Source organism: Ceratocystis lukuohia (assembly GCF_044167205.1).
Source record: "Ceratocystis lukuohia strain C4212 chromosome Unknown Supercontig8_pilon, whole genome shotgun sequence".
Taxonomy (NCBI): Eukaryota; Fungi; Ascomycota; class Sordariomycetes; order Microascales; family Ceratocystidaceae; genus Ceratocystis; species Ceratocystis lukuohia.
Window position 1 is genome coordinate 605,603 of NW_027263527.1, and position 246,575 is coordinate 852,177.

The 246,575-nt window shown below is 46.3% G+C and overlaps 61 protein-coding genes across 61 annotated transcripts; 40 read left to right on the forward strand and 21 right to left on the reverse strand.

Moving 5' to 3' along the window:
* Positions 1-376: 376 nt before the first annotated feature.
* Positions 377-1,516, reverse strand: HOO65_080149 (1-phosphatidylinositol phosphodiesterase; the record flags this gene model as incomplete). The annotated part of the gene is made up of 1 exon (XM_071001475.1): positions 377-1,516. The coding sequence occupies one exon, from the start codon at positions 1,514-1,516 to the stop codon at positions 377-379; it is 1,140 nt and encodes a 379-aa protein (XP_070856379.1).
* A 4,611-nt stretch (positions 1,517-6,127) lies between these two features.
* On the reverse strand, positions 6,128-7,294 carry HOO65_080150 (1-phosphatidylinositol phosphodiesterase; the record flags this gene model as incomplete). Its single annotated transcript, XM_071001476.1, has 1 exon — positions 6,128-7,294. One exon carries the CDS (start codon positions 7,292-7,294, stop codon positions 6,128-6,130), a length of 1,167 nt encoding a protein of 388 aa, XP_070856380.1.
* A 4,183-nt stretch (positions 7,295-11,477) lies between these two features.
* On the forward strand, positions 11,478-12,590 carry HOO65_080151 (1-phosphatidylinositol phosphodiesterase; the record flags this gene model as incomplete). Its single annotated transcript, XM_071001477.1, has 1 exon — positions 11,478-12,590. The coding sequence occupies one exon, from the start codon at positions 11,478-11,480 to the stop codon at positions 12,588-12,590; it is 1,113 nt and encodes a 370-aa protein (XP_070856381.1).
* A 1,308-nt stretch (positions 12,591-13,898) lies between these two features.
* HOO65_080152 (1-phosphatidylinositol phosphodiesterase) lies at positions 13,899-14,589 on the reverse strand (the record flags this gene model as incomplete). The annotated part of the gene is made up of 2 exons (XM_071004385.1): positions 13,899-14,324; positions 14,392-14,589. 2 exons carry the CDS (start codon positions 14,587-14,589, stop codon positions 13,899-13,901), a joined length of 624 nt encoding a protein of 207 aa, XP_070856382.1.
* Positions 14,590-17,606: 3,017 nt separating this feature from the next.
* On the forward strand, positions 17,607-18,623 carry HOO65_080153 (1-phosphatidylinositol phosphodiesterase; the record flags this gene model as incomplete). The annotated part of the gene is made up of 1 exon (XM_071001478.1): positions 17,607-18,623. One exon carries the CDS (start codon positions 17,607-17,609, stop codon positions 18,621-18,623), a length of 1,017 nt encoding a protein of 338 aa, XP_070856383.1.
* Positions 18,624-20,381: 1,758 nt separating this feature from the next.
* On the reverse strand, positions 20,382-21,031 carry HOO65_080154 (uncharacterized protein; the record flags this gene model as incomplete). Its single annotated transcript, XM_071004389.1, has 2 exons — positions 20,382-20,551; positions 20,953-21,031. The coding sequence occupies 2 exons, from the start codon at positions 21,029-21,031 to the stop codon at positions 20,382-20,384; spliced, it is 249 nt and encodes an 82-aa protein (XP_070856384.1).
* A 5,149-nt stretch (positions 21,032-26,180) lies between these two features.
* On the forward strand, positions 26,181-28,367 carry HOO65_080155 (uncharacterized protein; the record flags this gene model as incomplete). The annotated part of the gene is made up of 1 exon (XM_071001479.1): positions 26,181-28,367. The coding sequence occupies one exon, from the start codon at positions 26,181-26,183 to the stop codon at positions 28,365-28,367; it is 2,187 nt and encodes a 728-aa protein (XP_070856385.1).
* Positions 28,368-30,145: 1,778 nt separating this feature from the next.
* HOO65_080156 (uncharacterized protein) lies at positions 30,146-31,949 on the reverse strand (the record flags this gene model as incomplete). Its single annotated transcript, XM_071004228.1, has 4 exons — positions 30,146-30,463; positions 30,568-31,259; positions 31,460-31,601; positions 31,686-31,949. The coding sequence occupies 4 exons, from the start codon at positions 31,947-31,949 to the stop codon at positions 30,146-30,148; spliced, it is 1,416 nt and encodes a 471-aa protein (XP_070856386.1).
* A 4,259-nt stretch (positions 31,950-36,208) lies between these two features.
* HOO65_080157 (uncharacterized protein) lies at positions 36,209-36,595 on the reverse strand (the record flags this gene model as incomplete). Its single annotated transcript, XM_071001480.1, has 1 exon — positions 36,209-36,595. One exon carries the CDS (start codon positions 36,593-36,595, stop codon positions 36,209-36,211), a length of 387 nt encoding a protein of 128 aa, XP_070856387.1.
* Positions 36,596-37,300: 705 nt separating this feature from the next.
* On the reverse strand, positions 37,301-39,871 carry HOO65_080158 (uncharacterized protein; the record flags this gene model as incomplete). Its single annotated transcript, XM_071001481.1, has 1 exon — positions 37,301-39,871. One exon carries the CDS (start codon positions 39,869-39,871, stop codon positions 37,301-37,303), a length of 2,571 nt encoding a protein of 856 aa, XP_070856388.1.
* Positions 39,872-42,521: 2,650 nt separating this feature from the next.
* Positions 42,522-44,354, forward strand: HOO65_080159 (phosphotransferase-like protein; the record flags this gene model as incomplete). The annotated part of the gene is made up of 1 exon (XM_071001482.1): positions 42,522-44,354. One exon carries the CDS (start codon positions 42,522-42,524, stop codon positions 44,352-44,354), a length of 1,833 nt encoding a protein of 610 aa, XP_070856389.1.
* A 2,771-nt stretch (positions 44,355-47,125) lies between these two features.
* HOO65_080160 (Di-copper centre-containing) lies at positions 47,126-47,502 on the forward strand (the record flags this gene model as incomplete). The annotated part of the gene is made up of 2 exons (XM_071004404.1): positions 47,126-47,374; positions 47,431-47,502. The coding sequence occupies 2 exons, from the start codon at positions 47,126-47,128 to the stop codon at positions 47,500-47,502; spliced, it is 321 nt and encodes a 106-aa protein (XP_070856390.1).
* Positions 47,503-52,651: 5,149 nt separating this feature from the next.
* On the reverse strand, positions 52,652-53,470 carry HOO65_080161 (uncharacterized protein; the record flags this gene model as incomplete). The annotated part of the gene is made up of 1 exon (XM_071001483.1): positions 52,652-53,470. The coding sequence occupies one exon, from the start codon at positions 53,468-53,470 to the stop codon at positions 52,652-52,654; it is 819 nt and encodes a 272-aa protein (XP_070856391.1).
* A 4,246-nt stretch (positions 53,471-57,716) lies between these two features.
* Positions 57,717-58,166, forward strand: HOO65_080162 (uncharacterized protein; the record flags this gene model as incomplete). Its single annotated transcript, XM_071001484.1, has 1 exon — positions 57,717-58,166. The coding sequence occupies one exon, from the start codon at positions 57,717-57,719 to the stop codon at positions 58,164-58,166; it is 450 nt and encodes a 149-aa protein (XP_070856392.1).
* A 1,785-nt stretch (positions 58,167-59,951) lies between these two features.
* On the forward strand, positions 59,952-62,180 carry HOO65_080163 (uncharacterized protein; the record flags this gene model as incomplete). Its single annotated transcript, XM_071001485.1, has 1 exon — positions 59,952-62,180. One exon carries the CDS (start codon positions 59,952-59,954, stop codon positions 62,178-62,180), a length of 2,229 nt encoding a protein of 742 aa, XP_070856393.1.
* Positions 62,181-67,899: 5,719 nt separating this feature from the next.
* On the forward strand, positions 67,900-68,928 carry HOO65_080164 (1-phosphatidylinositol phosphodiesterase; the record flags this gene model as incomplete). Its single annotated transcript, XM_071001486.1, has 1 exon — positions 67,900-68,928. The coding sequence occupies one exon, from the start codon at positions 67,900-67,902 to the stop codon at positions 68,926-68,928; it is 1,029 nt and encodes a 342-aa protein (XP_070856394.1).
* Positions 68,929-71,604: 2,676 nt separating this feature from the next.
* On the forward strand, positions 71,605-72,624 carry HOO65_080165 (1-phosphatidylinositol phosphodiesterase; the record flags this gene model as incomplete). Its single annotated transcript, XM_071001487.1, has 1 exon — positions 71,605-72,624. One exon carries the CDS (start codon positions 71,605-71,607, stop codon positions 72,622-72,624), a length of 1,020 nt encoding a protein of 339 aa, XP_070856395.1.
* Positions 72,625-75,417: 2,793 nt separating this feature from the next.
* HOO65_080166 (1-phosphatidylinositol phosphodiesterase) lies at positions 75,418-76,428 on the forward strand (the record flags this gene model as incomplete). The annotated part of the gene is made up of 2 exons (XM_071004348.1): positions 75,418-75,992; positions 76,071-76,428. The coding sequence occupies 2 exons, from the start codon at positions 75,418-75,420 to the stop codon at positions 76,426-76,428; spliced, it is 933 nt and encodes a 310-aa protein (XP_070856396.1).
* A 2,771-nt stretch (positions 76,429-79,199) lies between these two features.
* Positions 79,200-80,213, forward strand: HOO65_080167 (1-phosphatidylinositol phosphodiesterase; the record flags this gene model as incomplete). The annotated part of the gene is made up of 1 exon (XM_071001488.1): positions 79,200-80,213. The coding sequence occupies one exon, from the start codon at positions 79,200-79,202 to the stop codon at positions 80,211-80,213; it is 1,014 nt and encodes a 337-aa protein (XP_070856397.1).
* A 4,516-nt stretch (positions 80,214-84,729) lies between these two features.
* Positions 84,730-85,752, forward strand: HOO65_080168 (1-phosphatidylinositol phosphodiesterase; the record flags this gene model as incomplete). Its single annotated transcript, XM_071001489.1, has 1 exon — positions 84,730-85,752. The coding sequence occupies one exon, from the start codon at positions 84,730-84,732 to the stop codon at positions 85,750-85,752; it is 1,023 nt and encodes a 340-aa protein (XP_070856398.1).
* Positions 85,753-89,230: 3,478 nt separating this feature from the next.
* HOO65_080169 (1-phosphatidylinositol phosphodiesterase) lies at positions 89,231-90,247 on the forward strand (the record flags this gene model as incomplete). The annotated part of the gene is made up of 1 exon (XM_071001490.1): positions 89,231-90,247. One exon carries the CDS (start codon positions 89,231-89,233, stop codon positions 90,245-90,247), a length of 1,017 nt encoding a protein of 338 aa, XP_070856399.1.
* A 1,172-nt stretch (positions 90,248-91,419) lies between these two features.
* HOO65_080170 (1-phosphatidylinositol phosphodiesterase) lies at positions 91,420-92,439 on the forward strand (the record flags this gene model as incomplete). Its single annotated transcript, XM_071001491.1, has 1 exon — positions 91,420-92,439. The coding sequence occupies one exon, from the start codon at positions 91,420-91,422 to the stop codon at positions 92,437-92,439; it is 1,020 nt and encodes a 339-aa protein (XP_070856400.1).
* A 6,172-nt stretch (positions 92,440-98,611) lies between these two features.
* HOO65_080171 (1-phosphatidylinositol phosphodiesterase) lies at positions 98,612-99,556 on the forward strand (the record flags this gene model as incomplete). Its single annotated transcript, XM_071001492.1, has 1 exon — positions 98,612-99,556. One exon carries the CDS (start codon positions 98,612-98,614, stop codon positions 99,554-99,556), a length of 945 nt encoding a protein of 314 aa, XP_070856401.1.
* Positions 99,557-99,947: 391 nt separating this feature from the next.
* Positions 99,948-102,155, forward strand: HOO65_080172 (uncharacterized protein; the record flags this gene model as incomplete). The annotated part of the gene is made up of 2 exons (XM_071004188.1): positions 99,948-101,351; positions 102,024-102,155. The coding sequence occupies 2 exons, from the start codon at positions 99,948-99,950 to the stop codon at positions 102,153-102,155; spliced, it is 1,536 nt and encodes a 511-aa protein (XP_070856402.1).
* A 1,430-nt stretch (positions 102,156-103,585) lies between these two features.
* On the forward strand, positions 103,586-109,963 carry HOO65_080173 (uncharacterized protein; the record flags this gene model as incomplete). Its single annotated transcript, XM_071004111.1, has 2 exons — positions 103,586-106,172; positions 106,284-109,963. The coding sequence occupies 2 exons, from the start codon at positions 103,586-103,588 to the stop codon at positions 109,961-109,963; spliced, it is 6,267 nt and encodes a 2,088-aa protein (XP_070856403.1).
* A 3,703-nt stretch (positions 109,964-113,666) lies between these two features.
* Positions 113,667-114,671, forward strand: HOO65_080174 (1-phosphatidylinositol phosphodiesterase; the record flags this gene model as incomplete). Its single annotated transcript, XM_071001493.1, has 1 exon — positions 113,667-114,671. One exon carries the CDS (start codon positions 113,667-113,669, stop codon positions 114,669-114,671), a length of 1,005 nt encoding a protein of 334 aa, XP_070856404.1.
* A 2,027-nt stretch (positions 114,672-116,698) lies between these two features.
* Positions 116,699-117,718, forward strand: HOO65_080175 (1-phosphatidylinositol phosphodiesterase; the record flags this gene model as incomplete). Its single annotated transcript, XM_071001494.1, has 1 exon — positions 116,699-117,718. One exon carries the CDS (start codon positions 116,699-116,701, stop codon positions 117,716-117,718), a length of 1,020 nt encoding a protein of 339 aa, XP_070856405.1.
* A 1,866-nt stretch (positions 117,719-119,584) lies between these two features.
* On the forward strand, positions 119,585-120,613 carry HOO65_080176 (1-phosphatidylinositol phosphodiesterase; the record flags this gene model as incomplete). Its single annotated transcript, XM_071001495.1, has 1 exon — positions 119,585-120,613. One exon carries the CDS (start codon positions 119,585-119,587, stop codon positions 120,611-120,613), a length of 1,029 nt encoding a protein of 342 aa, XP_070856406.1.
* A 2,146-nt stretch (positions 120,614-122,759) lies between these two features.
* On the forward strand, positions 122,760-123,779 carry HOO65_080177 (1-phosphatidylinositol phosphodiesterase; the record flags this gene model as incomplete). The annotated part of the gene is made up of 1 exon (XM_071001496.1): positions 122,760-123,779. One exon carries the CDS (start codon positions 122,760-122,762, stop codon positions 123,777-123,779), a length of 1,020 nt encoding a protein of 339 aa, XP_070856407.1.
* Positions 123,780-125,583: 1,804 nt separating this feature from the next.
* On the forward strand, positions 125,584-126,609 carry HOO65_080178 (1-phosphatidylinositol phosphodiesterase; the record flags this gene model as incomplete). Its single annotated transcript, XM_071001497.1, has 1 exon — positions 125,584-126,609. The coding sequence occupies one exon, from the start codon at positions 125,584-125,586 to the stop codon at positions 126,607-126,609; it is 1,026 nt and encodes a 341-aa protein (XP_070856408.1).
* A 5,034-nt stretch (positions 126,610-131,643) lies between these two features.
* Positions 131,644-132,609, forward strand: HOO65_080179 (1-phosphatidylinositol phosphodiesterase; the record flags this gene model as incomplete). Its single annotated transcript, XM_071001498.1, has 1 exon — positions 131,644-132,609. The coding sequence occupies one exon, from the start codon at positions 131,644-131,646 to the stop codon at positions 132,607-132,609; it is 966 nt and encodes a 321-aa protein (XP_070856409.1).
* A 4,207-nt stretch (positions 132,610-136,816) lies between these two features.
* Positions 136,817-137,833, forward strand: HOO65_080180 (1-phosphatidylinositol phosphodiesterase; the record flags this gene model as incomplete). Its single annotated transcript, XM_071004344.1, has 2 exons — positions 136,817-137,161; positions 137,282-137,833. The coding sequence occupies 2 exons, from the start codon at positions 136,817-136,819 to the stop codon at positions 137,831-137,833; spliced, it is 897 nt and encodes a 298-aa protein (XP_070856410.1).
* Positions 137,834-140,615: 2,782 nt separating this feature from the next.
* Positions 140,616-141,617, forward strand: HOO65_080181 (1-phosphatidylinositol phosphodiesterase; the record flags this gene model as incomplete). Its single annotated transcript, XM_071001499.1, has 1 exon — positions 140,616-141,617. One exon carries the CDS (start codon positions 140,616-140,618, stop codon positions 141,615-141,617), a length of 1,002 nt encoding a protein of 333 aa, XP_070856411.1.
* Positions 141,618-145,203: 3,586 nt separating this feature from the next.
* On the forward strand, positions 145,204-147,365 carry HOO65_080182 (Retrovirus-related Pol polyprotein from transposon TNT 1-94; the record flags this gene model as incomplete). Its single annotated transcript, XM_071004194.1, has 4 exons — positions 145,204-145,608; positions 145,689-146,890; positions 146,944-146,986; positions 147,045-147,365. The coding sequence occupies 4 exons, from the start codon at positions 145,204-145,206 to the stop codon at positions 147,363-147,365; spliced, it is 1,971 nt and encodes a 656-aa protein (XP_070856412.1).
* Positions 147,366-149,102: 1,737 nt separating this feature from the next.
* On the forward strand, positions 149,103-150,083 carry HOO65_080183 (1-phosphatidylinositol phosphodiesterase; the record flags this gene model as incomplete). Its single annotated transcript, XM_071001500.1, has 1 exon — positions 149,103-150,083. The coding sequence occupies one exon, from the start codon at positions 149,103-149,105 to the stop codon at positions 150,081-150,083; it is 981 nt and encodes a 326-aa protein (XP_070856413.1).
* A 5,585-nt stretch (positions 150,084-155,668) lies between these two features.
* HOO65_080184 (1-phosphatidylinositol phosphodiesterase) lies at positions 155,669-156,682 on the forward strand (the record flags this gene model as incomplete). Its single annotated transcript, XM_071001501.1, has 1 exon — positions 155,669-156,682. One exon carries the CDS (start codon positions 155,669-155,671, stop codon positions 156,680-156,682), a length of 1,014 nt encoding a protein of 337 aa, XP_070856414.1.
* Positions 156,683-158,056: 1,374 nt separating this feature from the next.
* HOO65_080185 (1-phosphatidylinositol phosphodiesterase) lies at positions 158,057-159,058 on the reverse strand (the record flags this gene model as incomplete). Its single annotated transcript, XM_071001502.1, has 1 exon — positions 158,057-159,058. One exon carries the CDS (start codon positions 159,056-159,058, stop codon positions 158,057-158,059), a length of 1,002 nt encoding a protein of 333 aa, XP_070856415.1.
* Positions 159,059-163,688: 4,630 nt separating this feature from the next.
* HOO65_080186 (1-phosphatidylinositol phosphodiesterase) lies at positions 163,689-164,711 on the forward strand (the record flags this gene model as incomplete). Its single annotated transcript, XM_071001503.1, has 1 exon — positions 163,689-164,711. One exon carries the CDS (start codon positions 163,689-163,691, stop codon positions 164,709-164,711), a length of 1,023 nt encoding a protein of 340 aa, XP_070856416.1.
* Positions 164,712-169,356: 4,645 nt separating this feature from the next.
* Positions 169,357-170,376, forward strand: HOO65_080187 (1-phosphatidylinositol phosphodiesterase; the record flags this gene model as incomplete). The annotated part of the gene is made up of 1 exon (XM_071001504.1): positions 169,357-170,376. The coding sequence occupies one exon, from the start codon at positions 169,357-169,359 to the stop codon at positions 170,374-170,376; it is 1,020 nt and encodes a 339-aa protein (XP_070856417.1).
* A 1,260-nt stretch (positions 170,377-171,636) lies between these two features.
* On the reverse strand, positions 171,637-172,526 carry HOO65_080188 (gtp-binding protein ypt2; the record flags this gene model as incomplete). Its single annotated transcript, XM_071004367.1, has 3 exons — positions 171,637-171,947; positions 172,019-172,286; positions 172,497-172,526. The coding sequence occupies 3 exons, from the start codon at positions 172,524-172,526 to the stop codon at positions 171,637-171,639; spliced, it is 609 nt and encodes a 202-aa protein (XP_070856418.1).
* A 1,099-nt stretch (positions 172,527-173,625) lies between these two features.
* HOO65_080189 (ATP synthase regulation protein nca2) lies at positions 173,626-175,908 on the forward strand (the record flags this gene model as incomplete). The annotated part of the gene is made up of 2 exons (XM_071004182.1): positions 173,626-173,642; positions 173,745-175,908. The coding sequence occupies 2 exons, from the start codon at positions 173,626-173,628 to the stop codon at positions 175,906-175,908; spliced, it is 2,181 nt and encodes a 726-aa protein (XP_070856419.1).
* Positions 175,909-177,309: 1,401 nt separating this feature from the next.
* On the forward strand, positions 177,310-178,685 carry HOO65_080190 (Fatty acid hydroxylase; the record flags this gene model as incomplete). The annotated part of the gene is made up of 4 exons (XM_071004287.1): positions 177,310-177,323; positions 177,563-177,668; positions 177,748-177,891; positions 178,038-178,685. 4 exons carry the CDS (start codon positions 177,310-177,312, stop codon positions 178,683-178,685), a joined length of 912 nt encoding a protein of 303 aa, XP_070856420.1.
* A 1,629-nt stretch (positions 178,686-180,314) lies between these two features.
* On the reverse strand, positions 180,315-182,528 carry HOO65_080191 (Pterin-4-alpha-carbinolamine dehydratase; the record flags this gene model as incomplete). The annotated part of the gene is made up of 1 exon (XM_071001505.1): positions 180,315-182,528. The coding sequence occupies one exon, from the start codon at positions 182,526-182,528 to the stop codon at positions 180,315-180,317; it is 2,214 nt and encodes a 737-aa protein (XP_070856421.1).
* Positions 182,529-184,362: 1,834 nt separating this feature from the next.
* On the reverse strand, positions 184,363-187,840 carry HOO65_080192 (SNF2 family domain-containing protein; the record flags this gene model as incomplete). The annotated part of the gene is made up of 6 exons (XM_071004129.1): positions 184,363-184,589; positions 184,713-185,383; positions 185,474-185,569; positions 185,645-185,786; positions 186,056-186,416; positions 186,623-187,840. 6 exons carry the CDS (start codon positions 187,838-187,840, stop codon positions 184,363-184,365), a joined length of 2,715 nt encoding a protein of 904 aa, XP_070856422.1.
* A 3,305-nt stretch (positions 187,841-191,145) lies between these two features.
* On the reverse strand, positions 191,146-192,196 carry HOO65_080193 (Cysteine dioxygenase; the record flags this gene model as incomplete). Its single annotated transcript, XM_071004341.1, has 3 exons — positions 191,146-191,246; positions 191,374-191,623; positions 191,918-192,196. 3 exons carry the CDS (start codon positions 192,194-192,196, stop codon positions 191,146-191,148), a joined length of 630 nt encoding a protein of 209 aa, XP_070856423.1.
* A 3,031-nt stretch (positions 192,197-195,227) lies between these two features.
* Positions 195,228-196,085, forward strand: HOO65_080194 (Sulfite efflux pump SSU1; the record flags this gene model as incomplete). The annotated part of the gene is made up of 1 exon (XM_071001506.1): positions 195,228-196,085. One exon carries the CDS (start codon positions 195,228-195,230, stop codon positions 196,083-196,085), a length of 858 nt encoding a protein of 285 aa, XP_070856424.1.
* Positions 196,086-196,489: 404 nt separating this feature from the next.
* Positions 196,490-199,122, reverse strand: HOO65_080195 (Altered inheritance of mitochondria protein 41 mitochondrial; the record flags this gene model as incomplete). Its single annotated transcript, XM_071004158.1, has 11 exons — positions 196,490-197,113; positions 197,502-197,511; positions 197,567-197,580; positions 197,659-197,728; positions 197,791-197,884; positions 197,948-198,127; positions 198,185-198,366; positions 198,417-198,502; positions 198,621-198,710; positions 198,868-199,048; positions 199,103-199,122. The coding sequence occupies 11 exons, from the start codon at positions 199,120-199,122 to the stop codon at positions 196,490-196,492; spliced, it is 1,551 nt and encodes a 516-aa protein (XP_070856425.1).
* A 1,688-nt stretch (positions 199,123-200,810) lies between these two features.
* HOO65_080196 (uncharacterized protein) lies at positions 200,811-201,393 on the forward strand (the record flags this gene model as incomplete). Its single annotated transcript, XM_071004395.1, has 3 exons — positions 200,811-200,815; positions 200,902-201,196; positions 201,313-201,393. 3 exons carry the CDS (start codon positions 200,811-200,813, stop codon positions 201,391-201,393), a joined length of 381 nt encoding a protein of 126 aa, XP_070856426.1.
* Positions 201,394-202,500: 1,107 nt separating this feature from the next.
* On the reverse strand, positions 202,501-203,493 carry HOO65_080197 (uncharacterized protein; the record flags this gene model as incomplete). The annotated part of the gene is made up of 1 exon (XM_071001507.1): positions 202,501-203,493. The coding sequence occupies one exon, from the start codon at positions 203,491-203,493 to the stop codon at positions 202,501-202,503; it is 993 nt and encodes a 330-aa protein (XP_070856427.1).
* Positions 203,494-207,625: 4,132 nt separating this feature from the next.
* On the forward strand, positions 207,626-209,074 carry HOO65_080198 (serine protein kinase; the record flags this gene model as incomplete). The annotated part of the gene is made up of 3 exons (XM_071004268.1): positions 207,626-207,852; positions 207,915-208,492; positions 208,572-209,074. The coding sequence occupies 3 exons, from the start codon at positions 207,626-207,628 to the stop codon at positions 209,072-209,074; spliced, it is 1,308 nt and encodes a 435-aa protein (XP_070856428.1).
* Positions 209,075-211,379: 2,305 nt separating this feature from the next.
* On the forward strand, positions 211,380-212,828 carry HOO65_080199 (serine protein kinase; the record flags this gene model as incomplete). The annotated part of the gene is made up of 4 exons (XM_071004269.1): positions 211,380-211,606; positions 211,669-211,924; positions 212,024-212,246; positions 212,326-212,828. The coding sequence occupies 4 exons, from the start codon at positions 211,380-211,382 to the stop codon at positions 212,826-212,828; spliced, it is 1,209 nt and encodes a 402-aa protein (XP_070856429.1).
* A 2,437-nt stretch (positions 212,829-215,265) lies between these two features.
* Positions 215,266-219,057, reverse strand: HOO65_080200 (Vegetative incompatibility protein HET-E-1; the record flags this gene model as incomplete). The annotated part of the gene is made up of 4 exons (XM_071004123.1): positions 215,266-215,337; positions 215,427-216,437; positions 216,501-218,447; positions 218,515-219,057. The coding sequence occupies 4 exons, from the start codon at positions 219,055-219,057 to the stop codon at positions 215,266-215,268; spliced, it is 3,573 nt and encodes a 1,190-aa protein (XP_070856430.1).
* Positions 219,058-220,654: 1,597 nt separating this feature from the next.
* HOO65_080201 (ring-like domain-containing protein) lies at positions 220,655-222,113 on the reverse strand (the record flags this gene model as incomplete). The annotated part of the gene is made up of 2 exons (XM_071004266.1): positions 220,655-220,710; positions 220,910-222,113. The coding sequence occupies 2 exons, from the start codon at positions 222,111-222,113 to the stop codon at positions 220,655-220,657; spliced, it is 1,260 nt and encodes a 419-aa protein (XP_070856431.1).
* A 441-nt stretch (positions 222,114-222,554) lies between these two features.
* HOO65_080202 (uncharacterized protein) lies at positions 222,555-223,511 on the reverse strand (the record flags this gene model as incomplete). The annotated part of the gene is made up of 1 exon (XM_071001508.1): positions 222,555-223,511. One exon carries the CDS (start codon positions 223,509-223,511, stop codon positions 222,555-222,557), a length of 957 nt encoding a protein of 318 aa, XP_070856432.1.
* Positions 223,512-224,034: 523 nt separating this feature from the next.
* On the forward strand, positions 224,035-226,783 carry HOO65_080203 (uncharacterized protein; the record flags this gene model as incomplete). The annotated part of the gene is made up of 3 exons (XM_071004152.1): positions 224,035-224,532; positions 224,633-226,034; positions 226,194-226,783. The coding sequence occupies 3 exons, from the start codon at positions 224,035-224,037 to the stop codon at positions 226,781-226,783; spliced, it is 2,490 nt and encodes an 829-aa protein (XP_070856433.1).
* A 311-nt stretch (positions 226,784-227,094) lies between these two features.
* On the reverse strand, positions 227,095-228,122 carry HOO65_080204 (mitochondrial 37S ribosomal protein bS21m; the record flags this gene model as incomplete). The annotated part of the gene is made up of 2 exons (XM_071004343.1): positions 227,095-227,731; positions 228,097-228,122. 2 exons carry the CDS (start codon positions 228,120-228,122, stop codon positions 227,095-227,097), a joined length of 663 nt encoding a protein of 220 aa, XP_070856434.1.
* Positions 228,123-228,277: 155 nt separating this feature from the next.
* On the forward strand, positions 228,278-230,740 carry HOO65_080205 (U1 snRNP-associated protein usp107; the record flags this gene model as incomplete). The annotated part of the gene is made up of 4 exons (XM_071004165.1): positions 228,278-228,299; positions 228,350-228,442; positions 228,524-230,574; positions 230,648-230,740. The coding sequence occupies 4 exons, from the start codon at positions 228,278-228,280 to the stop codon at positions 230,738-230,740; spliced, it is 2,259 nt and encodes a 752-aa protein (XP_070856435.1).
* A 433-nt stretch (positions 230,741-231,173) lies between these two features.
* HOO65_080206 (Mitochondrial carrier protein) lies at positions 231,174-232,766 on the forward strand (the record flags this gene model as incomplete). Its single annotated transcript, XM_071001509.1, has 1 exon — positions 231,174-232,766. The coding sequence occupies one exon, from the start codon at positions 231,174-231,176 to the stop codon at positions 232,764-232,766; it is 1,593 nt and encodes a 530-aa protein (XP_070856436.1).
* Positions 232,767-233,225: 459 nt separating this feature from the next.
* On the reverse strand, positions 233,226-233,932 carry HOO65_080207 (CVNH domain protein; the record flags this gene model as incomplete). The annotated part of the gene is made up of 3 exons (XM_071004383.1): positions 233,226-233,281; positions 233,372-233,514; positions 233,592-233,932. 3 exons carry the CDS (start codon positions 233,930-233,932, stop codon positions 233,226-233,228), a joined length of 540 nt encoding a protein of 179 aa, XP_070856437.1.
* A 1,831-nt stretch (positions 233,933-235,763) lies between these two features.
* HOO65_080208 (CFEM domain-containing protein) lies at positions 235,764-237,125 on the reverse strand (the record flags this gene model as incomplete). Its single annotated transcript, XM_071004293.1, has 2 exons — positions 235,764-236,355; positions 236,455-237,125. The coding sequence occupies 2 exons, from the start codon at positions 237,123-237,125 to the stop codon at positions 235,764-235,766; spliced, it is 1,263 nt and encodes a 420-aa protein (XP_070856438.1).
* Positions 237,126-241,943: 4,818 nt separating this feature from the next.
* On the forward strand, positions 241,944-243,456 carry HOO65_080209 (fad binding domain-containing protein; the record flags this gene model as incomplete). The annotated part of the gene is made up of 2 exons (XM_071004261.1): positions 241,944-242,122; positions 242,199-243,456. The coding sequence occupies 2 exons, from the start codon at positions 241,944-241,946 to the stop codon at positions 243,454-243,456; spliced, it is 1,437 nt and encodes a 478-aa protein (XP_070856439.1).
* Between the last annotated feature and the right edge of the window lie 3,119 nt (positions 243,457-246,575).

Here is a 246,575-nt window from a genome sequence, read left to right on the forward strand (position 1 = left end):
TTCATTCGACACAGCAGCAGTCTTTTGTTCCTAAGTCATGAACTCTAGGTTGCCTTGGACTTGATCGTAACTCCATACTTGTAAATCTATTCGCAGAGGATGTAAAGACATGGATGGTCTGTTATATTCTGTGGTGGTAGATTTCTGCGTCCTTTTCCTCATAGTTCATCGCCCCGCCTCCTGTTCTACATTTTTAACCTTTTTTAACAGAGTACAAGGTAAAGCATTGTTGGCTTTCACTCTATCTCGCAGCTCAGCACCGCCATCACTTGGGGCCTAGTTATCCCTTCTTCGTATGTTTCCTTGCTACTGTAGCCATTCAAAGCTATGTGAGATAATGCGTACGTTGAGGTTTGATCACAAGGGTAACATCTTGTTATATAACTAGGGTAGGGCTAAGCTTATTATCACTAGTCTCATCGTCACTAGCCTCATCGCCACTAAATTCAAAAGGAGGTGCCTCATCGTCACTAGCCTCATCGTCACTAAATTCAACAGGAGGTGCCTCATCAACACTAACTGTGTCAAAATCAAGCTCATCAGCCACGACAGGAGCAGGTTCAGAAGTCTGATGCTTATTGTTGCGCCGCAAGAGCTCTTCAATAAGGATATTGCCAGGGAAGTCCATTACAACAACACCATAGCAGTCCTGTTCGCCATACAGAAGATATCGACCTAGAAACTTGTTCATTCCATATTTATAGCCTTTTTTAGCAGCAATTTTGATAGGCCTGACACCAAAACCAGCAGTAGTATGCGTAATACGCAGCATGTTAGAGTATCGCGAGGGAATGTAGCGAAGATTGTCTTTGATTCCGGCCCATTTCAAGCCCAGGAAAAGGCGCCCAGAAGCAAGAGCAAGCCTGTGGCTATAACTAGAGACAGAATGTGAGTTCCAAGGGATGCCATAGCGCCCAGGCGGACTGGTCTCAAAGTCCTGCAGAATTAGAATCTTCCCGCGAAGCTCACCAAGAGTGGGGATGGTAAAGTCATTGGCATTCCTGGAGTAGATGTGCTGGGTAGCTTGATTGTCTGATTCGATACCAGGCACAAAGTATCTCTCAATGAAGCTTAGGAAGGCTTCTGAATCACCAAGAGCAGACTTCTGGATACGTAGAATGATAGTTTCGCTGGGGTGGTTGTTGAGGAAGTCATACATGGTGGTTAAAACATCCCCAAGACTGTAACCAGTGTTGACAAGCCCATTGTACACCATCATATTATAGTCGATATACCGGCAGCTAACGTCGATGTATCTGATACCGCCTTCAAGTTGCCTGGCAAGAGGCACGTTTTGACTCTGAAACAGATCATTTGTGATGCGGTCAGTCATAGAATTGTGAGTTCCAGGAATGACTAGTTGCGACAGCAGCACATCATCCTTCATGTTGCCCATCCAATCGGGGTATTGGCCGTAGCTGCCGAGATCAAAGGACCATGTGTCATAAATACCCTTGAATTGGCCGGCATGACTAAAGGCCAAACAGGCCAGTGTCGTGAGGAGAGATAAGCGCATATCAGCAACGAGCCTAAGCAAAATTCGGGTCCTAGAAAGACAAAAGGGCGATAAAGAGATGGAGGTGATCCAAGGCTGTTAATTCGTGGGGCATGAAAACATGCAGGAGCCTGGGACGGCGCATACTATTCTACATATCGTTGGACTGCAGCCAGACTTTAATACTCGTTTCTACCCTATTAAAATCTGACGTTCGGCGTTAACTATGATAGTAGCCAGGCGAAAATTTCCAAAATCCATCATCAGCTAAGGCTGCAATCAGCGCATAAAAGCTGCCGAGTGCTAATTCGTTTGTTGAGAGCGGAATTAGAGAAACAGACAAGAGCCTAAGATAGCTAGATGGGAGTAGATCGAATACGGATATATCAATTTTATGTTGCCTATCTGCGATGGGTCTTCTCATTGCAGGGAATTTGTGTGCCGCTTATCGGGTAGAAAGTGATGGATAGCTGCAGTTAAGCCACGTTAAATCCAGTAAGGAATGAGCAGCAAGAGTAAGAAGTATTAAAAACCGTGTAGGTGTCGCTTATTGCACAAAGCATATGGCCACTTGCCAAAGGCTGATGTTAGTGAAGGAAACCCTGGCCCCAGTCTCCACGTTATGAAGCGTTCAAGGTTATCCCGAATCTGATTGCTTACATACGTTATTATGCCGAGCTTTGAAGCATTAACCCTTATGTGTGTTCTTTTCTATCAAATAGTAACAGTCTTTCTTAGGGTTACTAGCGCTCAACGACATTTTGGTGTAAGAGCCGATTGTTGGCATTGTAAGACAATGCATGTGCCTTTTAGATATTCTTTCAAGAAATTATGTACCAGTAGCTCTGCCAGAAAACCCCAGCTCGAGCTAAGATTATGACCCAGGCCTCTAGGATGGTAAGATCTTCATGAGCTTGTACACTTGAGAAAAAAGGCATGGAAAGCTTTGAATTCACTGCTAAAAAGAATCTACCCACAGTCTGGTCAAAGCATGAACACGGACCAGGAGAGTATGATTCATAGATGCTATGAAAGCATCCGTAAATAGGAATGTAGGGCATCGTTTTTACAGTTCTTCTTCTCTAGATTACTGTCTCGTACATATAGAAACTAACGTCTTGACTGCGTTCTCCGGGCTCAGAAGCTTTTATTGGACTAAGCCTAACGCGAGTCCCGGTGTGACTGAAGAAGATTGCCTATAGCTTTCTTCGGTCTGTTGAATCATGAGAAAACCACCGCCCTCTGTCTTTCCAAGAAGCGCTTGATTCCATATTCCTGCGTTATTCTCTGGTCGCGCGTATGCTACGCTGTTTTTTTCTTAGTGGCTTTCAGCCGCTCTTACTGTATGCTCTAGAAAATGGTACGATGGTTTATTAGACTGGCTATAAGTGGAACATAACAACGTTATCGCTGTGTCTCGGCGATTCTACACGGGAATCCGGTTTTCAAAGTCTTGGAGTGGTGATCATAGGCTGCTGTGGACATGTGCTAGAGGTCACCACGAAAACAGTGAAAGGCTTACCAGGCCACACGAACGGGTATTCAAGATACAAAAATCTGGGAAGTCATGTGATCGGGATCTGGTAGTGTTGGCTTACATGTCAGCATTGGGCCCTTATGAGGTCTGTCTCTCGTGAGCCCTCCATGGAGATAACCCTCGGGACGGAGGCAGGTGCAAGCTTCCGCTGTGGGCTTGGAACAAACGACGTAGTTCTTCACGAGGGTTCGCTTCTCGTTGTGGATCTAATCACGGGATGCGTCAGAAGGAATTCCAGAGGGAAAGAGTTTATCTAGGTGAAAACCGGCTGAATACTGCGAAATGCGTACTAGTCACTTAAAGGAGCTGACTACGCTTTGTTATTTTCCTCAAACTATCAGCATATGGCTTTCTTCACGGACTACTTGTTTTCTGTGATAATAAATGTTATACCAAAATCAACGAAAGCGATGTTGGGTCGGTCTATGCGACAGTCTCCCTCTTTGATGTTACAATCATATGTATATATGCTCATCATAGATCATGCTTACGGTCGAGAAACAAAGCATTTAATTAGATGCTCTGTAACACACACTTCTAAGACGAAGTTCTTCCCAGCGTTCTACGCTGCATTTCGGGCTACTATGACAACAAAGAACATCAAGTCATCCATCAGGGGGGCTGGGCTCGTTTCTTTTAACCAAGAAAGAGTGGTTTCGAAGCTTAATGTGCAGCTACAGACTCCAACGCCGCCCGAGGAGAAGGCTGAACCCTTGACCCCTTGGGTTTCAGGGACCCCAAATACTGTGCTTGAGGCCCAATCTCAGTCAAGTTACCTCGAGAGACGAGGTGCAAGACATAAAAGTAGCTCTCGAGAGCCAATTCTAGAAGCCACAAGGTCTTCTTCTAAGGGAACAAAGATAGTTATGCATAGGGTTACCTTACCAGAGGCCAGGGTCGAGGACCTTGAACAAGCGAATGAGATCCTTAGTCTGCGCCGGAGGGCAAAAAGAACCCGACTCCCGAAAAAAGGGGAAATGACAGTAGAGGCAGGAAGGCTAGCAATTGATCAAATGGACGTGGATGCAGGTAGTGGCTGAATCGTCGAGAAGTGGTGGTTGGGGAGGGTTCAGCATTGTGGTGTCTGCGGCAAACCTGGTCATAACGCAAGAACATGTCAAGTAATAATTAAGACACCTGGGGAAGAGTATGGTGAATAATTTGGATTGATTAAAAGGGTTCTTATTGCGATTTTTAGGAAGAAGGTTAAGACTTTTGTTTCACTCGCTATGCATGTACATTAAATCAGATTTCCTTCATGAGTTTGTAGACAGTGGAAAAAACGCATTTAAAATAGAGTATTCCTATTCGCACCGCGACGATTTCCTACTCGCACCTTAAAATTTAATGCCCCACATAGAGCGGGGGCTTTGGTCTAGAATCGGCTGTATAACGGGGGATGGTGATGGGATGAATGTTTGACTTTCGTAGACAGACTGAGATAATGGAAAGACACTTGATTCGTCTTCACTGAAGGTTGCAGAGTCAAGTTTAGTTCCACTTCAAGAGATAAATGACTATTTTATTAGCTAGATTATTGTTGATTTAGGCATGTCATTAGTTCAATTACTTCGTGGGGCATTTAACTTTCAGGTGCGAGTAGGAAATGGTCATGGTGCGAATAGGAACACGCTTAAAATATTTGATCAATTACTGCGTAGTATGTGTCCACAGACCAGCTAAACATGAGATGTTGCGTGGCGCGGTATATATGTTAAGTGGCGTCCCATACGTGCCCCACTTATCCAAACCTATTGTGGCTGATCACGTGACATGATTGACACCACAATACAAAAGGAATAGTTCCAGGACGTAGCATAGACTTGAACCCTTTAATAAACCAACTGATTCAACATTTAAGATCTATTCCACATGAGAATACCACAGGCGGGTGGGATACACGCTTTCACAGAGAAATTTGTTGATATTGCATTTGCAGTTTTCAGATTACTAACTCTACCATCCATGCCAACTAATATCTCGCTTGTTTTCTTCCGTTTCGGATGCTTTCTATCTTGCGGAATTGTTACACTCGGGCTGGTAGTCTTGCCGCAGACGTAGGTGTAGTTTGAGGTTGGTCATGTGCCGCTACCCTCAGTCTAGTGAGTTACGGCAACACTAAACTGTCCGTCTTACCATGTGGCGCTTAACTCTAAATTTCCACATCCTTCTATACCCATGTGTATGCCATGCATTTGTTTTTCCTGTTTGCTTTTAGGCGCCCTTAGCGCATGTGCTAGAAAATGGCATGATGATTTATCAGACTGTCAATGGGCGGGGAATTACAAAGTTTTGGCCGCGGTCTGTAGAATAGATATTAATGTTTGAACCAGTTGATTTATTAAAGGTATTACTTCTACACTACGTCCTTGGACTTAATTCCCTTGATATGCATGGGTCTTCAGCCACAAGAGGCATGAAAAAATGGGGCATGTATGGGACGGGACGCCACTTAACATGTATAGTGCGCCACGCAACACGGCCCAACTATTCTACACAGGGATACTAACAGCAGATGTAAGGAGGACGTACTGATTGTCCTAGAAGGAGGAAAATAAGTCATTATTGGAGTTGTTCTATGTCTATCTATTTCTTGCCTGAAGAGTGGATCTCAGCGAATTTACATATCCATAACTATCATGTCTAGATCAAGCACATACGCCTTAGAAGAAGACCCTTTAGGTCTGATAGTTATAGGGGCTAATTATAAACTTAACAGCCTTATATTTTAACCCCCCTGTTCAACCTACAAGTGATGCACTCATCACTCCGTGCTTTGTAATTAAGCTGAATAGGATGATAGAGATAGATATATGCACAGACGGGATCTCCGGACGTGCAGTCTACCATCAGTCGCAAATATTCGCCGCCTGCTAGCTTATCGGTTAATTCACGAGGAGAAAAAAGGTTGGATCTATGAAATAGATTCGACTTGAGCAATGTATTCGATGGCAATGTATTCGATGGCAATGTATTCGATATAGTAGTCCTCTGCTATCAAATAATGAACTGTATGGGCTTCTGTCCCTGGCAACCTTTCGATTAAATGTCGCATGATCTGCATTTCCAGGATTGATGATGGAAACACCATTTTGCTATCTAAACATGGCAGGAGCACGCTTATCCTCACGAGCCTCGTTGTCACCGGCTTCGTCATCACTAGCTTCATCGTCACTAGATTCATCAGGGGGAGCCTCGCCATCATCATCAACTTCGTCATGATCCAGCTCATCGGGTGTAGCCGGACCGAACTGGCGAGGGTAATCATCATCAGGTGTAGCCGGACCGAACTGGCGAGGGTAACCATCATCAGGTGTAGAAACCCGATACCTGGCATTCCACCGCATGAAGTAATAAATAAGATGGTTGCCGGGAAAGTCCATCACAACAACACCCTGACAATTGCCCTCTTCAGTCATGATATATCGACCCAAACGCCTGTTCATCCCAAAATCGTCTCCTTCCTTAGCAGCAATAATAATAGGGCTTACGCCAGCACTAGCCGTAGTGTGAGTAATACGGAGTTTGTTGTGATATTGTGAGGGAGCCCGGTTGAGATTGGCTTTGACGCCGGCCCATTTCAAGCCCAGCCAGAGGACCCCAGAAGGAAACCAGCGGTTATAGCTAGAGACAGAACGTGAGCCCCATGGTATTCCATAACGGCCAGGGGGACTGCTCTTAAAATCCTGGAGTATGAGAACCTTGCCGCGAACATGGCCAAGGATAGGGATGCTATTATCAGCGTTTCTGGAGTAAATGTACTGGTCTGCTCGATCGCCCAACTTGGTGCCAGGAACAAAGTATCTTTCAATGCAGCCGAGGAAAGATTTGGAATCATCACTTATGCCACCATTCTGAATACGCAGAATAATGGTTTCGCGAGAGTGTTCGTCTAGAAAGTTATAAATAGTGGTCAAGACATCGTCGAGACTGTAGCCAGTATCAACAGCTTCATTGTAGACCATAATATGATTGTCGATACACCGGCAGCTAATATCGATGTATCTAATGCCACCACGAAGCTGTTCGAATAGAGGCACGTTTTGGGTCTGCAACCGGCTATCTTCGATCCTATCCGTCATGGAATTATGAGTACCAGGAATAGCCAGCTGCGACAGAAACACAGTATCCTCCATGGTGCTCATCCAGTCGGTAAATGTGTCCTGGCCAAGATCAAATGACCATATGTCATAGATATCTTTGTAGTGACCAGCGTGACTGAAGGCCAGACAAAACAGCGTCGTAAAGAGAGACAAGCGCATAGCGGCAACAAAACAATGGAAAAGCCGGGTATCAAACAGGGCCGAGGACCGGCAGATAGAGAAGAGGTGCAGGATGAAAAATATGTAACTGTCCAAGACGACAAACATAGCGATCTTCTAAAACTTGGGCCATGAGTAGACTAAATACCCCTCCCTACCATGCCAAGATCCCAAACTCGGCGTTGGCGCTGATAATACCCCGATAGAGTGTTCAAGAAGCCTTCATTAGTCAGACTACAATCAGGACGCATAAGCTTTTGAGTGCTAGTGCTTCTCTTGGGGCTCGCATCAGAGCTTGAGATTTATATATGGCCCTATAGCTAGCTAGGGTGTATATCTGTTTATTGCATTATCTGTCTTATGGCGTTTACTCATGCAGCCCATTTCTACGGCGCTTGTCAAGATGAAAGCGTTGGCTAGCCGCAGCCGTGGCAATGGCCAAGTCAAATTCACAGCGCAAGAACAGAGTGTAAGTGGTTGTAGGCTCTGCTTAATTGTTGGATATCACATAAACCCAATAGCTAGCCAAGCACTGGCTTTCGCAATTAAAAACACTAGCCTTGGCATGGAATGTTCGACAACGCTTTCTGTATAAACTGCTGCCCGATGCTACAAAAGAATTGTCGGCGTTGCCTCTAGTAGCTACATCATCTTAATCATATATTCTTTGAAAAGCAATAAACTTGTAACTCTGTCAACTGACCTGTAGTCTAGCCAGGACCAGGCCTACGACCCGCAACTTCGGGCAAACAAGATTTCCTTCATGAGTTTGTAGACATGACAAAAACGCATTCAAAATACTTGATCCTTTGCTGCACGGCTCGTCTTCACAGTCCACCTAGGCATGAACAACAAGCAGGAGGTTGCGATATACGACGATACAACAAAAGGATTTGTTGATATTTTATGTGCTTTTTTTTCAGATTACTAACTATGGCTAACTATCATCATGCACTAATATCTCGTTTGTTTTCTCCTATTTCGGATGCTTTTTATCTCTCGAAATTATTACACCTGGTCTAGTGAATTGCGGCAACACTAAAACCCTCCGTCTTGCCATGTGGCGCTTAATTCTCAATTTCTCCCTTCTTCTCTACCCATGCAGTATCTGGCATGATCTTTATGCTACCTGATGGACCGATACAATGGAAGTTGCAGAAGCAAAGTGGTGTAGCCATATCAACTACGCAACCAGAATAGGTTGTTTTCGCCACTTGCGCAAAAGAGAGCATCTAGATACGCAGACTGGTAAAATGGTAAAGTCGAACGAAACCATTTAATTGAGAGATAACATTGATATATAGTGACAGCCGAGAGTGAAAAATCTGGCTGCGAGTACCAAAACCAAACACATCAGCTTGCAGTTTACAAAGATTAGGTACGTGAAGGAAAAACAGCTTCCGATCATCAATAAACTTCCGTTCTACATCCGACACTACGTGCAATCGGACATCCCATTGGCGCCAAATCCTTGTGAATTGTTATAGAAAATCCAGCACCACGCCGCGGAATAACATCGGGTAGATATGTGATGCGCATTTACAACTTAGCCTTGAACTTAGTTTCAACAATACATTTTGGATGTCACAACAGACAGTAATACATTCATCACATAGGCCAGGGTGGTGACGTTGGAATTTACAAAGTGCACAAATTATCCCTTAATATTATTTGGTATTCCTTTCTTTCTTAATTCTGATGATTTTTCCCTTGTTTTTTTTCTAACAGAATTCTGTGTAAGGATTTTGTGTATTACTAGCGTCACATTATATCGGGTTAGTACACGGATTGTTAGTCCCACAACACTTCATTCTTAGCTATTCCAAGTGCTAGATTTCAGCTAGCCCTTACTCCCCACCCTTGTATCAACACCCTAATTCATCTGACCAGCTGGGCTCTCAACAATTTATGTCATAGGCTAGATATAGCTAAGTCGTACAAGGAAACTCAGAAATGTTCTACGATCCTACATTGAGGAGGAAAGGAAGAAACCATCTGAGTTACCCAAATGAGCAAGAGTGTTCAACATTGCATGGTGGTGGGGCTGTCTTATAAGCATGTTTTGTGGGGGTTATGTAGGCTCAGCCCTATCCGTAACAACCGTGGAAGTTCTCTCAACACAAATAATAATGCCGCCTTAAGAGAAATCTGCGTTTGCGAATTTCCGTGTGACTTCGTCGAATGCACTCCTTTTGTAGACTTTAGAAGGTAGGGTCTAGATTTCTTCATTGCGATGATGATTTTTAGCTACTTGGTTCCTCTTTAAAAAGATATATGACTATTTGATTGGCTAGATTATTGTCAAAGTGGTTATGTGATTGGTTCAATTATTTAGTGTGTGGGGCATTAATTTTTCAGGTGCAAGTAAGAAATCGTCGTGATGCGAATAGGAATTCTCAAGAAGAATAAATGGCATGCTAGCACACAAGGCTCACCAATTTACAGCCTTTTGCAAGCAAGTAGCATTAAGATCTAGAAAAATTATAAATGCTATTTACGCTGGCGATCTTTTATTCGAGACTTGCAATTAGTCCGTTAGTCTTTTATGTTGCTTCCGAGTCAATCACGATCAAAACATGATTGAGCAGACGTGCCAACAGTAACACGTGACTGTAAACCCTAGTAAAAGTCTCATAGTCGAAGTACTCAAGTACTCGGGGGCCAACGGAGAAACGGGATCAATACAAAGAACTGCAAAACCTAACTATCGATCCCCCTCGACTTTGAGGGGAGGGACAATGCATCATGTTACACTCAAACATTCTAGTCGGTTTTCTCTAGCTCATCTTTGTTTACCTCTTCCCTTATTATCCCTTTGCTTTCCGTTTCTCGTTTCTGAGTGGCAGCATTGTATGCTAGAACGCGATAAACAAAAAACGAATGCTTTACTGGGCCCTGGCACAGACAGACCAAAATTAGAATAATTCCAGGTGAGAATACCTCTGCTACCTAAACCTAGGACGTATTTTTCTGCCAAAAATAATGGCTTCTCTTACAAATCAGGGGTGGATTTTTCACATTATCAATATGATTAGAGCCCCCCACCACCCGAGATTAAGTGTTTGGATATGTCACAAGGCTAGCCAGAACCCGAAAATATGTTTAGACACCGAGGAAATAAAACAACCTAAAATACTTCGAAGCTTGTATGGACTTTAGATGCTTTGGCAAGCACTTGGCAGCTGAAATATTCAAAGTAGCAAGGGTCAAAAAAGTGTTCAATGAGCGAGCTTTGTGCCTGTCAGCCTAACAACTGAAGTGTCATAATTTAGCAGAAATTACATAAAAAAAGACACAAAAGGCGCAAGCCAAGGGATGGGCAAGCGAAGCTACTAGACAGCAATCTGAGCCGGAAAAAAAAAATTTTTAAAAAAAAAAGGAAAAAAGAAAGAAGAAAAAAAAGCCACATGAACTTCGCCCTAAGCTATGGCCAGGACGGAGTTCTATACTATGTATGAATAGGTAGAAGACCTTTACCAAGTCTCCATACATATGAGGGTGATCTGACTAACATGGTGTTTTTGTGGGAGGTCCTAGCTTGGGCGTAGCTACGAAGGATGGAAGTATAAATAAACAGCCTGGGGGGTCAGGTAGCTGGGTTCCTAGTAGATATGTTTTCACTCTAGGATATGCATGTGCCGCAGCATGAAAAAAGACTCGAAAGAACATGCACTAATGACAGCTACACCGGGTTTTCGAGATATTCCAAGGATTCATGCCAGCTAATCATAGGCCCTTTGTTCATTCTCGGTTGGGAATAGCAAGAGAGGATCAGGAGCGACAACAGCATCATCGTTCCGGTTCTAGCCCACCAAACGAATGCTACTCGGGTGTATCGCTAGGCTATCATGATGGCTTTCACTAGGTTTTAGACTTCAGCGAGGTGAGGTTGCCAAAGCCGGGCCAGATCCCGACTATTAATATGATGGCATGCCCGCTGTCTAACGCAGTACATCTCCTTTTCTCACTCATCAGCACATCTTCATCAGTCCTCTTCTTTCTTCTTGTCTTCTTTATTATCTTCTTTTTTGTTTTCTTTCTTGTCTTCTTTCTTGTCTTCTCTTCTTTCTACTCTTCTTTCTTGTCTTCTCTTCTTGTCTTCTCGTCTTTCTTCCCTTCTTTCGTCTGCTACCCATCTTTGAGCTTCTGTACTACTAGCACTTGCTTTGACCCTGTTATCAATATGCGCTTTTCTCTCTTAGCAACCCTGGCTTCTCTAGCCTTCACCTACGCCAAGAGCTCTGAAGAGACCATTAATGACCCTTGGTCGTTTAATGTTGGTTCTGGCCAGTACGCTGACTGGATGCAGCGCATCAAGGACAACACGCCTCTGTCAAGTCTGTCTATCCCTGGCACCCATAATTCCATGACGGACAAACTAGATAACGGCCTTCTACGAGGCCAGGACACGCCTTTGGCCCAGCAGCTTACTGGTGGTATCAGATACATCGACATCACCCTACAGAACACCGATAATAATCTGTTGGTATACCACGGAACCAGCAAGACTGGCTACAATTTCGAGGAGGTCTTGACCACCATTTATAACTTCCTCGATGACCACTGTCGTGAAGCTGTCATCATACGCATCCAGAAGAGTACTCTGCTTAACGGGTCCCAGGCCTTCACGGACTTGCTTCGTGGATACTTAAACCCTGGAACTCCTATTGGCAATCGTGCTGCCCAGTATGTCTACAATAGAGGTACCCCTGCAAGCACTACTCTCCCGACTCTTGGCGATCTCCGCGGCAAGCTGTTTATCTTGCAGGACTTTGACACTAAACCCAGCGGCGTTTTTGGCTTCCCCTGGAGCTCTCCTCTTATCTCTAACCACCACTTCAAGTTTGGAGTTGGCAAGCTGTTGGTGGGAGCTAAATGGCACACCGTCAGGAAGCATATTGAAGGTCTTTCTAGAAAGAGCGCTGAGACGCTGTACATCACTGACATGACAGTTAGTGTTGGCTCTAAGCCCATTAGCATTGCCACTGGCGATGAGAAAAATCCTGGCATGAATGGCCGTCTTGGCATCTTCCTGAAGGACACCAAGGGGGGCGATTCGAATGAATTCCTCTTCGGATTCAGGAGAGCTCGTCTTGGAGTTATTTCCATGGACTTCCCTGGCAAGAATCTTGTTGAGCAGATCCTGAAGTTTAACAAGTTTTACGAAGAGATTTCCACTGCCGAGGGTTACAGTCAGCAACCCCCTCCATCCCCCGGCTACTCTGATTCCAACGCTAGCCCTAACACCAACTCTTACCCTAACCCTACCACTGCCCCTGCCCCTACCCAGTATTAGAAAGTTATGTTATGAATCTGGGTTTTTGATACATAGAGAAATAATGAGGTTAATGTTAAAAAGGTGGCGAAGGTTGCAGTACAAATAAATAAAATTATGTCACTACGAAAAGAATCACAGTTAGTCCTGTTTTCTTTGCAAAGGAGCGCCGTTCTCACATGGCGTTGTCGTTATTTCAGCTATGTGCATTGGCCTTTTGTCGACTAGCCTTTGGTGTATAAATGTATAGGATCAGTTACCGACTAGGGCATGGAATAGACATCAATACCTCTACAACTCTAATGGTATTAAAGTGTAGACCCCTGGTAGTGCCCGACTACAGCACTAGTTCTGTCACTGGCTATGTGGATGGTAAATGAGTATCCTAGTGCAAGCGGCAAGCTAAGTTGCCCAGCATGCCAGCTGCAATTGAAACCATATTCGTGTATTATGATCTCTACAAATCCTGTAAGAGTTGAATACGCTCATGCTTAAAAACACCAGTGAGCCTACTAATTCAACCCTTGACATACGCGGTCGTAGATCAAGGCATGAATTGACAGGGACTAGAATCTCCTATGAATGCCCCTCACCGCCACCACGACAGGTTTGTTGAAGGCGATGAGGCCTTGTCCTCTACCGGGCGATACTTGGTCTTGTTTCCAAAGCAGTTCTGGCACTTTGTTGCATGCGATCTGGCCAATTACTGGTCAACTACCTTTTTGTAACAACGAAAGCAAGATCTCGAGCCCATTGGTCTTCAATGGTTAGTCCTAGCGATTTCTTAACGCTGTCATGGCTCAAACACGTCTGCTGGGATGCCCCTTTTAAACTCTTGCCACGAAACGCCTTGGTATGATAGATTAGACGATGGTGTTTGCTACTTGTGTTTGAACTTTCAGATCTCAAGGGCGAGCATGAATTTCCTATTCCGGTCACATAATTAAACGTAATACTTTTTTCTTTGAATCATATAGCAGTCCTACTACGACCTAGCAACTACGATCTAGTTCATCTATTCGGAGAAATCTGGCGGTGCTTCTTATCCTCGTCTATGGGTAAAGATACATGAGAGGCAGCTAGTCAACCCGGACAAAAGGCGAGGACTCTTTATTTATTAGAGACGGTACTGAGTCCCTCGCCTGTTATCTGCATTATTTGGTACGTAATCCTCTTGAACCGGCCAAAATAATAATAGGCTAGAACTCAAAATGCGGAGTCAGGGTTATACTTATAAGAGTTTGGGTCTTGCAATTTGTGATGGTCAGTGACTTTGAGCTTATTCATCTTGTCGTGAAGGCTTTCCCTCGTTACAGTATCATTTGAATACTATGTCTGATAACCTGTCCTTTTAGGATCGGCCTGACTGACAAGATATGACCTTGGTAGGGTAGGGAAAATTTCATTGTCGCTGGACTCGTCGTTAGTATCTTCGAGAGGCGGAGGCTCAAAGTCACTAATCGAGTTGAAATTGACCTCTTCAGCTGTGTCTCTAGCATTTCGATCAGGGAAATAGGTGGTGAGCTCAGGAAGGAGATAGTGGTTGTTACGCATCAGGATCTTTTCATCAAGACAGTCACCGGGAAAGTCCATGACGGCAACACCGGGATAGTTGCCCTCACCTCGTCGCAGACATTGATCAAGAAGTACGTTCATCCCAGGATGAATGCTATCCTTAGCGGCAATGCGAATTGGCTCGATGCTAGCATTTGCGGTAGTGTAGGTGATGTGGAGCTTGCCGGGGTTTTGGAGCGACTAAGATTGATATGGTATCTAACGGCAGCTCATTTGAAGCGCAAAAAAAGGCCTGTAGGAGCAAGACCGCTACTATGAATAGAGAGAGTGCGCGAATCCGAAGGGATGCCATAGCAGCCAGGCTGCTCTTGAAGTCTTGCAGGATTACAATCTTGCCACGAGCCTCGCAAAGAGTGGGGAGAACAGTGTCATAAGAATTCCTAGCGTAGATATACCGAACAGCACGATCACCCAACTCAGATTCAGAGACGAAATACCCTTCCATGGAGTTGAGTGTTACGGGACTTTTAGGCAATACATAGTTTGCAGACTAACAAGAATTTATCGTCAGATGAGGGGGAAGAGAAGAACACATCTAAATTGCCGGCCGGTAGTGTTCATTCTTTCTGAAGAGTTTTCTGACGTTGTGATGAGTATATCCCCACTACATGTAGTATAAATTAGAAGTGCTGCACAACACAGTTCAATGTCTGGTCTCAATGCATCGTTTTTTGGATTCAGTGGTAGACATCTTGCTTGTCTTTTATTTTGTATAAGTCAAGACACTATAAACACTAACACAGCACAGCACATTGATTGAGATAGCCCTACTCAGAAATATATGTGATTCAGCTCATGAGGTATGTTAGAGATGAATAGAATGTTACGTCGGAGGATAATGATGCGTGTGATGAAATAGTTTGTGGTGAGGTGTTTCTGATGTGTCCGTACGGATTGGACAAGTGCTTCTGCTGGCTATGACTGGAATATCAGATCACGGGTGGGAGGCATATCTTTTTTCACTTCAGATTGAAGTTGTGTGCTATTCTTACAACAATATAGCTACCCAACCGAGGGTTGTGTAGACCGGTATAAGGGCTGACCTTACCACAACTAGCCCATACCTTTTGTCGTTATTGGTGGGTAGCATTACTTGGCCACCGTTTGGACAAAAGAACCAATGGAGGCTTCTGGTGCACTATGGACACTAGACAAAGGTGCTTCACTTTGAATAGCAGATTAAGGCGTTGTTATGCGTTCACTTGTCCTACAAGCTCGAAAGCAGGACCAAGAACTATAGAACTGGCTCTGGAACCACTTGGCGGTATGGTAAAGGGAAGGGCTGATCTACATGGGTAAAGTTGATATGGACTTTCTAGAGTTGAATAGAAGTAAAGGTAGTAGAGGAGAGCCGAGGTAAGCTTATGGCCGATTAGACGCTCAGTTACCCATTTGCGAGACTGAGACGCTACTACAACCAGCTACATTGTATATGATGTGTCTTCTTAGCTCACGTAGGCCAGAAAGTACTGGGCTATCAGGCGTCAAGCCTTCCTAGAAACCTGGTACAACACCATTAGCGTCGACCGTCCAGGAAATAGGACGGCAGGGTTGATTGTCAGTTCTCAAGAGTGGTGTTGTGGCTGAACATCCTTTCCATGCATTTCCTTTTGGTAGACCTATTGCTTGTAGCTACATCCATGGGTAAGCTATTGCGAAGAAACACGGGGTTTCCACAGGGATCTCGGAAGAACGTGCTTCGCTGATTGTTGAGTGCTCTCCGCCCCATGTTCCATCGGGTTACCCGAAAAATAACTTGTGATAGATTGGCCTTCTGTACATAAGAACAGACATAATTTGTCTTGATTCGCCAAGGTGCGTGATGTGTGGAGTAAGATTAAGGTCTGGTGGCTAAATGAAGATATATGACAGCAGCAGGAGGATGGTACCCAAGCAGCAGGCATCACGGTAGCCAGATATGTAACATTCAACTATGAGTAGTGAGATTTATGGGATATTAAAGAATACAATGTCGTGGGGGCCTATCAGATACGCTTCGCAGACATAATGTTTTGCATTCTATTTGTGTGTGAGTAGGCCTCTCAGTGATGGGCAATTATGGCGGGCAAATGAATGCTATGACTAATGACTTTGCATTCAATGCCCTGATAGCTAGGAGCTTGCTGAGAAATGCCGAGAATTAACGAAGGAGTGATTACTTCTCAAATGTCTGAAGACTAAAAAGAGGAGTAGCACAATAGACGCTAGGATAAAGCGCTGCTAGACCAAGCACAGCATTGTAGTGGCGCCTATTATCTCTGAGGTAGGAGACATGGGGCTTCTTGTTGTGTGGCGCACTATACATGTTGAGGCGCATCCACTCCACTTCTTCAAAACCAAGACCCACACACTTTGTGGCTGAACGCCCATGAAAGGGTTGACGCCACACCACGAATCCTCATGAGTACAATGTAAAAGGAATGAAATCCTGGGGCGTAGTGTAGAATGAACACATCAATAACTTAACTGATTTAAACCAATGAGATCTATTCTACACTTCTTCGGTAACACCTAGACAGGCCTTAAGTCGGAGAAGTTAAGACTGTTTAGGTTAGGCTAGCATGACATAGAACGACAGGGAAAATCCGAGTTATAGGGAAAACAGGGGAAAGGTTACTAATTTGTAATCTAGTCTATAAATAGCTAGATGAAGATCACTTGGGTGTGCAATGCAGTTTAACTTCTCGTGCTTACCTGGCCTGTGTTTCCGCTACAGCCAAAGCGCAAAGTTGTACTGGGTATTGATAAATCGTGATATCTCACCGCTTCTCTTTCCAGTCCACTCAGAGCCGCATGGTGGGCTATATCAACCCAACCTGAGAGCGGATACAAGCAGAAAGTTGAGTGGAAAGGCTTCTAGTCTACATGGCCTCTAGAGAAAATGTTTCCCGAACTCTAGACCACAAAATGCAGTGCCAAGACATCGGCTTAAGTAGACGCAAAAAAAGGGGTTGGCGATAGCGCCAGAATCGGGGCTTTCCAACGTGAAAGCACAGGGTTCAAAGGTGATCCTAGATTCTATGCAATAGCCAACATGTGTCCTTGGATGACTACAGCTTAAGGCCTCGGAATGCCCTCCGGCTTGCGCTTTGATAATATTACGACTATCGCTAGACGAACTTTTGGATTGACAGAAGGCTTAATTAAACATGCCGAGAGCAAAGTTGTTAAATCGCAGCCTGTATAATTTGTATCCCTAGTAGAAGAAGACTCTTGCTGACCCTATAGACTGGCTGTTATTGTGGCCAGCACTAAAATTCGAATCTCATCGAGTGAAGTCTACTAAAAGGCCAGTCATTATCCAACTATTAATACAGCATATTGTCCACTCTCCAAGACTGAATATAACTTTTCTTCTCCATCAGTCCACTGTCATTCATACTCCCTCCTAATCTGCCCTTGTCGATTCTGTTGATCTATACGGCAACTTGATATAAGTTCTTGGTTATTTCCATTATCGAGATGCGCTTCTCCTTCTTTGCAACACTGACTTGTCTGGCCGTTGGCCAAGCTGCTACATTCAACAAAATCAATGATGATTGGTCTTTTGATGTCAATGAGGGCAATAATGCTTATTGGATGAGCATTATCGACGATTCAAGGTCTCTGTCGAGTCTGGCCATTCCAGGCACCCATAATTCCGTTACGGACAGTCTTACAAGCAAACTGATGCAGACCCAAAACGTGCCTCTGGAGCAACAACTTTATGGTGGCATCAGATACATTGACATTACTTGCAAGGTTACCAAAAAAGGTTTAATGGTCTACCATGGACTTTCTGAAACTGCATCTAGTTTTGGGAATGTCCTTACGACGATATTTGACTTTTTGGACCTTCACCAGACTGAAACCGTCATTCTACGCATCCAGATGGGTGGAGTGCACAAAAGCTCTAAATCATTCATCGATTCCCTTGAACATTACTTGGCCCCTGGCTCTGAACTTGGCAATCGCGCTGTCAACCGTATCTACTCCAAGGGCGACGAGCCCATTACTAAGATACCCACTCTAGGTGATCTTCGTGGCAAGGTTTTCATCCTGGAGAACTTCGAGACCACTTCTCCCGGCCGTTATGGTCTTCCCTGGAACGCAGATACCGTGTCTAGCTATAGTCGTAAATTTTCTGCTGGTACCCTTTTTATGGACTCGAAATGGGATGATATCAAATCCCATCTTCGCGAAGCTCCCTCGGACTCCTCCACCAAGCTGCACATCACGCACACTACAGCTAGTTATGGTGTGAGCCCCATTAACTTTGCTGCTCGAAATGCTCCTAAAGTTGGAATGAACAAACATCTGGGTGACTATCTGTCGGATGAACGGGGCACGTGTTTCGGTATTGTTGTCATGGACTTCCCTGGCCAGAAACTTGTTAAGCAGATCCTGCTACTTAACGAAGACTTTCGGTCTGCTGAATCTCTTGATGTTATGGACCAGAGTGAGGTCTTCACTAGTGCTAATTTCATCACCAGCTCTTAAATACCACGGTAAGTGGAAAGCAGAATACGAGAGGATATATGCCTCCAACGTCTACAGAACTGCATTATATGGCAACGTGGCGATACCGAGGCACAATGTTGCCCTCAGGAAGGCAGGGCTGAGTCGTGATGTGAAAGCAGCATAGAGTCATAGATACTGGGCAAAATGTATAATATAGCAATTTTCAAGCTTACCATGCACCACCAAAACTTGGATATTTCACTTGTACACAATTCGGCGGAAATAGAAGCTATTTGCAAGATTTTACCCCACATAGTTAAGTTTTTCATTGATTTGTCTATTGAATTTCAGCTCTTTTGGCTAGTCCCCTAGACTTGGTGGCTCGCTTGCTGAGGTGGTATGCTTTCAGTAATGGAAGCAGACACTAATTCTGACCGCAAATCCTCCGAAGAGCTTCTATTGATTTTCTTTTTCGAAAGATCTTCTCCAAGCACTAGAGCTTCGCTTGAGGTAACAAAGCGGTTATTGGGATTAGGTAACGCCTTCCTCTTCTTCCCTCTTTTCAGACGAGTTAGTTCCTCCTCCAGGCTAGCGATCCACGTGGCATACGCTGTCAACGTCTGCTGCTGCACCTCAAACTTCTTAGCTACCACCTTATACCGTCTCCGCATCTTTAGTGTTCTATTGAGCCCAAGATCACGAATGTGGGGGCTAAACTTTGGGGTATTATCCGACCTGAAACATGGCGTCCGCTCTAGAGTTCTCTTCAGTCTGACATTCAGCCTGTCCCCTTGAATTTCTGGATGCCGTAAAGCTTTGGCTCTAGAAATTGGCCAATTACTAGTAACTCTCGAGCTAAAGAGTATAATCTTGTTAGTCATTCCCACTTCACGGGCCTTGGCATTGGGTCTAATGAAACTCACCCTAACGTGATTCATAAGCGAGTGGACCAATTCCACCACACTTGCAACCAGAAAGACTATCTTACACCACCACAACGAAAAGCATAAACTTAAACTTTTCAGAGCAACCCTGCCACTATTATTGAATCATCCCCACACGTCCATGCATTGTGTCCGGTCTCGCCACAGAGACTGCAGTGCCGAACAGCCACCGCAGTCCTGTGCTCGTGGCTGCTATTCTCGTGCCTCTCTTGCCCTAGCTGCCCATCCACATCCTTTTGGTCTAGAAAATCATGTCCATCCTTCATGTTAAGGTTTTTTTCTTTCTGGAGAAATTCTTTTTAGCCCTTCATTGTTTGCTTAAAGCATGATTAGCCTCCCGAAGCATCTTGTTTCCAGACCTGAGAAGGGTTATCTGGCGCATTATTGGCTTTGCCCCTTTGGTAATTTGGTCGGTCCATAGCGCTGTAAATGAGTGTTGGAGAGCTGCTATAATGACAGGCGATCCGACTTTGGATAGAAATAGACTGTGAGCCGGTTTCTGCTGGGTTGTGCGGTGTTTGGGAGACCTAAGGGTCGTCGCTGTGTTGAGGAGGGCTGGCTGGTGATAGAGCCTGCAGCTTCATGCTCTGGACAAGTGCGAACCACACATTTATTCGCCAACCTACTAGTTACTTGTATGTCAATCTTCCTTTTGATCAACATGACACACAAGGTGCGAACAAGGGTTCTTGCATAAATCAATGCATATGGATATCTATCAGAACAATCTACTGAATTCAGTTAAATCACTTTTGAAGTCACTCGTGATCCTGTACAACCACACGTGGATCCGTGCTGGTATACAGATTGATCGAATTGGTGAAGCTTTTTCCTCTATTCTTTCTCTCAAGTGTTAAGTTCTTCCATCATGCACAGTTAAGCTGGAGTCTTCAGGCTCGAGTTTACCCAGTGACGCGTCGCGGTCGGCGAGCAGTCGGTTGGCCATTTCTTCCACGCCACGAAGCCGAGGGGGAAATCCTCGAGACCCTAGGTTGATAATGTATTCAACAATAACCTGTGCCTCTAGATCAGATAGTTTGCACGATTTAGGGACAATATCGCTCCAAGAAGGCTTGCTGTGATATCGATCATAGAGGGTACTAGACGGGACTTTGTATATCCTTGCAGAGCGATAAATGCGTAATTTTGGGTCATTTCGAAGGGCCTGAAGGGCGAGAATTATATTTCTTTCTTTATGCAACTGTGGCATACTTGGTGGTTGAGAAATAGTTGAAAAAGGGAAAGTAAAGGGAGTTGCGGGATTCTTTTCCGATTTCCCATGTTTCACGACTTCCTATGCACTTACGTTACCCCTCATGATACTTTAGATTAGTTTCCTTTCATTTCCCCTCCAATGTGTAATATCTGATTATCTCCGGACCTGGTCATATGAAACTATCTGTGAACTAACCCGTGACACTTACTGGCCCCAACGTTTGCTGCCACCACGAGAAGGTCCTTCTTGAAGTTTTTGAAGGTTGCGTAGTTTTTGGCTGAGATCATTTTATCTGACATCTCCGCAGAAAGGCCATTCCGGAGGAACGAAATTTTGATTGACTCGGGCCATTCTTCTCCGTTGGCTTCGAGAAAGGTTTGCTACGCTTCCGAGATGTAGTCGGCCATTGAGCGACGCCCCATCTTCATTGACGATGCTCTATCGAAAGCCAGTTGTTGAGCACTTGGATCCGAGAAAGTGTAGAAGGCGTTCAGGGCCTTCTTTCCATCCTTCATGGAGTAATAAGTCTCCATGTGTGGGACAACCTTCGCCCGCGCCTTCCCAGTCAGCCGACTGTAAGTGTAATTCATGAAGCCCCTTTCTCCGCCGTGGGCTTCACAATCGTGCAGTTGTTTTTCCTTGATGTCAGTCAAGAAAATTTTGAACTGGAAAGAGCTCTTTCCATCGTATTTCTCAATATCTGCAATGATCGGTCAGATTTGGCGCTTGTTTTCGATCGAAAGGGCCTCGATCTTGGCCAGGAGTCGGGCCGCGTTGTCATCTTGTGTCAGGGGTTTGGGCTTTACAGAGGCACCACTGGTAACCTCAGGCATTTTATCAGAATGGGTGAAAAGAGGAAAAAAAAATAGAAATTTCAGAAGTTAGGTTTTTAAAGAATGTGTAATAATGTCGCGGGTTAGTTCACAGATAGTTTCATATGACCAGGTCTGGAGATAATCAGATATTACACATTGGAGGGGAAAGGAAAGGAAACTAATCTAAAGTACCATGAGGGGTTAAAGCGTCCTTATAACGGCAGGACTTGTGGGTCTGCTGAAGGGGGGTGCTCCACAATCACCAAAGGCTGACCAATGGGCGCAGCCCTTACAAACGCTAAATACCCAGTCGTGCTGACCTCCTTTGACCACTACTCCGCGATGATTCGGCCACTACCTGCGCATCAATATCCATCTGATCAATTTCTTCCCTTCCTTCTTGTACTGTCCAAACCCTCTATTCTGTAGCCTAGCTCTTTTTGCCCAGTGATGCCGGCCAAGCATCTGATTTGTCTCCCGAAGGTCTTTGTTCTCAGCAGCTAATAGGGCAACCCGATGCATAACTGCCTTTGTGCCCTTCCCAAGAGACTTCAGGGCTTCAAGGATTCACTTTGGAGCTTTGAACACCTTTCTGAGCCCATGACGACTATTCCGTTTGCAATCATGCCCATAAGGAAACCAGTCTCATCAAAGTTATAGTTATCATCTGATTGGATGCCATACTTTGCGATCGTGTTCACCACAAGCTGAAACCAATTGCAGATGATGGTTGGATCTTCACACTTAGCTCTCTTATAGTTGTGTTTCTGAAAAAAAAACACGTCTTGAGGTCTAGGTGTCACTTGATGAACTTTGAAGCTGTTACAGGACTAGTAATTGCTACTGAGTTTGCCAATCTGAAGACTTTATTGTCAGATGAGGAGGAGAGGAAGAAACTATCTAAAATGCTTGCCAGTCATGTGTCCTTTTCTTTCACTCACTCCCCTGTATTTCCACCCATCTTCACTGCCTTCCATGTTCAGTACTAAACTGCAATAATAAGTACCTATCTAGCACAGCTGAAATCAACTGTTAGTCTAGTTTACTCTTCAATGTGAATTATTCATTCCTTAGTCCTAAGTGCTGCGAAGATCCAGCCTCTGAATCACGACCTTAACATCAGGGTCTTCTGACTCCACAGTCAAGATCTAGGATGCGACTTTTGGTGCGTGTCTGCAGACTCTTGAGGGCCATACTCATGCTATTCTTTTAGTGGTCTTCTCAAATGATGGACAGTGACTGGCATCAGGATCTTATGACTCCACAGCCAAGATCTAGGATGTGACTTCTGGTGTGTGCCTGCAGACTCTTGAGGGCTATCTTGGGATAGTGGACCAAGCAGTGTTTTTGAACACTGAACAATCATCTCCACCACCATTTGTCAACAAGGCATCCTCATTTCCCTCTCGATCTCACAGCTATAGTATTAGCAGGGGCTGGGTTATGCAAAATCAGCTAAGGGTGCTTTGGCTGCCACCATCATATCATCCTAAGACATCAGCATTCTCATCTAACACTATTGTGCTAGTCTCTGCCTCTTATCACATCATAGTTATAGGATTCAAACCCATCTCTCATCATTAGAATTTTAGCATCAGAGCGACCCGCTTAGGGATTCTTTATAGGTAAACTCTGTGTGGTGGGGTCTCGCACAGACCAATGGGCATCGCCCTTACACATACAGGCGCAGCCCTAACAAATGAGTGGGAGGACAGCCTTCTAGTCTAGCTCTAGAACAGTTGGCTGCACTACCTTTTTCAAAAAGACCCCATGGAAGATGTGGAAAGAACCGATGCCCATCGCGCAAGCCAGAAACAAAACTACACCAAAGATCAAGAAGCAGTGAAGAGTCTGCTCAACATGAATTCGGGTAGATACCACCAGGCCCTAGTTAGGGATGATGATGCCTTGTATGGATCATATGAGACCCAAGAAATTTGCGCCCTGGACCCGTTGGACGAGTGTTACGAGGAGTACAAGAGGCTGCTGGAAGCGCCTTTGTCAAAAGGGAAGAACATGAAAAGCAATTGGGCTTACTTCAAAGCGATCCACAATCGCAACTTCGATCATGATGCCAAGAAAGAGGACAGAATGAAAGAAAATGATGTTTTTAGGTTGTTTACATGGCACCTCCCGAAAGCGTATAAACAGGCTATTCTCGAAAGCAGGCGCGAGAAATACACCAATGCGAAGACGCTAGAACTATTAGAAAAAGTTCGAATTAGTGTCGACAGCGAAGAAGAAGACAAGAAGGTGAAGGGACACAGACCAAGGGTCAAATGTTCCAACTGCAATAGAAAGAGACATGAGGCATCAGACTGTTGGTCTAAAAAGAGGACCAATCCGAATCAGAAGGCACAAATGGCCACCCAAGACGCTCAACAAAGTAAGTGCCCTGAATGCTACAACTGGGTGATCGATTCCAGATGCTCATGTCATATGACGAAAGAGCTAACAGTGTTGAACAACGCACAGGAAACCAAAGAGACAGTTAAAGTGGTGGGTGGGAGAAACATTGAGGCGTCGAAAGTTGGGTCAGTAGTCATAGAAGCTGGAAATAAAAGTCTTACTTTGTTGAAAGTGTTATACATGCCAGGCTTGACTGAAAACTTGATTTCAGTGATGGCTCTAATGAAGGACGGCAAATCCGTCTTATTTGAAAACATGACAAGACCAGATATAGCATTTGCTGTGTCAAGTCTGCAATACCAACACCAAAACACATGGAATGGCTCAAGAGAGTGCTGTGCTACTTGCGTGATACATCCAACTTTTCCATATGCTACGAAGCGTGTCAAGGGGGGGATGGATATTGTTGGATACAGTGACGCAGATTACACAAATGCAAAAGACCACAGGTCAGTCAGCAGGATAGTGTTCATTGGACTTGGAGGGGGCTATAAGCTGGAGCTCCAAGAAACAAGCAACTGTGGCAACATCAACAATAGAAGCTGAGTACCATGTGTGAAAGAGGGTATACACTTATGATGTATACTAAACAAAATCATTGGGATCTTTGAGACCAACATGAAAGAATGCCAAAGTTTATACTTGAAAAACGAAACCTTGGTTTTCAGAGACAATCAAGCAGCCATTAAGATAGCTAAATCATTAGGAGTTAAGAAGGGTACCAAACACATTGACACACAGTACCATGCTGTCAAACAGTGGGTGAAAAAAGGTTTAGTAAAAATCGGATTTGTCCCAGTAGCATGGCAGCGGATGGCTTAACAAAACCACTGGGTCCACAAAAGATGCCTGAATTTAGGGCAATGGCCGCAGAAACCCACTTATCCAGAACTCCAGGAGAGTGGGGGGGATGTTAAAAAGCAGACTTCCAAACGAGCTCCATATGAAGTTTAGGTAAACCAATGACACTACGTGCTTATCTAAATAAGGGGTAGTATGTATGAAAAGAGGAGTAGCCAAGTTTGAGCTTGAACTTGAATATATTTAACGTCTATGGGAATCACAGAGATCCAATGATGCCGGACTGGTTACTGGACAGAAATTAACCCTCTGCAAGGTTCACTATAGAGTTTTGATGAGCGAAGCGCAATTGCTCCCAAGTTGCCTTGTTGCTCGTTTCCACTCTAACTGTGGTTAAAGTACAATAGGTGTCAGAACAATCTACTGAATTCAGATATTATCACTTTAGAAGTCACCCGTGATCCTGTACAACCGCACATGGAACTGTGCTAGTATACAGATTGATCATTATGGTGAAGCTTGCTTTCTATTTATTCTCTAAGGTGTTAAGTTCTTCCGTTATAGACAACTAAGCTGAAGTATTCGGGCTCGGGTTTACCTAGGGTTAACCCGACCGAAGGCAAATTCCCCACAATACCCATCCTCCATGTAGTTTATCCAACATTTATCCAACAATAGGCAAAAAAAAAAAAAAGAAAAAGAAAACAAAGAAAGGAAGGAAAGAATGAAAACAAACCAAACACCAATCATCCAATAAAGAAACAAAGGAGTAGCCAAGCTTTTCATGAACTTTACATAAAAAAAATAAGGACCAATTTCTACTGTTGGGAAAACATCCATGAGTGCCCTGGAGAAGGTTCAGGAAAAATAGATAAGACAAGGTTCTTATCTGTGGAAAGGAGACAAGTGTTGTGGATATTCCGCCACTATCCGGGTCAACATCGGGTAAATACACTACGTAGATATGTATAGCACGATGTGGCTCGTGAGAGAAAACTCTTCCCTTAATACAATGAAGTTTAACAAAAGACAATCCATAACAACAAGGATCAATAGAGAGCGGGGTAAACTAGCTTTTTACGTAAGTATGTCACGTGAAATGGATTTATGACATGGATTCTTGTTGTGGAGATTCCAGCTCCACTCGGAATAACGTCGGGTAAACATGTTATGTAGATACGTGGCGCACGATGTTGTGAAGAGATTTAGAACTTAGTCCTCAATCAATTGGAATGAAATAGACATATGTCACAACAATTCTCATCACCTAGGTGTCAAATGTCAACAGTAACCTCTTTGCTACTTATGTCTATTGCTAACACTATGCAACATTAATGCTCTTCTTCAACAGTTAAATATTGTTCTTTCAGCACGACCTTTGCTTTAAAAACGAAATAATCGGCCCTACAAAATGGAAAATTTAGATTTGACGAATATAGAAGCATTGAAGGCTGCACTTGTGGAAGCAAAGGCTCTTATCGATGAAAAAGACTCAAAGCTTGTGGAAGCAAAGGCTCTTATCGATGAAAAAGACTCAAAGCTTGTGGAAGCAAAGGCTCTTATCGATGAAAAAGACTCAAAGCTTGTGGCGGCAAACGCTCGTGCCGATGCTGAAACGACGCGTGCCGATGCCGAAAAGAAGCGTGCCGATGCCGCCACAGCTAAGCAGTCCCTCCACGCACACATTTACCACCTCTACGCGCACTGCTTTCAAACTCTCAGAGTACGCCAAAAAGGCCCGGAAACCACTGCCGCAAGCTCAACATCTGTTCTTGGTCGCACCTGTCCTAGGAAGCTGCTGCCATGGAACGAGTTTCCAGAGCTTCACCAGCAAAAGTTCACTGATCTTTCTAATGCCTTTGGTGATAAGCTATTGCTTCCGCCACTTTCACATGCCTCTGCGGTGCAAGGGATGGCTCAAGAAGTGTCACATGCCAGTGAAATTGAATCTTCACTGTTCTGTTCCTTGGTTATTGAATTTCCCGTCGCCAAAATCGCTAGTACCTGGCGTCAGATCGTTTCCGAAGAAGTGGAGAAAGTTGAATTCCACCCAAACACAGCATATATCAAGAAGATTTGCGAACAGGTCCATGAGTACAACATGCAGGGCTCAGATGATGAGAACTCAGCAGACGAATTTTCGGATCTTTCCAGTATTAGAGCTGATATTCCAGAGCCAGTGACTGTTGTATCAAAAGTGAATAAATCCCTAAATGTGAAAAACCTTCTAGTTATCAAACACAAGCCTGCACATGTATTCACCCCAGATTTACTCTGTTCTGTGTTGAAGGATATTGTTGATTCAGGGAGCAGAATATTTACTGAATCAATAGATCCTGGAGCAAGCTCACCAGCGTCTGGCAAGATTGAGAACCTGAAAAACCAAGAGCACCCGCCTAGATCCCAACTGGTGACAAATGCTTTAGTACAGACGTACCATTATATGGTTACTCTCGGCCTTTCGTACGGCTATCTCTCAACTGGTCAAGCTACCATTTTGCTTCACATCAACTACAAAGAGCCATCAGAGCTTTATTTTCATCTGTGTGTTCATCAAAAAGATGTCAGTGATATCCCATGTCATGGCCTAGACGATTCACCAGCTCAGGACAGTGAGATATCTTCAGCACTAGAGAATGGTATCAAAAACACCCCATACGCTATGGTTATGACAATGATTCAGCTGGCTTTTAATTCTACAAATCTTTCAGTACAACAAATTGCAAGTATACAGAATAGACTTCCTCGATTCCATGGGTCTAAAAAGCCACCATCTGATCCATCGTCTGGTTCTGGCAAAGGGAATGAAAGTGGAAATACTGGTTCGTCTTCACTACGAAACCCATATCCACAATTCCCACCACCCGATGGCAGGTCATCAAGCCAACATGAGCACGACCCTTCCAAGAAGAAGCAGGCAGTACATGTCGACTCATATACCAATTCCAGCACATGTCGACTTCCTCGACCTGAGTACTGCTCACAGCAATGTCTCTTAGGTCTGGCCAATGGAGGTTATCTTGACCAATCATGTCCAAATGTCAATCTTCACTGCAAGGAGCCTAGTTTTGAGTCCTCTTCTGCCTCTGTCCATAAGAAGCACCAAATTTCACTGTCCCAGCTTGTTGATATTGTCAAGGCCCAGCTCGACACCAACCTGGACTCTGATTGTGAAGTACAACCCAATAAGTCTGGTCTACTTGGGATTCTTGTGAAGCTCACAGCTCATCCATATGGCTACACGTTTGTTGGCAAAGGCATGTTGAACCTTGCCTTACCATTCATCCGGCATGAATTGAAGGTGTATGATCAACTAAGACCTGTACAAGGTGAAGTTGTTCCAGTCTGTCTTGGCCATGTGTCAATGCAACAGACACTCAATTATGGGTTCCAGCCTATTAGGCAAATGCTCTTGCTATCATATGCAGGTGAACCAGTCATGGAAATGGACTATGGTGTTGTTAACAATCTCGAATCCAGGCTTCTGGCGCTTGGAGTTGTTCACGGCGATGTGCGTGAGGCGAATGTGACGCATGATGCTCAGTCTGGGCGCACTATGTTGATTGATTTTCATCGATCCCAGATTATCAAATATTAATGCAGTTGTCACATTCATGTTATTGATCAGGGTGCAATTCTTTTACTCACTCCACTGTGTTTCCACCTGGCTTCACTGTATGGCCTGTATGTCAGCATCATTAGTCTATGAACACATTTACTCCTTAATGAAGAAATAAGTCACTCTCATCTGCGTTTTTGGCATCTTCTCTCTTGCTTTTCTCTTGCTTTTCTTACAACAACTTTGAATGACAACCTACCAGCACTCTTCCATATCTCCACATCTCGAGGAGATCGAAACTGCCATCAAGCTTGCCTCCTAACTCTTCACATTGAACTTGTCGTATAAGCTTCATTGTCTCGCCTATGTCAACCCCATATTGATCAGTTACTGTTGCGTGGCACACTGTACATAACTACAGCCTCTGTGTAATGGCCACTAAAGCTGCAAGCATTCACAAGTCACAGGTCCCCATCCCATGGCTCCATGTTGTGGTGATTTGTTGTGGTGATTTTGCATAGAGAATATATTCATTTTAATCTATCTACAGAGAATTCTAGGACTAGGTATAAATATGTGATGTGGGTCGGTCACGTGGCTGTGCCACAGTGTGGCTGAAACTATGCATCACTACACTCCACCTACGACTTACACTTCACTCCAGCCATCCCACAACTGCATGCATCCAGTGCTTTTAGGTTCGGCCCGTCTATGCCATCACGAACCTGCCAGCTATTACATTTATTGCCTGTTGCGGTAAGTATGGGTATTTTAGGGCTGTGCACCATTGAGAAGGATGAACATGGCCAAGTTATCCCTGCAATACTTCCCTTATTAGACACATTCTCTCCCCCTCCCCTGTTTACCCTTGAATGTGAATTCTTTGACCATCTCTGAGCATAATTGTATGACATATCTACAACCAAACTGTGCTGGTATTAAACCCCAATCCAGTCAATAGAGAGATGTGCCCATTCCATGTCTTTGACAGCCATATCTGCAATCACTCATGTAGTAGTCCATCCCTGTGCATCTCTACATGACAGCTGTTGCCGGTGCTAGCTATTGATGTCTCAAGAAGTATACCTTAAAGCGTTTTATTGTTAAATAAACTAACGAGAAAAAGAGAAAGAAGAGAAAGAAGTAAAAACTAGAGTGTTCCCCCTCTTTAAGTATTGCGAGGATTTGCCAAGGACACGTCTCCCCTTCACGTGATCCTTTCCTGTACCCTTGCTCAACCTTCTCATAGGCGCCCAGCCTATAACAACAGCTACTGCCATCACCAAACAGCCTACTCCCTGCACGGACCTGTTAGGCCCGAGGCTGTAGTGGAGGCAAGACAAGCCCCACATAATTCCCTCACAAGACAATCCCATTAACAGTCTTACTCATTTGAGCAGCCCAGTTTCTTCCTTTTCCTGATCAATAGAGGATATTTGATGATATCCAAATGGACTCAACAATACCTTGTATGACTGGATGATTACAATGCCAACATGCTAAACCTTGTCAGACCTGATTGAGTTCTTTGAACCTGGATTTCTCAATGAATTGGGGAAGTAGAGAGACACAAGTTGTGAAAGAACAACCCTGCACTCCTTGGTAAGCCAGGGGAAGCCTGCCATCCGCCCATCTTGACAATTGGAATCACTTTCGAGATTATTTAACAGGGCACTAACAGGCTTGCCAAAGGTATCGATGAAATTTGTTCCAGCAGCAGTAATAGGGCAGAGCACGATAGCCATATAGGTGGTGCCTGGCAAGGCAATGGGGAATTTGACTGTTGGTGTCCAACTGACAGCCATCCCAGGTCGAATTCATTGTTTGAATGGGATAGAGGCTGCACCATGGTCAAGACTCAGGCTAGACAGTTGCACAGGGGCCTTTCTTATTGCACCAGAATCGCCATTAGTCCTTGATATGGATGTGGCAGCTGGGTTTGGCAACTGTCGCTGGGTTCTCTGTGAGTCAATGTGCATCTGCCAAATCTTCAAGTAGAACTCCATAGCTTTCTCAATGCTCACACCCCGAGTTTTTACACAGCGAGACTGGAACTCATCTGGGGTGAGTCGAAGTAACTGGATCCCTGTTTCAAAGGGGGCAAGGAGTGAGGCATCAACAGGAGGTGAGCCAGACTACACGACAGGAGTCACAGAAATCATCAGCCTCCCTTCAAGACCAGATTAAATAAAGACATATTGTAGATCAAAGAGTTCAAGGGGGGCGGGGATTCACATACATTATCCTGTATCCATTCTTTCAACTGCTCGTTATTCCATGTTCTCGGTATCTTTGCATTGTACTTTGTCTCTCCAACCTTGGGCAAAATCACCCTTAGGGCCTCAGCATAACGCAAAGTATTCTTACTCGCTGATGTATCCAGAAAACATGGATTCACACATGCTATAACAACTGTCTTGCAGTGCCGGAGTGCCGCTGGATCAAAGACATGCTTGAGAATTTTGGTCAGGAAAGTTTGGCGAAAGGGAACGTGAGGCTTGCGTTTAGACTTTGATGTCTCTCCTAACCGCGAATTAGTATCAACGGTGTCAGCCTCGCCCTTGATTCGGATGCAATCCTTTAGCACTGAGAGACTAGCATTGATATCCCGAGTCTCGCTCATGCGCTGTCGGTTGTGGTTGACAGTATCACGACCAGCTTCTGAGCCAGCGAGGTCGATAAGATAAAGCATCCCATCTTCGTCATAATTGATAGCGCTGTGTTTTTGGATACGAATTCTGCAAATGGCATGCGATCGTGATGAGGCTTCATTCATATCAGTCGCTTCTGTTCGCCGGAGTGCTGTGGCTCTTTCGATGAGATTGAGCATACCCTCTGCAGTTGAAACTCGATTCTCAAGGGCGCCAGTGAGTTGGATGACACCAAAGGCATCTTCGAGAATGGATATAGGACGGCGGTCGTTGAGTAGGTCTAGTCAAAACATATTAATATCTCTCAAGACCAACAATGCCCCTTATAATATAGGGGGCCTTCGCAGAAAAGCTCACCATATGCGTTTTTACCCACTAGCTCAATGATGGTCACATTCACTACTCGGTCACCTTCAAGCCTGCCACTCATCAATTCATTTGCTACAAGCTGTTCCAGTCGGCTTATTGTGTAGGTTTTACCTGAGCCGGTCTGGCCATAAGCAAACAGTGTGCCAATACCGCCATTCCATGCCCACGGTAATAGCGACTGCACAACTTCATTGTATATTCGATCAGTGGAAGCATCAGGGCCAAATGTGTGGTCGACACGAAAATCACTAGACTGTTAACTCTCACATGGGTAAAACATTAGCAAATAAGCTGGGCGTGGTGGAGAAGAAGAGACTGGAGGTAGGTATGGTTGTACCTGGAGCTGTGCCAATCCCTTAACTGGTCTTCGAAGCTCATGGACATCAAGCACGCCAGGCATTCCAGGCCTTGGAAAGACACCTTGAGGGAGACAAGAGGCTAGTTCTGCTGGCAGTAATGGTCGAAGCCGTGCCGCCACTATCATATCTGGGTTTAGGCCTGTAAGCTCTGAAAGGGAAGTGGTCCTAGATAGTGCAGGAGGTTTGAATCTCTGAACTAGTGTAAGAAAGCGCTCGATATTACTGAGCAAATATTGGTCCATTGCAGCAGGCACCTGGTATGGGTTGAAGGAAAAGGGCGAATCGGGTTTGTAAAAGTCATATAAGTTATCTATGTTTTGCTTATTAGAATAGCAAGGGAGGAGCTATTATATCTTGGCGGGTCTTCAATGTCTCTCTGACAACTTCGATCTGTTGAGTAAAAAGAAAAATGCTAAAGTTTATCCATCATTGTTTTCAGATTCTATCTCCTCTTTCTTACTCTGGCCTTGCCATAGCCCCCTTGTCTATCTGATACAAGTTTACCTGAGACTTATCTAAGCCACCTTAATAATGCCTACTTAGTGTAACATAAATGCAAAGTGAGTCGAAGAAAAGCCCCCCCAGTCTCCTTAAGGTGCATGATAAGCATACGTCGCATTTCTTTTCTGCCTTCCAGATAGAAATCGCGATAAAACCACAGCGAATTACTCACTATACTCTTCTCCAGATATCTCGATTGCTGCCTAATATATTTTTACATGATGACCTGGCTTGCTGCAGACACTACAATGCTGAACCCCTAGACGCACCAGCCTTCCCCAACCACCACTTTTCGATAATTCGGCCGCAACGTATTCGCCAACATCCACGTGATCAATTTCTCGATTTCCTTTCTCTATTAGCATGGCCCCTTTTTTCAATGGTCGGGTTCATTTATCCCTCTGGCACTGACTTAGCATCTTGTTTTCCTGTTCAAGAGCTATGATCCTAGCCTTCAAAAAGGCAACCTTATGGATAAATACTTTTGTCACAGTACGCTAGTGCCTCCTGCCCTGACTGCTGCTATAGCCTTGTGCTACACTGCTGATGGCCCTGTGTTACTATGTCTACTATTGTGGCCTTGTGTGACCATGCTCACTGCTGTCCTGCTCACCGCTATAGCCTTGCTCACCGCCAGCCTTGCCTGCTAGGTATATCGCTGCAGCCTTGCTCTCCAGGATTATTTCTGTAGCTGCTCACTGCTATCAGCCTCACTCCTCTCTGTAGCTCTTGTTCACTATAACTCTTGTAGATATATAAACTAGCCAGAATCTCTCTCTCTGTTGACTGAACTTTGCTCCCTAAGCAACGTACTCGTCTCGACTCTGAAGAGCTACCTTGGTGCCTTAAATCGTCTCTCGGGATATTCTAACCGAGATTGGGCCTCCTCTTCAGGAGGCGTTGAAGTCCATAGCTATACATCAAGCTAAAAGGTGACACTTTCTAGGTTACAAGGAATAGGCCTAGCCCCTCTGAGGGCGAGCTTGATATTCTTTTCCACCATAGAAGCCTGAAATGCAGTGTGGAAGGCCAGAAAGAACCGTCTTCAGACATAGATTTCAGAGCATCTGATCAGATGTTCTATTTCTGGGCTGTAAGCGTTCTTAAGTGTGCTGAAACACTGAAGCATCCAACATCAATAGGCTGAAGTAGATGAGACGAATGAAGTGACATGGAAAGACAGATGATTTTATTCTCCTCACAATATGTCTTGAATTCAATAGAGTGATGGCTTCCATAGCCATTGAGGATTAAAAGTAGTATCTGTGCACTGATCAAAGCACTTAGGAGGCTGTACTAGCTTTAACTTTCCACACCTATGTAACTATGCCCATGACAATCATCCCATTTTGAATTATGCCCAACATGAAATTAGTCTCATTGTTGGATGAGATGTCGGATGAACTACATGGAGGATGGGTATTGTGGGAAATCTGCCTTCAGTCGGATTAACCCTGGGTAAACCCTAGCCCGGATACTCCAGCTTAGTTAACAGACAACCTTCACCAATTCATCAATTTGTACACCAGCACACTTTCACATGCAGTTATATAGGATCACGAGTGACTTCAAAAGTGATGTAACTGAATTCAGTAGATTGTTCTGACACTAAGCCAAATTTGGCCAGATGGATCTATAGTCACACCTACACATCGGCATAGTCAGATTTTCACAGCTGTTTTAAACACAAAAAAGGGATGCATGAAAGAACTCAATAACTAATCTAAAATCCTTCTTTTAGATTCCATAACACAAGAACAAAGGGAAACAATGCTAAGCACATGCCATTCAAATTCTTTCAGGTAACTATGGCACTCCTCCTGAAGGGGAAAAGTGGAGTGAACTATCATTGTCACTTAGATCTAACTGTCCTTATCTAGTTCTAGTGCTCAAACACTAGGATTGAATGTGAAGGACAATGTCAAGTGCCATCTCTTTATGTGAATGAAAACCAAAGCCATCAAATGGAGACAGAGCTTAATGATCTCCAAATTCAGCTAGAATCATTCAGATATAGGGGAAATGAGCCACAGTGATCGTGGGCCTTCTGATGCACTAGTCTGTAGTCCAAGATAATGAAGCTATAGGGACCCATGATTACAGCACCCAAGGCCAAAGGAACATGCCTGCAAGATAGCGGTCTTGAATGGGACCCAAGATGCAAGTCAGCTGACTTGTGATCTGCTGAGTGGAGTCAGTTAGACAAGTGCTGTCTAGTAGCTCACCTAGACAGAACATCTGAATCAGGAAACAGTCCAAGATTTTCATAGGTTGTATAGTCTAATTAGTGTTGGCTAGGCAGTGACTTTCCTATCAAGCAGGTCAACCAACCCTATATCATGTCTAATGACAACTGTTTAGCATAAATAACATGCCTTCCCTCCTCCATCTTCACTGTTCCCTTTCCTTCACTCATCACCCACTAGTAACCTTCTCTTCTACATCTCCTCTTCCCTTTTTACCAGCTCATTCCTTACTTTCCTCTTTGTCAGAACCCCACCTAATCTTCACAATGGCCACTGTCAAGACCTCCACCACCTCTCCCAAGCCTTCTGAAAAGGTCAACTCTGTCCTAGGCTGCACTGTCATGTAAACAGTACATGCCTAGTGTATGCTTCTTAACACAATCAGTCGTTTTGAGCTCACCTTTCACAGTAAGTAAGTTAATGCTAGTGTTGTCCTGTTTCTTTGCACTATTGCTAACTTCTGTGATTCTACCCTCACTCAACCAGAATCACATGAGGCTTTTGACTTTTGTATTCTCTTCTCATACTGCTTCTCTGCTCACTTTCTATCGTTATCTCTGGCGCTATTTGGCTTCATTGGCTCATGGTCCTCATTATCAAGGATACTTGGTCTTTTCGATCTTGATATTGTTCTCTTCTCTAGCCACATCTATCCCTGAAGCAATTTAGATGTCTTTTTTATCTACTCAAACCTCTACAACTAGGTGCTTAGAGAGGCTTCTGCTATAATAGACAGGCCCTTGGGATCGATGCCCTTCAAGACCTGGCCTGACTTAGAATTAAATAGTGTTTGCAGGCTTCTCTAGGCAGGAGCCCACTGAGTCAATAACCCTTCTATTCACATTAATATAATATCCTACTCATCAAGCTTGTATAATCCATCCTGTAGCCCTGATCGTAGTTCTCTCTAGTTATTTACAGGTCTAAGTAGTGTCTACTAACTAGTCAGGAACAACTTGCAACCCTTTGCCTGTCCCACCTGACCCAATGCTAGCTCAGGGCCTAGCCCCAAATATACTCCTGTCCAGCATTACTGAATATTTATCTCATAAGTGCAATAGGTAACAAGGGTCTTGGCTCAATAGCATTCTGTAGTGGCGTTGCTAACATGATGTGCATATACCAAAAAAGATGGGATCTTTGACACTAGAAAACAACCCCCTAAGTCATTGAGAGAACCCAACAAAGCTATGTTGATAACATCATTGGTCTCAAGTAGCTAGACCATTAGCCAATTTCTGCCCATACAATCAAGTGTTCAGTCACTGTCTTCTCTTGAAGTTTTGCTAGCTGTAAAAGCCATTGTAGTATTGCCTTTGAGAGCTATTGCAAAGAAATCACTATCATCTAGCTCTGTATGCTGCCCTATACACCTCACATTGAAGAACCTCTTTACTTTGGGTGCTCCAGTGTGCTCAAAGACGCTTTGCAGTTGTTAGTGGGTAGACAAGTGTGGGTGTTACGCCTGCGTCTATGATACAACAGTTGTAACCCTGCAGCTATTGACCACAGTAAACAAGCGCCATAATCACTCACGTTGATGCATATAGATACGTGAGTCTCATACGTAACCCTCTTTTTCTCATCTAAGAACATTAAGTACGTCCTCACAATAGAATAGGTACTCTAAGTTTGTGTTAAGTTGAAATGATTCGAATGACAGTGTCTATGAAAACTTTAGAAAATACAGGGAACTGCTCACTCATCTTTTTCACACCATGCAGCCGTATTGCCATTGACCACCAAGTCTTCAGCTAATAGCGAGAAGCAGGAGGTTGGTCATTTTCCATGGTCTCTGAAATCATATCCTCAATTTCAGTAAACAGAGTTTCCAGAGATGCACTTTCCTGCTCCTCTTCCTCAGCGAAAAGATCTCTCATTGCAGCCCCCTCATCTTCCTCATCCTCCCAACTGCCTTCCTCATACTTCTTCAAAGCCTTCTTCAGTTCCTCCACCCAATCTATCGGCTCGTCGTTATGGTCGTCTTCTGGATTCTGGGTTTCCTTTGCTGGAAAATGGAAGTAGAAGGAATTGATGTCGACCATCTCCCCCAACACAGCTTCTTGCTCTGTCCTGATAAGAACTGCTTCGACTGCTTTGTTGTTAACCGCTGCTGCTTCTGTTCTCGAAATGGGTGACATGTGCTGGCCTTTTAACTATTTTGCCAACAGCACCTTATGGTGATATGCCTTTTTTTGTTCATACAGATCAACAAAGGCCATGAGCCACTTGATCGCACCTCTACAAAATGGATAGCCCAGGGTGGTTCACAAGGTGTAGTGGCTTCATGTAGACCCATGCGCCAACAGCCCGATCTTAATGACAACGCTTGAATTGAATCACCAGCAGGCTCACATAATGAACTGTCCTGAATCTAACTTCAATTATCAAATAGTCACACTTGTGGGGTGTAGAGCCAGCTGGTTATCATAGTATAGGCCATGACTTTGATGCAAAAGCCTGGTAACCAATGCACATGGATTATGAATGGTGCAATATGAAGAAGCCATCAAGAAACCTCACGTGGCAGGCCCAGCAGGAGCCAGGAATTTTGTTTATCCCTTGTTTCCAGTGGGTAGGTAGGTAGGCAGGCAGGCACCTTGCAAAAAAGATATTCCACCTCAGATAACTAAATATTGTGAATTGCAATCTTAAACCATAGGAGAGCCGCTGAGCTTGTCTACAGCCCTCTTGATCATCTATAGGCTAGTCAAAGCGATAGATTAGTTAGGAGCCATGTTCAAATTAAATTAGAAACATAAAATAATCTTCAAGCGGCTGGAGTTGAGCTATTGAAAATATCAATGACAGCCACTCTTTACCGCCATGTCCTCTGCCCACTAGAGTCAAGGATAGAATTCAGTTTCGAACTTGACAAGTTCATTACCCTCCATGTCCTCTTCTGGCTCATGGGTATTGACGTCAAATTTAAGTGTGCCCAGCCAACTCAACACGCTCTTCTTTAACTCTTTAAGTGGATCGTCATATGGTCCATCAAACATAGGATGTTCTTTGCGATCTAGGCCAACACACAACATCACCCCGATATTTTTTCTCGAATTCTTTGAGGGCTCCCGAACACCAGTGCTACATACTTGGCCCTGTAGACACATCATCAGACCAATGATAGGAACATCATCATCAAAACCAAGCTTATCAAATGCATCACTAGTATGGCGATAGGCATAGTCCTGCATCATTGGTGTAGCCGAATGGCCTTCCTGATTTCTCATTAGGACAAGAATACAGCCGAAACGGCTTTTTCTCCACCTAGTTTCAGGAACCCAAACTGGGATGAGAATATTCGCCTTTTTAAAGCTGGTAGGAAGGTAACAGGCTGTACAGCTTCTGTACATATTGTAAAGATCGACCATTTTCGGTGTGGTGACTCGGTTCTGAATTCGATTAAAAAATACTTGTCCATTCAAAAGCATATCCCTGAGCTCATGTTGTTCGTATTCAAAAGAGTGAGACAAGAGGTCTAGCACAAGGTGTTTTCTAAACAAACTTGCAAGGAAGTCTTGAAGAGGAATGGGCTTCAAATACCTTCCTTGTGAGGTAGAATCAAATCCAAGAAGAAGGACAATTCCTGCAACGAGCTCACTTGCCTCTCGGACATTGATCCTACCACGAGACAGTTCATTGATGAATACCTGGAGCGTTTGTTCAAAGTATGGCTTCATTGTCACTCCATGCTCCCTTGCTACCAAAGCAAGCATTGGATCAGTCGGTTGCAATACGATGAGGTCCTCTCGGTCTCCTGAAGTGTATGCCAAATTTTGCATCCACCCCGAGACAAACTTTTTCACTAGACAAGGGTCGCAGACGATGAAAGGGATACGGTATGAAAGAAGGGTTAAAAGTGCAACTGTTTGATCATCGGACTGAGGGCCTGTCCTTTCGGGGCCATACTTTTCTTGACTAAGCTGGAATACATTTTTCAGCGTACTACCCTGTTGAAGCAGGGCCCCCCAAATGGGAAGACCAAGAGTGGCGACATCTCTCCAGTGTGTATTTGGCGAAGTGAGCTGAGCTGGAGTTGGTGAGGCAAAGATACCCCTGGTAAATATTTCATAGACAGGCGGGAAAGAGACTGCATTTGGGTGTTCGTTGATAGGGATCTTTTGGCTAGGTTCGTGTGCAACAGCAGTGGAGGTCTTGGATATCACGGGTGCTGTGTTAAGAAACACACCAAAAAATGTATCTTCACCACCCGTAGCACTGCTCCATAACGCCGTTTGGAGAGCGCGAAATAGCGGCTTAGGTTTCTGTGGATCGGTGGCGACAGTCAAAAGATCCCAGGCTTCGTCGATGCAGAGAACAAACTGGAGGGAAGGCATAGAACTATCGGGAGCCGCAGCGTTATTTTCACCATCGTCTTTTGTCTTGTACCCTGCCGAAGTGAAAATACTTTTGCAATAATTATCAAAGGGCACCCAGTTAACCTCCTGATCTGACTTATGAGAGAATGGGGGATTTCGTATGGCGAACTCAAGGCTGTTTTTGATAAGATCCTGCTGTTTTGCATAGTCCTCGCCAGTTTGGTAATCAAAGAATTCTTCAGGGCCAATTCCAAAAGTCCGAGCCAGTCTAGCAAGATGTAGAAGTGCCTCAACTATTAGAGACCATAGCGATTCCATTCCTTCACGCCGTTCCAGAAAGGTTTCTAGATGATTTACAGTGTCAAAGGCACTTAGGATGAGAGAGGCATAAGGCGACCTGCCAGGAAAGCCATTCGACGTCTTCGGAGCAAAGTTCAAGTAAATGACGTATTTGCCATGTTGAACAGCAAGCTGAGAGACAGTATATGTTTTGCCTATGCCTGGGGGTGCAACAATGGATGTGTGAGGCGACAAATATGCATCTTTTTCCAAACTGAACTGGCGGTGGTAGTTCACAAGGGTCTGGCAGAGCTTAGCGCTGCCTAATTGGCGGCCATGATGAGCCCTTTCAGGAGCCTTGAATGCATTTCGTGCTTCTTGGAGAAACTCGGGGATTGAGGAGTGGAAATCTTTCTTGGTGCATTCTTTAGCTTGGTGGATAGTTAGCTTGACCTCTGGAATCAAGATGTTCTCGACAGCATCGGCTGAGAATACTCTGCAGGAAGCCCAGTCCTCGAAGTTGCTCCTCAAGGCAAGATGAATTTTGAAGTTTTTAAGATTGGCACTCCCAATCAGAATTTCAAGTTCTTGGAGTCTCCTCTTGAATTCTGGAAATTGCGCAGCTGTAGATTCGATAATATGCAAACTCATTTGTGAAACATCAACATCCATGTCCAAAGCATTTGGGCTGTATAAGGTGAAGCATGATCGAAATTGGAAATCCTCAGGCCAGTTTGCGTATCGGCAGACCTCTTTGAACGATGCGAAAGTTTGAGTCTTGCTGAAGGGAAGGTCTACGGCTGCCGAAGTAGCCATCTCGAAAGGATCAAACTGCTTCAAGTCAGGTTCTTCTGTAGCAGTGGACACAGTCAGTATAAAACATGCAAAGAATGGTAGTCAAGATTACTTACACGATGAACACTAAAGGCAGGGTGGAGATTGTGTACAGCAATGAAGCGGAAAATTAGATAAAACAAGGTAGAAAGTCAGCAAGGAAGATTGCTAGATCCTAATCTTAGAGATCAGTTGGCTGATGATGAGATAGTGACAGTGCATTGACTTATGGTGTAGGTGACAGGGTTTAGAGAGTAGAAGAATCCATGAATGCGCAACACAGCACAAGGTGTAGTGGGACACATGAAATGTGGGTACTGTAGAAGTTGTGTCTGCTTTCAGTCGCGTTTAAGACTAGACAACACCCAGCTAGCATGAATACTCTGACATAGTGTGACGCGTTCGTAAATCATAGAAAGTGAAAATACTGGCCAACATTAACCCTATGTAGTGGAGATTCCAGCTCCACTCGGAATAATATCGGGTGAATGAATGACGTACATTGTGTGGCACACCATGAGAAGATAGTTAGAACACAGTCCTGTACCAGCTCGAATAATACAATAAATGTCGCAATAAACACTCCCAGTCCAATGCTGTAGGTGTTAATCATCATTCAAGAGCTGATGAGCTGGTCCAAGACAGGAACGTGGACGAGTGGCTGAAAAGCCACAAGAAGGTGGTCCAGTTATACTCGATTGTCAGATGTCAGAACATGACTGAGCCGATGCACAGACCACAACAGACTACTGTAAACCCAAGTATGAGAGGAGAGAAGAAGAAAGGAAATTGAATCAACACAAGCAATTCCACAACATCAGATGACAGGCAACAGGGGAAACTATGTAAGATGCTTGTTCATCTTCAGAAAGTTTTTGCCACTTGCCTCCATTTGTCCTTTTCTTTTTCCAGCCTTGCCCCGCATTTTGCGTATCGCGTAACCCTAGCATGTTTCTCCTCCTTGCCTACAGCACATGCTTGTCATGACTTGAACAGGGAAACTATAGAAAAAAGGCCTCAAGGCTAGGTTGCTTGAGGTCAAGCTAGATCAAGAGGGTTGATCAGGATTTTCGATAAGGCATTCTCTTTCCCCTTCTTCCCATGGTGGTCTTGCGTCACTATTTGTGGCAGGTTCTTCCTAAACCCACAGGCCATGCCACCATGTTTGCTGAGGGCCCTGAGCCATCGTCCACGCCTACTGCCTTTTCCCAGTTTAGACTCAGGGCTTGTCCAGCTCTGCCCAGTGCTTCTTTGCTAGCGTGCTTGGCTCATGCCCAGCTTTGAGTGTCCTTTAGCCATTAGCGTAGAAAGGATCCAATCACCAAGTCTTGTAGCGATATGCTGCTCAACCTACGTTACATCTTTGTTATACAGAAAGTGACTTCAAGTCAGGCACATCTCATCCATAGATAAAGCTCCTGTGCCATCTTTTATACAGAAGCAGTGACTGCCTTTCCAATAATAGTCCTCATCTGTCATAACAAGCTTGGAGCTTGTCTCCGCCCCAATCACAAGATTACCAGTTGCAATGGGAATTGCATTGATGGTGAAGGTAAGAAGACAAACAATAGGCCAGGGTTGCATATTTGCTAAGCACTGTGGGTTAGAAGCCATTGTAGTTATCAACGATAAGAAGTACAAGACTTGCAAAATTATAGGGATGCAATGTTCTTAGGAAATCAATAGAAGAGTTAACGATGAGCTGAGAGTTGAACATAGACTGGAGGTTGAAGTTTCAAGAATACAGAGAGATGCCAGGAAATATATTTCAAGATGCAGTGCTAGCTCATAGTCAACATACAAGAACCTCTTCTTTTGAAAGAACAGCAATAGTCCTTTTATACTTATCCAGGTGCCCTTGTCCCATGCAAAATCACCACACCTTGAAACAACCTACGTGATAAGCATGTGCACTAAACATCACCCAACTTCACTTGCTTCCATTTGACCAATCAATTCTCAACTATTCAGCATGAATCAACCCAGTAAGGAGAGTAAAACACTTGTTGCTCTTCAAGCTCTTCAACATAAGCCAAAAATTGGTCTCAGACTAGTTGCAGGGACATATGAGGTTGACTAATATATATTACATCTCTAGCATAAAAGCATTCAATCCCAACATGACCAGATAACCAAATCATGCAAATTATCTGACCAAGAAGAAAATGTTATCATCTAGTTCATTTTTGATCTGGATTCGTCAGGATTCCCTCCACAACTATGTGGTGTTGAAGAAGTGGCCGATAAGCTGGAATGTAAATGTCCAAGACCAGTTAGGGTTATACACCATTTTCTAGGGCTGAGGGAGGATATCTCTGATGTGAAAGCAATTTGTTTTCAGATGTTGATAATTATTGTTGACTATTATTGTTTATTTGAAATCTAATAATTCCCTTAACACTTCTTTCCACAAACCTGCAGTCACTGTTATCACAGTAGATATAATAGTCTATGTATGTCACGTGACATAGGGTTAGGACATGCATGTGCCAAATGTCAACAATAACCTCTGTGCTACTCTTGTCCTTTGCCAACACTACACAACAATGATGCTTTTCTTCAACAGTTAACTGTCCTTCCTGACGATTTAGTACGACATTTGCTTTAAAGACAAAATAATCAGCTCTACAAAATGGAAGATTCAGATCTCACGAATATAGAAGCAGTGAAGGCTGCACTTGCAGCAGCATACGCTCATCTCGATGCCGTAACGGCTTTTGCTGATGCCAGAAAAGCTCGTACCGATGCCGACAAGACGCATGACGATACCATAAAAGCTCTTGACGATACCGCAAACGCTTATTCCGATGTCACAAAGGCTCTTGCCGATGCCAGAAAAGCTCGTGCCGATGCCGAAAAGACGCGTGCCGATGCTAAAAAGGCTCTTGCCGATGCCGAAAAGACGCGTGCTCATGACCTCAACGCTAGGCAGTCCCTTCACGCACACATTTACCATCTCTACGCGCACTGCTTTCAAACTCTCAGAATACGCCAAAAAGGCCCGGAAACCACTGCCCCAGGCTCAACATCTGTTCTTGGTCGCACCTGTCCTATGAAGCTGCTACCATGGAACGATTTTCCAGAGCTTCACCAGAAAAAGTTCACTGATCTTTCTAATGCCTTTGGTGATGAGCTATTACTTCCGCCACTTTCAGATACCTATGCGCTGCAAAGGACGGCTCAAGAATGGTCACATGACAGTGAAAATGAATCTTCGAGGTTCTGCTCCATGCTTATTGAACTTCATGTCGCCACAATCGCTAGTACCTGGCGTCAGATCGTTTCAGAAGAAGCGGAGGAAGTTGAATTCTGCCCAAACACAGCATATATCAAGGAGTCTTGCGAACAGCTGCAGGAGTACAAGATGAAGGACTCAGATGATGAGAACTCAGGAGTCACATGTTTAGATATTTCGAGCATGAGAGCTGATATTTCAGAGCCGGCGACTGTTGTATCCGCCTTTCCCTCGCGTGGTCGTAGACCCTCCCAAGATATCTCGAACGCGGGACGTAATCTAAAGTGGCCTGCCAACTCACCTCCAGATTCTGACGGAACGCGGCCCATCAAAGCGCAGTCCCCCGAGCGCAGCATCAAACCGGATGGTACATTTGTGAAAATAACGAATAAACCACCAAAGGTGAAAAACCTTCTAGTCATCGAACACAAGCCTGCGAATGTTTTCACCCCAGATTTACTCCGTTCTGCGTTTAGGAATATTGTTGATTCAGGGAGCAGAATATTTACCGAATCAACAGATCCTAGACCAAGCCCATCGGCGTCTGGCAACACTGAGAAGAAAAACCAAAAGCACCCGGCTGGCTCCAAACTGGTTGCAAAGGCTTTAGTGCAGACGTACCATTATATGGTTACTCTCGGGCTTTCGTACGGCTCTATCTCAACTGGTCAAGCCACCATTTTGCTTCACATCAACTACAAAGAGCCATCGGAGCTTTACTTTCGTCTGTGCGTTCATCAAAAAGACGTTGGTGACATTCCATGTCGTGGTTCAGAAGATCCACTAGCTCAGGACAGCCAGATATCTTCAGCACTAGAGAACGGCATCAAAAACACGCCATACGCTATGCTTATGACAATGATTCAGCTGGCTTTTGACCACACAAATCTTTCAGTACAAGAAATCGCAAGTATACAGAATAGACTTCCTCGATTCCATGGGTCTAAAAAGCCACCGTCTGATCCATCTTCTAGTTCCGGTAAAGGGAATGGAAGTGAAGACACTGGTTCGTCATCGCTACGAAACCCATATCCGCAACTTCCACCACCTGATGGAAGGTCATCAAGCCAACGCGAGCAGGACCCTTTCAAGAAGCACACAGCACATATGGAATGTCCTCCTGACTCTTGGCGTATTGGATGTCGTGGACATGCGCCTGTTCCAAAGAACAAAGGAGGAAATTCCCGGGACGATGGTAGATCTACGAAAAGAGTTCGCTCAGAAACTTAGCATCAATGCAATGTAGCATGGTGCCTGCGTAAGGGTCTCTTTCTCAGGGATATGGAGATATTATGAGGATATAAATGGGCCTTATGTCAACTTGACAATGTGAATCTGGTGAGTTGGTAATCAGTCATGTATGCATGCGGCTTTTGTATTGTATTCTTACTGCTTAGAGCAGCAAGATCGATCTTAAAGTGGGATGGTCACAGCGATCAAGAACTCCTCACAATTGGAGATTTTAGTGGATAAAGAAACTATTCATCATGAATGCAATTTGCTACAGCCAAATAGAGGCTAGATTCTTGGCAGCTGTCCTAATATATCTTCCTCACAGCTTGTTTCGTTCCAACACGCCCAATGAGACATTGACCTGTACTGAGGTGTGGCTTCTTTGTGTAACATGCAACCCTCAGTCGACATCCCGCTCAGTATGTTGGCCGTTGCAATCCACATGCTGGCCTTGCCGAGAGGTTTCCTGATATGCACCCTCCGGCCAAGCCCGAAATTCTTATTGAGAAGTGATTCATCAGAGCCACCGTTAGATCGCGGGAGGTACCATTCGGTACTCAATGTTTTTGGGTTGGAGTATACTACTTTGGAGTTGATGATTGGCCAAAATATATCCCCATCTGCCTTTGGGCTAGCCGCATGGTGATGAGTGATAGCTAGCATTCACCACGCACAAAGGCAGCTACTATAGCAAAAGGGCGTCATTTATTTTTTTGATGGCTCAGTCAGTGCCGGTCTTGGGCAAGCCTTAAGCTATGGGTGGCAGGGATTGTAAAAATGGAAACAGAGCACTAGTGTCCTGATGCCCCAGTGCATAGCTAGCATCCTCGGCAATAGTGATCCATTGTAGCGGTGAAGAGAAGTTTCTCATGTAGACGGGCTGATCCTTGCAGGCTATAATACTCTATATGATGAGGACTTTTGAAACGACCTTGGTAGCATTGTGCAAGGTTGCCGAATCTTCAGGCCCTATAGCAGATAGCTTAATATTCTTGCCCAACCCAGTTTGGTGAAAAGAATGAAGCATGGCTGGTCTAAGAAGTTGGCCATGCACTTATCAAGAAGATAAAAAGCAGCAGTCACAAAATTAGGTATGATGATGAATTGACCAAGAATGCAGAAAGATCCCAGTCCCATTATATGTAGGCATTATCCAGGCTATCAGTAGAAATGACCTGAAGATGGCTGATAACAGGCTCTCTAGGGGCAGTAGAAGGTAACATGCTCAGTGACAAGAAAGTAGTGCAAAACAGACATGACAGCAATAGCTACTGTGATGAGTAGTAAGGAAGGGATTTAGAGGGCTGCTGAGGGTAATAAAATAGTGGCACCCATTTCAACGGTCTAGCAGCCATCAGTCAACACTCACAGAACTACCCACGATACTTCATATGCAGACTACTATCACACCTCTGGCATTAACTGCTTCTTGTTATCAGAACCTTAAAACTAATGGAGTAGATGTTGACTATCCTGTAGGTATAACTGAAGAGGCAACATTAACTGAGCCATCCTATCGGATTTAGTAAGCAAACAATGGACATATTACAAAAGGAGTGGCCCTTGAGAGTGTGGAATCAATGGCCACTACAATCTTAACTCTACAAAATGCTGAATCTTTTAGGGCATTGGCTGATGGTATTGTGGATCTGTGAGTGACTGACTGAGTTCTGATGTAGATCTGCAGGTGATGAGCTGACATCCACTGCAGGTATGTCTTAGTGGCTACCCAATGTCTGCTATTGGCAGGCCTATAGGTCATGAGCTGTGTATTCTGAACCACTTGAGGTTTGTAAATCTGCAAGTAGTAAGCTGGTATCTGCGACAGGTAGGTCTCCAGGCAGCTCTTTGAATAACTATTACTCAATCGTTTGGCCATTGCATGGCAACCCCGCCAATCAGACATAGACTGCTTTTTGTTCCAGTTCTGGACCCTGGAAGTTGGATATTGATTGACTCCTGCATGTGCTTGAACCCTATGGATTTGGGGTAAGAAATCACATACCTCGCACCCCCATTAGTTGGATATCTGCAGTAGGGTATCTGGGCGGCTGATTTTCACAGATTTCTTACACAGCACAGAACGGGGGTAGGATTTACATAGCTGCTATACATCCATTGGTTACTAACCTTGGGCTGTTACAAATCTACTAGTTACTGATCTTGCCATGGTTTTATTCTCTGCACGGTTCACACATGATGTATTCTCCCTACTGTACTGGGTAGAGATGACCTGATGGTAACGCGATGATGTAGCTTGACTGTCAGTAACCTAAGTCAGGATTACTAGGATTGCTGACTCTGATCCAGTTCGCCCATCCGTTAGGGCTAGTATCAGACATCAAGGGTTTTCTTCCAAGGCCGGTGTTCCTGATTTAGAACATGGTAGTGATGGCTGAGATCCACTCCTCAGACTAGACTTGGACAGATAGAGAACAACTTCAATATTCACTTATTCCATCTTCCTTTTCTTCACAGGACATGCAGTACGTCCTCCAGATATCTACTGTTATTTACAAACTGGCTTACAAAAAGGATCTACACCTTTCTACCAGACTTTCAATGTGCCTCTGTCTTAACATCTACCAGCAAATTGAACGTATCTTTGCAATTCTCTAAACAATCTCAGCCTTCAAGCAAACATCCGCATTTACTCTACAGATGCGGACCAGTATTTGGTTCAAATCGCCAGTTGGTTTCTTGACCTATTCATTTATTACAGGCATCAATGTGACTAGCTCTCCTTGGTCACCACCCTAACCCTCTACATGATTCGCGTGATTAAACTCTTCACAAAGTCTCATGATCGAAGGTCCATCAATGATTTAAAACAGGGCAACTGGACCTGGGTCGAGCTAGTCATCCTCGACAACAAAGACGCCACGTCTCCTAAGAAGAGCCGCAAAGGCAAGGAGCTTGTCGTCACAAGCCACTCCAACAAAGCCAATTCTAAAAACTACGAGTGGATGCAGGGTGAGGCTATTGACACCCGCTGTAACTTTCCAAAGTCGCTCGAGGTGAGTACAAGTTTTTCCCACGCCCTCCTCAGTCTCTACCTGACATGATCACACAGGATGGAAATGTGATTGCAGTCCGGCATCTCAAAGGTGGCCAAATCGAAGAGACGATTTCAATGGGTGTGTAGTAAAAGGAAAACTAAATCCGTGCCAGTTTGTCACCGATCTCTTCTAGTCCCTGAAAATACACTTGCACGATGATAGTATGCTGATGGTGAATGGCGAACTCCTAGAGCTGCTGCTGCATGTCCATAAATTTGATGCAGCAGGCTTGAAACAGAGACTCTGGCATTGCGAACAGGCGCAAGAGATACGTGAAAAATTAGATGTCATCAATTACAATGTAAAAGCCGTATCCCTTGGTGAGAAGAAAAAAAGAGAAACTTCACGAAACTTCACAAGCCATGTGTTTTTTTGAGTGTGGTGGTATATTTGCATTGATAGAAATATGGAACAGCTTTGAAAGAAGAGAAGTATATGGTGATTTGTGTGGCCTGGGAGCTTTGAAATAGCAGAAGAAGTACATCAGGTGTTTACATGACCTGGTCATCAAGAGGCTCTCAGCTAGAAACTAGATCCTATAGGCCTAGTTAAAAGTGCAGAAGGACATATCGGCACTACGCATCATTCCACTAGGACTATCGCAGATGCAGTCTTCTCGAAAGATGCGGCAGTTCTCAAACTGTCTAGCAGCAAGTTTGCCATTGGTGTTGGCTGTGTCAACAACAGGCAAGGCAATAGCAGTGCCAGCAAGGGCGAGGAGGAAGATAGCAGTCCAGGATTGCATGTTGTTGGTTTGGCAATTGATAGGCAAGATGAGGAAGAGGTATAAAGCAGAAACAAAGTTTCAAAAGACTATAGATAAAGGTAAGATGGTAAAGGTAGAGGACTAGTGTGGAGATGAAGAGTAGCAACAAGACTACCTATGACGGAGGGAGGAGGGGTCTTATATACATGTTTAGGAAGACCCTTGAGCAAAACTTAATCAAGTATCAAAACTCACATCACTACTACTGCAGTATAGGAGGCATAGTAATCAGTCGATTATGTAGTACTAGTTTTACCCTAGGGTCCTGACTACAGCTAGATCACCCACCACTCCGGCAATGATTGATCCAATAATGATGGATAGGAATCGCGAGGTTGGGGATACCAAAGCAAGTCATTTCATCATGTAGGGGGTTGTGTGAACAAAGGGTCCAACTTTGCCTTCTTCCGCCAACTCCACTTGAGTTTCAATTCCACTCTTCGTTTCAACTTCCCCTTTGCCTGTGCCTTGGTTGTTACTTCGCCATACACACAAGGTGGCGTCCGGAGCATCGAAAAAGCATTAGACAGAACGGTGTAGTCAAGGAGAGTGTTCCTGGATTCCGCAGTTTGGTTGCTAGTGATTGCAGTTTTGGTGTTGATAATCTACAGTGCTAGCTAATCAATAGTCTAAAAAGTGAGTCCCGGGCTTGTAGATGATATGTGTTACCACTAGTATCGGTGTGTATAGGTTATTACTAGTCAGGATAATGCGTTATGAGAGTAAGGAGCTCGTAAATTTATGCCAAGATGCTACCCTAGTACAGGATGGTAGTTAGGATGGGCCAGGAATTCTAACTCTGGGCCTAAATGAAAGACATAATTTCAAAACACAAGCACACACATTAGTAACCAATGGTGTATTAGATTCTCCGAGTCGGCAATAAAAAGCACATTCACTAATGTATAGACAGACCCATGCTCAGAATGTTCTGTGCGTTGTCCTACACAAACACGGTGATTATGAGATCTTAAAGCTAACCTACCTCATTCCTTTGAGAGCTTTTGGCATAGGTCAAAATGTAGAGTTTAGAGTTAAATAAGACCAAGTGCTCAAAATACAAGAACTTGTATAATCAAAATACATCACTAGCCCCTCAAGCCACCGTTTCTGCAATCCCGACATCTAGGACTCCCAGCAGGCACATTCTTGATCCTCTATCGCTTTTGTTCCCCTGGCGTAATATCTTGTATACTAACACTGGCGATGTATATGTCATGTTCCCTTTGGGTTGTTGGCTAATTCCTACTGGTTGATGAGGGTCTGTGAAGTCAACTGTGCAATTCCCGTAAAATGAGATGGGCTTTACTAGAATGTTGGTATGATGTTAGCTATACCGTTTAAAATCACAAAAGCATTACACAGTTCGTTCCATGAAACTACAGAGCGGTAGGGAAGACAAACGCTCAAGTTATTAGTACTAAATGATGACGTACTTCTGTTCAAACAGAGCCTGTTTATCCCAAATACAGGTAGCCTGTGTAAGTGAAATTTGGGCAAAGCATAGGGTTCATAGCCATACCATACCAGCAGGTGATCTATTAACTTGATGGGCATTTTGTCTTCACCAAAGTAACTCAGAACAAGTAAACCATGTGAAACCTTTACACAGACCTCCATGTGCTCTGTATTCGACTGATTAGTATTCCCCCTATACTGCAGAAGTAGTTATGTGAGTTTAGATACATGATTTAGTTTTGCTCAAGGGTCTTCCTAAACATGTATATAAGACCCCTCCTCCCTCCGTGATAGGTAGTCTTGTTGCTACTTTTCATCTCTACACCAGTTCTCTACCTTTACCATCTTACCTTTATCTACAGTCTCTTGAAACTTTGTTTCCGCTTTATACCTCTTCCTCATCTTGCCTATCAATCGACAAACCAACAACATGCATGCAATCTTGGACTGCTATCTTCCTCCTCACCCTTGCTGGCACTGCTATTGCTTTGCCTACTGTTGATACAGCCAACACCAATGGCAACCTTGCTGCTAGACAGTTTGAGAACTGCCGCATAACTCGAGAAGAATGCATCTGCCAGACTCCTAGTGGAATGGTGCGTAGTGCAGATATGACCTTCTGCACTTTTAACTAGGCCAATAGGACTTAGTTTCTAGCTGAGACCGTATTGATGACCGGGTCACTTAAATCGCCATATACTTCTCTTATTTCAAAGCTCTTCCACATTTCTTTTAATATAAAGGTATCACTACACTCAAAAACACATATGGCTTGTGAAATTCAGTGAACTTTCTCTTTTGTCCTCTTAAGCTTTAGCTTCAGTTACATAAATCCTAAATTTGAAATCATCTTGAAAAAGGCTCGTCTCTGTCTTTTTCCTAGTCTACTAGCAAGTAATGCTGTTCTAGCATGGCCATCGTTTGTAATGGAAATGTCGAAAAATCAGCATCAAGATCTCTAACACGGAATATGTACGACACAACATTCAAGTCTCCCTTCAGTTTAACCCGTAGAACCTATTCTCAGCTAGGCAACTTGGAAGCTGCTTCACAGATTCTGGTACATGAATGCTCCTGCTGTATATTTTACAATTCCATTGCTTCAGTCGCGCCGAAGTTCCTGGGTCCCTTCAAAATCCAGCCCCTACCTATATACAGAAATCCTTTGAATATATTGTCACCCAACGCGTTAGCTACGGAGATCCTGTTGTATAAGCCCAACTGTTTGTATTCCCCATTTGTGTATATGTCTCTTGAAAACTTATGCTTGGCTTCTACAGATACAGTCTTGCCTGATAAGCACATTTGTAATGAATCTATTCCTCACTATCCCAACAAATACTCGGTGTTTATCGACTCTTGACCTGCAACTACATTTCCGACAAGGAAAATAAGAAACCACCCTGGGTGATCTTTGGCAGTGCCCTGTCTTCTATATTCTGTGACGAGTTTCCTTTTACTTGGCATCGAGACATGACTAAACTGATGTTACAGGCTCACTGTAGATGTGTTGTATCGATGCGTTCTGAGATAATGACAGATGTGATATTGAGGAGGAAAAGGAGAAAAAACGGATAAAGTAACTCGAATAAATGCGAGTATTTGTAAGTTTCGGGAGTTTCTAGAGTTTATTCCAGAATAAGGAGGGAGGGAGAACCCGTCGGCAGTTCTTCAGATACCTTCCCCGGAGGGTTTCCCAGCACTTGTCTCCCCTGTTCATTTTTGGACTGGCTCGTCATCTTTTCGATACTAGTTAACAGCCATGGGTTGATTACCACTAACCACTAACTAGTAGTATAATAGAGTAACGTAAGTTACAAGCCAACCCCCAGTCCAAGCGAGCGCCGCACTTATATTAACTTGCAATAAAAATATTTCTGGGCCGATTTTAGCCCAGATACTGTTCGAATGCTGACAAATCAGTTACCATAATCTTCCGGCCCTCAAGGAGTGTGATCGTCACTCCCTTTGGAGAACCCCACCGCCAGGACTTCGGGTCACCTTTGGCTGATCCATGAGACCCACTTCTCTGACTACATCGTTCACATGCACACAGGTTTTCTGGGTTTCGAAGTCAATCAAACAGGCTCTGCATTATGCTCACCAATGTCTGTTCTCAGGGCAGTGTGGATGATGTGTCAAGGGTGGCCATGATTCAGGAAAACGGTAAATTGGCATTGAAATACATAGAGAAGGATCGCAGTTAGGCTCAGTTGACTGAATGTCTTGTTTGATTCTATATGGAATCCCATCTGGGTGGAGGGGGCGATTTCTTTCTGGCTCAGTTATCAACTATGTTATAGCAAGATGTGATGTGATGAGTATATCAGCTGTATGGGGCCTCATCCCCTGTCCCATCTCACCTCACCGACTTCTGCCCCATGCTTTTTAGCCATGAACTCCAACAGGAATGGCACTAAAAGCAGCCAAGCTTATTTTCACAATGAAAACTTGGTAAATCTCCTGAGTCCATTTAGGCTGTTTTCCACAGACAAGTGAGATTTAGCCCGGAGAGGGTCTTACTATATCAGGGTTTACTATAATGTCAGAACAATCTACTGAATTCAGATTTTATCACTTGGGAAGTCACTCGTGATCCTGTACAACCGCACGTAGAACTGTGCTGGTATACAGATTGATCGTTATGGTGAAGCTTGCTTTCTATTCTTTCTCCAAGGTGTTAAGTTCTTCCATCATGGACAACTAAGCTGAAGTATTCAGGCTCGGGTTTACCCAGGGTTAACCCGACCGAAGGCAAATTCCCCACAATACCCATCCTCCATGTAGTTCATGCAACATTTCGTCCAACATTTCATCCAACAGATATCATAGATCCCTCTTTTTCTCATCCAAAAACATTCAGTAAGTCTGCACAATCGGTACTACAAGCTTGTGTTTCGTTGAAATGATTCAAATGATAGTGTCTATGAAAACTTTAAAAATACAGAGAACCGCCCGCTCATCTTTTTCACACCATGCAGCTGTATTGCCACTGACCACCAAGTCCTCAGCTAATGGCGAGAAGCAGGAGGTTTGTCATTTTCCATGGTCTCTGAAATCATATCCTCAATTTCAATAAACAGAGTTTCCAGAGATGCACTTTGCTGCTCCTCTTCCTCAGCGAAAAGATTCCTCATTGCAGCCCCCTCATCTTCCTCATCCTCCCAACTGCCTTCCTCATCCTTCTTCAATGCCTTCTTCAGTTCCTCCACCCAGTCTATCGGCTTGTCGTCATGGTCGTCTTCTGGATTCTGGGCTTCCTTTGCTGGAAAATGAAAGTAGAAGGAATCGATGTCGACCATCTCCCCCAACACAGCTTCTTGCTCTGTCCTGATAAGAATTGCTTCGACTGCTTTGTTGTTAACCGCTGCTGCATCCTTGTAGTACTTGGTGTCCAAGATTGCCTTCCACTCTTTATCGTCAGCACGGACTGTGATATCTTCTGTGGGGCCAACTTCGCGGTCCTTGCGGATGCCACGAATAAGCACGTCTGTTTCTATATCTCCGTCAACTTTAAAAAGGACCCAATCAATATCTTCAGGGTTGCGACCGCGCTTTTCAGCTAGGGAAGTGTAAATTTGGCCCAGGCTAAGCTTCTTTTCACTTTCAGCCTCCATGTCGTTGTTAGCAATAAAGATGGTGGCCAAATTCATCCGGGGATGGAAACTGATGATATCAATCAACTGGTATTCTCCATCACTATCACGAGAAAGAACGGAATCTACATCCCCAGAGACCCTGACCTCGTAGCCACGGTCCTCAATGATACCAGCTTGGGCAAGGCTAAGAATGGATAGAGCCAAAGGCAAAGAAGCTGAAAAGAATCTCATTGTGGTGATGTTGGGGACAGATATAAAAAGGGATGCAAAAGAGTGCGGGGCTAAAGAGTGCAGGAGCAATTGGATGGTTGGAATGGTAGTGTGAGGATGAGAGATGTGATGCTTCTGTTCTCGAAATGGGTGACATGTGCTGGCCTTTTAACTATTTTGCCAACAGCACCTTATGGATTCTTTACCACTAAGTTGTGATATGCCTTTTTTTTGTTCACACAGATCAACAAAGGCCATGAGCCACTTGATCGCGCTTCCACAAAATGGATAGCCCAGGGTGGTTCACAAGGTGTAGTGGCTTCATGTGGCCCCATGCGCTAACAGCCCGGGCTTGACGACAACTCTTGCATTGAATCACCAGCAGGCTCACATAATAAACTACCCTGAATCTAACTTTAGTTATCAAAGAGTCGTGCTTATGGGGTGCAGAGCCAGCTGATTGTCATAGTACAGGCCATAGCCCTAATGCAAAAGCCTAGTAACCAGTGCACTTGGATTATGAATGATGCAATGTGAAGAAGCTGTCAAGAAACCTCACGTGGCAGGGCCAGTGGGAGCCCAGAATTCCATTTATCCCTTGTCTCCAGTAGGCACCTTGCCAAAAAGATATTCCACCACATGTAACTAGATATTGTGAGTTCCAATGTTCACCAGGTATATCAGAGCATCAAAAGGCCCTGTTTACAGAGAGCAATACTCATATACTGTCTTTATTGATAATCTGATATGATCAAAAGCCATCTATCACTTATGAATGCTTGACAAGGATGGGAGACGATGTTGAGCTAGCTAGTTGTAATGAGTCTACCCCTGATTCTGTAAAACCTAAGCTAGGCCTGCAATGTGTATACTGAATGTGCTGCAATGAGCATAAAAACTTGCAATAGCCATTTGCAATAATAGCTCTCACTTCTCTTCTTCTCATCACACAAAGGCATAATCATTTGTATTGGGAAGAGCTAGGTGAGAGGCCTAGATCAACAGGATACATGTATCCCAGTAAGACACACAAACCACCCACGAGTATGCCCCAAGAGAAAGGGAACGAAGAAGGCTAAATTTAAAGCGACAGTTGTCACTGCGAACACTAGGACCTTTCTTGCATGGGTAGGAGCCTTCTTGACTGCTCTAACCTTCTAGAACCCTAGCACTCGGTCCTTGTGAAAAGCTAGAAACAAGGAGGGCGCACTTATTTTCTAGGCGCTCAAATCATTTCACTAATCCCAGTAAGTGGACCAGCTACTTGGGCTAAGGAGGGGTTGGCTGATTGCCAGGTCTTTGCCTATGTCATGAGCTTCCTGAAGATGTGTCTTGCAAGTGAGGTTTGAGATTTATCTAACGTTATACATGGGAAGTACTGAAACTACCCGCAAAATATGAAGATTCTTCAAATGTACAGCGGCATATAGGTCTATAAAAATAGACCACATCCAGAGCAGCTACGATAATAGGGGGTATGCATGAGGTGGGGGCCGTGGGGGCAGTGGATGATAGGATAGCCCTAAATATAGTAGTGACTGGGATTGCAGACTGGAGGACCATGGCCATGATAATTACCAGATGGCTTCTGCACACAGCTACAATGCAAACAAGTGATGCTGCAGTGCAGGTTTTGCTCAGTACAAGATACATAACCAAGTATTCTGATTGCTATTTATGATGACTGGTGCTTGGCAGTTGTAAGTGTAATTTTGCTCAATCTTTTAAGTTTCATCTGCCAAGCATTGTAGATCTTTGCAGCAAAGGGAATCACTCCTACTTGGATATTTTCTTTTGTTCTAGTACAAAATTCACAGGGTGTTCTTTCTTTATTGTCTAGGAGTGCCCGTTAAAATATAGACTCTGATAACTATTGCTAACAGTAGATATTAGGAGGACGTACTGAAGGTCCTGTGAAGAAGAGAAAGAAGGAGAATGAGTGATTATTGATGTTATGATTTCTGTCCAAGTCTAGTCCGAGGGGTGGATCTCGGCCGGTTTATATATCCATTACTACCATGTTCTGGGTCGAGCGCTTGGGCCTTGGATGAAGACCCTTAATGTCTAATGCTAACCCTAACGAGGACAAACTGGATCAGGGTCAGAAATCTTGGTAATCGTGACTTAGGTTACTGATAATTGCTTTTTCTTAGTGAACACTAACTAACTATCAAGAATTGGACAACTAAACTACACAGATAGACATTTAAGAAGACCTAAGCCTGCCACTGATAGATGCAAGTGATGAGATAACATGCACCAAGTCTGCTAGTATCTATGATAGGGGCTAATGCAATGCACTAGCCATATGGGGTGCAAGGACTGAACTGCCATGTATTTGGGGTACATAACCCCCTGGGAAGCACAGTCCTGGCCTTTCACAACTCCCCTGTTAACTCTTTTCTTCTATCCACTGATAACGCAGAGAACTGCCTCCCCAAGCCGTCCATTCTTTGGAAACTGTAGTTCTATGTTCTTTTATATAGTGTAATAACAGCTATAAGCACTAGTATTTATAAGTCTGATATGATCTAAACATTACTATGTTGTCTGAGTCAGGGTCACTAAGATTGTTGTCCCTGACCAAGTCCAGTTAAACGTGAGGGTTATCATTAGATAAAAGGGGCCTTTTCCAAGGCTGCTTGTTCAGTCAGTCCAGACACTGATGTGAGGAGTGTATGATTGGAATCAGTTGATATCTGCACTTTAACTAAGAATTAGATCAAGTAGCTACAACTAGCAATCACATGTCATTGCTGATGTCTCTCCTAAGCCCTTGCCCAAGGCCCCGCTGGCTGCCACGTCTGGCCCCTAAGAATACTCTGGGTATACAGGAGAACAGGCCGATGGCAAGCGCTGTCTACAGCCACCTACCTCTTGACAACTGGGGTTAGCAGTGATGTCTGTGTGGATCTTTGATTCACACTTGATACCACAGTGCAGCAAGTAAGCCATTTCACAATATTAAACGACACTACAAGCATGGAAAGCACATGTTTAAAATTAGATGGCGTACAGACATGTGCACAAGAGAAGACAAGTACATGCAAATAATAGAGATCATAAAACACACCACATAAACATGAGAATGTTAGGAGTGAAGAATGCAGATAGGACACAATGGGCATACTTGTTTTTGGGTAGAGGAGGCTTTACCTAACATAAGCTCAGCGCACACACAACTTACTGTCTTGTCCTTGACATGGCGTTGTTTGTGGTAACTAATTGAGCAATAGAAGTAGGAAAACCTGAGCCGAAGGTTCCGGTGTTACTAAATTAAGGCTAAATTTGGGTCATAGCCACGAGTCTTAACTCCGGATTACCTTGCTACACCTACCAGGATCTCGATAAGTCCATTTCTTGTTGTGATATTCTTAGGACTTTTTCCGCCCCTAGTGCTAATATAACGATTGCGAGATCATAGGATGGATAACATGTGGAATACTATAGAGTGACTGGAACTGAGCCAGAGGTGGTCTCTATCATGTCATGTTGTAGTGTTAGGACAGTGAGCACTGTTCAGCTGAATGCGTTTCTATGTCTTGTCTTCTTTTACTTTCACTTCACTTTATCTTTCTTTGTTCTTTTCTACCCCTTGATATAGAATGGTTTAATTTGCACTTCTTCATGTGTATCTTGATATCTAATGCATTGCTTTCTTCATCTTGTTATCAGGCAGACATCCCTGCTCTAATAAAGAAGACAACTCCCCAGCTGCAGTTAAACAATTAATAGCATAGATGACATGGTCCTAAATGAGTGGACTACTGGAAAGGCAAGGATAATGAGTAGGTGAAACAGCAAGATCTAGTCGAGGCGGCACATACACTCCGCTTGTAAAGACCTCAAAATATCATCGTTCTCGGTAATCAAGAAATTGCTGTGCTGTGGCGTGTGAGAGGCCCCTTTCCTGGATACTGTAGCCAAGGACTGGCGAGAATGGTTTCTACAAGCCCCATTCTTCATGTATATAATGACTAGATTGTCTCTGTTCAAGTCATCCATCTTATGCTCTTTCTATCATCACTCACTTCTTCATCTTTCCTTTACTGTTCTCTTTCTGCATCCCCATCTTGCATTCTTAATTTCTATCTGTATATTTTCACTTTCATCTTGCATTTACTTTTCTATATATACATTTGCATTCATTCACTTGTTCTATCTATTTTGTCTTCACAGCATCCACACACAACAATTCAAATAATCACGCCCAGGAAAACTTGACAAAACAACACTCACCCACTTTTGCCTCAACAAATACATCACAATGCAGCTTATTCACGCTATCATCGCAGTTGTTGCCGCTTCCGAGGCTGCTACGGCCGCTCCCATGAGTGGGGGTCACCACCTAGCTCCTTCTAGCCTCGCCAAGCCAGCCGGTATGAAGTACGCTCGTACCACTGAGGACTGCAAAGCTGTCTGTAGCAGTGGCGTCGCCGAGGGTGTTGACTGCAGCAAATGTCCTTTCGAGAAGCAGTCTAGACGCCACAAACGGGACCAGAACCAGGTCAAGAGGGCCAAGGAAAACGACAGTGATGATGAGAGTGACGATGACAGCGACAAGGAAGACGGCGGCAAGATCAAGAGGGCCAAGGAAGACGACAGCGACGATGAGAGTGATGATGAGAGCGACAAGGAAGACAGTGGCAAGGTCAAGAGGGCCAAGGAAGACGACAGCGAAGATGAGAGCGGTGACGAGAGTGACGACGAGGACTAGGGTCAGGGCTTTGATAACACAAATGGGATGGTGGTAAAGATGGAAAGGACTAGATCATAGAGTCAACAACTGCTTTGGCATTGATAGCTGTCTACCTATTACTATAACTTGGTCCAGCTCCTCTAAAACCTCCCTTGATATTGCTTTCTGTAATAGCATCTTCGTGCGCGATGTGAAAGGCAGGAAAGAACTCGGTCTTGGAAATGTGCGTTATAGAGCATCTGATCAAATGCTCTATTTGTTGACTGTATGCCCTTTTCAGCGGCCTAGAGCACCCTAAATCAAGAGGCTGAAGTAGATGAGAGGCATGAGCAGGCATACAGAGCGTGATAATCTTGTTCTCCTTGCAATATATCTCGAATTCGACGGAGTGGTGACTTTCTGACCATCAAGGATCAAGAGGCGATAGCGACTGTTCGTTCGCTTAGCTGTGGCCCGATGAAAGTGCTTTAGCCACTCAAGACCCAGCTTGTTATTAGTCCATTCATTTTCGCTCAATGCAATAGCCCAATCGCCGGGGAGGTCGCATTCTTGGTACCAATTGGCAAGGTGATCTTTGCTTGCACTAATGATAAACGGCTGGATCGACTGACCGTCCGCATTGATTCCCTCGATCACAGTAATCCATTCGAGGTTTCCAGGCTGTACTTACTTTGGCTTTTCTCGTCTGTGGGAGCTTGTAATGACTGTTCCAGGCTCAATCAAGCCCATCATAAAGCCAGTCTCATCAAAGTTGTAGACATCAGTGAGGCTGGGTGCGTTCGCATGGTTGGTTCGCTTATCATTGGCGTTAATTATAGCATCTGTGTATCCCCTTCATCCAGCTGATTTCATATGGTCTTGGCCAGTTCAGCGCTCCACTGAGATGCTTGATCTTCAGGCAGTTTTCTTTCATGCAGTTTCACAAGTCTGCTTTGAAGGCTTCGTTCCTCCACCTTCTTGCTGCCGTCAGTGACATTGTCGCCTTTGGGACCAGAAGGTCTTCGCTCTTGCAACCCGCTTTGGCCAGCTGGTCGACTGCTTCATTGCCTGGGACTTCGCAGTGTCCTGGGACCCAGTGCACCTTGCCCACCGGCTTTTCACAATCAATCTGTGTTGAGAAAACTTCCTAACTGGCTGAAGTCTGCTCTTCAGGCAAGAAAAAGACAGACATAGAACAACTTGAATAATCACTTATTCCTTCTCCTGCTCTTTACAAGAAACTCAGTACATCCTCCTAAAATCTACTGTCAAAATCGCCACGAGAACTGTAGAATAGATCTTAAATGTTGAATCAGTTCGTTTATTAAAGGGTTTAAGTCTATGCTATGTCCTGGAACTGTTCCTTTTGTATTGTGATCCTGATAGGGTGTTAATCCTGTCACGTGTTCAGCCACAATAGGTTCGGATAAGTGGGGCACGTATGGGACGCCACTTAACATATATACCGCGCCACGCAAAAAGAACCAAGTCAAACACATCACGTGCAAGGTGTCTACCAAATGTTTTCATGGTTAGGGTTAGAATGTTCACAACAGTAACAATCAATATTCTTTACACTTGAAACATGATCATGACATTAAAAACTGTAATCACTCAACTTCTGAAAGACCAAGCTGCTTTGTTGTTGATTTCCCTTCAATTCTCTATTTATTGATTCTTTCAAGTCAACCCTACCCCATTCACTGCCCTCTCCATTTCATATTATCTGTAAGCAACCTTAAGACTGCTGCTACATCTTACATATTCTATGCTGATGCGATGACTACAATATAGTTGATTACAAAACAGCCCATTGCTTTCAAAATGACGAACCACCCCAGGCTCCACTTCTCATTCAACGAGATTATGAACCTCAGAACATTTGAAGATGTCTGTCAGTACACAAACTGGCCCCAGAACACCATACCACCACAGGCATATTCTAGAAGAGCTCCAGACAATCGTCCACGCTGGATCCAACACTGGTGTGGTACGTTAATTACAACAGAATGCTGGAGTTATCCAAGGCTAGAAGAAGAACTTCGTAAGCTGGAGGAGAAAAAGGAGTACATCGACATCAACAATTTGAAAGTTTACCTCGCATTGAAGGTATCCTGCACTGAGTGGGTTAATGGGTATATCTTTGAGGACACTGTTGGGAACATACTTATCCCCGAGATCCAAAGTGTCTTACACCAAGTCGAAGAATATATCAAGCAACAACCCTCTCCCTATGATGCTGAGCGGACAATTATAGAAAAGGCATTCACCATTGGTGAAAAGGCTCATCCTGACTTTCGCTATGCTAGTGCTGATCTCTGCCAAATACTCGAGCAATATCATCGCCAATTCCTGTCGAAAATGGAACACTACTTGTCACCTTGCATGTCGATCGTTGCACCATCAGGGACAGGAAAGTCATATACTGTTTCTCAGCTCGCTGTTAAACACAACAAGTATGTGATTTACCTGAACTTTGCCCCTAAAAACCATAGAGGCTATCCAGGAAGATCAAGCTACGCCTATCTCATTTTGCAGGCCCTTGACAATGTAAATGAAGGTTTACCCTTTCTTGAAAGACGCCGCAGGATGGAATGGATCTGGAGTATTGTTATTTGGGCGCTTTTGCGACTGGCCAGATCAGCCCGGGCTTCTGGGGTGAGCGCCCATGACTTCTTTCGCTTGCAAATCGGTGGGGGTGACGTTAGAAATCAAGATGTCATCACATCTGCTCTTCAATTCGCTATCAATCAACCCCCATTTCGTTGTCCAACAATCGAAGTTCCTAACCCAACAGCTGACTGGCAAGCTTTCGATGATCACTGCAAAAATGCATTCACTACACCTGGGCCTCAAGAAATGACCAATGATGATGCAAATAGTTCCATACAGCCACGCAACCTCGAGTTCATCATTTGTATCGACGAAGCACGGAATCTTTTTGGAGGACCTCGAGGAGACAGCATGCTATTCCATTCTCTACATCGGGCTCTTTGGTGGGCTGCTAAATGGGGGAATGAAGAATCCTTCTTTAGCGTATTTCTTGATACAACACCCAAAGTATCTAATCCCTCGCCTTCTAAACTATCAGACCCCAGCCAGAAGGTCCGAACTGGGGAACGACCAAGTGCAATTCCATTTCCTCCCTACCACCAGTTTTTCACCAAGAATATCTACGCGCCACCGACCCCAGCTCAGCTCGATACACCAAACGTATCCTGGGATGTATTGTTAAACTTTGGTCGGCCTTTATGGGGAGCACTACTTCAAGCTGGGAGCTCATATGTGGGTGTTGTAGAGCTCTGCAAAGAAAAGTGTCGGCCTAGCCAAGGGCAATATGATGATTTCGATACAAAGACTGGCCTTCTAGCTCTCCTATCATACCGAATCCCATTCACCATCTCCGATTTTGCACTTGCCGAAACCCTTGTCTCCCACTGGATGCACCCATTAATCGATGTTTCAGACAACTGTGAGCAGATCATGGTACTGCAGCCTAATGAGCCCATCTTGGCCCTAGCTGCCTTTCAGCATGGAATGACGATGGCGGACACACTTCTCCAAGCTCTTGACTTACTTGATCATGAAATCCACTGGAACAACATTAGTGTAGGAGACATGGGTGAGTTCGTTGCAGGGCTCATTCTCCTGCTTGCGTTTGATACTGTATCACCATGGCTGCAGTACCCTGAGCCTCTTCCTCTCCAGGGGTTTCTCAAGAACCTACTTGGGCATGCTGTCGTGGAAGATCTCTTGAAAGTCCCGGAAGATTCATTGCAATCAAATTTCGGCCAGATGCTTTCTTCTGGAACGGTGTTCTTCAATCGGCTTCATCGCCGGGCTACTACGCCATCAACAACAGACATCTACAATATGTATAGGACCTGTACAGCTTGTTACCTTCCCCCTGATCTCCATGGGGTTGATATCCTTATTCCAGTTTGGGTTCCTTCAGAACGTGAGAGAGAGGCCCACATTGGCTGTATTCTTGTGCAGGTCAAGAATAAAGCCTACTGTCGGAATAATCTACTGAATTCAGTTATATCACTTTAGAAGTCACTCGTGATCCTGTACAACCGCACGTGGAACCGTGCTGGTATACAGATTGATCGAATTGGTGAAGCTTGTTTTCTATTCATTCTCTAAAGTGTTAAGTTCTTCCGTCATGGACAACTAAGCTGAAGTATTCGGGCTCGGGTTTACCCAGGGTTAACCCGACCGAAGGCAAATTCCCCACAATACCTGTCCTCCATGTAGTTTATCCAATATTTATCCAACACCTACCATGCATTTGCAGACGACGCAAAGACTTCTGCATACATTCACACAAAACGTGGATTCAAGGCACTAGGCTTCAGTGACCAAATGCCTGTCATCGGGTTGATAATGTGTCTGCGGGGTCAAACACATGGCTGCGAAGTTACATCCGACTCTAGGGATGCTAAAAAGAATTTTGGGGTCATCCTGTCAGTTGGGCTAGACGCAGAACAATATCCAATGTTTCAGGGGCCACCAGAAGAGCCCGAAACACTCATCAAGCAGCAACTCTTGCGTCATTTACAGTCAATGGTATCTGCGGTCGATACATATGAGTCTGATAGGGACAAGAATGCCCACAAGCTTCTTCTATTCGAGACAGAGTTTTTGCCCTGATTGCAGCCAGAGAAGGAGGACTGGGGGTTGATTTCAGTTAGTATTATTCAGTTTCACTCAACTCTAGTTTGTATCAACACAGTATAGTCTCAGCATCACCTTCATCAAATGACCATTATTGGTAAATAGCAACAACACCAACAAAAGGTAGAAAATGAAGCAAAGAAAGGAAGAAAGCAAAGCAGAGGAGGCACATGGGGACTGAATAGATGAACACAGGAGGAGATAAATTATGGTAGGGGACACAGAACAACACGAAAGGAGAGATGAAAGGCAGAGGTGTTAAAAAAACAAAAAACAGTCTTTAGCAGACATTTATAGAGCAGCCAGTCCCAGATAAGTCACACGCTATCACACACCACACAATTGCATCCAATTACACACAATCACAGTCAACACCCCGCAATGGCCAGATAGATGCAAGAGACTCCTTGGGTCATGCTGATATTTGGGATACTTTGAGCACAACGTTTGCTGACCGTATGACTGGGCTTTTATCATAGGTTAGGGTTAAGGTAGCATAAAAAGCTAGAAAGAAATCAGTCTTGGAAGCGCAGGTTCTCGAGCACCTAATTAGATGCTCAAGTTCTCGGTCATAGGTCTTCCTGAGTTGTCCAAAGCATCCGACATCAATAGGCCGAGGTAGGTGGCATACACAGCGTGATGATGTTGTTGACTGCACAATATTTCTCAAAACAAACTCCTAGCCTGTGATGACTTTGAAGAATCAATCAAACTCCCGAGGACTCTCACTGTTGGCTCTAAACGGCATGCTGAAGCTGAGTACACAGACAGGATAAGAGAGTTCGACTCTTAACCTGGTGAGCTCTTCTCCCGGATATTGGAAAGATATAGTGATCTCGTAGATGAAGCCATATCCTTGGGGGTAAACCTAGATGAGAAGTCCAAATATCCAACCTGCGTGCAGTCATTGTCCAGAAATATTCTTATCTTCACCTCTATTTCTTCCCACTCACATCACGGAATGGTTTCCTAAAGACTGTTCGCATTGTATCAAGTCTACCCAAATACAAGAAGCCACCTGTCCCACGGAGCAAGGCAAGAATGAACACCCCAATGTCCAAACTTCTGATGACCATGAGGGCATTGGTATGTTGACCACTCTGAAACGATATATCCACTATATTACTGCCGTGTATTTAGCAATTGATGATGCCTGCCCAAATACTAACTCTATTGACAACAGATGCTTGACATGGATCACTGACACTGGGGCAACCACACATGCTATTTGTCAGGAGGAGGACTTTGTTGAGGGTAGTGTAGTCAATTGCAACACCAAAGCAATGACTGGAAATCGTTCAACAGTAGTATACAAGAAAGGCACTGTGGTCAGGCACATGCCTGAGTCTAACTTGAAAGTCACACTGCATGAAGTTCTACTCATACCCAAGTGAAAAACCAATATTTTGTCAATGCAAAGATGGTAAAAAGCAGGAGCAAGCATTGCTGGTAAAAAGAGGATCATAAAACAACGAACTGCAGCTATTTTCAACAATAAATTCACTTTTCAGTCACGCCATGGGGCTTCACCCACACATACAACGGACTGGCTTACAAGAACCATGCACAATAGATGTGGTCACATCAACAATGCATCCCTTGTCAAGACAATAGGAAACACACGAGGGTCCCTAGTAAAAAAGCAAAAATTCTCCAAGTCCTAGGCATGCGATCGTAGATTGTACTCACATAGATGTTGCAAATGTTGGATCAAAGGTGAATAACGATCTGATCTTCTTCAGCTTTAGGCAGCTACTACGTGGGCATCAGGTTTTTTCTACACGGGCATCGGGCTTATGTGGGCATCAGGCTTTATGCACTCTGATTGGCTCTAGCTTACAGGTACAAGCCCCATAAAGTCGGTGAAGCATGTGCACTAACAGTGGGCAACATCTCAAGGATTCTTTACAAGTAGCAACACTAAAGTTGCTGTGAATTTCTTCTTCTGGAAGGGCCATTTCACAACCTTTGTCTCTATACTATTTATTTGAGCTGCCTTTATACTCAAATATAACCACTTGATTCTCATTCTCTAAATACAATGCAATCTCCCTCTCTATCCATTAGATACAAAGCTTGTTATTCTTTAGTATATTGATCTATCCTTCTCTAGATGTCAGCTATACCCCTTCTTCCTATTCTGAGAGGATTATCCCCCAGCTCCCAGGTGACCTCAGCCTCTATACAGCCATTCTCTGCCTTACTCTACTGGCTGTCATGAGGTAGTTTTCCTGAGTAGGTGCAGCTACATCATAGTACTTAAGAGTAATAACATAGGATAAAGAAATCATATATCAGTGAAGTCTTCAACACAAAGAGTATCCTGTCCTTTTTACATTTCTTTGTATAAGTATCAGCCATAGAATTGGCCAGGGGACAGAGGTACATTGGCAGAATTCCAGAGCATAGAATGCACTAACAGACACATTTCTAGCCAATCAGAGTGCGTAAATTGATGCCCACATAAGCCCGATGCCCATGTAGAAAAAACCTGATGCCCACGTAGTAGCTGCCCAGCTTTAACCCTTCTGTGATGACATCTGCCGATTTCCAGGTAAGGTCTGTGGCGGCTCCTCTGGGGATTGCCAAAGCATAATCCAGTAGGATGATGCATAGCTCAAGCCCCTGCGTCGGCAGTCTTCTTGCTACCATCCTCTCGAGGCCTCTCAGTGATGGGAAATTATGGCGGACAAATGACCGCTATGACTAATGACTTTGCATTCAATGCCCTGATAGCTAGGAGCTTGCTTGGAAATGCCGAGAATTAACGAAGGAGTGGTTATTTCTCGAATGTTACAGCTGGAGGACCTATGCTGACACCTGAAAAAGTCTGGGAGCAGGAACAACCTAAGACCATAAGGAGGAGTAGCACACTAGACGCCCGGATAAAGCGCCGCTAGACCAAGCGCAGCAATGTATCGGCGCCCATATCTCTCTGAACTAGTAATAGCCAGACATGGGAGACATGGGGCTTCTTGTAGTGTAGGTAGCGCGCTATACATGTTGAGGGGCATCCCACACATGCTCCACTTCTTCAAAACCAAGACCCACACATTTTGTGGCTGAAGACCCATGAAAGGGTTGACGCCACCAGTACAATATATGTAGAATAGATCTTAAATATGGGACGCCACTTAACATATATACCGCGCCACGCAACAATATACAACGAATGAAGTCTTGGGGCGTAGTGTAGAATGAAAACATCAATAACTTAACTGATTTAAACTAATGAGATCTATACTACTTCTTCGGTAACACCTAGACAGGCCTTGAGTCCGAGAAGTTAGGACTGTTTAGGTTAGGCTAGCATGACATAGAACGACAGGGAAAACCCGAGTTATGGGGAAAACAGGGGAAAGGTTAACGTATATGATAAGCGAGCGCCCAAAACAAGCGAGCACCCAATTTTTTACCACCTGCATTATAGATTCTTTTATAAAAAAGCAATAAAGCATCTTATCGATCAAAACTAATTGCTATTCTCTTCTCTAGATATCTCAGAAGCAATGTGAAATGCTCTTGAGTTAAGACCAGCCTTATCACATATTCCACACTGCCTTTCCCTCGCCATCTCCGACCTCCTCTGACCACCACTTCGCGATAGTTTGGCAATAATCTGCATATTAATGTCTTTCTGATCAGTTTCATTCCTTCCCTCACCCACAGTCACCTTACCTGCATCCTATAGCTAGGTCCTTCTTGCTCTACACCACTTACCAAGAGGCACATTTGTGTGTCAAAGCATCTGGTTCTCAGACTTCAATGGGGCATTCTGATGCATTATTTCCTCTGTTCCCTTTGAAAGTGACTTAAGTGCCTCAAGAATTGATAGGTGAGCTACTCTAATGCTACCTCACTCGTCTTTCTAGGTATTCAGATTATGCAGCTACAGACTCCAGCACCGACTATGGAGGAGGCCGGCCTCCCGGACCCTTGGGTCTCATAGACCACAAATACAGTACTTGAGACCAGCTCACAACCTGAATACCTCGAAGGACAAATAAGACAGCTATGCGGTACATCAAGCGGAATTGTAACTTCTCGTGCTTGCCTGGCCTGTGTTTCCGCTACAGCCAAAGCGCAAAGCTGTACTAGGTATTGATAAATCGTGATATCTCACCGCTTCTCTTTCTAGTCCACTCAGAGCCTCATGGTGGGCTACATCAACCCAACTTGAGAGCAGATACGAGCAGAAAGTTGAGTGGAAAGGTAACAGTAGATATTAGGATACCGTACTGAATGTCCTGTGAAGAAGAGAAAGAAGGAGGATGAGTGATTATTGATGTTATCTATTTCTATCCAAGTCTAGTCCCAGGGACGGATCTCGGCCGGTTTATATATCCATTGCTACCATGTTCTGGGTCGAGCGCTTGGGCCTTGGATGAAGACCCTTGATGTCTTGACGCTAACCCTAACGTAAGGGTGAACTGGATCAGGGTCAACAATCTTGGTAACCGTGACTTAGGTTACTGACAAAAGGCTTCTACTCTACATGGCCTCTAGAGAAAATCTTTCCCGAACTCTAAAACATAAAATGCAGTGCCAAGACCCCGGCTTAAGTAGACGCAAAAGAAAGCACTTGGCGATAGCGTCAGAATCAGGGCTTTCCTACGTGAAAGCATAGGATTTAAAGGTGGTCCTAGATTCTATGCAATAGCCAATATGTGTCCTTGGCTGACTATAGCTTAAGGCCTCGGAATGCCCCCTGGCTTGCGCTTTGTTCATGTTATGACTATCGCTAGACGAACTTTCGGATTGACAAGAGGCTTAAACATGCCATGCCGAGAGCAAAGTTGTCAAATCGCAGCCTGTATAATTTGTATCCCTAGTAGAAGAAGACTCTTGCTGACCCTATGGTCTGGGCTTTTATTATGGCCAGCACTAAAATTCGAATCTCATCGAGGGAAGTCTACAAAAAGACCAGTCACTATCCAACTATTAATACAGCATATTGTCCACTCTCCAAGACTGAATATACCTTTTCTTCTCCATTAGTCTACTGTCATTCATACTCCCTCCTAATCTGCCCTTCTCGATCCTGTTGATCTATACGGCAACTTGATATAAGTTCTTGGTTATTTCCATTATCGAGATGCGCTTCTCCTTCTTTGCAACACTGACTTGTCTGGCCGTTGGCCAAGCTGCTACATTCAACAAAATCAATGATGATTGGTCTTTTGATGTCAATGAGGGCAATAATGCTTATTGGATGAGCAATATCGACGATTCTAAGTCTCTGTCGAGTCTGGCCATTCCGGGCACACATAATTCCGTTACGAACAGTCTTACAGGCAGTCTCACAAGCAAACTGGTGCAGACCCAAAACGTGCCTCTGGAGCAACAACTTATTGGTGGCATCAGATACATTGACATTACTTGCAAGGTTACCAAAAAAGGTTTTATGGTCTACCATGGACTTTCTGAAACTGCATCTAGTTTTGGGAATGTCCTTACGACGATATTTGACTTTTTGGACCTTCACCGGTCTGAAACCGTCATTCTACGCATCCAGATGGGTGGAGTGCACAAAAGCTCTAAATCCTTCATCGATTCCCTTCAATATTACTTGACACCCGGCTCTGAACTTGGCAATCGCGCTGTCAATCGTGTCTACTCCAAGGGCGACGATCACATCACTACGATACCCACTCTAGGCGAGCTTCGTGGCAAGGTTTTCATCCTAGAGGACTTCAAGACCACTTCTCCCGGCCGTTATGGTCTTCCCTGGACCACAGATACCGTGTCTAGCTATAGTCGTAAATTTTCTGCTAGTACCCTTTTTATGGACTCGAAATGGGATGATATCAAATCCCATCTTCGCGAAGCTCCCTCGGACTCCTCCACCAAGCTGCGCATCACGCACACGACAGCTAGTTTTGGTGTGAGCCCTATTAACTTTGCTGCTCGAAATGCTCCTAAAGTTGGAATGAACAAGCATCTGGGTGACTATCTGTCGGATGAACGGGGCGCGTGTTTCGGTATTGTTGTCATAGACTTCCCTGGCCAGAAACTTGTTAAGCAGATCCTGCTACTTAACGAAGACTTTCGGAATGCTGAATCTCCTGATGTTATGGACCAGAGTGAGGTATTCACTGCTGCTAATTTCCTCACCGGCGCTTAAATACCACGGTAAGTGGAAAGCAGCATAGAGTCATAGATACTGTGCGAGACGTATAATATAGCAATTTTCAAGCTTACCATGCACCACCAAAACTTGGATATTTCACTTGTACACAATTCGGCGGAAATAGAAGCTATTTGCAAAATTCTACCCCAGATAGGTTTTCCATTGATTTATCTATTGAATTTCAACTCCTAAGCTTGGTGGCTCGCTCGCTGAGGTGGTATGCTTTCCTTTATAATTTCAGTAATGGAAGCAGACACTAGTTCTGACCGCAACTCCTCCGAAGAGCTGACACTTACCACGTCAAGCTTCTATTGATTTTCTTTTTCGAAAAGTCTTTTCCAAACACTAGAGCTTCGCTTGGGGTCACAAAACGCTTATTGGGATTAGTTAACGCCTTCCTCTTCTTCCCTCTATTCAGACGAGTTAGTTCCTCCTCCAGACTAGCGTTCCACGTGGCATATGCTGTCAACGCCTGCTGCTGCACCTCAAACCCTTTGGCTGCCACCTTATATCGTCTCCGCATCTTCCGTGTTTTATTGAGCCCAAGATTGTGCATGTGGGGGCTAAATTCTGGGGCATTATCCGACCTAAAACATGGCGCCCGCTCTAGAGTTCTCTTCAGTCTGACATTTAGCCTGCCCCCTTGAATTTCTGGATGCCGCAAAGCTTTGGCTCTAGGAATTGGCCAACTACTAGTAACTCTCGAGCTAGGGAGTATTTTCTCGTTAGTCGTCATTCCCTCCCCTCTTCACGAGCCTTAGCATTGGCTCTGATGAAATTAACCTTAAGGTTGCTCATAAGCGAGTGGACCACTTCCACCACACCTGCAACCAGAAAGGCTCTATTACACCACCACAACGAAAGGCATAAACTCAAACTGTTCAGAGCTAAATACTGCCATTATTATTGAATCATCCCCACACGTCCATGCATTGTGTCCGGTCTTGCCACAAAAACTGCAGTGCCGAACAGCCACCGCGGTCCTGTGCTCGTGGCTGCTATTCTCGTGCCTCTCTTACTCTAGCTGCCCATCCACTTCGTTTCGGTCTAGCAAATTGCGCCCATAATTATGTTAAGACCATCTTTTTTCTGGAGAAATGTTTTTTAGCCCTTCATTGTTTGCTTAAAGCATGATTAGCCTCCCGAAGCATCCTGTTCTCAGACCTGAGAAGGGCTACCTGGCGCATTATTGGCTTTACCCCTTTGGTAATTTGGTCCACGGCGCTGTAAATGAGTGTTGGAGAGCTGCTATAATGACAGGCGATCTGACTTTGAAAAGAAATAGACTGTGAGCCGGCTTCTGCTGGGTTGTGTTGTAGAATTGCTTGTGTTCCATCATCTCTCTCCTTCGTCAACCCCTGAGTACTTCGACGGTGAGATATAGATACTTGGGTTTACAGTCGCGTATTCTCTCCTGCATGCCTGCTTGGTCATGTTCTCACGAGGTGCTACTACAATCAGCTCCATCGCATGTGACGTCTAATCTTAGCTCGCCTGAGCCAGGGCGTACCGAGTTATTGGGAGTTAACACTTCCTAGAAACCTGCCGCAACACCGTGAACATTGACTGCCCTAGAAATAGGATGGCAAAATTGATTGCCAGCTCCTTAAGAGTAGTGTTGTGGATGAACTTCCTTTCCGTGTGTTTCCTCTTGGAAGGCTGACTGTTTGTAGCTACGTCCATGCACAAGATTTTTTCGAAGAAACACGGGTTTTCTATCGGGCATGACATCGAACGATAGGATAAATCCGAGCTATGGAGATAGCAGGGGAAAGGTTGCTAGTTTGTATTACAGACTAAAAATAGCTAGATGAACATTGCCATGGCTTGCAGTGCAGTCCCTTAAACGGAATTTCGACTTCCCATGCTTGGCTGGCCTGTGTTTCTACCATCATGTATTGCTAAATCACAATATGTCGCTGCTCCTTTCTCCAGTTCACAGGGACACATGGTGGGCTTTATCAACCCAGCTTCACAGCGAATGTGAGCAGAAAGTTGGCTAGAAAGCCTGCTCGTCTATATGGGCTCTAGAGAAAAGTGTTTCCTGTACCCTAGACCTTGAAATGTAGCGCCAAGACCCCTGCTTATGTAGATACAAAAAGAAGTGCTTACAGCGATAGCATTTAGGGCTTTCCCATATGTAAGCAAAGCACAGGGTTCCAAGGTGGTCATAGATTTTGCGCAAGAGCCAATTCGTGCGCTTGGCGGACTACAGCTTAAGGCCTCGGAATGCCCTTTGACGTAAGCTTTGCCTACATGCTAGACAAGACTTTCGGACTAACAGCCATGCGAGGAGCAGAGCTGATACGTCGAACTCTGTATAATTTGCACCCTTGATTTTTAGGGCCCACTAGCTGTCACAGCGTGTAGCTTTTTTCAATTCTACTCGCGCGAAACTCCCTGACGCTGCTGGTCCTAGCTTAGTAGATGAAGGCTTGCTGACCGTATTACTAGGACTTTACCATGGTCAACCTCGAAACGGGCAGTCTAGCAAAAGGCTAGTCACTATCCAACTATTAATACATCATCTTGTCCACTCTTCAAGATTCAATATAGCTTTTCTTCTCCATCAGCCCACTGCTACTCATACCATCTCCTAATCCGCCCTTTCCGATCCTGTCGATCTGTATGGCAACTTAATACAAGGCCCTGATTAGTTCTATTATCGAGATGCGCTTCTCCTTCTTTGCAACACTGGCTTGTCTGGCCTTTAGTCAAGCTGCCATATTCAACGAAATCGACGATGCTTGGTCCTTTGATGTCAATGAGGGCGAGAACGCGGATTGGATGAGCACTATCGCCGATTCTACACTCCTGTCGAGTCTAGCCATCCCGGGCACCCATAATTCCGCCACGGACAGTCTTAAAAACAAAAAGGTGCAGACACAAAACGTGCCTCTGGAGCAGCAACTTGTTGGTGGCATCAGATACATCGACATTACCTGCAAAGATACCGGAAACATTCTTATGGTCTACAATGGACGTTCTCAAACTGACTCTAGTTTTGGGAATGTCCTTAGGACTATATACAACTTTCTGGACCATCACCAGCGGGAAACCGTCATTCTACGCATTCAAATGAGCGGAGCGTTTAAAACTTCCAAATCCCTTGTCAAATCCTTTGAAAAATACTTTGCCCCTGACACTGTCCTTGGCGATCTCGCCGCCAATCGTGTCTACTCCAAGGGCGACGATCGCATTACTACGGTACCTACTCTAGGCGAGCTTCGCGGCAAGGTTTTCATTCTGGAGGACTTCAAAACTAGTGCTCCCGGCCGTTATGGTCTTCCCTGGAACAAAGATACTGTGTCTAGCTATAGTCGTACATTTTCTGCTAGTACCCGTTCTATGGACTCGAAATGGAATGAGATCAAATCCCATCTTAGCGAAGCTCCCTCGGACTCCTCTACCAAGCTGCGCATCACGCACACTACAGCTAGTTTTGGTGTGAAACCCATTAACTTTGCTGCTAGAAATGCTCCTAATGTTGGCATGAACCAACACCTGGGCCAGTACCTGGCCTATCAGCAGAATAGCTGTTTTGGTATTGTTGTCATGGACTTCCCTGGCCGGTTTAACGTTGAGCAGATCTTGCAGCGTAACAAAAACTATCAGGTTCCTGAACCCTCTACTTATCCTAATGATCATAGTAACATATTCACCCCCGGTGTAGCAGTTGCCGCTGCCTAAATGCCACTGCAACTGGGAGGCAACGCACAAAAGAATATGTACATACAGGACGTTTCTACGGAGTCGCACTATATGGCAAGGTGGTCGTGGCAACGAACATTGTCGTCTCCAGGAAGACACTGCTAGGGAACAAGGTGGAACTAGGAAACAGTTAAAGGTGCTGTACAAGACGAAAGATGTAGCAACTTTCAAGCTTAATACCTGTACCAGTATTCATTTTCTTACAGTAGTATCCAAGAGACAGCTGTGAGTGTGGGAGTGTGATTAACTAGCGGAGTACTCGAAGTACTAGCTGGGTCAGCCATGAATCAATAAGCAAACGCTTTCAAGTATTTGAATGCAATGATCATACATGCTTCATTTGCTAGCACTTTACTTTAGGCAATTTCACGGATTTACCGCTTAGTTCCGTGTGAGTGACAATGCACCATTTACTATTGTCCCCAGGTCTGGGATGCAATGCATATGAGAATATGTGCCTTCGCGATTCGGGTCTAATCTATTCATTTAGCATAGCGCAGCTAACATACCTTCTTTAGTTCACAGGAGTGTTAAGCAGCCAAAGCGTTCCATGTAGAAATTTCCTGGAGCTCATGAAGACTTCTATTTATTGGAGCCCCCAACTGGCATCGATCATCAATTTTGTGAGATCTCTCGTAAATACATTGGGTCTCATCCAACCAGAACTCCGACGGTCCATTAGGCGCCAACTCCTACGTCGTGTATTTGAATCGTAGACAGCTTTTCTAAGTTGATGGATGATAATCCACATACTCCTAGGACTTAATGCATATGAAGGCATTTACGCTGACATATCTTGGCTTATTAAACTTTGCGCTAGCTCCTATTATACGAAGAATCGAGTTTCATGCTCGGGTCTTGGCCTTTGAAATAAAGCTTTTTCAACCCCTTCCTTTGTAACAGTAGATATTAGGAGGACGTACTGAATGTCCTGTAAGAAGGGGAAAAAGGAATAAGTGATTATTGAAGTTGTTCTATCTATTCGTGTCTTGTCTGGAGACCGGATCTCATCCGATTTATAGATCCATCAGTATGGGCCTTGAAAGAAGGCCCTTTATGTCTGATGCTAACCCTAATGTTTGGGCGAACTGGATCAGAGTCAGCAATCCTGGTAACCCTGACTTAGGTGACTGACTCTTTGCTATACATCTTGTTGGGGACTTCTAATCTGCATTTCACATTGCAGTGTGTGTAGGCGCATGCTTACTTCATGGTATCTCGCAGTTCAGCCACGGCTGCGTCATGCTTTGATAGCCCAGAACTCTTCGTGGCAAAAGCCACAGTGCTGTGAGGCGAAGTATAGTTGTTAGATTAGACTTGTAATGAAGCTGTAGACCCCTTCATACATCATACATCAGATGGTTACTTGGCGCTGTAACTAATGGAGTTGGAATATTTAAAAACCTAGACTTTTATTCCTAGAGGCGTAGGGGGCATAATAAGTACAGGATACCTGGTATCCAACCACGAAATGAGGCTATCTAGAGGTTTACATGCATGCGCCCTGGATTCCGTTTATATGGCTGGCCAGTCATACCTTTCACAGAGTGGTGATGCGAGCTAGTGTATGTCTACAATAGCTAATAAGCTCGGACACAATACCTTCAAACCACCATCCTCATTTATGGATTTTCATCAATAGTGAAAAGGCCGTTATTTCCCGCGTGCTGCCATTACTAATCAAACAAACCATCTGACCATTTTCAAGGGTATGGAAGCAGGGCCCAGCTCAAACCCATCAAGTAGCATGATATACACTTGGGCCAGCTATAAGTCCTCTAGCCGGAGTGATACGACCTACCCAGGATCACATAAAAGGTACACCAAAGACCCGAGTCATGGGGAATATTGACGAGACATTAATTCTAATCTAAATATGCGGCCATCTAGAATAGAGACAAGCCGCGATGTTTTGACCTTTAGACTTTGTAGCAGCATTTCTGCTGTTTGTGCTTGCCTGGCCCATGTGTCTGATTCTGCATTGGCTAGAGCGGAGAGAAGAGGGGGTGAAAGAGGGTAAGGGCGAGGCCGGCTGGTGGGATGGCAGGTCGGTATACTCTATAGTAAAAGCCTACGCGTAGTGTAGCATGCACAGAAGAGAGCAGCTTTCGTTGTCATTAGCGTCTATACCAAAAGGACAGGATCAAACGAAACAGGGGGACAATGATACTAGGCCTAGGTAGGGCTTCTCCGTCAACAAGATACCTTACCAAGGCGGCGATACGTATTTCACAATTACCAGCACCTATACACAGCTTGATGTAGCTTATTGCGTCTACCAGCGTTTCGGCTCTCATCGAAGTAAAATCGCAAATATGGATGGTCCAGGCTTCGCATGAGAAGACTACTGAAATTGCCTTTCGACGAGAAAAATTGGCGAGACACTCTATACACCAACTACACATCTATCTATGCTTTAGGTTCCTGTGGGTAACGAAAAGTCTAGCTGCATAGCTATAGCACACCTACGAAAAGCACTGCGTTTCAGGAGGTGTCTATAGGCTGGCCGTAGCTTAGCTGAAGAGCACCGTTAAGAAGTTACCGCGGGCTATCATTGTGGCCGCCGGACTCTAGATACTAGCGATGTGAGCGTGCTACAGTCTGCTCACCGTCTATCTACTAATACAACATCATTCCCGCCTCCTAAAACTTCCCGTCCTCTTTATCTAGATGCAGTCACCTTCACTGAAACCCCCTTCACTTGCCCTCTTCCATTTCCTACCGATCTACGCGGCTATTTGATATAACCATTTGTTGGGCTCAGTTGGCACTATGCACTTCTCCCTCCTCGTCGCACTATCCTTTCTGGCATTCAGTCATGCTGGCACTTACAAAAATATCGATGACTTGTGGTCCTTTGATCTCAACGCTGAGCAAAACGCCGACTGGATGGGCACCATCACTGACAATACCCTTCTCTCTAGCTTGTCCATTCCTGGCACTCACAATTCCATGACAGACAAATTAGAAAATATCTTGATGAAAACCCAGAATGTACCTCTGGCCCAGCAACTTACCGGCGGTATCAGATACATCGACATTACCTGCAGATATCGCAACTATATTATCGAAGTCTATCATGGACTTACTGACACTGGCTACAGTCTCGGCAATGTCATAGATACGTTGATTGACTTTCTCGATCAACACCCTCGTGAAACTATTATTCTACGCATCCAGAGGGGAGGCATATTCGACAGTCCCGAAACCTTCCTCAAAACTATCAAAACATACTTCATCTCTGGCCCTATCGTTGACGATCGCATTATCCAGCATATCTACTGGGGAGGCCCTGGTGACGTTACAGCCCCTACTCTTCGAGAGGCTCGGGGCAAGATCGTTATTCTGTAGGGCTTCAAGACAAACCCCTCCGGTCTTTATGGTATTCCCTGGAATTCGAAATCCGTCTCTAGTTACAACCACAGGTTTGCTCCTGGTACCTTTTTCTTGCCCTCGAAATGGGCTGGCGTCAAATCAATAATAAATCAGAGCCCGCCAAAAGACTCTCATAAGCTACGCATCACCCATACTACGGCCAGTTTTGGCGCCGGTCCCATTAATATTGCTGCTAGACCAAGTCCGAGTTCTGGAATGAACAAATTTCTCGGCGAATACCTAATGAACGACGAGGGCAATTGTTTTGGGATTGTGGTCATGGACTTCCCTGGCAACTTGCTTGTTCAGCAGATCTTGAAGCTTAATGACAAGCATCGAGTTCCCAATCTTCCAGAAAGTATCGACACTGACACCGTCAGTGTCGATGACCCTGTTCATGGCGCTTAGACGGCGATATGGTTATAAAGAAACATGGGATGGGATAAATGAGCCTAAAACCCCCAAAGTCAGTCAATGCCACAGGGTGACAAGTCTCAATGATGTCATTGTGAAGGGATGGCGGCAGGATAGATAGGAAGTGAAAATTAAATTTACAAGAAAACAGTAAAATAAATACTTCCAATGTCCACACATATAGGTTTGTGGTCTAGGTCGAAAGCCCTCATATACTCCCTAAGCTGGTTATAAAACGATAAGCGAACGTTGCTCTGTAGTGAGAGAATCCATAATTTGCATTCCATTCCCAGGCTACTTCCGCAAAGCCAGCAATCGGTTAGCTGCCGCTAGCAACTTGCCATCCACTACTACCTTCACGCCTAAGGTCTAGTGCCTGTCCATATATCTTGTTATCCCTCCTACGGCTGCTCCTTCAACACCGCATTACATACAAGCCATATACGAGCCAAACGAGCGTCAAAGATAGCACCTTGTTTCTTTAGCGATAGCCTACTGGGGATAGAGATCATATGCTAGAACGCCCAATAAACGATCTCTCTTATTGACAGCCTTGATGAGTGAATGCCTTTTACATGAGTTGTTCCTTGGTTGGCTGGCCTTTGGCTCAGACATTCATTGGTGAGACTTTTGTGGCGAGTTAGGATAGCAATCACGTTTTGGCCTGGCAATCGGCCAATTGTAGGCCAATGTCGAATAGACACGTACTACCAAGTGACTAGAAGCACACTCGACTTGAGATGTATGCTCCCTTAACCAAAGTCGCCCATGTATTTTGAAGAAACTCAAGGTCGAGTCCTTCACCAAAGGCCCCCAAAGGAAGTACCATAGACCAGGGAACTCATAGCATCTCTTACAATTTCCTGCTTGGCGCCAATGTTGCGTATAGCGTAGAAGTTGAACAAGCCAGTTGCCATTGGCATCCATCTAGTAATTCGTCCTTACGCAACAGTTTCCTATAATTACCCAGCGATATCTCGCACAGTCTACTCCATTCTAGTTTTCTTCTAATACATGCCGACGTGCAGGCAAGAACACATAACTGTAAGCCCAAGTATAAATCCCTCATATTCAAAATCCTCAGCACAAAGAGGAGAGTTCAATCAACACCAGCAATTTCACGACAACACTCCACACTCTCTATTACCTTAAGGGTTTCTGAGTGGCAACTAACCCTAGAAAGTTGTTAGCCATAAAAGATGTGAGTATTAGCGCGGAAGGAGGAATAGAGTGTGCATTTGAAACGCTACACAGCAGGGTCCACTCTTTAGTCTTGGCGCTTTGTTCTTCTGCGAGGGTTCATGAAAATCTCCTTCGTATAATTTACCTTAAAACGTATAGTCAAGTGCAACGCTTGATAAGCGCTACTAGCACTAACAAAGAGAACGCAGATGGTCCTGCATGGGAATACGGAACTCTTACTAAAAGCTACATTAATTCCAAGAAAAGACAAGGATCGTGTCATGAGTGATGACCTTTCAGTGAAATCTACCCGTAATAGCATGAGTTTTAAAAATGCTTCTGTTAGCTGTGCTTAGATTCTCAGGCCTCATGTCTAGGAAATATAGCGCCTTTTGTGGCAATGTAATTGTACGCACTTCATTGACCCATGCAGCCGTTTCTCCAAAGTCTTTATAGGAGTGCTTATTTACTGTTATGTGCCTCGCTTCGTCATTATTCATCGGTAGTGGTATATCACATGTACGTACTTGTATTGAATAGCTCTAATGTACTAGAGACCCTTGCTATCGGCTCGAAGCTTCATCTGCAAGCATCAGAAACATGCTGTGAAGAAATGGGGTTCTTCAACAGTGTTCTGGAGAGGGCCTGTCCCGCCCTCATCATCGAACGTTTCATCAAGCTGCTAGAGAGATTTCTCCGGATATCTCTGCCCCCCCCGGCAGAACGAAATGCAAAATAGTTGTTTTGATTTTCGCAAGACTAATCCTTGACGTAGCTGTAAGGTACGTAATGCGCCCAGGACAACATCACATGAATAAGGCACGAAGTGTTGCTTGATCTAGCTCAAGAATGTATTCCCGCCGTGGTTGTGGGTTGATAGTAATCTTGCTTGAGCTTCTTCGGCAACGCCTAAGCTCGCTTTAGGCCCAAGAACTAGAGTATAGTGAGTGACTGCGGCAACATTTTAACACGCTACAGACCAGAAAGTATACGCGATGAGGCCAAGACTGGATCAGATCTTCCTTTTCTGAAGGCCTGGCTGCGAGTAGGTATGCAATAGCTAACAAAAGAGCTTGTTTAACGGCGTCTCAATGCCTGTGTTTACCCTTCACCTTAGACGCAGTTAATGTCACGACTATGAATGACCATAGCCTCCAGTCTAATACCTGGCACTTTGAAGTGTCCTGCATGAAAAAGCCGTAGTGAGAAGCATGCTGTATTATTCGTATCTCTGATGTTTAGAGCCATCTAGCTATCACAGCGCCACTACCGCCCACAAAAGCTTAACAAGATGTTGGAGCCTCGTGGTATTGGCTCTCGCTTCCCCAATGAATACTTGCCGAAAGAATCGCCGACCACCTTTCACTATAACTACCGCTAGACTAGTTTTCAGCAAGGCAGGTCACCCAGTTTTTCCCCAAGGTCAGACTATTAATACTACACCAAGCCCGCTCTTCAAAACGCAACGGGGGTTTCTTGCCCATCAACCCTCTTTCAGTGATACTGCCGTCTCCCATACCCTTCAGACTTCTCGACCTGCCTGAAAATTTGATACACACCTTTGGTGCCATCCTCTTGTCATTATGCGCTTTCATCTTTTTGCCATTATGGGCTTTTTGGCCTTTGGTCATGCTGGGATATACAACAAGATCAATGATAATTGGTCTTTTGACGTCTACACAGGTCTAAATACCGACTGGATGGCCCCCATTGCCGACAATACCCCCCTATCGAGTCTTTCTATCCCTGGCAGCCATAACTCCATGACATACAACATCCGCAACAGCCTTTTCCAGACCCAAATTGCACCTTTGATCCAGCAACTTAATGGCGGTATCAGATACATCGATATTACCTGCAGATATAACAAACGTGATATCCTAGCTTACCATGGAATTTATGAGACTGGCTACACTCTTGGGTACGTATTAGAGACGTTGTTTGACTTCTTAGATGCAAACCCTCGCGAAACTATCGTTCTCCGCATCCAGAGGGGCGGGATCCTTGATCGTTCCAATGAATTTATTAAATTCTTTGAAAAGTACTTTGATACTAGCTCTGGCTTTGACGGTCGCGTCGCCGATCGTATCTACTCCAAGGGTACCGATGGTATTACTATGATACCCACTCTTGGTGAGCTTCGAGGCAAGGTTTTCATCCTGCAGGACTTCGAGACCAGTATTCCCGGCCGTTATGGGCTTCCCTGGAACAAAGATGCTGTGACCAGCTATAACCACAAGTTTTCTGTCGGTGGGCTGTTTATAAAATCGATATGGGCTAGCATCAAATCTCACCTCAGCAAGGCTCCCTCTGCCGGCTGCAAGAAGCTGCGTATCACCCACACTACGGCCAGTGTTGGAGTCAGTCCTATTAGTCTTGCAGCCAGAAGTCACCCTGGTATGGGAATGAACAAGTATCTTGGCCAACACCTCCTGCTTAAAGAGGGCGGTTGTTTTGGCATTGTTGTCATGGACTTTCCTGGCATGTTTCTTGTCCAGGGGATTATAAATCTTAACGACAAGTATCTGGCTCCTAGGTTCCCAGATCTCCCCACTGATAATACTGCCACATTTGAAGATGACGTCCGAAGCGCTTAAAGAATGACCTGGCTGTAAAGAAATAGATAGTGTCGGAACAATCTACTGAATTCAGATTTCATCACTTTAGGAGTCACTCGTGATCCTGTACAACCGCACGTGGAACCGTGCTGGTATACAGATTGATCGTTATGGTGAAGCTTGCTTTTTCTATTCTTTCTCTAAGGTGTTAAGTTCTTCCATCATGGACAACTAAGCTGAAGTATTCAGGCTCAGGTTTACCCAGGGTTAACCCGACCGAAGGCAAATTCCCCACAATACCCATCCTCCATGTAGTTCATCCAACATTTCATCCAACAGATAGCATATTAAAGTAATCTAAAGTCCTTGAAAATTCTAATTATGTTGTAGAACCGTAACCATGAGCGCTGCCACTGGGAAGAGGAGTTGGCAGGTGAAAATAAACCAGGATATTGGAGAGAGCGAGAGACAGAAAGCAATCCATCATAGTTTCTAAAGTTAACATCTAACACATCATTCATATCCATGTTTCGGCAATGAATACGCAGTTACGAGAGTAGGTTTGTAATCGATCTGGACGGGACCTGACTGGCTGACTGTAAAAGGATATTACAAAAGTCGGCTCGTATTCCAATTACAATTCAGCCGTAGTTTGTAATCCATCCCCTCGTTTGATACTGCATTTGCTTTCGCAAAGTCGGAAGTTAGTTAGCTTGGACCAACATTTGGCCACTTGCAATTGGATTATTTACACCGAAGCATCCAGCAAACAGTCATTCTTATCCAAAATGGGCTCCTCTATGCCCTTTAGGCCGCCTGTCAAGAAGCATTACCGCGAAGTAACACAATTAAACCCATGTAGAATGAAGATATACGACTAGATGGCCGCACATACATTCAGCATAAAATATATATGCTCCAAGTCCAACGCCTTCGTCTGTAGTACAATAAAGAAGATTGCGGATTAGGAAACTGGCAACAATTGCTGCTTTATAGTAGATATAGTGTCGACAACGCAGGAAATAGGGGAGACAGGCTTGACAAGATGTACATGCCAACTCTATGAGATTAACTCTACTCGAAAAAGTGGCTCTAGTCAAGCTCATTCTTGACCTAGCTTGGCGAGGATCCCCCCCCCCCCCCCCCGGCTTAGTGGTTTTGAAGAACGAGCCAACCTCTTCCTCTCAGAACACGACGCGGGACGTGTTGGGCAGCACTGGGCTTCACACTTCATCCAGCGACAGCCAGAGCTCAAGACTCGTTTCAATCATACAAACGACTGGCGCCTCATGATGCTCAAGCAGTTTTGTTGAAGCATGAGAACAACTTATAAGCTCCAACGCCGGCCGGCTCTCTTCCCAAAGAGACCAACACTTGTCTCTTTGATGCCACACAATCCGACACAGGCCCTCTCACAGTCTGCCTATGTCAAGGACTTAATTTTCTATCATCAGGGAAGCTTCGCCACTCCATTTATGATGCTATCGGCCAATTGGCAAAGGGGACACGGGCAATATGCATGAGGTAGTGCTTTTACAAAAGGAGAACAAGTCACCATGAGTTGCAAGTGAGACACTCACCAAATACTAGAGTCAAAAAGACATATATACAGCAAGGATGAGCCCTTACTGTAGGGGATGCGAAGGATATTCTAGCTCAAAACGATGTTGATCGGCAGGCGGCTCACGAAATGCCACAAAATGGTGGACTACGGCGGGCATTCAGCACTGTAGCAATTGTATGAAGACAGGCCATAATGCTTGAAGCTATTTAAAAGATGTAGAATCATCTAGCAAAGATAACCGTAGTTATTTCAAATAGTTTTTGGTTGTTATTACATCGCAATGGAATAATGAATGCGAGGGGTACCGTGACGTGTCCCGTTCACTTGTAAGCTACGCCGGTTGTTTTCAGTATCCGAGTTTCTACTAAGTTTCGTGTTTGGAGGTTAGATCCTGTTTATATACAATACATCATTGCGGCGAAGATTCGAACATACAGCCTTGGCTCTATTACCGCTGAGTCTATGCCTCGAAGATGGTGGCTACTTTTAGAGAATTCCTATTCGCACCTTGAAAATTTGAGGCCCCACACACTAAGCTAAGTAATTGAACCAATCACATAGCCGATTTGGCAACAATCCAGCCAATCAGATAGTCATGGCCAGTACGTCAGGCGTAGGCAGGCTGGCTTATCAAGAATATCAGAAACTACGGCCAACGAACTACGCCTCCGACAGAGTCAGCACATCGTGAGCTGAAAAGCTATTTGGTCAGAGGTCCTGGTGACTTGAAGAAGGGTTTTGATATTATTCAAGAGTTTTCACAAAATAAGCAAAAGAAATGTATTCGACGAAGTCACATAGCAAATTAGCTTGGCAGTATATTCTTCCAGAGGGCCAAATAAGAATTTTATTTATTGCAAAGACAAGGAATGTATGGTGGTAGGTGTGATGGACTGCTTTGTTGTGAACTGTACCCTATGTAATCGTGTAGATTATACGGATGCTTGCGAGTTGTGCTTGGACTCACAGATCTCAAGTGCAGGGACTGTATTTCCGTTTTTGGTAGCATTATTTATTATACATATGCCTTTTCAATACCCCAACAGCCCTGCCCCTCTGCGAGCTGTGTGGGCTGGGCAAAGTGGCTGTTTTGGCTGCAATGTGCCCTTTCCTTTGGCATTATTCATGCGTAGGGAGTGATAGATCAGAAGCATCTGTTTGGGCGTAATGAGAAATAAAGACTTCTAGACCCCAGCTAAAGCATCGAACCATCGAAATAGCCGAGTGCCTCATTTGGAATAGGATTAGTGCGCGTACTGCCCCTGGCCTTTTGAGAGCAGACTATGATATAAAAAAATGGAAGCAAGGAAAAAACAAAGCTGATATAGCCATGCCCCAATTTAAGGTGACAGAAAATGGCGGTGGTAACGCTGACTGGCTATCTTTTAAGCAGTTATTGATTTAAATTTACCCGCTTTCGAGACGGAGCTGGTGCCATTATTGGTCTTGTCCCAGGTGCCGTCTTCATTTAGGAGAGACTGGCTATGTTCATGTTTCGTCATTGGACAATGAGACACATTCTAGAATGTCCAAACAAAGCCACTAAAGCAGACAGGCTGGGGGTGAAAAGGGAAAGGATTGCCAGCTCCTCAAGTTTCAGAGGACTACAACAGTGCCATCATCATTCAACTTCCTTTCCGTGTCTTTCCCCCTGTTCAGCCTAGCGAATCCTAGTACAAACATGGGCAAGCCGATGAAGAAATGTGTTTCTTTGAGAATGTTTCGGGAAGGACCTGCCCCAGGATTCTGTCTGTCTAAGCTTGTACCAGGCCGCTACAGGGACCTCTTGAAAGACCGTTATTTTCATGCAGAAATACCGTGAAGTAGAGAAAGGGTTGTTCCTTCCTACGTATTGGCAGGTCAAGGGACTGCTACGCCATTGTCGATGACATGGAAGTACGGGCGCCTTAGAACTATGAAGAGGAGCAATAGCACATTGCACTAAGGGATGGGAAAGAGCACATATATCGGGCCTAAATGGTTGTGGGGTGCCGTACAAGATCATACTTACACTGCATCTTTGTGGACTAGCAGTAATCGGACCTAAACTTCGTCGTCAATGTCTGCGCAAACGAGACTGACGTCATCCCGACCCGTAGTGCCTGGGAATGCAATTTTATGCCTTGGTCTAGAATGGCCCGTGTGTCTGCTTTAGTGGGGCTGCGGATTTGCGCCGTGTCTAGGTGAGTGTAAGGATTGCTATGTCTCTTTTTGCAAACTCCTTTATACACAAGAAGACAAGAAGAGTCTTATTAGCTCGCCTTAATAGCTGTTATTAAGAAATGACTTTGTGGGTAAAATTCTAATGTGCATATACCTATGATTTGCCGACAAGAGGTACGCTTCGCGTACTGTGTAACTGACGGCTAGAGTTGTTTATGTAGTGCTGGCGCCGTTCTCAACGCCTGTCCGTGTACAAAGCAAAAGACAAGGCAGTGTAGCCAGCAAAGATACTGGGAGTAGGCGCCTCTTTTGTGAAAATAGGCTATGCAAAGACGGCTATAGGCTTTGCCCACTACTCCACACATGGGCCTGTATATCACGACTATATATGGTCATGGCTTCCGGCCTGATAGGGGGCTTAGAAATGCACTGGCCAAAGGGGCAATGGCAAGTAAACACAAGCTGTAGTATTCGCATCTCTATCCCTAGGCGCCAATACCATGTCCTTATCCATTCAAAGCAAACTCAAGAAGACATTAGAGCTTCTTGGCACTGGCTCTAGCTTATCTGGCGGAGACCTGTCGAACTGATTACTGATATGTCATCCTGGCCGTTGGCACACTTTGGATATCAGTGAGACGGCCCGCCAAAGCACGTCTAGAACAACTATTAATATTGCATCATGCCCACTATTTGAAGGGTCTGCATCCTAGGTTTCTCCACTACCCCACGACCGCACCACTCGTACTCTGGTCTCTTTCCTCCTCTTAAACCCTGCCAATCTATGTGGCTATTTAGTACATACTTCTAATTTCTTTGGTCGTCGATATGCGTTTCTCTCTTTTCGCCACCCTAGGCTTCCTGGCCTTTAGCCATGCAGGAGAGTACAATCAGATCAAGGACCATTGGTCTTTTGATGTCTCTGCCGGCGAAAACGCCGACTGGATGGACCCACTTCGTGATGATACCCTACTGTCAGATTTGGTCATCCCTGGCACTCACAATTCTATGACATACGACCTTGAAAGTAGTCTCTGGCAGAGCCAAAATATACCTCTGGAAAGGCAACTCGCTGGCGGCATCAGGTACATCGACATTACCTGCAGACATGACAAAAATGGTATTTTAGTGTACCATGGACTTTCCGATACTACCTACAGTCTCCCAATTGTCTTGGAAACGATATTTGATTTTCTGGGTGAACATGCTCGCGAGACCGTCATTCTCCGCATCCAAAGGGGGGGCATATTTGATGATTCCAAAATCTTCTTCCAGTACTTTGATCAATATTTCGTCCCTGGCTCTGATCTTGGCAACCGTGCCGTCGAGCGTGTCTACTCCAAGAAGAGTAGCATTCCTACGGTACCTACTCTTGGTGAGCTTCGCGGCAAGCTATACATCCTGCAGGACTTCGAGACGAGACCCGCCGGCCATTATGGACTCCCTTGGAACTCAAATACTGTGTCTAACTACAACTCTAAGATTGCTGCCGGCACTAAGTTTTTGGGCTCCAAATGGAAGGAGGTCAAATCTCATCTCAGCGAGGCTCCAGAGCCCAATAAACTGCGTATTACCCACACTACGGCTAGTTTCGGAGTCAGCCCCATTAATGTTGCAGCCAGGAATCATCCCAAAGACGGAATGAACAAGTATCTTGGCCGGTATCTTACAACTAAAGAGGGCAACTGTTTTGGGATTGTTGTCATGGACTTTCCTGGCCAGCATCTTGTAGCCCGTATTTTGGCTCTGAATGAAAAATATCGGGCTCCTAAGCCAGAAAGCCGTCCGTCTATTCTAGATGAGACAATCATTTTCGAAGATCCCGCCAGTGTCAAAGCCAACGGTGCGTAAATGCTGCTATGGTTGGGACAAAACAGATGACTGCAGAAAAAGCCTCCAAGTGATAGGACGGGTATGAACGACTCGGATACTGAAAGAAAGTGATCCAAGGAGACGCAAATGTACGATACATGAGAAGATACGGTAGAGGAACAAAGTTGCTAGAACTTTCAGTGTTACTATCGAGCCTAGTATTTATATTATTACAATAGTGACGAATGGGGAGTTGTGATTCTAGGTTTATAGAAAGTGTTCAAGGTGGCCGAGGGGTTGGTCAGGCTGACTATAAACCAATATGCTAAAGTCATCATTGATTTGGAAATCAATGGCCATTTGCACTCCCTATCTATCTGGGAGCTTTATTTGGCCCCATGAAGATGACTAGTAGTTAGCCCTTACTCCCAATTTGCCATCTGTGGCTGCCTACTCAGCAAGGTCCAGCTCCTCTGTCAGTCATGGTCTTCGTCGTTCTTCTCCGTCGTTCATTCTGAATAGCATACCACATATGTGGTATTAAGGTTAAATAGGCGCCAAGGAGGTATATTTTGGAAGTTGAGAAGCCGTCTGCCATGAATAAAGCGACAGGCTTGAGTCGATGAACATCATTATACATTGAAATGGCGAACAGACACTTATTCTAATCAAAAGCATTTAAAGGGAGCTACTTGTGAATAACTTGGTTGTTTATTATCTAGCATTTCGATAGCGTATTTGCCATTGGGTTACGTTATGAGCTTTTGCAGCAGTCATTCCATTTTTATGCTTGATAACGACCTGAATATTCTGGCGACTTGGCCAAAGGACTCACGCTCATCGGTCAAGGGAAAGACAACGAGACAGGGAACTTGCAACTGTTTGTACTATTTGGCACATGGAGTGTTAAGAGGATGGCAAGCCTATCAGCTGAGAATATCAGCTGCTATCGACGCCCATCTAGTAATTCAGCTGTTTGATAGCAAATAGTCGTCTAAGCACTAAGTCATAAATTGAAGGCGAGTCGGAGCTGCTTCCGTTGTGTTTTTCTATCAGTAACCTAAGTTAGGGTTACCAGGATTGCTGACCCTGATCTCGTTCGCCCAAACGTTAGGGTTAGTGCCAGACACAAAGGGTCTTCTTCCAAGGCCCTTGTGCTTGATCTAGAACATAGTGGTGATAGATATATAAACCGTCTGAGACACGCTCTTCAGACTAGACTTGGACAGATACAGAACAACTTAAATAATCACTGATTCCTTCTTCCTTTCTTTACAGGACATTATGTACGTCCTCCTAATATCTACTGTTATTTTCACATACCACTATCTATTGTCACGTACAAGGATGTGATGGGCTGGACGAGGCAATCCGTACACATTTACCCGGCTTTTGTTACTGTTGGTCTATCTTACTCTTCCATACCAGCGACACATTTCATCAATAATGAGTATATTGATGAATGTTGGTTTTTCTGACGAGCAGCCTCGAATACTATTGCATGCATTGCAAGTTAGCCTATTGTTTATATTCTATGCACTGTTTCACTAAGCAGCGAACTACAAGCACTTGCTTTACTTTACCAGACATAAAGGTAGACGGTTGTATTCAATGAGTGTGACTCGTGAAGTACGTATTTACATCACTGTCAGAATATTAAAAAAGCCCAGTGGCCCTAGCACCTTCAGCACAGTCTTCCGGTCCTAGTACACCAACTCAGTGCGCATGTAGAAACCGATACCATGTTGTTAATTTCACGGAGATATCACAAATGAGACCACCATCGGAATTAAGAGCTGCAGGCTGTCCCTGGCACATCCGCTTGCCCAAACTTTCTTATTTAAAGATTAATCCGTGTTTATATAGTTTAGGCGAGCGCGTGAGCCTTCAATATTTGTTCTAGAACTCATAGAGCCGACTGGTCCTGATTATCCCCTTTTAGCTGCCTGTTGAGTCTTTGGTACGCCCCGGTGGAAGGGCATCAGCACGACCAGAGCAAAGCGATGCAGACGGCCCTGCTTAGAGGCTTTTCTAATCCCAAGTGTGAACTGTAGTTAATCTAGAGGTATGAAGGTTGCCACAGTGGAAGATGTTCACAAGTTAGCAGGCTACCTCGTGATAACGTATCGCCGATGTTACAGCACGTTCCGTCATGATTCATGGGTAGAGAGAGCTCAGAAGCAGCAGCACCATAATCCGAAGACCAGCTAGTGTAATATGGACGGGAAGTGGGGGAGGGTGAAGGATGGCTAGAAAAGATGCGACTAGTATAGCCCTCCTATAAGTTGTGAAGCTGATAGGCGATAGCTAACTGGAAGCGATAACCGAATAAATGGCGTCTTTTCAGGGATCATGGGAGGACGTGCGAAGAAAGGGAATTCTAGAATCCTCAAATAAAGTCGCACATTGATTGGATTAGGAAACGAAGGGAGAGGGAGGATTTTGTCAGATCTCTGAGTGGGTTGGCGGTTTGTTGATGATAGTATTTGATCAGTGCGTCATACTCAACCTCTACCTCGCGATTTCCATTTAGGCAAGTTGACGAATTGCACACTGGACGTGCACGTGAACGAAAACACAGAGACCAGGCGTAAATACGTTTACATTTGGCGCTAGATCGTATCCCCGATGTATTCATCTGCGCTAATACTAACGGGACATGAGCTTCTTCGGCGACGCCCGGAGCATGACTTAAGGTCTTCATAGTAACCATGACATGACAGCAAGCATCCGAAACATTAGGAAACCTTGCCAATGTTTGTCTAATTTTTGATTGAAGAACGGATTTCAACAGATTTATATATCCATCACTACAGTGTCTAGGCCAAACACATGGCCTTGGAAAGGGCCCGTTATGTCCGATGCTAACCCTAACGTCTGGCCGAACTTGGTGAGAGTCAGCAATCCTGGTAACCCCGACTGAGGTTACTGACAGCCAAGATAGCAGTTGTCCTTCATGAAAAAACAGCACACAAAGGTATGTCCTAACTTTGAGTAAGGGCCAACTGATGTATGCGTCCAGCACTCCGCGTTAATGCCGTCAATTGGTCTTGCGTTAACCTGGCGAATAATGTGACTAAACCCCGCTAGACATACAGCCTAGAAGTGCACCGGAGAAAACAGAGGCTCTGAATACACACTCTGCTATTCGTATCTCCGGCTTTGAGGGCCCTTTAGCTATTGGAATGTTAGGCTTTTTTCCATCTCTACTCCTGAGAAACTCGGGGATGTGAAGGCTTTGTTGAGCTAGCCTTAGCTTGATGGGTGGATGGTTGTGTTTTAGGCCACGGGTTTATGATGATGGCTATCTCTCGCTTTGGGACGCGCGAGGAAAGGCTCTTCAATTCTGGTTTGGACCTAGGTATTAATACGACATTAGGCCGACTCCTCAATATTCAAAACGCCTTTCCTCCTCCATCAACCCGCTGTCACTGATACTTTCTCATCCTCCGCTCCTTAGCTGCTGCCGATCTATGTGCCTGGCCGATATAGCTTCTCGATTGGCTTCGTTTTCAATATGCGCTGTTCTCTATTGACGGCATTGGCCTGTCTGGCTGTTAGTCACGCAGGCGAGTACAATGATATCATTGATCCTTGGTCTTTTGATGTTGGCGAGGGCAAATATACGGACTGGATGGGCGCCATCGCTGATGACACCCTTCTCTCGAGTTTGTCCATTCCTGGTACTCACGACTCTATGGCATACCACATTGGTAACAGTTTTATGCAGACCCAAAATTCTTATTTGGCCCAACAACTTACTGGCGGTATCAGGTACATTGACATTACCTGCAGATATCAAGATTCCTCCATCCAAGTGTACTATGGACCCTATGACACTGGCCACCCCCTCTCGACAGTCTTGGAGGAGATTTTTGACTTCCTGGATCAACACCCTCGCGAGACCGTCGTTCTCCGCATAAGGCACAATATATTGGTTACTTCCACAAAATTCTTCGAAGCCTTCGATAAAAACTTTATCTCTGGCTCTCATGTTGGTGATCGTGCCATCGAGCATATCTACACGACCGATTCTGGTGTAATTGCTATGGCGCCCACTCTTGGTGAGCTTCGCGGCAAGGTTTTAATACTAGAGGATTTCGAGACTGAAGATCCTGGCTGCTACGGGCTCCCCTGGAACAAAGATACTGTGACCAGCTATAGCCGCAGGTTTGCTACTGGCGGAATGTTCTTAGAGGCGAAATGGAAGGTCATTAAATTCTATCTCAGCCAGGATCCCTCTCCAGACTCTAATATACTGCGCATCACGCACACTACTGCCAATTTCGGCGTCATTCCCATTGACATTGCTGCTAGGAATAGTCCTAGCACTGGAATGAATGGGTATCTCGGTCAATACCTCCAAGAACCCGAAGCTAAATGTTTTGGTATAATTGTCATGGACTTCCCTGGCAAGCAGCTTGTCCAAAACATCCTGGCTCTTAATGACAAGTATCTGGCTCCCAAGGCCGACAGTCTCCCGTCTGATAACACTAATACAGAACCTGTTGAAGCCAGTCGCTCCAATGCTTAAAAGCCGCTGTAGCTTGAAAAAAGCCAATGTAACCAAACTGCGAACGTAATTTACCAGCGAGCGGAACACCTCCTAGCACCCCTCGCATTCATTATTCCATTGCGATTTAATAACAACAAAATCCTATTTAAAATAACTACAATTGAATTTACCACATGATTAGATGAGCCAAGGAGGAGAGAGCTTTCCCACATCCCCGAGTAGGCTGGCGGCGTGTTGAGGGTATTTCATCGGTGCCGTCGTACTCAGCGTCCATCCCGTTGCTTGCATATTGGCAAACTAATTACAGTCACACTAGCCGCGCAGATGAAAGAAGAAGAGAGACCAGGCGTAAGCTCGTCTACATTCAGAGCAGAATCATATCCCTGCTGTATCCCTCTGCGGCTATGGGCTCCTTCGGCGACTCCTAGAGCATGACACAAGGCCTTCATATCAACCAGGTTGAGGTAACATGAAAATGGGAGCAAGCATCCCAACTACGAGAAAGCTTTGCCAAAGATTGCTGATGCTCATGTGCCAGTTTTCGCCAGATGGCAGAATAGAATTCTGCTGTGTCAGAATAAATGCTAATATCTCGATGCTGCTTTCTGTAACCCTTCCTATAAGCATAGAAAAGTCAGTGTGCGAAGCTGTGACCTGACTTTGGGTGAGGGCCAACTGATGCGTGCATCTAGCACTTGAGGTTGGTGCCATCGATTGGTCTAGCTTGAACTTGGCTGGTCATGTCACTAAAGCCTGCTAGGCATAGGTCTAGAAGCGCACCGGAGAAAACAGAGGCACTAGATGGACGCTCCGTTATTCATATCCCCGACTTTCAGGGCCCTCTAGTTATTGCAATGTGAGGCTCTTTTCCATGCCCACTGCCGAGAAACTCGGCAGAATTTGAGGCCTTGGTTGAGTTGGCCCCAGCTTGACGGATGAAGCGTTCTCTCTTAGATGACGGGTTTGCTATAATAGCCATCGCTTGTTTCGGGATGTGGGAGAGGGACGACTCTTAAAGTCTAGTCTAGGCCTATGTATTAATGCGACATGAGGCCGACTCTTCACGTTTCAAAACGCCTTTCCCCCTCCATCAACCCGCTGCCAGTGATACTTTATCATCTCCCACTCCTTAGTTGCTGCCGATCTATGTGCCTGGCCGAAATAGCTTTTTGATTAGCTTTGTTTTCAATATGCGCTTTTCTCTCTTCACGACACTGGCCTGTCTGGCCGTCAGTCACGCAGCCGAGTACCATGGTATCATTGATCCTTGGTCTTTTGATGTCGACGAGGGCAAATTTACAGACTGGATGGGCGCTATCGATGATGACACCCGTCTTTCGAGTTTGTCCATTCCTGGTACTCACGACTCTATGGCATACCACATTCGTAACAGTTGGGTGCAGACCCAAATTGCTTTTTTGGCCAAACAACTTACTGGTGGTATCAGGTACATCGACATTACCTGCAGATATCAAGATTCCTCCATCCAAGTGTACCATGGACCCCATGAAACTGGCCATAGTCTCTCGGCAGTCTTGGAGGAGATTTTTGACTTCCTGGATCAACACCCTCGCGAGGCCGTCATTCTCCGCATCCAAAGGGGCGGCATATTTGTTGATTCCAAAACGTTCCTCGAAACCTTTGATGACGTTTTTGTTTCTGGCTCTTATGTTGGTGATCGTGCCATCGAGCGTATCTACACTGCCGATGATGATGTAATTTCTGTGGCGCCTACTCTTGGTCAACTTCGCGGCAAGGTTTTAATCCTAGAGGACTTTGAGACTGAACGTCCTGGCCGTTACGGGCTCCCCTGGAACAAAGATACTGTGACCAACTATAACTACAAGTTTTCTCTTGGTGGGCTATTCTTGGAGTCTAAATGGAACAGCGTTAAATCCCATCTCAGCCAGGATCCCTCTCCAGACTCTAATATCCTGCGCATCACGCACACTACCGCCAGTTTCGGCGCCAGGCCCATCAACATTGCTGCTCGGAATAGTCCTAGCACTGGAATGAATGGGTTTCTTGGTCAATACCTCAAGAACAGCGAATCCAAATGTTTTGGTATTATTGTCATGGACTTCCCTGGCAAGCATCTTGTCCAAAATATCCTGGCTCATAATAACAAGTATCGGGCTCCCGACTCTGCCCGTCTTCCGTCAGATGACACTGATACAGTGCCTGTTGAAGCTAGTTACTCCAATGCTTAAAAGCCACTGTAGCTTGAAAAGGTTACTCTAGCCAAAGTGCTACTGCTAGTTTTGAAACATTTATCCTGTCAGCCTAAAGCTTCTGCTCATAGTTTGAAAGGAACAGTGCTATCTTTAGGAGCCAAAACAGTCATTGTATTTTGGTATATAGAGTATCAACGGAGCAGTGGTTCCGATCATACCGCCTACTTGGAAATAAATATACTAGTTTAGTTGTTGGCGGAGAACAGGCACTGAATTTGCACACTGACGGATGTTTCAACTTTGATTTGGGTATGCTGTAGACGCTTCTCATGCTACCATCTACTCGTGCATCTTCATTGACGTAGACGGACTGACAAAATTATAGATTTTTATTTTAGCTGATATCAATCGCTTCGGAGCTCGTTAAAGCTCAACATATCACCTTGCATGGCGGCTTTTATTAATTTCTTGGTGACATCTAGCCCATTATTTCTTCTCACCGTCCTAGTGGTAATTCTCGTTGATGGTCATTACACTGATGGTAATTTTGATGCTGACACTTCATTCTCGATCATGGCCTCAAGGCGCGTTCTATTCCATATTACTTTGCCTATTTCGTACATGTTGCGATCTGTTGTGCTAACCTCAGCTGCTATCTTGACTGCTCCGAGAGCTGCGATTGCTTCTGTATCTGCCACCTCCCTGTGTTTCCCACATGTGTCGACGCCTTGCGCTAAGGCCTTGTCTCCAAAGCATACAGTCCAGACAGCTCCAGTGGCTCCGTCGCTGTTGGGCGAGCCATCCGAATACACCTTCATTGCCCCCTGACATTCCATTTCGGGCAGGTTGAGATGGGCCTTGTCTGCCTCTTCCTTGCTCGGTTTCTCTGTGAGTCGGTCGGTCGGTCCTTCCCCCCTGGCTGGAGTTTGTCTGTATCTCTAATTAGGAAAGGCAGCATTACCTTTGCCTCGTCTATAGTGTCATCTATTGTCGTTATGTTTAAGGGATGGTCTGCGCTACATGTGTATGCGCATATCCCGCCCGTCCGCCCGTATCATTTCTTGACAGACAATTTTGAAGCTTGGGAAAGCCGCGAACCTGTATAGGCTTGACTTTTTCGTAGCTTTATAGACTGACAGAGCCGGCTGGACTCCGTCTCAGAGCATAGCCTCTAGTTTATCCATCGCTGTCTTGTTTGCCATGGGATAACATGTAGTGGCCGTATATCTCAGCTGTAGCAGCACACAGGCTCTCATAACTTACAATGCGGACTTTGGCGGAACTCTGAAGTAGACTATATTGAGGCGTCGAAGTACACAAATGGTCTTCTGGGCCTTCGCCTTTGTTATTTCATAATCCCTTTTGAAGCTCAGGCTAGGATCCCATCACACCACCAATCACTTCATTTTTTTTCATTAGCGTCAGCCAAGTTCCATCTGGCATTTGGAGTTTCGCATCTATACCCGCAGCTTTTCGTTCCTTGTACAGGCGCAAGAATTCCGTTTTGCTCCAGTTCATCTCTAGCTCGTTCTCACTACATCATCTCGCTGCCATCCTCAGCCAGTCTCCAACCCACAGGAGGTTGGCCCCAACTTAATTCGGTGATACGTAGATCAAGCCGCCATCTGCATACCCAGGACTCTGCATCTTCTTGAAGAGGTCTACCATGAGGATCATGTACAGGATTGGCGAGTCTGGCAAGACTGCCCCCGACCTTCCTTTTCACGAGGAGCCTTCCCTCAACAGATACACTCACCTACCTGTCCGTCAGGAAGGAAGCCATCCACTCCCAGAGGGACTCTCGCTAGCGCTGGCTTCTCGGCCGGGCTACCAGTCATTCCTCTTAGGCCGCGTCAAAGACGCCCTTGATATCAAGGCGACTAATGATGTGATCGTCTTCACCTTTGACTCTTCCGTGATGACATCTGCCAGTTTCCAGGCGAGGTCTATGGCGGCTCTTGTAGGGACTGCCGAAGCATAGCGCACTGGGATTATGCATAGATCGACTGCCTGCGTTGACAATCTTCTTGCAACTACCCTCTCGAAGCCCTTCCCTATGATTAACAGAAACGAAGTCAGCCAGTTGCTTCTTAGAAGTCTCTTGTTTCGCTGTTGTTTCGGGATCGCTATCATTGCTGCAGGCTTAAAGATCCTTTGGTGTCATCCAGCTTCTAGGCAGTAGTTGGGGAGCTTGACTATACATTGTCCAAAGATCGGCCATGCCAGCTTCTGTGCTGTGTTCGGTATGCGCGTAGAGAGCTGTTTTTTCTTACGAAGGCTTTTGTGAACTTCTCTATGTCGAGTACGTTCATGTAGACTGGGGCAACCCTTGTCGCCAGTGATCTCCTAACTTACTTCTACGGCTCGGCCACCCCCGTTCAGGTGGCGCTCGACCAGGCCGACCAAATAGGCATCCGTGTTGGCTGCTTTCAACTACATCGGTGTCTAGTCCGATGTAGTTCTTGATTTTGTCACTCTTCTCCAGCAGAGTCGAGTGACCGTGCTTGTTGGCTAGAAGTTCAAAACTACTCTTGGTCTTCTGCACGTCTTTCAGAGCTTTCTTCACCTCTAGGTCCAGTTCCCTAAGTCTACCCGACATCAGGAAGCTTTCATAGTTGTGCATTTAATTCTCCACGCTACCTCTTACCAGGACTCTGTTGTCCTAGCGAGCCACTAGCTATGAGAAACGCGCGTTCCGGGCCTTGCGGTGCGTGACGGTCTACCACTCGCCACCCTGTTTAGCGGCCTCGCAAGACTTGGCTATTTTTAGCAGCACTTTGTGTGTCTGCTAGCTTCGGGGCGGCTCTCTTCGCCATCTCTATGAGAGATGGGGCCTTCTTTCCGCTAGGCGTGGAGCTCGACGTTTCTCCCTGAGCCTTTTCCAGCCTACCCCGGGACTTTCTAGCGGGCTTGCTTGCAAGCTTCTTATTCCAACCCCCCTCACATCCCGTCAAGACGGATTCCATAGCTTCCTCTGCTCTCGAGAGGATCATATCCTTGACGGCTTCCGCTGTCGTTTAGTCTCCCTCGCGCTCGCATTGGGCTTCTCGAAAGCGCGTTCTTGTGCTTCGAGGCTCCTCAGCAGGTTGGACATTCTCTACCTGCTGCCTTGACGATTTTTTGTTTGCTTTTTTACGCTAGACAGTAGATTCGTGGTTGGTGTTCAGTATGTTGCAATTTGCTGAAATCTATAGGGTCACTTAGGGTTGTTGACAAAGTTGGAAGCTCAGCGCTTGCTAATGAGGGTCGGCGAGTGGTTTATTAGCTATTTTGTCAATACCACGCAGTTGCGGGGGAAGTCCTCGTGAATGAAAGTCCAGAACGAACTGGACAACAATATATTCTTTTACATCAGATATTTTCCGTGATTTAGAGATCCAATCATGTCGACATTGAATGCCCATTGTGCCGGCGACGTAGCTTACAATAGTCCACTTCATATCATATATCCTTGAACCAAGGCAGGGACTTAATTTTGGGCCGTTTTGATGGCGTTGAAGAGCAAGGAGTATATTATCCTCGTCGTTGTGTTGCCGAATATTTAATGGTTGGGAATTGATTGATCAAATGGAAAAAAGTAAAGTTGTGTGATTTTTGGTGCGCATGCTTATCTTGCACTTTATTGTCAGTAACCAAAGTCAGGGGTTACCAAGATTGCTGACGCTGATCCAGTTCGCCCAAACATTAGGGTTAGAATCAGACGTCAAGGGTCTTCTTCCAAGGCCCTTGTGCTCCGCCGTGCCGCAGTGATCTATACAGTCAAGCTAACAGCCCTGTGGCGTCGACAGAAGGGTATCCAAGCTCGAGTTGATATTATCCATAAATCACGCAAGCTATCCGATCTAGACGAAGACATCATTACTCGCTTTATTCTTGACCTAGATTCGCGAGGATTTACCCCCCCCCCCCATCTGTGTGGTGTAAAAGAAGTGGCTCATAAATTGCTGGCAGAACGCGACGCGCCGCCGGTCGGCCCGCGTTGGGCTTCAAACTTCGTCGGGCGATACACAGAGCTCAAGAAATTTTCTTTTTCGGAAGTGCGACTACCAAAGAGCCAAGCGCGAAGACCCAGCTACTGCCCACAACTAGTCCAGACTTGTGTTGAACACAATTGCAAAGTATGGCATCTGATCAGATGATATCAATAATGTTGACGAGACTAGCTTTGTGATGGGCATGATTCATGGTGGAATCGTCATCACAGGTACAAGTAAGTGTGGAAATCCAAAATTAGTGCTGCCTAAAAATCGGGAATAGATTGAAGTCATTCAAACCACTAATGTAGATAGCTGAGTGATTCTACCGTTTATCATATGTGCAGGCTTGATATCACCCCACTACCTGGTCAAAGACCTTGAACAGGCGATGAGATGCAAAGTAAGCGCTAGCGGACAATAAGAAGCCGACTACAGAGAAGAGGGGTGACGACAGTAGAGGAAGGAAATCAAGAAATTGATCAAATCAAATGGATGTGGGTGTGTAGATGGCGACTAAATCGTTGAGAAGTGGTGGTCAGCGAGGGCCAGTGCGACCAGGGGCTCAGCATTGTGATGTCTGTCTGCAGCAAGTCGGGTCATAATGAAGGAGCATGTTGGGTAGTGATTCTGGCATCTGGGGAAGAGTAAAGTAAATAATTTGGGTTGATTAAAAGGTTTGTTGCGTTTTTGCTGTGATTTCTAGGAAGAAGGTTGAGAATTTTGCTTCACTCGTTAGACTGTATCACTCACTCACTATACATGTACGTTATGTTATGTCCTTGGCCTTCATTCCTTTTGCATTGTGCTCTCGAGGATTCATGATAAGGTGCCAACCCTTTCATGGGTGTTCAGCCACAAGAGGTGCGGGTCTTGGTTTTGAAGATGGGATGCCACTTAACATGTATAATGCGCCACGTAAAACTTTCAAGCCTTTAATTGCATAGGTACACTATGCTATAAATATCATCCTATAGTGCTGTGAGTGTGAATAGGGAAAGAGAGTGGGGGGAGGTTGAAGCATGGATAGGATAGGTGCGATAAGTATAGTCTTGCTGTAACTTGTGAAGCATATGGTGATGGACGATAGCTAACTTGAGGTGATGACCGAGCAAATGGTGTATGAGTTGCGGAAATGATATTGAAAGAGAGAAGAACACAGAGACTAGGTAGGCGTCAACATGTTTCCACTTGGCGCAGGATCGTATCCCTGCTACACCCCTCTGCACTGGCACTAGCTGGTCTTGAGCTTTTTCGGCGACGCCTAGAGCATGACTTGAGGTCTTCGTATTGTTTAGGTTGAGGAAACATGAAAATGACAAGAAGCATCCTAATCATGAGAAAGTCTTGCCAAGCATTGCTGACGCTCATGTGTCAATATTCGCCCGATGGCAGAATCCTGCCCTGCTAGAATAAATGCTAACATCTCGATACTGCTTTCCGCAACCCTTGCTAAACAAATAGGACATATAGCAAGAGGAAGATAGCGAGTAATCCCAATGATCTGCGTAGTTGTGTTTTTGCTTATAAACGAGATACTCCACTGAGCACTAGGGACCGTAGTTCTTGATGTGATGCAATAAAGTGACGAAATGCAGTGTGTATACGGAGACTAACAAATCGTAGCAAGTATATGAGACGAAGGCGCTAGGATAGCAGTTTTCCTTCATGAAAAACAGTGCATGACGATGAGGTGTGCCCTGAGTTTGAGTAAGGGCCAACTGATGCATGCGTTTAGCACTCAGCATTAATACCGTTAATTAGCCTTGCCATAACCTGGCTAATAATGTGACTAAAGCCTACTAGACATAGGTATACAAGTGTTCAGAAGAGACTAGAGGCATTGAGATAGATAGACCGTCATCCGTACCTCCGGCCTTTAGGGCCCTCTAGCTATTGAAATGTCGGGGGTTTTTTTCCATCTCTGCTCCCCAAAAACCCAGCAGGATGTGAGGGCTAGGCTGAGGTGGCCCTAGCTTAATGGGTGAATGGTTCTATCTTAGGTCACTGGGCTATCATAATGGCCATCGCTTGTTTTGGGATGCAGGCGAGGAAAGACTCTGCAAGTCTGGTCTGGGACTAGATATTACATCAGGCCGACTCTTCAAGATTCAAAACGCTTTTCCTCCTCCATCAACCCACTGTCACTAATACTTTCTCATCCTGCACTCTTTCAGCTGCCGCCGATCTGTGTGCCTGACCGACATAGCCTTTTGATTGGCTTTGCTTTCAACATGCGCTTTTCTCTCTTCGCAACACTGGCCTGTCTGGCCATCAGCCACGCTGCCAAGTATCATAAAATTGATGATCATTGGTCTTTTGATGTTGACAAGGGCGATAATGCGGACTGGATGGACGTCATCGCTGATGAGACCCTTTTGTCGAGTTTGTCCATCCCTGGTACTCACAACTCTATGACATACCACATTGATAACAGTTTGCTACAGACCCAAAATGCTTATTTGATCGAACAGCTTACTGGTGGTATCAGGTACATTGACATTACCTGCAAATATAAGGATTCCGATATCGTGGTGTACCATGGACCGACTAGAACTGGCCACCGTCTGCGAGCTGTTTTGGAGACGATATTTAATTTCCTGGAAGAACACCCTCGTGAGACCGTCATTCTCCGCATCCAACGGGGTGGCAGAGTTGCTAACTTGCAAAACTTTTTTAAATACATGGATGAAAATCTTCTCCCTGGCACTGATATTGGTGATCGTGCCGAAGATTTTATCTACACCACTGGTACTAGTACATCTTCCATGGCGCCCACTCTTGGTGAACTTCGCCGCAAGGTTCTCATCCTGGAGGACTTCAAGACTGAGAGCCCCAGCCGCTACGGGCTCCCCTGGAACCAGGATACTGTGACTAGCTATAGCCAAAAGTTTTCTGCGGGTGGGCTGTTTATAAAGTCCCAATGGGCTGATGTTAAGTCACATCTGAGTGAGGACCCCTCTCCAGACTCAAACAAGCTGCGCGTCACGCACACTACCGCCAGTTTTGGTGTCAGCCCTATCAACGTTGCTGCCAAGAAGGGTCGTAAGACCGGCATGAACAAATTTCTCGGCCAATATCTCCAGGAACCCGAAGCCAAATGTTTTGGCATTGTTGTCATGGACTTCCCCGGCCAGTTTCTTGTCCGCGAAATCGTGCTACTTAACAAGCAGTATTGAGTCCCTGAGGACACCCGCCCCCCGCCCGCTAACCCTGATAGAGATACCTGGTAAAGCTAGTAGCTCTGGTGCTTAAGAGCTGCTGTCGCTTGCAACAAGCCGACGTACTTAAGGGCCTACTAGTTCCAAGACATACATCCTCTCACCCCAAAGCTTCTGCTTGTTAGTGGAGAGCCTGCATCGAATTGGCTCACTGAAAGATACAGTGGTGATAGTTTGGATCTCTTATAGATGCTTTTCTCGCACTATCAGCTGCCCATGTATATGTAATAGGTAGATGAACGGACAAGCTAACGTAAGTTACAAGTGAGCGCCTAATCCAAGTGAGTGCCTAATTTTTCTCCAAACTACCATTTCCTATCTTTCAAGTGAATTTCTTCCACCACAAATCATGCCATTATCAATTAATGAGGCAAATATCAATCTTGCCCTTCAGGCGCTCAAGAAAGACCCTAAATTAAGTCCCTATCGCGCATCAGAGATCTATAAGGTCTCTTATCGTACTCTACAACGCCGATGCAATGGCACCCCTTCACGACGCGATACCATCCCTAAATCACGGAGACTATCCGATCTAGAGGAGCAGATTATTGTTCAGTTCATTTTAGACCTGGATTCACGAGGATTCCCGCCACGGCTGCATGGTGTTGAAGAAATGGCCAATCGACTGCTCGCCGACCGCGACGCGTTACCTGTTGGCAAGCACTGGGCTTCTAACTTTGTAAAGCGACAGCCGGACCTCGATATGCGTTTTAATCGTAGATACGACTACAAGAGAGCCAAATGTGAAGATCCAGCCATTATTCGCAGTTGGTTCACACTTGTGGAGAACACAATTGCAAAATATGGTATCAGCCTAGCTGATATCTACAACTTTGATGAGACTGGCTTTATGATGGGTGTCATTGCAACTGGAATGGTTGTCACAAGCGCAGAAAGACATGGAAAGGCAAAATTAGTGCAACCTGGAAACCGAGAATGGGTTACAGTCATCCAGGCCATTAATGCTGAAGGCTGGGCAATCGCGCCGTTCATCGTGGTTGCAGGCCAATATCACCTTGCTAGCTGGTATCGAGAAAGCAACCTCCCAGACGATTGGGCTATTACGACGACCCATAATGGCTGGACTGATAATAAGACAGGTCTTGACTGGCTAAGGCACTTTGACCGACATACTAAGGGCCGATCAACTGGTCACTATCGTCTTTTGATCCTCGATGGGCATGAAAGTCACCACTCAGTTGATTTTGAGAAATATTGTGAACAAAACCACATCATTACACTTTGTATGCCGGCTCATTCGTCTCACCTACTTCAGCCTCTTGATGTTGGGTGCTTTGGACCACTAAAGAAGGCATATGGCCGAGAAATTGAGCACCTGACCAGGTGCTCGATAACCCATGTTTCCAAGACTGAATTCTTCTCAGCTTTTCACGCCGCCCATGAAGCCGCCATGACAAGAAGTAATATTGAGGGAGGTTTTCGAGGAGCTGGACTTGTTCCCATGAATGCAGAAAATGTCATATCAAAGCTTGATGTGCAACTACGGACTCCAACACCGGCTACAGAGGAGGCCAGCCTCCCTGACCCTTGGGTCTCAAAGACCCCAAAGACAGTGCTTGAGGCCAGTTCACAATCTGAATACCTCGAAAGACGAGTGAGACGACATCAGAGTAGCTCCCCCTCATCAATTCTTGAGGCACTTAAGTCATTTTCAAAGGGAACAATGGCAATAATGCATGAGAATGCCTTATTGAAGTCTGAGAACCAGATTCTTCGACAGGCAAATGTGACTGTTAGTAAGCAGCGTAGAGCAAAAAGGACCCGGCTACAGAATGGAGGAAAGTTCACTGTATGCGAGGGAAGGGATGAAATTGATCAGAAAGATGTTGATGGGCAGGTGATGACGGAATCATCCAGAAGTGGTCGTCAGGGAAGGTCGGGGCCGGCGAGGGAAAGGCGGTGTGGAATTTGTAGTAAAGCTGGTCATAACTCAAGAACATGTCACATTGCTTCAGAGATATCCAGAGAAGAGAACAACACTTAGTTTTAATTGATAAGATGCTTTATTGCGTTTTTATAAAAGAATCTACAATGTAGGTGGTAAAAAAATTAGGCACTCACTTGGATTAGGCGCTCACTTGTAACTTACGTTAATCCGTTTTCATATCAATCCATCTTAGTTTGAATGTTTATGCTTATGTTGCCGCCTTGTACAGCACCTTTTATTAATTGCTACGTGATATCTGGTTTTATCTATTCCACATCACCACATGGTCACGAAAGTCACTACTGCATTGGATTCGAGAGATATTGTGAGCAGAATAAGGTCATCAGCCTTTGTATGCCACCTCATTCGTCTCATCTACTTCAGCCCCTTGATGTTGGGTGTTTCGGCGTGTTTAAGAACGCTTACGGCTAAGAAATAGAGCATCTGATCAGATGCTCTATAACCCAAATTTCGAAGACTGAGCTCTTCCCAGCATTCTACGCCGCGTTTCAGATCACCATGATGAAAAAGAATATCAAGGTAGCCTTCAGAGGGGCTGAGATTACTCCTCTTTGCCCGGGAAGTGTCATCTTAAAGCTTAATGCGTAACTACAGACTCCAACGCCAGCTGAGGATGAGATAGAACCGTCGACCCCGTGGGTTTCAAAGACCTCAAAGACTTTGCTTGAAGCTCAATTTCAGTCAGAATACCTCGAGAGACGAATTTAAAGACACAAAAGTAGCTCCCCACCGTCAATTCTAGAGCCCATACGCTCTTCCTCTAAGGTAACAAAGATAGTTATGCATAGGGTTGCTTATTGAAGGCTAGCGTCAAAGACCTTGAACTGGCGAATGAGATGCTAAGTCGGCGCCGGAGGGCATAAAGAATCCGGCTGGAGAAAAGAGGGGTAATGAGAGTCGAGGAAGGAAATCAAGCATTTGATCAAATGGATGTCGAGGTAGCGACCGAATCGTTGAGAAGTGGTGGTCGGGGAAGACCGGCTATACCAGGGATTCAGTGTTGTGGTGTCTGCGGCAAGCCTGGTCAAAATGCAAGAACATGTCGGGTACCAATTTGGACATCTGGGGGGGGAGGAGTATAGCGAATAATTTAGCTTGATTAAATAACTTGTGTTTTTATTGCGATTTCTATCGTGAATTTACAAAAAAAAGTGCGACGCATGCTTGGGTTGCAGGTTAGTTCTAGTGGTTTGCCGGCTCGATGAACATGCACGTATAATAATGGTGATAATGTTTAACAGTAGATATTAGGAGGACGTACTGGATGTCCTGTGAAGAAGAGGAAGAAGAAATAAGTGATTATTGAAGTTGTTCCGTATCTGTCTAAGTCTAGTCCGAGGAGCGGATCTCAGCCGGCTTATATATCCATCACTACCATGTTCTAGATCAAGCACATGGGCCTTGGAAGAAGACCCTTGATGTCTGATACTAACCCTAACGTTTGGGCGAACTGGATCAGGGTCAGCAATCTTGGTAACCCTAACTTAGGTTACTGTGTAGGTTTTAGGGTTCAGGGTCACATGACAATCAGACCCTGACCCCGCTCTGAGATAGACTTACGAAGCGCCAGCTTCGGAAGTCTGTCACAGAGTTTGCTTCCTTCTTCATCAAGCTTTTAGAATCAGAGAATCGACCTACATTTTAGGATAGCTATTCATACGAGACTCACGTATTTATACGCATCAACGTGAGTGATTATAGCGCTTGTTTACTGTGGTCAATAGTCGCAGGGTTACAACTGCCGTATCATAGACGCAGGCGTAACACCCACAAAAAATCGATTTTTTGTCCTGATTGATTAACTTCATATCAGACAATACTTGATCACTTCATTTTTTTCTTTTTTACCCGAAAAATCACGATAAGAACACAAAAAATTTTATTATTCTTTCTTTGATTTGTTTACGACTCCTTAGTTACAGATCCTTTTACTTCGTTTGCACGACTTACTCGGGTGATTCGTGCTGTCATACAACTACACTGACTTTCCTATTCTCTAAATTAATCCCTCATTCAAAATGAGTAGCGGGGTGCAGACCCGGCGTCAGGCCAACGCGGCAGCGTCCGCCAAGGGCGGCGCTACCCAACCTAGATCGTCGGCCCCCCGAGACATTTCATCTGAAGAGGCGATTGATGACGACGACGGTAACGACGAAGAAGACGCTGGCAATGCGACCACGTTCATCGATGCCAACACCGACGTCGCGCGGGGAGATATGGGAGAGGGGTCGAACTCGATCACACGCGGAGACCTCCAGAAGCTCACTGAGTTGTTGACAACCAACATCCGGTCCGCTATGTCAGCGAACACGAAGGCGGTGGAGGAGAGCAACAGGGCCACTCGCTTGGCCATGAAGGAGACCTCTGACGCCAGCACTTCAGCCATTCAAAATGCTATATCGGCTTCCACGGAGAAAGTGCTGAGATTGAGCACCAGCACAATGAAGCAGTCCAACAAAGAAACTAGCACCCGTTTGGAGCAACTGCTCGAGGCCCAGAAGGAGGCCGCAGAAGCTCACAGGGTCAGCATGGCTGCTTTTACTAAAGCGCAGGACGCAGCGGCAGCAGGACAGGCCGTAATGTCCGAGCACCTCGCGGCCATGCTCGCTGTGCTGACGGCTCAGACTGCTTCGAGAGTCGAGCCTCCGGTGAAATCTGCGTCGGCGACCCAGACGGTCCCTACAGTTGTCTCGCCCTCCGAGACGAATCAACCAGGTGGGTCCACGCCCGACAACGGCGGTGGACATGACGGTGACCCCAGTGGCAACGGAGGCCCTGGCGGTGGCGGCAACCCCGGTGGTGGTGACAACCCCGGTGGTGATGATGGCCCTGGGGGTGGTAGTGGTGACCCCAATGGCAATCCCGGTGGCAACCCTAGTGGTGGTGGGTACCCCAGGAGAAACCCCGGCGGCAGTAGAAGGCCCGGTGGTGGTGGTGGCGGTGGTCCCGGTGGGGGCGGTGGCCCCGGAGGAGACCCCGATGATGGCGGAGATGGCAGCGACGGCCAGCCAGACGCCTTCCACATCAAAGACGAGGATGAGATGGGGGGCACTTTCATTCCTGATCTGAGACGGATGGGAGGTCATCCTGGAGAGTATTTTCACCATGCAGTCGCCGCGGCGGCCCGCTGGAAGTTCCGCCCGTTCACAATTGGCGACAAGATCTACCCCAGGGAGATGACCGTTCGCATGTTCTTCCCTGCGCTGTCGAGGCATAATGAGGTCCCGCCAGACACCTCCTTTGACCGCACGCGTTCAACGGCCGCCAAGATGTCGGGTTTTGAGACGCTTTCTTCCATCAGCGACCCCGATTTGACATGGAAGCTGATGAAGCACCAGAAAACCTGCATCCTCAACTCCATTCCTACGGAGTACTGGGCGTACTACCTAGCGCACTTCTTGGTAAATGACTTCGCCAGGTTGGCCGGCCAGATCCAAACGCAGACGCCATGGCACCTTGCGGTTTGGGGCGTGCTGACGTGTGCAGTCGGACTGCAGCCGTACGTCAACAATAAGGTTGACGCTTGGCATGGCGTCAGCTCGGGCATCCCCAGAGGACGATCGTACGTGGAGCATCTCTGGTACATCGCCAAGCGCGCGAAGGAGAGCACCTTTGCCACGAGAACTCCGACGAGCACCCTGCTAGAGATGGCAGCGGTGGTTGAGAACCTACACTCGTCGGCTTCTAACGATGTTTTCAAGGATGTGAGCAAGTGGAAAGTGGCAGATCTCATGGAGCCTAACGCATTCCCGTCGGCTATAGACAGCCTCATTTCCGAGGTTGCCAGCAACCACGCCAATATTGTGCATCAGGACAAGCTGATGAGAACGCAGGCGCTAAACGATAAGCCTGCTTCTGCCAGCCGATCGATCGTGGATTCCTCACTGTATAGTCTCGCTGGTAATTCAACGGAGACTGAGCAGGATGACGCGAAGGTGATGCTTGCTGCGATGGATGTTGAGGAGGATGAAGAGAACGAGTGCACCTTCGCCGTGGAGGTGATGGCGGTGCAGAAGGAGCAAAGGAACTCTCGGAAGTGCTTCAACTGCAAGCAGACTGGCCATTTCATTGCAACATGCCCTGAGCCCCGCCAATTTGTCATCCGCGATGGCAAGGGCAGAGGCCAGTCCACTGCCGCTGATTGGCGCTCAAGCCACAAGGGCGGCAGAGCCCGCAGTGCCAGCCGCGGTGGTAGCAGCCGTGCTGTTGGCAGCATGAAGCAAGACTTCCGCTCTCGCTCGCCGAGTCGCGTCGGCGACAAGACCGTCAGGTTCAAGTTCCGCCCGCGAACGGACCAAGACAAGCCCCACCCGGCAGTGAAGAAGCAGCTGAGTGTCGGCCGTGATGCGCCCCTGGGACGTGGCGAGTGCGTTGAAATTCACGGCCGCATGTTCAGGTTCCGTGATGACCGCGGCAAGGTCCATCTGCTGACGGACGAGGAGCTCTTGGCCGTGGTTTGCAACGACGGTGTGGGAACCGAGACCGAGGACTACGACGAAGTGGCGGAGGATTTAGAGAGACTTGCTGAGGACCTGCCAGACCAGGGCGAGCATCTCTTGTTCCTTGACGAGAGGGATGACGACGGTGCTGGCCTGGAATGGTTAGGTCAATAGGAGGAGGACGGTGTGTGTGTCGCAAGTGAAAATGAGCGGCCGAGGAGAGAGACCAGCAATGGCCATGTTCTCTTTGGCGGCTGGATACACACACCGAATAAAGACCCCGATAAACCGCTACGGCAAATCGCTGTCCGCATTTTTCCAGACAGCGGTGCGACGCCATGCACGATATCGGAGTCATGTGCAAGGAGGAGTGGAGCGACACTTCACCCCGTTGAGAAACCCCACCGGTTCAAAGGCTTCGACAAACACAAGGGCCCAATGGTCACGCACGATGCGACCTTTGACCTGGCCCTAGTTTTCAAAGACAAATCCAAGTCGTTGCCAAGAACCCTCACAGCAGCTGTGATCCCAGACGGCGCGATGCCGGGCGACGTGACCTTGGGATTGTCCCTACACTGGAAATGGGAAATTCAGTACTGTGAGAGCCACGAGGTGAAGTTAGGGGGTCCATTCATGAAGGAGAGAGGAGAGAAGGAGCTGTCGCTGATGAAGCTCAAGAAGCTGGGTCGCAGTGTGGCGACAGCTGACGACGATGAGCCGAGTGTCAATGTGGTTGAACCAGAAGAAGTAGCCATGTTCAGAAGGGGGTTCCCCGAGCTTTTTACCCCAACCGGCTGCAAGGTCGCACGAGTGAGAAACACGGCCCATCGGATTCTCACAGGCCGAGCACGACCAATCAAGGCAAGGGCGAGTCGCTACAGCCCTTTGCAGCGGTTGGCCATCAGGGTGTTCATCATCCGGGCTTTGGAGGAGGGGATCATCCGCTCGAGTAAGTCCCCATGGGCATCGAGAGCAATTGCAGTCCCCAAAGGCGGCAAGTCCCTGCCGGTCCTGACAGCAGAGCAACTTGCGAATGTCGACAAGATGACAAAAATGCCGGAAGGTATGAATGTCAGAATTTGCATCGACTATCGCGCGCTCAACAATGTCACCATCAAGGACTCGCATCCGCTGCCAAACATGGACGATGCTCTGAACAAGGCTGCCCAGCACAAGATCTTCTGTGTGATCGACCTGAAGGAGGGATTTTACCAGATTGCAATGTCAGAAGAGGACATGGAAAAGACGGCGTTTTTGACACCTTTTGGACTTTACGAGTTCATGGTCATGCCCTTTGGATTGACCAACGCCCCCGCCACTTTCCAACGGATAATTGACGAGCTCATGTCCGAGCACCAAGCTTACACGTGCGGCCTCATTGACGACATTTGCATTATGGCAGACACTCGGGAAGAGTTGGAGGAGAGGACTCGAGCGGTGCTCAAGACGCTGGCAGACGCCAATTTGGTCCTCAATGTTGACAAGTGTGTGTGGTTCGCCGAGGAGGTCAAGCTGTTGGGTCGTATCATCTCGCACAACAGCATCCGTCCGGACCCTGAGAAGGTCCGTGCCATCTCGGAGTACCCAGTTCCCCGGACCATTTCCCAGGTCCGCGGCTTCTTGTCTGCAATTGGTTACCATCGTTCTGCCATGCCCCGTTTTGCCGATGCAGCAGCGGGATTAGTGAAATATCTGACTGGTTCGCCGCCGAAGGGCACCAAGTTGGATCTTGACACCGAAGCACTCGAGTCGTTCGAAAAGTTGAAACAGGCACTGATCGATGTGACGTTTCTGTACCCTTTTCGGTGGACTTTGCCAGCGGTGGTGCAGGTGGACGCTTCTGGCGATCATGCCGGTGGTGCACTGTATCAGCCGAAGAATGCGCTTTCAGCAGAAGGTCAGTCGTTGCTCAAGGATCTTGTTCCAGTCGCCTTCATGAGTCACCCATTCAACAACACGCAGAAGAGATACTCGTCGCAAGAACGGGAAGCTCTCGCGTTGACTCTGGCGCTGAACAAGTGGCGCTCGTGGATTGAAGGAATGCCCATCACGGTGATAACAGATCACCAGTCTCTGTCGTCGCTCCGCTCGCAAAAGGAGCCCACCAACCGCATGAGACGATTCCTGGATACCATTGAGCACTTCGACCCTGTTATTGTTTGGAAGCCTGGCAAGTCCAATGTGGTGGCTGACTGGTTGTCTCGCCCGCCGAATACAGACGGCGAGGACCTGTATACCATCACGGTGTATGCTGCGGGTGATTCGGCAGACAACCCGATCAATCTGGATGAGGAGCCAGTGGTCATTGACCTGTCGAGAGACGAGGAGGGGGCAGATGAGCTCACGGGACGGTTCACTGAGCAGATGAACAGACCTTTTGATCCTGCGCTTATGAACCCGCCACCCGAGCCCATGGCCCAAGTCCCCGAGGAAACCCGCAAAGGTGAGCAGCCGCAACAACCTGCACAGGCGATGCTACAGCCTGCCATGCGGCCGCCACCCGACCCGTTAATTGTCCCGCAGCCTTTGCCGATCTCGGGCAATGCCAACCGGCAAGGCAACGCGAGCTACACTGGGGTGCTTCCCGTTCCCAAACAGCCGCATCTGCCACTGCCAGACGAGATGCCGGTGGTCAGCCATGAGGTGAAGAACCTCACTGACTCAGACCTGCAAGTCGTCATGGACATTGTCTCGGGTCGCGCACAGGCGCCTGAGGGTGTCGACCCTGCTGTGCTACACCGCAACTTCTCGGTGTCCAAGGGCAGTCTGTACATTCACACGGACCGTTCGATTGTGCCAGTCCTCAACAAGGACAAAGCCACTGCTCGCTTGATCAGATACCACGAGGATCGCGGGCATTGCTCGGCCGGCGCATTGGAGCGCTATGTGGCCGGCAACTTTTGGCACCCTGAGATGAAATTGCTCATCCAGACGGTTCGCCAGAGCTGCAAACACTGTCAGCTGTTCAAGAAGCCCCCGGACATTGCCAAGGAGTTGGCGTATGTACCATCAGCAGACCCCTTCGCAAGATGGGGAATTGACTTCATCGGACCACTCCATGATGGGACTCACATCTGCTTTGCGATCGACTATTGCACAAGCTGGGCCGTCATGGGTGCCCCGTCCGAAACAGAGAATGCCTCCGCAGCAGCAGCGGTGATGTCGCTGATCTTCCACACTTTTGGAAGACCTGCCGAGATCATCGCCGACTCTGGTAAGGCATTTCTGAGCAAGGAGTTCCGAGACTTGCTCACAGCGTGGAGGACCGCTCTGCGGCCCACGGCCCCGTACAACCCACGGACAAATGGCAAGATTGAGCGGTTCAACCGAACCATCAAGGAGATTGGCTACGGGATCTTGCGCAAGAACCCAAATGCCACTTCCTTTTTGGTGTATTCACATGCACTTGCGATCTACGCTCAGCGCCCATTGGAACATGGATACACCCCATTTTACCTGGCCTTCGGCACTCAGCATGCCGCCAGTGATTCCCGGGTGCAATATGTCCGTGAGATGTCTGTCGAGGAGGAGAATGAGGCTGCTCTTGAACGTGTCGCAGCAATGGAAAAGCTCAACGGAGACCGTAGCAAGCTTCAATCATTGCAGCATGCCAAGCGCATGGCACGAGCAGCCACGCAAGCGAAGAAGGCGTTTTACCGGACTTTCAAGCCTGGTGACTGGGTTTTGCGACAGAGACAGCGGAAACATAAGCATGAGCCGTTCTACGATGGCCCGTTTTTGGTAGTGAAGCTGTTGAAGAGCAACCTGGTCGAGTTGAGGACACCTGCCGGAAGAAAGGTGGACAACATGACTCACATGGAAAACCTCTTCCCTGCGTACACTCTCGACGGTGACCCAGTGAATTCTCTCTGGCACGCGAGCAACAGACTCTTGCAGAAGGAGCGCGAGGCCCTTGAGAAAAACGCCACACCCTTTGGTCTGCCCGTCAGCGACTAGCGCGGATCGTGCATCTGCCGCCCGCGCTTTCCAGCATTTGGACGACCTCATGTGAGCCGCTTCAGTGAGTTCACGTGTTGACTTTACTTCGGGGGATCTGGCAAGGAGAATTCATTGGTCAATTTTGTTTGGAGGTTTGTTTTGTTTTTTTCTTTTCTTCATCACGGATCTCTATTAGTGGTTATTCTTTTTGGTTTTTGCTCGATTTTTTTGTTTTCTTGGTTATCAGTTCTGTTTACTTTGTGTACACAAGTTTAGTAGTTTTATGATAGCTTTTGAGCCTGAGGGTTCAGGCTGGAGGGGGAAGGGGGCATGTAGGTTTTAGGGTTCAGGGTCACATGACAATCAGACCCTGACCCCGCTCTGAGATAGACTTACGAAGCGCCAGCTTCGGAAGTCTGTCACAGAGTTTGCTTCCTTCTTCATCAAGCTTTTAGAATCAGAGAATCGACCTACATTTTAGGATAGCTATTCATACGAGACTCACGTATTTATACGCATCAACGTGAGTGATTATAGCGCTTGTTTACTGTGGTCAATAGTCGCAGGGTTACAACTGCCGTATCATAGACGCAGGCGTAACACCCACAACTGACAAGATTGCATTGCTGCCATGAATACACCAAACGTTCAAACAGTTGCACGTGCAAAATTACGTGTTTTCCGCAAGGTATTGACAGATCAGACTACCTGTATTTTTGCGCTATCCCTTCTAGTGAGCATGTAATGAGGCACAGTCTTGAGTCGCTAGGTGGTTAGACTCAATCCATGCGGGTCAAACCCTCTAAACTTTGGAGTCTCGCTTGCCATGACATACCTCCTATTCATGGCTCGCTTTTAACCCTTGTATTGGCCACTAGCTATGGAAGATGCAGGTACCAGCTCCAAGTCAAGGATCATCTAGCTTTGGATCGTGATGTTTCCCTCTTCCGGAAGCAGTCATGGAAATTCATGTTGCAACTCTAACTTAACGACTACTTGGTGTAGCAGATAGTGGACTAACACTAATACAGGAAAGCGATAAAGATGGCTCTAAATAGGGACGTTTAAAATTCCAACTATATAATCTAGTGCTTGTCGAGATACAAGAGGCCCAGCCATCTGCTGTGAGAAGTTAATTGCGTTGGTGGATGGAGGGCTGGGATCTGAATGTCCTCTCACATCGTGTGCCACGTATCAACATCGCATTTGCTGGATGTTATCCCGAGAGGAGTCGGAATCTCCACAACGACATCTGCAGCTTATGGACATGAAGGACTTTGTGTACTAGCTACTCTGATAGATAACACTGTGCCACCATATATAGCGGGTGTCCGCCTCTAGTTACTTTATGTAGGAGGAGAATCTCCAGTGCACATGCAGAGCTAAAAATCTTGAGATGGAATGCATTGAAAATATCGAAGTGCAATGTCACCACAGCCATTGCCGAGAAGACATGGATGGGACAAATATTGTTACCTGTCATTGCAGTGACTCGATACTATAGAGCACGAGACGCGTGGCTGGAAATAAAATCGCGGATTCGGCGTATAATACAGCAATACCTAGGTCAAGGTCACATATTCGTGCTGCATCTTCATACACTCATTCTAGTCGGACATGAGCCTTTCTGTGGATGCTTGGACTGGACTTAAGCTTGCGAATCTAGGTGTGGCTATTAGGCCGTGATGACAAAAAAGCAAACAAAATCATACGAATCAAACATTGCCAACTTACCGGGATAACGTTCCATCTACACCTTCGTGAGTATCACCTAGAGCCTGCATGACTCGTGTGCCTGCTTTGACCGACACGAAGATATCTGCTTACTCTGGGTAAATCAAGTCCTAGAAAAGCTCGGCAAGATGTCAAGACTTGCTTGAGCGAGCCTTAGCTGAGCGGATGAATAGTTGTCTCTCAGCTAACTGGCCTATCTGATTCAATTGCCATCGCTCATTTCTAGATCAAGCAGGAAGATTAGACGCGCGGCTGGAAAAGAAAACGCCCATGATGCGTCAACGGGTTTACCCTATTCCTGCTAGAACAGACGTTTTAGCGACCCTGGACGTGGAAAACCTGTCAACAGATCGCTAGTATCTCATTTTTCCAGCCTAGCACTCTATTAAAAACCTTGGTAAATATAACTTGGACCAATAGTGCTGGGAATGTGATTTTCACATATAGTGCCTGCATGGTTCATGTGTCTGTTAATCCCGAGCATTGGTTGCTGGCTTACCGTTTTATCTCCAGTATGTGCTTTATCGTAGTTAAAGTACAAAAGAACAATAAAAAAAAAAGAAAAAAAAAACCACAACCAACAGGCAGCAGGCGACAGGCAACACGCAAAACGAATAGGGCGTAGAACAAATACAAAAGAGAAGCAGCAAAGAAGAAGAATTGTAGCTCAGCACTCCCAGTTCCGAGGAAACAAACCTCTCGCCGTGCCGTCCCTTTTTATGTGCCAATGCGGAACACCCTCCGCTTAGGGTCGAGTTTCTCTGCCTGATATCTGTAACTCCTGTCTCCTGTGAGGAGTTTTCGTGTAAATCTCTTGGGCAGTTTCTCCTCATTGCCTCGGCACTCCCACGAGTGGCTGTAGGTCTTAAGCTGGTCACAACCTTCGACTGGGCACCATATTCCCATAGGACCGGAATAACATAAAAAACAACCGGCAACATCCGAATCATGAGAGAACCCCTGTAGCGAGACAAAGTCTCCAACGCAACGGTACCATGCTACGTGATTAGCACACATATCACAACTTACATTCAGCCCTAGACAATTCTGTCAAGTATAAATAGTCACCGGCAAAGCCATCACAGCCTCGCACAAGATTACTACTTGCCTGGGACAGCATTTCATAGATGTTGTGGAAAGGCATCTAGGAGGTCCATGACACAACATATGCAACGCATTAAGAATTTAGTCCTTAAAATACTCATCAGCACACTTTTTCTTAAAACGAAAGTACATTACCAAGACCTAAAGGGCTCGAAGCGGCATTTCCAGATACAGTGTTCGTATACCTCGCGTCTCTGTTTTCCCTTGATGGCAGCTTTCCAGCTCGTCTGGTAAAACATTTCGATCTCTCTTTTCTCACAACTCTGAAAACAATGCATGTTAATGCGACGCGCATGAAGAGTCAAAATTTAGCGTATTTATGAAGAAGAACAAACGCCAGAAAGTATATGGGACGCAAAGCCAGGATCGGGGTTTCCTCCATAAGAGACCGTGCGTGAAGATGGCCATAGTGCGGCTGGCACTGCATCTTAACGCCGCCGTTACTTGCTCTTGTCTTAACTCCGTTGACAAGGCGACTAAAGCTAGAAATCTCAGATCAGCCCTGAAGAGAAATAGACGCACTCTCTAATGTCCGTATGTGTAGGTTTTAGAGTTCTCAAGCTATTTCAATGTGAAGTCCTTCACCATCTCCACGCACAAGAAGATAAGCAAGGTGTGAGGGCTTGCTTGAGCTGGTCCTAGCGTAGGAAATGGTCAGTTCTCTGTTGGATCACCAGGTTATCGTAATAGCCATTGCTAGCGTTTAGATCTCAGCAAGGCGACACTTCTTATGGCCAGTCAAGATATAAGTACTAACTTAACATCATGCTCACTCACCAAGCTTCCACATGCTTTCTCTCATCCACCAACAAACGCACGGTGACTTGTGTGTTCCTGTTTTCTTCTCCTTCAACTACTGCTGGTCTGTCTGCCTGTCGCCAATATGCGCTTTTCTCTCTTGGTGGCACTGGCTTGTCTAGCCGTCAGTCACGCCGCTGAGTACCAGGGTATTCGCGATGTTTGGTCTTTTGATGTCGGCCATGGCAGAGACTCTGACTGGATGGATAGAATCGCTGACGACACCCCTCTGTCGAGTTTGTCGATCCCTGGCACTCATAATTCTATGACGTACTACCTCCACAAGAGTTGGACCCATACCCAAAATGTACTTCTGAGTGAACAACTTAGAGGTGGAATCAGATATATCGACATTACCTGCAAATATAAAGATGGCGATATCCAAGTGTACCATGGACATTCTGACACTGTTCTCAATCTTGGGTATGTCCTGAAGACGATGTTTGCATTCCTGGATGCACACCCTCGCGAAACGATCCTTCTGCGCATCCAAAGAGGCGACCATTCCAAAGACTTCATGGAACGCTTCGATAAATATTTCGTCCCTGGTTCCGAGCTTGGCAACCGCGCTGACGAGCGTGTCTACTCCAAGGATGGTGGGATTACTGCGGCACCTATTCTCGGTGAGCTTCGCGGCAAGGTGTTCATCCTGCAGGACTTCAAGACTGAACGCCCCGGCCGCTACGGGCTTCCCTGGAACTCAAATACTGTGGATAACTATAACCACAAAGTTTCTGCCGGCAGGTTGTTCATAAACTCGAAATGGAAAGGCGTCAAATCCCACCTCAGCAAGGCTCCCTCTCCTGACTCCAATAGGCTGCGCATCACGCACACTACCGCCAGTGTCGGCGTCAGCCCCATCAACATTGCTGCTAAGAATAACCCTGATGTTGGAATGAATGGGCTTCTTGGTCAATACCTTCAAAACCGTGATAACGTGTGTTTTGGTATTATTGCCATGGACTTCCCTGGCAGGCATCTTGTCGACAACATCATAAGTCTCAACAACAAGCGTCGGGTTTCCAAGCGCACTAGTCTGGTTTCTGATAGTACTGATACGGTTCCTGTTGAAGCTGGCAACCATGCTTAAAACCTCCTACGGTGTGAGCAGTTAGCTTGGCAGTTGATCATACGAGTCACTTTTAAAATAAATTTACTTCTTTACCCGTTGGCGGAAAACATGCAGTGGAGGCCAAGCTATATTAACAACAGTTTGTATCTTTTGTATCTCTTGTAGACACCTTTCTGACACCATCACCTGCCCATGTACACTAGCGTACACAAACAGGCAAGTCACTTTGCTTTTAAATGTTGGCAGCCTTCGCAAGCTGATGGTATCGCCTGTTGCATGGCGATGTTTGCTAGTGATTTAGTATCTGCGTTGGCCGATAAACATAATAATCCTCGTATAGTCATTACAGTGGCAATGCTTCATTTCACCCACGTTGCATGTGTCATAGCTTGGCCTATTTTGCTTGTGATGTGACCTGCGGCGCCAATCAGTTAGCTAATAGCATTGCTTGATCATGCGACTGCATCCCAGCGTTTATGAGTACTTGATCACTCAGGAAACAAGTACTTGAGCCCAATTCAAAGTAGATGGTGTCCTAATGCATTCAGAAGAATTTACCTCCAGTAGCTTGCTGACTTTTTGCAGATATAGATAAGACGACAACAACTTGTGATTGCCACATGTACATAAATCTAGAGAACTATACACTCAGCAAGTTGTATGCCTTGTCCAAGGGGATTGACAGCTGAGGGAATCCTGTTACCGGCAGTAGAGGTGAGTCAAAACAGTAGCATACTAGACGCGCGGCTGGATATGATGAATACGTGTGTCAGGGGTAAACGCGCCTGCGTCTAGCACAGGATCGGAATCCTGCTGCATCTTTCTACACCAACACTAACTGGACAGGTGCTTTTGCTCCAACACGTGTAGCTTGGCTTTAACCTTGCCTTCCTGTTGACTAGCACAAGGTGATCAAAAGTGAATGTAAACCTTCGAATCATAGCAAAACTTGGCCCGAGGTTGCTAATGGCGGAGCATTGCAGCTTATAAATATAGAGATTTTAGCTCTATTTGGGGTAACACTAGGTATATTTCCATCCCGTGATGTATGTGGGCAAATTTAGAAATTAGTCCTCAACACACTTGTCAGCATATTTTTACTTACCACAATCATAAACGTAACCGAGACCTGAATGGCCCGAGACGCCATTTTCATATGTAGCGCTTGTTTGACCCGTGTCTCTGTTTTCGCCAGACCGCAGCATTCTGCTTCGTCGGGATAAACCCAAAGATCTTGATTCTCTTGCCGCAATATTTCATACACCCAAAGAACACCTGACAGCACACAGCGACAGAGAGCCAGCGAAGGAAGTCTTGCATGTACCCGTCTCTCCTCCATTCAACAAGAGACAGGCGGCAACAACTGTAGAACAATGGACCATCATACTTTCGGTGACATGAATGAAGCCCCAAAATATCGCGTATTTACGGAGCAAAAGGAAATAACAGCTGGTATGTGAGGTAAAGGAGCTAGGATAAGAGTTTACCTGATGAAAAGCCAATGCGCCAGAATGGCTATAGACATTACGCAATAGTTAAGTCATGCATGCGCTTAAAACTGAGATTATCGCCGTTAATCGCGCTGGCTCTGACTCGGCTGGTAACGTGACTAACGCTTACTAGATAGAAGGCTTAGGAATGTCCAAGATGGACCAGAGGCATTGAAATACTAGAATCTCTAGGCTTTAGTGTCCCCTAGCTATTGCAACCTTAAGTCCTTCTCCATCTTCGCTTCAAAGAAATCAATCAAGGGATAAAAACTTGGTTGAGCTGGTCTTAGCTTAGCGGACAAAAGGTTTTCTCTCTCAGATCATGAAGCTATTATCGTGGCCATCGCAGATCTTCGGATTTGAGCAGGCCGAGACTCCTAAAGTCCGGTCGAGGCCTTGGTATTAATGTGACGCCGCGCCCACTCTTCAGGGGTCAATATGATTTCCTTGTCCACCAACCCGCTGTCACAGATACTTTCTCGTCCTCCGCGTTTTTGACTATTGCCGATCCATGTGCCTGTCCGGTACAAGTTTGTGATTGGTTCCGTTGCCAACATGCTGTTTTCTTTCTTCGCCATACTGGCTTGTCTGGCCGCCAGTCATGCTTCAAAGTACGAAGATATATATGATATGTGGTCATTCGATGTCGGTGCTGGTAGAGGAGCAGATTGGATGAGCACTATTGCTGATGACACCGCTCTGTCGAGCTTGTCCATCCCTGGCACTCACAATTCTATGACATACCACATCGATGACAGTTTGCTGCACACGCAAAATGTATATCTGGCGGATCAACTTACTGGGGGCATTAGGTACATCGACATTACCTGCAAATATCAATATTCCAAGATTCTTGTATACCACGGACGCTCTAACACTGGCTACGATCTCTTGTTTGTCTTGGATGTAATGTTTGACTTCCTGCAAGCACACCCTCGCGAAACCATCATTCTCCGCATCCAAAGGGGCGGCATACTTGAAGATTCCGAAACCTTCTTCCAACACTTCGATAAATATATTGGCCCTGGCTCCAGTTTCAATCCCCGGGCCGCCCAGCGTATTTACACTGCCAGCAGCACCGACATCACTAGGATACCTACTCTTGGTGAACTTCGCGGCAAGGTGTTCATCCTGCAGGACTTCAAGACTGAACGCCCCGGCCGCTACGGGCTTCCCTGGAACTCAAATACTGTGGATAACTATAACCACAAAGTTTCTCTCGGCGGGCTTTTTATAAAGTCGAAATGGAAAGGCGTCAAATCCCACCTCAGAAAGGCTCCCTCTCCAGACTCCAATAAGCTGCGCATCACGCACACTACCGCCAGTGTCGGCGTAAGCCCCATTAACATTGCTGCTAGGAAAAGCCCTGGTGTTGGAATGAATGCGTTCCTGGGTAAATATCTGTTGGGAAGTCAAGTGGACTGTTTTGGTATTGTTGTAATGGACTTTCCCGGGCGGTTTCTCGTCGAGAAGATCCTCGAACTTAACGACAGATATCGGACTTCTGAGTCCGCGAATTTGCCTTCTGATAACACTGAGGATGTCACTGTCGAAGCTGGTAGCCGTAGCGCTTAAGAGCCGCTGTAGATAAGCTGCCTTGAGCTCTAAGACAGATATTTTGCCAATCTATGGTGTCCGCTTAGACATAGAATGTATTATCTTTGGCACCTTAAAACAGTCGCTATCATCTCATACATGGAGTACCAATGGAGGATAAGATGCGAGGTGCTAGCTTAACAGTGGGCCATGCCAGCTGCTCTGAACAAGATTCACTCATTTAGTTGGCGAAAAACATGCATCAGATTGGCGGACTGAGATGTATGTACGGTGATTTGAGTCTTCTATGTGGACTATCCACACACGGCCATCTGCCCATGTATACATATATATATGCACTCGCGTAGGCGAAAGAACACGCCAGTGCTTTCATTCCAAATAAACAATACTGGACCTTTAGAGCTTTTTAATGCTTATGCTGTGACACTTGCCTCAATCTACTCAACAATGCCATCAACACAGTTCTCATAGACGGAGACTTCAATGAGCATAGAAGTCATAACAGTACGACTTCCAGTTGCCGCATTGAATGGTGCCCGATTTATCATAGATTAGCCTATGTCGTATGTCATGTGGCTTGCTACACTAGTTAATGCTCTTTTCTTGGTAATCCAACTTCACCCAGACATTTGTGAGTATTCAACAACTCACGAAAAGTGTTCACACTAAAGCTGCCCTAGCGTATTCAAAATAATTGCTTAGTTTCACTGGCTTGCCATCTCTATGCACGTGAGGAAAAGAGAATATCATTTCACTAGTATCATAAATACACAGAAAATGCATGCAGCCAAGGAAACAAGCAAAACCCTATATCCTCCCTTCAACATCTTCCTAGATATAAAGTTTGGTATTCCTGGATTATTCCTCCTGGTCGTACTAGGTGCACATAATTGCAGAACAGGACTAGGCAGGCGTAAGTGTAAACCCATGTATATCAGACATAAAGAGCCTTTTCCAAAGGCATCTTTTTGGCCAAGACACTGTAGTGATGGATCTATAAATCGGTTGAGATCGGCTCTTCCATCAAGGCTTAGATACACTTGAGCTTGAACTTGAATATATTTAACAAAGATATACGGATTAGATACATCGCAACAATCACATATTTCTTCTTCTTTTTATTCTAAGGAAGTTCAATACATCCTTCTCGTTGGTACTGTTAAGTTCTATCATTGTGCACAACTATGCTAGAGCATCTTACATCAGGATTTACCCAGTGTTAATCCGATTGAAGGCGGATTCTCTACAAGATATTGTTGCGTGGCACACCATACAGGTCAAGTGGCGTCCCATACATGCCCTACTTCTTCGAAACCAAGACCCATACCTCTTGTGGCTGAACTGCCATGAAAGGGTTGACATCCTGCCCTCAATCCGCATGAGCAAGGAAGTCCAAGTGACTCAAGACCACGGGGCATTAGACGAGCGGCTGGAAGAAAACACGGATCCGGTCGTTTAAAAAACTTATCCATCTAGTGCTGGATTGTATTGCTGCCGTACCTTTGTGTGCTAAGCTCACGGGATATGAGCCTCTTCGGCGACCTAGGCATTCGAGCCTAGGTGTTGTTATTGCCCCGAATGATAGGGAGTGAAAACAAAAGATTACAACTTTCTAGGGTGGCATTCCATTCATCACTTCATGCGCACTGATAAGGGCTGCAGTGCTCGGAACAGCTTTTCCACATAGTCCGTGTGTCTATTTTCCCTAGTCAATCCTGGGCGCAAGTCCGCCCAAGATATCGGTACTAGTACAGCATCATGTCCACTATTTCACATTCTGCATTGCCAACCCGCTGTCAATTGTTGTTTTTCATCTTTGACCCTTCCAAGTCTTACCGATAAACGTGTCTGCCCAATCTCTTCATATAGTTGGCCCCTTTGGTCATGATTCGCGTTTCTCCGCTCGCGACACTAGCCTGCCTAGCCATCAGTCATGCTTCACAATTCAAAGGTATTTTTGATGTCTGGTCTTTCGATGTCGGTGTTGGTAATTATGCTGACTGGATGGATACCATTGCTGATAACACCCCTCTGACAAGTTTGTCAATCCCTGGCACTCACCATTCTATGACATACGACTGCGAAAATAGCCTGATGCAGACCCAAAACGAACCTTTGGTTAGGCAACTTGATGGCGGGATTAGGTACATCGACATTACCTGCAGATATTGGAAACAGGACATCATAGTATCCTGTGGATGTTCTAAGGCGTTTTACTTTTTTGATATCATATTGAGGATGCTTTTTGACTTCCTGGATGCACACCCTCGCGAAGCCATCATTCTCCGCATCCGGACGAGCGGCTTATTTTATGATTCCAAAATCTTCTTCGACTCTTTTGACAAAAGGTTTTCCCCTGGTTCCACCATTGGTGACCGTGCCGCCAAGTACATCTACGGCATCCACGCCGGTGGCATTACTGCGGTACCTAGTCTTGGTCAGATTCGTGGCAAAGTTTTCATACTGCAGGACTTCAAGACTCCTACCCCCGGTCGTTACGGCCTCCCCTGGAACTCAGATACTGTGTCTAGCTATAACAGCAAGTTCTTTCCCAGCACCCTGTTTATAGAGTCAGAATGGGCTCCTATCAAATCCCATCTGAGTGAGGAACCCTCTCCAAACTCCAACAAGTTGCGCATCACCCATACAACCACAAGTATCGGCATCAGCCGCCTCAATGTTGCTGCTACGAATCATCCTAGAGTTGGAATGAATAGGTTTCTTGGTAGATACCTCTGGCAACCTGACGCCAAATATTTTGGTATCATTGCAATGGACTTTCCTGGTGACTATCTTGTCCGGACCATCTTGAAACTTAACGACAGGTATCGAGTTTCTAAATACGGCACGTTTCCTTTCGGTAGCACTGGTACCCCTAGTTATGACATTTATTTTGAAAAAAACGAGCTATGAGAAGTTAGAGTGTCGGTAGATTATACTAGCGGCCGCTCAAGTCGATTCATCACGATACTTGCTGACGCATCACACATTGGATCAGTAAATGTAATATATATATCCAAGGTACTTTGGGTTTCTGTAAATAACTTTCACACGCCATTGTCTGCCTATGTATAACCTACCATGAATATAAAAATCAAAACGCTCGCAGATGAAGATTCCAGCAACAGTAAGAGAGAGCCCCCTTCATGTTGCTTCCATGAATCAATCTAGAGTTAGAATACATAATTTTCTTGGTCAGTACCTCCAGCAACCTGATGCCAGATGTTTTGTTTTTATTGTGATGGACGGTCTTGGCGACTGTCTTGTCCGGAGTATCTTGAAAACCCAACGACAAGTATCGGGTTCCCAAACCCGGAAGTCTTCCCTTCGATAGCGCTGATAGAAACCTTTCCGAAGATGGTGACTATGAAACCTAAAAGTCGCCGTACCTCGACAGGAGCCGGTGCAACCAAACTCCTGCTTGTTTCAAGATACATTCGGCCAGCCCCAGGTTTCTATGTGGAAGTCGAAAGGAATCAAATGATATCCACGTACTCAAAACATTGATTATAAGAACAACAAGCTATCAATATTGTCCTTTCAACAGGTCATGCTCGCTACTGTCAAATTCGATTTTCTAATTCATTTGCTACCACAGCACATGTTGGATCCGTACATGACAGGTGTATCCACAGTAGTTTGTGTCTCCTGTGAGTATTGTTCAAACTTCATTATCTGTCCATGTATACACGTTCAGTTGATTGATGGATAATCCCATTCGTTTTTACTTAAACCAGCAAAAGCACTTTCAGAGTCCATTTCTCTTAGCTTTGTCGAAAGCTATATCACTGTGCACAACCGTGATAGACTATTTTATACCAGGGCTTACCCAGTGTTAATCCAAGGGTTAGGGTTAGTTTCAGACGTTAATGCCCGTGTACTTGGTCTAGACATGGCAGTGATGTTTATATAAACCGGGTGAGATCAGCTATTCCGGCAAGACGTAGATAGACACAGAACAACTTCAAAAATCGCTTATTCCTTCTTCTCATCTTTACAGGGCATTCAGTATGACCTCCTAATAGATACTGTTACTAATTCATCTCCTTCATCCCCTGAGTGCTTCGCCTCTGAGATATTATGTGTTCTTGCCTACACGTTTACGAGTCATGTTCTGACAGCTTCTAAGATTTCAGATATCAAGTCTGTTTACACAATCACATCATATGAAGAAGTACATCCTGTCGTGACTGACAGATGTGAATGTCCCTGCGTAATACACAAGTCTAAATTTTGCTGTCGTATATAGATCCTGCATCAGTCACTTATAGCCGGAGTTCATTGGCAGTTATTGCGCATAGGAGTAAAATCATCGCGTGTCCTAGAAATCTTGCCGTGGAAAATCACTGTGGTCCTTGCTGTAATGACATGGATGAGACAGATGCTTCCACTGGATTTGTTGGAACTCTCGGTCAAGTAGAAGGGACTCAAGACCACGGGGGCATTGGACGAGCGGCTGGAAAAGGAAACACGGATCCGGCCCGTGTAAAACGCTTCTACATCTAGTGCTGTTTTGTATTCCCGCTGTACCTTTGTACGCTAACACTAACGGGATATGAGCCTCTTCGGCGACCGCTGGCCTCAACCCAGGCTTGCGAGCCTAGGTGTTGTTATTCGCCTGAATGATAGGGAACGCGAACCAAAGATTACAAATACCCAACATCGCATTTCCTTAAAACCCTTCATGCACCAACAAGAGTTGCAGTGCTCGGAACAGCTTTTGGACATAAAGCGCTAGTATGGCCCGTGTGTCTATTTTCCTTGGTTAAATCCAGTCGTAAGAAACCTGGCAACACGTTAATACTTCCCTGAGCTGGCCCTAGCTCAGCGGATGGATGGTTTTCTATCAGCTAGCGGGGCTATGTATGACGATGGCCATAACTCATCTTGAGCGCAAGTCCGCCCAAGATCTAGGTACTAATACGGCATAATGCGCACTATTCGACAATCTACATCACCAACCAGCTCTCAAATCTTGTTTCTAATCTTTCGCCCGTTAAAGTCCTGCCGATAAACGTGTCTGCCCAACCTCTTCTTGGAGTTGGCCACTTTTTTCATCATGCGTCTTTCTCTTTTCACGACACTCGCTTGTCTGGCCATCGGTCACGCTGCGAAATACAAGGACATCGTTGATGTCTGGTCGTTTAATCTCGACGTTGGCAAACATGCTGACTGGATGGATACCATTGCCGACGATACCCCTCTGCAGAGTTTGTCGATCCCCGGCACTCACCATTCTATGACGACCTACCTCGCAAGTAGTCGGATGCAGACCCAAAATATGTACCTAGAGTATCAACTTCAAGGTGGCATCAGGTACATCGACATTACCTGCAGATTTTGGGATTTCGACATCATAGTGTTCCATGGGTTTTCTAGAACCTTTTACACCCTTGAGAGTGTATTAAGGATGCTCTTTGACTTCCTGGATGCACACCCTCGCGAAGCCATTATTCTACGCATCCGGAGGGGCGGCGTATTTGATAACTCCAAAACCTTTTTTGACTCTTTTGAAAAAAAGTTTACCCGTGATACCCCCATCGGACGCTGTGCCGCCAAATACATTTATGGCATCAACAGTGATGGCATTACTGCGGCACCTACTCTTGGTGAACTTCGAGGCAAGGTTCTCATACTGCAGGACTTCAAGACTCCTACCCCCGGTCGTTATGGCCTCCCCTGGAACTCAGATACTGTATCCAGCTATAAAAGCATAATCCCTCTCGGTACTATGACTTTAGCTTCAAACTGGAATGGCATCAAATCTCATCTCAGCGAAGAACCCTCTCTAGACTCTCATAAGCTGCGCATCACCCATACCACCGCTAGCTTTGGCATTACCCCCATTCATGTTGCTGCTATGAATAGTCCCAACGTGGGGATGAACAAGCTTCTCGGCACATACCTGCGGGAGCCTGACGCTAAATGTTTTGGTATTATTGTGATGGACTTTCCTGGCGAATATCTTGTTGAGACGATCTTAGGTTATAACAAGAAGTATCAGGTCCCTAAACCAGGTAGTCTTCCTTCCGATAGCACTGATACAGCCATTGCCGAAGATGGTGACTATAACACTTAAAGGTTGCTGTAGCTTGAATGGAGCCATCGTAGGAAAACTCCTGCTAGTGCCAAGAGTTGCAGTCAACCAGCCGTAGACTTCCGTGTGAAAGTGGAAAAGAATCAAATTATCTCAACGAACCTAAGACATTTATCAGCAAAAGGACAAGGTATGGGTCGTTTGTATGTCAACAGATTATGCTTACGGCTGCTAAAGTCAATATACTGGGTCACTTGTTAACATATCGTATTGGACCTGTACATAAGAGATGTCTGGCAGCTGTATACAGATGTAGAAGGGAAGATAGCGTTGCATTGATGTCGTGAATACACAGGAAACGAAGCTAACTATGAATTGAAAAACTCATGTGTTCCCTTTGGGGATAGGCGGATGCTACTTAGTGCTGGCGTATTACTAACAGTAATGTGAGTTGGGGTTACCAGGATTGTTGTTTCTGAACAAGTGCCTAAACATTAGGGTTAGCTTCAGGTATAAGGGGCCTGTTCCAAGGCCTTTTGTTCAGTCTATACAACGATACAATGTAGTGAGTAATATATGAGTCGGTTGAGATCCGTTCTTCAATGAAGAATTAGATAGACAGAATAGCCACAAAATCGCGGAATACTTTTTTGTCTCACTATAGAGACATTCGGCACGTCCTGCCAGTTTGCATGTTCCATGATCCCTTGTGTTCAACGTCCAAGTAGTGACTGTTTATAGTCAATCTATAGATCTAATCTTTCAAACACAAAGTCATGCTTTGGCTGCGTTATACCTTCTCCAACTGCAGGGGCTTCATCACTCGCTTTTGAGCCTCCTATCAGGCTGCAGTCATACAAGATGCAAGTACTAGATTAGAGTTATGAGGCATCTAACCTTGAGCATTGATGTTTCCTTCTTATTTAAGGAGGAGTGGACATTGATATTTTACGCCTAAACCTTACAAGTGCTTGGGGTCACAGATAAAAGGCTATTGACACTCATAATAACAAGTGATAGAGACAGCCCTGAACAGAGGCCTCTAAAACTCTGACTATGAAGTCCATTTACACTCATAACCCAAGACGAATTCAATGTCATTGTGAAATTTGCGAAGGCTTTCAGAAGTCTTATTCAAAAGCAGAACAGTCTTTCTTGTAACAACATAGATGAGATAAATGTTGAAACTCTGGGATGGTTAGAGGGAGTGACCAAAATTATGGAGGATTAGACGCAAAGGAAATCACAAGTCACACGCCAAACGCCAATTGTGTCCAGTTCTAGTGTATGGCTATATTAATAGTGTGTCCTTGTACCTTGGTACAATGGGATACAGGCCCCTTCGGCGACCACTAGGCTTGACTAAAGCTTGCGAACCTAGGTGTTCTTATTAGCCCATAACGGCATATAAATCGCAGAAAACATCCGAATGATATGAAATGGCAATACAACATTACAAATACCTAGGATGAGATTCTATCGAAACTCTTCATGAGCACTGACTAGAGATGCAGTGCTCGGAACAGCGTATTCACATAAAACGCAAGCGTGGCCTGTACCTAAAGACTTGCTGAAATGTAAATGGTTGTTTGAGCTAGTTCTAACTGAGCGGATGAACAGTCCTCTCTCAGACAGCCGGGCTATCTATCGGGAGGGCTATCACTCATCTCTAGATCAGAACTAAGTCTGACCGAAGTGTAGGTACTAGTACAGCATCATGTGCACTATTTGATATTCTCCATTACCAACTTGGTGTCAATTGCTTTTTCTAATCTTTCGCCCTCTCAAGTCCTGCTGATAAACATACCTATCTAGTCTCTTCATATAGCTGGCCTCTTTTGTCATCATGCGCTTTTCTCTGCTCGCGACACTAGCCTGCCTAGGCATTGGTCACGCTTCACAATACAAATGTATTTTTGATGTCTGGTCTTTTGATGTTGGCGTTGGTAAATATGCTGACTGGATGGATGCCATTGCCGATGACATGCCTCTATCGAGTTTCTCAATCCCCGGCACCCACCATTCTATGACATACCACCACGAAAATAGTCTGATGCAGACCCAAAATGAGCCTTTGTATAGGCAACTTGATGGTGGGATTAGGTACATCGACATTACCTGCAGATATGGGAAACAGGGGATCCTAGTGACCCGTGGATTTTCCAAGACCATTTACTCTCTTGATACTGCGTTAAGAATGCTCTTTGACTTCCTGGATGCACACCCTCGCGAAGCCATCATTCTACGCATCCGGAGGGGCGGCATATTCTCTGAATCCAAAGCCTTCTTCGACTCGTTTGAAAAAAGGTTTATCCCTGGCTCCGACATTGGTGACCGTGCCGCCAAGTACATTTATGGCATTGACACCGATGGCATTACTGCGGCACCTACTCTCGGCGAGCTTCGTGGCAAGGTTTTAATTTTGCAGGACTTTGAGATTACTCCTCCTGGGCGTTACGGTCTCCCCTGGAACTCAAATACCGTGTCTAGCTACAACAGCAAATTTTCTCCCAGCACCCTCTTCATGGAGTCGCAATGGGCTGGTATCAAATCCCATCTCAGCGGGGAACCCTCTCCAAACTCCAACAAGCTGCGCATCACCCATACTACCGCTAGTACTGGCATTAGCCCCCTTCAAGTTGCTGCTATGAATCGTCCTAGAGCTGGGATGAATAGGTTTCTTGGTAGGTACCTCTGGCAACCTGACGCCAAATGCTTTGGTATCATTGTGATGGACTTTCCTGGCGATTATCTTATCCGAAGTATCTTGAAACTTAACGACAAGTATCGGGTTTCCAAACCGGGTGGTCTTACTTCCGATAGCACTGATATACCCACTTACAACATTTATTTTCAGAAGAACGAGCTATGAGAACTTAGCTTGTCGGCAGGTTATACTAGCTGCTGCTAAGATCAATTTATCAATTTACTCGTGGACACACCACACATTGGATTAGCATATGTTAGGTATATAACGAGCGTCATAAGTGAGTGAGTCAAAAATCTTCACTTTTGAATTTTAAATCGCAATGAAACCACAACCAACTATCTGATGGATTAAACTATTCACTATTAACAGTAGCTATTAGGAGGACGTACTGAATGTCCGGTGAAGAAGAGGAAGCAGGGGCATGAGTGATTATTCATGTTGTTCTATGTCTGTCTAAGTCTAGTCCGAGGAGCGGATCTCAGCTGGCTTATCTATTCATCACTACAAGCACATGGGCCTTGGAAGAAGACCCTTGATATCTGATACTAACCCTAACGTTTGGGCGAACTGGATCAGGGTCAGCAATCTTGGTAACCCTGACTTAGGTTACTGACAAGTTCCGGAAAGAAGTCGAAAGGAATCAAATGATATCCACGTACCCAAAACTTTCATTATCAGAACAACGAAGAATCAGTAGTTAGCTTGTCAACATGATCTTCATCGACAACCGGAACGCAAAATTCCTAGCTATCGAATATTTGACAATGGCACTGAGCATCCCCTTACAGGTGATCTAACAAGAACTCGCAGCCACCGCAAAATAGATACTGTGCTTGTCTCCCGGAGCGGGGCTTAGTTGGTAGCCCGGACGAGGAGGTTTGCCAAGATTGATGTCGGGCGTTTTGGGGTTACCATAGATGTTTACCATGTAGAAGGCCTAAACCAAAACCTTTTAGCAGAGAGAAAACCTCCCAATAAAGAACTGGAAGTCATAGCACAGGATTCTGAGGCATTCATCAGAATGTGCGGTAGACGAATGAACTTGCAGACAAGGACAGTCTAGACACCACTCCATGCACGGAAGTGATGAAATTGAGTATAGAACAAATGTCATGAGCAATCCCATATAGAGTCCGGTCATGCAAATGAGCCTAAGCTGAAAAACATATCAGCAACCAGCAGACAAACATTCATAGTCAGTCTCTGCGAAACTAGTCGATTTCTATTGCTAGACTTGTGTCAAGGGGAAGGTTACTAAATCAAATGGACACTCTCATACCTTGACCACCCAAGAGTCACTAGGCCTGATACACATGGACATATCAGGCCACAATCCCATGGGAATCAACAAGGCGCAATACTACATCATCGTGGTGAACAACTCTTAATAGAGCACTGGAAAGATGCACTAAATCTATTGATTCACTGGAAGAAGGCGATAGAGCCTCAGATGTGTAAAATTATCAAAGTATTCAGAACTGACAGCGTCCTAGAACTAGAGAAACTAACACTGCAATGGCAGAGTCTATACGATTCCGATGCACATGCGCCACGAGCCAAAATGGCGTAGCAGCGAGAGCCATCAGAATAGTGAATGGCTCCATTCGAACAATGCTGGTGGATTCACAAATTCCTGCTACATTCTAGCCATATGAGGCAAGCTACTTGACCTGCGTTGCGAACGGAGCGAGCATCAACAACTTGAAATCTCCTTTCGAACGTTTCTTTTTCATAGCTTAAACACTATGGACATTGATAGATGGGTATGTAAAATGATCTTCCACCATGCCTACAAGAAAAAACCCAGCGCTTTAACAGGGGAACAAGCTGGAAACTCGTGGGAAGGAGAGCATGGTATTGCTGATAGATGAGGAGAACATCAACGTGAGATACATGTGCTAGGACATAGAGAAGACAAAAACCCTCATCACAGAATATTTGTGATTCTTTGAAGATATTTCAGACGAATCCATACTTGGATCGACCAAAGCACGTAAGGACATACCAACCTCTGAGAATGTTGACATGGGAACATACTAGAAGGCTATGGTTCATGCCACACACGCACCAAGATGGCGACAAGCCGTCAAAGCAGAGATGACAATACTGCGTGAATTTGATTCCCTTCCACTTTCACACAGAAGTCCAGGGCTAGCTGACTGAATTTCTTGGGGCTAGTAGGAGTTTGGCTACGCTGGCTCCATCCCAGCCACAGTGACTTTCAAGTATTAAAGTCACCATCCTTAGCAGTGGCTGTATCGGCGCTATCGGAAGCAAGACTGCTGGGTTTGGGGACCCGATACTTCTTGCCAAGATCCAGGATCTTCTCGACAAGATATTCGCCAGATAACCCCATCATAATAGTACCAAAACATTTAACGTCAGGCTCCCGCAGGTATGTACCAAGAAACTTGTTCATTACAACTCTAGGATGATTCCTAGCAGCAACATGAATAGGTCTGATGCCAAAACTAGCAGTGGTATGGGTGATGCGCAGCTTATGGGAGTCTAGAGGGGGAGCCTCGATGAGATGAGATTTGATACCGGCTCATTTCGACCCCATAAACAGGGTGCCGGGAGAAAACTTGCTGTTGTAGCTAATCACCGTATTTTGGTTCCAGGGGAGACTATAACGGCCGTGAGAGGTAGTCTCAAAGCCCTGCAAAATGAAAACCTTGCCATGAAGCTCGCCGAGAGTAGGTGCCGCAGTAATGCCATCAGTGTTGATGCCATAAACGTAATTGGTAGCACGGCGTCCAATAAGGGTGTCACAGGTAAATATTTTTCAAAAAATGTCGCAGAAGGTTTTTGAGTTATTAAGCATGCCGCTCCTCCAGATCCGTAGTATAATGGCTTTGCGAGGATGCGCCGCCAGGAAGTCAAAGAGCATCTATAAGACACGTTCAAGAGTAGATTGGCAGGACTTGAAAGGGCTGAGACTAGAAACAAGAATTGATGGCAGATTGGTGATCTAGAACATAGAATAGCGTGCGTGATGCCGTATCAGTACCTACATGTTGGGCGGACTTGCGCTCAAGATGAGCTATGGTCATCTTCATACATAGCCCCGCTAGCTGAGAGAAACACGTTCATCCGCTTAGCTAGGGCCAGCTCATGGATGTATTTACATGTTGCCAGGTTTCTTACGAGTGCATTAGTTAGGGAAAATAGACACATGGGCCACTCTGCAGCTTTATGTGAAAAAGCTGTTCTGGGGACTGCAGCTCTTGTTGGTACGCATGCATGGAATTAATGGAATGCCATCCTAGGTATTTGTGCGCGTTTGTTCATGTTCCCTATCATTCGGGCTGATGACAACACGTAGGCTTGCAAGCTTGGGTTGAGGCCAGCGGTCGCCGAAGAGGCTCATATCCCGTTGGTGCTAGCGTACAAAGATATGGCGGAGTTCCTTCTCTAGATGTAGAAGCATTTTACACCGGCCAGATCCGCGTTTTCTTTTCCAGCTGCTCTTCTAATCCCCCATGGTCGTGAGTTACTTCTACTTGACTCAGAGTTTCAAAAAATCGAGCGGAAGCATCTGTCTCATCTATGTCACCACAGCAAGGATCACAGTGATCGCCCATTGTAGGTTTTAGGGTTCAGGGTCACATGACAATCGGACCCTGACCCCGCTCTGAGATAGACTTACGAAGCGCCAGCTTCGGAAGTCTGTCACAGAGTTTGCTTCCTTCTTCATCAAGCTTTTAGAATCAGAGAATCGACCTACATTTTATGATAGCTATTCATACGAGACTCACGTATTTATATGCATCAACGTGAGTGATTATAGCGCTTGTTTACTGTGGTCAATAGTCGCAGGGTTACAACTGCCGTATCATAGACGCAGGCGTAACACCCACACCATGGCAAGATTTCTCAGAGACGCGGGGATATTACTCCTATGCGCAATAATTGCAGGTGAACTACGGCTATAAATGGCTGGCACAGGGTCTATCTACGAGAGCAGAGCTTAGACTTAAGTATTACGTGGGAACATTCACACCTGTCACGACAAGATGTGATTTGTCATCTGAAAAAGAAAACATAGATCAACCTTCAACAGCATCTACATCTAGAGACGGAACTCCGCCATATCTCTCTGCATCCTACTGGCCCAAAATAACGTGAACAATAACAGGCAATATCCGAATCATGCGAAAGTCCCTGTAGCGAGACAAGGTCTCCAATGCGACGACAGTTCTATGTGACGTGAATAGTACACATATCATAACTTACATTTACCCCTAGATAATTCTGTCAAATATAAATCGTCTGCAGCAATGCCATCACAGCCCAGCACAAGATTACTAATTGCCCAAGATAGTATTTGATTAATGCTGTGCAAAGGCATCTAGTAGGCCCACGACATATCATGTACAGCACATTAACAGTTTATTTAGTCCTTAAAATATTGATCAACACACTTTTTCTTATAACAAACGACAGTGTATGACCTAGACCTGTAGGGCTCGAAATTATATTTCCAGATACAGTGTTCGTATATGGCAGCTTTCTGGTTTGCCTAGTAAAATATTTCGATCTCTCCTTTCTCACCGTCTTGAAAGTCGTGGTTGTTAATGCAACGCACATCAAGAGTCAAAATTTAGTCTATTTGTGTAGAAAAAGAAATGCCACAAAGGATATGGGACAAAGGCTAGGACCGGGGTTTCCTCCATAAGAGACTGTGCGTGAAGATGGCCATAGTGCGGCTGGCACTGCATCCTAACGCCGTTTCTTGCTCTTGTCTTAACTCCATTGACAAGGCGACTAAAGCTAGCAATTATCTCAGATCAGCCCTGAAGAGAAATAGACACTCTCTGTAATGTCCGAATGTCTAAGTTTTAGAGTTCTCAAGCCATTTCAACGTCAAGTCCTTTACCATCTCCACCCCCAAGAAGTTTAGCAAGGTGTAAGATGTAAAGGCTTGCTTGAGCTAAGATGAACAGTGCTTTGTTGGATGACCAGGTTATCATAATAGCCATCGCTAGTGTTTAGATCTGAGCAACAATAGACATCTTGTTTCCGGTCAAGACATAAGTACTAATTTGACATCATGCCCACTCACCAAGATTCCACAAGCCTTCCCTCATCCACCAACGAACTCGCCGTGACTTGTGGATTCCTGTTTTCTTCCCGTTCAACTATTGCCAGTCTGTCTTCCTGTTTGATGTTTTATTGAGTTACTCTATCGTCGATATGCGCTTTTCTCTCTTGGTGGCACTGGCTTGTCTAGCCGTCAGTCACGCCGCTGAGTACCGGGGTATTCGCGATGTTTGGTCTTTTGATGTCGGCGATGGCAAAAACTCTGACTGGATGGATGAAATCGCTGATGGCACCCCTCTGTCGAGTTTGTCGATCCCTGGCAGTCACAATTCTTTGACGTACAACCTCCCGAACAGTTTGACCCAGACCCAAAATACATTTCTGAGTGAACAACTCAGAGGTGGAATCAGATATATCGACATTATCTGCAAATATACAGATGACGATATCCAAGTATACTATGGGCGTTATGAGCCTCACTTCAATCTCGCCTTTGTCCTGGACAGGCTGTTTGACTTCCTAGATGCACACCCTCGCGAAACCATCCTTCTGCGCATCCGTAGTGGCGACCATTCCAAAACCTTCCTTGAAAGTTTCGATAAACATTTCGCCCCTGGCTCCGAGCTTGGCGATCGCGCTGTCCAGCGTGTCTACTACAAGGATGGTGGGATTACTGAGGCACCTACTCTTGGTGAACTTCGCGGCAAGGTGTTCATCCTGCAGGACTTCGAGACTGAACGTCCCGGCCACTATGGGCTTCCCTGGAACTCAAAAACTGTGGATGTCTATAACCACAAATCTCCCATCCGTGGGTTGTTTATAGCGTGGAAATGGAAAGGTGTCGAATCCCATCTCAGCAAGGCTCCCTCTCCAGAATCTAATAAGCTACGTATCACGCATACTACCGCCAGTGGCAGGGTCAGCCCCATTAACCTTGCTGCTAAGGTTAATCCTGAGGTTGGAATGAACGGGCTTCTTGGCCAATACCTTCAAAACCATGACAACGCGTGTTATGGTATTATTGTCATGGACTTCCCTGGCCAGTATCTTGTCTACAACATCATAGGTCTCAACGACAAGCATCGGGTTTCTAAGCCCTCTTCGTCGAAGCATAACTAAGCATAAGTGCAGGAAGGGACAAATGAGTGTAAACCTAAGTAGATATATCTCATAGTCGAAGTACTAAAGCGCTGGCGATGGAGAGAGTTAAGAATTAATATCATCAATTCTACAATAATCTAGTTTCTAGTGTTTGCAGATTACCCACGGTAATATGAGTTGGGTTACCAGGATGGTTGTTCCTAACAAAGTTCACGTAAGCGTTAGGGTTGGCATCAGACATAAAGAACATTTTCAAAGGCCTTTGTTCAGTCTAGCTGTACGCTCCAGTGAAAAATATATAAATAGGTTATCTTCTTTTCTACCAAAAGTCGGATACTCAGGAAGCAACCTCAAAATCACAAATTCCTCCCTTCTCTCATTATCAGGACATTCAGTACGTCCTACCAGTTTGTATTAGTAATCATCGGTTGTGTTCAACGTCCAAATAGTGAGTGTTTATAGTTAATCTAGTTATGTAAATCCAATATTCCAAACTCAAAGCAATGCTTTTTGCATGTTATACTTTCTCTAGATTCAGGGGCTTCGTCGTTCGCTTTTGAACCTCCTATTAGGCTTCAGTCATACAAGATGCAAGCACTAGGTTACAGTTATGAGGCATCCAACCTTGAGCATTGGTGTTTCCATCTTTTGTAAGCAGGAGTGGACATTGATGTTTTACGTCTAAACCTTATAGGGACTTAGACTCACAGAAAATAGGCTAATAACAGTATTCAAGATTAGTGATAGAGATAGCCCTGAATAAAAACCTTTGCAATTCTGACTATGAAGTCTATGTGCACTCATACGCCAACACAGGTTCAATCCCATTGTGACATTGGTGAAGACTTTCAGAAGTCTTGTACACAATCTAACAGTAGATATTAGGAGGACGTACTGAATGTCCTGTGAAGAGGAGAAGAAGCAATAAGTGAATATTGAAGTTGCTCTGTGTCTGTCTATGTCTTGTCTGAAGACTGGATCTCAACAGATTTATATATCCATCACTATGGGCCTTGGAAGAAGGCTCCTTATGTCCGATGCTAACCCTAACGTTTTGACGAACTGGATCAGGATCAGCAGTCCTGGTAACCCTGACGTAGGTTACTAACAAAATGTAGAATAGATCTTAAATGTTGAATCAGTTAGTTTATTAAAGGAGTTAAGTCTATGCTACGTCCTGGAACTATTCCTTATGTATTGTGGTGTCAACCATGTCACGTGATCAGCCACAATAGGTTCGGATAAGTGGGGCACGTATGGGACGCCACTTAACATATATACCGCGCCACGCAACACCCCCCCTTCTACCGTAGGTAGACCCTTCGTTCGCTCACGATCGACTGATGTTAGGGATTGTAACGATCCAAGTCGAAGTGATGACGTTGATGCCGCCGTGCTCTTGATGTTAGCGGCCTTGTGCGCTGTTAAGATTGCTGCCGTCTTCATCGTCAGAATGCTGAGTGTTCTGAAGAGGCCTGGACGAAAGGTGGGAGGCAAGAGAGGGAAAATCTTTTGCGGCGGTGGTGTACGACATCAGTCGAAGTAAAGATGGGCTGACAGCCAGTATCTAAAATACGCATAGTGTGCGATTTGAAATGAAAAGAAAATTGAGACAAATGCACAGAAAAGAGTGGCAACGTGATGCAAAGGAGAGAGAAATGAGTGTGCTCTACCACGGGTAGTAGAGTGGGAAGACCGGAATGAAACACTGAGGGTACAGCAGACTGCGACGACAACGGGGTCTGGGTTGAGGTTTGTCTTCGCATACTGACTTATGAGGCGGAACTAGCTTCCACGCCTACATCCTTGAGATCGATATTTCTCGCGTCCGCAGAATAGATCTTATTGAATCAGTCTAAAATGGGAAGACGCAAACGCTCCTGATACTCCAGACGGCGCCGACAATGGGGTCTGAGTTGAGGTTTGTCTTCCCCGCAGATTCGTCAGGCGGAACTAGCTTCCACGCCTACATCGTTAAGATCGATATTTCTCGGGTCCGCAGAATAGATCTTGTTGAATCAGTCTAGTATGGGAAGATGGAAACGCTCCTGGTCCTGCAGATGGCGCCGAAATCGGGGTCTGTGTTGAGGTTCATCGTCGTGAACTGACTCATGAGGCGGGACTTGCTTCCACGCTTACATTTTTCGGATCGATATTTCTAGCATTTGTTCTGGGAAACGCAGGCTCATAACCTGTAGAATAGATCTTAAATGTTGAATCAGTTAGTTTATTAAAGGAGTTAAGTCTATGCTACGTCCTGGAACTATTCCTTATGTATTGTGGTGTCAACCATGTCACGTGATCAGCCACAATAGGTTCGGATAAGTGGGGCACGTATGGGACGCCACTTAACATATATACCGCGCCACGCAACACAAAATGACTACAGTCTTTCTTGTAACTAACAACATAGATATGATAAATTTTGAAACTCTAAGATGCCAACCGGGAGTGACAATAGTTATGGAGAATTAGACGCAAAAGAAAAGAAAAGTCAGACGCCAAACAGGTCTATTTCTGGTGTAGAGCTATATTCATACTGTGTTCTTGTACCTTGAGACTCACGGGATATAGGCCTCTTTGGCGACCACTAGGCTCAGCCTCAGCTGTTGTCACTAGCCCGTAACGGCATAAAAATGGCAGAAAGCATCCGAATCATAGGGAACGGCTACAAAATATTACAAAGATCTAGGATGGCATCCCATCAAAACCCTTATGCGCACCTACTTGTTGTAGAATTGCTTTTATTCCTTCATCTCTCTCCTTTGCAGGCCCATTCATACAGGCGCAGCCCTGACAGCTGCACATCAAGCTTCGAGATGACATTTTAAAGAGAGCAAGCCCAGCTCCTCGAAAACGTCCCTTGATATTGATTTCCATAATAGCAACTTGACGGGCGGCTTGAAAAGCAGGAAAGAAGTCGCTCTTGGAAATGTGGATTATAGAGCATCTGATCAAAAGCTCTATTTGTTGATTGTATGCCTGTTTCAGCAGCCTAAAGCACCCTACGTCAAGAGGCTGAAGTAGATGAGAGGCATGAGCAGGCATACAGAGCGCGATAATTTCCTCCTCCTTGCAATATTCCCCGAATTGGACGGAATGGTGACTATTGTGACCATCCAGGATCAAGAGGCGATAGAAAGACAAGAAGGGTCCCTTTTGACTCACTCACTTGACTGACCCCCTCAATTATCACGCACGTTAGTTACTTAGGTTCACAGTCCTTTCCTGCAACATTTACATGCGCCCCGGGGCCCCATAGGTGCACTGCGCTGTGAGCCCTTGGCAGCACTAGCAAGAAGACTACGGACACAGCAGATGCAGCAGTAACAGCAGATGGAGGCAAGAAATGCAGTGAATGTCGGAACAATCTACTGAATTCAGATTTTATCACTTTAGAAGTCACTCGTGATCCTGTACAACCGCACGTGGAACCGTGCTGGTATACAGATTGATCGTTATGGTGAAGCTTGCTTCTCTATTCATTCTCAGCCGTGTGCGCCTATTGGGGCCCGGGGCGCAATTACCCAATGAGGGGGTGCATGTACCTGCACGTCTGATTAGTCATGCTCGGACAACTCCAAACTACGGAGCACCAGACGCATGGCTCGAAGGGAAATCGTGGATCACGCTTTTAAAGCGTCAATATCTAGGTCACCACCTTTTAACACGCCAAGGCTACCTAGATATCGGCCTTCTTAACGACGCCTAGGCCCGACGTACGCTTGCGAACTGAAGTGTTGTTATTAGGCCGTGATGACAATTAAAACGACCAGAAACATCCGAATCAAACATTGCTAACTTACCAGGATTGCATTCCATCTAAAATCTTAATAAGCATTAGCTAGAGCCTACATGGCCCATGTATCTGCGTGCTACAATGAAGATATGTGCGTCCTTTGGGTAAATGGAGTCCTAGAAAGGCTCAGCAAGATGTGAAGACTTTCTTGAACTGGCCATAGCCGAACGGATGGATAGTTGTCCCTCAACTAACAGGGCTGTCTGCCACAATGGCCATCGCCCATCTCTATATCTGAGCAAGGACAGTCTACCTATGCCCAGGTCTAGGTACTAATACGGCATCATTCGCATTCTTCAAGATTGTGCATGCCTTTTCTTCTACACCAACCAGCTGGGAATTCTCGTTTCTAGTCTTTGACCCTTTTGATTCCCGTCGATATATGCCACTCCCCAATCTTTCCCCTTGATTGACCTTTCTGTCAACATGCGCTTTTCTCTCTTTGCGACACTGGCATGTCTGGCCATCAGCCGTGCTTCTGAATACAGAGGCATATATGATTACTGGTCTTTTGATATTGGCATTGACAATAATGCTGAATGGATGGATACAATCGCCGATGACACCCCTCTATCGAGTTTGTCGATCCCCGGCACTCACCATTCCATAACATACACCCTTAAAAACAGTCCCCTGATGCAGACGCAAAATGTGCAGCTGGAGAAGCAACTTGCTGGTGGCATTAGGTACATTGACATTACCTGCAGTTATTGGAAATTCAACATCCATGTGTCCCATGGGTTTTCTCTAACCTTTTACACCCTTGAGCATGTATTATGGAGGCTCTTTGACTTCCTGGATGCACACCCTCGCGAAGCCATTATTCTACGCATCCGGAGGGGCGGCATACTTGATGACCCCAACACCTTCCTTAACTCTTTTGATTAAAAGTTGGCCCCCGGCTCCCCCATTGGTGACTATGCCGCCGATTACATTTACGGCATCAACGCTGATGACATTACTGCGATACCTACTCTTGGTCAGATTCGTGGCAAAGTTTTCATTTTGCAAGATTTTGAAACTATCCATTTCGGCTATTACGGTCTCCCCTGGAACTCAAATGCCGTGTCTAACTATAACAGCAAGTTTCCTCCTAGTACTCTGTTTTTGAAATCGAAATGGGCGGGTATCAAATCCCATCTCAGCAAGGCTCCAGACTCCGATAAGCTGCGCATCACCCATACTACTGCTAGTACTGGAATCAGCACCATTCACCTTGCTGCTATGAGACGTCCCAACGTTGGAATGAATAAGCTTCTTGCTACGTACATTCTGCAACGTGATGCCAAATGTTCTTGCATTATTGTTATGGACTTTCCTGGCCAATATCTTGTCGACAGTATCGTGAAACTTAACGACAAGTATCGGGTTCCGAAACCCAGCAGTATTCCTTCTGATAGCACTGATACAGCCATTTCTGAAGATGGCGACTATAACGCTTAAACGACGATGTATCTTTAAAGCAGCCAGCCTAAGCAAACTCCTACTAGTTTTAAGGTATACACTCGACCAGTCCGGATGTCTGTGTGAACGTCGAGAGGATTCAAATGATGTCAACGGACCGAAAACATTTATAACCAGAAGTACAAGATCCGGGTCATAGGTTGTCGACAGATTATACTCACGGCTGTTAAAGTCAACCTACTAAATCAATTGTTGACATATTACATAGCCACAGACGCAGTGATACTTTATTCTTTGGCACTATTATACATGGCGCTTGATTTCTTCTAGTCTCTTTTGTATAGCTTGACTTGATCCGCTAGCCAGTGAGCCGATAGTTGCTGCATGGTTGCACAACTTCATCCAGATGTCTTTGTATGGATTCAACCATTCGTGATGCAAGCCCTTGCACCAAAGTCACGATATACGCTGATACATACTCAAAAAGTGGTTGACTTTCAGTCGGTTACCAAACAAGTTGAAAAAACGATAGCTTTTTATTAATGCCACCGTAATATCTAGTAAGCGGGGACGGACATTGATACTCTACGTCTAAGCCTTACAACTCTTTAGGGCCACAGAAAATGGGCTAATAACAACGATAAAGAAAAGCGACAGAGATAGGCCTACATAGAGACTTTTAAAACTCTGAATATAAAGTCCATTCACACGCGCATAACCCGGGGCGAGAAAGTTATGGAGGATTAGACGCAAAAGACCAGACAAGTTAGGCGTCAAACGCGTCTACACCCAGTGCAGGGCCATCTTTCTGCTGTGTCCTTGTACCTTGACACTGATGGGATATAGGCCTATTTGGCGACCACTAGGCTTGACTCAAGCCTGCGAACCTAGGCGCTGTCATTAGCCCGTAACGGCATAAAAATGGCAGAAAACATCCGAATCATGGCGAGCGGCAGCAAAATATTACAAATGTCTAGGATGGCATTCCATCAAAACTGTTAAGCGCACCAACTTGAGATTCAGGGCTCGGAAATGCATATTCACATAAAGCCCTGGTACGGCCCGTCTGTCTGTTTTCTCTGAACAAGTACAGTCCCAAAAAACTTGTTAACTTGTAAATGCCTGCTTGAGCTAGTCCTTACCGTGCGGGTGAAAAGTCCTCCCTCAGACACCCAGGCTATTTATCCATAGCAGAAGGGCATGAAACTTGTCAATACCAAGCTTGTCTTTAAGATCAAACCAAGCACCGACAACCAACCTAAGAGGTTCAAAGCCAGGCTGCTGGCACAGTAATTTAGGCACATACGAGGTGTGATTTTTCATGAAACCTATGCACCAACCCCAAGACAAACGACAACGGGTCTTGAACAGGCATCATGCACATGGCGCAACGAAATAGTGAGGTTCTCATCTCAGCTTGGGCTTGGACAATGTGCAGAAGACAAATGCATCATGGTAGACCCAAATGGGGGAATCATGGTCTTGATCTACGTCGATGACGTATGGGTTGCGGAGGAATGGATACGCAAAGGAAAGATAAAACTGGAATATGTCACAACTGGCAAAACGCTAGCTGATGGGTTCACCAAGCTGCTGAGCGCTCGAAAGTTCAACGTCTTCCGATCGGACGTAAACGTCTGCTCTGTTTCAGATGACACATGCAATAAGACACCAGAATAGCGCCGATCTGGGGAAATGTTGTGGAGACTCCGACGCTATCCGGGTCAACATCGGGTAAACACCTGACACTTGACGCGGTGCGGAGTTAAGTCTTGCATTAATTCTAATTAAGCCAAATAATATCACAACATATCTCATAGTCGACGTACTCAGGGGTTGACGAAGGGAAGAATGGAAGAATGGAAGAACGAATACAAGCAATCCTGCAACATAGCTCACTCGCTTGTAGATTAAATTATGCCATTTTCTAAATCCAAGCCCTATTTGCTTGCAAAGAGGTGCCTATCACCTGTCACAACATTGCTAAGCTGATTTACAATAAAGACATACCATCATAGAGCTAGAGCCATGTGGCCTTAGCTTTGAGCTGGCCTTCATTAAAGCACTCATAGATATTGGGCATGTAAGAAGGCCAATCAATACAAGGAAGTTGAGAAGTTACTGACGATGCAGACCACGAAAGTATAGCAATCATGTACGAAAAGTGTAATATTGCAGTCAAGACCAGAGTTCCCTGCGTCGTACATACTTTTGCTAGATTCTTCACCCTTTGTGGTATCAAAAGAGACTTACAATACGCAGGATACGCTCCCAGGCCAATTAAAGTCTTTCTTCAGTAAACAACGGTTCTCAAGGCGGTCGGTAAAGGGATTTAAGGGACAGCCTTATCTCCAACTACCCTGACATTAACTAAGCTAACACCCTTACACTGGCTCACAAGTGGCTCCTGCTCTACAACCGACTTGGCAGCAACTAGTGTAGCGTAAACCGATTTATCTGCTTTCGTTTTAGGGCTCTTTAAATCTCGAAATACCGCGCTTTTCTTTTCAATGCTACTTCCAAGCATGACACTAAAATGCAATGACATTCATGCACTTGATAGAGACTTGCTTCTAAAGTCTCCTCGACTACACCTTTGGGCTACAATCACCGCTATCGCCGGACTTCGCGTCTCAGCTCAACCCGTGAATTCAAGGCCAGCCATGGCTCGATTATAAATACAATAGTGTACCTGCTTGTTGTAACGCTACATCATCTGTCAACTCTATTGTCCCATCCCCTCAGGTCTCACTCCTCTTCCATCCACCACTGATCATTGAGCGACTCTGATAAAATATACCTACAGCACTTTGCTGTCAATATGCGGTTTTCGTTTTTTGCAATTCTGACTACTTTAGCGCTCACTCGCGCTGGTACCTTGGGAGGAATCGAAGATCCCTGGTCCTTTGACATGACTTCTAGTGGTAAGAGGAACATTGACTGGATGGACATGATTGCAGACAAGGTCCTCTTGTCGCAGCTGTCCATTCCTGGAACTCATGGTTCCATGACAGACAGACTCTCCGACTCTCAGGATCGACGCCAAAACATGCCTCTATTTGCGCAGCTTGGTAGTGGCATCAGATATTTTGAAGTAACTTGCCAGTATATGGCCGCAGGCTATTTGCGGGTGTACCATGGGGAGATTGATACTCTATACATCCTCCGCACCGTCTTGAACGAGATGTCTATCTTTCTTGACGAGCACCCTCGCGAAACCATCATCCTACGTATTCAGGAAAACAACATTCATTCAAATATAGAAAAGTTCATAAGCCACTTCAATAAATTCATTACTCCGGACAATGGCCATAGCTTTACCAAGCGTGTTTACTACAAGCCAGACGACGGTATTAGTACTGTCCCTACTCTTAGCGAAGTTCGCGGCAAGATTCTCATTCTTCAGGACTTCCCAACTAGCCCTGCTGGCCTCCATGGTCTCCCATGGGATTCCCCCTCCGTCTCTAATTACAACCCTGGGATGTCCGGCACTTATTTCTCAGCCCTCAAATGGACCGGCGTGTTAGCTAATATCAAGCACATGGACTCAAGCAGCTCTAACAAACTGCACATTACCCACACTTCTGCTACTGACAACACTAGCCCCATCAGCGTTGCCGCTGGCACGACATATAATGCTGGAATGAACCGCCGCCTTGGAGAATACCTTGAGCAAAACGCAGTCAAAAAGATTGGTGTCATAGCCATGGACTTCCCAGGCCAGAATCTCATTGATCATATCGTAAAGCTCAACAACGACTATCGCGTGGCTGATGATGATTTGATTACAGATCACGAGGTCCCACCCGCCGAGTCTGGATAAAATGTGGCTCTGTTGGTAACCTGAGTTGGGGCTACCAGGATTGTTGACCCTAACAAAGCTCAGCCGACCTTTAGGGTTAGAATTAGGCATAAAGGACCTTGTCTAAGGTCATTTGCCTAGCACGTCTGCTACAGCTAATCAGCCTCTATTCGATGGGTTGAAACTCAATTTTTCGTGCAATGCCGCAAGATAGCCGTAAGGTTGTTGATGTTCACATATTGCCAGTCAAATGAACTATATTGACAGTTGCAAGGGCATGAAGACGGGAGCGCCTCAAAGCTATGCAGGGGAAGAAGAACACATTAGACAGACAGCTGAAATATAGCACATATATCAGGCATAAACGGGCATTATATCTAGCAATCCAGGACAATATCACATTACAAGGCCATTTTAGTGGCCTAACAGCCACTAGACATAAGCCTTGCTGCCAATGCCTAGGCTCGCCTTGAGACACTGAACTGAATGCCGTGGTTCGGCTGAAATGACATGAAAATAACAGGAAGCACCGATGCCATTAGGAAACCTTGCAGAGGATTGTCAATTGCACCGCACAGCGATCTAAAGAACTGGATAGATATTTCTTATACCTGTAGTTCTCAGAGTGGCATTCTCACGTCGTTATTTCGCCCGGCCCGTCCATCCGCTTCGGCCGGAATGTAGATTTGTTCGCATCTGGATCGAAGGAAAAGTTTTGATATCTCTTTTCCTAACTAGTTCTATACGTGAACAAGATCTCATTCGCCTAGTGTGGCAACAAGTTTGACCAGAAATTTAGCTGTAGGCTTTTCTAATAAATGTTTTCCCCGGAAAGAGGTCGGTTCGCCTAGGTTACTGTCGAGTTGTATATCGAAGCTGTTGATGCAACTCTTGGGTAGTGCTAACAGCCTGCGTATATACTAAAACGAAAAACTGAGGAGCTATATGCGATCAAGACACTGGAGCTAGGGCTTTTCTCTTATGAAAGCAGGCCATGCGAAGTCAATCCTCGATTTTACGCAATACCCAGCACATGCGCTAAGCTAACCATACCTAAAAGCCTCTGTTTAAATGTCAAGTATAACTTAGCCAGCATCGTGACCACAGCGCCAGGGCTTTTGGCCCGGCAGGGAGAGCAGAAAGCAACAGTGGTGGGCCACTTGTGGTAGTATTTGTACTTCTAGCGTCCAGAGCCTCTATCTATCACAAAGTCGAATTCATTCATTCTCATTACCGGGAAATCGAACAAAAGGTTCGAACTTCTTGGCATTGGTTCTAGCTTAGCTGATAAATACCTTTCGATCAGATCTCCAGCCGATTATCATGACCGCTGCCGGATTCTATAGCTCAGATAGGCGAGCTTAGCAAAGTCTCGTTACAATTCAACTGTTAATAAGACATCATACCTAATCTTCAAGAGCCTATACATCTATTCTACCCCACCAACACATCATCATTGATGCCGCCTTTCCTTTAACCTTACAACTGTCCTGTCACATGATGAACACATTAGGATTGTTCTATCGCCAGTGTGCGCTTCTCTGTTCTCGCAGCACTCACTGCTTTTTATGCCCTATAGCCATGCTGGCATGTTCAACAATGTCTTTGACTTTTGATCTTTTGATCTTGACGTCGACAAAAACGTCGACTATATGGATGCCATCGCTGATAATACCCGCCCCCCTTGTTAAGTCTGTCCATTCCGGGCGATCACAATTCCATGACATACGACCTTGAAGGCACTTTTCTACAGGCTCAAAATGTACCGCTGGCGCAGCGACTTGCCGGTGGGATCAGGTACATTGATATTGCCTGCAGATATAGCAATGATGATGTCCTGGTGTATCATGGATTTGCCAAGACCGGCTACAGTCCTGGGGCTGCTTTGGAGACGATGCCTGACTTCCTGGGCGAGCACCGTCGCAAAACAATCATCCTACGCACTCAAAGGGGTGGAGTGCTTGATAATTCCAAAACTACCTTCCAATACCTGGATAAATACTTGTCCTTGGCGATGAACCTGGCGACCGTCTAGCGCACTTACCCAAGGTGACGACAGCATTACCACAGCACTTAGTCTTGATAAGCTTCGCGGCAAGGTTTTCATCCTGCAGGTAGGACTTTAAGACTAGCCCTAGAATTCAAATACTGTGTGTAGCTATAACCACTGGTTTTCTCTCGTTGGCCTGTTTTTGAAGTCGAAATGGGCTGTACTAAATCCCATCTCAGTAAGACACGCTCAATAGAGTTTAATAAGCTGCGCATCACGCACACCACCGCCAGTGCAAGCGCCAGCCCTATCAACATGGCTGCCGCAGATTCTCTCGGTAATGGATAATGGATTAAACAAACTTCTTGATCAATACGTATAGGATGACAAGAGCGACTGTTTTGGTATTGCTGTCATGAGCTTCCCTGGCCGTCATGTAATCTTGTCAAGTCGATCACGACGATTACCGACAAGCATCGGGTTCCTGAGTCCTCTAGTCTTCCTTCTGATAGAGCTGATACAAGCACTGTCACTGGTGATGTTCATAGCGCCCAAGTACCGCTAAAGATGGGCAGAAAATGCCGAGAGAATGAACAAAGTACAGGGTTCTACAGGCCTCCCACTAGGCGCACACTGCTGTACGCTTACGAAAACCTTAAAATGTATCTAATGCAGTGCATATGAATCTAGCGGTATGCTGTCCTCCATCACCAATTTGATTTGAATATATTTTAGAGAATTCCTATTTGCACCTAAAAGTTCAATGCACCATACACCAAGTAATTAAATAAACAACGTAGCTGATCTGACGACAGTCCAGTCAATTAAATAGTTTTATATCTTTATAAAATGTGAATATTGGCCAGCATGTCATGGTACGCCAGCGCTTCCCATTTGACGACTGTCTTGTGTAACCTCACAACCAAAGGCTTGTGCCACCTTGTCATGTTACACCAGTGGCCGCCCCGTGTAACCTTTCAACCAAAAGGCTCGTGCCACCTGGTCCACTACAGCATGGCTCACTACCAGAACATGACTCACTGTTATCATGCGACTCATTACTAGAATATAACTCACTGTTATAACATGCTGCTATAACACGACTCACCAAAGTGGCCAACAGCTGGAAAAAGAGAATTGAATTAAAAATGAACAAAACAATCAAAGCGTTCAGAGCTGATAACGCCCCAGAACTCAAGAAACTGACATTGCAATGGCAGGCAAGCCACGGCTCTGAAGCGCAGTTCACCATCCCAGGAACGTCGAGTCAAAACGGTATAGCTGAAAGGGCAATCAGAACGAACAATTATTCAGTTCGTACGATACTAGCGGACTCATCAATGCCCACCAGTTTCTGGCCCTACGCAGCGACACACTCGGCATACATAGCGAATAGAGCGAGCATCAGAGACGCAAAATCGCCATTCGAACTATTCTTCAACATAGCTCCAAACAACATGCATATACATAGATGGGGCTGCAAAGTAGTTTTCCACAACGTCTACAACAAGAATCCAAACACCCAGCAGAGAAACAAACTGGAAACTCGTGGACGGGAAGGAATTCCTACTGGCAATTGATGAGAAGGTAACTGGGAGGTACACATGCTGGGACATCATGAAGAACAAAGCATTTGTTACAGAGTCATTGCAATTTTTCGACAACATATCCGGTGGAAACCTGCTAGAGTCGGATCAACCCAACAAAGATGTCTCGACACCCGAGAAACTCGTGCAAGAGGAGCATGCAAACCATGAAGACGATCAGTCAACACCAAGACAAGGAATGAACACTCTGGGGGAAAGCAACCAAGTTGATCACCAGGTCAATGAGCTGGAGACACAGGACGACAACCTGGCAATTCAGCAACCACAAAACCTAAACATGGATGACGATGAAGATGTCACCCCAGAGGGACAAGGCATGATGATCGATGGGCAAGACGAGTACACAGAAGCAGAAGAGACACAGAAGGATGTGGAGCGAGACTCAACGAATGAGATTGAGGACACTCCCGACACGGTACAAAGAAGGATCGACAGCCAATTACACGATCTATATATCCGTGGAATCTTGAAAGGCCATACAACATCTTTCAACAGGATGAAAACAACGATGAAAACCCACAAGCAAAGAAAATCAGGGCAATGATGGCTACAATGCTGAAATGGGAACCAGGCACGTATGCCGAAGCCATCATGCATCCGACACATGCATCAGAATGGCGAGAAGCGATAGACGCAGAAATACGAACTCTGCGGAAATTCGGAACTTGGACAGAAGTGCCATTCAGAAACGGTATAAAACTAGTAAACACCAAGTTTATTTTCAAGATCAAACCGAGCACCGATGAACAGCCAGAAAGGTTAAAAGCTAGACTTGTGGCACAAGGCTTCAGACAGGAACAAGGTGTTGACTTCCATGAAACTTACGCACCAACCCCAAAACAAACAACAACCAGAGCTTTCTTTGCAATGGTATGTGGTCTTGATCTGGAGTGCCGCAAAGTAGACGCGAGGAATGCATTTGCTCAAGCCAAACTGGAAGAAGTGGTGTATGTGAATCCACCTCCACACCTCAAGAAGCCGGACACCATCTGGAAACTGAACAAGGCTCTATATGGTCCGAGACAAGCATCCCATGCCTGGCGCAACACAATAATACCACGCCTAAACAAACTTGGACTAGTCAAATGCCCGGATGACGAGTGTATCATGATTAATCCACAGAAACGAATTATTGTGCTTGTATACGTTGATGACATAGCTGTGGCAAGCCCTGACAAACCCCAGATCAGTCAACTCATAGAGGGACTTGCGAAAATGATTGAGATCAAGGACATGGGAGAATTGAAAACTTTTCTAGGCATGGAAGTCAATCGAAACAGAGACAAAGGAAAGATGTGGCTCAGTCAAAAGCAATACATCATGAAGATGTCTGAAGAGTTCGATATCACTGCACCACGAGCAAAACCGGTCAGCACCCCAATAGCGGCATGGGAAACGTTGGAACCAATACGCGAAGAAGAAAAGAGCGTCGACAAGAAAACATATCAGTCACTGATTGGAACACTGATGTATCCAAGCGTTATGACTAGACCGGACATAGCTTTCGCTACAGCAATGCTATCACAACACAACTCGAATCCAGCCGAAAGGCATTTAGATGCTGCCAAACGAGTTGCAAGATATCTCAGAGATACTGCCTCACTGGGCATTGGATTTAGCTTACGGCGCTCTGGGGGAATGGAGGAATCCTTGATAGGATACTCTGACGCGGACTACGCGAACTCCAAAGACAGAAAGTAGGTATCAGGTATGGTGTTTACCCTAGCTGGTGGCCCTATAAAATGGAAAGCTCAGAAGCAACGAAGCGTAGCAACCTCAACAACCGAGGCCGAGTATGTCGGATTCACTCCCTGTGCTAAAGAAGGAATCTGGATACACAGAATGATACAGTGGTGTCTCAAAAGGCTACAATTCGACGGAAAAAGAAGTCAAACTGCGCAAACCATTAAGCTACGAGCTAACACTCTGATATACGGAGACAATCAAGCTGCCTTAAAGATCGCCAACAACCTAGGAGCCAGCGACAAAACCAAGCACATCGACATACAGCATCATGCAGCTAAGGACTGGATTCAACAAGGGAAAGTGAAACTTGAATACGTTGCAACAGAAGACATGCTGGCAGATGGACTAACGAAACCACTCAACAACGTCAAGTTCAACAAGTTCAGATCACAGATGAACATCGGCATACCTGGCGAATCCGAATGACGTTGATTCTGGGGGAATGTTGTGGAGAATCTGTCCTCAGTCGGATTAACACTGGGTAAGCCTGTGCATAAATACTCCAGCCTGAAAGAACTTAAACCTTTAATAAACTAACTAATCCCTTGTCTTTCAGACAATGCCTTTTTTTTTTTTTTTTCTGTGACAACCCTTTTATGGGCCCGCAGTCATAGGAAGTGTTGTGTGAGTGTTAGTGTTAGTGTTAGTATTAGCGCCACACAGCAACAACCATCAACCTTAGTACGCTTATTCTTGCTTTACGGATATTTTGCCTCAGGCTTGTCATATTAAGAAAGTATATTTTGAGGTAGCTTGTTGCTTTCAAGACGGCTTGTGAGCCTAAATTCAGCCTTTGTTGGCTTGTAAACTTCAACATTCAAAGATATGTGCTGGTATACAAACTAGCCCAAGAACGTCAAAGACTTGCTAAAATCTCCTCTCAAACCACCAATTTTGCGGTCTGCCTTTTGCTCAAGACCCTCTACAATGATTCGGCGTGCGGTCTCCGTAGTTCTAGCGATCCCCTATTAACACCACTCTTATTCCAAAAGTTCAGCGCGTTGTTCGCCAAGTTGAAAAAAATCACAGCGAGCATCCCTGCTTTAATTACTGAGACCCCTGGAACCCATGAAGATCCTCTTACCACGATCTTATTTTGGGAACCCCAAACAATGCCAATCGTGAACAGTGCACAAACAAAAATCCTAGGAAAAGCTTCAAGACATCCTTGTTTCGTTGAGCACTTTTCCCACATTTTCACAAACTCTTCACAGCTTTAAGAGCAGATAGCTGAACGAAGAGCAATATCTCTTTTATGATTCTGGAACTTGCGGCTCTACGGTTATTTCCACGCCGCGGTAGAAGTTGAAAACACGCAGCTGCTGACGAGACGCACCTGAAAAAGGAGCATTCTCGGAGCAAGTCCCAAGGTTGTGCAAGAGAAAGACTCTCGTTGGCGGAGGACGCATCCTAGATAACGGCCTACGAGATTTTACAAGTCCTACCAAGACCCCACGTTAAGAAAGGGCCTACGGCTACCTTGCGAACCCCAGACAGGCTTCTAGACGTATGAACTTCGAGGGCTCGGGATCCGAAAGCTCTCCTTTTCAGATCAATTTGAAGCCTCGCAAATAGCGGAGTCGAAGGGCAAGAAAGTAGATGCATAGATTCCTGCAGATTCACCAAGTCCTTGCCCATCTGCGTTGCTTAAATCCAGCAGTACACCAAGGGAACTGAAATGCGAATTATCCCGATAACTTCGAGAAGTAATAGTAATTTGCCTGCTTCTCTCGCCCTGCCAAAATAAGGGCTAAGATAGGCGCGATAATCGCCGTCGCTAGGACCAACGCACTACCCAGGGTCTCATGCGATGATGGTCGAGCTTTGCTTCTACAGACTTTTTTAGCTGAAAACCAATGCTCGTGCCAAGCGTGCAAAGCATGTGGTAGCTCAAGGGTTCCAACTGCATTACGGCTGTCAAGATCGATCATTGTAGGCCTGCTGGTGATTCTAGGAACTTTTTCCAAGGTAAAAAAAAACAAGATGCATTCAGGAGAGCTGAGCTATAGCCTGACTATTAATACAAGGCCCCTGCCTCTTTAGAGTTCCTGGAATTGCTTACCCGTCTGTTCATCTATCTATCTTGCCTACTATCGTCATCTTTTTCTTTTGTTCCTACTCTTTGCGCTTACCTGACAGTGATACTTGTCACTCCTACTAGTCATGCGCTTCTCTATCTTTGCAACTCTAGCTTTTCTGGCTTCATGTCGCGCTGTCGAATATGAAGGCTTCAATGACGATTGGTCTTTCAACTTATACAGCGCCGAAAACACAGAATGGATGAGCAGCCTAGACGACTTCATTCCTCTGTCAATGCTGTCTATTCCTGGAACCCACAATTCAATGACTTATAACCTCGACCATCCTCGCCTTCAAGGCCAAAATGTTCCTTTGGAAGATCAGCTTATTGCTGGTATTAGATACTTCGACATTAGCTGCCATGCTCTCGATTATGACCTCGTAGTGTATCATGGACTTAGCTCTACTTGCATTCGATTTCAGGACGTCATGAATACTATTTTCACTTTTCTCGATCATCACCCTCTTGAGACTGTTGTTCTACGCATCCAGAAACACTACCCTCTCGAAAGTTCTGAAGCCTTCCTCCGCATCCTCGAGAGATGCCTGAGCCCCGGCTCCGACTCCGGAGACCGTGCGGTAAATCGTCTCTTCTCTAAGGGCGACGCCGGAATCACTGACATCCCTACCCTTGGCGAGGTTCGCGGCAAGGTTTTTATTTTGCAGGACTTCAAGACTAGAGTTCCCGGTCGTTATGGTCTCCCCTGGAGCTCCTCTAAGGTTTCCGTCTACAATTTTAAGGTCACCATCAAGACCTTGCTCCTGGGGTTGAAATGGCATTTTGTCAAATCCTTCATCAAATCTATTCCTGACCATAAGAAGCTATCCATTACCCACACCACTGCTAGTGTTGGTGTTAGGCCTATTGAAATTGCCGCTGGTAGTGATTCTAGTAAAGGCATGAACGCTCGTCTTGGTGCATTCCTTAAGAAGAAAAACGAGTCTGAGAAGCCTTTTTCTTCCTCAGATCGTGTTGGAATCATAGCTATGGACTATCCTGGCAAGAAGATCGTTGAACAGATCCTGGAGCTTAACAATCATTATCGGGTTCCCCGTCCTATCTGAAATTTCTTCCGAGGCGACAGCGACAGCATGGTGTCTGGTTCTACTATGAACTACGATGCCCAGTTCACGATGATCCTTTTAAGCATCCACCCATGATACCCTCTTTCTCAAACGCCGATATGAAGTTAGACCAGCATTTCCAACGCGATACATTGTTTTATTTACCAGTGCTTTTTTGTTGCCGGTGTCTTAAAGAAAAGACAGAGAAGTTCCTACACCCAGGAGAGGAACATGCGTCACAAGACCAGTCAGCCACGGCTAGATCCGTATCACAGCATCAACGCTCCAGAACCAGGTTGAATAATTCATATAAGCCGGTCCTGGCACTGGCGAAATCTTTGCAAAGAAGAGCGCAATGGGGCAAGGGAGAAAGTGAAAGAAAAGAACCTAAATCCGCCCGTAAGCCGGCTAGATATATGTCTTCTTGTGATGGTATAAACTGGCGGCGGGTGTATCCGTGTTGGAGTCAATCTTGAATATCTATAGCTTTAATGTATAATTATGGCAACCACTTAGGTATAGGGCTATTGTGTCGCAGCAAGCACAGTATCACACAAGGTCTTTTTATCACCACTTCTATCTTTTTACTCTCTTCTCATTTACCTAACACACATGATAAGCGAGTCGGGAATATAGGTGAGCTGGAGAGCAGAACCCCAACTACTCTTGTTTTCATTTCATCAACTATTCTCCAGCCGCCAGCTATGCCACAGTTAAGGAAAGAGAAATGAATAATTCTCGCTCTTGAGACTCTTCGAAACGACTCTAAACTGCGCATATATCTTGCTTTAAGGTATTCAAAGTCCTTCCTAGTACCCTCAATGATCGATATTAGGGCAAACCCTCTCCAAGCAATATTGTCCTTGATTCACGCAAACTATGCGATATAGAGGCGTAGGTCATTGTCTAGTTTATTCTTGATCTGGATTTGCGAGGGCTTCCCCTGCAACTGCGTGGTGTTGAAGAACCTACTAACCGGCTGCTCGCCGACCGTGATGCATCGCCTGTCAGCAAGCGCTGGGCTTCTAACTTAGTCAAGCGATAACCGGACCATAAGACGCGCTTTAACCGTAGATGCGACTAGCAGAGAGCCCAGCATAATCACCCAGCCCTTGCGATTGTTTAAGGCTCGTGGAGAACACGATTACGAAGCATGGTATCAACCTAACTAGCACCTACAACTTTGACAAGGCAGGTTTTATGATAGGCATTGTTGCAAGCGGAATGGATGGTTGTTGCAGGCGCAAAGACGTGAAAAGGCGAAATAAGTCTAGCTAGAAAACTGAGAATAGGCTGCAGCCATCTAGGCGATTAATGCGAGAGGCTGGGCGATCGCGCCGTTCATCATGGTTGTAGGCCAATATCACCGCGCCGGCTGGTACCAAGGAAGCAGCCTTCCGGTCGATTAGAACATTGCGACGACTCGCCATAGTTGGACCGAAAATGATAAAGGTCTTGGATGGCTCAAGCGCTTCGACCAACACACTATGGCTCGATCAGCTGGTCGCTATCATTTTGTTATCTTTGATGGGCATGGAGGCGGTAGTGATGCTAGTGTTAACCTTGGACAAGATGCATTGTTTCAAACTCTATCTAACCCACCGTCCGTACTGCTTGCTAAATAGAAATGAGTATCTGTTAGCGTACATGATAAGCAAATGCACCAACTATGCGAAGCACCAAAAGTCTCCCCATCTCTTCTCTTGGCATCTAATCAACTATTTGTGCACAGACTAGCTGATATCTACAACTAAAACGAGGCTGGCTTTGTAAGGGGTGTCATTACAAGCGGAATTGTCGTCAAAGGTCCAGAAAGGCGTGTAAAGGCTAAATCGGTGCAGCCTGGACACTGGGAATGGGCCACAGTTATTCAGGCGATTGATGCTGAAGGCTGGGCGGTCGCCCAATTCATCATGGTTGCAGGCCAATATCACCTCTCCAACTAGTACCGAGGATGTAGCCTCCTAGGGGATTAGGCTATTGCCACGACTCACAATTGCTAGACTGGCAGTGAAATAGGTCTTAAGTGGCTCAATCACTTCGATCAGTATACAAGGGCCTGATCAAACAGTCACTATTGGCTTCTTATTGTTGATAGGCATGAAAGCCACCACTCAGTCGATTTTGAGAAATATTGTGAAGACAACCACATCATCACACTTTGTATGTCAGATAACTTCTCTCACCTACTTCAGCCTCTTCATGTCGGGTGCTTTGGACCACTCAAGAAGGCCTGTGGTCGAGAAATCGAGCATCTGATCAGGTGCTCGGTAACCCGCGTTTCCAAGACAGATTTCTTTCTGGCTTTTTATGCTACCCACCAAGCAGATATGACCAAAAGCGATATCAAAGGGGGCTCCAAAAGGGCCGAGCTTGTTCTATTGAATGAAGAAAGCGTGGTATCAAAGGTTGATGTGCAGCTACAGACTCTAACATCGATCGAGGAGGAGGCCGGCCTACCCGACTCTTGGGTTTCTAAGACGCTAGAGACAGTGCTAGAAGACATCAGAGCAGCTTCCCAACATCAATTATTCAGGCTCTCAAGTCACTCTCAAAAGGAATGAAGGAAATAATGTGCTAGAACACCTTGTTGAAGTCTGAGGTCCAGATGCTTCGACAGGCGAAGAAGACTCTTAGCAAGCGTCATAGAGCAAAAGAAAGTCAGCTACAAACTGGGGAAAAGATGACTATAGGTGGGGGAAGGAGTGAGACTATTTAGAAGGACGTTGATGCGCAGGTGATGGCGGAATTATCCAGGAGTGATGGGTGGCCAGGGAAAACCAGCGCCGGCGGGGATAAGGCGGTGTGGAACCTGTAGCAGGGCTAGTCATGACTCAAGGACATGTAAGAGTGTTGTTGAAACATCTGCAGAAGCGAATGGTGTCAGTAACCTAAGTCAGGGTTACCAAGATTGCTGTCCCTGATCCAGTTCGCCCAAACGTTAGGGTTAGTACCAGACATCAAGGGTCTTCTTCCAAGGCCCAAGTGCTCGACCCAGAACATGGTAGTAATGGATATATAAACCAGCCGAGATCCGTCTCTCGGACTAGACTTAGACAGAGAGACATTAACAATCACTCATTCTCCTTCTTCTTCCTCTTCCTCTTCATAGGATATTTAGTACGTCCTCTTAATATCTACTGTTAAATGGCTATTAGTTTTAATTGATTAAATGCTGTGTTGTGTTTTTGTGCCATGTTCTGTCTTGAAGGGTTGATATTTTTGGTGTATTCGCTTGTCTTGTGGTCACATGATCTAGGGTTACGGGCAGGGTAGCATCGACAACACCGATTGTCCAGCCACATGGTGATTATTTTTTCTTCGCAGATATTTCCCCGGGCCTCATCATCCCGCTATCACTAACTTTGAAGCGGCTCGTTGCTTTGCTCTCAAGATGGTTAGTCAGCCTAAATTATACATTCGTTAGAAAGCTTACGAGCCCTGCGGCATTGGAACATCATATGTATGTATACCTGTGGACTGGCCCAAGAACACCCAAAGCTCGCCAAAGTTTTGTCCAAATCACAAACTTCGCAATTTACATCGCATTAAAGACCTTCTGCAAATATTAGATGCGCGCTATTTATAACTTCTATGATATCATCGCCTTTGCCCCCAAGGCTTCGCCTGTTTTTTGGCAAGTAGAGAAATATCAGTAGCGAGCCCCCTTCCTCTAATCCTCAGTAGGCCTTTTCATTCTGGGAACCCTGCCAATGTCAATTATCAATTGAGCTTCCCTTTAAAGGTGCTGTGGGATAACGGCGTCTGTGCAGAGACAAAATCCTTTGGAATGCTTCGAGAAATCCCTGCTTCCTTCGGCGTCTTCTTCCCAGTGCCCTAAGCTCTCCATCAGTATAAGCGCGCATAGGCGAATGGAAAGCAAGGATATGGCTTCGGGACTTGCGCCTTGGCGATTATTTCCATATCCCCATAATAGTGGAAAGTACACACCCGCTAGCTAAACTCGGATCACTCTTTCTCAAGGACCGTTCTTAGAGCAGCTGGCTGGCCCATCTATGGCATATCTTCTGGAGGTCTCGACTCCTTGGCATCCAATGGATGTCCCAGGCTAACGGCGCATTTCTTGACGTCGACTATGTAGCTTTAAGTTTTCTTTCACTCAGTGTCAGCGTTTGTCTAGGGAGCGCCTTCCATCGACAAGAATGCCCCTTTTGCACAACTTTAGGATTTGCTTCCTAAGGCAGATGCAAGGGTGACGGTGGCGCTGGTGTCGCCTCCTAGTAATTGGTGCATTGACTTCATGCTTTCCACAGCATCTCTGACTATGAGACTCATGAGAAGCCATGATACCCTATAGCAGCAAACAGCCACGATTCTTGGATAGCATGAGACGGACGTCCGAGATCATGGTGGACTAGTTACTTACTTGTGCCACCGTTACTCATAATGAAGAAGGTGAAAAGAAAGGGGAAGCACTAATGTGCCAACGACCAGGAAAAGTTCAAGTGACAATAACAAGTTAGGCCACACCACATAAAAAGAGCCTGCAGCCACTTCACTTGTTTCATTGTAGGAGAAACTGGGCTGTAGACAAGCTACTTGACTATTTTGAACTCGTATTGAATAAAGAGAAGTCTGTGCTCTGTTGCGTAGGATATTTCAAGTCATGGGTGTGCTATGGACATGCGATGTAGGTAAACATTGGCGCACATCCTTGTCCAAGTCTGTATTTTTTCGTCGCCTGTCCTCCCTCTTCTTTCTGATTTGCTACTATTATTTTAGCTTTTTCTAAGCTGAGTGGGGAGACTTGGGGTCTGAAAACCTCATCAGTCTATGCATGAACTTGAAGCTTCGAAGAGAGAAGCTTTTTGTAGTCACGAAGGTCAAGGCGGTAGACGCACAGATTCCTATAGATTCAAGCTAGGCAGTCTAGTACTTTGAAATGGGCTGACTGGGTGTGGGTGGTCTATGGAGGAAATAAGTCCCTTTCCACCATCTCCCACATCATCTCTCGCTGCTTTTGCCTCGGCTCTGCGCCTATGTTTAAGCTCTCGTCCATCTACGCTGCCTAGATTTAGTATTACATGCCTCGTCTAGTAGCTAGGATACAGATTTGAGTCATGTCTATATCTTGACCAAGTATCTTGTCTACAGTTAGTTCACTTTTCTTGCCAACATACGGGCCAAAATAACTGCTGCCGCCAAGATCAACGCGCTATCCAGGGTCTCATGCCACTCTCACAACCAAGCTCTAAGAATCGGGCTCCATCCCCGATCATCTATCTTGGCTCATCCAGGATTCACCCTAATGATACCCCCCCTCCCCCGTTTTATGCTTATGCGCCAACGGAGGAGATTGCATGCAAGGCGGATGGCACGCGGGACAGGTAATAACGATTACTATGGCCTGTAGACCTCTAAACTAAATACAAATGAAGCACAGTAGACTCAGTCCACAGCTGGACTACTAATACGACAAGGCCCCTCTCTTTTCAAAGCTCTTGGGTTTCTTTTGCCATTTGCTGATCTATCCTGTCTACTATTTTCCTCTTCTCTTTTTCTCTTTTTTTTTTGCGCAATATCTGCGTTTGTCTGACACTGCTACCTGTCACGTCACCTTAGCCATGCGGCTCTCTGTCTTTGCAACTCTAGCCTCCCTGGCTCTATGTCACGCTGGATATCATGAGGGTTTCACCAACGATTGGTCTTTCGACTTAAAAAGCGATGAGTACCCAGATTGGATGAGTAAACTGGTTGACGACGTTCCGCTATCATTGTTGTCGATTCCTGGAACTCACAATTCTCTGAGTTATAAATTCGCTGACCTTCATCTCCAAGGCCAAAACATCCCTCTGCAAGATCAGCTTACCGCGGGGATTAGATACATCGACGTTAGCTGCCATACCAAAGGTGATGATCTCCTAGTGTACCATGGGCTTAGCTCGACTGATATTCTATTTCAAGATGTTATGAAGGCTCTTTTCAATTTTCTCGATCGTCACCCGGGTGAGACTGTTATTTTACGCATCCAAAAGCACAATCTTCTTGAACCATCCGATGACTTTGTCCGTACCCTTCGTAAATATCTGAAACCCAGCATTGGCTCCGACGATCGTTTGGCTACTCGTATCTTCTCCAACGGCCGCGATGGCATCACTGACATCCCTACCCTTGGCGAGGTTCGCGGCAAGGTCTTTATTTTGCAGGACTTCAAGACTAGAGTTCCCGGTCGTTATGGTCTTCCCTGGAGCTCCCCTGAGGTTTCCGTCTTCGATTTCAAGGTGGCCCTAAAGAAGTTTTTCCTCGGTATGAGGTGGCATTTCATCAGGGAGTTCATCGTCGATATTAAAAACAACCCCAAGCTATTCATCACCCATACTACTGCTAGTGCTGGTGCTAAGCCTGTTGAAGTTGCCATCGGCAGTACCTCTCATGAAGGCATGAATACGCGTCTTGGTAAATTCCTTGAGGGGAGCCACGATGTCAACACTCTTCCCATCATAGACCGTGTTGGTATCATAGCTATGGACTATCCTGGTATGAACCTTGTTCACGAGATCCTGAAGTTTAACATACAACATTGTGCTTCGCCCCCAGGCCCGTCTAGAATACCCCATACAGTAGCAGAATCAGCATAGTATGCGGCCCTACCATAGAAACTTCAATAGCCAGCTTTCGGCCACATTTCTAACTTTCAATGTGTGATGACTTCTCTTGTCCCCTCGTTAACACTGATACCAAACTGGGGATGTAATGAATCTCTCTCCATTCGGCATACAAAGCTTTTCTGTCCTTTCATAAAGGTGCCAACAGTAGGATGGAATCTTTCGAGAGAAAATAAGACTTGGACTGGATATACGTGGCAAAGAATTGAAGCCTGGATAACTACAGCTAGCTCCGCACCACGGAACCAAGACACGAAAAGCATTCTAACGGTTCACAAAAACTATTCATGGCACTAGGAAAACTCATATGAAGGGGACAGCAATACGGCGTGAGAGAGAGAGAGAGAAGCAAAAGACAAAAGATCCATTGGCTGCGTCGCCAGATAAAACCCCAAGTATAAGGATATAATCGGCGGATGTGTATGCGTATCAGTCAATTTCAAATACTTAATGCTAAACTGAGAGAGTACTCTGCTACTTGGAAAGTAGCATCCGAGTGTGTTGGGTCTCCAGGCTCTATGTCTCCAGGCTCTATGAGCTCAGCAAGCCCCCTTTAGTTCTCCAAGAGCTCTATACTTTCTCTTCTATGAATGGAATTAGAATGGGGGATCAACTTGAATAACAATACAACCGATTTGCGTCGCTTGATCTTGGTGATTCCAATAGACGTCACATAAATCCAAGCTCAAATCCAAGGCAATCAATTTTCACCTCTCACTCAAACCATGAATGACTTTCCGTACATCCTCTCACTTGCTTGCTTCTATAATGTGTAGCTTGGACAATAATTCAAACATAAATACAACCATCACATCATGGCAACCGTGGTATTACATAGGGGTCTTTTCTCCGAGTAGTTTTATCTTCTTATTTTCTTTTCATTAACCCAGCCCCATCTCCTAGTCTAGCTTCCAATCCATCAATCCACGACTATTGCATATACTTTTCCTACTTAACTATCTTAGAGCGATTCAGAGCACAATCTGTAGCCGCAGCGAGTATAACTGGCGGGTCCGCTTACGCAATTAACAAAGCTGCTTCTACTTGCAGGCTGCCCTACACGGCCTCGTCCAATCTTCTCTATTTTACCTCGTCCCGTGCTCAATACTCTCTAGGGTGTGAACACCGGTGTGAGCACTGGCGGCGATCTTTTTTACAGATTAGCTCTGTCTGCTGGACACTTATTATTTCCACCAGTAGCGCTATGCGCAGGTGCATATGTACGTGCCAGGGGGCGATTGCCCAGGTCGGCCACGTGTCGAGCGCTCGCAGGAACGATCGTAACCTCGAAGCTAAAAGTATATCCGGCCAATTCAAACAATTCTAGAGTTTGGGAGTGTCGTAGCCTCAAGAGGGGCGGCCAGGAAGGCCAGCAGGAGGGGTCACCTGGTGCACCTTGTTAAGCTTTAAGATCTGCTTAATAAGTGACTTGCCAGGGAAGTCCATAGCAATAATGCCAACGCGCTCAGTGACGCCATTAGGGGCCTTGTTTTTGCTGGAGAGATATTCGCCGAGATACCTATTCATACCGGCTTTGCCCTCACTACCGGCAGCAATTTCAATAGGCTTAGCACCTACACTGATACTAGTGTGAGTGATGCAAAGCTTCTCGGAGCCTCTTGAGGGAATCAGCTCAATAAACCCCTTAACAGCATGCCATTTCAATTCCACCAGGAAAGCCTTGAGGATGAGTTTGAAATTGTAAACAGACATAGCAGAGGATCGCCAGGGAAGACCATAACGACCGGGAACTCTGGTCTTGAAGTCCTGTAGAATGAAAACCTTGCCGCGAACCTCGCCAAGGGTAGGGATGGCCGTGATGCCGGCGTCGCCTTTAGAGAAGATCCGTTTAACAGCACGGTCGCCTAGGTGAGTCTCAGGGTCCAAGAGCCTTTCGAGATGCTGAACAAAGGTGTCAGATCGCTCGGTGAATTTACCCTTCTGGATACGAAGGATAACAGTCTCGCGGGGATGTTTGTCGAGAAAGTTGAAAATAGTATTCAAGACCTCTCTCAAATCATAGCCAGTTGAACTACTTCCGTGGTATACCATGAGGTTAAAGAACAGATCGCGGCAGCTAATGTCAAAGTATCTGATTCCGCTAATAAGCTGCGTCTCCAGCGGAACGTTTTGGCTTTGCGTGTTGTATTCGCCAAAGCGATCAGTTACTGAATTGTGGGTTCCGGGGATAGACAGCATAGATAAAGGAACATTGTCATCCAGTCCGCTCATCCATTCGGGGTTTTCGGCGGAGTCGAGATCAAAAGACCAATCATCCGAGTATTTATTGTGAGTGGCAGCATAGCCCAGACCCCGGGAAGCCCAAGCTGCAAAGAGTGAGAAGCGCATGGCAGCAAAACTGGCAAAGATACCAATCAGGAAAACCCAAAGACAAGAGGGGGATAGAAGAGGAGGGAGTTGAGCTCGGTAGGAATGAGTCCACGGATAGGAGTATCAGAGCTTGGGAAAGTTCAGCGCTCTTTGGCTTCAATAGTCCAGATAAAGTATGAAGTTCTTGAATTCGTAGACTCGATCGATGAGGGGGAAACCTACTAACTTTTATCTTTTTCTTTCTTCCATCGCTGGCTACTTTTACCTGAGCGACTGATGGACCTAGGTCGTCTATCAATAGCATAAGCTACCTAGAATACCCAGAGAATCCTCACATCATGATCTAAATTATGTAAACCACAGATACTAGAGCACTTCTCCACTACCCGCGCTTTCCCAGAGGCGCTGCCTCTCAGTCAAGAGTGGCCCATGAAGAAAAGATAGAGGGAATAGCAGCCCCCAATGATCCTTAGACAAGAACTAGTCCTAGCGCCGGCAATGCGAAAGCCGATGAACAACGTGCCTGGCTCATTTGACCCTATGCTATTAAATGGCCTCCAACAGCTATTTCAACGTAAATTACTTGATATTGGGGCTATCACTCTAATCGAAGATGAAAAGAAGACCCTTCATATAGCTAGTTGCATTTATGAGAGGACAATGGGAAGGGCCCTGAAGCCCTGTTCAGGGTAAATTACGGAGTAGCAAAGCTAGATTCTAGCCGAGACTGCGAGAGCAACGCAAAGCAATATGTGTAAAAGAAAAGGCGTAGTTCGCGCCAAGTATCTATAACTCTAAAGCTAGCGATATCATTAAATTACAGTGTCTATGACAGCAATAATAGCTACGTACAATTTACACCACTTACACGACTTACACGACTTACACCGAAGGTCCTTCGGCCCCACTTAATTCCTGTGCGAAGCGATAGGCGCGGTGAGGAAGACCTTCTATGCGCCTATGGCTTGTCTACAAACTACCACATCTACGTTTCCTCGGCTATACAGATAAACCCCAAGCCTCAAACTCCTAGTGTACAGTCCCCGCCCTAGTTATCGCAGCCAAACAACTTTTCCCAAAAGATCATGCTGCTTGCTAGCGATGCTACGCCGCCTGAGCCCCTCACTACGGCATGCGTCCTATAATAGAAGCCGGAAGGACCTCATGGAGCAATGCACGTGTCTCCAATGCCGGCAAAAAGGGATATGTCTAGACACGGGAAAGCCTAACCGGAGAATCGGCAGGACTTGAAACGGAACAGGAAACATACGGGAGCATGAAGGGAGCGAACGGCAAAAAGACAAGGAATAATGAGCCCGCTGTGGGCTTTGGGTCCAGGGTCACATGACAATCTAACCCTAACCCCACTCTGAGATAGACTTACGAAGCGTCAACCTTGGAAGTCTGTCAGAGTTTTCTTTCTTCTTCATCAAACATTAAGAATCAGAACAATCGACATACATTTTAGGATTGCTATTCGTACGAGTCTGTCGTATGCATCTACGTGAGTGATTATAGCGTTCTGTTTACTGTGGTCAATAGCTGCAGGGTTACAACTGCCGTATCATAGACGCAGGCGTAACACCCACACCGTGGGAATGGAGCCAAGCTTGCAGTCGCGACTTCAGCGGGGAACGGTGTGTGCAATAGTTGAATTTATTTGTCACGAGTCTGTTTTATCAGCTTCAAAGTTGTAGCCCAGCCAAAAGGTAGGCAACCAAGGTGCAGGCAATGGAGAGGCCATACATGGAAACGATGGGCAACAATCCAACAACGGCACAATGAGATGAGATTCGCAATGTACCTTGTGCCCCTCCCCTCCCGCAACATGGTGAGTTATTGGCGGGAGACTCAAACACAACTTGGATCTGGTCATAAGGGCAAGGCCTCCTAATGTCACCTTGTAGGTTTCTTGCTGTCCGATACTAGCTGTCTGCCTGTCTGCTCATGTGCTAGCGGAAATAGAGGAATTATACCTGCCACACCACAGTCCAAGAACACAGACACTAGCATCGTCTCTTCAGATACCGACGAAACTATGCTACCTCATCTGGAGCGTATATAGCTATAGCCGAAGCTGGGATTCTGACTCACAGCCTCCACCCCGCACGATGTGCGCTGACTTATCGCTAACGCTAACGTGAGCTCTTGCGCCAGCCTGTCAACAACGCTGTGCGCCGCCACAGTGGGCCAGAGATAGCCATCAGGAGCTTCCAAATGTCTTCTGGAAGAAACGATATTGTGAGGACCAAGATCATCTACCCATCTGTGCTGCTGGACAATGGATCTGTCTATTTCCGATGCTATCGCCCAGGAAACAAGAAATAGAGTGTTTGGCGTGGCTGTTCCAATTTTGAGAGGGGCTGCCATTGCAGGTCTTGCGCGGTCCTTTCCAACTCAACTCTTTCAAGCTATGGAATTTATTGCTGACGCGATGCTGCCTGAGAAGATTACCTCGAGCCATCATCGGCCAGGCCAACTCATCTGTCGAGACCTTGCAATCAAGCCGAGCGCCATATAAGCTGGGCTCTTGCTGCCGAGGCATCAGGCTAGACCCGTCTAAGCCACTACGAGACCCGTTTTATCTCTCTAGAGCTGGCTCAGCTTTTCTTCTTAAGTCCACTTTATAAGCAATATTTCCTAGCTATTAGTGATAAAACAGAGGTGTATGAGAGAGAGAGAACACGTCTATTGTGCTCGCAGCAGCTGTACAATACCTTTTATAGCCACCTGGCTGATGCAGCCCCAAGAAGCACAGACTCCGCCACGGTTTTTGCCTGCAGCCACAGCCAGCGTGAGTTTATTGAAACACCGCTGCGGTGTCCGCGGCGGTGTCCGCAGCGACGCTACAGCCAGCCAATAGTAGAAATCTCAATTGTGCCAGCGCCCACGCCAGCATTCCCTCTAAGAGCCATCGGTGAAGCTCTTGAAATCCGGATGCCGATTACGAAATGACTCGGCAGCACTAGGGGAGAAAGGTTCCCGCTCCGGCTAGCAATTGTCCTAGAATGGCCTAGAGAAATAATCCCACCATGTGCTGCAGCACATTGTAGTGCATCATTGGGTTAGCGTGAGATGCGGTCTTCCCGAAAGAGCCTAGAGGCTACCTCCTAAAATCCGTGCCTTTATTTACACGCGGGAGTGGGATGATGTGCCAGGCTTCAAGTAACGCGATCAGCGCAACAGCTCAATGCATAGCAGCTCTCCATTGACTGGCTTTTAGTGTATAAAACAGGAATTGCTACCGACTACCAACTTCCCTGCCACAAGGATTTCAGGCACATATTAGCGACCTGCGGGGATAGGAAACAGTTGGACTTGGCTGCGGGCGGGTTTAACAAATCCCTCCGCTTTGTCATATAGTTGCTATATATACTGCCCTCGGTCCAAATTGCAGCCATGTTACCAATAAATCTGTCAATAAAGCATCAGAATCTCGTCTCGCAGGGACTGCTTTGGCACTTAGACCGACTCGGGTTGCCAATCTAGGACTCGCACCCACAAAGCGCATCTAACGTTGCTCAATACCATAGCCCATTCGTACCAAAGAACCATGTATATGTATGCCCCAGAACGGACGAACATAAACAGGAAAAGCGACAACGGGTGCATCATAGCTACAAACTAGTGCCGCCAGCCACCATCGGCCCAAATACCGCACCCCATTGACACATTTTAATACTAGCTGCAGCAGCTTCAAAAGCCTCCCCACACCCAGCATCGCCACAGTCGTGAAGGATTGGAGAGGGGAAGAGAGATAAGATACAGTTGACTAAATCGGGCTTTGCGAGAGCACGGCTAGTTGTAGGGGTCTTTTTCGTGTGTCCAAACGCTCATGTCCTGGCAAGATATATGTCTGGGACTCTCAATACAGCCGCTGTCACCAGATCCCATTATTTACAAAGACATCACTAGTTTCTAGTTGTGCCAGGGCTCTCCCAACTGTAATCAGGGGCAGGCAAGTAGCCTCCCACCCTGCTGGTGTTGGTGTTTCTGCCTGTCAAAAGCCCTAATTCCGCTTCCCCTTGGCCCCTGCAAGATCCTTTTCTTCTCGTAGAAATCACAGGGTATATAAAGTTACACCTGGGGGGCCTAGGATACGCCATATGCCATCTAACAAAGGTGGCCTGCTAGCCGTAAATATAGGGTTCTCGGGTTGCCAAAACGAATGCAATACAGTGGTGCTAGGGCCATCATAACGTTTCAATAGCAAAGAAACCATCTGGACGTTATGCAGCGTTTCCCAAGTCCCCCAATTCGAACTTTACTTAGAATTGCAACCCATGACATTTCTGATCCTGACGGTTGGGCCATGTCTAATATTAACCCTTTTAGGTCTCTTTCATGATTTTAAAATCTAATGCCTATGCTTCCAAAGGACAATAAAAAGGGTCCTACGGGTTCTCTCGAGGCACTTATAGTTATCGCCGGATGACATCAACCACATGAAGTCGGCAAAGCAGTAAAGCCATAATCCATATATTTATACAACAGCATCCGCCTACTCTAGCCGAGCCTCCACACTTCTCTCTGCTTTCACTCGGCCATCTTCATTGATCTTGTTTTGTCTCATCCTCTTCCATCTCGCCCCCATCCCTGAAGCGTCCCGGCACCCCGTATCATATCTGCTTGTTTACCCGCCGCTGAAATGCGCTTCTCTCTCGTTACGGCACTAGCTTTTCTAGGCCTAAGCTATGCTGGCAGCTTCGGAGGCGTCACCGACGATTGGTCTTTTGATCTTCACCATACCCAAAACCCCGACTGGATGAGCGCCTTGGATGATGATGTTTCCCTATCACTGCTGTCCATTCCTGGAACTCACAATTCAATGAGCCACAAGCAAGATGGCAATATGTTGCAAACCCAAATCCACACACTACAGGCCCAACTTGATGCTGGCATTAGATATATCGACATTAACTGTCGCGCCTACGGCGACGATCTTATGATATACTATGGGAAAAGCCCCACCGGCTATCGTGTTGAGGATGTCTTGACCATTCTTTTCAACTTTCTCAAGGATCACCCCCGCGAGACTATCCTCCTACGTATAAAGAAGGGCAAGTTTCGCCAAAGATCCAAAGATTTTGTCGAGCTCCTGTCCAAGCATCTGACTCCTAATGCGGCTCCTGGTAATCTTGTGGCCCAACGTGTCTTCTCCAAGGGCGACGACGGCATCGCCGCCGTCCCTACCCTTGGCGAGGTTCGCGGCAAGGTTTTTATCCTGCAGGACTTCAAGACCAAAATCTCTGGCCGCTATGGCCTCCCCTGGAAGTCCTCTGCAATGTCCGTCCATGATCCCAAGGTCTCCATTGGCAGCAGCCCCCGTGTCTTAGGGATAAAATGGAATCATATCGAAAAACATATCCAATCCATATCTCAGAAAAGTTCTGGCCCGCTAGGCATTACCTATACTTCTGTTGTTTTTGGTGCTAATCCCATTCTTACTGCTACTGGCTATGATCCTAAGGACCAAGGCATCAACAAGTACCTTGGTGATTTCCTCGAACAGAGAAACGGCGCTTCCACAGATAACCCCGCTAAGAAGCGCGTCGGCATCATCGTCATGGACTTCCCTGGCAAGATTCTTGTCGAGAACATCATTAAGCTTAATAAAGTCTACCAGACTGCTGTCCCTCATGCCAGACGTGCCCTCACTCCCGAGGCTTGATGCCATGCCCAGCCCTAGCTCAAGCTCTGGTCCTTATATCCCACTTGCTGAGAAGCTTCTATATCCTTCTCCCCAAACTCCCACAACAAAGAGGACGAGATCTTGAGTTTATGATTGCTCTTCTAGACAGGAGACGTAAAGCCTACATGACTAATGATACCCCTGACAAGCATTCGTTATAGAGTTAGACCAAAATCGATAATAATACACGTACATAGTGCATCCTATACACCAAATGTTTTTTCTTCCAGCAAATAACGTCAATGATAAGCGAATGCACCAACTATGCGAATGTAACAGTAAATATTAGGAGGACATCCTGAATGTCCTGTGAAGAAGAGGAAGAAGGAATAAGTGATTATTGAGGTTATTCTATGTCTATCTAAGTCTAGTCCGAGGGACGGATCTCAGCCGGTTTATATATCCATCACTACCATGTTCTAGATCAAGGACTTTGGCCTTGGAAGAAGACCCTTGATGTTTGATGCTAACCCTAACGTTTGGACGAACTGGATCAGGGTCAGCAATCTTGGTAACCCTGACTTAGGTTACTGACAGAATGCACCAAAAATATCGACCCTCAAGACAAAACAGAGCATAAAAACACAACAAAACATCTAATCACTTGAAACCAAGTGTTATGCTTTTCTGTAGACACTGTAGCAGCTTTTTGACAAGTTCTTGAATTATGGCCAGCCTTACCACAAGTTCCACACTGCCTTACCCTCGCTAGTCCCGACCTTCCCCGACCACCACTCTGGGATAATTCTGCCATCACCTGTGCATCAACGTCTTGCTGATCAATCTCACTCCTTTCCTCATCTATAGTCATCTCCCCTCTATTCCGTAGCTTGGTCCTTTTTGTTCTATGGCGCCTGCTAAGGGTCTCATTTCCCTGTCGAAGGATCTGGACCTCAGACTTCAACAAGGTGTTCTGGCACATTGTTGTGATCATTCCTTTTGAAAATGACTTAAGTGCCTGGATAATTGATGTTGGGGATCTGCTTTGATGCCTTCTAACTCGCTTTTCAAGATATTCAGATTGAGAATTAGCTTCTAGCACTGTCTTTGGCGTCTTGGAAACCCAAGGGTCAGGGAGGCCGGCCTCCTCCTCGATCGGTGTTGGAGTCTGTAGCTGCACGTCAAGCTTAGATGTCATACTTTCTGGATCTAAAGGAATGATTCCAGCGCCTCTACAACCCCCCTCAATATTGCTTTCCATCATAGCTGCTTGGTAGGCAGCATAAAAAGCCAGAAAGAAATCAGTCTTAGAAACATGGGCTATCAAGCACCTGATTAGATGCTCAATTTCTCAGCCCTAGGCCTTCTTAAGTGGCCCAAAGCACCTGAAGTCAAGAGTCTGAAGTAGGTGAGAGTAATGAGCTGGCATACAAAGTGTGATGATGTGGTTGTCTTCACAATATTTCTCAAAATCGACTGAGTGGTGGCTTTCATGCCCATCAACAATAAGAAGCCAATAGTGACTGTTTGATCAGGCTCTTGCATGGTGATTGAAGTGCTTGAGCCACTTAAGACCTGTATCATTGCCGGTCTACACATTATGAGTCGTGGCAATAGCCCAATCCCCTGGCAGGTTACTTTCTCAGTACCAGCTGGAGAGGTGATATTGGCCCACAACCATGATGAGTGGTGTGACTGCCTAGCCTTCAGCATTAATCGCCTGAATAACTGTGACCCATTCCTGGTTTCCAGGCTGCAATGATTTAGCCTTTCCACGCCTTTCTATACCTGTAATGACGATTCCACTTGCAATCACACCCATCATAAAGCCAAGTCTCATCAAAGTTGTAGACATCAGTGAGGCTGATACTGTATTTTGCAATTGTGCTGTCCACAAGCGTGAACCAAGTGTGAATAATAGCTGGAACTTCGCATTTAGCCCTCTTGTAGTCGTATCTATGATTAAAACATGCCTTGAGGTGTGGCTGTCGCTTGACAAAGTTGGAAGCCCAGCGCTTGCCGACGCGTGACGCGTCGCAGTCAGCGAGCAGTTGGTTGGCCATTTCTTCAACACTACATATTTGTAGGGGATACCTTTGTGAATCCAAGTCAAGAATGAACTTGACAATGACCTGCTCCTCTAGATCAGATAGTCTGTGTGAGTTGGGGGTGGTATTGTGTCGACATTGAATTCCATTCTGTTGGCGATGAAGGGCATGATAATCCACCTGTTGTAGTCTTGCAGAAGGTCGGCGACCTAATTCCGGGTTAGTTTGAAGGGCCTGAAGAATGAGAACAATATTAGCCTCATTTTTTGGTTGTGCCATGTTTTTTGGTGGACAAATCGTCAATTGGATGTGAAGATGAGAGATTGGAAGATTTTTGGTGCATTCGCTCATCATTGACGTCATAGTACCAAGTGCTCGTCTTTAGTGTGAACCATCCCTTTACTTTCCTTTTGCTCCCACTTCAACTCCATTGCTCTTCTTGCCCTCGGAGCATGACATCATGGCACACGACAGTGAGTAGTCAGGGTGTGTACGGAATTTGCGTTGCTACAAGTTGCGGACGAGGGGGTGAAAGACCGCTCCTGCAACTCACAGCTTTCCGACAGACGTACATGACGGCAATGTGTCGAGAAAAGTCCAGACACGGCTAATACCAACGGCCACCACACGCAGAAAAGTGAGACGAGTGCACCCAAGACCAGGCAAAACATTACGCAGGAGAAGCATGTGCAAGGAGGGATGGATAAGGAAGTACGTTAAATACAAGGCCCCGCAAGGGAATTAGTTAAGCCTACTGCAAACCTAGGTCTGGGTGAAGAGCCGCAAATACGTATCGGTAGGCATGCATACCCGAGGGCTTGCGCAACATGGATAGTGACTTCTTCGTTTTGCCTCCATTCAGGGCACCCATAGTATACAGTCACCGCCAACGCGCAGTAGCTAGAGGCCCTAGGTCTTTGGCGTATCATTCTCTATACCATTATTCAGCCCCTTGCTTTCTCTTTCCTTCAGTCAGCGTCCCTCCCTTCTATCAGCCTGCTTCAGTGTGACCATTCGCGGCATAGAGCGTACCACCCGCTGGAAATATTCACCTTCCTTCATCTCTCTGCCTACAAGTTCTTGCGGTAGGTCGCCATAGATCCTCGCATCGCCGAAGTAAACGCTCGGGCTGCTTTTAATAGCTATATAGCGTCTTGCTACAAGGGTTTCTAAAAGCTTAGCGATCTAAGATTGTCACGTCACAAGAGTAGGAAAACAAGCAGTCCAACTATTGTTCTGCCTCGATACTACCCCAGGCCTTCAGCTGGTCGGGTACTCTCTGGTTGGAGTTCCACTCCTAGCCCACTAACCATATATGTGTTGCTATTAGTCTAGGCCGGTCTAAGTGCCGGTGCGCCACGAGCAAATTTTCTTGTTCATTCCCTGAAAACTGCCCAACCCAGGTTTTCAAGCGCAATTTCATGTCTATCTATCAGCATCCATTAACTTAGGTTTCCCCAAGTATCGAGAACATACAGAAGGCGCAATGGCCGAAAGGAAAGCCCGTGTCTATATCTGCTACACGTTATCCTAGCGGTGGCAGTGACGGCAAAGCATTGGGGGCCACTGGTGCTGCCATTGCTTAGTTTACACATTGCCCCAGATGCTGCTCGTCCAACATAGCAAAAGTGTCGGCTACAGGACTGGAAAAGAAGGACGACTGCCACAAGACACAGAGACGCTCCGTCTCTAAGAGCCCAAGTTCTTCTCAGGTTGAAATGAACGCAGAAACGCTACGAAACCTAGGAGTTGGCAAAAGAGAACAAGAGAAAAGCAGTCTGCAATAAGCCCTAAGCACATCCAAGAAGGCGTCTATTTTCTGCTCAGCTGCGCCAACTTGCTTTACTAGGATGATTGCCCGAGGGCCGAGCTGAGTAGAAATCACTCGCCAGTCCTGCTGTCTTTCGCGTCCATCTTTGTGTATAGTTCCGTCTCTGTTCCGTCTCCGTTTCATCTCACTGCTTATTATTATAGAGGGGGCATTCATTTTCGCGTGTTGCCTTCCTTTGCAATCTAGATAGCACTGCTTAGCGCGACCCGCATTCCCGCCCCCAAAGCTTAAGACTCGCATTACCAAGAACAGGCCAAGAGCTAAGCGCGCTATAGATCCCCGAGGCCAGTACGTTACCTCTGCTGACCCAGCTTTAGGATCAACTATTTCACACCCCTGTTCCTAGCTTCGCCGTACAAGAAACCTACCTAGTCTAGCGATTCTGTGCAAAGAGTCAAGATGCTAGATTAGGACTCTAACATGGACCTTGCCATCACTAAGATTAATCGCTTCCCTGGAAACGCCGTAGATTCATGCTAACAACAGTCTTTGCTTGATATCCTCTCTCAGAGATCAAGCCAGAGGCCAAGAGCGATGGTCGAAGAGCATCTATGTATGTTTCTCAAGCGGACCGTCGGTCTATCATGATAGCCACCGCCAGATGCCCACAAGGCCAAGTCAAGTCAACATAACCAGACAAGTATCAACTATTAATACGTCGACATGTCTCCCTTCTCAAGGTCTCAATACTTCTCTTTCCATCCATCAGCCTCTCCTGATTAATCTTCTTCTCTGCTTTTCTATCGCCTCCGACCTCTAGGGACGTCTTGCTTGATATCGACATCTGCTAGTTGTCACTGCCAATATGCGCTTCTCTGCTGTCTTCACCGCCTTGGCCTCCGTGGCCTTGTGCCATGCTGGCACCTTTAACGGTTTTACTGATGCTTGGTCTTTTGACTTGGCTGACACCCAAAACCCTGACTGGATGAGCAGCCTGGCCGACAACATTCCTCTTTCAATGTTGTCTATTCCCGGAACTCACAATTCCATGACGCACAAACTCAAGGACGATGATCTGCAGGGCCAAAATACCCCTCTGGATACCCAGCTCAATGCAGGCATCAGATACTTCGACATTAGTGTCCGTTGTATGATAACTGATATCTGGGTCTATCATGGAGGGACTTTTACCAGCTATAATATCGAACAAGTGTTGTCTACTCTTTTCGATTTCCTCGATAACCACCCCAAAGAAACCGTCATCCTGCGTATCCGCAAGGGAAGCCTCTTGGACAGCCAGCAAAACTTCCTTCACTTCTTGACCAAACATCTTGTTCCTGGCACGCCTCTTGGCGATCGTGCAGTCGACCGTGTCTTCTCCAAGGGCACCGACGGCATCACCGCCGTCCCTACCCTTGGCGAGGTTCGCGGCAAGGTTTTTATCCTACAAGACTTCAAGACCAATATCCCCGGCCGCTATGGTCTCCCCTGGGACTCCCCTGCTATTTCCTCCTACAATTTCAAGGTCACTCTCGGCACCATTTTGATAAAGCTGAAATGGCGCGCTGTCCAGGCCTTTATCGAGGCCATTCCCTCAACAAGCCGCGAGACGTTGTCCATCACCCACACCACTGTTAGCGCTGGTGCCAAGCCCATTGAGATTGCTGCTAGCCACGGTCGTGTCGAGGGTCTGAACAAGCGTCTGGGTGATTACCTCTGGAACAAAAACAGAATGCCCGCCAGTGTTCCTTCCACAAATCGTATTGGCGTTGTTGCTATGGATTTCCCTGGTAAATTCCTCGTGGAGTATATTATCAATCTAAACAATATTCACCAAGTTTCCTCCCCCCCTCTTGCCGGCGTTGCCCCCGGCATTAGAATGTGATATCCCGGGTCTCTCAGCATTTTGACTTCCATATAGTGCAGCTAGACAAAAATAGACTATCTTAATCAACCCAGTTCTCATTTCTCGTTAACATGAAGCTACCATCGTCTCCCAGTTCTAATTCCAGTCCCCATCACTAAATGTCTTGGATATACTCTTTACTCCCCCTCTTCCCCTTTAGTACGACATCTAGTACATGAAAAAGGTTCAACACAGGCACAGCTACACTCTTAACTAAAATGCCAGCAGCCACTACACATTAAAAGTGAAAGCTGTATATTAAATAGAAGCTAGTCAAAGAACCAGCAAAACTCCAGACCAGACCAAAGAGAACAACAGAACAGGAGGAAAACAAAAATGACATGCAGGCAAGGCCGTTGCTGTAAAGAGAAGTAGGAGAGGTTGAGAAAGAAGAGGAAAAACATGTACAGTAACAATGACCAACCAGGTCATCTGACAGCAGCTAGCTATTCTCGGAGCCCCGTAGCGAGACAGCGGGGACTGGGCAGACAGGCATACAAAGACGCAGCAGAAAGACTAGGAGAGGGGGGAAAAGACCAAGAACGAATCCGACGTAGGACGAGGGAATAAAGCAAATACACAAAGAGAACAGAAAAAAAAAAGGCCAGACACAAACTAAAGGTAACAGCAAAAGATATCAACACCAACAAAAAATAGGAAAGAAAAGATGAGAGGGATACAGACAAAACAAGACTGCCAATCAGCTTTTGGCATGAAGCTGTCGCCGTTCCTATTCCTCTGTTCCCGTAGCTGTCCCTCTCACCGTCGCCTCGTTCGTCCTTCTGCTATGACGTCACACATCCTCGCACACTCATAGCCTGCGTCGTTGCCAACATCCCCTCCCCCGTCTGTCTCTCTTTTGGCCTTACCATTCCCAAATCTTCTATTGGCAGTCTTTTATTTATAAGGCTGCTGATATTCCGTAGATTTAAGACAGGGCATTCCATGACTTGGTTCTTGTTTCTCCTTTTTTGAAGAGAGCTGGCTGTCGGCAAGACTTGCGTCTGGTTGGTCGTTTGGTTGGTCGTTTGGTTGGTCGGTCATCGTCATCGTCAAGGTGGCATGGGTCGTATTGTTGAGATAGGAGTGGGGGAGATGGAGGAAGGGAGAGAAAGATGAAGAGGGAGAATAGAGGAAATAGTTCTTTGGAATGGCTGCGACTTTCCGTGATAAGAGAGTAGAGACAATGGTCGACCTGGGCTTCATTCAACGGGCCCCTTCTAGTCTCTCTCAACCGTTCTAGCAGCAGCCGCCACCCTTGGCGTTGGACTCGCTGACATTAACACCACCCGACGACTCTTTTTCGTTCTTGGAATTGTCTACCAGGCGCTTCTTGATATCGGCAGCAAGGCTATAAAAGGCATTGTCGATGTTTATGTTACTCTTTGCTGAGACCTCTAGGAAAGGAATGCCCAGTTCGTCGGCTAGGGCCTGACCACGCTCGGTAGACACAACACGCTTCTCTTCCCAGTCGCACTTGTTGCCGATCAGAATTTTGTTGACACCTTCGGTAGCGTGTTGTTCAACATTGTTGAACCAGGTGCGAATATCTATGCGGGGAGCAATATCCGGTTAGCATTTATGGGGAGACACAGAATAACAGAAGCACAGAAAAACCCACTGTTAAACGACCGCTCATCAGTCACGTCGTAGATCAACAAAATGCCCATAGCGCCACGGTAGTATGCTGTGGTAATAGTCCGGAAGCGCTCCTGGCCAGCAGTGTCCCAAATCTGCAGCTTTACACGCTTGCCATCGAGCTCGATTGTCCGGATCTTGAAGTCAATACCAATGGTTGTAATGAACGAAGGGGTAAAGGAGTCCTCGCTGAATCGTAACAGGCAGCAGGATTTGCCGACGCCTGAGTCGCCGATAAGCAGAAGCTTGATCTAGAGAAGAAAACTTGTGTTAGCTCTGAGCAAACAGTATGATCTAGTGGAGGTGGAAGCAAATAGGCTAAATAGCACAAAGCCAAAAAAAGATACAAGATAATGACGCTTATGAAGGCCAAAAGAGGGGCAAAAAGACAAAGGCAAAGCTAGCGACATAACCAGCCAGAAAAGCCCCGACCAGAGAGGGAGAACAAAAAAGAGGCTCACAAGGAAATCGTAGTTGCGGTTGCTAGCCATGATGGCAGATATATGGGCCCGTTCAAGGGTCTATGACAAGACTCGGAAGGGGGGGTGGTGAGGGGGAACAGCCAGGTGTACCAAGAGATCAAAGCAGATCGGGGTATCGAGAGTGGTTGGGGTTGTCCAACAGGTCGAATCGGGGAGGGAAATCGGGAGACCAATCTGTAAGCAAAAGATTTGGATATCGGGAAGTCGACTCAGCGATGAGAGTGTGTTGTGTATGGCAAGCCTTTTGGGAAGCGTCGCAGCGGCGAAGGCAGAGAAGAAGGCCGAACGCAAAAGCAAAACGAGAACAAAAAGCCGCAAGTTATCAATATAGACAACAGGCAGGATCAAATCGACTTGATTGTTGTTGTGGTTGCTATGTTGTTGTTTGTTGTGGAGAGAAAGATTAAGCAGATGATCAAGAAAGCGAAAGAAGACAAGGCTACAGTGAAAGAACACCAGAGTACGTACAAGTAAGGGTTAATTCGTGCTGTGCCAACTCGATGTGTCACTAGTCAAAAGTACCCAGTACCAGTCCATCTGATGTCCCTCCCACCCGCTAAAAAGGTACTATCTACTAAAATTCAGACCCTTGAATCTAGAGCCCCATTTACTACATTGCTACACTGCCGCCAAATAGAAGCCCGGCTCATTTTCACTGAGCGGCATTTGTACTCCCCGCAAATGGGATAGAGGCCTAGACTTGAATTAGGCCCAAGGCTTTATCAATGCGTTAGTGCTTTGGGGAAAGAATTAGGGGGGACAGACGCAAGAAGAGGGGAGATCACAAGCCAAAGGTAGACGAAAAAGCTCAGGGTTGGTTTTGAGGGCTAGTAGGAGTGACGTGTCTGAGTAACCCTAACAAGTCAACATCTTTGTCCCTCTCTTTTGTGGACCCCATCGAATTTCCCTGGTCTTGTTTCTGCCAAGCTAAGAGCTCCCCACTTATTCTCCCACTTTGGTCTCTTGTCTCTTCTCTGCCCTCTCTTCGTTGACATCACAGCTGCGAATCTACGGCTTCCCATAGTCAGTGACAGCAACACGGCAGCTTGATTGGCGAACTTGACAAAATCAGGCCAATTATTCCAGCAGGAATTGGCCCTTCTTAGCCATGTCCATAGTATCAGAGTGAGTCTCTTCTTCCTCCTACCTCCTCTTCTATCTCTCCTACTCCTCTTTCCCCGTCATAGCTAACCCCCTCCTGTTCCTCCATTCTCCCTCCACTCCCAGTCGCGTCCGCCAAATCGACGCTCAGCTAAACCGCATTCCACTCAACCCCCCACCAACACCTATCCACACACAAACCCACCCCCAGCTCCAATCACAAGCGCAGCCCGATTCATTCCATATAGCAACCGCTGCCTTTGAATCGCCGCGTGTCAACGAACTCTTACAGATTGCCAAAGATCTCTCTACTACATCGTCGTCGGCCCCGCAATTGTCAGCATGGAACATTGTGCAGCTTCTGGAGCAATCTGGTCTGCCAGACGCAGCCCCTTCATCAACTGCGGATCCAGACACGATAGCGACTGCTATCGCTTCGAAGAACCACTACGAGACCGAGATTGAGTGGCGTTTAGTGGCCAAAGCTGCCATTCAGACGTTTGGCCTGGTCATGGAAACCCTATTAGAAGAAAACATCAGTCTTGAAGATGACCTATGGTACTGGAATGAGCTTCTCAGCTCTTACCGGTCCAGCACCATCTATACTGTGCAGACCTCACCACTACGGCTCTGGGCTCTGACACAGGATGTTTACTCTGAGTCTAAACTTCGCTTCCAGAGCATGCAGGCCCAGGGTCTCGACAGCACGCTAGGACAATCCCGTGCTGCCTTCAACCTTGGCTGGAACCGCTTCTATGCCATCGTCAAAGACACCATCCACGAGCGCTCACTCCACGATGTACGCGGCAAGTTGATGACGCCGTTTGCCTTGTGCCAGGCTGAGGCGCGAAGTCGGCGCAAGCAGCTCAAGAGGATGCGTCAAATGACAGCCAGTGGCCTCGGCATGCTCATGGATGAAGGCCTTATCTTTGGCGACGGCGGGACCTTGAGTGCCACTGACGATAGAGCAAGCACCGAATCCGAGTCTGTCGACGACGCCATTGACTGGAAGGGCCCCGTCGAGCGAAGTGTGGCGCTGGTTGATATGGTTCTCAACCATGTTCTGTCCCTTGACACTAACGTGACCGAGTTTGAGGAAAAGGTATTCTCCGGTGTCGAAGAAGACCCGTGTCTTTCCTCATTTGACTCCCGTGACGCCACTGGACTGGCCACTGGGCCCTCAATAATAGCCAAGCGACTCGTAACCATCTTGCGTGATGGCCTACCGCGTCATAAGACACACACACGGAAGCTAGTACGGCAAAACGGCCGGCCTGGCCTGCTGGTACGCTACTGGCTGCCAGCTAGTATCGCTATCTTATCGTCAGGCGCCATTCTACGCGTGTTAACGAACCGCAAAGCCGAGCTGATTGAATGGGTGCAGGGCCTGGGGGAGACAGCGCGTGACTTTTACTTTAACTGGGTGGTTGAACCCATCACCAAACTAGTGCGCACAATCCGCCACGATGAGAAGAGCGAATTCGCGATTATGAGCCGTGACAGTCTTAAAGCGGATTTAGAAAGCCTAGAGCGCATGGTAGTTGATTTTGCCAAAGACAGGCCACAATTCGTGATCTCTGGGGCAGCAGCGGACAGTTATGAGCAAACAGCAATGGCCTCAGCAGCGCCACTGAGCGCAGCACAGATCGCTGACATTCAGGCTAAAGTCAGCGAGGGCGACGTGACGCCAGTTCTGCGAGCGTACGAGCAAAACATCCGACATCCGTTCAGCGGTACAATACGTGGCGATCTCGTGCGTGCGCTGCTAATCCAGATCCAGCAGACCAAGGTAGACCTCAAGGTGACCATTAGCGGCATTGACTCACTACTCAAGAGCCAAGAGCTGCTTTTTGGCTTCTTAGGCTTGACTCCGGGAATTCTTGTGACCGCCGCACTAGGACGCTACCTTGGCAGCATATTCTCTAGTGGTGGCCGGACAAGACAGACGGGAAACTCACGCAAGGCCGTCATGATCCTGCGCAACATCGACCGCATCCTAAGTGAAGCGCAGCCGATGGGTAGCGGCAATGGGAATGGCAACGGCAGTAACAGTGGCAGCAACGGTAGTGTTGATGGAAGCGACGTTCTATCTTACAAGGAGCACGGTCTCCTATTGTGTGAGATTCACGTGCTGCGCAACCTAGTGCATAGAGCCGGCCTACTGCCACGAGGCGAAATCTTAGAAAGCTTTTTGCAAGACATTGAAGCGCTCGCAAATGGCAAGATGGCAACACAAAAGGCAGCCTTAGAGCGCATCCGTTGGACATATGGACGTTGGATTCGGGCGTAGAATATAAAACACTGTGTATTAGGGTTTAGTGTAAAAAAAAGGTGCAGTGAAAAGACATCCGATGTTGCTGGGACATAAAACGTCGGTAAGGTGGTATAAAGGGCTAGGGTTATAATACACCACTTGAGAACTGTATACTTTGTTGGCGGCACTGACAAAGCAAAACACACGTAGGCACAAAACTTGAGGTTAGTTCTTAGAAACAAGAACATCAATCCAGGAGACAAAGCCCTGCATCCATATCATGTGGCTATCCTAGTTTTTTTCGTCTCCCTAGTCTCCTCCTTGTTGGTACCTTATCCGTAATAGGCTTGCGCTCAACTTCTCGACAAAATGGCACGATCGGATGGCTGACGATCCGAACAGAAAGATGGAAAAAAAGTGGCACGGCCATGGTATGGCTCCACGGCCACGGTTCCAGTGGGGGGAAGGGGCCGTGTCAATTTAAGCGCATGATGAACAAATAAGCAAGACAGGACGACGAAATCCAGAACAAACACGAATGCGAATACCAGGGGACAGAAAAGGGGTCTTTGTGGCGCTAAAGCAGCATGTTGAAGGATTGACAGGTTGAGATGTGGCGCTGGGAACGACAAGAACGTGGCTGAAAATCCGAATACGCGTGGGTGGGCCAATCGGAAAGGGAAAAGGCCAGGTTTGGTATGGATTAAAATGGAGATGAGATCGCTCGGAAGCCGGATGGCACTGGATGCGAGTGGCACGATTTGTAGGCGAGGGTCAGGCAGTTGTTTTTTAGCTAGTGACAGCTTCAATGGGGCTTATCCGGTAGCGCTTCTAGTGCTTTTCCCCCTATAGCAGCAGTAATTTAGTGGTACCCTGTAAAGTCTAGTGGAATGGTCCCTATGACTTGCTGCCTGGGGCACTTCCTGGTCAGACCTTATAACGTGTTGACTGATAAGACGTTTGGCCTGGCCTCCCCCCCCTGTAAATGCGCCCATAACGGGATTCCCTCGCAGGTCAGTTCAGTGCCAGCCAAGATGAGCTGATGGGATGGACAGCATCGAACTGACTAGCATTGACGTGCTCTTGTGTTCGCCCTGTTCCCCAACTTCTAAATTATGGTCGTCCTACAGCGACTTACTGATGGGCTTTGTTGTTGACTTGTTGATATTTCTGTGGTAGTTGGAGCAACAACGCTGGAAATTTCATATATATACTGGCACTGAAAAGCCTCCTTTTTTGATCCTTTACTTCATTTTTTTTAACTCCCTACTACTTTTTTATTCCTGGACTTCATTATCTTTTCTTTTCATTTTTGTTCTTATTTTATTTAATTTCTTTGTCTCCTTTCCTTTTCTTCCCTTCCTTTCTTCCATTTTTCTTTTCTTCGTCTCGGATTTCTCTCTTCACGAACGAACAACTAGAACAACTCTGCCCGCGATGTCATTACTTGCGTACGTCTCTTCCTCTTCCTCTTTGTCTCTCCTCATTTTCTCTGTTTAGCTTGTTATTCGAGAGGCCTGCTCCCATTTCCATCAATTCCTGCCGCCTATCGCCTGTCTCGGTCTCACCATCTCTGGCTCACATGCCAAAAAGGGGGACAAGAAAAATCAACACCACTGCACACGCACACGCCCGCGCACATATACACGACAATACAGACTCGATTAGCTAACTTTCCATTGCTCTGCAGAAACGCGACGTCCTTCGCGTACGCCCAGACGCAAAACTACCTGACCATTGTTGATGAGGTGGCCAAGTACAATGTACAGCTGAACTACATTGAGCGGCTGTGGGCGGTATGTCTATCTCTCTATCTTGATCTTGCCTTTCGCATCTACCTCACACGAAGCTAACATCCTATCTCTCTAATTCTAGGCCTGGTACCTCTGGATCGGCAACGACACGCTGGCCACTGGCCTCATGAGCTTCACCATGCACGAGATCTTCTACTTCGGCCGCAGTCTGCCATGGATCCTGATTGGCTGCATTCGGTACTTCGACAAGTATAAGCTGCAACCTGTAAGTCTCTCCTGTTATTGTTCTTGCCCCGACTTATTTGCTTCGGCCGACTTTCTGCGTCTCCCCTTGATTCTGGCCTAGGGAGATGCCAGTAATAGTAGATGCATGGCTCCGGCACATTAGCTAACCACTTCTCTTTGTTCCAGACTAAAATCCCCACCTGGAGGGAACAACTCAACTGTGCCGCCCTCGTCCTCGCTTCCCACTTCACTGTCGAGCTGCCCCAGATTTGGTTCTTCCACCCCATTGCTACTATGTGCGGCATGGAGTACGGTGTGCCTTTCCCCCCCTGGTGGAAGATCGCCTACCAGGTCTGCATTTTCTTCGTTATGGAGGACTTCTGGCATTACGTTCTACACCGCGCCCTCCACTACGGCCCTCTCTACAAAGCGATCCACAAGCTGCACCACTACTACTCGGCTCCCTTTGGTCTAGCCGCCGAGTACGCTTCGCCCATTGAAGTCATGCTGCTCGGTGTCGGTACCGTTGGCTCGCCTGCCCTGTGGGTCTACTTTACCAACGACCTGCACCTGTTCACCATGTACATCTGGATCATTGGCCGTCTCTTCCAGGCCGTTGACGCTCATTCTGGCTATGACTTCCCCTGGTCGCTGCACCACTTCCTGCCCTTCTGGGCCGGTGCCGAGCACCATGACGTGCACCACGAAAAGTTCATTGGCAACTACGCTTCGTCCTTCCGCTGGTGGGACAAGCTTCTGGATACCGAGGCCTCGGCTGATGCCCGGGCTGCTCGCCGTGAGAAGAAGCTGGCCAAGATGAAGAAGGCCCAGTAAAGAGAAGGGTAGTGACCGCAAATTGTGTGCTGTAAAAATCAACACCGCTTTGTTGTCTGGTCTGTTTGTGACCTGTATCTGTCTTGCGCTGCATTGCGGTCTGTTTCCCCTGCCTCATTTGCGCACCGTAGGACGCAGACCAAGTTTCACATTGCTTCATTTAGTTTTGTTTTTCTCTTTTACTTTATTTAAACCTCGGCTTTATTTAGATTTGGGCATGATGCTGTTATCTCTTCTCCTTTTTTCTAGTTGTAATAATAACTTGAATTCTTTTGTAAACCTACCCTGGCTCATATTGTTTTCTTCTCATTTCTTCGTCTTCGGCACACAGCACTCTGTTCCTGCCTTCTGAGCTGCTTGAGTCGCTAAGTCGCTCAGCGCACATGTCCCTTTGTCTTCTACTTCTGCGGATGCCATCTCACCGAAGTCTGCTGCGAGCATGTCGCACGTTTTGGCCAATTCTATGTCTTTTCCCGTGAGCCCACGCGGGGCATGTGTCGTCCAGCGGATGAAGACGGTGTTGTAGACCTGACGGTGGTGGTGTTAGAAATTTTCGCTTTTCCATAAGATGAAACCAGCAGTAACAGGAAAGGAACCTATGGGGAAGATGGACGAACATTGGACCATTCTGGGTGATGGTTGCGAAGCTTGCACTGTAGCGAGACAGCCGTCATGAAGTCCTAGATAAACAGGGCATGTAGTTAGATACACTTTCTTTCTTCCCGTCACCCTCCCTCGTACTTACCCATGCCTTCCCAAATGTCTTGAACTTGAACCCTCGCTCAACGCCGGACCTGTCCGCACTCAACCGCCACCTGCCTGCATCGCCCCCATCTTCTAGCAAGTGCCGGACCTGCGCCCGCAGCCCCTCGGCATCCTGGCCCTCCGCGAATATAGGCTGCAGGGTTGTGGGAATCGACATTTTAGACTGGGAGTTAGCGCTAGAACTGTATGCCCGTCTGGAAGCACCCCAATAAGCTGCTGGGCGTGTTAGAAAACCAGCTCTCGGGAGGGCTGTCGCACGTGTGAGCATGGATGAGAAATCGTTGCGTTACTTTGTCTTTTTCTTAATTGAGCCTATTGATCCACGGCTATTGTTTTCATGAACGATCAATCTTCGCTTGTTGTCCTTGTGCGAGAATGTGTGCGATCTCAAGAAAGACCAAGAAAACTTACTGACGTAAGGAAAAATAGGGTCGGTGGATATGGCAAGGCGTATGTATGATTGGCTGGGAGGAAAAAGGATTGATTGCTGATTCTCTTCTATGAACAAAATCACAGATATGGCCTTTAAGCCTTCTAGTGTTCATTCAAAATTAAGCAATTGGGGCATGAGATCAATAGCCCTAGGTTTCTGTAGAACAGAGCTCCTTTCGTTTCTTATTCTTGTTGTTTTTGTCCATATCTTTAGACAATGCGGTTTTACGCACCACACCGTTCTTGTCTTCTATTGCAATATCTGTACTAACTTTCTCCCTGTCTAATTTGGGCCAGCGATGAGCTGGATGTGACTTCATGAAATATAGGAGGAGCAATGGAACAATATCTCTCTAGGTTTCTCTTCTATCATTATACAAATAGCTGCCCTAGGCAGTAGTAATACATCATCCTACTCATATAGCACTGCGTTTACACTTGAGCCTGCATCTGTGCTCTAGCAGCTTCGGCCTCCTCAGCCAATGTCAAGACTTTCCACTGATTTACAACCTGTCGTAACAAAGTCGTGAAGTCAATAGCAGAGAATCGACCAAACTCCGTTTCCACTACGGTCGAATGCGCCTGTGGCTCTAAAGAATAGCTGGATATAGCTTCGGCAGTTTCTGTTGGTGGAGGAGCAGCTTCTTTAGTATCCCCTGCATCTGGGCCCTCCACTACTTTTGTGTCTACCTCGGCACGCGTGCTCCGCCGCCACTCGGACATCCGAAGGCATGCTTCATTGACAATACGCTCGCCCATCATGTGTTGTGCGCGGGTCTTGTCCCACAATGCAGAGCCCGCTGCAATAGCCAGTCGCTTGCGAGCACGAATCAATGCGCGACGCACTGTGTCGTCGGCTTTGAGCGGCGAGTGATCAAGAAGCAGGAGTAGCACATGCAATAAGTTGTACTCCCCGAGAGCCGAGAGTGCAAAAACAAGGTTTGAGATGACAAAGGCATGAGAAAATAGATCATCCTGGCCATGCTTGCGTATTGAGTCAAGACACAGGCGGATGGCACCGATATAGTCGCGTGTGGCTAGACAGGCGCGTGCCATGCGGTTGTATGCTAGGAAGCCAGGGTTGCGACAGAAGTCACGCATGCTAGCCAACAAACTTGAGACATGGGCGTACATTTGACCGTTTTTGAAGTTGGCTTCGGGTGTGATCTTTTCCAGGTGATCAAAGCGTTTAGCGATCAGTCGTGACATCTCCTCCTCGATGTTGTACTTTGCATGTGCGGCCTTGCGCAACAAGCGGAGCGATCGTTTACAGAGGGGTTCCGCCGAGAGAGTGTCTGCTGATTGCAGTGCAAGAGCAAGGCATGCATTCGACCGCCGGCCCTTGCGTTTGATGTGATCCTCAAATGCACTAATGGCATCGTTCAATCGCCCGTTTTGGATGCTTAGCTTCATTGACCCTATTAGCGCATCGATAGCTGGTGTATGCCGTGGTGGATTGACGTATCGAATTTTGAGCGGCGAGTAGACTAAGCCGTGTCGTTGGCGGCATGCCTGCCACTGTGCTGCTACGTCGGCGGGGTATTTAGCCGTGTAACGTTCCCCAATATCGTGGGCAATTTGAGATGCTTGTGAGCCACAAGCACTTAGGAAGGCACCTGAGATCTCGCCATCGCTATCAAGTTGTAGTACGCGGCATATGATATCACACATGCGGGCGTGGCGTTTGCGGTGCGAAGCTCTGAATGCGCTGTTGATGCCTGCTAGGATACTGCCAGCTAGCTGAAACCGGGTAATCTTGGCCGGCACTGACATGTAAAGCATGTCCTCAATGGAAAGGATCTCGCCGATCACGTCGCCTGGGTAATGACTGAGTAGTGTGGCTCCCTCGACCCGAGGATCTTCTACAAGTCTTAGCAAAGCTCTGGCCGCTGCTTCGGAATTGCCTCGCGTACGAAGAATATATTGAACTGAGCGGGACATCTCTAGCAATCCAGTGGGCAGAGTTCGTAAGCCGTCACTGGCTTCGTATGCTGTATCTAGTAGTTTTTGTAGCTCACGAGAGCTGGCACCCGGTTCCTCTAGCTTCAATGCTAGTTGGTTCATGGCCATGCGCAGTGGATTCTGTTCAGCTTCGATCTCATCCGCCAAAGCCTGGCGTTTTTCAGCCCCAGTTCTTGGTGCCTGAGCGATCATGTAGGCATCTAGCGACTTGGTATTTTCAAACGCCGAAATCGACCGTCGCGGTTGTAGATTCTCACGCAAGGGGCCTGCTACATCTAGAAGTCCCGAGGCGTACCCCCCCACGCCAATAATCATGTCCTGGCCTCCACCCGCACTTGGCCTGCCTTTATTATGGTCTTGAAGATTCTGATATGCATGATCCTGCCTTCGATCTGCATGCCACTCGCTAGCGGTTGTTGCATCTTCCCAGGGAGCTATAACAGAAGCTGATACGGGCGCCGCGACTGCTCTGCTATCGAATTTGGCGCGCACAGTAGCCAAGCCGCCAGAATGATAGCAGCGTTGTGAGCGTAGTAGGCGACCATTTTCTACCAGTGTCCAAGCGATATCGGTGCGGCGGCGACGCTCCTCGGCTACTAGTGCTAACGAGCATGATGTGCCGAAAATGATGCTGCGGAGCGTGTTTATCGCAGCCCGCGAGGGCGCCGGCCCGGCTGACGGCATGGGGGCATTTACTGGCTGGGTAGTTTTGTGGAGAGCAGAGATGGAGAGGAGGCAGACAGGGCTGCGAATTGTAAGATGGGTCGTTGTCTGGTCGGGGGTGAGAGGAAAAGGCTGTTTTTTTTCCTAGTTGCTGATACTGGTATAAATTCGCTATAGATTCGCTTCAGCTAGTGAACAGAAAATTTGCGTTGAAGGAAGGGCCTCGAGAGTCTGTACATCCATAGAGCTTTAAACAGGTGACTTTCGTTCATGGACAAGAAAATTCAATATCGTGAATAACGTATGGCGCTCTCTTGATTTGAAGTGGAACCGTCGATTTGGGTTAAAGCGGGTCGCAACTCAGGCTAGCAAGAGCTTCAACTCATAGGCTAGTCACGTGACTCCACATAATATATCATGCTGTTTCTTTGTGTTCAATGTCATAAAGGAAACGTTCCCCGGCGAGATGATGTACAAACTCGCGTCCCAAAGTTGAGGAAGAATTAGTTCAAGACATATGAAATGGAGTCTTCTAATCTAATTTGTTACGTCTCTTGCTTTAGTAAAACTTCTTAGAAAACAACTGTCTTGCTTAATCTCTCTTGTGAGTTTTGACAAAAATCTGCTAGATTTACAACACTGCACTTAGTCTGCTGAGGATACGATTTCCTTGAAACAAATTTCTTCCCCGTAGACTGCGCGTCGTTCTTCACGAATGAAGATGATGCTCGGGGTATTAGATTGTATATCTAAGGCAATATCTTCACATCTTGCTACATAGACTCTTGATTGACTAACCTTTGGAGGGACTAATGCTATATGATGGCTGTAAGGGTATGTCGTAGAGACGTCGAGCCTTTTGTCACTGTCTAGCTATGCACAATGATATAAAGCGCCTATAATACTTGAGAAATTCATGTCCGTTTGAAAACGAAGAGACAATTAATTACCCAGGATAACAAAGGCATAGTTGGAACAACATTGCTTTCTCATAAAATCCTATCTAACAATACGTAAACCATTCCCATGACACATTGAACAATCAATCTTATTATCCCTTCTAACAGCAATCAAAGCCCAAACTCCCATAAGCAAGCACAAGGAAAAAAAAACATATACGCCGAAAGCCAGAACTAGAAATAAACAAATCCCCGTCATAATAACGTTTTTGTACTCTAGTATCAACTGGAGAGCCACGTCATCACGTAGCAGAGTCGCATTTGGATTCGTAGCCAGATCCGAATCTAAAGCTATGAAGCTCATTTTTGGCGCCTCAAACTCCCAAACTAATGCCCTAGTGGCTAGCTTCAGGTTATAGAAGACTATAGACTAAGGTCTTGAGTGAGCCCTAGAAAAATATCGCAGCTGGCGTTTGTGCCAAGAGGGTTATAATCAAAGCCAAGAACCTTTGAGGTAGGTGCCTGGCAATTTAGATTGCCAAAGTACCGAAGGAAGCAATGAATAGAGAGTCGATGTTCTCGGGATTGGGAATAGCAGCATATTGGAAATACGCCATGATGGTAGGCGACATATATAGTGTACCGCTGTCGAGATCAAGTGGGTCATCGGAAGACCACCTAAACAGGGGATTCCCGTGAAAACGGGAGGAAGACTTGATATGGCATGGTTTGAATCAATAAGTGAGCCATTGGCAATATGAGGAGATGCAGAACAGAAATCTGGGCTGATCAGCCAGTCCCTTTATGGCTCAACGGTCAAGATTCACAGGCAGGCTCAAAGATACACCAAAAGGAATGAAAGAATCTCGATAGCAGCACGGACAAGCATCGGCCTTTATTTCCTTCTGGTGAATCTTCATACATGATGCCTGTCGGTTCACAACCTCACCTCTATGCTAATCAGACAACAGCTGGCGCACCATGTTCTGGGCAACATCACGCGAGAGGGTTTTGAAAGTCTCTTGGAATGCTTCGCCGAAAAGTTTGCGCTTTTCATCTTGAATAATAATCACCTTCTCTTCAACCGTATCTTTGACAACCAGACGATAAACAGTGGTTGGCTTTGTCTGGCCTAGACGGTGGATCCGGTCGATAGCTTGTTCTTCAATCGCAGGTGCCCACCCTACATGTGCGCAATGTTTGGTTAGTTCATGTTAACTTCGATGAATAGCCCTCCGCAGCATGGCATAGGTATAAGGTAGGAGGAAGGGGATAGCAAGGAATACGAATAGGAAAGAAAACTCACATGTGTCGGCCAGAATGACTGTATCCGCAGAGGTAAGGGTAATACCGACTCCAGCAGCGCGCAAACTAGCCAGCATGACTCGTACATTGGCGTCATTCTGAATAGCCTTTATTGACACATCGCGTTGATCGCCGTTCATGCGCCCATCTAGCCGGACGTGTTGCATATCAAGAGCCGAAAGCTCCCGCTCCACAATGTCCAGAAACGAAGTCCACTGGGAGAAAATGACTACCTTGGAGTCTGGAGCTTTGAGCGCTTTCTTGATGAGCTTGTACAAAGCAATGGTCTTGGAGCTTTGTTTGCTGATTTCATCTCCAAATTCAGAAACATCCAAATCTAAGTCTGCCTGGAGTTCCTCATCACTGAACTTTGTTTCTTTGAGTGCGGACTCATCGAACTCAGTTGAGCACTTTGGGCAAGAAATGGTGCCACTTGGGAAGGCCTGGTTGATACAGGGTCTGCAGAACCCATGCATGCACGGGCTAATAACAGGCTCGTTGTCTACCGTCAGAGCATCCCAGCAAATAGGGCAGAGTTCGCGTCGTTTGACAAGAGCTTTGAGACAAAGTTCTGGTGAGGCCATCTCTGCCTCTTTAAGCTCGGCATGGGCTAAATAGTCTGGATCATCATGGGAAATGGCTTTCTTGGCAGACATAGTCCAATGATTGCAACTGAAAAAGTCCTAGTCAGTGACAAGAAAAACAATGAAGCGGCGAAATTCGACGCAAGTTGAGTGTAATTCAAGTAGAAAAGTCACTTACAATTGACGAAGGCGAAGCAACTTTTCCAAGACAGTACTCCAAAGAGCATCCTTATCCTTCCCGAAAAAGCGCCTTGCGGCTTCTTGAGCATCCTTGCTAGAGAGAGGCAAGATATGTTAGCGTGTGTACTGAGTGATAAAATTGGGGTTCAAGTGGCTTCTTATGACGTACAAAAGCACTTGGTAGTTTTCAGCTTCCTTTTGATTGAAGTTGATGTATTCAACATGCTCAGTTTTTGTTGGCAGCTTAAGGTTAACGAAATCCATGTCCTTGGTTCGACGTAGACAAAAGTCTGCTACAAAGGTCTGGCACTCTTTAGTGTTCGTCATCATTCTGCGGAAAACTGCTTTGTGTTCCAGACTATGGCCAACACCAACAAACAAGGCCAGTGAATATAGGTCATCACTTCGGTTGATACTAAACAGTCCTAAAGTTAGCCACAATATAAGACAAGAGAAAGAAAGAGTTTTTTTTTTTCGGTCAAAACTTGCATTGGGGTACCTGTTACAGCCCATTTTGAAGTGGCTCTAAGTAAACAGGCAGCTTTGGCAGACTTGGTTGACGCATTCCGAATTATGTGACCTTCATCGAGAATAACACGACGCCATGACATAAGGGACAGCATTTTCTTTCCTGCTAACTCCATGGCTAGCTTGTTGTAAGTAGTGATGATAATGTCATATGCTTCCAAGTCTGATAACGTGAGTTTGGCGCATTTTTGCGAGTGGTAAACCAGCACACGGACGGCATGATCTTGGTGAATATGTTGCTTGAACTGTTGCTCCCAATTACTCATAACACTTAAAGGGCAAATGATAAGGGTTGAGCCGATGACGCGGTCAGACATGATCAAGGAAATCATTTGCAGAGTCTTGCCCAAGCCCATATCATCAGCTAAGACGCCTCCAGAATAGAGGTCCGGAGGATTGTCAACGCTCACGGCCTTTTTAGATACGGAGTGCATGTAACAATCATAGTTAGTATGCCGCCAAAATTGGACCAGGTCTTTGGAACCAACTTCAGGCAACTGGGGGTCTTCTTTTGTTTTCATCCAAGCCAGAGCCTGTATAACGCGAAAAAGTGTTAGAGGTATGATATCAAGTGAATAAATAGTACAGAAAATACCGCGAGAAGCAATAATACACTTACCTGCAGCTGATGGGGAAGCATTTTTGTTTTAATAGCAGGAGGCTGCTCAGTTAGAGGCATCTTTTCTAGTTGAGCCTCAAGTGCCCTCTTACGAATCTTCTCTTCTTCTTCAGCTTGTTGTTGGGCTTCACGCGCAAGCTCTTGAGCTGATACCATGCTTTGTAGACCAAATTCATGATTAGCATAATCCTGATAATAACTCTGGCCATGCCCAAAATCGATAGAAGCCGGGTGTGTATGAGGGGCAGTGATTGCTGCTGATGCATGCCAATTATTGTAGTCCCCCATAGTAGGGTTAAAGTAGGACATCTGACTAGACGACGGGTCAAACATGAGAAGCTCGTCATCATCTTCAAATTTCATAGGCTGCTCAAACTTCACAGCTACATTAGATGTTGTTTCATAAGGATTTTGGGCTGTTGTTTCCTCTTGTTTGCCAAAGGGAACTGGCAGCCATTCTTCATGCTCCTGTTTAGGGTAGTTCATGAGGGATTCTTCAGTCTTAATAGCATGTTTGGGTCTGAAAACATAATCCGAGTTAAAGGCATTCTCGGACTTGGGGAACCCCCCAGAATTTGCAAGATCCTGATTTCTAAAAATATTGTCGGATCGATGGATATCTTCTGAGTCGAAATTATGGTCAAGAATGGGAGCTACGGTTGTCCGATGGTTGATGTTCACGGGAGGCCCATGAGTTGGATACTTGAAGTACGGCGAGCCAGAGCGGAAGGGGGAAGGAAGAGGGCCATTTGCGAGCTGTATCTGTGGCCAAGGCTTTGAGACTGAGCCTGTGTTCAGCATTTCGATTGAAGAGGGCCCGTCTATGAAAGCTCTAGGGTTGGCTCTAAAGCTGTCCAAGGCACTGGAAAACCCTGGTAAGGTGGTTTTGGGCGCACTGAAGCTGCGAGAGATACCAGATAGGGCAGCGGATCGCATTGGCGAGGATGTATATGTGGATGCAGATGTAGGATGAAAAGTTGAGCACATCGGTATGGAATCTATTTGGCCGCTGTGATGAGGGCCAGCAGCCCCTCCTTCGAGAATCTCGCAAAAGTCATCGTCATCACCGTCCTCATCGCTACTAAGTAAAATAGGATCAGAGACGACCTGGCCAGAAGAAGTATTGGGGCGAGAGCGCTTTGAAGAGGTAGAGGCAGGAACTTGAATGCCACTATCAAAATCGGACAAGTTCCATGGTCGCTTTCGGCTGCTATTCATGATGGCCGACTAACTTTGTTGCGAGACGTCAAAAGGCTAGACACACAAAAAGAAGAGGATCAGTCAAGGACAGGGTAAACAAGGCAGGATCAAAGAAGATAGTGAACATGAACATATATGTAAATGTGGCAGTATGTCCAAGCAGCAGCAAGAATAGTACATGCAGCAAAAAGAAGCTAGGGGCAGCGAACAGGCGAGCAAGCACGCAAACAAACAAGCAAACAGAGGCGCTGTTGATAACAAATGAAGATAAGAAAATCGCAATAAAGAGTATAGCGATGAGTAAAACGGAAGCTAAAAACAGCGACAGAACAGCAAAAAGTAAAGGCACGATGTCTGTCAACGACGAGGCAGCAAGGCAGCAAAATGAACAAGAGGGCAAGCAAGACAGGGCGAAAGCAGGTGGGTATATAGGGAAAGCAGGCGAACAAGAAAGAGAAGGAAAGTGGAAAAAAACCACAAAATGTTGTGTGGTTGCTACCCCGAATAGACTTGTCTTTGAAGTATAGGCAGTTACCTGCCTAGTACTGAAAGGAAGTTTTTAGTGTGGTGTAGCACCTAAAAGTAATCTGGGAAAGGGGGGGTTTTAAGAAGAGTAACGTAGTCAGCTGAAAGGGGAGCTTAACGAAAAAATGTGCATGTGTATGTATCTTGGTATTTTATGGTTCAAAAAAAAAGTAGAAAATATGAGTCCTACTTGTTCCTTCTGTGCAGAGGGAAAAAAAACAAGTATCAATCAACGCCACGGTATTAAACTATGGAACTCTGGGTTGATCAGTTTTTGGGCACACAAACTGGTTGAAAGAGGCTGACTGGCGATGTTGATGGGGGAAAGATAGGGACGCGGACAAGACGTGTCAAAAGTATCAGGATGCCATACTTACCCTCGCATGAATATGGGGATGGATTTCGCCAAGTCACGTGCTTTTCAGGTAGGAGAGGAGGCACTCCCTTGAGACAGACATGACGCAACGAGGAGCGGCTTGGTGAAAAAGAACGGGCTGTACACCAACACATAATGCTTCTAATTTGACTCGATGCTATTTTGCTTTAATTTCGACCTCGGCGGTTTGATTTCATGTTGGTGTAAGTCACGTGTTGCATAAGTGCCCTTGGCCAAGGGTAACCACCCTGAATCATTGCTGTCAGGATGCCTTCGACTTTAACATATGTCTTCACTAGTGCGGCACAACCTCAAGCTAGATGTTTGTGGCTCAATTAGGCAGGCAATGACGTTTACCATACAGTACGGGAACGCGCTTTAGGATAGTAATATGGATGACTACCTACAGAGCTATTCGTGATTTCAGCCTGGCCTCGAAATGGCCACATGAAAAACTTTCGCCCTGTGACAATGAAGAGGGACCTGGAACTTAAGGAGTCACTCTGATTGGGCGGATTAAGAGCCCTACTCTTCAAATCAAGGCAAGGATTAACTAAGTGACACCTGGTTTTGGGCGAATAGGTCGGCTTATACTAGCTGAATGAAGATTTAACACGAGAAATAGTAATGGAATCCAACGAGCGCCTAAAACCCAGCCTGGTGCGTTAGCAAGATGACTGGCTTAGAGTTGGCCACATGGTCTGCAAGGCGGCTGTCTAATATGTACATCTAGAGCCTTTAGCCTCTGATATTCCCACTAGCGTAAATTTCTAGGGCATATTCAGAGATAGTCTTGCTTTATGCCTGACAATGTACCTCATGTCTATCATGGGACTTGAATTTCTGGGAGGCCGCTTAGGTGAGCGCTGCAAGGCGTTCGACTAGGAATATATAGAGAATGATCTAGACCAACCTTTGCAGTCAAAAGATCTGATAGAAGGGGATAACCTTTCAGTCGCCGAGCAATTCGCTACATCACAGCGCCGTTTAGTCAGGCGCTGATATCCTGATTTTTTCTCTTCATGTGTATGGATTGCCCGTGGTAGTGAAAAACCATCGTATTGATCATTCATTAGCTATGTGCCTTCGTAGAAAATATCAAAAAGCGAGAGAACATACATTTCACTCAGAGCTGGGAAAGTCGAGGTTCAGTTGCAAGTTTGTAGGGATTTGGATCAAGATCTTCATCCTAGTAGTAAATATGACATGTTCTCTATCCATGAAGGCGATTTCTGTTCTTCATCAAAGCTTCTAAAACCAAGTAGAGCTTCACATGTCTCAATGGCACTACTCTCCTTGCTAGCAAGGCGAGTGTGGAGAAAATCTAGCAATCTGTCGAAAGAGAATATTACCACGAGGCAAATGCTATCTATGATTCTGACTCTTCGACAGCCGTATTGTGATACAGGCTTAGTTGAAAAGTGTAGCACCTATAAAATACAAAATAACTACAGAGTATAGGCAATTTTGGGGGAGGTGAGTCGCGTCTGATCAGCCTCTGAGGGTGAGGTTACACGAACGGCTTCATTGAGAACTTGGTAGAGCGCTTGATTCTCGGGAAAACCGGTGAGTACAGGCTGAGCAAAAAAAGCCTGCAATAATTTCGAAGACAACTCAGGTCAAGGTGGCAAGTGGCAAGCGGAAAGCAGCAGGCATCAACCTGCCACCAGCGATCAACCAAGTCAAGAACCCACGAAGCAGGGAAAATCTGCAGAGTTGTTGTTATTGGCTTGCAGCATTGTTGTTACTTGCGCTAAAGTATCATGGGGCCCTCCGCTACACAAACATAATATTGAGCCATTTCTACAGAAATGATGCAATTTAGACTGAGGCCAATCCCAAAGCTTAGATTGGCACCAGAGCTTGATCAGTAATCATTAGCCCTGCAAAAAGCCCAATTACTTGTTACTAGAGCCCATAAATGGCCAAAATATGGGCCCCACTCTGTCCAATCATCATCACTTGCGATGATGTGATTGCACGTGACCTCCATTGCCCCCCCTTCTTCTACCAGTCAACACTCGCCCATCAAGAAGCAAATGGAAAATCACCTTCGCAAATAATTCTAAAAGCTTACAACACTTTGTTTAGTCTTGCTTGCGTCTGAGAAGTTTGATCGGAACTGGGAATTGTGTCCTATTCTTTCCACTTTATCCCACGAGTGAGGACCAGCCTCCTCAACTCTCATCTCTCTTGCCCTCTCTCCTCATCGCTCTCATTCTCCTATTCTAACACACAAACAACCGGAACCTGATTCTGCTCCTCGTGGCCACCTACAATATGGCTCCACTACAAGTATTCGAAAGGGCCCCTCCTTGAAGCATCTGGTTGCTTCGACAGTGCTATACGCCCAACGAGGCCTCGACAACAATCGGCCTTGGAGCACATGACTCTGGGTTTGTTTGCTTTAGCCCGCCCTTTCTTATTCCTTTAGGATACGGCCGAACACCGAATGATAGCCGCACTTAGATATGTGGCTACTTTCACCAGTTTCCTTGTCAAAAACATTGCACCCGGACTTTGCTACATTGGGGGGAGTATACACTGGCACGGCGGTGTTAGCAACAATGCCCCGGCGAAGAACTTGATAAAATCAAGGAGAAAGACAAGGGGCAGCTCAATCCGCAATGATGGCAGGCTAATAACTTACAGTGAAGAGAAACGGCGAATTTAGTTCCGTTGTTACGAATGCAATGGACTCCGAGCTCGTCGGCCATGTATGCAACAGCATTTTCGCTGTATACCTTCTCAGACAAGACCTTCATGGGGCCACCCTTATCATTCTCAGGGAAAGCAAAGCGGGTTTCAGTCAAATCACCAGAAAGAATCTTCATGAGGCAGTGAGCGTTGCCATGATCATGAATAGCACTACCCTTTCCTGGAGACCAAACAAGCACAAGCTTTTGGAGTAAAGGCGAACTTGATTAGCTTCGTTTTCTTGAAAGAGGAGGGAAGGGGGGCTGAGAGGAGACTAATGTGGCAACGTGTGTGCATAGTTCGGACGACGACACTTCAATATCAATGACATACAGTCCAAGACCGATGTCTAACGACCAGATCAATGCATATACATGAAGACACAGCATGCACGCAGACAGCAGGAACAGAAATTCAAGAAAAGTCCAAGAAGGGGAGCGAGAAAAAAAAGACAAAACGAGGCAAAGTATACGGTTTGGTATTGGGATGCAGCTTACCAGATTGCTTTTTCCGTTGCCTTCATCGACAAGGTTACGGGTGTATCCCATTTTCTCATCACCAATAAAGTACTCCTGCCACTCCTCAACGTTGGAGTCATACGAACGCATGAGGTTGGTAAGGCCTTCGAGATCGATATCATCGCACGTCAGACCAGAAGAAGGGCCTAAGACAGCCTTGATATCTTGGACAAGTTTCTGGAACTTGTTGTCGCTGCGCTCGCCACACGGAGTGACGGACACGTGTTCGATGTTAGGAGAAACGACGTTGATGCCCATTTTGCTATGTTCGAGGAGAAGTTGAAGGGATACGAGGGGAAAGCACAAGTTGTGTGTATAAGAGAATTTAGGAAGACAATATGTCGCTGTTATCGTCGACAGACAGAACGCCTATTCTTGATGGTATGTATGAAGGGCAATGTTTGTTGGGTCGGAGGTGGTGGTGATGTTGATCTCAACAGGGAGGGCTTTTTGTTGTTAAAAAGCGGTGAACTTTTGTGTCCGTTTATCTCTCTGGCTTAGTGCTGGGGTCGAGGTCATTCTTTCCGCGGGGCGGGGTTTCTTGGAGCATTAGTATCCAATAGCCTTACGGAATAGAGTAGACTGAGCGTGAGACAGAAGGGTGCTATGCGATAACGGGGGGAAAGGAGTGGAGAGAGGGGGCACAATCACTCACTGGCCAATAACATTTCAGCCCTGGCGTATGAAGCTTCTCTAAGTTTCTTGGCCAAGGTAAGTTGCGGAAACAGGGCAATCAGATGCCTTGTTTGATCGTACGGGGAAGTCAGGTCGGGGTTTGGATTATCGGGGAGAACTATGTATCGGGGTTCCTAGGGAACGGACTGTTCCGGATATACGCATAAAGCGTGGGGTTTCTAGATACCCTGGAAAGCCCTGGAGAGTATTGATGAACCAACCGATAAAAGTAAGTTGAATGAGGATCCTGCAGGGGGTCAGCCGTTCGAGCCTTGTCAAACCGACGGACCTCGCATAGAATAATCAAAAGGAAAAAAAATTACACAAACTGAATGGATGTGATAAACAGATAAAGAGATAGCAAAGCGAGTAAAAACAGACTAGAAAGAAAAATCGTTGAACGCGAGGACTGCAAGGTGATCTAGGCGAAGACACCTCACGCCCCACACGCCCCCCCCTCACATGACCTAGGCTGATGATAGGCTTAGCGACGAGAAGAAAATTTGAGTTTTAGCTCTTTTGAATGGCAGGGATTCCAGGGCTCAAGGATTCAGGGTGCATTGAGAACATAAAGAAAGCCAAAACAAGAAGGGAAAGTGCGTGATTTGACGTGCTTATAGGTCATTCCTAGGTTTAATACACAAATTATATCCGTTTCTATAGTGCAAGGAATCTGAAAACAACCTGCTGCTGTATAGTCAGAACCACGTATCCGCCGCACTCAGTTGCCCACGATTCAGCTGATTTAGAAAATTCGCACCATCTTCATGGTCTATTTTTTGTCTCTCCTTCCGCTAGACGAAGTCGGAGATTAGGGCCCTCTTTTTTTTTCAATAACTTCTACCGATGTTTAGCCTTCGGGAAAATACGCTGCCGTTCGGCTTAATATCCACCCACCAAATGTGTCTGTCATGACGTCCCCAACAGCTTCGCACCGTGTTCATGTCGCTGCCACTATCGCAGCGACCCAACTCTACTGCAAAGACATCAGATGACGAGCGGTTGGCTTGCTAAAGGGCCAACCCTCCTTTCTGTTATTGTTATCCTCGTCCTTTTTCCACCTTCAACTCCCTTTCTTTCAAGGCTCTGCCTGGATAGAGATTTTTGCCCTTTTGGGCCGAGCACACACCAGAAGAAGAGGGTGGGAAAGCACGGATTGTCTATTACGTACGAGCGAATCAGTAGCGGAGTGAGCGGTATCGCCGGCAACGTTGTGTTTTCATTCTGTATATTGCATCTATTGCTAAACTTCGGGCAGAGGAAGGGGATGAACATATGACATGGAAAAGCAAAGAAATCCAGATCTATCCGCAATAGGGATCTATACAGGCATAGAAAAAGGAGAGGGAAACACACAAGCTCCTGGCCGGCCTCGTAGTATGATAACAAAGAGGCGCGCTAGAGCTCAGGCCGGGCTTTGGTGAAGCTGGGCAAAAGCGAGATTTTTCCGTTTTGCTGCTTTTTTTCGTCTTTGCTTGCCAGCTCTTGAGTTATACATGCTGCTATCTTCCCTTTCATCTTTGCCTCTTGTTCTTTCCTTCATCCGCTTCTGTTATATTCGTACATAGTCACCCATTCACCATCACTTACACACAGCATAATAACTAGTCTTTTTCTCGGAGACTGCTCGGCATCTAAGTTTGAAACAAGTAATACAGCCGAGTCATCCGCCAAACTTCCGGCCCGTCTTCTCTCTCTGCCGTTCTTCTCTGGCTCATCTTTCACTATCCACCTAGACTTCTTGTCTTGTGATATCCTGTAGCATACAACAAGCTACACTCATCTAGAGAAGAGCTTCGTGTAACATCAATGTAGCTTCTCTTTGTCTATTCACATCCATTCAACACAACCAGACAACACACCTATAGCTTGATTTTCTAGCTTCATTTCAGACGCTCCTCAACTGCGCGCTAGTCTGCTACCACATATTTTTTCTCTACTTCTCCACTGTCCATGTACAACACCGTCTAAATGGGCCCCCTAGACGTTCCCATCCCAATCTCTAGTCATGACGTCGAGACAACTGGAGGCTCATATTATGCGTCCAATTCCGAAACATCAGTTGACAAGAGTCACATTCACGTTGATATGAATATTGATATACGCATGCAGCCTACAGCTACAGTAGCTACCGCCACACCCGAAACTCCATCCCCAGAACTTCCCTTGCTGCCGCGATGGAGACGCATGATCCGGAACTTTACTCCATCGTAAGTTGCTCTTTCTCGAACCCTCGTATATCACGTTTATGCATCACTACTAACTGGTGGCCTGCTTCTTTCCACACTCAGATGGTTTGCCGTTACTATGGGTACCGGTATCGTGTCAATTTTGCTGTATAGTCTGCCCTACAGATGCTCTTTTACTACTGCCCTGAGCTACTGCTTCTTCGCTCTCAACGTCGTCATGTTTGTTGTGTTTACTGTCATTTCTGTCCTCCGGTATATGATGTATCATGACTGTTGGCGAGCAATGGTGCATCATCCGGTGCAGTCTCTATTCCTCGGCTGTTTTCCCATGGGTCTTTCCAGTAGGTTCCTTTCCTTCTATCAAGTGCCCTCTGTCGAATACCAACCAACACTGACCACTATCACTACTGCTAGCTATCATCAACATGTCTACAATCTCCCTATCAGCCACTTGGGGCGCTCCACTGCTCTTGACAGTCTGGGTTCTGTGGTGGCTTAATGTGGTATCCTCTCTAGCCACCTGTCTCTTCGTACCATGGATGGTTATCTACCGCCACAAGCCAGGCCTTAACACCATCACCGCTGCATTAATCCTGCCTATCGTGGCTACTGTGGTTTGCGCTGCTTCAGGTGGCCTCGTAGCGTTACACTTGCCCGACGCTGGCAACGCCCAACTGACAATCATTGTATCTTATATCTTATGGGGCCTAGGCGAGTACTTCTGCGCCATTATCATTTGCTTATACTTCCACCGCCTGACCATGCACAGTCTGCCTCCGCGCGATTTCATAGTCTCCGTGTTTCTACCTATTGGTGCCCTAGGAAACGGCGGCTTTGGCATCATCAACCTCGGCCTGGCTTCGCTCAAGACATTCCCTAAAACGGGACTGCTCGCCGAGAACATCGGAGGCGAGGGTTCGTCTCTTGTGGCCGGCCGTGTGCTATATGTCATCGGCGTTTTAGTTGGGCTCTGCTGCTGGGGCTTTGGCATGGTGCTGCTATCGTTTGCCCTCATCAGCATATTTACCACCAAGAGGTTCCCCTTTAACATGGGCTGGTGGGGCTTCACTTTTCCTATGGGCGTCCTGGCTACCTGCACAGGTCTCTTAGCCCAGCAACTGGATAGTATCTTCTTCCGCATTATGACAATGGTGCTTTCCATTGCTGTGATCATCCTGTGGTTCATTGTATCCATCAAGACTGTCTTATTAGCGCGCCGAGACCTTGTGGCTGAGAGCTTCCCTGAGTACCCTCTCTGGAAAAAGGAGTTTCAACCTGAGTAAACCGCCATTGTTCTGTGCCTCTCTCTTCACTGTTCCCTACTCTATCTTAATACTTCCTTTCATTCGTCGTCTTAGCATTGTTGACTACCATCATTCTTATACCCCCTTTAGCGCAATAAAATCTCTTTCTTACTCCATGCATGTTGCTTGCGATAAATGCGGCTCAGTAGCCCATCACTTTAGGCTTAATTTCTTTATGTGATATTTTTCCGTGTGATTTACTCGTGATTTCTTTAGTTTCCATAACACAAGCCAGTATCTCATCCATAGTGGTGTCAGAAATCCCAAGTGATATATTTTGAGTGGTGGTGATACAGTAGTGATACAGTAATAGTTGTACCGGTGCAGAGATGGCAGCGATGCTTGGATTCGAGAATCAGGATAAGAATAAAAGCATTCGGTTCTTAGGCTGACTCGGCCATCTGCTTGACTAGCGCCGAGACTTCCTTCTTGTCAACATCCTTGCCCTCAAGCTCTGCGCTCATACGCTTCATAACCTCGCCCACCAAAGATTTGGCTCCTGCTGCCTTAGCCTCCTCAATCTTTTCAGCAATCATGCTTTTGAGTTGCTCTAGCCCAACCGATTGCACACCACTGTTAGCAATGTACGCCTCAAGGATGGCGACCTGGCCCAATTCCTTGGCCTCCAAGTCCTCGCGGCCAGCCCCCTTGAACTGTGCTGCCGCATCCTTAGACGCCGCCACATTCTTGCGTAATAGAGCCACCAGCTGTACATCTGTCTTGATCGGTGATGCAGTTTTAGATGCATTCAGCGTTGCTGACATAATAGCCCGCAGTACCGCTAGCCTCGGCGCATCTTTTGCCCGCATCGCAGTCTTCAGGTCGCTTTTAATCATGCCGAGAAGCGCTGGCCCATCGGTAGCCGTCGAGTATAGGCGCTGAGGGGTCATCGTCATCGCTGCTTGCCGCATGAGGGCGGAGCTTTGCAAGGCAAAGACAGAACGACGGGCGGCAAAGTTCAACATTTTGTAGGAAGCCTGCGAGGAAGTAACGAGCAACTGGACAAGCTGTGGGAAAAATAATTCCTGGGTTATCAATGGGCGAAATTTCAACTCATTCAAAAATATCACATCAAGAGCTTCGAAAATTCTGGGACATCTCCACTTAGGCGCCTATGCTAACCCCATGTTAACCCTACCATAATACTTGGCATTTTTTGCCACAAGTACCACAAGGTGCCACTACAAAGGTTAAATTTAACGTCCGCCTTTTCAGGGTCTCCAGACTAGTAGCTACTCCTCAAAATCTAAATATGTTTATATAAATGACACTGTTACTAATTGTCTATATAAGATTGCAAACAAACTCTGGGTGCCCGGCTAAGTCAGACTAAGAAGTATACCCATGTGAATGATGTCACTTGAGGACTCCGAGGACTCAGCCCTTTACTCCTACGTAGGTATAGCTAGGGTAGTGTTAGCGATGAGTAGTGCGTAGACGTAGGATGTTGAAATACTTACACATTAAAGTAGGCCTGGATAAACGAATATGGTTAGTGTCTGTGATATACAATCGTAATACGTAGGGCGCTATTAATGTCATGCTATCTTACCTGCAGACTGTGATTATTGGCATCGTACTGGGCTCGACGCTGCATGGACCGGATGTCATCTTCCAAAAGACTGCGTTTTATCCAAGTTAATAACTGGGTTGAACAAGACGATATGCTCAATTGAAAACTCACCGTTCGATAAACATCAGGGAAAATAAAATGGTTCCTCCTAGCATGAGCTGGACATTGCTTTGGTTAATGTGACCTAGTTCTTTTGCGTAGGCTTCTATGGCCATCATATTGGTAAGTAGTCATTACATATGTTTAGCATATATTAGCGAAGACTTACCCTCAGGCCATGAACATGTGGGTGCCATGATTATGTGTGAGGCAATGTCGACAAAGCCCACACCGCACATCATTTGGTATAGCTTTTTAGTAATTTCCGGGTCTTTTCGTCTTGACATGGTTTGGTAGTAAAGCGCCCCCCAACGGCCTAGCCCCTGTTCTATTACCTTCTGCATTAGTTCTATTTGCACGTGTAGTTTTTGTCTTCTTGTTGTGATGAAACTTTATGGAAACCTACCTGGAATCACCTGGTTGGAACGTGAATAAGGTTGATAATCCATCTCAGCCATTTGAACAAAGCCCCCTCTCTTGGTGATGCGTTTGAGCTCATGGAGATAGCCTACCCAATGGCGCTTTTCAACACCACCGGCAACCATGCGACTATTGACAATGTCGAAGGATTCTGAATCGAAAGGGAGGCTAGTGGACGTTAGCTGCTAATATCCTAGAGGGAGAGCTATGAAACAAACCTTTCATTAAGATTTGCACGTTTGATTTCAAGGTTAAATGGGATTTCGTCTGGGATAAGAGTAAATGCTATGTCGATCGCTACGACCTGTGAGATGTGGCGTCAGCAGTGGCTTAGTTCGGCCTCTATAACAAGCTTTGAAACTTTCTCAGGGATGCTTTGGGAGCAAATTCCGTTTTTTGGTATGAATATTCAAACAACATACATGGCAGTTAGGGAACATAGTGGCCATTGCAATGGCCCAGGTGCACGATCCAGCACCACAGTCCAAGATAGCTGTAGGCATGTACGAGAGCTGTTTATAGGTTAAGGAGCCATTGAAGGCGGCACACATAAATTTATGTTGACAGGCCTGTCGGTAGTTCTCATCCTGATTGCAGAAGCGATGAAATTAGTCTTGTGACATTTGGCTTGTGTACATACTGTAGACTTGCTACGTTGTTTCATCTTACAAAATCGATAGGCTCGTAGTGGATATGTTCATGAACGGAAAGCACATGATAGTCTCTACCGGCATAGTCAAGCACTGCGTCCAAAAGTGAATCATCAGATCCAGCTGGTGATCCATCACTTCGAGGAGAGATAGGGACACCTAGCTCGTACGGGTCGGGATCGTACGGGTTTTCGCTCATTCTATATGTGTGTTAGATAATGCAAGTCGTATTTGTAGCAGGGGTATTCACTGACATGTGGTGTAGTGGGAGCATGGTTGTGAATAGCTTGAGTTTGGGTAAGTGAGGTTTAAAAATGGCGGTGAGGAGCAGTACAAGGCGCTTGCTTCTTATTGATGTTCTTAATTGAAGACATTTAGAGCGGGCACATTGCTTTTTATAAAGGCATGTTGATATCCCAAGCGGTGAGTGTTGAAACTGCAGAGAGATCCCATACTACACCTTTAATAGATTACGTGTGTAACATGACCGGTAGTACACGGCCTGAAGACTGATTATAGTAAACGGAGGCTGTCATGTTTCGGAATCTCGCAGGCGGTCGTCTCCAAAGTTGAAAATTGATTAGGCTTCTTTAAATACTGTTGGACGAGCAGTCATGGCCCGCCAAAGGCGGTCTCGTAAATGGAACCAACAACATAAACACCGTATTGATTAAGAGAACGAAGCACTAAAATAGATGGTAAGTTGGGTTTTAAGTTACCGAAATAGGTTAGATCAAGATCCGCACAGATGGCGGGGCATCGCTTTCATTGGGTATCAGGCCAAAGAACTGTTCTGGGTCTAGCTTCAATAGATTGTGGAATCTAATGAGACCGACTACAACTGTAACTCCTTATAAAGTTGTAAACTTGGGTTCGCTGCCTAACCTAACAACTCACCTTTAGGTCGTTTGCAAGGTCTTGTGCAAATATTTCCACTCACCGCTTCAATCTTGGGCCACCTCCAATGGCCGTTAAAAAAAGGCCTCCAATATCGGAAAGTGCGCTTCCAATTTTGATAGTAGGGAGGTAATTAATGGTGTGTGGGGTCTAGGGAGCACCTTCCGGCCGGTGAAAATGTTACTCTTTCTCTCGACGGTAGTTCCCCGATTTGGAAAACGGAAGGGCTTCGGATTTGGTGAGCCCTGAGGTCCCGCACAAGGCCACACAAACACCGCACTGTTTTATCTTGAAATATTTTTGGGCCTATTAGATATGTGATGTGCCTATAGGGAAAAAAAGAAGAACATACTCTTTATTACAGCCTTGTTCAGCGACCGAAGTTATGACTTGGATATCAACGTTCCATTTTCAAGACTTCATGCACTATTAAGTTTTCTCTTTTGGCCCTCGTTTCCACATAATTCCATTCTTCGATTCTTCAACGATTATAGTACGAAATGATTGATTTTCGCTCTAACAAGTCATTTCGCCGACAACCTCACACGCCACTCTCGCAAAAGGCATTGACCAGTGACGCGGCCGCATTCAGCCAGCACTTCGTTAACCGTAAGAAAAACCCGAGAAAACGGGAGGCGATTCGAAACTGCAGTGAAACTGCTTGTTCAATGCCATGCAACAACCCAGACCTGTATGTGCTATCCTATAGCTATCTTGAGGTTAGCTCAAATGACTAACCCCCATTGCCGTGGGAATAGACCTATTCAGAGCATTGAATTTGACTCGGATGATGAGTTGCCTGCCCAAAATGATGAAAATACATTAGAAACAGCGAGCTGCATTTTTGATTTTGACTTTGACGACGGGGCCTCTATGACACAAAACTCTAGGATCTCCGAAGTGTTAGCCCTTGGTAGGTTCAATATGGTTCATTCTTATTTTCTGTACAACGCAAGGATAACTTAATCTTATCTAACCCCTAACTTGAAATAATAGATACAGACACGTTGCTCTCAAAACAAAGGAAAGCCGCCTTTATGATCAAGTCAAGGACTACGTTCCAAGATGCAGTAAGAGCCACCGCTGCCGAGTTTAATATTGGGCGTACATTGGATAAACAATCTAATACTGCCTTACCTGGGACTATGGCCTTTAGGTGCCGTGACGGCTTCGAGGGCACTGAAGTGATTCCTAATAGCCCGGGCCTCCAGTATACGTCCAAGCGACGCCGCAATCAGTGTCTACCACTCGGCTCTCTACCCACGAAAAAGGTCTGGCAAGATACGCCAAACAAGAAGATTAAGCGCGCAATGCAGGAGCTAGAAAAGATTGATGGTCTAGAAAGTCGAAGAGATACTCGAGAGCTTTCCTGCTTTGGCCAGCTAGAGTTGACGCCTACAAGAGCTCACGACATTGTCAAGGCAAAGTCTCCTAGCCACGTGTTTGGGGATGTTAGTGGTGAAAATTCCCTAACAACGTCCTTGCATTGTGTAGAATTGTCAGAAAGATACACAGGGAGTATCAAGGCGGCAGATATACCCGACATCTTTGCCTTACGTCCGCTCAGTACTGTCGGGAGCTCGAGCAAGGCAAGTGGTACTTGCCCGCCTCCAAGACATCTTACGGACCAAGGAAAAAAGCCATTTAATGTTAGCGAAGTTTTGAGCCAAACAGAAGCTGCAGGCTTGACCCACACGTCAGAGTGCACCGATGCGTCCACGTGTCACAAGACGCAATTCAGCCAACGCACAGATTTCTTAGGCTCTGGGGTGACGATGGCAGACTCTAGTCAGACTTCTGCAGCAGACTCCGAGCTTGAAAAAGCCAAGTGCTGTGCGATGCCTGAAAATAATTCCATAACCGAGAACCAGTCAATCTCTAGCGAGGTTCCTAAGGTAGCGCTAGCTCAAGTCCAAGAAACTGATGATTCCAAAGCCCTAGCAAGGCACAGTGCCACTAGACATAAGTCTACTGAAAAGTCTGCTGTTGAAGTTGCTAAGCCAAAACCTTTGGACTGTGAGAAAGTTTCCGTGACAGGAGATTTTGCAGGATGCTTTGAGGGTGATTCAGGCGAAGGTGAAGCGGCCCCGGAGTCTCTTATTTCAAACACGCCAGTGTCCAATGAGGAACTTCCTTCGTCCTTAATTGCGCAGAATACTGTTAATGAAGGCACCTCAACGCTACTGTCTACATTAAGCGATCCTCGCATTTCACTTTCGCCACAAATCCAAACAGACATGACGGAGCATAACAAGAAGTTAGACTTGCTATTCCCATGCCCGTCTAGGAAAAGATCCAAAAGCTATGGTTTTTTGCTCGTGACAAAGAAGACGATTGGTTTAGCGAATAAGGCCAATAAAAATGATAAAGCAAGGCGGACTTTATCAGGGGGGCAAAGCCTGCGTCTCCCTACAGGCCACTGTTTTGGTCAGTTGAATACATACATCGGTTAAGTTTGATGATGCAGTGTTGATTTAAAATGGATCATTAAACCCTCGCTTCCTAGTATTTTCTTATTGAATGTGGAATTACATATAAAAGTTGCCGAGAACTACAAACAGGGAATATCAAATGCATTGTAAGCCGCCTAAACTCAATAAACTAGACCAAATGAAGCTAGGTTAGGCTTCTACTACATAAGCCTTAATAATTACTAGCTACCAAGGCAGAAGGTTAAGAACCAAAGATAAGCATGAGGAAAAATAAGAAGCAAATATGACACTAATACAAGCAAATGAATTTATAGGACCAAGACTTATCCTCTACTCCGTCGTCTCCGGCCTCCTGCACTAGCCCGAGCTTCATATTCTTCAGGCCCAGCCGAGACACTAGAATATTCACTTTGGCGTGAGGGACTGCGACGACTACGCCCGGGTCTACTTTTGCGGCTTGAACTAGCCTTGGGCAGCTCTTCAATAACAATAACTTCATCATCAGTGTTATCATCATCCTCATCATCGTCAGGGCTCTGACTTTGGTTTTGATTTTGGGTCTGACCGTAGCCATCATCACGTTCGCCCCGATGCAGCACTAGGTCGGTGGTGCGACGCGGCACCGGTTTGCGTGTCAAGCTGCGCCGCTGGCGCTCTCTTTGCTGAACGACAATATCACTGCTGGTCGAATCTGTTGGCTCAGATGTCTCGCTGGCTATGATAAATGGACGCGGAATCGTATGGCTGCTGGCGTGACTCCGACTCTGTGTATGATGACTTTGGCTACGTTTGCGACTCATACTGGCGCTGGAACTAAGGCGCAAACTGTCATGCGAGAGCCGTGATGGCTTTCGGGCATTCGTTCGTGTTTGTGATGCCGATCGCCGGTGGCGCTGCGAGCTTCCGCGCAAGGGCAAGTGGCCGCCTGAGCGGGCATGGGCAGCGGCAGCAGCGGCAGAGCCGCGCGTCGAAGTGTGTAAGCCCAAAGGGGCGGGCATACTCATGACACTAGCGCTACGAGAGATATCGCAACCCTTTTTCTTGGTGCTGGCGGCGGCAGCGGCGCGGGCTTCGGCGGCATATTCCCGATTGACCCAGCAGTAAATGCTGCAGATGACAATCAGAAAGGCGCAAGCTACACCGATGACAATCCCAGCTACAACGCCTGGCTTCGCCCCATGCGAGTCGTTTCCGTAAACTCCTGGCACCGTCTTATATATAGTGATGGTGGCATCACGAGCGGCAAGGGGATGCGGGATGGTTCGAGACGGATGGCGTGCAACGGCAGAGTAGATACCAGAGGGGAGAAGCGGCATGATGAGGCCTAGGGCGTTGAAGAGGAAAGGGAGGGATGGGGGCCAAGGTGAAGGTCAGGGCAGATGACGTGAAGAGGGTTGAGGTTAAGACTTTGGGTGAGTCAAGATTGGTGGCGTGACGAAGAGAGGGGGGAAATTGAAAGGATAGGTATGATGTCAAGAGAGGTTGCAAGAAGAAGAAGCGAAGGGGAATAGAAAGTCAATATGAGGGGGAAAAAAGAAAAATAGAACAAGAAGGCCGAAGACCTAGGCTAGCTCGGCAAGTGAGGAAAGCGAAATCCGGCTTGAACCCTCAGTGGTACAGACTTAGCATGCCGGATCCTAATGTGCCTGGAGTCTCAGATTCTGGCTGCAGCCGCTGCTTCGATGTGTCGCTTGACGTTGTTTTGTTTCTCTAAAATCCCAAAGATAGCCGCAAACGAGTTGGACTAGGCTGAAGATTCATTCCGGGCCAAGCATCCAAGAAAAGAGGGACTGGAATGGCCGCTAGTGAGACCGAGAATGCAAGCAATCACGAGAACTAAGACTTGGACTTGAAACGGAACAAGAGGAAAACAGATGAAGGTGCGAAAGTAAGAAGAGCAAGATACGATAGAATGCCCTCTCCCCCAAAATAAAGAGCCGGTCCTTAGGTTGTCCTCTACGGATGATAGACAGCGGGGAATAATGGTTTAGCCTAACCCAGTTTTGCGGTTTGTGTTGCCATGATGCTATCTTTTCTGATAGGGATCTTTCTAAGCGTCAGAGACACAAAGAACAAGGGGCCAAAAGCATAAAATTTCCCTGTTGGGCGTGAAGCTTAAAGCCTGTCGACTAGGTAACGGTAATGGACAAGACACAGGACGACAAAGCCTTGGCTCTTGCTTTTGATTGAAATTACCGAGATCCGAGATGGCAATGCAATGGGGGAAAAAGTTGTCTGGTAGAAGAAAAAAAAAAAGAAAAAAAGGATTTTATTTTCTTACACAGGCCTGGCCCACCTTGGACATTATTCTAGCGTGCTCTTTGTTCCACGACTCGCCTTTCGCCTAATTTTGCTTTGGTATCGTCTTTCTTGTCGCCGCTTTTACATGTTAATCATGGTGGAAGGCCTGTGCGGAGGTTGTGGTATAAATGCCAGAGCGACAAACCAAATAAAAACGATTAGAATTGCAGCCAACGGGAGCATTGATTGCAATAGTCACATCCAGCGTCTATCAGAGCCACTCATAGAGTTACTTAAGATGCGACCAGACTGACGATCTATGAGGCTTCATATTGTGAGAATTTACCCCTCCACCGAAAGGAAGTTGGTGAACTTTTGTCGAAAAATAAGACAAAACCACAGAGATAACCTGATACAACAGTAAATCGCCGAACGACAAGTTAAGCTCATGTGTTTCCAACACATGAACACGTCAAAAGGACAAGAAATCAAGAAATGGTCAACTAGCCTTAAAGTTGGTAATGAGAAACCATCCTAACAAAGGTTACAAAGCGTTGAAGACTGAACGAAACCAATTGGTGGCCGCCATAGCTTGCCCGTGGTCTGCTGGTGGCGCTATCAAACCCTTACTCTCCATATGATTGTTCTCTATTTGAACTAGTGAAAAAGACCAAGCCAAGCAGAATGCTAGACCTCCATGCAATGAATTAAGACGCGACTGCTAAACTTGACTTGTCACAGGGGTTTCTGATGCGCTTTAGACCCCTAGACACTAAAAAATGACATGGTGCCCCAATATTAGCGGCACCAAGAAGGCTAATGTTCATCAACTTCCTAAAGTTGAATGGAAGCAACGACAAAATATTATCAGTGTAATCATTAGATGCGCTAAAAGCGGTAGGGCATTACTGTGTAAGAAGGACTTGATGAAGAAGGGTTTGTAAGCACCACGGGCATTAGTAAGTCTAAGAAAGCAAGACCAAGTTATAGCTCAAGCATTTTGTACCATCCAAACCTGTTTGGATGAAGGGCCCCTTCAGGAAATGAAAGACCTGGATGCAATTTCCAAGCTCTGAATTGCACTGAAGCGGGAGTTCGCTAGCCACCTGAGCCGCAGAAATGCGAGTATAATCAACGACGTTGACCGATTTCAATAACATTACAGCGATGGAGTGCCCTGCAGGTAGCACAACATGCGACACAAGTGAGTCGAGGTTTTTGGATATGATCAGCTTATCAGACTGAGAAGTGGCAAAAAAATGGCAAACTACAATCCTTCTTTTGCCAAGAGCTGGGTTACGTGGAGGAGAACTGCCAGTTTGATGGGAGCTTCGAACAAAGCGAGACTTTCACCATCATGATTTAGATTGACCCAAGAAAGTCTACTGGGTTTAGAATGCGAGGCCGTCATCGTGCTAGGTCAAAGTCAAGATAGAATCGCTGAGAGTGCCAGGTTATACGCTATTCCTGGTAAGGAACTGGCCAAGTTAAAAGGTAAGAAAGGATATGTGAAGAATCTCACGCCGGACTAGCCCTTGTAGGCGCAAGAAGGTTTAGAAGTATAAACTGACAGCCATTAGGTAAGAATTCTTGGATTATCGCTGCAAATGAGACATCACCTTGTTGTTATATTTCCCAAGAGCGAGAGAAAATATACCCGAAGTCCCAGGTCAGATCTTAACTATCTCGTTGTCTGGCTCCGATACCAGTCGGCTCCCATGGCCAAGGTTGTCCCACTATAATAGACCTTGTGTATTAGCAGATAACAGACGACCTATTCTCAGTTTTCTGGCTGGACTGATTTCACATTTCCAAGTCTTTCCACGCCTGTGACTACTATTCTGCTTGCAATAACCCCCATCATAAAGCCAGTCTTGTCGAAGCCGTAGATGTCAGCTGGATTGACGCCGTCCTTCGCAATTGTGTTCTCCACGAGCCCGAACCAGTCACAAGGGCCAAATGTTCGCATGTGCCACTTGAGTAATCGTATCTACGATTAAAACCTATATTGATGTCTGGTTGTTGCTTGACGAAGTTAGAAGCCCGGGGCTTTCTGACGGGTGATGCATCACGGTTGGTGAGTAGTCGGTTGGCCTATTTATTCTACACGACGAAGCTGGGGAGGGGAACCATCCTTGGTAGATCGATAGTCGATTCAATAATGATGTATTCTCCTAGATCAGATGGTATGTGTCAATTGGGGACAATATCTTCAGAAGGTCTGCTATGATATGGGTGATCAACAACAGCCACACCCCCGGATCCTAAGATATGAGATCGACTTCAAACTAGGGTGAGATGGCTTTTATTGGTTCAAAATTGTAAGTCTAATTCTCAAGTTTGTTCTTAGTATTTTTGGTGTTGGCGGCAGGGTCGGAACATCCAAGTCACTCATAGGCTGGATGAAGTCCCATGGATTGCCTGACAGAGGGGAAGAATTGTGAGGATCTGTCTTATTGGCTCGTTACCAAGAATAGAAGGCGGCCAAGCAGAGCAGGAACACTGTGGATGCAGTAGACCTAGAGTTCGCCTAGACTATCAAACAATAAAGATCCCCTCTGTTTAACAAACCTAACAATATTCGGGCTTTAAACTTTCTAAAGGATTTGATGATGGGTGCTGACAAGGATAGGCCATGTGTTTTGCATACATTGATGTAAAATTGTAACATTCATGTCATGACAGTAGAACCTCTCAACCTTGAAGCAAAACAAAGTTACATTTATATTCGGAATAGAAATAACTTCTTAATCCCATATATTGAACGTGTAGCAGCCAATTATTATTGACGCTTTGCCATGCATAAGCCACATGATACTCCATGAAATTTCAACCAATGGAAATTTCTCTAGCGCCCTTTTTCCTACTCTCACCATTACCATTACAAGGATGCTTATTAGATGGCGTCACAATAAGCGCCGTGATACCCAACAATAACCACCTACATGTAATCTGAAGTGATAAAAACGAACACTGCACTGTTGATTATCCCAACGCTGTGGGAAAAAGGATCGCGCCATCTATATTAGTCATCGGCCATAAGTGGGGCTTCATGGGGTAAGAGTTGGTTTGGCAGTTAGACAAAGCACAGTTCTGTCAATGCACATCACAAGACCCAACCTACCTCCCCAGTAAGCCCAAGACCATTCTATCTGCACAGTTATTCCACACTTAGCAACTCGGTATAAAGGAAAATCCATCCAAGCTATGAGCAACGCAACTGTCGCAAGTCCGCCACCAACTCCGCCGATGGGGAAAAGGGGTGAAAAGCGGTTCAAAAACATGACTACACCCTGTGAGTGGATAGAGGACTATTATCCCGGCAACTATCATCCCGTCATTCTCGGTGATGTATTCAAGAATGGCCAGTATAAAGTCATCCGAAAGTTAGGTGATGGCGCCTTCTCAACGGTTTGGCTGGCCCGTGATCTAAAGTGAGTTGTCGTCTATTCAAAATCCGAGAATGATGCCTACTAAAATACTGTTTCTTTTCTAGGAATGACCAGTACATCGCATTGAAGATCCTGATTTCGAAAATCTCTGAATCAACGACTGAGTTAGAAATGTTGCACCATATTGTCAAAACTGCACCAACAGAGTCTGCGAAGTATGTCACAAAGCTTCTGGACGAGTTCGAACACCATGGTCCCAATGGTGTACACAAGTGCCTCGCATTTGAACCAATGGGCCCGAGTGCTAATAGTATGGTTGAAGAGTTGCCCCAATTCAACCCTAGGATGTTTGGCATGAGGGTTCGCTATCCACCCCAGATGGCGAAGGGCATCCTAAAACAGGCCTTGCAAGCTCTAGCCTTTCTTCACAACAATGGCATTGCTCACGGAGACTTCCAGCCGGGTAATATTCTCTTTGTTGCCGATAATATAAACTCAGTGCCTGAGGAGATGCTCCGACAGGCAGAGGATGTAGAAAACTATTCAATCTCAGAACCGGTTGAGAGGCTTGATGGTAAAGAGGACAAATGGGCCCCTAAATATCTTTGCGTTGGACAGTCACTCGCGCCTTTCACCAATCACGGTGAAGATTTCAAGGTGAAGCTATCTGATTTGGGTGGTTGTGAGTCCCTGTCTTTCATTTCGGTTCATCTCATTGCATTGCAATCGACGTATATACTAATATGCATCCTTCTGCACAGCATACTTCTTCAATAAGCCTCCCGCCAAGGTTCTTACCCCAATTGGACTTCGCCCACCTGAGATGATTATTACGGGAACTGTTGACAAAACAGCAGACATCTGGAGTTTCGGTTGTCTTTTATTCGAGCTTGTTGCAGGAGAACCACTCTTCCTTATTGAAGATCGTCAGTTTGAAGATGATGAGCATGTCTTGGTTCTCATTGCTCGACTAGGTTTCTTACCTGATGAGCTTTTTAATGCTTGGAAGCCTTCATCACTCTACTACACACCCGATAAAAAGCTTTTCAACACCGAATATGGCGGTCACACAGAGGGAGAAGATCCTTTCATAACGCAAGACATGTTTGTATCTTTGGAACAGGCATTTGACCATGCGAAGCCAGATCTAAGCGAGGAGGAAGCTAGTCAAGTGAAGTCTCTCATACGACGGATTCTGCACTACGACCCCTTGCAGAGACCCTCGCCGGCAGAAATACTATCTGATCCATGGTTTAGTCAATAGCTGCCCGTACTATCAATAGACTCATCCTATAGAGCTCCTTATACGACAATCAACAAATAAATGCATTACTACTGCACTCTCAATTACTTAATCTCAAGATATTGGTGAATAGCTGGGAGAAGTTTGGACTAGGTATTGTTAAGTATAGTGCACTAATCTCCGGGATCATCGCGACATGGGCCAACGTAAAGTAGAGCTGGTGGAAATAGTAGGAGAAGGAAGACCTGTGAAAAAAGCGGGCTCCCATGTCAAACATGATGTAAATATTTCTTCCTTTACTTCAAGGAGTTCAACTTCCATTCCTGAGCGAAAGTGAGTTTTCTTTGCACTTGGTGTACCTGTCACAAGTGCCCCCTGGTCTAAGCGATTAACTTTAACTGCCTCTTTCTTCCATGGATACCCCAATATCAGTTTGACATATTCTTTCATGCACTCCCCAACAGTGCAGCGCTGCAGGCTCAATATTGTACCTGCTAGAGTCTCATAGATATCTCGCTACCCGTTGTCAATGTCCCTCTGCTAGGTTCAAAGCATTTATGTTACGGTCAAGATGCTATATGCACAATGCCTAGTCTCATCATAGCGCTTAATACATTAGGGTTTCTATCATTGACTAAAACATTCCTTTGTCTGCAACCTTTTCTTTAGATTGCCTTGATTTGAGGACTTCCTAAGAACTGGCAGCTGCTATGTCGAATTCTTGGGCCATTACTGATCATGTAGTTTGTTTTCGTCAGTCAATTCTTTTTCCTGTTCTCTATACTACAGGACTTCGTCAAAGAAGAATTTAATTATTTCGTGCTCTTGATCCCGATCATGTAGGTAGGCCCCAAGATCAGCTCCTGGATTATGTTCAAGTTGGGACCCGCGGCTGAGATATCGTTGACATATATCAGGACCTCTCCCAGTTCGGTCAGCGGAAGCGAAACTGCCGTGTCTACTTGCAAAATCAAACATTTATTACACATAAGAGTGAAGAAGATATTTGTTGTTCTCTATGGTGGAGACGAAGCGTATGTTTGGTGAAAGTCTAGACTTCATATCTGCCTAAGCCCTTGTGCCATTTATCTAGCCTTGGCCTTCTCGGTTAGTCTTTGATGCCAGGCCAGATTCTAAAAACAAATTATCTCATCACCAGTTTGATACCCTTTTGGTATAATACGTCAGTCCGAGACCCAGTTTTGCACAAAGCTCTGATTTCTCTCTCAAAGGCCTCTCGTTATCTGGGTGTTTTAGAGCTTCATATATTCGAGGGTTATGTTTGGTCATATTTGCCATATAGTGGATCAATTGCGCTTCGCTCGGCAAAACTCTATAGTGAATCTTGCAGAGGGTTATTTCTGTCCGGTAACCAGTCCGGCGTCGTTTGATCTCTGTGATTCCCGTAGACGTTAAATATATTCAAGTTCAAGTTCAAGATATTTTTCAATGGATACAACTTTTCAACAAGCGTGGCGCCGGCGGGTACTTAAGCAACGACTCACTTAACGATTGCTATCCTCTTTGCAAGGTCCATCTCAACTGTTGCAGGCCGTGTGGCCAAGAAGAACTAGAAGACAACCTTCGTGAGGCCAGAGCAGAAAATAATCTTGGGGTGGTGATGGAAGTTGTTGTCCTTGCGAAACAATCCGACGCCAGAGGTATTGTGGAAGTGTACGGATGGATGTACATTCTCCTCCGAGACTTGCACCCACTACTCAGCATAAAATAGGGTAAATATATGATGTGCAAAAATATTCAGGTCCTAGTTGTCCATTAATCAATCAACCCATTTTACTAATGACAGCAGGTATGGCTTGTGAAAAGTTTCGTGTTCTACACCAGTCGAAGTTCTACTCTCATAGATACATCTTGTGCCAACCATATGTCGCTGGCTTTCACCCGTAGTTATTCCGGATGAGGTATAATGTGCAGCATGGATATTTCTATTTCTATACATACATAACAAACAACATGTTGTGACATTTATCTATCATTCGAATTGATTGGGTACTAAGTTCTAAATCTTTTCACAGCATCGTGTTGTCACGAATCTACATCACGTATTCACCCGATGTTATTCCGAGTGAATCCAGAATCTCCACAGCACCCTCTCTCTCATTCGATATATGTGGGGCTCTGTGGCATTGTTACTGACTGACCTCTTGGTAAAAACCTCGGATTTTGGTCAATGCACATTAGAAGATCTAGTCCATCCTTGTTGACAATAACTGACTAACTGTCTATAAGAAGTTTAAGACTCTCTATCTCCACAATCCTTCCGCTCTTATACAACGACACAATTAATCTAAAATCCATCGAAGCTATGAGCAACTCAACGGTCACAAGTCCACCACCAACACCTCCAATGGGGAAGAGGGGTAAACAGCGGTTCAAATCTATTAACTTGCCCTGTGAGTGGGTGGAGGATTACTACCCAGGCAGCTACCATCCTGTTATTCTCGGCGATGTATTCAAGAATGGCCAGTACAAGGTCATCCGCAAGTTGGGCGATGGGTCCTTCTCAACGGTTTGGCTAGCACATGATCTTGTGTGAGTCTATTGATCTATAAAACCCCAAATTCATGTCTACTAACAGCCCTTTCTTATTCTAGAAACAACCGGTATATCGCATTGAAGATTATGGTTTCGAAAGTATCGCAGCCAACAGATGAATTAGAACTTTTGCACCATATCGCTAAATCTGCACCAGCAGAGTCTGCGCAGTACATCACAGAGCTTCTAGACGAGTTTGAACACCACGGCCCCAACGGCATGCACAAGTGCCTCGCATTCGAGCCAATGGGTCCGAGTGTCAGTAGTATGGTTGAAGAGCTGCCCCAATTCAACCCTCGCATGTTCGGCATGAAGGTCCGCTATCCACCCCAGATGGTCAGGGGAATCCTCAAACAGACCTTGCAAGCTCTGGAATTTCTTCATAGCAATGGTATTGCCCATGGAGACTTTTAGCCAGGTAATATCCTCTTTGTTGCTAATGATATCAGCTCACTATCTGAGGAGGTGCTCCGACAGGCGGAAGACGTCGAGACCTATTCAATCTCGAAACCAGTCGAGAGGCTTGATGGCAAAGAGGACAAATGGGCCCCTAAGTATCTTTGTGTCGGACAGCCACTTGTGCCTTTTACCAACCATGGCGAAGGTTTTAAGGTGAAGCTATCTGACCTAGGTGGTTGTGAGTACTTGTCTATTGTTTCCCCCTATCTTGTTGCATTGTAATGGACATTTATACTAATATATACACTTCTGCGCAGCATACTTCTTCAATAAATCTCCCACCAAGGTTATCACTCCACTTGGTCTTCGCCCACCAGAGATGATTCTTACTGGAACTGTTGACAAAACAGCTGACATCTGGAGTTTCGGCTGTCTTTTATTCGAGTTTATCACAGGAGAATCACTCTTCCTTCTTCTCGACCACAATTTCGAAGATAACGAGTATCTTTTGGCTCTCACTGGTCGTCTAGGCACCCTGCCTGATGAGCTTTTCCGCCACTGGAAGTCTTCATCGCTGTACTATACACCTGACAAAAAGCTCTTCAATACCCTATATGGTGGTGTGAAAGAAGGAGAGGACCCATACATATGGGATGAAATCTCTGTATCTATGGAACAGGCATTTGACCGCACCAATCCAGATCTAGGCGAAGAGGAAGCTAGCCAAGTGAAGTCTCTCATACGACGTATTTTGCACTACGACCCCTTGCAGAGACCCTCACCGGCAGAAATACTCTCTGATCCATGGTTTAGTCAATAGTTGCCGGTGCTATCTATAGGCTCATCTTATAGAGTTCCATATATGACCATCAATAAATAAATGCACTACTGTCTTCTCAACCACTTTACCTCCGGTAATTGATGAATAGTTAGCAATGCCTTGGAGAAGTTTGGGCTAGATATTGACAAGTATAATACATTAATCTCTGGGATCTAGGCGATATGGACGCACGTAAAGTACAGCAGGCGGAAACAGCAGGTGAAAACCTGTGAAGAAGGCGAGCTTGCTTGTCAAACTTGATATAAATACTTCTTAATTCAAGGAGCCCAACATCCATTCTCGAGTTTTCTTGTATCTCTCACAGACGCTCTCCGATCTTTGTTGTCACAAGACGGTTGAAGTTGCTTAAGCTCAAATTTGACGAGGCCTAATCCAAGGAAATCTAAGAAATTCGCTTGAAATTCCTAGCTGGGAGAAGCTATCTTCCCTACCATGCATGCAAATTATCGTAATCAAATAGAGGCTAGATCTTTGGCAGTTCTCTGCGATTGCGAGAATGATTCGAAGCTTCAAGCTTGCTTTAGACACCTATATAGTCAACCACAGTACGCTCTTTCACTAGCACAACGGCATACAAGGTTAGATCGATAGTCTCATCAAATCATGCGAACTATCCAATGTGTTGGAATAGATAATTTCGGAGTTGACGTTCAAACTAGATTTACGAAGATTTCTTCACTGCTGCGTAGCGCCGAACAAATGATTAATCAGTTTCTTGCTAACCGCGACACACCATGCCCCGAAGTTCTGGCCTCTGGACTTGGGCAAGCGATGGCTGGAGCTTGAGATGCTTGTGGTAGAAAGAAAGGAAGCAATTGAACTAATGAACATCAACATTCAGGTAGCGACCAGATAGTCAAGAAGTGACCCAGGGACAGCTGATGCGAGTGAAGGAAGGACATAGCAGAGCAGGCAACAAGCTCAGGCACAATGCATCTGCCAAGGAGGGCGTCGGTATATCGCTAGGAGCCTGATTCTATTTGATGGGATGACTAGCTGTAGCTATATCCCGATTCCCATCTTGGAGGTTAAGCAAGTGATGCCTTTCAACAACCTATCATCAAACTTATCAAGTGCATTACTGCTTCTTGTGTCACCTCTGATGTGCTACTTTGCGCAACATCTACATGTCTATATTCTATCCTCGGAAGTGGAATACATACATACCTCATGACTCTAGTGTCGGTTTCTTATCTTACAGTATGTTTTGCTCCGAAAACTTCCGGTCTAGAGGAAGAGATCCCTTTTTACTTGACTCTCAACTTAGATTCAAGACGCGTTTTCTTTCAGAAGTACGACTACTAGAGAGCCAAGTATGAAGACCTCGATATTATCTGTAACTAGTTTATGCTTGTGGTGAACACAACTGTGAAGTATGGCATCCGATCAGATGATATCTATAACGTTGACGAGGCCGGCTTTATTATGGGTATGATTCAGTGCAGAATGGCCGTCACAGGCACAGATAAGTGTGGAAAGCCAAAATCAGTGCAGCCTGGAAACTGAGAATGTATTACAGTCATTCAAGCGGTCAATTCGGTAGGCTGACCGATTACGACGTACATCATTGGTGTAGGCTAATATGGTGCTGAGATAGCAACCTTGTAGGCGATTGGACTATTGTGACGATCCGAAATGGCTGGTCTGATAATGAGACTAGTCTTATCGTGGCTCAAGCACTTTTACTAGTGTACAACCAATCGATCAGTCGATTTCTATCGTCTCTTCATCTTTGATGACCATAAAAGTCCGGGGGTTCGGCATTGTAGTGTCTGTGGCAAGGCTGGTCATAGTGCAAGAACATGCCAGGTAGTAGTTGGAACATCTGGGGAAGAGTATAGCGAATAATTTAGATCGATTGAGTGGTTTATTATATTTTTACTGCGGTTTCTAGGAAGAAGGTTAAGATTTTTGTTTCACTCTATACATGTGTGTTGTCGGAATAATCTACTGAATTCAGATATTATCACTTTAGAAGTCACTCGTGATCCTGTACAACCGCACGTGGAACCGTGCTGGTATACAGATTGATCGTTATGGTGAAGCTTGTTTTCTATTCATTCTCTAAAGTGTTAAGTTCTTCCGTCATGGACAACTAAGCTGAAGTATTCGGGCTCGGGTTTACCCAGGGTTAGCCCGACCGAAGGCAAATTCCCCACAATACCCATCCTCCATGCAGTTCATCCAACATTTCATCCAACATGTGTTGATATTATTAAGAAGGATAACTAGCTAGTCTATAAATATGCACAATTTAATCCAGAGAAGCATCCTCCATGTAAAACTGCTGTCCAGCCTACGAGCACATCCCTTTATGCTAGACTCCTCAAGCTAGTTACCAGACTCAAGGCCCATGATAATGATGCGACCAGACCTAGAACCTACCCCTAGTCTTGCGTGGCATACTGCGAATGCGCTACACCGGTACGATGTTGGCATCCAAAGCACCCGTTGCCCATTCTGCATAATCCATGAACCATCTTCGCTGCTACTATATATGTAGTGTTGAGAGGGAAACAAAGAAAATTCATCACTTGATGACCCTGATCCTATGTGTCGTCCATTATTTGAAAATACGTCCGGTGTCACGCTGCTGCCGTAGTCTATAAGAGTCTGTAGACACGCACCAGAAGTCGCATCCCAGATCTTGACTGTCCTGTCATCAGACCCTGATGCCAATCGCTGTCCATCAGTTGAGAAGACCACTGATCTCACCCAGTCACCATGGCCCTCAAGAGTCTGCAGACACGCACCAGAAGTCGCATCCCAGATCTTGACTGTCCTGTCATAAGACCCTGATGCCAGTCGCTGTCCATCAGTTGAGAAGACCACTGATGTCACCCAGCCACCATGGCCCTCAAGAGTCTGCAGACACGCACCAGAAGTCGCATCCCAGATCTTGACTGTGCTGTCATCAGACCCTGATGCCAGTCGCTGTCCATCAGTTGAGAAGACCACTGATCTCACATAGTTATCATGGCCCTCAAGAGTCTGCAGACACGCACCAGAAGTCGCATCCCAGATCTTGACTGTGTTGTCATAAGACCCTGATGCCAGTCGCTGTCCATCAGTTGAGAAAACCACTGATGTCACATAATTAGCATGGCCCTCAAGAGTCTGCAGACACGCACCAGAAGTCGCATCCCAGATCTTGACTGTCCTGTCATCAGACCCTGATGCCAATCGCTGTCCATCAGTTGAGAAGACCACTGATCTCACCCAGTCACCATGGCCCTCAAGAGTCTGCAGACACGCACCAGAAGTCGCATCCCAGATCTTGACTGTGTTGTCATAAAACCCTGATGCCAGTCGCTGTCCATCAGTTGAGAAAACCACTGATGTCACATTACTATCATGGCCCTCAAGGGTCTGTAGGCAAGCATCCCAATCAGCTTCAACCCTTGGCTTTATCTTAATCCAGTCTGGTTCTTCCTGTTCAAATATCCGCCTTATTATGCTGTTGGTAGGGCTGAAGACTAGTGCTGATGCGTAAACCTGCATCGGGGCAGCTCCAATCCCTCCTGTATTGGATAAGAGAAATCGGCTAGCATCTTTGACAATGTCCTGAAGTTCCGTTGATGCTTTTTCCTGCTGCTAATTGTTAAACATTGCTCTTTCGAAGATATATCCACCCCTTTCAGAGCCACTTACCAGACAGGTTGCTAATCTCCTAATTGCCTGTACTCCAGTATAGATGCCATGCATAAGACTGAGAGCCTCTAGCCACTGGAGATACTTCTCTTTGAAGAAGGACAATATTGTATCGTTTTCCCTGGCTATTACATCTGGAGGCGAGCCATGAAGATGGTCAGCCCAGAATATGCAAGAATATTTAACAGCAGCCAATGGGTCAGGGTCAGGAGCCGAAATTTCATCGATAAGAGATCCTGGGGCCTGCAGGTTGTAAATATCGCGCTTCAATGTTTGGCGGAGAAGTTCCAGTGATCGTACGAGGACCACCTGATGTTGATGCGAGATGCCAAAAGGCAGTACCTGGTTTAAGGCTTCACCCTGGAAGTAGTCTTTTGCTGACTGGTGTACAAAAGAGACAACATTGTTATGAAGAGTAAAAAGGGAGCCACACGACGCAACGACTTCTTCTATATCCTCCCTATTGAAGTCCTTTAGGACTTCAACAAGGGCGCCTAGCTCTTCTAACGTGATGGGTCGGTAGACAACGAGAACTTTGGCAATGACCTCCTTGTAGAGTTGAGCATGTGGCGACTCGGAGATCTCCTCTAGCATTTGTCGGTACAAAGCATCAAGCCCAGGTGGAAATGACTTTAGCTTAGCTAGGGTCTCCCATCTTCGTGTTTTTGAACTGGAAAGCTCTTGGCAAACTAGGGCCACCCACAGAAAAGTCCCATGAGCATTTGATTGCAAATATTCCAGGACAGCTTGCTTCATCTCGCCACTGTATCCCTTCTTCTGCACAAGCTGATCCACCTTGTACTTCATAAAAAAGTCGACTGCCAAAGACACTGAATTCTGGTTTATTTCAAGGTGTATCTTGGCTCCTTGCGTGACATCATTTAGACCTTGCTCGATTTCCGGCCGGTTACGGCTTGATAAGATCCATTTGGCGTTTGAGGACTTGATGAAGTCAAGTAAGAGCTCCTGGTCCTCAACACACTCATCCAAGGCATCGACGATTAAAACGGCATTCTCCAAGCTTGAATCCTTCAACATAGCAGTTGCTATCTCGCTGACATCATGCCAAGCACCTTTATTTTCGAACAGCTGCTTTCCAGTACAATCGTACTTCTTTCGCACATATGTGATAAGTTGTGGATTGACTTGTGCAAGGTGATAAATCAAGCCGCGTAGCACAGATGTGGCTGTATTTAGTCCACTACCGCCCGTGGCTTGGCAAAAGAAATAGTAGGGTGAAATTGACTGGTCTGACTCCAACTCATCGATGATACCGCAAAGAAGCATTGTCTTGCCTTTGCCAGGATCTCCTTTGATCCAAAGAATTCGGCTGTCCGCCTCGTTTTTGAACTTCTGGAAGTCCTGGTGCTCGAGAATCCATTTGTATGAGTCTTTCAGCAAGCCACCTTTTCTAACTTCGATACTCTTCTTGTCCGTGCGAGGGTCGGTTACGTAGAGGTCCTTAAGACATTCATTATACTTGTCGTCTTCTCGCGCCTTTGCTTGTTGTCCTGCTAGGCTCTGTACCGCTGTATGGATGTTTTCCACATTTGCTTGCATAGCAGCTGTTGAATCGTTGAGCTTATACATTTGCACTTGGCTCTCTTGGGTGTTGTACTGCTCTATATCATGCTGGACAGCCTTTTCGGCTTTCTGGATGTCGTTGATCTGGCCTGCCCAGTCGTCAATCAAAAACATATCCCTCAAAACAGTGACGGCCTTGTTGCGGTGGTAGAGACAGATGCTTCTAATCTGATACAAAAGGAGCTTTTGAAAGAGCCGTGTGATATTCTCCTCTAGTGCGTCTCGCAGCGCAGCTGTGGTTGTATCTCTCTTGTTCTCGTCAAGCAGTAGGCTGGTCAAGTTCCAATACCATTCTATTCTGCCTAGAACGTACTGGATTCCTTGGCGGTTTTCGAGCGCTTCGGTGATGGGATTTTTCAAGACCTATTTTACGTTAGCTAAAAACAGCACGGTGAATGTCTTTTTACACGGGCAAATTTCCATGACATACTTCTATCCCAAGGCAAACGGTTGCCCATATGACGGCGGCTTCTGGGGCGGCGCGAAGAGCTTTATCCATGATTCCCATGATGGCCTGGACCGCTTGCAAACCACGGTCGATTCCTTGCTTGAGGGAAGCCTCTTTCTTTGTCCGTTCGATCCCTTTCTCAGCGACCTTTCTCATTTGGCGCGATGTGACCTTCAGCTCCGCCGTCACCTTGCCTTCGATTCGGTCGGTGGGTTCAGTGCTAGTCTCGTCAAGCTGAGGTTCGGAGAGAATAATACTCTCGAACGCCTTCACCAACTCTGGCTCTTCTGATTTTAAACGTTGATACGCATCCTCCCAAATCTTCTCTTGAAGAGTATGCAATAGCACTGGCTCGGACTTGGTTGGCGGTGGAGAGCTCACAACTAGTGATGGCGGTCGGGCTGTTCTAGGCACTGGACGGACTGGAACAGGTGAGGAGGCGGTGAGTGATGTAGCTCGGTCTGGCCTTCGAAGAGGCGTGTTTTTCTTTTGGAAGTAGCGTTCGATTTTGCTGAAAATTGACATCTTTCTGACTCTCAAGGGGCGTGTATGGCAATAGCAAGCAAATATAAAACTTGGATAATGAATATGTCAAAATATTGATTTTTTGGTGAGTACGAGAGTGTTCTTGATGCCAGACGCGGGGAGAACTGAGTTGGCGCCCAAGGCCGGGCTGTGTGTTTGATGGACCAATAACATCTTATCGCTTCGCGTCTGACCCTAGGATATGCATGGCTGCTAGCCAATGCATATATCCATCAAACATTTCGCCTAGATAGAGATTTAGGACGTAGAAAAACGATGGTAAGAGGCGATTGTCTTCAAAGGGCCTATGCAACCCAAGTACAGTACTCTCAGTGGGTGTTGCTCTGCTTGGCTCTACTCTAACATCAATGCTTCCTGGATTTCTTTGCAGGGCAGCCGCTGTACCATGGAGCTCATGCATTTGCATATAGCTTTCTTGAGTATTGCGCTGCTCTATATCACGTACAGCCTTTCGGGTCTGCTTAATTCAATGGCGCTAGTTTGCTAAGTTGCCGATCAAAAACAGTGGCAGCCTGATTCTGATAGTAGAGAGATATGCTTTGAATTTCATATAAAATATTCATGATTAGGTTTACCCAGGGTTAATCCGACTGAAGGCAGATTCCCCACTCTGCCTATAGCGGCATTACCCCTGTTAGTTTACCATTAATCCACATGAACTAAAGATGTATAATCAGATGAGACTTGTACAAGGCGACGTTGTGTCGGAACATGAGTACGCAGACGTGCAGGAAAGGACACCAGACTGTAAACCCAAGTATGTATGTCTCATAGTCAAAGTACTCAGGAGCTCACGAAGAAGAGAGTGAAGAATCAATACAAGCAATTCCACAACACCCTTCTGAGTACCAACTACTGAGGTGACATTGGCCTCCAGTATGTCACCTAGCTTTCAGTATTGATCACCTAAATGACTACAGTCTACCCCTTAGTTATCACAGCTTGCACTGAATAAAGCAGTAGGCTAGCGCGGCAGATAGAAGGCAGCGAGGGGAGACAGGGGACTGGCGCTGACACGATAGCATCACCCCAAGACAAATAAAGCTTTTCCTTTCCTACATGGCTTAGTAAGGCCATCATAGGCTGGCTACCTTTGCGCTCATGTCAGTACGGCAAAATCAGGTCCTGGGCTAGACTAGCTCTGTGCTTCTATTTCTTTCCACATTAATGACGACTATCTCACTTCTCATCGAGATTGAGAATAGCCGGCTTAGTAGTGTCGTAGATATTATCCACAGTGGTGCTATGGTACAACTGCACTTGTTATAAGCTTGGGTCACTCATGAACAGCAGCCAAGTCTTCCCATTGAGCTCTCTGATAACTTTGCTTGCCAGGGAACTTCATCTCAAGCTTCGGCTACTGTCTAACAAAAACGGAATTCCAGTGTTTACCAACATTTCATGCACAGTGGTTGGTCAATGTGAAGCGTTTCATGTTCTATGAGCCCGCTTATACAAACTATCTACAACTAACCCGTAGTGGCTCCTATCTCACTCACATATTTCTAAAGCGTCAGTTCTCCTCCGTGTGGGCAAGACTGCCCTCTTATTTATATCGGATCATCAGGTACGGGCCTCAGTCTGAATCGGAGGCAAAGATGGAGGCAGAGACAGAGACTGCTAAAGCCGAGACTGAGTTTTGGCAGTTATTTCCACATCCCCTTCGGCATCAACCTCGCTTCTAGCCACTTCCTCCTTCTCAAGCCGTACCTCGCGTCCCCTTTTATGGCAGTACCATAAGACAAATAAAAGCACTATACCACAAGGAACATGTTAGCAAGTTCGTATTTTGAATAACTAAATATAATATACTCGTGTGTATTAAACTTACAAAACAACGCCACACTCAGCACGGCATTCGTTCCAATAAATGCCGGCCAGCGCGTCTTCAGCGCCCCCATGATCGCTTTGAGCATGTCAACGATGATTGCCGGATTTGTCACCAGCTCTGTCAGCGACAATGAGGTAAATATCTTCTTAGCAGCCTCCTTCACAACTGTCTTACCCGCCGCTCCCTCGACTGCCTCCAAAGCAACACCCTGACTCTTGGCTGCTGCCACTGCCACTTCGGGGCCTAGCTTGTCGGTAACCTTGGCTGGCATCGAGGCAACCAGTTTTTTAAGCGGCGATGGTAGCCGGTCATACGAGCGAGCAAGCGTTCCGTCGCGGTCTTCGACAAGGGCCTTTATATCATCGACAGCTGTTGGCACACCGTTAAGCAAGTCTTGCAACACAAGCGAGAACTTGTGCACGAGCGCTGCTGACTCAGCTGACATGCTGAAAGTACGGTTATTCCGTGCCGAGAGGTCCAGTTCATCGAGCACATGTGCGAGCTCTTTGGCTTCGGATTGTACCTGGGATTGCGCTTCAGCCGGTGCACTGACCTCGGTGTCGAGCGGACTAACTTCGGTGCTTGTCTCGGGAACTGCGACAGGGGTAGAGGTGTCCGAGTTGGACTTGGAATGATCACGACGCAGAAAGGCCGAGAGACGGTTTATTCTGCCGGGGGCAGAGCGCTCTTTTCCCTTTTCTTTGTCTTTGTTCCCGCCACCTTCAGTGTCTTTTTCTTTGTTTGCGCCCGGATCCTTAGTGCTATTAGTGCTCTCAACACTCTTGATACTTGCTTGGTCTCCTTTATCGCTTGGCCTTGGTGGCAAAGGTGGCCGTGAAGCCTCATCGTCATTTGATCCGCTCAGAAGCGCGTCCCAATCTATAATAGACCGGAAGAAGTTTTCGTCATCTTTTCGGAGCACGAGCGTTAGATCACCGCTATTGCTTTGTTCCATGTGCTTGTCGTTTGTTGTTTTCTGTGTAGCCTCGAGGATAGTGGTAAAGTTGGCTTCATCAGTGGACGTCACAGCTGGAGCTTTGCTTGTGGCGTTGCCGTCAACAGCCTCAATGCCAGCTCCATCCCCGACATCAGCCACAAGACCCGCCTCAGAGCTTTCCTTAGCAGTCCCAGCTGCAGCTGCTTCCTTGGCGGCCTTATCGGCCTTGGCCTTTTTAAATTTCTGGAAGGCGAAATATTCTAGCATGATTGGAAGGAAATAATGAAAAAAGAGTAATTCTGCAGATGTAAGAAGAAAGAAAGTACTTTGCGGGGAAAACAGGACATTTAATCTCTTGTGCCTAGACGCTCCTAGCTACTAAGCATTAGCTTGCATGTGAGGGAGGGAACATCGAAATATACAGAATAAAATACTTAGTACAATACTTCTTTCACATGTCTTGTACCTGCCCAACCTCTGTTGGAGGCCTATCAGCTCATCTTGCATATGGGCTTTGCTCGCCCGTTTCGTGGCATATAGCGTTGCTACCCCTGTCTAGCTTGTCGAACCCTAACCCTACTCGTTCATAAATGACATCATTTCCAAGCTCTCGCTGCCAAAGGCTTGATCTACTTGAATTTCCCACGACTCTGGATATGCCCTGTGTATGTTCTCTTATGCACTAGCTTAACCTACAAGTAGTTTTAGTTACTCTTCCATTTCATCTACTTCTTCCGCCTCTTCTAGTTCTTCCTCAATGACATCATCATTAGGCGCCCCGTTTTGCTGCTGAAACACATCCTCTACAATGTTACTCCTCCGCCCACGCCCATTTCTTTGTTGCTGCTGTTGCTGGTAGAGTCGGCCCTGTGTGATGGCCTTTTCACCCACATAGTGGCTTCCTGTCCATTTTGTATTGCACGTTGGGCACTCGTGTGTTCTGCGAGAGCCAAAGAACGTAGTGGCACATCGCTCGTGGAAACGAACAAGACAGTCCAGATTAGCGCAGCGCACGCCCTGCGTGAGAATCTCGCGACACGCCATGCACGCCTTTATTCGTTGCCATATACCCTGCTCTTGTTCACTGTCATTGAAAGTGTCTTCAAGCCATGACTGCAGCTCCGCCAGCCCGCGTGTCGAAAGTGAGTAGAAGCCGGCTGTGCTGTGCGCTAACCAGTTAGCATCCACAAGCTCCTGCATAATGCGGTTTACATCGCTATGGGATATGCCACGGTCAACTGCCTGCGATGCGGATACGTCGTCATTTTGCGTAGCGCCAGTAGGCCGCGACCCTGCTGGCCGCCCAAGAGGCAGACATTGTTCTTTGGTGACGGCCATGACCTCCATGCGGGGTGAATTATACTTGGCAAATATGGCATCTAGTAGGCGGCGGATAAACGAGAGTTCGTCGGGGCCGTAGAGCGTAGCGAGTTGTGTAGCAGGGTCAGATGAGATATTGATGAAACAGTATGTACGTTCTTGCGTCATTTGATCGATGGCGATCCGGATGCTGTAGTCAAACTCAGCGATCTTGCTGCGGACTTCAGTTACAAGATTAGCAAGCACCGACTGGACATCCTCTGGCTCAAAGTCTTGTCCGGTGGTAGTGAGTAACTTGCTGATAAAGAGTTTGGCATCTGATTCAGCAAAGGAGCCACGGCTCATGATGGCCTGGAGAAAGGCACGGCATTGCCAGTCTTGAAGAGGCATCGAAAAGCGAAGCAGTAGAGGCGAGTAGTAATGAATAAGGCGGCTTCACCTTAGTTACAAGATAATCGGGTTTCAGAGACAAAACGCGTCATCCGGTCTTCGCATGAGCTAGCGCGTAAAGTGTCTGTCGTTCTGACAGCTGCCAGCGACTGACTGACCATCCCATACAGCTGTCAGAGACGGCATCACGACATGGCGTGGTTGAGCTTGCAGAAAACAAGCAAGCCCGCAAAATCATTAGCAACCACAAACTCGACCGACTTTTTTTCTTTTCTTGTTTTTATTTATAGGGCCTGGGCTTAAGTCCTTGCAAGGACTAGCGACTTGGAAACCGCCAGCCACCAGCTTCCTTTCTTCTAGCCCGCTTGTTCTTCAGGCCTTTCTTTGTTACATCCTTTCGGTCTATTCTCCGAGTCACCGCTTCTCGCGAACTTTACAGCCTTGCCGTGTCTTGCAGCCTTGCAGCCATGCAAACACAATGCCAACGTCTCCATCTACCACCGCTGGGCTTGTCCGCACCCGTTCCTTGAGACCACCTAAAACAATTGCTCCTACTTCCATCAATGCCAATACGACCGCCACTGCTACCGCTAGCAGCTCTAAAACTAACTCATATTCCACGAGAAACCCCGTCCATGTACGTCGCACGGCTGTCGGGACCTCAGACTCGATCACATCTGTCTCAACTTTAGCTTCGGTCACTCCTGTTGAATCATCCGAGGCACACCACCACCCAACCAATCCCACCGGGGCTCGGCAACAACTCTCAGGCTCGTCAGGCCCGTCTCGAAGCTTGAAACTCTTTCTAGCTAACTTGCGAGCACTCGACCTTGATTTACGGCCTGACTGGCCTGACATCTCGCCATTGACGTTTGCATCTTCGGCATCATCATTAGGCCAGAAGAAAAGGGTCCAAAGCGTTGAATGGGCATTGTTTTACTTGTTCAAACTTTGGGACCCAGAAGAGTGCCGGACTGTACGGTATCCCCTACTCCACTCTATCTGCTTAATCACTTATTTGCATAACTTCAAATTGAATTGTGTGTTTGATACATGATTGTGCTAACTTGCTCCAGAAATTGCAATTGCTGTTTCCCCCCAACGACCAGGTGCAGTCACTAAACCTGCGCGCTGCTCTTCTGCGATGTCTCGACCAAGCGAAGAAAAATGGCGTGCTGAGCCGTGAAACCATAATCCGTAAGACCATGTTAGATGACTGTAAAGGCGAGAGGCTCGAAGAAGTTTTGGCTAGCTTTTCGGCCGCTGTTCTGAAAAAAGTCGTAGCCGAAAACCCACACAGCCGATGCCCTGCAATTGCCCAGACCCTTGCCCTTGAAAACAGAGGCATCAGCGGCGAGGGTGAAGAAATTCCCGCTCTCATCCTAGCCCACAAGGCCTCTCTTAGCCGCCAGCTGCGTGAAAAACAAAAGACCCGGGGCTTGTACCAAGATCTGTCTGAGCTGCTTGACGTCAAAGAGCGCACTTTAGCTAGACGGCAAGAGCAGCTTAAAGCCGTGATGCCATCAGAAGCTGTTACACCGCAGCAAAAAACTGAGGTTAACCGGATGGTAAGAAACAATTGGGCAGGGAACGGTCAGTGGATGGAAGCTCTTCTCCATGGCGATGGCGCAGAGGCTAGCAAAGACCCTTTTTTGAACACACCCTTTGATAAGGTTTGGAGACGGCTCCATGCAGGCCGTCTCTCTGAACTGGAAGAGAAGCCGAAAAGCCTTCTTGACCAACTAGACTTACGCATCCAGGCGCAGCAAGAAAGACTAGCCAAGTGGCAGGACTTCCGAGAACGCATCTTTGGAACCAGCGAGAACAGGCCCATTAACACAAACCCTGTATCTACTAGAAGGACGTCCAGGTGCACTATTGACTTGCATTTTACTGCCCATACAGACTTGTCATCCGCGTCGGCAGTAGCTTCTTCGCATAGAAAAGCAGATAGCTCACTGGTAACAACACTTCCAACTATGATTGTGGAGGCTGGTGATTATTCGTCGTTGATACGGGACTTTTATGCGGACATGGCCGCTATTAACGAAACAAAGCATACGTCGTTGTCTTCCCAATCGTGGGTGCGGAAAATCTCCCCCCGTAAACCATACCGATCCCCAATCGCTTCACAGGAGCCCATATCCACAGCAAACTCCTCATCATCAGAAGACCCTGCGAGCAGCAGAACATCTGAATCACCTCCTTCGCGCCATATAAGATCTGCCTCCATTAAATCTCCACCACGCATGTCCCCGCCTCGTGTCACTCTGCCTAGTGTTCTTACCACGGATTCAGTCGAGTCTAGTCTCCAGCTACACCCGCCTAGATCATCATGGGGAAAATCTGTTGAGCGGCCTATCCGCGTTCGAAGAGGCGATGAGACTCCTGTCCGTAAACCAGGTCCGCGACGAATGCCGAGCCCAAAGCCTCCGCCCAAGATTGGGGCACCAGGCTTCTCAAAAGAAAAGGAACCGGGTATGTTTCCTGGCCTAAGAAAATCGTCGGGGTCTATTATGGGCATCAAATCTAGCTCAGGGATATCAGTGGATTCTAGAGTGGGCACTAAAATTATAACTACATCCATGGAAACCAAAAAGCCGACTCTAGTCGCAGAGCTAGCGGTGTTGTCCCTAGGCTCAGAACTACCACGGGATGCACATACACTTGATGGCCAAGTAGAGGAGATACTTGAAGCCATGCAAAATGCCTCGCCTTCCCCCACCAGAAAAATTCAGCCATGTCGTACAATGAGTCTGGCCGATCGCACGCGTCTTTCTATCATGAAGACGACGTCACTCGATCTTGATTTAGACCAAGACACAAACCCTGAACAATTCAGTCCTTCGGTCGAGGTTCATGCACCAGAGATACAACCACATGATGATGAGCCCATGAGCGATTTGGTTGCCCGCACGCGTAAGAGCATGGCAGGCTTTGAAGCAGCCCAGAAAAAGGCCCAGGTTGATCGGCGGCGGTCGCTCCGACTACAACGCACGGCATCTAGGAAAGACAAAGGAAAATCACGCTTTGATGACGTACCAGAAGAATGCCTAAATGTGCCACAGACTGGCGATGTACTAGATGCTGATGAGGAGCTAAGCCATGAAATGTCGTTTTTGGGGCTCATGGATAGCCAGGAGGATTACGAAGCGGTGTTTCGGAGTCGGCCGAAGATTAAGACCAGCCCGGCACCGTCACCGAGTCGAATGGGGTTTGGGAGTTGAGATGATCCGTAATGTAGAGTAAGAGCATATGTGATTTGTTTTAGTACGGATACCTGCGTTTATGTCTACAAACTGGTGCCAGCCTATGTACGACACCTCAGGTAGAGTCGGAATCAAAGGATTGGTAACCATCAATAAAGCCATAGCCACTTGATTTAGAATTCGATATATTTGCGGTAGTTGTAATAATACATGTAAATATACAGGTTGTAGCTAACACCAGCAACCCGCGTAACCTAACCAGCGGTTCATACTTGCAAAGTCGCATGACCGCCAACCTCAACCTTCCCACTTTCTCTTTCTTTTTCTACTCACCAACCCTGCCTTGTCAACTCCTGCACACGAGAAACTGTCGACAAGAAGCTCTCGCGAAAGCGTGCCCGCCATCTCTCACTCTTAAGTCTCTTGCGCTTAAGACCTGGTCTCTCGTGGGCTCTCTGTAGACGCACTAGCTTGGGAAGGCCATTCTGACGCACACGAGTGTTGAGGATACGCAACGCCATAGAAGCATCCGTGTGGCTAGTCAAGTGTACTGTACGGCCGGTCGATGGTGCTAGCCGCACTGCTTGCTTGTAGCGTGGCCGTTTGGGCAGCGGGTTAGACAGTCCGCTAATCTGCTGGTCCGTGTTCAGCAGACTCGTGAGGCCGCTACGGTCGATGCCGCCTTTCCAGCCCCATATGACTGGGTTTGGGGTCTGTGGCGGACTCTGCGATGGCGACACTAGGCCGCTCTCGCTATCTCCTGAGGTTTTGGTGCTCTCATTGCCCGCGCTGGGTTTCGGGTTGGACTGGCCGAAAATCTTGCTCTTGACCCAGTCGGAAGTGACGTCGGGGCGCAGCGCTGTACTGCTGAAGATGCGGGTTGTAGAGGCCAAGGGGCAGGGCTTTGCAGTGGCTATCGAGCGCCAGGGCGCGGGACCCCGAAGAAGCGTAGATATCGTAAAAGACCTGCTTAGTTAGTTGTTATTAGCTAGGAAATAGAAAATAGGAGGAGCAATTGTGAAAGTCTAAACAAAACTAAACGACCAGAAACCAACGGGGCCTTATTTGCTTACATATGTGCGATTGTTTTCACAGCGTCTCGTCCACAAACACTATAAGCTTCCCAGCATTACAAACAAGGTGTCGGCTTTGTTGGTACTTGAGGCTATTCACAAGAATCTCACAGCCCCGCTTTTCTGGTGAGGTCCCACTATTGCACCCCGGAGTCTCTATCAGCCTTGTGCCCTTTTCGAAGCAGAAAAAATTTCAGCCTTGCGACTAGAAAAAAATAGCGACGCTTGCGAAGAACTCATACCCAACCAAATAATAACCTTGCACCAGGTCTCGTAACCATCATTATCACCCACGGTTTTTGCTTGGATTTTATCCAGTCTTTTTTTTTTCTCGCCGCGACCGATTTCAACCCCACTCATTTACATTCTCCCCTACGCTAAGATCTATTCAATAAGCCTTTTCCATCGCGTATCACTAGGAACCGCTTCCATCGTTACTATGTCCTACAACCCCTATGGTGGTGAGTCTCTCTTCACTCATTCTATCGTCATACATGCTAATCTCATTCAGCCGGTCAATACGGCCCTCCTCCAGGCTATGGAGGATTCCCTGCTGCCATCAATATGAGTGCGCCTCCTGGCATGGTGGCACCGCCGGGCCTTGGTATGTCCTCTCTCCCGCCTCTACTCCCCATTGGGCTCACGACGCTTCTTATGCTAACCCCTAGCTTTTCTTAATCCCCAGGCCCTCCTCCAGGCATGTCTCCAGCTCCGGGAATGGCGCCGCCTGGTGTCCACACCGCCAACGCTGCCCAAGCTAACCGCCAAAGTGGCCTCCCCATGAGCTTCCAGCCGCCGTCAAATCTCCCCAGTAACATCAACTTCAATGCCCGCGTCATTCGCCTGGGCGCATCCAACCCTAAGCCCGCAGCCAACGGCGCCAGTAAAGACGGCGATAACTCAGCTTCAGCGCATGCGCCCAGCTCCAAATTCGGCAACGACCGTGCCGAACAGAACAGAGCGAATACCCGCGAATCCATTCAAGCTTTGGTACCCCCGAAGCAAGACGAAAAGTTGCGCACGATTTTCATCGCCAAGATCCCCGAGGGCGTAAATGGAAATGCCGGCATGGAAAGTCTGCTTAGATCTGTAGGTCGGCTCAAGCGCTGGGATTCCTCACCTTCGTCACTCTACGAAGCCACCAAGACAGCTTTTGGGTTTGCACAGTTCGAAGACCCCGACTCAGTATCAATGGCCTTGGAGTTGTTAAAAGATATCGAAGTACCAAAAAAAAAGCAAGCAACCCCGGAATCCATGCCCGCCGATGACGACAACGAATTTGCTGGAATCGAGAAAACTAAGCTACAAATTGCAGCCGACCCCATCACAGTCAAGTACCTTGAGTCGCATATAGAGTCCAAAGGTGAGGATCCCCACAAAGAGGCTCAGATACAGACTGCACGAGAAGCCTTGAAAAAGGCAATACGTGATCTCTTTTACCCTCCGGCAGCTACCAAGCTCGATGACGCCACATCAGCATCCGAAGCTGTCGAGGTTGTCAATATCAACATGACGCAAGAGGACGAGCTTGCTGATATCCCTGCCGAAATGCGCGAGATGGTCGCTGGCGAAATTGCTGCCTTCCGAGAACGCAGCACGCAACGGGATATTGAGCGCCTTAAGAAGGAAGAGGAGATGGAAGAACGTGAGCGCCAAAGGAACGGCGCAATCAACGGCAACAGATCCCCACATCCTTCTATCCGCGGGGCTCCATCTGGCCCTCGTAATGCCAATGGCAATGCTTCATCTGGCATGATGTTCGTCAACGGCGGTCTCTCGTTCGCAGACATGAGCCTTTACAAGGACCATTCCGACACAGACGCTAGCGATGAGGAACTCAACCTCCGGGTCGTCAAAAAAAAGAAGGACGAACAGTACCACATGTTCCTTGACGCTGAGCGCAAGTGGGTTAGCCGCGAGCGTTCACGAACAGCGGCACTAGAGCGCGAACGCGACCGTGAAAAGCACGATGCAAGCAGCCTAGAAAAGCGTAGGCAAGAGGCCCTCGAACACGACAAGCAGTGGGATGACGAAAAGGAGCGCACTCGAAAAGTCCATCCCTACTACGCTGATCATGCCAGCTGGACACGCAAACGTGCCCAGGCCCGGGCTGACGAGACAGCACGTGATACTGCTGATCGTCATGCTGAGGCCGACGAAGCCCGCCGCGAGAAAAAGGAGATGGACAAGGCACGCGGTATGGCAGATTCATTCTTGGAGCAGCATTCAAAGGAGATTGGCTCGCAGTCTTCAATAGCCTCAACTGCTATCGCCGCATCTACACCAGCGCCAGCCCCAACAGCCCAGCCATTCAAGCTGTCTCTAGGCGCTGCTGCACAAAAGGCGCAAGCACAGCGCAACGGTCTCCAAAGACGCACGATTGCCGAAGTCGAGGGTCTGTTGGATGATGAGGAGCATGACCAGCGCACAAAGCGCACGCTAGTACCTATTAAATTCGAGCCCATGTCGGCAACGGCTAGCATGACAGATGAGGAGCTCCAGCAGGCTGTGCGACAGCTAGCCCAGGAGATTCCAACGGAGAAAGAAGACCTCTGGGCATGGCCAGTGCAGTGGGACTTCCTGGATGAGTCCATCATGGTGGAGAAACTGCGGCCATTTGTGCAGAAGAAGATTGTCGAGTACCTCGGTGTCCAGGAGGAGGTGATTGTGGAGGTTATTGAGGATCATCTGCGCAAGCATGGTGAACCAGCCGAGCTTGTAGAGGAACTGGCAGAAGTAAGTTTTTTTTGTTCATTTTGTTTCCGTCACCACAGAGTCTTTAACTAACATATCCTACTCTTACTACTAGGCTTTGGACGAAGAGGCTGAAGATTTAGTAAAGAAGCTCTGGCGCATGGTTATTTTCTTCACAGAAAGCGAAAAGCGCTCTCTTCCGGCATAAGTACTATAGGGGGAGGAACAGGGTCCTTTTTTTAATTTTCCGGGTCCGATTCAAAAGCCCTTCAATTTGCTTGCTTTGATGCATTGGTATGGGCAGACGACCTGTTGAATAGACATACATCTTTTTGGTAAAACTGGCCGAAGCGCCACATATTCTCAATGTGCGCCACAACTTGTGCCATCTGCTCTGTGCTACTCCGGATAAACCAAGGGTAATTTTACTAAGCAGTCGCCAGGGGACTCACGGCCTCATGCATGGAAATTGGACACCAACAAGAACAGACCTTGATCTCATTAACGATCCTTATTTCACTCATTTAAAGCCCACACACTCGTTTAGTCAGTGCATACTACATTATTGCCTCTATTAGTTACCATTAGTCAATCCAACCCGACCTTACTAACACGGCAATGCCCTCTTTGGCCGCAGCACCATGAAAGGCCCACGTGACGACGTGCCCCTCTTCATGGCCAACATTTCAACCCCACCCATATCGGCTTCCTCGCTGGAAGGCCTACCAAATGACGGTAGTCTAGGGCTTCTCCCTGTGCTTCCCGATGGGCCGGAGGCTTCACAGAAGCAGAAGAAGCGAAATGCCGCAACTGCTGCGTCAGCCGCCAGCGTACGAGCTCTTTCGGCCCAGGCCATTGCCTTTTACTTCCGCGCACCGGCCAAAGCCTTTTTCCGCATGCGTGTCGATTACCTCGCATTCGCCCGTCGGCTACATCAAGCTGAAGCCGAGACACTACGCAATGCGCTGCACGCAACGAGCCAGCAGGCCACAGGCAACGCTTCAGCAATGAGTGGCCCATTAGTGCGTGCGTGGCATCATGCGCTTGTATGGATGCATGGTACTACTCCCGGTGTTCTGGCTAGCGCTGTACGCCAGCAAGGCTGGGGCATCATCCCACATCAGGTAGTACCGCCATTGGCAGCCAACGTCGGCGTAGGTGCAGTGTTGTACACAAGCTACCTCCATATTCTGGGCCTTCTGCACGAAGAGAGCGGGCGTGGCACTAAACATGTGTATCCTCCTCCACGACCAGTCCATACCTTCGAGGCGGGGTTTCTAGCAGGTGCATTACAGAGCGTGGTAGCAGCCCCGTTGGATGCAATTCAGGCCCGGTATGACCACGGAGACCTAATGCGTAGTGGTGATGGGCGGCCACAGAGCATGTGGTCGTTCGGTGCGCAGAAAATCCGCGAAATTGGCCTGCGTGGGGTCTTTGCAGGCTGGGGTCTCTCTTTTACTAAAGACAGCCTGGGCAGCGCAGTATTCTTCAGCATGTTCGAGTACGTCAAGGCCCAGGGCTACTACAATTTTGTGTCGTGGTACTACGGCGGGCTTCAGGACAGCATTGTGGCCGATTTAGCTTTGAAAAGGCCTGTGGGCAGCAATTTGACTAGCGCCGAGGCAGCGACAAACAATAGCCGGTTCCACAATGGCTTCACAGTCATCCGACCACACTATGCTATCGAGCCCGGGTTTTTATTGCTGGCTGGTATTTCAGCCTCATTTGCACAGCAGATTGTGGTGCATCCGTTGACACACATCCAACTAGAACACTGGGATCGGCTGGAAGATCTCGACGCTCGAGCTCAGGAAATCAAAGGACTGCGGGCCCGGGCCGAGGCGGTGGCAGTACCAACATTACGAGAAACAGCGACAAATACAGGATCAAAACCAGGTTCGAAAATGTTGGCAGCGACAGCGACATTAGAAGAGTCCAGCGTGCCTAAAGCAGAGAAAGCCCGGGCGTCAATCAAATCTCCCCCTCGGGGATTAATGCTACAAGCCAACTATCGGGCCTACCAGGAAACGTGGAGACAGTGCGTGGGCCAGGCCCGGGCAGAAAAGAAGGGAATACTCAGCTGGCTGTACCGGGGCTTCTGGTGGAATACCATCAGACAGGTACCCAGTACATCAGCAGGGCTGATTATCTTTGAGTTGGTCAGACGCAAGTACGGGATGGATAACGAGAAAGTGCGGATCCAACATGACGACTACGAGATTTTGCTAAACTAGAGGGGAACGCTATTTGGCAGGAACCCTAATATACTCATCATATTAGTACTAATGTCGGTACTACTAGCTGAATTATTGATGATATAACAAGGGCCAAGTTATATCGGCTGCGGGTTGCTACGCTACTACATTCTACTGAACTGCTCATGACCATTTTTCTTTTGCGAATATGGTTATATTATTGCTCATAAGGTCGTCATTATGCTCTAGGGAAAAGTCTAACAAGAGTGCAACTGAGGGGAAACGCAAAGCAGAGACAAAGAGGAAAAAAAAAGGAACAAAAGAAAAGAAAAGAAAACGCTGATATGCTGTAATGTAGTGAGTGCCCAGGACCAAAAGAGTGAGGAACAGAGAAGATGGAAAAGGGGACCAAAAAAGAACAAAAGAAAATAAAAACAGATGCAACGACAAAGAAACAAATACATGGCAAAAGACAGTATATGCCACATGTCTCGGACACTATACCGGAGATGACACCGGAGTATGCTCAGAAATTCCAACGGCGACAAGCTCGCCTGCAACATTTAGAATAGAGGTGTCTGCAACATGCGGTTAGAAAAGAAGAACGAAACCAGCTAACGACAAATAAAGTGCAGCAAACTCACCAAGGTCAATCTCCGTTTTAGAGGGGAACCATACGGGGCCCTTCTCACCCGCACGTTTACACACGCAGTGCAGCACGGTAAACTGTTTCCATGAACTGTGACGACGAAGATAGCAGTCGAAGCACGACTCAGTGAAGCCACCGCTACAGCGAACTTGTTAGCAACTACACGCGCGAAAACACAGGCCCAACCGGCCTAGCACGAAAACGTAAAGACTTACCGAACATCCCACTTCAGCTTGCCGTCAAAGTTTCCAATGTACTGGTTCAGATTCAGGCTACTGGGCACATACTTGCCCTCATCGCTCTGGCACTTGGCATTCACATGGGAATAGTGCTCTTCCGGCTCGCCATAGAAACTGGCATTCAGCTTGACATTTCGACAGCTATCACCAAAGGCCGTTCCGCTTCCGTGAGCGACTGCTTGCGTTCCAGAAACCTGATAATCTACCGGGCGGGGCCTGGGAATCGACAGACACAGAGCATTTGAAGCAAATGCAAAGAAGAAAATGGCGAGAATCTGGACCAATGAAGGGGCGGAAGAGGAGATGGCCTTGGACATGGTGGGCGAGACTGTATAAAAAAAATAAAGAATAAAAGTATATGGAATAGGAATAAAAAAAGAACTGAGCAAGAGAAACAAGGAGCAAGAAAAAGATCAGAAGCAAAAAGACAGACCAGAGCCGTTGCTAATAAAGAAAGAAAACCTCAAGGCAACATAAAATAGAGAAAAGCAAAATAAAATAAAATAAAATAAACTCGGCGCAGGGCGCGGTGGCGCGTGGGTCGCAAAAAGCTTGCCTCATATATGGAGCAGCAACAGCTTGGGTGCAGTCTTGGTCTTTTCACCTGTCCTTCTGCGTTTCTGGGCAGCTTGGGCCAAGACCAGGCTAGTCACCAAATGACCAACTTTAAGCAAGAATAGAGGTCAAGAGTAGAATAGAGCCAAAGCAGGAAGACCGACCCTAGCAAGAAGACCCTGGCAAGAAGAGGCACAAAGAGGCAGACAGGACAAACCACACAATCCTGATAAAAAAGAGGCAGCTGGGCTAGGGTGCTTGGCTGAAGAACAAGAACTCTGAAATGGGCTGTGCATACAAGGGCAGATTGTGATCAAAGAACAAGGGGAGACTAATGACACGGAGGAACAAAAACACCCTCAAGACCAGCGAAACCTTTGTAACGATGCTTGTTCTGGAGCAGTGCCAAGGGAGGCAGTGTTGGGGGATTTGGGAGGGCGGGACAGTGGGCTGCTGTATTATAAGACTGTGTCACGTGATGTACAGCGTGGGTTGGTATTTAGGGTTGTGTGATCAGCACCAAAACGCATCAAATTTTGAGGAAAATCTACAGCAAGCCGCCCCAAAGCGATCACCAACAAACGACCACACCGAGACATCCGAAAATGCCTAAAAACACAGCCAAACACGCCCTCAATTGCAAAGAATCTGCCTTTGCCAACGTCATAACAACAGGCAAATGTCGTCTGAAATTAACCCCCGACAAAGTCCAGACTCATCAAATTTGGTAGCTGCCGATATTGATCAGACTCGTCGGATCAAAGAGGGAGCTAGGCGGCTGCTGCAAGGACGATAAAGGAAGGCGCTCTGCATACAGGGTGGCAGTTGCTTGTAGCTGAAGCGCCTTTAGGCGTGAATGAGGTTATTGCACTGCCATTGCCACGGTGAGAGAGAAGAGGGGACGAGAGGGAGAGGGAAAAAGAAGGGAGGCAGAAGAAAGCAAGCCAAACCGGCAATAGTCACAAAATAATGCAAAGTGTACGAATATCAGAAGAAAATTAATTTATAAATTAATTTTAAAAAAAAAAAAAAAAAAAAAAAAAAACACAAAACAAAAAGAAGCTTGATTAATCAGAGACATGGACGATCGTGGGAGTTTCTCCTACATGGCTCACTCCCCCAGATGGAGGGGGCGTCAAACTGTCAGAGAGATAAGACGGAAGGAACTTCTTGCAAGATCTGGATGGAAATCGCCCAAGCGAAAAGAAACCCCACCCAAACAAAAACGTCAAACAAGAGTAAGAAGAACTGCAAGTTAGAAAAGCGCCTTGTCTTGTTGCTGGGAAAAGAACGTGATGAAGAAGCAGGTCCCCATCTAATCAAATCACGATAAGACAAAGAGGGCCCCCAAAAGGAATTCATCGAGGAAACTAAACTTGCAAAGAGACAAGGAAAAAAAAAACTTGATTTTGTGGAAAGAACCAATATCAAAACTAGATTATCAATAACCAATACCAGAAACGCCAGAAGCCGAGATCAACCCTAAAACCCGAATATATATACGCAAAAATAAGGGTATCGCATACTCATGATTTCCTACACGTGACAGGGGTCTAAACCCTATGAAACCCACCTCTTCTTCCCGCATTTTCTTCACTTCCCTGCGCTTTCTATACGCATTCGCGACACTGATGGCATCGGCACTTTGTGCTCGTAGCTGTCGCTAATACTAGAGCTAGACTTGGCCGACTCACGATCTAGGTCGGCCATCTGCACAAGCGATGTCTCGTCTAGGTCAGCTCCGTACTTGACTGTGTAAGTACGTGAGCAGAGGATGCCCGACGGGTCAATAGCACCCCTGTTGACATTGTGGTCGCACTCGACAGCGCGATGGTGACTGCCAGTCGGCGTTGATATGCCGCCACTGTCGCCATTGCCATGCACATTGTTTACAGTGCCAGTTCCGTTGAGCCCTCCCGAGACTGCGCTGTCTTGCGGCATGGAGCGCTTGTACTGGTCGCTGGCGTAGTAGCTGCCCTTGCCATGGTCGTGGAAGGTACTGTCGAAGACGCGGGGGAAGAGCCGCACAAGAACAACGCGGATGGACGGCATACAGGCGCAAATAATACCGATGTTGATCTCAATCGTGGACCAAAGGGCAGCCTCCCATTGGTCCCAGGTGGTGTTATGGGAGTTGGCGAACTTGATGAGAGAGTGCAAGCGGACGATAGACATAACGGTGACACTGCAGAAAGAAAAGGAAAAAATGAGATGCTTGTTAGTGGGATGACGATGAAGGACAGTCGGAGATCGAGAGGCCAAGCCGGCCATGGGTGTCACTCACAAGGTACCAGTGCAGAACATGAGTCCTACGCCTAGCTTCTTCTTCCAGTGCAGCTTCAAATGGCGTAGCTGGCTCAGCGGGATTGCCAACATGCACAAATCAAGCAGAATTGACCCTGCTGCATTCGCCCACGCCAGGTGGTTAATGGACACGCACGACCCAGTTGTCTCGCCACTCCATTTGGTCCAGAAGTAGCTGATGGGGCTGCACTGGAAGATGGCCGCAATGACAAAGGCCAGCCCAAAAGCTGCCACGACAGCAACGGTAGCCCAGAGCAGGCGACGCACGGCAGGGGCTGGGAAAATGCGAAGATAGAAGAAGAGGATGCTCAGCTTGAGCAGCGTAACATGGGTAAAGTATAACACTTCCATGACATAGTAGTAGCGACCGAATAGCGTGATATCGTCGAATGGAACGGTCCAGATATCTCGTGCAAGCCCGTGCTTAGTGAGACCGGTGGTGTTCATGACAGTCGATGGGATGCCACTTCCCATGGTGGCCAGGATGAAGATGTCACTTAGGTTGAGCTGGTCGTGGATGACGAAGAGTTTGAAGCTAATTCGCACGGCAACGACAATGCCTGTGATGATACCAAGGGTGATGGAGACAGTGTCGTAGGTCCGTCTCTTGTCACGGGGGACAACGCCGCAGTTGGTGGAAGTGACGTTCATGGTTGCTGCAATAGAGACAAGGTTAGACGCCTGCGGGTAGTCTTGCTAGGGTGTGATGCTCTGCTCGTCAGGTTCCTGCAGCGTTTTCAGGCTTTTGAATCCCCTTTGAGCATTGCTGATGTTCATGCTACCATATACTCACTTAGCATTTCCTTGGGTGTGCACGAAGCAGCCACACACTTTTCAATGCTTGCTACAAGCAGCTTGTTAGTGCATACGCACGTGGTGTCATCCAAGGCGCACGACGAATTAGAGACAAGTGTGGCCATGCAAGTAAGCTGTTGTTGGCATGCGGCCAATCGTTAGTTCTCTCATGAACAATAAACAATGGGAGGGCTATTTGCTGTAACTTACACTGCAGCTTGGTAGAGACGCAAGGTTATTAGTAGTTGCAGCAGTTACAGCAGCACTGGCCATGACCAGTGCAGCAACCAATGATGCAAACAACCGCATTGTAAGTGTGTCAGATCGAGATGGGTTAAGAGACACGCTGACACAAAGGGAGCTGGGCAGACCAAGAGAAGTAACAAGAGAGCCAATTGCCTTGGTGTATGCCAGTAAGTTGAAGCTGCTTGGCCTGGCTTGGTAGATGCAGGAATGGCAAGGAGAAGAAGAAAAACGAAATAAGAAGTCCAGGCCAAAACAAAAGAGAAACAAAACCCTCCTTGACAATGGGAGGGGCGGGATACACTCTTCATAAGTATCTTGTCCTTTTTCTTTCGGCTTCCCCTTCCTTCCTCTCTCGCCCCGGCCTTAAATCAGCCAGCCAAAGAAACTTTTCACCATCCAACAGCATAGCTCATATCTAGAAGCTAAAGGAGCAAGGAAAGCACGTTGCGCTAAGGGCTTTTGGATAGTCCGTCCTGCTTCTGCTACTGGGCGTTTTTAGCTTCCTATTTGCTGACTAGGACAAGAGTAGGAAGATTTAGGATTAAGCGGCAAAGTGGCGACCAAAAGTGCTCTTGCAAGGGAGGGAGAAAAGGAAATAAATGAAAAAGGAACAGGCAAAGCAGAGGATAAACACCATAGGGGGCGGTAATCCGGAGGCACATGCGAGCTTTTCGGGTCTTGCCCGGGTGCCAAGGCACAGGTTCATATGATATGGTCACATACACGCCGTGTCATAGCACATTCATAACAATGGTGCAGCACGGAGGCTGTCGTTGATGTGAAACTGTGATGGATGTGAGAAGAAGCGAGGATTGAGAGAAGAAGGAAACGACGCCCAGCGGCAGGCGGTAAGGGGGGCGAGGGGAGAGAGGAGAGAGTGTTTTTGGCCTAGCAGGTGGTCTTTCAGGCTGTTGCTTCCTCTTTCTCTGCTCCTCTCTCCTCTCCTCAGGCTCTTTACCCCCTTGGTTAAGAGCTGCATGCATTCCTTTGGTCGATCATTTTTGGACGGTCCAGGAACGTAAGAAAGTAGGCCCCTCCCTCTTCTACAAAAAGAGAATAGAAGTAATAAAACGAGCTAGCTCCTTTGACAAGCCCTCCCTCGCCTTGCTTCGGTCTCTCGGTCAGGCAATATGACCCTTGAGAAATAGAGGGAAAGAAGAACGAAGAAAGCCTCCTAGATAGAAAACACGTAGACTCAGACTATAAGCAACAATTTCGACGTTGACAGTCTGACAGTGCACTAACAAGCAAGAAAGTAAACGACAAATGCGTGACGTCCGAGAATAAACTCGACCCAAGGAATACCACCCTGCCTTGTCCTGTTCCCTTGCTTTCCTTTCCGCCCCCCCGCCCCTTTTTCTCCATCAGCTCATATTCCGAGTTAAGCATCCAACATTCGTCTTTAGGGCGGCGTCTCCAGAAATAAGAAGAAAGAACATACCTCGACGCCGTCGAGAGGAAACAACATCGTCCTCTGTGGCCTTTACTGTACTGCGGGACTGTATTTTGCCGCCTGGTAGCCTCCTCGGCCTTCCCATTGTTTGCCCACTAACTTCTCGCGGCTTTTTGCTTTCTTTCTTTTCTTGCCAACGTCACATCCCAACTCTGACACTGACATACCCTCCGTCTTTTTTTCCGCGTCTGCTTGCGAGGGCTTTGGCCTAGCTTAACCTAGTTTGGTTTCGGCTTCCCTCTCTTCTATTTGTCCGTGTTTCTACGTCCGTGCTCTCCTCTACGAGCGCCTCCATAGACTGGCGTCTCGGCCCATTGAAGGAGAAGTCTAGTTGCAGCTATAGTGCGGGTGCAGCTTGTGGGTGCGGGTTTAACCTGGCCACTCCTTTTCTTGCTCACGCTAAGGCGAAGGGCCGCGTGTGATAAGCTTTAGGAGAGTTTCGTAGCCGGAAAACCCCTGCCTTTCACGAAGGAAGATCCGCTTCTTCTCATGTGCTTGTTACCCTGTCTGTTGTTTGCTTGTCAACTAGACTCGGAGCTACACCGCAATAGGTGAGCCAATGTTAAAGCGAAAGTGCTCCCGCGCCTGGCTCTTGTGTAATAGTCATTATCACATGCCCCCAGTCACTAACTACTCAAGGCCAAATTATTCTTGGGACCTGATTCTTCACTCCACAAGACAGCAAAGCAACATGCCACTTTAACTAATGGTGCAGATTCTAGCCTCCCCGATAGACCCTCAGGATAAGAAACGACCTATTAGTGCTAGCTTAGGTGTCGCACCGGACGTTGCTTCTTAGATTGGCAGTAAGCTTCGATGGACTCGGCCCTGGGAAATTCAGGAAGATTTGTTCATATTTCCAGAAAGTTTCTACACCATCGTACCCAGAGTCGTGGAAGACTTTACCGCCCTAGATAAGAACCCTTAGTCACATGTCTGAACTAGGGTTTGTGTCACACCCAAATAATGCCAAGATATGAATTTAGCCCCCAAGACCTTCGAAAAATACTTACAGCTGCAGACGACAATTAAATACCCTGAAAAAGCAAGTTACATTAGCTGTATCCCATATTTGTAGCAAAAGATTGTACCCCATAATCTAATGCAACTTAACTTGTCTCCAACCCAACAGTTGATGATTTGTCAACAATCTAGAACACGTAGCATGACGATGGTCTAATAGTCTTCCTTTTCAGCACATCATCTCCATAACCTCAACACCAGATGCACCATTGTGACCTTCCTTGTCTCGGTCTATATCCTCAGCTCCTTGCCTATGCTTATCATTTGTGGGGCTGGGGACACCTCCGTACCCCCGCAATAGCGGGCCGCCCAATAATGCTTTCCTATATACAAAAGGGCATCGCAGTTTTCGCCCTGTGGAGGAATGTACGAACGGGCTTCTGAGGGTTCTGCCTCCTTATTAGCAGGGCAAGATGGCAGCATAGGTGCTGTCAGCACTTGATTGGCGGATTTTGGCCTATGGCTGTATGTTGTTGGACAAAACAAGACTCGCAGCACATGCGCTTCTCTCCAACTGGCGCAGTGTCTATTTGGGATATGATAAGGAAAGTCTCCTCGCTAAATCATAGGTACGTCAGATCAAAGGCTGATTAGGCTGGAAGGCATCCTCGTGATGTAGAACTATTGCGCTGCTTCAGCGAATACTTGGCTGTGTTTTGGTCATAATCTATAACTCTCCAAGCAGTAGGATGCGGAGACAAGTAAGGTAGAGTCGGAGGATGTGACACAGGGTCTGCCATTGCACATTTACGAACCTTCCCCTCACTTGCTGTAGAATACCACACTGCCACTTTGCTACCTTACCCTCAGTGCATGTAGCTTTCCGTGGGGGGACTCTCAATGTCTAAGTCTTGGGGAGGCGTGAGATTTTGCGACAAACACCACATCTCTGAGGGGCAACAATTCGGGAGACTTTGGAGATTTCTGTGTTTCTTCATGTCAGTCTTTTTCTTTTTGCTAGCAGTAGACCCGAGGCAGACCATTAAAAACATATACCTGATCTTTAGAGTTGTTGTAACACCAACAGCAGCATCAAGCTTTATAGGTGAGGTTTCAATAAAAAGAAGGTTTGTGCATATCCGATGCGAGGGCTAAGACCAATAATGATGTGTTTTCGTAATGGCAACATAGTTTTCTCGAGATTTGCTTATTTTGATGGAGAGAGGTTGAGACAAAAGAGAAAAGACGGCCAGAAAACGGCAGAAATGTCCCAGTGGCTGAGGTTATGTTATGTCATGTTTTGGTTGGGCGACAGCTACCTGCATGACTTCGAAGATTTGGCTGAGGATAGAAGGTCTACCCAAGGCTAGACGTATCAGCTGCGTCTTGGCTGAGCATGCTATGGTAGGATATGATGTCGTTCCGTCCCTATTGCCCCCTTCTTTCTCCTTCGTAGTTGCATATATATAGTTGCCTCCATCTCGCTGCTTGTACCTCTTTGCTTCTATCCCACAACCTCTATGCAGTCCCCCTTGTCATATTTCTCCCATCACATTAAAGTTCAGCTTTTTGCATCGTCTGGCCACCATGAGACCCATAACTAGGCTTTCAGCCTTCTTAGCTACTAGCTGCACTATAGCTGCAGCTAGCCCCTACCTTTCAAGCAACTGCAAATGCCTTCCCCAAGACGACTGTTGGCCGTCTAAAGCTGTCTGGAGCAGCCTTAATGATACTGTGGGTGGCCGTTTAATCGAAACCGTGCCGATAGGAGCTGTGTGCCATGACCCAACCTACGACGCTGAGGCGTGCGAAAAACTCCGGAGTGTTTGGGAACTTCCCGAGACGCAGTAAGTCATTTTTGGCCAGACAAAGACACCTTGGCCCCCCCAGCCTTGATCTTGTCCCATGGCCTGAGAGCTATGGGAATAGTATCCCAACATGCTTTACATGATTACAGAATACTAATCCTGTCTGCATGGCCGCTTCACAGCGAGCCCTCGTCTTCCTCCGTCATGGCGCCCTTCTTTGCCAACCAGAGCTGCGACCCATTTACCGACCGGACACTCCCTTGTACGCTTGGAAACTACGTACGGTATTCCGTTGATGTGACATCTGCGAGTGACGTTGAGGCGGCGCTTAAGTTTGCCGTGGAAAACAATATCCGTGTTGTCATCCGCAATACAGGTCATGAGTAGGGCGTCCCTTTCTCTCGTTGGGTAAATTCTTCTGAGATATACTAACTTAACTTTTCCTTGCTTGGTTCTTAGTTTCTTGGGGCGCTCGACAGGCGCTGGCGCTCTGGGATTATGGATGCATAGCCTCAAGAGTATGTCTATTGTAGACTGGCACGAACCGTCCTTTTCTGGAACTGCCATTAGGATTGGGGCCGGTGTTCTCGGGGGAGAGGCGCTTGAATTCGCCTCTGCGAATGGCCGCACAGTCGTTACGGGCGAGTGTCCGACGGTCGGTATTGTGGGCGGGTACACACAGGGTGGTGGCCACAGCGTGCTGTCGTCAAAATTTGGCCTGGCTGCTGACCAGGTGCTAGAGTGGGATGTGGTGACTTCTGATGGGGTCCACATGAAAGCCAGTCGCCAGCAAAACGAAGATTTGTTCTGGGCTCTGTGTGGCGGTGGCGGCAGCACGTATGCGGTAGTTCTTGGAATGACAGTGCGGTCGTACCCTGATGTTCCTATCGCTGGCTTTGCTATGAGCATGTCCTCTTCTCAAGTCAGCGAGGATGACTGGTACAACATCATTGGATCTTTTAACAAGCTTGTTCCCCAGATGACAGCTCAGGGCGCTATGATTCTGTATCAGTTCAGCAGCAAATCCTTCACTATCGCCCCGTTCACCCTCTATGGCGGCACCGAGGAGCAGATTGAGGCAATGGTATCGCCATGGCTTAAACAGGTCGAGAGCCTCGGTATCACATACACTAGGGCTAGCGCGACCTCGACTAACAACTACAACTATCACGACACATGGCTCGGCCCGTTGCCTGGTGGAGCGGTTAAAGTATCTTTGTATCAGGTTGGGTCGCGGCTGATTGACATTGACACTATCAAGAATCGCAATGATGAGTTTACAAGCGTTCTGCGCAATATCATTTCTCGAGGCGCGGCAGCAGTTATCTCAGCCACCAACGCACAACCACCAGAAGGCGCTAGCTTGGAGGATACGGCAGTTTTGCCAGCGTGGCGCTCGGCAGCCATGCATATGAATATAGCGTCTGCGTGGAACAGCGCACCGGACAAGTGGCAAACGATGCTGGAGGATCAGCGGCTCATGACGTCAGACTTTGTGCCGAGGTTGAATAAAGTGACACCAGACTCCGGCACATATATGAACGAAGCAGACTTCCGACAGCCGACTTGGAAGAAAGACTTTTTCGGCGATAACTATGAGCGTTTGCTTCAGGTGAAGCAGAGTTATGACCCTCGAGGGCTACTTTGGGCGACTAAAACGGTGGGCTCAGATGCTTGGACTGTGGATGAGCAGACTGGGCGCATGTGCCGTAGCTAAGGGTCAAGAAAGCTGGCTTGGATTTGGACATGTGGAATATTGAGATGGACCATCGGCGTCTGGGTGCGGCATTCTGTATTGTTAGCTTCCTCATCGGAGCTACTGGCTGACGCTTGTTTGATGAGATGCTAGTTTTGACACACACGCATGGCATGGCATGGCGATTAAGGGGATTGGCGGCTTCTTATGTTCTGGGTTCTAGTGACTTGACGATAGTAATTCCCTCATTGAGATGATAAACTGCCGACGTTCAACGTTGCTTCTTTCTAGATACAGCCCATATTATGTGCCTGCCAAATATGGTTGGTTAAATCACGTGTCGTCATGTGATTTGAGTGTTGTATGTATCGCCACCTTAGCTCATTTCTTTGACGAACTTCGCTAAAGATTTGTTTTAGTACGTGGTACTGAGTATCCTTCCGATCAGCTGAATATGCCTATTATGAAATGTGTGCACACGGGCAAAAAGCACAGTATTCGGGATAGTTCCTGACAGTCCTATAGGGTATAGTAAAGACATCCGGGAAATCCTATTCTCACACCTAGGTGCCCTAAGATGGGCGTTGGGTCTCTTGACCATAATATCAGCTCACTGAAGATGACGCTATACGGCTCATCCAAATTCAACTATGCGTCTTTGAAACCATTGGCTTAGGCTGTATTGCCTTAAACGTCGTTTGGGACAAGGCTTTCGATGCTAATTGATTATGAGATTGACGAATGGACAAAGCATTGTGAGAACATAGAGGACGGATTAAATCTGGAGATTGGAAAAATCCACAGGTATCTGGATTTTCCTCTCTACTCTTACTGGCAATATTCCTAGGTCAGAAGCTATGCCAAGATGGTTTTATGGCCATTTAACCCAATGTAGCTACTCTCTTTTCTGTGCCGGAAATGGATGCACAACCTGGCCTATAAATACGGATAGCTTGGGTATGTGTTTCTGGCCGCCTAGTTGGCTGGTTATGTCGATACTATGAACTTCGCCCTGCCACTGAACAAAGCCCAGTTCTCAGCCTTTACTTGCTGGCGTCATGCTCAACACAGTTGGCATGGGCCTTGGAAGTAGAGTATGTTATGTTTGACCACACCACCTAGTGCTAGACGAGGTAACAGTTAACCTACATGATGATACTTCGTCTGATCCGTAGCTAGAGCTCATGGGAAAGGCTCAAGATATTTAGTGTCGCTTTGTTTTAGGGCTCAATCTTATGGTCTGTTGGTCATGTCGACCTTGGCCCTGATACCACAGAGGGCCTATGAACAGGGAATCTAAAGCTCCCATTCATTGCCGTGTTATTATTGAAGACAGCGTGAGTCCCATTCATGGAGCAAGTTCCCTCCCTGCCCCCTTGGATGCTTCGATTAAGTGTATTCTAGGCTATGAAGAGCTATGCAAGACCAGATTTTTGCATTGGCATACCAGAATTGGCAACTCTTTTGGCTCTGAAAGACATAGAACATATTTTCAACCAGCTTTCATTGGCGATTTTAGGATGGCTATTGAGTTGAGAGGTCTGTTGCTAGTGTCTCAAGGGGTAGACAGGAAATCCTGCTTCCATGCCTTTTAGAGTTTTACAATCACACCACCGCGCATTCGTACGTGAAATTGATTCGTCTTTTGTCTTTTGTCTTTTGTGCTTCGTGGTTGTTTCTTTTGATCTGGCTCTATGCTTGTGTCACTAGAAAGATACCGCACATGTCGACGAACATAGGGCTGCGAGGCAATCCTGAATGCATAGACCGGCTTCGTTTAAGCACGCCATAAGTTGGCACCGAGTGTAATTTTCTATTAAAAGTCAAGTACCAGTTTACGTTATACCTCTAGGTGTTAGTGCCTTGGGCTAACTAGCGACGAAAATCTGTGTAGCTTGTTAGCCATATGTAGAAGAAGACTTGAGTCTCCGATAAGATGTGCTTAGTGCTTGATGAAGTCTAAAGGGAGATATGTAGCAGATAGGCTGTGTGTGATGGTTCGCTGAACTTGGCTCAAACTTTGTGTCGTCAACGAGATTAAATGCGCTAGGTTTTTGCTATTGGGGCAAACCCGCCGCAGTAGCTATACTAGCTATCAACGCCTGCAATATACAGACTCTCTGGCACGAATTGCAGTACTTTGGCGGATTGTCCCTACAAAATGATCTGTAGTGTGAGTCCCATCTCGTGAAGGGGAAAACTATGAACTTGAGGGTAGGCTAAGGGGTTCGATTATTGTGTAGTGGGGTTGACCGGCTTTGTTCGTCATGCTAGTATGCTGTTGTGCCATTTAGAAGCTTGGATGCTGTGAATCAGGGCGCAAGATCGCTGTATTCAAGTAGCTGAGTCGGGGCACTTTCTGGACAGTGATAGCCTACTAGGTGGCGAAGGTCACATGTATGCAAATTGTTAAAAGAACGATAGGTGACGTTACACACAAGTGAGCCATTGTTGTTAGAACTACCAGCTCAGTCACGTGGTCCTGTGAGATTTGAGCACGGCGGTAGCATGTGTCTTTGGGGTCTCGGTCGTTGCAGCTGAAGTAATTGTTATATATGGCATTTTCGAGGTTTTGAAGGTTGTGCAGGGTGATGGCAAACTATATGGTGGCTTGGCCAGGACCGAAGGCTGGCTTCTTGAAACCTGGCTACGACGCTTGTCTTGGGAGTCGCTTTACTAATAGTGAAGGGTGTATAGGGGTTACTTGGGCCTGGCTAGACTAAGAGGGCTATGCGTAGAATGATTAGAGCGCCTATCCAAACGATCGGATGGGGCACTAAACGTTGGTGTTTCTTTCTAAATGTGGCCTATCAGTTGGGTTCCACAAATATAATCCTTAGTTATATTGCTGTTCGTGGCTATCGAGATAACAGCCAGGATAAAAACTGCGCTGTGTAAACTTCGTGTGAGAAAAACGTTCATTGTGACTCGATGCTGTACAAGACTGCACTGGCAGTTACAGTACTACAACGCAAGGAAGTGGGGGAGATAAGCTGGAGAGCACCTAATGGCTATAGTACTATCACAACAAACATATCGTTATGTGCAATACTACGTCGAGAGATGCCCAACAAATTCTGTTAAAGCGCTGCCAATAACAATGCACAGAATTGGAACAGGGTGAGCTGCTGCATATGGAG